We start from the raw sequence: 288,358 nt of genomic DNA on the forward strand, positions 1-288,358 counted from the left end.
TACACAGAGTGCTCTGCTGTCAGTGATTGTGTCAGTTTCTCTTTTCACATCCAGCTGCATTGATCATTTACCATTACTGAATAGGTCTGAAGTGTCCTCTCTCACCAAGTCCTAACCTACATTCTAGGACGTTCAGGTCTGACTGAACTTCATATTTATTTTGAATGAATATCTTAAATGGTTCTTAAAGACCACATTTACAAGTGGCACATTTAATTATAATGGCTTGCCACGTCTGAACCTAGAGTCTACAACAGCACTGTCCAATAGAAGTAAGATGTAAGCCACATATCTAATTTAAAATTCTGTAATTTAAAATTTTGTAATTTGGCTCCAGCTCAACCTTCTATTCTTACCTTTCATTATATATATCTGTAAACTGCTTGCCTTGTCTATCTTTGGCTCACTTTTCGTTCTACACCCCCAAGCCAACCCCTCAAACAAAACTCCACTTCAGCCAAAATAGTAAAGTCTTCTTGCTGTAGGTACTTTAAAACTATCAACAAAATATCCCTCAGGAATGTATACAGTTAGGAGAACATCCAAGATAAAACTCCTGCCTTTGGCTTTCTGGAGTTTAAATAGGGCTACTAGGTAATTTTTCTTCCTTGTGCTATGGGTTTAAATTTACCAACCTCCAGGTGCCTGCGTGGCTCAGTCGTTAAGCGTCTGCCTTCAGCTCAGGTCATGATCCCGGGGTCCTGGGATCAAGCCCTGCATCGGGCTCCCTGCTCCGAGGGAAGCCTGCTTCTCCCTCTCCCACTCCCCCTGCTTGTGTTTCCTCTCTTGTTGTGTCTCTCTCTGTCAAATAAAATCTTTAAAAAAAAAAAAAATTTACCAACCTCTACTTAAAGGTAACTTTAGGTGCAAAACCATGGTTTTAAAACATCTGGCCACATTTGGAAATCTGACGTTTCGGGGCACCTGGGTGGTACAGTGGGTTGAGCGACTCTTGGTTCTGGCTCAGGTTGTGATCTCAGGGTCCTGGAATCGAACCCTGAGGCAGGATCTGTGCTTAGTGGGGAGTCTGCTTGAATTTCTCTCCCTCTGCTCCTCCCCCCACCCCCCTCTCGCTCGCTCTCAAATAAATAAATCTTTAAAAAAAGTCTGATGTTTCAATGCTTTGTAATTACAAGAAGAATCTTCAAGATTATTTAAATTATATATTCATTTATTGCTGCTATTCTTCAAATTCATTGTTAACAGTGTATGTGTTAATTGCAATTTCCCATCCTCTACCATGATCAATAACAGTTTAATGTGCTGCTTTACACTGGGAAAAAACCAAAGTTATGAAATTTGACAGGGGTGAATATGTAAACAGGATTAAACCAATTTAAGAATAATACACGTGCTATCAATCTTTGAAAACTCAAGACATGAAAAGGACTACTTATATTTAGATAGGGATATTTCTTGGAGAAGATTTCTTCTTAGCCCCAAGAAATAAAGTAAGCTAATCTATTTTGTTATTTTAACTGGAAATAGAATTGCTCTCTGAACATATGGGACCACGTTCTTAATTACACTGAATAAATAAGGCTGTATTTCAAACTTCACACAGTTGAATAGTAGAGGCCAAATGACTTTTCGATAGTGTTAAAAATTCAAATTTTAAAAAAATTCTATTATGTTTTAAAGTTTATGTGAAACCTATAAATTTAAACAAACGTAAATTTAAACGGTAACTGCCTTTCAATATATAGGGGAAAGTTTCCAATAAAGTTTTAAAAATAACTTCCAAAATTACCTTTTCTACTTGGATATACTGTATTTTTTTTTTTTTAAAGATTTTATTTATTTGTTTGACAGAGACACAGCGAGAGAGGGAACACAAGCAGGGGGAGTAGAAGAGGGAGAAGCAGGCTTCCTGCAGAGGAGGGAGCCCAACGCGGGGTTTGATCCCAGGACCCTGGGATCACGACCTGAGCCGAAGGCAGACGCTTAACGACTGAGCCACCCAGGCGCCCCGGATATACTGTATTTTTTATTTTATTTATTTATTTGACAGCACAAGCAGGGGGAGCGGCAGGCAGAGGGAAAGGGGGAAGCAGGCTCCCTGCTGAGCAAGGAGCTTAATGCGTGGCTTGATGCCAGGACCCTGGGATCATGACCTGAGCCGAAGACAGACGCTTAACCGACTGAGCCACCCAGGCGCCCCTGTATTCTTTCTTTTCTTCTTTTTCTTTTTAAAGAACATTTTAAGTAATCTCTATGCCCAAAGTGGGGCTCAAACTTAAATCCAAGATTGTGAGTTGCATGCTCTATTGTCTGAGCCAGCCAGGCACCCCAAGTTTATTTTCTTAGAGCTAGTCTCAGATTACCAAAATTTTAAGGCTTCTTTTTAGGGAAGATAAAAATTGATTTTTAATTCTTTGGTAGCAACCTTCCTAGAATTGGAATTGAAGTAACAATATTAGTGATTTTCACAATTCTGAACCAAGCCTAGTTGCATGGTGGTTTATAGGTACCATATGAAAATGCTTTTGTTTTTATATTTTAGTGAATAGCCTACCTAAAGGTAAGGGGAAGGATGGCAAAGCCTTTCCAAAATACTTTCAGAAGTTACTGAAGTCAATTGAAAGCTGTATTTAAACACCTGAATACAGTTAGCATTTTTCTTTTTATGAAAGGAAACCAGTGTCTGTAGTTAATACAAGACATAAGGCGGAATGTTTTACTTATTTAAAGGGTAAGTTTAAAAGTAGACAAGAGAAACATTGGCCGTCTTATCCAATATAATGCTGGTGTTAGAATTAAAGTGCCTTTTCTAGTCTTTAATATTTATCAAACAGGCAGGAGAGTGTATTTTCAGTTTGTAATCAGTTATGAAATAATTGACATTTTCTGAAGTTATGACCAACTACCTAGTTCCATGAAAGTGAGGTTTGAGAGGATGGTTATTCCATCGTGTCTTAGAAATAAGATGACAAACATTAAATGCTTTAATTTTTTGGTGCTAAGGTGTAATGAGACTTCCCAGAATTCTGTGGTCAGAACAGCTCTTTTACCCAGATAGGATCTATTTGAGCCACTGATTCTATAAAGTTGTAGTCCTTCGTATCTTCCCATTGGAGGTTTTACATCATGGCAACACAAAAAAAAGGGGGGGTAAATATGAAAGTAATACCTGCCTTTAAAAAAAAAAAAATTATCAGAGAGCGAGCGCACACAGGCAGATGGAGAAGCAGGCTCCCCGCTGAGCAAAGAGCCTGACGCGGGACTCGTTCCCAGGACCCTAGGATCATGACCTGAATCAGAGGCAGATGCTCAACTAACTGAGCCACTCAGGCCTTCCTGCATTTTTAATTTCTCAAACTCCTATCTGTAAAAATCCCTTAATGCTCTTCCTTGAATTACTCTCCACTGTAGTTCCTTTTTTGAAAATCAAGGAAAGGAACGTTTCTTAAGGCAGTTTAGCCGCTCCTTTAACAGATGTTATATCCAGAGGTTGATACATAGGGGTAAGTTGTGGGGGGAAGAGGGCATTATGAAATGTAAAGTTAAGACTGGGGCGCTTGGGTGGCGGGTGGTTAAGCGTCTGACTCTTGGTTTTGGCTCAGGTCATGATCTCAGCGTCATGAGATCGAGCCCCATGTCGGGATCCATGCTCAGTGCAGAGTCTGCTCGAGATTCTCCTCCCTCTGTCCCTCCCACTCATGCTCAGTCTCTAAAATAAATCTTAAAAAAGACTAAAAATAACATTACAAATGCCACAAAAAGGTAATATGAACCTTGATGCTTTGGGACACAGTGGGGGGAAAACAGGTTTGGGTATGCCAATCCTGTCCCAGGAGAGCATGTTCCAAATTATAGGAGGCATCTGAGAGGGAGAGACTGAAATGAGTCCTAAGGGTAATGTGTATGTATTCATCTATCCTTTTCCTGATCCACTATGCCATGCAGATCATGGCCCTCAACAGTTAAAATTTGGTGTATATTCTGGGTCATCAGAGTTAAGTAGGCCTAATTACTGGGATTCAGGTATTCAACACCATCTTTTCAAGCTCCTGTACCAATATAAGCAATTTGTGCAGTTTGCTGGTGGGGTTGGGAGAATCAGGTTTAATTAGAAGCTTTTTAAATACTTAACATTCCCTATTGCTGTGTGACTTGTGAAAATTAAGTGAAAGCAGAGATAAATCCTAGTCTTTGCTTAAATTACTGTCCCGACTAAAGAAAGTTTTTCTTTCTCATCTTTTGTCATTAAAAAAAACTATTACTATTATAGCCTTTATATATAAACATGACCTGTATTATACATTTTCATGTGTCACATGTCTCCACTAGATTGTAAGCCTTTGGAGGTCAGAAAAATGCATCTAAATCATTGTATCTGCCACCACATCTAGTACAGTGCCTTATATTTGCTAAATCAATAAATATTCATTAAAATAATGGAGCTTTTATTGGATGGTAGTATAATGTTTGAGCCCTTTAGATGAATGCATTATCAACTATTTTTTACTTTTTATAGTTTGAAAATGTACCCCTGGCATACACAGTAATTGTGGCATTTATCCAAAATTTACACATTTAATTGTACTGGCTCTCCACAGCTAACATTAGTCTGGAGTAGCACTGTCCAGTAGAAATATAATGTAAACCACTTACGTAATTTAAAAATTATATTAATAGTAAAATTACATTAATGTAGCCACATTATAGAAATAAGAAACGAGATTATTGTTTTTTAGCTCATTATTTCGAAAAATCACTAACATTTTTAATTGTTTTAAAAATTGAGACCATTTACATTCTTTTCGTGTGAAGTCCGGTGTGTATTTTACATTTACAGCACATGTCTATTCAAACTAGCCACATTCTAAATGCTCAGTAGCCAGATAATGGTTAGTGGCTACTGTATTGGACACTGCAGGTCTAGAACTTTAAGGGCAGGCAGTGAACCTCTCTGGACCTATCTCTTATTAGGTATCAGCTGTGATTTCAGGTCATTGTCACTTTAGGTTATTATCCAAATAAAGGTAATTGGTTTGTCTGCTTTTATCACATTCATAGATTCATACAATAAGAAAAATTTTGTATTAAGTGTTGGTATGAAGACATTTAATAGGCACTTTCCACCCAACTTAATCTCTAAAACTTCTGAAGAGAGATCTCTGTTTTAGAGTTGAGGATGCAGGGGTTGAGGTAGATCAAGTTAACTTTGCTCAATGAAATACAGAAGGTGGAGCTGGTTTCAGAATCAGGATTGATTGTGGATATCCCTTATCCCTGTCATTTTGGGTTATTATCCAAATAAAGGTAGTTGGTTTGGCTGCTTTTATCACATTCATAGACTCATACAATAATTTAAGAAAAATTTTGTATTAAGCATTGTATAAAGACATTTAGTAGGCACTTTGCATTTAATAGGCACTATCCCTGCTTGAAGTTCAAAACTTAATACAAGTTTTTTTAAAAAAAAACTTCAAGCTCTGTGTATGTGTTAAAGTAGATACTAGATCATAAGGTTAATGAGAAAACATCTAGTAAAGTAAAAAGTTATTTTATTTGATGAGGTCTGTATCAACAGTAAATTTTTTTTCTTGCTTTAGGTGTGGATTTTAAATAGCTTTTCATAGCAGAAATTTATTTTTGCTTTTCCCATTTCTAAGCATAATGTGAAAATTTAAATTATTCTAATTGCCTCTACTGAGAAACTCATATGGGAAAAAGTCTAAGTTGGATGTCTAAAGATGTCTAATTTGAACTGGAAACATTTTATCTTTGAAATGTACTGGTTCTCAGTGCAAAGTTGAACAGTAATTTCAGAACAAGCCTTTAAGGAAATAAAGTATTTAAACAAAAAGGACTGGCAGTATAACTTCACAGAAAAGTTTAATAAAGTAACTTGCCCTAGTATTACTCAAGTACATAGTAGGCCCTTGATACATGTAGATTAGTTCAACATACACCTTTTATACTTTAGTGTACCCTAGAATGTTCATATAAACAAGGGGTTCTAGATTAATTTAAAGATAATTTTAAAAAGGCTGCAAAAGTGAAATCAGTATACGAAATATTTGTGTACCTTAAAACATTAAAAAAAAAGCACTAAGTTTTCCAGTGATGTTACACAGTATTTTAAATGGTTTAATCAGAAATGGTACAGCATGAGTATATTTGTGATGTTAGTTTAGACAATACCTAATGATGAGGACCAGTGAAATGTTATATACCACTGTGGAAAACCATTCTAGGAAGAAATTTGACAGTATCTTGTTCTTACCCTTTGATCAAGCAACTGTATTGATGTTGATCCTAAAAAAATAATTAGAAATGTGTATAATTTACAATAGAAAATGGTAATAATCATTATAATGTCAATGAAATTAAATAGCATTAATAGTTTAAAGACGGTACATTCTGAAGGAAAATAATGCATCATTGAAGATGATCTGTGTATTCATAATAACATGGGAAAATATTCATGAAAGCGTACATGCACCATTTTTTAAAAAAATAATTTCTGAACATATCTGTTCTGCACTTTGGAGGGTAAGATCTTAAGGAAATAAAAATGACGCGCCGGCTCTGGGGTTAGAACTACTTCAAATCCCGGTTTTGCTAGCTGTAGGATTCTGAGCAAGTTCCTTTATGTCTCAGTAATCTAGCTGTGAATTGGGAAAATCAGAGTACCTCCTCCATCATGAGGTGTGGAGGTTAAAGTGTTTAGCGCGCCGCCTAAATAAATGTTAACTTGTTACGATGGCTTCCTGCATTTCTCAGAGTAGCGGAAAATAGGAAATTAAAAATCAGAAATAGGATGACTTAAGCGAAAGCTCCACGAGGCAAAAGGGATTTAACCTAACTTGCCAATTTGCCTTCCAAACGCTTGGGATTTTGATTAGGCCCGCGAGGCCGTGGTGACCTGAGCTCTACCTGGCCCCTGAGCGCGCAGAATATGCTCTCGCAGGGGTGGCGGCCCGGTGGGTTTGCCTGCCGTATTCCAGGGATGTTTTACTCACCGCCCCCCCCCCCCCCCCCCCAAGCCAATTAAGGACTCAGAGTCGTTCCCGTGTTCTCTCCCTTGGGCGTCGCGTAAAGCTCGACCTGTGCCCATCCGGAGCAGAGCCTACGTTGAGGAGGCGTGGAGAGTGGCGGGGGCTGCGACCACGCACTCCATCCCTCCGCCGGCTCGCGTCACAAAGACTACAGTCCCCAGCGGGCCTCGCGAGCTCAGGATGTCCCGCAGGCAGGGCCCGGCGGCTGTGCGGGGCTGTAGTTTCTCCCGTGCTCGGGCACAACCTTCCTTTTCTCCTCCGCGATACAGGCGGTTACTGGCTGCTGCAGCTTCCCCCCGATTTCCGAAAAAGGCTACTCGCCAGTGGAGTCCGGCCCCTCGTAGGAGAGGGCGCGCTACCCTGGCCAAGAGGGCGGAGCGGGGCGACGCGCTGGGCCTCGCGCGGGGTGACGACCTCGAGCACGTCGTGCGGCAGTCCCCCCGGCCGGCAGCCGGAGGGGAGGGGGCGGGGGCTGCGCACGCGCGGCGGGGCCTTGGGCGGGGCCTTGGGCGGCTGCAGCCTGCGGACAGTCCGCCGGTCCGCGGCGGTGTGGGTAGCTGCCCGGCCGGCGGGACTGAGACGCGGGAGGTTGATGGGGGTGGCCTCGACCTCGGCCTCAGTCTGTAGCAGAGCTTCGGCCACGCCAACGGAGATGGTGTCCTGGGTGAGGACGATGGGGGAGAAGCTGAAGCAGCGGCTGCGTCTGGACGTGGGACGCGAGATCTGCCGCCAGTACCCGCTGTTCTGCTTCCTGCTGCTCTGCCTCAGCGTCGCCTCCCTGCTCCTCAACAGGTAACGCCGCAGCGCGGAGCTGGCGGGCGGCTGCTCTGCGAGGCTGCGGACGGGGGCCCGTGTTACTTCACTGTGTGGAGACCGCTCGGGGCTGCGCCGCTGTGGTGTTTGCGGCCGGCTGCGAGGCCTTGGGAACAGCGGCCTCGGGGAGCTGGGCGGAGCGTCCGGGCCCGGAAGTGCGAGCGGGGGTGGGGTGCGTTCCAGTGCCCCCTTTCCTGAGGCCGGGTCTCCTGAGACACCTGGCCCCGATTCTTACCTACTTTTCACCTGTTCCTTGAACCTGGGGCTCCATCATCGCTGTTTTTCAGAGGAGTGAAATCTGTATGTGCGTCCCAATTTGAGACCTTGCAGGGTCGGTCCAGTCAGCTGACGAAGGAGGGTTCCAGGTCTTGTAGCAGCCCTGGTTTTAGGCCGACTCCCTTCGTTCTCACCACACGCATGCGCACACACTGCACGCACAGTCTTCCAGCCGAAGGGCACGCACAGGCCCACACAGTCTTACAGCCAAAGGACGCACACGCACGCTCACGGTCTTACAGCTGAAGTGCACACATCCACACACACGGTCTCTCAGCCGAGGGGCGCGCGCACGCACACGCACGCACAGTCTTACAGCCAAAGGACGCACACGCACGCTCAGTCTTACAGCTGAAGTGCTCACACCCACACGGTCTCTCAGCCGAAGGGTGCGCGCGCACACAACACGCAGTCTTACAGCCGAAGGGTGCTCACACACAGTTTTAGAGCCCCATGGCGCGCGAGCGCACACACAGTTTTACAGCTGAAGCACGCACACAGGCACACCCACATTCTTACAGCTGAAGGGCGCACACGCACAGTCTTAGAGCTGAAGCGCACACACGTACACACAATCTTAACAGCCGCAGGGTGCATACGCGCTGTCTTACAGCCGAAGGGTGCGTGCACACACACATACAGTCTTAAAACTGAAGCACATACGTGCTCACAGTCTTAGAGCTGAAGCGCGCAAGCACAATCATGCAGTCGAAGCATGCACACGTGTGTGCACACATGCACACGATCTCGCAGCCCAAGCGCACACACGCACACAGTCTTCAGCTGAAGGACTCACACACAGTCTTTTTTTATTTTTTATTACTAAAGATTTTATTTATTAGCGCGCAGGAGCAGGGGGATGGGCGGAGGGGGAGGGAGAGCAAACTCCCCACTGAGCAGGGAGCCGCACACGGGGCTCCATCCCAGGACCCTGGGATCATGACCTGAGCTGAAGGCAGACCTAAACCGACTGAGCCACCCAGGTGTCCTCACACACAATCTTGTTGCCAGAGCTTTTCCCAAAGGGTGGTTGGTTAAAATGGATGATCGTAAAGATTTGTTGAAGTCAGAAAGCAAAATAGTACCTATCTCAATATCTCTAGAATATTCCAAAAGGGAAGCTTGAAAGTTAAAATTGATAAATTCGGTTCACATTTTGAAATGGGAAGGTTCTGTCCCTGAAATAAATTTGATTTCCTTCAATTAGCTATTTCCAGAAATGGTAATGATGAAATAGGTAGCAGAGGAGAACTTTTCCTTCAGATTATTTCCAAATTGCTCTTGGTGGAAAGAAGTCTGAGACACTTGTCAGCAACGGCATCTGCATGATATTTTTTCTGATGTTTTAAACATGAAACCATCTCTACTCTTAATTTTGGGATAGTTGATCCCTGAGGATGGGAATGGGAAAGCATTCGCCAGGAATTTGGTGATTTAATTTTGCTCTAAGGTAACCATTTCCTGTGACTGTTGGAGTTGAATTTTTTCCCTACCCATTTTGCTTTCTTGTTAGTTGACTCTGGGTTAATATATTAGGTTTAAGTAGCAACTGATATTTTACTGGAAAATGTGCTTTGATTGTGATAGTAAGATGTTTGATTTTAGGAATATGGAGGAAGGGGAATCCTTAACAGAGTGGAAATGAGTTATTAAATACTTACTTGCTTTCTGTCATCTGGAAGGTATTCTAAGCTAGATGAATAGCTTTAGTATGAAAGATAGGTAAAAGTTCTGTGATTAGTAAGTTTTGTCCAGGAATTCTTAACCTATCTCTTTTGGTAGATGGGTCAGTTTAGGTGTCCAAGGTAGGACATGCAAGATCAGGTTGAACTAGATTTCTGAGGTCGCCTACTTAATTATAGCATATAGTGTTCTTTGTTGTTAAGAAGTCATAGGATACCATCTGATCTCTGCTCTGTATCTTTATTTGTATTATGCAAAGAAAGAAGGATGTAATACATAAACGTTATCTCTGAGTGGTTGGATTTATGAGTGAAATTGTTTTTGCATACATTTTTTTGTATTTTCTTTTGTTACTGTTGAAAGCAGCAAAAGTGACCTTAAACATGATAGAACTGTCTTGACTAAAAGAATGGTTAGGGGCACCTGGGTGGCTTAGTTGTTAGGCATCTGCCTTCGGCTCAGGTCATGATCCCAGGGTCCTGGGATTGAGCCCCACATCGGGCTCCCTGCTTAGTGGGAAGCCTGCTTCTTCCTCTCCCACTCCCCCTACTTGTGTTCCTGCTCTTGCTATTGCTCTTGCTATCGCTATCGACAGAGTATATAGTGTGCTTTTCAGTGTATTGTGTGATTTTCTTTAGAACATGTGTGTACATTCATATGTACATACCAAGACGTATGTTTATGTATGCTTTGTCTATCTCTGGAAGATTGTTACATAGGAAAATGTGGTCCCTTCTGGGAGTGGGGAATATGAGGCACATTTATTCAGAAATTAAAAAAAAAACATATATATATAATAAAAATATTAGGGGTATAATGATGAAATTTGAAATGAGAAGATAGGCTTAATGCATACCATCAATAAGTGATTTCTTGGGGCACCTGGCTGACTCAGTCAGAAGAACATGCGACTCTTGATCTTGAGGTTGTGAGTTTGAGCCCCAAGTTGGATGTAGAGATTACTTAAAAAAAAATCTTAAATGATTTCGGGGCACCTACGTGGCTCAGTCGTTAAGTGTCTGCCTTCGGCTCAGGTCATGATCCCGGGGACCTGGAATTGAGCCCTGCGTCAGGCTCCCTGCTCGGCGGGAAGCCTGCTTTTCCATCTCCCACTCTGCCTGCTTGTGTTCCCTCTCTCGCTGTCTCTCTCTGTCAAATAAATAAATAAAATCTTAAAAAAAAAACCTAAATGATTTCTACACAGGCATTTCAAGAGTTAGTTTTTAGAAATAACTTTAAAAGAAATTTTCAATTTAAAATCTTTACTGGTTAGTATGGAGATTTGGAGCTTTCCTTCTATATGGTTAAACTTAGAATAATAGTCTTTTTCAAAATTATTTAAAAAAATTTCTTTTAAATTTTATTTTAAGTAGGTTCTACATCCATTGTGGGGCTTGAACTCATGACCCTGAGGTCAAGAGTCACATGCTCTATCGACTGAGCCAGCCAGGCACCCCTGAGATTAATTTTTTCTCTTATAGTCTTGAAACTTTAAATCCTGCTCTTTCAAGGTGTTACTTAGTATATAAATTTTTCTTTCAAAATGAATTAAGATCATGAATCTTTTTTTTTTAAAGATTTTATTTGAGAGAGACAGAGATAGCAACAGAGATAGCGAGAGAGAGCAAGAGCGAGCAAGAGCAGGGAGAAGAGGGAGAAGTAGGCTTCCCACTGAGTAGGGAGCCTGATGCGGGGCTCAATCCCGGGACCCTGGGATCGTGTCCTGAGCCGAAGGCAGACTCTTAACTGACTGAGCCACCCAGGTGCCCCAAGATTATGAATCTTATCTGTGGAAAGATAAATAGCTGTAAGTTTTGGCTATTATAAATGATTTGTGGGATGAATAGAGTAACATACTTTATATATTTCAAATTATTTGTGAAATCACTGTTACAGTATTGTTAGGGAAAGCAAGGAGCATAGATACAATTACATTTACTAATGGTAGTGTTGAATATTTCAGTGTTATAATAAGGAATATTTTAAGTTACATGCTAGTAATAATAATGGTAATAGTAATAATACCTAACTAACACTTTGTGAGTGTTTTGTTTGGCCCAGGTGTAGTATTAAGAGTTTTCTTTGATTATTGAGGCAATTTATTGTTGTGGTTGAAAGTTTTGAATCTGAACTTCAATGTAAGAATTTTATTCTGCCTCCCTCATTAATCAGTTATGTGGCTTTGGATAAGGGATCTAACTTTTATCTGTCATAGTGCTGTTATCTGTAAAGTGGGGGATAATACTAGTACCCACATTATATGATTATTTTGATGATTAAAGGGTTAATACATCGAAAGTGTTTTGAGTGGTGCTCAGGACGTAGAACATACTCTTATTAAATGTTAGCAGTTATTTTTGTCTCATTTATTCTAGCACCCCAGTAGACTCCCTTGTTAGTAACCTCAGTTACCATTGATCAGTTTTGCTTGTTTTTGTATTTCATATAAATGGAATTATATGGTCCTCTTGTATCTAGTTTCTTTTTCTTTTTTTTTTCTCTCAACTCTTTTGAGATTTGTCCATATTGTTGTGTACGTCAGGACTTCAGTCTCTTTTGTTATTGTGCAGTATTCCACTGCACAATATGACATACTTTGTTTAGCCATTCTTCTGTTGAAGGGCATTTGACTTGTTTACAGTTTTTAGCTATTATGAATAATGCTGTTATGAATATTCTTATATATATTTCTTTTGATAGATTTATTTCTTTTGGGTAGATGCCCATGGATGGAAATGCTTAGTCATAGTGTATGTGTTTGTTTAACTTAAGTAGATACTGCCAGATAGTTTCCCAAAGTAGTTGTACTAATTTACACTCCTGCCAAAACATTTGACTGTTCCGTCTGATATTGTCTGTAGGTTTAATTTAGTCATTTTAGTGAATAGAGGTAGCTCATTGTAGTTTTAATTAGTTAATTGTAGCTTAATTGTTAGCTGTAGTCATCATGTTGTACATTATATCCCTAGTACTTATTTATCATCTTGGAAGTTTGTACCTTGACCACCTTCCTGCAATTTCTTCTCCCCTATGCTCCACCTCTTGTAACGACAAGTCTGATCTCTTTTTCTGAGTTTTTTTTCTTAAGATTTTACATATAAGTGAGATCATGCACTATTTTTCTTTTTTTCTTTTCTCTATTTGACTTATTTCACTTACCATAATGCCATTAAGGTCCATCCATGTTGTCCCAAATGGGGTAGGATTTCCTCATTTTTTATGGCTGAATAATATTCTTTTGTGTGTGTGTATATATATACACACACACCACAGCTTCTTTGTCTGTTCATTTGTCAGTGGACACTTAAGTTGTTTCCATATTTTGGCTGTTGTAAATAATGTGACTGTGAACACGGAGGTGCAGATATCTTTTTGAGTTAGTGTTTTTGTTTCCTTTGGATATTTTCCCAGAAGTGGAATTGCTGAATTATATAGTAGTTTTATTTTTAACTTTTTGGAAATCCTCCAAACTGTTTTCCATAGTGGCTGTATCAGTTCACATTCCACCAATAGCACAAAAGGGTTCTCTTTTCTCCACATCCGTACCAGCATTTGTTATTTACTGTCTTTTTAAAAAATACTTTTAATTTTTTTAAAAAAGATTTTATTTATTTATTTGGCAGAGACAGAGAGTGCGCACAAACAGGGAGCAGCAGGCTCTCCGCTCAGCAGGGAGCCCGATGCGGGGCTTGATCCTGGGATCATGACCTGAGCCGAAGGCAGATGCTTAACCAACTGAGCCACCCAGGCACCCCTATCTCTTGTCTTTTTGATGGTGGCCATTCTAACAGGTGTGAGGTGATATCTCATTATGGTTTTAATTTGCATCTTCCTAATGACTGTGATGATGTTGAACATCTTTTCATGTACCTGTTGGTATTTCATATAACTTCTTTGGAGAAATGTGTATTTAGGTCCTCTGCACACTTTTTTTTCCTTTTTTAACCAGCAAAATGGGTTTATTCAGGAATAGTAGAGCAATGGGCAATTGCTATGGGAAACCAGAGACAAGCCTGAAGATCAAAGGAGAGGAATGTAATTTAATAGAGAAAAGGAGGAAGATGGGAGGGTCTGCTTTGAATAAAAGTCCATTGGAAGAAAGGGACAATGCAGGGTGGTGGTGGTTTCTCATTGCTTGAGTTGTGGTATATTCTTATTGGCTGGGCTTGTTGCTGTGCAAGAAAAATTTCTTCCCCTTGCTGGAGTACTAAAGTAGGCTTCTTCCTGTTGAAGTGCAAGGTTGTCCCAAGTTGTATGAATTCTCTATGTATTTTGGATATTAACTCCTTATCACATATATGGTTTGCAAATATTTTTTTCACATTTCATCCATAGGTTGTCTTTTTACTTCATTGATGATTCTTTGTTTTTTAAATTACCACAACTGGCTTACATACACTTATAACTTAGTATGTGACAGGCTATTCTAAGCACATTTGTGATCTTATTTAATCATCGTAACAACTTTGAGTTAGGTATTATTACTACCTCATTTTATAGTGGGCCAAACAAGACTCAGAGAGGGTAATCTGCATTGTGTCATAGCCAGAATTTGAACCCAGACAGACAGACTCTAGGATATCATATATTTTGTTCCCAAACTTCTAAGTTCTGTTTCTTCTCTTTATTTTTCTCTTCCTATAACAGTACCAGATTTTTTTTTTTTTTTTAACAATAGTGTTATATTTCACAGTGTGGTTTTATATCTGCTAGGACAAATTCTCACTCTTGGCCCTTCTTATCCAAAGTTGGCATAGCTCTTTTTAAACCTTTATTTTTGGGACACCGGGGTGGCTCAGTAGGTTAAGCATCTGCCTTCAGCTCAGGTCATGATCCCAGCGTCCTAGGAACGAGCCCTGCATCAGGCTTCCTGCTCAGCAGGGAGTCTGCTTCTCCCTCTGTGTGCTTGTGTGTGCACTCTCTGTGTGTCTCAACTAAGTAAATAAATCTAAAAATAAATAAGTAAATAAACCTTTATTTTCCCTATACATTTAGAATGAATATATTAAATTTCTCAAAAGATTGAGCTGGAATTTTGATTGTAGTTTCTGGTTGTTTATATATTGTCACATAACAAACCATCCCCAAAATTTGTGGTTTAAGTTAACAACAACATCTTATTTGCTCACAGAACTGTAATTTGGGCAGGAGTTGGTGAGTACAGCTAATTTCTATTCACTGTGCATCATCAGCTGGGCACCATGAGGCAGGGGGCTAGAAAAGTAATTGTTGGCTTCTTCATTCACGTATGTGACAGTTGATGCTGGTTGTTGCCTGTGATCTCAGAAAGACTATAGGCCAGAACCTGTACATATGGCCTTTACGTGTGGCTTTTTTCCCCAACATGGTGCTGGCTTACAAAGGTGAGCATCCTGAGAAAGGGAGCCTGCTGGAAGCCATATCCATTTTATGACCTAGTTTTGGAGGTTAGGTAGCTTCACTTCTGCTACATTCTCTTAGTTGTAGTGTTATTAAGGCTATAACCCTTATTCAAGGGGAAGGAAATTACATTCCTGTTTTTGATGTGAAGAGTGTCAAAGAATTTGCAGTCATATTTAATACCACCACAGTATTATTAATTTGTGAATTAATCTGGGTAGAATTTATATCTTTACTATTTTTAAAGGTTTCATCCATGAACATAAATAATCTCTCCATTCATTCAGATCTGTTCTTGTGTCTTTTTAATCGCCTTTTATTCATTTAAAAAATGTTTATTATGGAATATTTTAAACATACATAAAATAAAAATAGAATTGTATAATGAAACCTGTTAAGTATCTGTTACCAAGCTTAAAAAACTATCAGCTCAGGTCAAATATCACCCCCCCCTCAATTATTTTGAAGCAAATCCCGCATGACATATTTTATCTATAAACATTAAAAATTCCAGTATGTGTCTCTTAACAGATAAGTCCTTTTTTTCTTCCATAACCATAATACCACTTCACATCAAAAAAAGGTAATTTCTTAACATCATCAAATATCCATTCAATGGTCATATTTCCCTGAATTTGCTAGAATTCCCCCCCATCATTTTATGATAAAAAAATTTTTAAGCATACATCAGTGTATGAATTTACAATAGATGACCAGTTATGTACTGCCTAGATTTTACCACTAACATTTTACTATATTTTCACATGCTTTATGATGTTTCTATTGCTCTATCCATAATTATGAATCTTATTTGTAAATGGCTTTTTACAGTTAATCAAATTAAGATCCAAATATGGTCTTTTAATTTGAAAGTTACCTCCCCTCCCCATACATCCCACTTTGGTTTTTTTTTTTTAATTTAATTTATTTATTTGAGAGAGAGAGAATGAGAGAGAGCACATGAGGGCGGGGAGGGTCAGAGGGAGAAGCAGACTCCCTGCTGAGCAGGGAGCCCGATGCGGGACTCGATCCAGGGACTCCAGGATCATGACCTGAGCCGAAGGCAGTCACTTAACCAACTGAGCCACCCAGGTGCACCATCCCACTTTGTTTTAACCTTGCAATTTATTTGTTGAAGAAACTGGGCCATATGTTTTGTGGAGTTTTTTATTTTATTTTATTTTGTTTATTTTTTTAAAGATTTTATTTATTTATTTGACAGAGAGAGACAGCGAAAGAGGGAACACAAGCAGGCAGAGTGGGAGAGGGAGAAGCAGGCTTCCAGCTGAGCAGGGAGCCTGATGCTTGATCCCAGGACCCTGGGATCATGACCTGAGCTGAAGGCAGACGCTTAACGACTGAGCCACCCCAGGCGCCCCTGTGGAGTTTTTTATAGTCTGTAGTGTTGTGGGTATGTTCTTTTCCCTCTCTGTTCCCTGTGAACTCATTGTTAGATCAAGAGATATCATTGTTTTGATTTTTTTTTTTCTCCTTTAGTCTATGATGGTGTAGATTTAAAGATAATGAGCTATTTAAAAACATGCTTTTCTTATGATGTATTATTTTTTATTTTATGATATGCTGCTAGTTTTAGTTAACTAATATTTTACTAAGTATTTTATAAGTAAAATAGACCTAATGATTTTCTTATATTGTCTTTATCTGATTTGGGAATTAAAATTATATTAGTCCTTTTAAATTAGCAGCTTTTTCTCTCTCTTTTTTTTTTTTTTTTTTCCTGAAGTCATCTATATAGGATGGGGATTATCTGTCTCATTACAATTTGGTAAAACCATTTGGGCCAGGGTCTTCCCCCCCCCCCAGCCATGTCTCTGATTACTGTTTTAATTCCTGTAATGATAATTGGTCTATATAAGTTATCTAGTTCTTCACTTACTAATTTCTAGCATTTTTGTCTTTTTCCAAAAATTTATGTCCTGTAGGTTATCCAGTTTATGAACTAGTTGTTCATAGTTTAATTTTTCATTTCAGTTTTAGCTGTCATTATTTCTTCTTCATTCTGTATTTTGTATATTTGTATTCTCTCTTTTTCTTTTATTCCTTGATCTGTCTTGCTAAAACTTGTCTTTTTTATTAGCTCTTGATTATGAAAATTTCCAAGCATACATAGAAAAAAGAGAGTACAAGGAACTTCTAAGCACCCATCACTCAGCCTCAACAACCATCAATATTTTACATATTTGAAAAATATCTAATCTTCCTCCATTTTAAAAATCACTTCTACACAAAGCCATAACCTTAAAAAATTAACAGTAGTTGGTTAATATCATCTAATGACAAGTCCATAATCAAATTTTCCTAATTGTGTAAAAATTTGTAGTGTTATCTATACTAATCAGGATCTAAAATAGGTCCACTCATTGTATGTGGGAGCTACATCTCTTAAGCTTTTGTAAATCTCTTCTAATTTAGAGTCAGAGTTGGCAAACATTTTTCTATGAAGTGTCAGATAGTAAATATCTTAGACTTTGGGCTGCATCAGGTCTCTGTCCCATATTCTTTTTTTTTTTTTTTTCTTTTCAAAGAACCCTTAAAAAATGTAAAAACCTCTCTTAGCTTGAGAGCCATACCAAAGCAGGTGGCATTTGGCCCACAAGCCATAGTTTGTTTACCTGGATCTAGAACATTCCTTCTTACCTGCGTCTCTCCCCTCTCCCCACCATTGACTTGAAGAAACTGGGTCATTTGTTCACACTTTAGCTGTTAGGTTCCTCATGGTGTCTTGTTTTTTTTATCCTTACCTGCATATTTTTTGTGGACAGGGTGTTCGATTTATAAATTTGATTAGATTTAAATTTTTGTGTGTGTGCAAGAATACTTTGAAGATGCTCTGTTCATCTTATTGTATCACATGAGAGGATAATTCTACATAAGATGGAGTTGCCTTACTTTTTGTGGATTTGGGTAGTGACAGCTAATACTTTGCCCAACAAACTTCTTTTGTTTTACCATTTATTTATTCCCTGAGTTACTTCATTATAGGTTGCAACATGATGATTTTCTCATTTTTTCATTCCTTGTATATTTTAAAATTTGAATTCTTTTTCTCTCTTTTTTTTTCTTCTAGAATTGCTTTACTTCGCCTGTTAGGTCTATTTAGCTACAGTAAAGTACAGCTCAAATTGGAAAAGGAGGATAAATCCAATTAGAGCTTTGCTTATTTTATTAATTTTTCAAAAACCGAGCTTATATTTGTTATTTCCTCTTGTCATTGTTGTTTGCTTTATTGATTTCTATTCTTTATTGTTTCCTTCCTTTTTATGTGTTTGGATCCTGTTTTCTTCTCCAGCTTTCTGAATGCTTAGCTTCCTGGTTTTAGTATTTGTCTCTGATTGATGCAGGGTTTCTCAATCTCAGCACTATTGATAATTTGGGTTAGATAACTTTTTGTTGTGAGGGGCTGGCCTGTGCATTGTAGGATATTTAGCAGCAGCAGTCTTGGTCTCTAGCCACTTGATGTCAATAGTGCACTTTCCCTTTCCCCCTCTCCACAGTGACAATCAAAAATGTCTGCATATACTGCCAAATGCCGCCTGTGGGGCAAAACACCCTTGGTTGAGAACCACTGGATTAATGCATTTAAGGATATAGATTTTCTTCTTAAATAATACCTTAGATATTGCTTGCCTTAGTTAAAGCCCACATGTATTGCATGTAGTATTTATTGTCATTCAGTCTAAGGTCTGTCATTTGATCTACAGGTCTACAATTCCTAATCTGTAATTCTGAAATCAAAAGCTCTGAAGAAGTAACTTTTCCCGTAAGTTTGTACCAATTACATTTGATGACAAAACCTGACCTGAATAGACATGAGACTATTTATAGTCTTTCTTTTTAAGATTTTATTTATTTATTTGATAGAGAGAAAGAGCACAAGGAGGGGGAGTGGCAGGCAGAAGGAGAGGGAGAAGCAGGTTCCCCGCTGAGCAGGGAGCCTGATGTGGGGCTCAGTCCCAGGACGCTGAGATCGTGATCCGAGCTGAAGGCAGATGCTTAACTGACTGAGCCACCCAGGCGCCCCTATTTATAGTCTTTATTTCTGACTTATTTATTTCTTACTGCTTTTATGTTTTGCTGCAGAAATGTTAATATCTAATTATGGAGTACTGCATTAGATCTCATTGGGAGTGTTAAATTATGTATGAAATATGTACTATATAACTGTTCAGAAATCCTAAAAATTCTGAATTCTGAGTCATGTCTGTCTGGGTCAAAATGAATTTTGGTAAGCAGCTGTGAACAGGAATTTGATAATTTCCTCTCTGAAATACCTCTATAATTTGAGTTAGTTTCCAAGTATAAGGTTTTTTTTAAAAGCTTGATGTCAAGTATGCTATTTTGGTTGGAGTGAGGTTTTGTATACAGGAATGAGAAGAGAGGTGCCTGGCTGGCTTAGTCATTAGAGCCTGCGAGTTGTGAGTTCAAGCCCCATGCTTGGTGTAGAGATTATTAAAAAAAAAAAAAAAAAAGGAATGGGAAGAAATAAGAGTAGAAGAGTGAACTGGGGCCAGATCAAAAGGGACCGTAAAGGTTTAAGGGGTTTTTATTTTGTTCTGCACGCAACAGTAAGACCAGGCAATTCATCTGGTTTGGTGCCTCAGCCTTTGTCTCACAGCTTTCATATTTACTTGGTCACTGTCTGTAATAGGTAAGCACCTCTAATCATCCATCTTCACCTCTTCTTACTACTTGGTGCTGTTTATTTCCCAATTCTGAACTCCCAGGTCTTCTGTAATCCTTTCTATTCCATACTGCATTTGGTAAATTGTCGTCAGTCGGAGAACTGGGATGGATGTGGAACTCAATTGTGTGCTTCCTTTCTCTTAAAAATTATAGTCCTGTATTACCTATTGTCCGGTGCCTGGAAATAGTTACTGCGTATGTTTTTTTGTTTATTTGTTTGTTTTCAGTCAGAGAGAGAGAGAGAGAGTGTGTGAGAGCACAAGCAGGGGGAGTGGCAGACAGAGGGAGAAGCAGGCTTCCGGCTGAGCAGGGAGCCCGATGCGGGGCTCAATCCCAGGACGCTGGGATCATGACCTGAGCTGAAGGCAGCCGCTTAACCGACTGAGCCATCCTGTTTTATAGTTGTTTATGGTAGGAAGGCAAGTCTGGTACCAGTCATTCTGTCAAGGGAGCAGAAGTCCTTTACTCCTTTGAAACCTATGCCATTTGTCTGTTTTCTCATTGATATCAATCTCCAGGTCATTTGTGCTCATCTATAGATGACTTTTGTGGCTTATAGACTTCCTCTCCATTTTAAATCGTGTCATCATTCTAGGTGACTTCAGTGCTTGTGTGAATAACCCACCAAATAAATATTCTATTGTGAGGTGATTCCTCTTTAGCTTCCCACTTGGATCAACATATGGTAGCCCTTGTTATCACCAGAAAGAACTCTACCTCTGAAATCTTAAAAAGCAAGTATCCCACTTGCTGACCGGCTGCTTCTCTCAGTCAGTCACACTGTACCTGCTCCTTGACTTCTCAGCCTCCTGACTCCTTTTCTTTCTATTTCTTCTCTGTTTTTACTTTCCTATGCAGTTTAGAATTGGTCTAGCTTAGAATCCATGGTCCATCACTTCAACTACTCTATTGCCAGTATCCTTAACTCCCTTCTATCGCACTCACCTGACAAAATTCAAATCTTGGATCAGTGATGCTGCTTGCTTTTTTAGTGTTTATATCCTGGTTACTGAATGATGCTAGAGAAAATCCCAAACCTGTAAATTTAACTCCCCAGCAGTTCCTCAGAATACTCTTTTCTTTACTTCTGCCCAGCAGCTCTTTCAGAACTTCCCCAATCTGCTAGAACTTCTGATATTGCCACATTTGCCTTTCTCTCTCAGCATTTCCTGTTTCACTTAAAGGACATCATATTGCTTTTAATCCTCACTACTGAATCTACAGGTTAAGTGCATTCTCATCCATTTATTCTTTCTCTCTGGTATTTGGGAAGAGTTATCTCTCCCTCGTGTAACTATTTCTTCTGTTTAGGCTCTGAATCCCAACTACTGCTATCTTCTCTAGGACATTATTAATTCAATTAACTCTTCTTCTGCTATGTCTTTTTCTCTTATCTCCTAATATCCTGTCAACCTTTAAATATGATTAGGTTTTACTAAACATTTTCAGTCATTATCTCTCTCCAGGCACAACCTTAGCCTGCTCTTCCTTTAAAAAGAGAATTATCCACATTTACTAATTCACTTCTTTTAGTGGGGGAGGGGCAGAGAGAGGGAAAAAGAGAATCTCAAGCAGACTCCCTGCTGAGTGCGAAGCCTGACATGGGACGACTCGATTTCATGACCCTGAGATCATTACCTGAGCCAAAACCAAGAGTCCGATGCTTAACTGACTGAGCCACCTAGGCATCCCCCAATTTCACTTTTTTACCTTCATTTCACTCTTTAATCCACTGCATTCCTTTGGCATTCTACTAACTGCTTTTGCTGGTTCATCAATGCCTTTTTTTGTTGCTAAAACTTCTCATTCTCTCACTTAAATTTTAAAATATTTGATCATGTTAACTACTTCATCCCTGTTGAATTTTTTTTTTTTTACCTTGACAACCTTTATGACTTGATTCTTTTTTTTTTTTTTAAGATTTTATTTATTTGGGGCGCGTGGGTGGCTCAGTTGTTAAACATCTGCCTTTGGCTCAGGTCATGATCCCAGGGTCCTGGGATTGAGCCCTGCATCCGGCTCCCTGCTCAGCGGGAAGCCTGCTTCTCCCTCTCCCACTCCCCCGCTTGTGTTCCCTCTCTTGCTGTGTCTCTCTCTCTCTGTCAAATAAATAAATAAAATCTTTTTCAAATAAAATCTTAAAAAAAATATTTTCTTTATTTATTTGAGATAGGGAGAGAGAGAGAGAAAGAGAGGGCATGAGTGGCGGGGGGAGAGGCAGAGGGAGAGGGAGAAGCAGGCTCTCCATTGAGCAGGGAGTCTGATGCGGGGCTAGATCCCAGGACGCTGGGATCGTGACCTGAGCTGAAGGCACATGTTTAACTGACCAAGCCACGCAGGGGCCCCTATGACTTGATTCTTTTTTTTTTCTCCCAGCTCTTCTAATTAATAGATTCCTTTATAAATTTCTCTTGCTCTGCTTATTTCTTAAATGTCTCTTCTTTTTTCATTCTGCAGCTCCTCCCTGGTCGTTTCATTTATTCCCATGACTTCAGTGATCTTTATGTGATAATCCCCAAACTTTTTTACTTAGCTCATATTCTCTGCAGAGATTTAAACTACTCAGTATTTAATTGCTCATGAAACATTTCTATTTGCCATTTTTTTTAAGATTTATTTTAGAGAGAGAGAGCGAGTGAGCGAGCGTGAGAAGGGGTAGAGGGGGAGGGAGAGAGAGAGAATCTTCAGCAGACACTGAGTGAAGAGCCTGACTCCGGGCTCTATCCCACCCAGGACCCTGAGATCATGATCTGAGCTGAAAGAGTCAGATACTCAACCAACTGAGCTACCCGGGTGCCCCAATTGCGTGCCATGTTTTAAGATACTTGAAATTTAGTGTGCCCAAAGAGAACTGATTTCTTACCTATCCCTTCTGCTCACATTAATCAACAACTTAGTCCTCTTAATTCTTCCTCCTAAATGTTTCAAGACAATCAGCTTTTTATCTCTAAGTCTCTTCCCTAGTATAGGCTATCCTTTGACTCCGGTAGATTATTTCAGCTTTCTAGTTAGTCTGCATGTTTCTAGTTTAGGCTCTTCTCCATATTGCAGCCAGAGTGGTCTTTTGATTATAAAGTCTAGCAATCTTACTCTCCTTAAAACTTCTAAAATTCCTGGGCACCTGGGTGGCTCAGTTGTTAAGCATCTGCCTTCGGCTCAGGTCATGATCCCAGGGTCCTGGGGTCGAGCCCCACATTGGGCTCCCTGCTCAGCGGGAAGCCTGCTTCTCCCTCTCCCACTCCCCCTGCTTGTGTTCCCTCTCTTGCTGTGTCTCTCTCTGTCAAATAAATAAATAAAATCTTAAAAAAAAAAAAAACCTTCTAAAAATTCCTAAAATCTTAAAAAAAAAAAAAAACTCTTCATCGCCTCCAGGGTATTACTTAAGACTCTTAGTGGTAGATGACAGAAATTAACCCACACTAGGTTTGGCAAAGAGTGGAATCATTGGAAGGTTACTTAAGTGTAGAAGGAACTGGAGTGTAGCTAGGCCTCAGAGACACATAGAACCTGGATTTAAAATACAACTGATACTTTCTTCACTTCCTTTTTTCTCTTTCTGTGGACTGGCTTCATTCTCTTCTCACTACGTAGTGATTTGTGGATGGAAGAACTAGCACTAAAGTTTGTGCTTTATATAGTTACCAGTTAATAAACACAATGTGGTAATTGGAATTTGAACTGTGTTGTTGGGGGACTGGTGTTTCACAAAATCGTGGTAATGGAAATTTGTGCATATCAGGACTGTGCAATATGAGCACTGCCTGTATTGAGACATGATAACATGACTTATTTTATGACACCATATTATCTGGCTTCTGCCTGTTTTTTTTTAAGATTCATCTTAAAGCCACTTCTTCCTTGGAGCTATGCTCAGATCTTAGTTCATGTAGTTTTCCCAAGTTTGAATTCCCTTGCCTCTTCCTTAGTCCCTCATTAGTCTACCCCATTCTCTTCTGTTGGGTTTCTCCTACTTACTCTTTAAAGTTTTTCTACAGAGCTGCTTTCTTTGAAAAAAGCTTTTCTGTCCTTTTAAATTTGGATTGTATATTCTGCCTGAGGTGTTCCGATATCATGTATGCTTTCTCTGTCATGATATAGACACATGATCACACTGTATTGTACTCATTTACTTACCTACCAGACCATGTTTTCCATGCATATAGAGAACATGGCAATGCTGTTCCTGACTGTATCCCCAGAGCCTAGTATTGGGTGGCACAAAATAATAGGTACTCAGTAAAGTTTTTTTTTGATTTAATGAAAGATAATCAGAATTTTGATGGGGTATGAATACTACAATATCATTGGAAGGTATTTCGGAAGAATATAGTATAGCTAGTCAAACATAACAACCTAGGTACCAAATTGTAAAATATTGAGAATTTATACCTCCTTATACTTTAAATGAAGTATACATTTGATAGCATGCTTTCTGTGATCCTTATAGTTAAATAAATACATCACAGACATCATGATTGGAGATCTGTCTTCAGTCTGATATGGTAGGTGCTTAATAAATACTTGTCAAATCAATGAAGGGACAACTTTAGTTTTATACTTTTTTTGGTTGTAATAATTATTTTCATTTATTTCTAAGGTATCTTCATGTTTTAATGATCTTCTGGTCATTTGTTGCTGGAGTTGTTACATTCTATTGCTCATTGGGACCGGATTCTCTCTTACCAAATATATTCTTCACAATAAAATACAAACCCAAGGTAAAATTTATGTGTTCTTATTTTGAAAAGAGTCAGTATATATTACCTATGCTGTTTGATATTACTGAAAGCATATTAATGCAGTGATTTAAAAAAACCCATCTGTCATTTAATAATGGAAGACATCAGAACATGATTCGAAGTGAAATTTACATATGTGTATATTTTTAAGGTATACAGCTCTACAAGGAGCTATAAAAAGAAAATACTTCTCAAAAAGTTGGGATCCATAATTTTGGAGTGTCCTCTAACTGCATATTAACTATGAGGACAATAAATTAAAACAGACGTTCCCAAAGTTGGGTATTTTTTCTCTCTTATTTGGCAGTTTAGCCAGTAGTAGTTATTACAAAGCATGGTTTCAGTGTTACTGCAGACAAATAATAATTTAAAAAATATTCTCTGAATTTATACATTGATTAATAAACTTTTGAAAAGTTGATTCTCTTCGGTAAAGATTATGTGTAAACTAAGACAAATCTCTCCCCTTCCCCATTTCCCTTTTTTAGCAGTTAGGACTTCAAGAATTATTTCCTCAAGGTCGTAGTTGTGCTGTTTGCGGTAAAGTGAAATGTAAACGGCATAGGTAAGTTAAACATTTTTTATTTGTTGATCCTTCCAATTACATTTTGGATTTCAGGCAGTTTAATTGTATGATTTTCTATTTAGGCCTTCCTTACTACTTGAAAACTACCAGCCGTGGCTAGATCTGAAAATTTCTTCCAAGGTTGATGCATCTCTCTCAGAGGTAATTGATTTAATTAACATTGCCAAATATACTCAAGCGGAAATATTAAATACCAATGGAAATTTAATTGTGGAACATCTTAATATATGCCATCTAATCAGTTCTTAACTAAGTAGTTGATTATTATGAAATATGTGACTCAGATGGTAAGATAGAAATGTTTTTGGATCCCATGTCTAATTTAAATGAACATTTTCGCCAAAGACAGCACTGTTTTACCTAGATATTGCTTAATTCTTATAACAATAGTCATCTTTATGGTAGGGTAATACCATTTTGTAGTTCCAAAAGGAACCCTGAGCTAGAAGAAGCAAGTATGTCCTGCTGAATTATCCCAGTTTTGACACTTGCTGGAGGGTAGAGCAGAGAATGGGATACTTTTCACTGTTTCCCTGTAATGTAGGAATAGAAAGCATGCTCCCTTATCTTTGTTACAGTCACATTTTATATGTACTTTTTTGGTAACATATATATTTTAGTTATTTCTTTTAGACACTTGTTTTCCCCATTGATCTAAGAAAGGAGTCAAGTCCTTGAAGGCAGTAAATGGGGTCTAATTTGTTCCCAGCACCAGGTATGGTGCCAGATATGTTGTTGGTAGTTGGTAGACATATACTGAATTAAATTGAATGCTAATTAATTGAAGAATAGCATTAGGCATCTGAATCCTGCCTCATTATCTTTTTTTCCCAATTTGTATCCTTTGGCTAAAAGTATGCTGCATAAATGCCAAACTCTTGGCACTTTTTTTTTTTTCATTTCTTCTTTTTTCTTCTTCATTTTCATCTTCAAGATTCCTCGATTTAAGACTATGCTATCCAGTATGGTAGCCACTATCCGCATGTGGCTGGTCATAAACATATGGAAATGGGTCAGTCCAAATTGAGATGTGATTTTGAGGATTTAGTAAGATAAAAGGAATGTAAAATATCCTATTATGTATTTTATTGATTACATGTTGAAATGATAATATTCTGGATGTATTGGGTTAAATAAAATATATCATAAAATTAATTTCACCTGTTTCCTTTTTACTTTTTAAAAATGTAGCTACTAGAAAATGTAAGATTAGGTATGTAGCTCACATTACATTTCTATTAGAGTGCCGATTTGAGGTCTGCTGAAGAGAAGACCTCTAGTAAGAGTACTATTTGTGGGTCTTTGACACTTCATCCATTTCTTAAAAAAAAAAAAAAAAAAGAACTTATGTGAAGCTCTTGGCCTACTGCCTGGCTCATATTGGTTTTCAATAAATATTAGCTCCAACATTTAAAGAATTTTTTGAGATCTACTATAGTCAGGAACTGGACTAGGCCCCAGGAATAAAAGGAGAAATAAGATATGGTTCCTTTCTTCTAGGAACTTGAGTCTAGGAGGGGAGGTAGACATATAAATAGGTAAATACAATATGGTGTGAATACAGGCAATAATGGAAGAAATGTACAATGTATATTATTAGTACAGAGGAAGAAATGCATAACTGTTGAGAGGGGCAATCAGAAAGTATGACTACAAGTTTGCCAGACTGATAGTGTGAGAAAGGGTATTTCAGGGTTTGGGAAGAGCTTTTGAAAGGAAAGGGAGGCTTCGAATAAGGTGTTCAGTAAGCTGGAAGCAAAATGTGAGGAAGGATGTGGACATTGAAGAGACTGTATTCTAGTAGCTAATATTTATTGGTTACTTGCTGTATTAGGCACTGTACTAATTACTGTATGTTATTTTCTGGAATCATACAACCTATAAAGTCGGTGCTATTATTGATTTTACCAAAACTGGGCTTTAGAGGGTTTTAATTTTCTTAAGTTCATCGCTGGCTGGTAGCAGAACTTACTCTAAAACTTGGGTCTGACTTAGTTCTTAACCAGTTTTTATATGGCTCTTTAGAAATCTGATCATAAAAAGACTTAAAGGGCCTTGCTGAAGGAGTTTAATTGATCATAGAAGCCACTGATTTTTGAAGTGTGTAACTGGAGTTTTCAGATGTGAGTCATAGGATACAATGGGAAGTGAAAAGGAAGTAAATGGTCACAGCTGCTAACAGGCAGCTTTCTTCCACCCCTTCAAAACCAGTGTAGCTCCACTTTTCTTACTCTGATATATTGTGGTTTGATAAATTGAGGATTTTATGCAGGGGAATGATGTGTTCGAATGTATGTTTTAGATTAATTTGGCAGCTCTGTGGAGGATGGACGGGAGCTAGTTTGGAAGGAGGGATTCTAGTTTAGAGGCTCTTGCTACAATATAGGGGTGAGAAGATAAGGACTGAACAGTGGAGCTATAGAAAAGAGCTACTTAGGATGTAAAATCAGTAATATTTGGTGATTGGATGTGGGGATTAAAGTAAGACCAAATATTATTTATGATAAATTTTCTAGTCTCCTTTCTGTGTCATATCCCTATTTCTCTGTATCTTACTTTCCCAACTTGTATCACTAGTGCTTAGTTTTTCTAATTAAAAACCAAATCTTGCCTTAATATTTAGAGAATCTACAACCTTCCTTGCTGCTGCCAGAGAAGGAATATAGGCATATAGTCAGATTAGATACCTTTGTTCATTCTCTCCCTACTGCTTTTGAAAGTTACTGCCCACTGTTGCAAGTCCTTTTAAAAATTAACATAATGCTGCACCCAGAGTTAAGAAATGGAAAATTTAACACCCAGCGTTTCTTTTGTTTTGTTACTTTTTCACTTACAATTTATATACTGATTTTTAATTTACAGCTAAAATTTTCACAAAGTGAACATATCCGTATAACCAGCACCCAGATCAAGAAACAAAGCATTATTAGCACCCCAGAAGTCCCCCCTCATACTCCCTTTTAGTCACTATTCTCCCTTCAAAAGCAATCACTGATAGCTAATTTTGACCCCTTATGTAAGTCTGACCTACTTGTTTCTTCATTTTATTCTGGGAATACTGATTTGTAGAGAGAGTTAGGAATTCAAAAGACTAATCTATTATTTTCCTTCTTTCCATAGAACTTTTAGTTCAGTGAAACTTCAGAGTCAAGAACAATTTAAGTTGGTTTGTTTTTTTAATTGTGGGCATGTTTATAAATGTGTGTATGTCATTCTAACAGTATTGTTTCTTTTTATGGAGTTTTATGGTTTTCAAAGTGTTTTCTCATGTTCCTTTTGATCATCACAACAAACATGTAAGGTTGACAATATATGTCATGTGAAAGTATGATATTAGATGTCAATATTTGGGATAATAAAATTGGTTCTTGGTAATATATATTACTTGGTAGTATGGCTTATTTTCCTAGAATTAGTTAATTAATCTGATTTCTCTTTAAAAACTAATTTTTATGCAGGTTCTTGAATTAGTGTTGGAAAACTTTGTTTATCCGTGGTACAGGTATGTTCTCTCTATAAGACCTTTTTTCTTTAGTGAATACAATTAAGTGTGCTAATGAAATTGTGTTACCAACAGTGGCCAGGATTTCTCAGCTTTGACACTATTGACGTTTTAGGCCAAGTAATTCTTTGTTGTGGGGGGCTGTCCTGTGCATTATAGGATATTTAGTAGAACCCCTGGCCTTTTCACATGAGAACTAGTAGCGCCCCCTCATCCTTTTATTTGTGACCACCAAAAGTATCTTCAGAGATTGCCATATGTAACCTGAGAGGCATAATTGGCCCTAGTAAGAACCATAGATCTAGGCAATCATTTAACAGTTTAGTGATAGCAAAGAAGAAAAAACCTTGGCTGCTTTTTGAAAGAAAATTAACTTAGAGAATTCCTCATCACTCCTAAATGGAGTGATTTAATTTTTTATTTTATTTTTTAATTTTATTTTTTAAAGTGATTTGGGAAGCATTCCATGGTCCTTTGTTGTTTCTTTTAAAGATTCCATTCATTTATTTGAGAGAGAGAGCAGAGAGCACAAGTGGGGAGTGGGAAGAGAGGGGCAGAGGAAGAGGGAGAAGAGACTCCTCACTGAATAGGGAGCCCGATGTGGGGCTTGATCCCAGGACCTCGAGATCATGACCTGAGCCAAAGGCAGCTGCCCAACCAACTGAGCCACCCAGGCACCCCAATTTGATATTTTATATGCACTTTTTACATTTGAAATAATTGTACATTTAGAGGAAAAGTTTATGTTTCACTAAATTGAAAGATAATTTTAATAGAATTTTCCTAGAATATTAATGTTTTTTTCCAAAGTAACTTTGTTTTTAGTATCTGCTATGGATATACAAGTGCCCTTTGCCTTGCAGGATATAGAAAATAGTTTAGATCTGTAAAATTAATCTAGTTTGAGAATCAAAAATTAAGATACATATTTAATAAATAAATGTTTTCTTACAAAACCATCATGTATTTAGTTACATATTTGAACACTTACACTTATATGACTTATAGATGTAATATTTAATGGCATATATCCTAATTTTATATATTTTGAATTTTCTCATTAAAAAATGCTAGTAGATGAGATGCTCTATATTATTAAACTTAATATCCAGTTTATATGCCATATTTTCCTGAAAAGCTATGAAAATTAATATTTTTATGTTGGATTCTGTCTTAAATATGGGGCATTTGCCATTTAAGTAAAGCTGATAGTAAGTCTTTTTCTAAAATGAATCCTCTTGTGAAGACTCCCCCCACCCCCACCCATGTTCTGACTCTTCATAAGAGCTGGCTGTATTTCTAAATGATAAAGTATGTATTTTCTCCTCAGTGTAGTTATTGATGCCGAAATAGTCACTTCCTTGGGATTAATAGTGGGAAGCTTGGTTAATACAATTATCTTCTTTATTCTGCCAAGGGATTTAATAGTACCATCTTCAAATTCAGGATATCATCATTATATATACCTTTCTTGCTTGCTTTGATTAGGGAGTGTCCTAATTCTTCTAGGGACATCAAGACTTCAGGAAAATGAAAAGTAACTCCTCAGAAGAAGGTTGTCAAAATTTCTGTTTAAAAATGTTTGAGTTTCAGCTTATTTTCTTTCTCAAATAGAACACATATTTTTTTTACTTTTTAGAATTAGTTTATATTATTAACTATAAATATATTAAACTAATTTAAGATTTTGTATTAATTTGTTACTCCTCCGAAATTATTCTTTATTTCTTAGAAATTTCTTTGATAATGCTTAGAAAATGATTGGAGTATTGTAAAAATACGACTTTGTACATGTGGTTGTCTACAGGGAAATATATACTACAATTTAGTTAATAATGATTATGTCTTGGTACTAGAATTATGGGAGATGTTTATTTTTTCTTTGTACATTTTTATTTTTTATTCTGTAATGTAATGCATTATTTGTTGAAAAAGCAAAGAAAAATAGCATAAATAAATGAAAAAGAAGAGGAAGTTCTAAACTTTCCTTGGTTTCTAGAAGGAGTAGCTGTGTATTTCTCTGAGCTTTTAAATGCTTGCTTTTCTCCTTAATTGAAGGGATGTAACAGATGATGAGTCCTTTGTTGATGAACTGAGAATTACATTACGGTTTTTTGCATCTGTCTTAATTCGAAGGATTCACAAGGTATATATTTATAATGAGAAATTTGGGAATTTGGGGTTTCATTATTACTAAAGAGATTTTTAAAAATCTTAGTTTTACTTTATCTTATACTGCATGTATTTTTTCTTCACTTTTAATTTTTTTAGATTAAAAGATAAATGGGTCACTTTTAATTCATTGATAAATTGTGCTTTCTTTAATGCTTTATCTTGGTTTGTGGTAATTAGAAATAAAAAGCCAGGTATAAAAAAAAAGTCATGTTCCTGTTAGATGAATTTACTGGGTAAATGGTGATGATTGTGATCTACTTTTTAAAAAAAATTTTTTAAGCCATATTATGTTTATGTTTGGGTCTTTGCCTATATATAGTTACAGTGTGTTGGCTGTAGACACACATGCTTGTATACTGCCTTGTCCGTTTGATAGAATTGGCATATATCTGCAATTAGTAAATAAAGATAAATCTTGTTAAATGTTTCTATACTTTCTTGGGAAATTAACAATATAGTCAACCACTATAGAAAAGATATGCAAAAAATGTAAATAAGCAGTTCACCAAAGAAAAATAGAAAAATGGCCAATAAATACTTGAAAATATGTTGTCTCATATCAAATAAATATCGTTTTTTGATGAGGTGCTATTCTGTTGCCTGTCAGATTGGGAACGATAAAGAATGATAATGTCTAGTAATGGTGATTGCGGGGAAACAGGCAAACAAAGCAAGTACAAATCCAAATTGGTATAATTCTTTTTTTTTAATTTAATTTAATTTTATTATGTTATGTTAATCACCATACATTACATCATTAGTTTTTGATGTAGTGTTCCATGATTCATTGTTTGCGTGTAACATCCAGTGCTCCATTCAATACGTGCCCTCTTTTTTTTTTTTTTTTTTAATTTTATTATGTTATGTTAGTCACCATACAATACATCATTGGTTTTTGATGTGGTGATCCACGATCCATTGTTTTCGTATAACACCCAGTGCTCCATGCAGTACGTGCCCTCCTTAATACCCATCACCGGGCTAACCAATCCCCCCTCTCTCCTCCCCTCTAAAACCCTGTTTGTTTCTCAGGTCCATAGCCTCTCATGGTTCATCTCTCCCTCCAATCCCCCCCGCCCCCATTTTTCCCTTCCTTCTCCTAATGTCCTCCATGCTATTCCTTATGTTCCACAAATAAGTGAAACCGTATGATAATTGACTTTCTCTGCTTGACTCATTTCACTTAGCATAATCTCCTCCAGTCCCATCCATGTTGATGTAAAAGTTGGGTATTCATCCTTTCTGATGGCTGAGTAATATTCCACTGTATATATGGACCACATCTTTATCCATTCATCTGTTGAAGGGCATCTCAGCTCTTTCCACAGTTTGGCTATTGTGGACATTGCTGCTATGAACATTGGGGTGCATATGGCCCTTCTTTTCACTACATCTGTGTCTTTGGGGTAAATATCCAGTAGTGCAATTGCTGGGTCATAGGGTAGCTCTATTTTTAAATTTTTGAGGAACCTCCGCAGTGTTTTCCAAAGTGGCTTTACCAACTTGCATTCCCACCAACAGTGTAAGAGGGTTCCCCTTTCTCCACAACCTCTCCAACATTTGTTGTTTCTTTCCCTGTCCATTTTTGCCATTCTGACTGGTGTAAGGTGGTATCTCAATGTGGTTTTGATTTGGATTTCCCTGATGGCTAATGATGATGAGCATTTTTTCATGTGTCTGTTAGCCATTTGTATGTCTTCTTCAGAGAAGTGTCTCTTCATTTCTTCTACCCACTTTTTGACTTGATTGTTTTTGGGTGTTGAGTTTGAGAAGTTCTTTCTAGATCTTGGATACCAGCCCTTTATCTGTAGTGTCATTTGCAAATATCTTCTCCCATTCTGTGGGTTGCCTCTTTGTTTTGTTGACTGTTTCCTTTGCTGTGCAGAAGCTTTTTATCTTGATGAAGTCCCAAAAGTTCATTTTTGCTTTTGTTTCACTAGCTTTTGGAGATGTATCTTGAAAGAAGTTGCTGTGGCCCATGTCAAAGAGGTTACTGCCTATGTTCTCCTCTAGGATTTGGATGGATTCCTGTCTCACATTGAGGTCTTTCATCCACTTTGAGTTTATCTTTGTGAGTGGTGTTAGAGAATGGTTGAGTTTCATTCTTGTGCATGTGGCTGTCCAATTTTCCCAGCACCATTTATTGAAGAGACTGTCTTTTTTCCATTGCATGTTTTTTCCTGCTTTGTCAAAGATTATTTGACCATAGAGTTGAGGGTCCATATCTGGGTTCTCTATTCTGTTCCATTGGTCTGTATGTCTGTTTTTGTGCCAGTACCATGCTGTCTTGGTGATCACAGCTTTGTAGTATAGCTTGAAATCGGGCAACGTGATGCCCCCAGCTTTGTTTTTCTTTTTCAACATTTCCTTGGCGATTCGGGGTCTTTTCTGATTCCATACAAATTTTAGGATTGTTTGTTCCAGCACTTTGAAACATGTCATTGGAATTTTGATCGGGATGGCATTGAAGGTATAGATTGTTCTGGGTAGCATAGACATTTTAACAACGTTTATTCTTCTGATCCATGAGCATGGAATATTTTTCCATCTTTTTGTGTCTTCTTCAATTTCTTTCATGAGTCTTTTGTAGTTCTTAGAGTATAGATCCTTTACCTCTTTGGTTAGGTTTATTCCGAGGTATCTTATGGTTTTGGTGCTATTGTAAATGGAATCGTTTCTCTAATTTCTCTTTCTACAGTTGCGTTGTTAGTGTATAAGAAAGCAACTGATTTCTATGCATTGATTTTGTATCCTGCCACATTACCGAATTGCTGGATGAGTTCTAGTAATTTGGGGGTGGAGTCTTTTGGGTTTTCCACATAAAATATCATGTCGTCTGCGAAAAGAGAGAGTTTGACTTCTTCTTTGCCAATTTGAATACCTTTTATTTCTTTTTGTTGTCTGATTGCTGTTGCTAGGACTTCTAATACTATGTTGAACAATAGTGGCGAGAGTGGGCATCCTTGACGTGTTCCTGATCTTAAGGGAAAGGCTCTCAGCTTTTCCCCATTGAAGATGATATTCGCTGTGGGTTTTTCATAGATGGATTTTATGAACTTGAGGAATGTTCCCTCGATCCCTATACTCTGAAGAGTTTCAATCAGGAAACGATGTTGTATTTTGTCCAGTGCTTTTTCTGCATCAATTGAGAGGACCATATGGTTCTTCTCCCTCCTCTTATTAATGTGTTCTATCACATTGATTGATTTATGAATGTTGAACCAACCTTGCATCCTGGGGATAAATCCCACTTGGTCGTGGTGGATGATCCTTTTAATGTATTGTTGGATCCTATTAGCTAGGATTTGTTGAGGATTTTGGAATCCATATTCATCAGGGATATTGGTCTGAAATTCTCCTCTTTGATGGGGTCTTTGCCTGGTTTGGGGATTAAGGTAATGCTGGCCTCATAGAATGAGTTTGGAAGTTTTCCTTCTGTTTCTATTTTTTGAAACAGCTTCAGTAGAATAGGTATTATTTCTTCTTTGAATGTTTGGTAGAATTCCCCAGGGAATCCATCAGGCCCTGGACTCTTGTTTTTTGGGAGGTTTTTGATCACTGCTTCAATCTCGTTACTGGTTATTGGCCTATTCAGGTTGTCAATTTCTTCCTCTTTCAGTCTTGGCAGCTTATAGCTTTCCAGGAAGGCCTTCATTTCATCCAGATTGCTCAATTTATTGGCATATAGTTGTTGATAATAATTTCTAATAATTGTTTCTATTTTCTTGGTGTTAGTCGTGATTTCTCTCCTTTCGTTCATAATTTTATTAATTTGGGTCCTTTCTCTTTTCTTTTGGATAAATCTGGCCAGTGGTTTATCGATCTTATTCTTTCAAAGAACCAACTTCTGGTTTCATTGATCTGATCTACTGTGTTTCTGGTTTCTAATTCATTGATGTCTGCTCTAATTTTAATTGTCTTCTAATGCATGGCTTAGGCGTCGTTTGTTGCTTTTTCTCTAGTTCTTTAAGGTGTAGAGTTAGTTGGTGAATTTGGGATTTTTCTATTTTTTGAGTGAGGCTTGGATGGCTATGTATTTCCCCCTTAGGACCGCCTTTGCAGTATCCCATAGGTTTTGGACCAATGTGTTTTCTTTCTCATTGATTTCCATGAATTGTTTAAGTTCTTCTTTGATTTCCTGGTTGACCCAAACATTCTTGAGCAGAGTGGTCTTTAGCTTCCAAGTGTTTGAATTTCTGCCAAATTTTTTCTTGTGATTGAGTTCCAGTTTTAGAGCATTGTGGTCTGAGAATATGCAGGGAATAATCTCCGTCTTTTGGTATCGGTTGAGACCTGAATTGTGACCCAGTATATGGTCTATTCTGGAGAAAGTTCCATGTGCGCTCTAGAAGAATGAGTATTCTGTTGTTTTAGGGTGGAATGTTCTGTAAATATCTATGAGGTCCATCTGGTCCAATGTATCATTCAAAGCTCTTGTTTCCTTGTTGATTTTTTGCTTAGATGATCTGTCCATTGCTGAGAGTGGAGTATTGAGGTCTCCTACAATTAATGTATTGTTATCAATATGACTCTTTATTTTGGTTAACAGTTGGGTTATGTAGATGGCTGCTCCCATGTTGGGGGCATAAATATTTACAATTGTTAGATCTTCTTGTTGGATAGACCCTTTAAGAATGATAGAGTGTCCTTCAGTGTCTCTAATTACAGACTTTAGTTTAAAATCTACTTTGTCTGATATAAGAATTGCTACCCCAGCTTTCTTTTGAGGTCCGCTGGCATGGAAGATGGATCTCCATCCCTTCACTTTCAGTCTGGATGTATCTTTAGGTTCAAAATGAGTCTCTTGTAGGCAGCATATGGATGGGTCCTGTCTTTTTATCCAATCTGCAACCCTGTGCCGTTTTATGGGAGCGTTTATGCCATTCCCGTTGAGAGTGATTATTGAAAGATATGAATTAATTGTCATCATGTTGTCTGTGAAGACGTTGTTTTTATAGATTGTCCCTGTAAATTTCTGTTGTATATCACTCTTGGGGTCTTTCTCCTTTTATAGAACCCCCCTTAATAGTTCTTGCACGGCCGGCTTAGTGGTCACATATTCTTTCAGCTTCTGCCGGTCGTGGAAGCTCTGCATCTCTCCATCCATTGTAAATGAAAGCCTTGCCGGATAAAGTATTCTTGGCTGCATGTTCTTCTCATTTAGTACCCTGAATATGTCTTGCCGGGCCTTTCTGGCTTGCCAGGACTCTGTGGATAGGTCTGACGTTATTCTGATGTTCCTCCCTCTGTACATAAGGAATCTCTTCCCCCTAACTGCCCTTAAGATGGTTTCCTTGGTTCTAAGATTTGCAAGTTTTACTATTACATGCCGGGGTGTTGCTCTGTTTTCCTTGATCTTGGGAGGGGTCCTCTCTGCCTCTAGGACGTGAATGTTTGTTTCATTCCCCAGATTAGGGAAGTTCTGAGCTGTGATTTGCTCAAATACATCTTCTAGTCCTCTCTCTCTCCACTCCCTCCGGGATTCCAATTATTCTGACATTGGAATGCTTCATGGTGTCACTTATTTCTCTGATTCTATTTTCGTGGCTTCTGAGTTGTTTTTCCCTGGCGTCCTCTTTTCCCTTTTTATCTATTATATTGTCTTCCAGGTCGCTTATTCGTTCTTCTGCCTCACTTACCCTAGCTGTTAGATTATCTAGATTGGATTGGATCTCATTTATAGCATTTTTAAATTCTGCCAATTCAGCTTTCATATCTGCCCTTAGAAACTCTATGTTGCCATTAATTGATTTCTCCATTCTAGCCATTGTTTTCACAATTGCTAGCCTGAGTTCCATCTCCGATATCTTGGTTATATCTGCATCCATTTGTAAATCTGCAGCATAAGTCATAATCTCTGAGTCTTTTCTATTTTGGGGGCTCCTCCTCCTAGTCATTCTGTTGATGGGTGTTTGAAGGAATGTATAGAGTCGAAATTATTGACCAGAACCCAAGCAAGATGCACCTGTATTCTTGGGACCTTAGGGTTGCTGGCCTCTTGTTTTCCCAGCCTGTCTTCTGCGGGAGGGGCCTGCCGCGCTGTTACTCAGACAACCCTGTTCGGGCGGAGTTTCCCTGCGCCCCTGTGGCGGGGGATGGGCTCAGCGGGAATCAGTTTTTGGGGCTTTTGTTCTCTTCTGGCTTTCCGTGTCTGTTCTGCGAGTCAGAGCAGAAGAGACCATTTCCAACCCTCTGCCTCAGAGCAGAGAGACTGCAGTCTGTTCTTCAGTGAGCTCTCCAGGCCACACCATCTCCGTTTCTGTCCGTGCTGCTATAAACTGCAGCGTCCTGGGTTGTGCGCCCCTCCGCAACGCTTCTCCGCAAGTCTTCTCCCTCTGACCCTCCCCCTCTCATGTGCTCTCTCTGTCTCTCTCTCTCTCATTCTCTCAAGTAAATAAAGAAAATCTTAAAAAAAAAAAAAAAGGTACACAAAAAATATATATATATATATATATATATATAGTATATGCCAATTACAGAATTCTGTGCAGCTATGAAAAATCATTTTATAGAATAGTACTTATTTACATGAGGAATTATTTTTCTTACATAATCAAGTGGAAGAGGCTGGAAAATAATATATGTGGTATTTTTCCACATTGAAAACAAAGCTCACATATTAAAGCTTGTTAATATGTATATTAATGGCACATATATATCCTTATCACTGTTAACTCTTACTTTCATGGTGGGTTGATGCTGATTTTTGGTTCTTTCTGTGCACCTTTTTTTTTTTTTTGGTAGGAGTTTTTTTTACCATTTTATAAATAGAAACAAGTTGATAAAATTATTCATCTTGTTTAATAAAGGTCTCAGGCAGCTGTATAGACTATTTAACTGGAATAAAAGATTTGGTAAAAATATCAATTGGTTGATGATAAGCCACTTAAATTACAACTTAAAGTCCAATAAAATGATCAAAAAGCTGACTCATTACAATAAATTTATAGGTATTACTTAGTAGAATAGCTCTGCTCTGTTAGGCTTTGCGATAGCCTAGTGATTTTAAAATCATAGTACTTCATACTTGGATTGCGTTATATGTATTTTTTGGTAACAGCTTTATTGAGGTCTACTTTGTATACCAGATAGTTCACCTATTTAAAGTGTATAATTCAATGGTTTTTAGCATATTTCTGGATTTACACAGCCATCACCACAATTTTATAACATTTTTATCACCCACAAAGAGACCTCATACCCTTTAGCCATAAACCCTTGTTCTCTCATCTTCTTAGATCCAGCCAATAGCCAGTCTACTTTCTGTCTCTATAGATTTGTTTATTCTGGACATTTCATATAAATGGAATCATGTAATATGTGGCCTGTTCTGATTGGTTATTTTGACTTGGCATAATGTTTCCAAAGTTCATCCATGTTATGATGTAGCATGTATCAGTACTTCTTTCTTTTTTTATGTCTAAATAATATTCCATTGTGTGTGGATATGCCATATTTTGTTTATTCATCCATCAGTTGATGGACATTTGGATTATTTCCACTTTTTTGCTATTATGGATAATGCTGCCATAGCATTTGTGTACAAGTGTTTTTGATGGTTGTAGGGATATATGTTTTCATTTTTCTTGCGTATATACTTAAGAGTATAATTGTTGAGTCAAATGGTAACTCTATTTAAGTTTTTGATTAACGGCCAGACTCTTCAAAGTGGCTGCACCATTTTTACATTCCCATCAGTAGTATATGAGGGTTCTGATTTCTCTCTATCCTTGCCAGAACTAGTTATTATCTCGTTTTTTTATTCCAACCATGCCTAATGGATGTGAAGTGGTCTCATTGTGGCTTTGATTTGCATTTCCCTGATGACTTATGACATTGAACATCTTTTCATTTGCTTATTGGCCATTTGTATATCTTTTTTTTGGAGTGATGTCTATTCAGATTCTTTGCCTATTTTTTAACTGGGTTGTCTATGTATTATTGAGTTATAAGAGTTCATACATATGATTTGCAAATATTTTCTTCTGTTTTCTGGATGGTTAAACTTTCTATCCTTTCTTTTCATTTTATCTGCATCACTGTCCCAGCAGATAAGTGGATCATTATCATACCCATTTTATAGAAAGTACCTTTGTCAAAGTGTCAGAAGTAGTAGTCAATGGGCCAACGATTATGCCTGGTCATCTTAGTACAATGTTCTGTCCCTGATACCATTGCCTAAATAATATAAATTGGCAGTTTGGGGATAATGAAAACAAAGAATCATCCACAGTGGGTTTTTTTTTGTTTTTTTTTAAATTAAAGTTTAGTGATGAGCCCATTATTTTACCATTTTGATTCTGACCTGAAGTCTCTAAAATGGAACTTAAAAAGGAAAATTTTCATGAGTATTCTCAGAAGACAAGATTTTATAAAATGTTTGTAAATGAAAACATCCTGTTTATTTGATAAATATTACAGCAACCTATAGTCATTGAGGACAAGAAGCCAGAGAGAAATAAAGAGTAATGTTATTTTGCAACAAGGTATACTACTAACAAAAATATTCCCACTTACTGAGTATGTTTGATCCTACATAGCTAAAAGATACCTGTAAACTGCTCTGGGTTTTACTGGTAAATCACTAAAAATTGGGGGTTTATGATCCATCATACTTATTAGATTTATTAGCCTGTGATTCCCCCCTTCCTTAATATGGAAATTAAAAATAATTGAAACATTAATACAAAACTTTGCTGTGATGCAATTTTTTCATGCCTTTGATAAAGGGAAAATATGTTGAGTTTTGTGGTAGAAGATAAGCCTGTTGAAGTCCAGTAAACATGCTTTTTGGTGATTCATTTTATTTGCAATTTAATTTTAGTTATTTTGTTGTCTCTCTCATGTGTGTACATATAAGCCTTCAGTCCTGCATCACTAACCTACCATAGTCATTACAGTTTCTAGCCTTTAAGCTGAAAAATGTCTGTGGGGAATCATGAAATTGAATATCATTTCAAAGTAGAATGCTTCTATATAGCTTAAAACCAAGATTTATCTTGTAAGCTGAATAAAAATACTTAATCTTTAAGTAACCTTAATAAACAGAAATTTATGGCCCCGAAGTGTTAAGTTACTTGAGATTTTTCTTTGAATATGTTTAAAAGAAAAATATTAAAGAAATCAAGAATAAAGATACTATTTTGTGGGAAAATTTAGTATACATAGTGCATGCATATTAAGATATATTTTCTTTAGTGTGATAGAGGAACTGTCTAAAGTTGTAGTTAGTATGATCCAAGAATATAAAGCGCTTTTAAATTATATTTTTGAAAGATTCTAAATAATACCTCTAATTTTTAAGATCATGTGTTCCAGTATCTTAAATAGAGTGCTCCTGCCATTGTAACTCATTGATAATTGTTTTAAAAGTTTTATTTTAATGTTGAATTTTTCTAGGTGGATATTCCATCTATTATAACCAAGAAACTATTAAAAGCAGCAATGAAGCATATAGAGGTGATAGTTAAAGCCAGTCAGAAAGGTAATACAGTTTTCTACTACAAAGTTTGAGTGATTTTTATATACCAACTTTCACCTTAAATACCTATGTATGATTACTGATGCATTAACTGATATTCACAAATGCTGTGAAAGTATTCCTTTAAACCAAAATCCTTTTTTAATACTTTGTTTATTGTATAAGTGATTGTAGAAACTCAGGAATCTATGAAAATTAAAAGATAGTTAACTTTTAGATATACTATTGAGGACTTTCATCTTCTTTTGGATGATAGTCTGTTGCCTTTATTATTCCCTCTGAAGTATCTCTCAATCTCTTCCCCCTTTCTCTTAATGATTTCAATAGTTTTGACCTATTCCAGCCCATCCTATATATTGCTACCATGTTAATTTCACACTACCACAATTCTCATGTTATCTCTCTACTAAAAAAAATTTAGTGACTCTTAGAGTCTAAATTGTATATTTAAAGACTCTCTAGTCAAATATTTTGATTTACTCTTGTCTTTCACTATGTATTACGTGTTGGCTGGGATCACCTATTTGCAGTTTTTTGTGAATGTCCTGGCCTTTATACTGTCATGATTTGCACATAGCATACATTCAGCAAATGTTTTATGATTGAATGAATGAAATCCGGATTTTTCTTGCTCTTAGATCAAACTGAATTTTTTTTTTTTTTTTAACAAAATTACTTCTGTGCTCTATACTTGGTTCTTTGCAAAACTGATTTTTCTTATGTTTGCATTTGGTATTCTTTGTGAGTGCTTTCCCAAATGCTTTTGGTATTCTTTGTCAATGCTGCATACTACTCCATGTAGTAACTGTGTAGAAGAGGTTTCATGGTCATATTTTCTGGTAATTACTACACATTATATTCCCCTTATGGAAATTCCCAGCCAATACCACCATACCAAAATCTCTGAGTAGTCCTACAGCAAAGAAATGGCTTTAACTATTTAAATAGTTTTTAACTTCCCACATCCGAAATTCATTTGAGTACAGAACCAATTTTCCCTCCCTCATGATATCAGTTAATATAAGCAATTCATTTGGGGGAAATTATGTTCTAGGCAGAGTTGAAGTAAAAATCAAATTATTACTTTGTTTCTTGGTATGAATAATTTCTCAGTTTTGAGAAGCATTTCAAATTATATATATATTTAAAATTTTTTTCTGTGTTCATCTTATAATATTACAACAACTAAAAATAGTTAATTTCGGGGTGCCTGGGTGGCTCAGTTGTTAAGCATCTGCCTTCGCCTCAGGTCATGATCCCAGGGTCCTGGGATCAAGCCCCGCATTGGGCTCCCTGCTCGGCGGGAAGCCTGCTTCTCCTTCCTCCACTCCCCCTGCTTGTGTTCCCTCTCTCGCTGCCTCTTTCTGTCAAATAAAATCTTAAAAAAAAAAAAAATAGTTACTTTCAACATAGTACTAAAGTAGAAGAGTTTGAATATGTGTAAATTAATTGTTGAATAAAAAAATTAACTTAAAAATCAGTGTCCTGTCACTGGCAAAAACAAATCAGAAGATAGCAATTATCTTGTAGCCATTTTGTCAAGGCTACTTTACTATCAGGAAGAAAAAAATAGGAAAAGTGGGTTTTTTTATTAGTAAATTTATTTATTATTATTATTATTATTATTATTATTTTTTTTTTTTTTTAAGTTTTTATTTATTTATTTGACAGAGAGAGACACAGCGAGAGAGGGAACACAAGCAGGGGGAGTGGGAGAGGGAGAAGCAGGCTCCCCGCAGAGCAGGGAGCCCGATGCGGGGCTCAATCCCAGGACCCCGGGATCACGACCTGAGCCGAAGGCAGTCGCTTAACCGACTGAGCCACCCAGGCGCCCTATTTATTATTATTATTATTTTTTAAAGATTTTATTTATTTATTTGAGAGAGAGAGACAGTGAGAGAGAGAGAGAGATCAGAGCAGGGGTGAGGAGTAGAGGGAGAAGCAGAATCCCAGATGAGCAGGGAGCCCGATGCAGGACTTGATCCCTGGACCCTGGGATCATGACCTGAGTTGAAGGCAGACACTTAACCGATTGAGCTACCCAGGCACCCTATTATTATTATTACTATTTTTAAAGATTTTATTTTTAAATAATCTCTACACACAACATAGGGCTCAAACTCACAACCTGGAAATCAAGAGTCACATAATCCACTGGCTGAGCCAGCCAGGTGCCCCAGTAAATTTTATTTTTTAGAGCAGTTTTAAGTTTATACAAAAATTGAGAAAGTATAGAGAGTGCCCATAGCTCTCTCTCTTTTCCCCTATTAACATCTTGTATTAGTTGGTACATTTGTTACTATTGATATACCAATATTGATACATTATTATTAACTAAAGTCCACAGTTTTCATTAGGGTTTACTCTTTGTATTGTACATTATGTGGGTTTTGACAAATGCTTAATGCCATGTATCCACCATTACTGAATAGTTTCACTGTCTTAAAAATCCCCTTATTTCCAGAGGCCTGGGTGGCTCAGTTGGTTAAGTATCTGCCTTTGGCTCGGGTCATGATCCTGGGGTCCTGGGATTGAGTTCCTCATCTGGCTCCTTGCTCAGTGGGGAGCCTGCTTCTCCCTCTCCCTCTCCCTGCTGCTCTGCCTACTTGTGCTCTCTCTCTCTCTCAAATAAATAAATAAAATCTTAAAAAAAAAACAACCCTGTGTTTCACACAGACATCTCTCCCTCTTTCCTTCATGAACCTCTGGTAACCATTGATCTTTTTATTGTCTGCACAGTTTTGCCATTTCTAGAATGTGATATAGTTGGAATCATACTGTAACCTTTTCAGACTGGCTTCTTTTATTTAAAAATATGGATTTAAGGCTCCTCCATGTCTTTTCATGGCTCGATAGCTCATTTCTTTTTACTGCTCATTTATATTCCAGTGTATGAATGTGCCACAGTTTATTTATCCATTCACCTATTGAAGTACATCTTGCTTGCTTCCAAGTTTTGGCAGTTATGAGTAAAGCTGCTGTAAACATTTGTGTGCAGGTTTTTATGTGGGAGAAGTATTTTTAATATAGTTTTTGTTCAAAAGACAAACACTTTGAATGCAGGCTATAAGTAAAGGAGACATCTTTTTATTTTTAGTTGAATTAATCAGTTTAATAAAATTCCCAAATTATTTTATTTCTAAGAGAGTGGTGTTATATATATATGCACACCCACACACAAACCAGTTTGAAATTTATTATTGAGTCTTTACAAGGGAGGGTTTGCTAATTTGCTACTATTAATGCAAAAAATGATTCCCAATTATAAAATCACTGTAAAATGCTAGATTCGATTAATTAATAACACTGTAGTTAATGAGATTCATAGAATTAAAAGGCCTGAGATTAGAAGGACTTTTACTTTATTCAAAGGTCCTGATATTCTAAGTATTATGACAGTGAATTAGATAGACTTGTAAAAAAGGTTATCAGATTTTTGAATTTTCATTTCTTTAATGCATAGATTTGTTTTCAAAATTCTTTGGCCCCACCATTGTGCATAACTCAGAAAGTAATTAAAGGTTCATCTCTTCATTCAGATTCCTTTTACTCTCTCAGTGTTTTCTCTGTAATCTGTCTCTTGAGAATAGGGATTATATAGATGTTTTCTGTCTATGTGTGTACTCTCATGGCCCTTTAGAAATACTGAATATATATACTTTAGAAGCATTGGCTTAACTTGAATTCAGTAATAAATTGTGCAGAAGGACCTTACTGTCCAGTCTTTCATCCTGAAGGCATCTCTTTGTCATGGATTCTGGAGACCTTTCCTGTTTTGGTCTGAAAACTGCTAACTGATAAGGCAGTAGATGGACTGATGATTAGTGGGGATTAATCCATGCTCTGTTTTCCAGCATCTATATTTTGCTTATATTCCCAATTAAGATTTTCCTCCCTGTATTCTTTTTATCTTTTGCCTGATTTCTTTATTTTCTCATTATCTAGAACTACAAAAAACTCTCATGTCTGACATGTTAAATAGATTCCGATCTGGTGTTTTAATTTATATATTATGTGTGAATGCTTAATCACGTTGAACGTTATAATTCCTTACACATTTTGCATGATGACTTTTCATTGTTTATAATTGCTTAACTGTAATGTGGGAACTGAGGCTCATAGGCATTATATCATTTGTTCAAGATCAGTTTGTTAAGTAGAGCTGGAATTTAGCATGGCTTAGTCTCATTTTAAATTCTGGCTTATGACATACATTTTTAAATAATCTGTGCCCCAAATTCTTGGAGAAAAATGCTTAGTAAATAATTGCATAATTATGAAATAAAATGCATTTCTTGTAATAACTACATCCATCTTTGCCAGGCCTTCTTTTGTACCTCAGGCACAGATAGCCTTCATTTACCTTCTTAGTACTCACACTATTAGAATGCATATATTGGCTTTTTTTGGTAAATGTGCTTGCATTCTCTTTGAATAAAAATAGAAGAAAATAGTTAAAAATAAATGCCACTGAATTAGAGTTTAGATTCCTTTCATAGACTCCATGATTTTAAAACCTGGCACAGAGTGCAAATAAGGGAAAGCATAACTTGTTTTCCTCCTTGTCTTTTGAGGTCTGTAATGACAATATTATTACCTTTAAGTTAAAATATTAGTTCGGGATGCCTGGGTGACTCAGTTAAGCTTCCGACTCTTTGATTTCGGCTTAGGTCATGATCTTGGGGTCATGAGATCCAGCCTGGTGTCAGGCTCCACACTCAGCACAGAGTCTGCTTAAGATTTGCTTTCCCTATGACCCCCCCCGCCCCCCCCCGCACTTGCTCTCTTTCTCTAAAATATTAGTTTAGTACTTGGCCTTTTAAGAAAACTTTCTGTTAATATAAGTTTTATCACCACTTAATATTCATTAAGTAATTTATCTGTTCATGGACTTCTATTTTACACAGTTCTGTACCTATTATATCCTATACTCTTGAGCAGAAGACACAGAACTTAACAAAGGAAGCCAGTGCTTTAAAAGGTTACCTGAATGATTTAGATGTGAAAGCAGAGATAACAAAGAGTTTTATTTATTTATTTATTTATATTAACATATAATGTATTATTTGTTTCAGGGGTGCAGGTCTGTGATTCATCAGTCTTACACAATTCACAGCGCTCACCATAGCACATACCCTCCCCAGTGTCCATCACCCAGCCACCCCATCCCTCCCCGTCCTCCACTCCAGCAACCCTCAGTTTGTTTCCTGAGATTAAGAGTCTCTCTTATTGTTTGTCTCCCTTTATGGTTTCATCCTTTTTCATTTTTCCCTCCCTTCCCCTATGATCTTCTGTCTTGTTTCTCAAATTCCTCATATCAGTGAGATCATATGATAATTGTCTTTCTCTGATTGACTTACTTCGTTTAGCATAATACCACCTAGTTCCATCCACGTCGTTGCAGATGGCAAGATTTCATTTTTTGATGGCTGCATAATATTCCAGTGTGTGTGTGTATGTATGTATATACACACCACATCTTCTTTATCCATTTGTCTGTTGATGGACATCTAGGCTCTTTCCATAGTTTGGTTATTGTGGATATTGCTGCTATAACCATTAGGGTGCATGTGCCCCTTCGGATCACTACATTTGTATCCTTGGGGTAAATACCCAGTAGTGCAATTGCTGGGTTGTAGGGTAGCTCTATTTTCAACTTTTTGAGGTACCTCCATACTGTTTTCCAGAGTGGCTGCACCGGCTTGCATTCCCACCAGCAGTGTAGGAGGGTTCCCCTTTCTCTACTTCCTCGCCAACATCTGTCGTTTCCTGACTTATTAATTTTAGCCATTCTGACTGGTACGAGGTGGTACCTCATTGAGGTTTTGATTTGTATTTCCCTGATGCCCAGTGACGAACACTTTTTCATGTGTCTATTGGCCATTTGGATGTCTTCTTTGCAGAAATGTCTGTTCATGTCTTCTGCCCATTTCTTGATTGGATTATTTGTTCTCTGGGTGTTGAGTTTGATAAGTTCTTTATAATAAGGTTTTGGATACTAGTCCTTTATCTGAAATGTCATTTGCAAATATCTACTCCCATTCTGTCAGTTGTCTTTTGGTTTTGTTGACTGTTTCCTTTGCTGTGCAAAAGCTTTTTATCTTGATGAAGTCCCAATAGTTCATTTTTGCCCTTGCTTCCCTTGCCTTTGGCGATGTTTCTAGGAAGAAGTTGCTGCGGCTGAGGTCAAAGAGGTTGCTGCCTGTGTTCTCCTCAAGGATTTTGATGGATTCCTGTCTCACATTTAGGTCTTTCATCGATTTTGAGGCTATTTTTATTTCTGGTGTAAGGGAATGGTCCAGTTTCATTCTGCATGTGCTGTCCAGTTTTCCCAACACCATTTGTTGAAGAGACTGTCGTTTTTCCATTGGATCTTCTTTCCTGCTTTGTCGAAGATTAGTTTAACATAGAGTTGAGGGTCCATTTCTGGGCTCTCTATTCTGTTCCATTGATCTGTGTGTCTGTTTTTGTGCCAGTACCATACTGTCTTGATGACAGCTTTGTAATAGAGCTTGAAGTCTGGAATTGTGATACCACCAGCTTCGCTTTTCTTTTTCAACATTCCTCAGGCTATTTGGGGTCTTTTCTGGTTCCATAAAAATTTTAGGTTTATTTGTTCCATTTCTTTGAAAAAAGTTGATGGCATTTTGATAGGGATTGCATTAAATGTGTTGATTGCTCTAGGTAGCATAGACATTTTCACAATATTTGTTCTTCCAATCCATGAGCATGGAACGTTTTTCCATTTCTTTGTGTCTTCCCCAATTTCTTTCATGAGTATTCTGTAGTTTTCTGAGTACAGATTCTTTGCCTCTTTTGTTAGATTTATTCCTAGGTATCTTATGGTTTTGGGTGCAGTTGTTAATGGGATCGACTCCTTAATTTCTCTTTCTTCTCTCTGGTTGGTGTATAGAAATGCCACTGATTTCTGTGCATTGATTTTATATCCTGCCTCTTTACTGAATTCCTGTATGAGTTCTAGCAGTTTTGGGGTGGAGTTTTTGGGTTTTCCACGTAAAGAATCATATCATCGGCAAAAAATGAGAGTTTGACTTCTTCTTTGCCGATTCTGATCCCTTTTATTTCTTTTTGTTGTCTAATTGCCGAGGCTAGGACTTCTAATACTATGTTGAATAGCAGTGGTGGTAGTGGACATCCCTGCCGAGTTCCTGACCTTAGGGGGAAAGCTGTCAGTTTTTCCCCATTGAGAATGATACTCACTGTGAGTTTTTCATGGATGGCTTTTATGATACTGAGGTATGTACCCTCTATCCCTACACTGTGAGGAGTTTTAATCAAGAAAGGATGCTGTATTTTGTCAAGTGCTTTTTCTTTTTCTTTTTTGTTTTTTTTAATAATTTTATTTATTTATTTGACAGAGAGAAACACAGCAAGAGAGGGAACACAAGCATGGGGAGTGGGAGAGGGAGAAGCAGGCTTCCTGCTGAGCAGGGAGCCCAATATGGGGCTTGACCCCAGGAACCTGGGATCATGACCTGAGCCGAAGGCAGACGCTTAAAAACTGAGCCACCCAGTCGCCCCTCGAATGCTTTTTCTGCATCATTGAGAGTATCATATGGTTGTTGTTCTTTCTTTTATTAATGTATTGTATCACATTGCTTGATTTGCGGATGTTGAACCAACCTTGCAGCTCAGGAATAAATCCCACTTGGTAGTGGTGAATAATCTTTTTAATGTACTGTTGGATCCTATTGGCTAGTATTTTAGTGAGAATTTTTTCATCTATGTTCATCAGGGATATTGGTCTGTAATTCTCCTTTTTGGTGGGGTCTTTGTCTGGTTTTGGGATCAAGGTAATTCTGGCCTCATAAAATGAGTTTGGAAGTTTTCCTTCCATTTCTATTTTTTCAAACAGTTTCAGAAGAGTAGGTATTAATTCTTCTTTAAATGTTTGGTAGAATTCCCCTGGGAAGCCATCTGGCCCTGGGCTCTTGTTTGCTGGAGATTTTTGATGACTGCTTCAATTTCCTTAGTGGTTATAGGTCTGTTCAGGTTTTCTATTTCTTCCTGGTTCAGTTTTGGTAGTTTATACATCTCTAGGAATGCATCCATTTCTTCCAGATTGTCTAATTTGCTGGCAGACAACAAAGAGTTTTAACAGACTTTGTGTGTGTGTGTGTGTGTGTGTGTGTGTGTGTGTGTATTTGCAGAGGATGAACAAGGTATAGCATTTGATAACAATGCCTTTGGATGTGCTAGAAGTTTTCTGTGGTTTTTTCCACTTTTTAAAATAAATATTTGCTTTTGTTTAATATCATTTGTAAGGTAGTGATATGAGTTAAAATTCTTGTTTGCCATGGGAAAAGGTCTTTTTATCAATTTTTTGCAAAATTAAAAAACTTATGGCAAGGAGGAAAATTGTTCTTTTTATATCCTTTTTGTGAAAAATTTCCCAGTAGAATACATGTTGGAAAGAAGGGAGGGCTAGAAAAGGAATGACTGTATAAATGGTTTTGTTTGTTAGTGGAAATGACTGAAGTTATTTAATGTTGCTTAACTTCTTTCAATATTTATTTTTTTATTTCTATTTATAGTAGAAAATACAGAGTTTTTACAGCAAGCTGCTTTAGAAGAATATGGTCCAGAGCTTCATGTGGCTTTGAGGAGTCGAAGAGATGAATTACACTATTTAAGGAAACTTACTGAACTACTTTTTCCTTATATTTTGCCTCCTAAAGCAACAGACTGCAGGTATAAATAGTCCAGAAAATGTCATAGCAGTATTTGCATACCATGACATATGTATATTGTTATTCTTGATCATAATAGGAGTACACTAAAACTTGAGATTAACCTATGATGTGAATAAATTTTCATTTAAGAAATATAATTTGTCAGGTATTAAAATGCGATTTTAGTGCTAAACACAACAACATATGTTGTGTTGCTTAGAATTTTTTTGCAGGGGGGAAGTGATCTTGGGAAAATCAAAATAAATATGAATAAAATCAGTTTTTTTATTTGAGATCATTATACTTTGTTAATTTCTTGGTGTTCCATTTTATTTTATTTTATTTTTTAAGATTTTATTTATTTATTTGAGAGAGAGAATGAGAGAGAGAGAGAGAGCACAAGAGTGGGGAGCGGGAGAGGGAGAAGCAGAGGCCCCGCTGAGCAGGGAGCCCGATGCGGGACTCGATCCCGGGACTCCAGGATCATGACCTGAGCTGAAGGCAGTCACTCAACCAACTGAGCCACCCAGGCGCCCTCTTGGTGTTCCATTTTAAAGACATAAACATTGTGACTCATTGGCAGAAACACTTTGAATAAACTAAACAGACCTGGAGCGCCTGGGTGGCTCAGTCTTTGGGCGTCTGCCTTCGGCTCAGGTTGTGATCCCAGGGCCATGGGATCGAGCCCTGCGTTGGGCTCCCTGCTTAGCGGGAAGCCTGCTTCTCCCTCTCCCACTCCCCTGCTTGTGTTCCCTCTCTTGCTGTGTCTCTCTCTGTCAGATAAATAAAATCTTCAAAACAAAACAAAACAAAACTAAACAGACCAAACCAAAGTTGTGTTTTAAGGTTATACCTGGCAAGAATAATTAGAATTCATCTAGACCATTGTTTCTCGTTCTGGCAGGAATTTGTTTAGATTATTCTAATAATCTAAGGGAGCAGGCTCCCTGCTGAGCAGGAAGCCCGACTTAGGGCTCGATCCCAGTAACTTGGGATCACTACCCAAGGCAAAGGCAGATGCTTAACCTACTGAGCCACCCAGGCGCCCTATAACATAAAGTTTTTATTAAAAATTTTAAAAATTTAGAATATTTTATTTTTTATTTTATTTTATTTTTTTAAAATTTTTTTTAAAGATTCCATTTATTTATTTGACAGAGAGATAGAGAGAGAGCACAAGTAGGCAGAGTGGCAGGCAGAGGGAGAGGGAGAAGCAGGCTCCCCACTGAGCAGGGAGCCAGACGTGGGGCTCGATCCCTGGACCCCAGGATCATGACCCGAGCCGAAGGCAGCTGCCCAACTGACTGAGCCACCCAGGCGCCCCAAAATTTAGAATATTTTAATGAAAATATTTTAAACAGATTAATGTATAATGTTAATTTATTATAATTACAAATTGTATTACTAGTTTTAAACATTAATTTTAAAATGTATTAAGTATTTTAAATTTTCTGAGGTGGGGAGTGTTTTCTAATGTTCACCCAAATCCCTCCTGTTAAGGAAATGCTTTTTTCTCTTAAACAATACTTTCTTTTAGCCAGTTCAGGAATCCAGGTATGGTCTGTGAACCACTAGCATGAACATTACTTGGGAGCTTTTTAGAAATACAGAATCTTGGGGCATACCTACTGAATCATAGTCTGCATTTTAACAAGATCTCCAGGTAAGAACTGATGTAAATCACTAAATATGTGCAATATTGTTTTTCCAGATCCCTGACCTTACTTTTAAGAGAGATCCTTTCCGGTTCAGTGTTCCTTCCTTCTTTGGATTTCCTAGCTGATCCAGTAAGGCTCAAAAAGTGCTTTTAATTTGTGGTAAAATACATATAACAAAGTTTATCATCTTAAATGTTTTTATATATACAGTTCAGTGGTATTAAGTACATTCATTGTTGAGCAACCATCACTACTACGTGTCTCTAGAATTCTTTCACCTTACAAAACTGAAATTCTGTACCCATTAATAATTCTCCATTCTTCTTTCCTCTAGTCCCCTGGCAGCCACCAACATACTTCTGTCTCTATGAATTTGACTACTCTGGTACCTCCTATAAGTGGGTCCATGCATTATTTGTCTTTTTGTGACTGCCTTATTTCCCTTAGCATAATGTCCCCAAGATTCATCCACATTGTAGCATATATTAGAATTTTGTTCCTTATCAAGACTGTATAATATTCCATTGTAGATATATACCACATTTTGCTATTTATGCATCCATTGATGGAAACTTGAATTACTTTTACTTTTGAACCAATAAGATTTTGAAGAAACAGGAATAATTTATAAACACTTTAAATGCTGAAGTCAGAATAACTTTTCTTTGCCCACTTTCCAAAAAGTGAGACCCTGCATCACATTTTTTAAAAAAGTATTTATTTATTTGAGAGAGTGTGTGAGCATGAGCTGGGGCAGGGGCGGAGGAAGAGGGAGAGAGAATCCCAAGCAGACTCCCTGCTGAGTGTGGAGCCCAACTTGGGGCTCAGTACCACAACCCTGAGATCATGACCTGAGCCAAAACCAAGAGTCAGATGCTCGACCGACTGAGGCACCCAGGCACCCCCTGCATCGCAGACTTTTTAAAGTCCCTCTGTGTTACATATGTGCAAATGCTTTGCCACTGTTCCATTTGCTTCTTCATTTTTCTAGAAACTTTCACAATATGAAAAATGCTTTGAGAATTTTAGGCAGAATATAGTAATGGGGGGGCGCCTGGGTGGCTCAGTCGTTAAGTGTCTGCCTTCAGCTCAGGTCATGATCCCAGGGTCCTGGGATCGAGCCCCGCATTGGGCTGCCTAGTCCACGGGAGGCCTGCTTCTCCCTCTCCTACTCCGCCTGCTTGTGTTCCCTCTCTCTCTGTGTCTCTGTCAAATAAATAAATAAAATCTTAAAAAAAAAAAAAAAATATAGTAATGGAATTATTTTGACCCATGTGTATTATTTTCCATTAGGATACTGTGAATCATTTGCTTATCATCTTCATAGATGACAGTCCAGTGAGTATTGAGTATTAAGTATGAATTTTGATTCATATCTGTCAAAGCACATCGCACTTTTATTGAATTAATAAATTCTCTTTTTTAAAGCCTGAAAAAGCAACTGAACTGCCTTCCCCCTTGGTTCCATTCTTGCAGAAATTTGCAGAACCTAGAAATAAAAAGCCGTCTGTAAGTATTTTTAGCAATAATGTATATTATTTTTGATATAAACAATTTTATCATGTGTTTATATGGCCTTAACTTACTCTTCTCCCATATTGTATCAAGGTGCTGAAGTTAGAATTGAAGCAAATCAGAGAGCAGCAAGATCTCTTGTTTCGTTTTATGAACTTTCTGAAACAAGAAGGAGCGGTGCATGTATTGCAAATATGTCTGACTGTGGGTGAGGCTTACCTGTGCACTTTACCAAAGTCATTTTTACACTTTTTAATTTATTTATTTTGTGTTTTAAATACATTTGAATGTTTAGATCAGATCTGATTTTGTAGTTGTCATATATCATTGTTCTAAATTTCATTTTACTAGTTACTTTAATATCACCTTTGAGTTGTCTCTTAAGTGTGCACTTCTTTCCAGATTGGAACATAATTTATAATTGACTTCAACTTCTTTTTAAAATATAACTTAAAAAAATTGAGATATAATTTACACAGTGAAATTCACAGAACCTAAATGCACAGTTTGATCAGGTTTGACAAATCTAGACATCTGTGTAACTTACACTTTTATCAAGATATAGAACATTTCCATCACCCCAGTAAGTTAGGGCCCTTCCCAAACACTCCCACTCCTGCCAAAGCAATTACAGGTCTCGTTTCTCTCACCACAGATTAGTTTTGCCTATACAGTTTCCTTATATAAATGGAGTATATGGTATGTACTCTTTTATTCCTGGCTTCATTGATTCAGGATAATGCTTTTTAAGATTGGTTTGTGTTGTGTAGAGGAATAGTTTGCTTTTTTTTTTTGTTAAGTAGTATTCTTTTGAATGAGTGTACTGTGTGTTTTTTTTTTAATTCATTCTCCTTGTGGATGGATATATCTGGACTGCTTTCACTTTTGGGCTATTATGAATAAAATTGCTGTGCACATTCTTGTATAAGGCTTTTTCTGTTGGGCATATGTTTAATAACTGGAAGTAGAATTACTGGGTCACAGGGTAGGTACATATTTTGTTTTATGAGAAACTGCTAAATTGTTTTCCAAAGTGGTTGTACTGTTTTACTCTCCCTAGCAAATGTGTGAGAATTTTGGTTGCTCCATACCTTTACCAAAATTTGGTGGTGTTTATTTATCTTTTTAATTTTAGCCATTTTAGTGGGTGTGTGGTGGTATGTTATTGTGCTTTTAATTAGCATTTCTCTAATGGTTGGTGTTGAACATTTTATAATATGCTTATTGGCCATTCAAATATCTTTGTACATGGAAGTGTTTAATCTGCCCATTTTTTACTGAATTGTTTTTCTTTTTTCATTAAATTATAGGAGTTCTTTATATATTTTAGATGCAACTCTTTTGTCAGAAATAAGTATTAAGAATGTTTTCTTCCAGACTGGCTTGTCTTTTCATTTTCTGAATAGTATCTTTTGATGAGTAGAATTTTGAAATTTTGATGATACTCAGTATTTCTATTTTATGGTTAATGCTTTCAGAGACTTCCATAGGAAGTCTTTGTTACCCTAAGTCAAGGTGATATTTGATTGTTTTTCTCTGGATGCATTATAGTTTTATATTTTACATGTAGGTTTGTGATCTTGAAATATTTTGTATTGGTATTAGTTAGGGGTTGGAGCTTCATTTTTTCCCTCCATTGGATATGGATATCTGGTTTTTCTGATACCCATTTTTTGAGGAGACATTTTTTTTTCCCCATCTTGAGTTGCTTTGGCATCTTCGTTAAATGATTTGACCATGTATATGTGTTTTGGATTCTCTTTATTTCCACTGATTCATGTCTGATTTTATGCCTAATATCGTAGTCTTGATTATTATGACTATATAGTATGTCTTGAAATCAGGTGGCGTAAGGCCTCTTATTTCTTTGTTTTTTCAAGTTGTGTTGGCTATCCTAGGTCTTTTGCATGTATATGGATATATTTTAGAATCAGATTGCCTATTTCCACACACACATGCACACACATGCTCATGGATACACATACACACACACACACGCACACACACGCACAAAGCCTAGCCTACTTCGGAGATTTTTGATTGGAATTGCATTAAATCTGTAGTATAGATCAACTCAGGGAGTAATGCCATCTCAACAGTATTTGGGTTTCTGGTGTATGAACATGGAATATTTTTCCATTCATTTCTGTAGCATTTCATAGTTTTCACTGTAGGTCTTTATGTTTTTGGAGGTATTTGCATGTGGTATTTAAAATAATTTTTAAATTGTGGCTAATAAACAGAAATAGAATTGATTTTTTGCATATTGACTTTGTATCCTGTGCCATGGCTACATTCACTTATTAGTTCTGGTAGCTTTTTTGTACATTTCCTTAAGACTTTCTACGTACATAATTATGTCATTTGCAAATATAGTTTTACTTTTTCCTTTATAGTGTTTATGCCTTTTATTTCTTTTTATTGCCTATTGCAACGGCTAGGACCTTTACTATTATGTTGAATTGAAGCAGTAAAAGTTGACATCCTTGCTTCGTTCCTGTTCTTAGGGGGATATTACTTAGTGTTGTACCATTAAGTATGGTACTAGTCTGGTTTGTTTTTTTTGTTTTTGTTTTTGTTTTTTTTGGTAGATATCCTTGATCAGATTGAGAAGGTATCCTTCTCTTCCTGGTTTGCTGAGAGTTTTTTTTTTTAAATCATTAATTGATATTAAATTTTTTTGAATGCTTTTAATGCATCTCAGTAACCTATTTTATTGTCACCAAGTTATTTCCATTGTTCCCTTATTGTGGAGCTATAGTGATGTCCTCTCGATTGGTAATTTGTATTTTCTTTTTTCTAATCTGTATTGCTAGGGGTTTTATCAAATCTATTAATGTTTTTGATATGCCAATTTTCCACTTTTATTTTTATTACTTCTACTTACCTTGAGTTTAGTTTGCATTTCTTTTTCCGGTTTCTTAATTTTATTCCTGTCTTCTTTTTGGATAGAGGCTTTTTTTTAAAATTATAAATTTTTCTGTATGAATTGCTATAGCTAAATTCTAAACTTTTTGGATTTTTTTTTTTTTTTTTTTTAAGATTTTACCTATTTGACACAGAGAGAGAGCACAAGCAGGAGGAGCGGCAGGCAGCGGGAGAGGGAGAAGCAGGTTCCCCGCGGAGCAGGGAGCCTGATGCGGGGCTTGATCTCATGAGCCTGAGATCAAGACCTGAGTTGAAATCAAGAGTCAGATACATAACTGACTGAGCCACCCAGACACCCCTGTGGTGTTTTGTTTTTTTGTTTTGTTTTGTTTTTTAAGTAAGCTCTACACCCAACGTGGGACTTCAACTCATGACCCTGAGATCAAAGGTTGTATGCTCTACTGACTAAACCAGCCAGGTGCCCCAAATATGTGGTGTTTTTATTGTAGTTAAGTTTTAAATATTTTTAAATTTCCCTCTGGTTTATTTTTTGACTTAAATTTACCAACATTTGATTTTAAGATCTCTTACTGTGATGGTTTTCTAATCTAATACTGTTCTCATCAGTGCACCTGGGTGGCTCAGTTGGTTAAGGATCTGACTCTTGATTTTGGCTCCGGTCATGATCTCAGGGCCCAGGGATTGAACCCTGCATGGGGCTCCGTGCTCAGCGGGGAGTCTGCTTAAGGATTCTCTCCCCCTTGCCCTCTGCCTCCCCTGCCCCCCAACTTAAGCGTGCGTGTGCTCTCTTTCTCCCAAACAAACAAACAAACAAATAAATCTTTTAAAAAATACTGTTCTGATCAGACAACATACTCTTGTGTGATTTTAGTCTTTTGAAATTTATTGAACCTTGTTTATGGCTCATACATATGGTGTGTCTTAATGAATGTTTCCTGTGCATGTGAGAAGAAATTCTGTTTTGTTGTGTTGGGTAGTGTTTTATAAATGTCAGTTAGGTTAAGTTGATGGATTGTCTAAAAATATTCTGTATTCTTTCTGATTTCTTCATGGATTTGCTGTTTGTATCTTTAGTTTTGTAATGTTTTCCATGTATTTTGAACTTTATTAGGTGTAGACACATTTAGGATTGTCATGTGTTCATGATGAATTTGTCCTTTTATCATTTTAAAATGCTCTTTATCTCTGGTAATTCTCTGTCTTTAAGTCTGCTTGGTTTGAGATTAATATAGCTACGCTGTCTTTTTTTTAAATATTTTATTTATTTATTCAACAGAGAGAGTGAGAGAGTACAAGCAGGGGGAGCAGTAGAGGGAGAGGGAGAAGCAGGCTTACCGCTGAGCAGGGAGCCTGATGCAGGGCACAATCCCAGGACCCTGAGATCATGACCTGAGCTGAAGGCAGATGCTTAACCATCTGAGCCACCCAGGCACCCCTAGAGTTGAATCTTTTTAATAAACTAGTTTGGTAATCTTTGCTTTTTAGTTGGGGCATGTAGTGTACCTTTACACTTAATGTAATTATTGTATGTTTATTGTTAGGTCTTTGATCTTGGTATTTGTTTTGTATTTGTTCCATCTATTTTTTATTCTTTTACTCCTTTCCTGCCTTTCTTTGGTTACTTGGGGATTCTTTAGTATTCCATTTTGTCTCTTCTATTGACTTTTTATTTATGTCTCTTCTGTTCGCTCTTCTTGTTTTAGTGGTTGCTCTGAGATTACACTGTCAGTTTTTATCACAGTCTTCATTTAAAAATATTTCACTGCTTCAGGAACACTGTAAGAAATTCAGTGTACTTCCAGTTACCCCCTTCTGCCTGATGTGCTGTTAACATATTTTAATTCTGTGTAGGATATAAACTCTACAATACTTTGGTATTTCTTTTTCAAACCTTCCACACCCCCCCCTTTTCCGGCCCTTAAGTTATTGGTATAGTTACCTTCCTGGGACTTTTTATTTCATTCTGAAGAACCAGGTTTCTGTTATCATTTCCCATGTGCTGAAAGAAATATTTTTTTACATTTATTATAGTACCAATCTGATGGAGGTAAATTCTCTTAGTTTTTGTCTTTTTTTGTTAATTTAAATTTAATTAATTAACATATAATATATTATTGGTTTCAGAGGTAGAGGTCAGTGATTTATCAGTCTTATATAATACCCAGTGCTCATTACATCACATGCCCTGCTTAATGTCCCTCACCCAGTTACCCCATCTCCCTACCCACCTCCCCTCCAGCAACCCTCAGTTTGTTTCCTATATTTAAGAGTCTCTTACGGTTTGTCGCCCTCTCTGATTTCGTCTTGTTTCATTTTTCCCTCTCTTCCCCTATGATCCTCTGTTTTGTTTCTTAAATTCCACATATGAGTGAGATCATATGATAATTGTCTTTCTCTGGTTGACGTATTTCACTTAGCATAATACCCTCTAGTTCCATCCATGTCATTGCAAATGGCAAGATTTCATTTTTTTGATGGCTGAGTAGTATTCCATTATATATATATGTAGCACATCTTCTTTATCCATTCATCTGTCAATGGACATCTGGGCTCTTTCCATAGTTTGGCTATTGTGGAAATTGCTGCTATAATCATTGGGGTGCAGGTGCCCCTTCAGATCACTACATTTGTATATTTGGGGTAAATCCCTAGTTCTGCAATTGCTGGGTCATAGGGTAGTTCCATTTAACTTTCTGAGGGACCTCCATACTGTTTTCCAGAGTGGCTGCACCAGCTTGCATTCCCACCAACAGTGTAAGAGGGTTCCCCCTTCTTGGGATCCTCCCCATCATCTGTCATTTCCTGACTTAATTTTCGCCATTCTGATTGATGTGAGGTGGTATCTCATTGTGGTTTTGATTTGTATTTCCCTGATACCAAGTGATATTGAGCAATTTTTCATGTTGTCTGTTGGCAACATTTGTATGTCTTCATTGGAAAAATGTCTTTCATGTCTTCTGCCCATTTCTTGATTGGATTATTTGTTCTTTGGGTATTGAGTTTGATATGTTCTTTATAGATTTAAGATACTAGCCCTTCATCTGATAAGACATTTGCAAATATCTACTCTCATTGTGTCAGTTGTCTTTTGGTTTTCTCAACTATTTCCTTTGCTGTGCAGAAGCTTTTTATCTTGATAAAGTCCCAATAGTTCATTTCTGCCTTTATTTCCCTTGCCTTTGGAGACGTGTCTAGCAAGAAGTTGCTGCGGCCGAGCTCACAGAGGTTGCTGCCTGTATTCTCTTCTAGAATTTTGATGAATTCACATCTCACATTTAGGGCTTTCATCATTCATTTTGAGTCTATTTTTGTGTGTGGTGTAAGGAAATGGTCCAGTTTCATTCTTCTGCATGTGGCTATCCAATTTTCCCAACACCATTTGTTGAAGAGACTGTCTTTTTTCCATTGGACATTCTTTCCTGCTTTGTCAAAGATTAGTTGACCATAGAGTTTAGGGTCCATTTCTGGGTTCTCTATTCTGTTCCATTGATCTGTGTATCTATTTTTATGCCAGTACCATATTGTCTTGATGATTACAGCTTTCTAATAGAGCTTGAAGTCCGGGATTGTGATGCCACCGGCTTTGGTTTTCTTTTTCAATATTTCTTTGGCTATTTGGGGTCTTTTCTGGTTCCATACAAATCTTAGGATTATTTGTTCCATTTCTTTGAAAAAAGTTGATGGTATTTTGATAGGGATTGCATAAATGTGTAGATTGCTCTAGGTAGCATAGACATGTTCACAATATTCTTCCAATCCATGAGCATGGAATGTTTTTCCATTTTGTGTCTTCCTCAATTTCTTTCATAAGTGTTCTGTAGTTTTTAGAGTATATATCCTTTACCTCTTTGGTTAGGTTTATTCCTAGGTATCTTATGGTTTTGGGTGCAATTGTAGATGGGATCTACTCCTTAATTTCTCTTTTTTCTGTTTCATTGTTAGTGTATAGAAATGCAGCTGATTTCTGTGCATTGATTTTTTTTTTTTTTTTAAGATTTTATTTATTTTTTGACAGAGAGAGACACGGCAAGAGAGGGGACACAAACAGGGGGAGTGGGAGAGGGAGAACAGGCTTCCTGCAGAGCAGGGAGCCTGATGTGGGGCTCGATCCCAGGACCCTGGGATCATGACCTGAGTTGAAGGCAAGACGTTTAACGACTGAGCCACCCAGGCGCCCCTCTGTGCATTGATTTTATATCCTGCCACTTTACTGAATTCCTGTATGAGTTCTAGCAATTTTGGGGTGGAGTCTTTTGAGTTTTCCACATAGAGTATCATGTCATCTGCTAAGAGTGAGAGTTTGACTTCTTTGCTGATTTGGATTCCTTTTCTTTTTGTTGTCTGATTGCTGAGGCTAGGACCTCTAGTACTATGTTGAATAGCAGTCGTGAGAGTGGACATCCCTGCTGTGTTCCTGACCTTAAGGGAAAAGCTCTCAGTTTTTCCCCATTGAGAATGATATTTGCTGTGGGCTTTTGGTCGATGGTTTTTATGATATTGAGGTATGTTCCCTCTATCCCTACACTATGAAGAGTTTTAATCAAGAAAGGATGCTGTACTTTGTCAAATGCTTTTTCTGCATCTGTTGAGAAGATCATGTGGTTCTTGTCCTTTCTTTTATTAAAGTAGCGTATCACGTTGATTGACTTGTGGATGTTGAACCAACCTTGCAGCCCAGGAATAAATCCCACTTAGATGGTGAATAATCCTTTTATTGTACTGTTGGATTCTATTGGCTGTTATCTTGGTAGGAATTATTGCATCCATATTCATCAGGATATTGGTCTGTAATTCTCCTTTTCTGTGGGGTCTTTGGTTTTGGGATTAAGGTAATGCTGGCCTCATAGAGTTTGGAAGTTTTCCTTCCATTTCTATTTTTTGAAACAGCTTCAGAAGAATAGGTATTAATTCTTCTTTAAATTTTTGGTAGAATTCTCCTGGAAAGCCATGCGGCCCTGGACTCTTGTTTGTTGAGAGATTTTTGATTATTGCTTCAATTTCCTTGCTGGTTATGAGTCTGTTCATGTTTTCTGTTTCTTCCTGTTTCAGTTTTGGTAGTTTATATGTCTCTACGAATGCATCTGTTTCTTCCTGATTGCCTGGTTTGTTGGCATATCGTTGTTCATAATATGTTCTTATAATTGTTTGTATTTCTTTGGTGTTGGTTGTGATCTCTCCTCTTTCATTCATGAATTTATTTATTTGGGTCCTTTCTGTTTTCTTTTTGGTAATTCTGGCCAGGGTTTTGTCATTCTTATTAATTCTTTCAATGAACCAGCTCCTAGTTTTGTTGATCTGTTCTACTGTTGTTTTGGTTTCTATTTCATTGATTTCTGCTCTCATCTTTATTAATTCTCTTCTGGGTTTAGGCTTTATTTGCTGTTCTTTCTCCAGCTCCTTTAGGTGTAAGGTTAGGTTGTGTATTTGAGATCTTTCTTGTTTCTTGAGAAAGGCTTGTATTGCTATGTACTTCCCTCTTAGGATCGCCTTTGCTGAATCCCAAAGGTTTTGACCAGTTGTTTGTCATTTTCATTTGTTTCAATGAATTTTTTTTAAAGATTTTATTTATTTATTTGGGAGAGAGAGCATGTGCGTGCACAAGCAGGGGGAGGGGCAGAGGGAGAGGGAAAAACAGGCTCCCTGCTGAGCAGGGAAGCCCAGCGCGGGGCTCAATCCCAGGACCCTGGTATCATGACCTGAGCTGAAAGCAGACGCTTATCTGACTGAGCCACACAGGTGTCCCTCCATGAATTTTTAAAATTCTTCTTTAATTTTCTGGTTGACCAGTTCATTTTTTTTTTTTTAAGATTTTATTTATTTTGACAGAATACAAGCAGGGAGAGCGGCAGGCAGAGGGAGAGGGAGAAGCAGGCTCCCTGTTCAGCAGGGAACCCGATGTGGGGCTTGATCCCAGGATCACGACCCCAGCCAAAGGCAGACACTTAATTGTCTGAGCCACCCAGTTGCCCCGACCCATTCATTCTTTAGTAGGATGCTCTTTAGTCTCTTTGAAACTTGAGTTCAAGTTTCAAAGCATTGTGGTCTGAAAATATGCAGGGAATGATCCCAGTCTTTTGGTACTAGTTGAGACTTGATTTGTGACCCAGTATGTGATCTATTCTGGAGAATGTTCCATGTGCACTCCAGAAGAATGTGTATTCTGTTGCTTTATGATAGAATGTTCTGAATGTATCTGTGAACTCCATTTGGTCCAGTGTGTCCTTTAAAGCCCTTGTTTCCTTTTTGATCTGCTTAGATGATCTGTCCATTGCAGTGAGGGGGATGTTAAAGTCCCCTACTTACTGTATTATTATGAATGTGCTAATTTTGTTATTAGTGGCTTTATATAATTTATGCCCCATGTTAGGGGTATAAATATTTACAATTGTTAGATATTCTTGTTGGATAGACCCTTTAATTATGATAATAGTGTCCTTCATCATCTTTTATTAAAATCTTTGGTTTAAAATCAAGTTTGTCTGATATAAGGATTGCTACCCTAGCTTTCTTTTGATGTCCATTACCATGATAAATGGTTTTCCACCCCTTCACCTTCAATCTGGAGGTATCTGTGGGTCTAAAATGAGTCTCTTGGAGACGGCATTTTGATGGGTCTTGCTTTTTTATCCAGTCTGATACCCTGTGTCTTTTGATTGGAGCATTGAGCCCATATACAGTCAGAGTAACTATTGAAAGATATGAATTTAGTGCCCTTGTATTACCTATAAAGTCACTTTCTGTATATTATCTCTGTTCCTTTTTGGTCTATGTTACTTTTGGGCTCTCTCTTCACTTAAAGGATCCCCTTTAATATTTCTTATAGGGCTGGTTTAGTGATCACAAGTTCTTTTAGTTTCTATTTGTCCTGGAAGCTTTTTATCTCTCCTTTTAGTTTGAATGACATCCTTGCTGGCCAAGGTATTCTTGGCTGCATATTTTTCTCATTTAGCAACCTGAATATGTCATACCAGTGCTCTCTGGTCTTTTGGTCTCTGTGGTTAGGTGTGTTGCCAGTCTAATGTTTCTACACCTATAGGTTACAGACCTCTTTTCCCCCTGAGCTGCTTTCAGGATTTTCTCTTTGTCTCTGAGATTTGCAAGCTTCACTATTCTATGTTGAAGTGTGACCTATTTTTATTGATTTTGAGGAGGGTTCTCTCTGTCTCCTGGACTTGAATGCCTGCTTCTTTTCCCAGATTAGGGAAGTTCTCTGCTATAATTTGCTCCAAATACCTTCTGCCCCCCTCTCTCTCTTTCCTCTTCCTCTGGGGTCACAATTATTCTAATATTGTTTCGCTTTATGGCATCACTTATCTCTCGAGTTCTCTGCTCATGATGTAGTAGTTGTTTATCCCTTTTTCTCAGCTGCTTTATTCTCCATCATTTGGTCTTTTATATCACTAACTCTCTCTGCTTCCTCATTTATCCTAGCAGTTAGAGCCTCCATTTTTTATTGTACCTCATAAATAGCCTTTTTGATTTCTACCTGATTAGATTTTAGTTCTTTTATTTCTCCAGAACGGGATTCTCTTGTGTCTTCCATTGTTTTTTTTCAAGCCCAGCTATTATCTTTTTAATCATTATCCTGAACTCTAGTTCCAACATCTTACTTATATCCATACTGATTAGGTCCCTGGCAGTTAGTACTGCCTCTTGTTCTCTTTCTTGAGGTGAGTTTTTCCGTCTTGTCATTCTTGCAGAAAGTGGTCATCTTTCTTTATGTAGAGTCGCAGTTATTCTTTTCTTACATCTCAGGTTGAGTTTGCAGGTGTTCAGAATGATTTGATAGCGATCTAGCTGAATTCCTGGGAGGAGACGAAACTTAGGTCTCCTACTCCTCTGCCATCTTGGACTATCAGTTTTTGTCTTTTTGAAAAGATGTTTATTTTGTCTTCATTTTGAAGGCTATTTTTACCAAATATGGAATTTTAGATTGACAGGTTTTTCTTTTAACACCCTGAAATAATGACCTGAGCAGAAATCAAGATTTGGACACTTAACCGACTGGGCCACCCAGGTGCCCCAATAACTATTCCTCCTAAGGAGAAATTACCTGCCATTCTTATGTATGCACCTCTTTTTATAATATCCCCTTTCTCCCTGGCTGGTTTTACAATTTTCTCTTAATTTTTGGTTCTCAGAAATTTGACTATACTGTGTAGTTTTCTTTTTATATGTTCTGCTTGGATTTTACTGAGATTCATGAATATGTAGGTTGGTGTCTTTCATCACTTTTGAAAATTCTTGGCTGTTGGGGCACCTGGGTGGCTCAGTTGGTTAAGCGTCTGACTCTTGGTTTTGGCTCAGGTCAAGATCTCTCAGTCGTGAGATTGAGCCCTGTGTTGGGCTCCACTCTGAGCATGGAGCCTGTTTGGGATTCTCTCTCTTTTCTCCCCCTATCCTCCCCCACACCCCCACCACTCACACTCTCTCTCCCTCTCCCTCTCTAAAAATCTAAGAAAGAAAGAAAATTCGTGTCTGTTATCTCTTTAGATATTTTGCCTCGTTTTTTTTTCCCTCCTTTCCCTTCAAGGCTCCAATTATATGAATTGGCTATTATCCCAAGATCATACATGTTCTTTTCCTTTTTTAAAAACTATTTCATTTCCTCTTTATGTTTCAGTTGGATAATTAAAAATTAGGGGGTGAACTCCATGTAAATACCTCTTGTAATAAGGAAAGGCAGTTAATATTTTGTCTGTTCTGCTGTCGTCTGTGATTTTAGAAAAAAAGATTAATTTCTTTACACACCCAGCTCCATTAGTAGTCTATAGTCTCCATGATAGAAGGAAATATTGTTTAAAAACATTGACTGTGGGGCGCCTGGGTGGCTCATTCGTTAAGCGTCTGCCTTCGGCTCAGGTCATGATCCCAGGGTCCTGGGATCGAGCCCCACATCGGGCTTCCTGCTCGGCGGGAAGCCTTCTTCCTCTTCCACTCCGCCTGCTTGTGTTCCTGCTCTTGCTGTCTCTGTCTCTGTCAAATAAATAAATAAAATCTTAAAAAAATAAAAATAAAAACATTGACTGGAACTTAAAAAACCTTAGGTTTCACTGTTATTTAGTGAATTGGATTTCAAAATATTAAAGCCCCTTGGTATAAACAATTAATCGAATACGTTCTTTAAATATACTATTCTAAATTTTAGAAATTCGTATTGCTGTGCAAGTATTTACATATTTTATATTGTCATATAAAATATTTGGTTAACTGAGTTTCTCATTCATCTGGGTAATAATTTTATTTCCAATTAAATTTTTTTAGAAAGCTTAAAATGATGAATAGATTGTAATTGTTGATTTTAATATTGATTACAATAAGACTGGGAAGAGTATATTATATATTGTATTATTTTATATTGAAATAATTCATTTTTTCTTTTTCCTAATTTGCTAGAGGAATTCAATGATAGAATTTTACGACCAGAGTTATCAAATGATGAAATGCTTTCTCTTCATGAAGAATTGCAGAAGATTTATAAAACATATTGTTTGGATGAAAGTATAGACAAAATTCGATTTGATCCCTTTATTGTAGAAGAGATTCAAAAAAGTAAGTCAAAGATATTGATGAGAATATAGCCCTTTTACAAATTTTAATGTTTTCAGAATTTTCTCCTGTATTCAGTGTTTATTATTACAACAGCTGTGTGAGGTGCACAGGTAGCCATTTTCCTATTTAACTAAAAAGATGAAAGCTTTGATGAAGAAATTGACTCACAATTCACCTAACTAATACTTGCCAGAATTGTAGCTTGGTGGTTCTGATTCCTCATCCTTTTTATACCTTACAAGTGGCTTTTCTGCAAAACAAAGTTTTAGGACTGTTTGTATGCTCTCTCACTGTTTTTTTTTTTTTTTTTTTTTTTAAATTAATTAATTAATTTGACAGAAAGAGACATATCTAGAGAGGGAACACAAGCAGGGGGAGTGGGAGAGGGAGAGGGAGAAGCAGGCCCCCCACTGAGCAAGGAGCCCGACGCGGGGCTCGATCCCAGGACCCTGGGATCATGACCTGAGCCGAAGGCAGACACTTAATGACTGAGCCACCCAGGCGCCCCTCTCTCACTGTTATTTTAAACTAATATATAATGTATTTATGGTATTCATAAACAATTTCTACAATGTAATTTTTTTTTTAATAGTTGCTGAAGGCCCATATATAGATGTTGTTAAACTTCAAACTATGAGATGTCTTTTTGAAGCATATGAACATGTACTGTCTCTCTTGGAGAATGTGTTTACTCCTATGTTCTGCCACAGTGATGAGGTAAGTCAAAATATTAATCTTGTTTAAGGATTTTTCTTCAAAATTTCATAGTGGCTTTGATATCAATAGTTGAGTGATTCAAATAACAAACTAAACAGAGAAATAAAATATGATTAATTTAAAAAGTGAATACTCTTTCACTACAGAAATTAACGGAGATTAGAAGTTTACTGTAAAAATTCTCAATACCAAAACCTTATTTGTATATATCTGATTAGGTAGATTGTGACCAAATTGGTCTACCTGATTTGCCATATGCCTGAGTGGGTTTATAATACTGTGGTGATGCAGAAACTCCATTCTACTTTTACATACATTATTTACAGACATGTGGAAATCAAATCACCTGAATATCTCCATTTGCAGTATTATAATCCTTACTCTTATTTGCCTATGGTTGTTTTCACTTGATTTAAATTTTGTTTTCTTTAAAGTGGAAAGTAGTATGGTAAAATAGCATGTTTTAATATAAAATAGATTAATCATAATTTTTTTAAAGTATTTCAGGCAACTTTTAAGAGGTGCAGAATCACCAACACGCAATTCAAAATTAAACAGGTAGGTATGGTAAGTCATCTGTATGGTTTGTTTTTGTACTTGCTGTTGCTCATTATTCTTGTGTCTGTTCTTTTTTGATTATGTGGTGCCATTGCTACATAAGTAGACATTTTATTAAGTTATTATAGAGTTGTACTGTATATAGTAACCTGAAAATGCCTGAAATTCTTTTAGAAAAACTTAACAAGGTACACACCATTGCCTTCCTAATATCATAATTAATACATATTAGTGCTTGATCACCTGCTTTATTGGATTCTTATGGACTACATGCATAAATGAAATCTATAGATAACTCAATTTTAGACAGCTTTTTTTCCCCCTGGAGAATACTTTTTATTAGAGTACTTACTGGTTACAAATGTGGAGAGGTTTTTCTCCCTTTCCCTTTTCCCTTTCTGGAAATATATGTGCCATAGTTATGTAACTCAGAGAAATAACAGAAAAGAGAGCTTTATCCATTTATAAACTGGATAAGTAATGTCTTGATTTGCCCTTATATTGTTGTACATACAAAATTGACATAGATATCAAATCTATCAGTCCACAGAATAGATATTCACATTGCTCTCAACACCTTCCAGTTTGAGCAAGAATCTAATATATAAGTAAGTTGGAGATGTGGTACAAAGGCACAAGTAGGTCAGAAACTGGAGTGTTTTTAGATAGAACAAGGAAAAATGTGAAAACCTTAGCCATGAGGAGGATATATTGTATTTTTTGACATTAACCAAGGGATGTAGAAACAGATTTGAATTTTTTGATTGTTGAATTTATATATTACAGTCATGAAGCACTGACTTAACAAAAATTCTATCCTTGTTATTTAAAATAGCATACTTTATCCAATCCAAATACCTCTTCTTTTATTTGAATACTTTTTTAAGACTTATCAAATTTTCCAGCATCATTTGAGAAGCAGGTGGAATTTATTTCTGTTTATAGACAGGATGTTTGGAGTGCCTTAGTAGAATATTAAGCTTAATCACTCTCCTGTATAGGACCATTTAGGGGAAAGTGGTTCTTGGATCTTATAAGCCTGCCGAGGAGCTAAGTCCGGGTCATAACTTCAGAGCTGGAAAGCTTTCTTTGCCACTTTGAGAACACCTGGTTGTCTTCCAACATACTACACTAATTTTGCTCTCTTTAAAATATAAGAGAAACAGGAAGAAAATATGGACTCTTTATATTGTGCGTACTGATTATGGTCTTTAAAAGTATGTTTTTCTTTATATTGACCTGACTTTAATATTAACTATCAGTCTTGTCAGGACTCTGCTTCTGTGATACTTACTCATTTACCTATATAAAATAAGTAAAAGACTTACTTAACATTCTTTCATTGAAAATTTAGAGTAGCATTGCTAATTTGCTAAGTGACTTAAAATATGTAAAATATTTATTCATATATTTTATGTCTATATTCTGTTTAATTGTATTTTAAAAGTAAAAATTTTAATGCATATTAATGTTAACCTGTTGTTCTGTTTCTTCCATACTCAAAGGATAACTTAAAAAATATATTTAGGGACTTTCTTTTGTTCACTTTGTTTCTTAGCTTAAAACATATATTTCAAAATGTGTGAAGCATACATAATTATATTTAATACAGACTTGAATTTCATGTTGGAAAACACTGAGTTTGTTTTCTGTGCCAAGTTTTTGGTGGCTTAGTCTCTGCATACTTTCCACCATATCAAACAAATGGTGTGCCTAAATGAGGGCAAAAAATACAGTTATTTCCTGACATAGTAGTTTAAGAACTTTTTTTTAATGGTCTAGAATTCATACCCCCAATTCCCACCCCCCCCCACAGCCATGGTGCTTTCTCTTTCCTTTATTATGTTATACAAATTCTTTCCCTTTGCAAAGATAAATGCTATCCAGTTGTGTAACCTTTAAAGCTTTTAAATTTTGTTTTGTTTTCTAAAGTGAAACTTGTTTAATATCTGGGCTTTCTCTCTCTCCTTTCCTTATATAATTTCACTTATCTGTTACTGCAGAGGTAGCCTAAGTTTGGATGATTTTCGGTAAGTCTTGAGACAGCATGTGATTTTTTTCTATATAAATTATCTTTTTAAGTTCAGAAAATATGTCCAAAACAACCTAAGTACAACAAAAAGGGAAAAAGGAAACACTGCTATTACTACTGCCTTTATATCAACTATTTGGGATATCCTTTTATTTATTTATTTTTTAAAAATATTTTATTTAAATTCAATTTAGTTAACATATACTGTATTATTAGTTTTAGGGGTAGAATTTAGTGATTCATCAGTTGCGTATAACACCCAGTGCTCATCATGTGCCCTCCTTTCTGCCCATCACCCAATTACCCCATCCCCCCCCTCCCCTCTGGCAACCCTCAGTTTGTTTCCTATAGTTAAGAGTCTCTTATGGTTTGCTTCCCTCTCAGTTTTCATCTTATTGTATTGTATTATTATCTTTTTTTTTTTTTTTAAGATTTTATTTATTTATTTGAGAGAGGGTAAGAGAGAGAAAGAGCAGAAGCAGGGAAAGGGGCAGGCTCCCTGCCAAGCAAGGAGCCCGATGTGGGACTCTATCCCAGGACCCTGGGATCATGACCTGAGCCAAAGGCGGAGGCTTAACCCATCTGAGCCACCAGGTGTCCCTGGGATATCCTTTTAAATTTAACCTCTAATTTGATTCTAGATATCTCCTTTTTGTTTTCTTTCTTTTTATTTATTTATTTTTTTAAAGATTTTATCTATTTTTTGAGGTAGACTCCATGCCCAGTGTGGAGATTGAACTCACAACCCTGAGGTCAAGAGTCTCAGGCTGTACCAGCTGAGCCAGCCAGGCCCCCCTGGATATCTCCTTTTTGAAATAGCATGATACATGTCATAAAATAAAAATGTCAGTTTAAAATAAAATAAAAAGCTAGTATCCATCTGTTCAAAGCTATTGATTGATTGATTTTTTTGTTATTGGTTTTGCTAAATTACTTTTAGAATTACTTGTGTTTAAAGAACTTTTTTTTTTTTAAAGCAAGAAGTACAGTATTTGTGTATTTCTGGGGATAATCAGAAGTGAGGTATTTAAAAAAATGTCAGATTTCAAAAAGCCCAATTTTGTATAATCTAAGTCCTAGAGATTTTAGTAATATTTTGTTAACATTTTCATAATTGGTTTTGGAAACACTCTATTAGAGAGAATTGTGTTTACAGTTCTGGATTTTAAAAAAACCAGATTGAATGCTTGTTTAAATAAAATAATCTTCTGGTTTAAGTACCCTTTTTACTACTAACTGTTTATTAGAGTTTTTCCAGTTTTAAAATAAGTCTGATTTGCTCCTTAGACTTGTATAAAATGCATGTCATTAATGTACCAGGTATATTTGAAACTTGATCAATTTATTTTTATTTCTGTAATTGTTGTGTTATTTCAGTAAATAAATTTTGCTTGTGGGAATAATAGCTGTCCATTAAGTTAAGCATCCATAGCAAACTTTTTTGGATTTTAAAATAGTCATTTTTATTTAAGGGTATCTGTTGTATGGGCAGCATTACATAGTGAGCATGAGTTTTAAATTGGGTAAAAGGTCTGCTTTTCTTTGTTGAAACATGGGACAGTAGGCTGTAGTGGAGGAAATTTTTGCTGCTTTTTGGATTATTTTTTGTTGTTGCTTTCCAGCTATTTCTGCTTTTAGAAATTTACTTTTGAAAAAAATTATAAAACCAATATTTAATATGTATGTCAGAGCAGGCTGCTTCCTTAGGCTACATTTGCTTTCCTACTTATGTTTATTGCTAACCATTCCCTTTGGCATTTTATCTTTTTTTTTTGTTACTTCGAAGTTAAGTAAGATGCATTTTATACTTCATTCCTCTTTTGAGTGTATGATTATAAAGTTGAAATTTGCTTAAAAATTTTCAGTCACAGAGGACAGAAGTTTTTTGTTTAGGTCTGTCTAAAAATGAAGGACTGAGAAGGTCATAGTTTTATATTTTTTTTCTGTTACACTATGTTATTTTAGCAGTGCAGTTCTAAATGGATACATTGTTTTGAATGTTGTTCTTACCACATTTTTTATTTCAAAATATGTATGGCAGTAAGGACTGTGTACCACTAGGGGGCTCTCATCTTTTAAAACATTTTAGTTCAGTTAATGTTTTAAATAGTAGGTAAATTCCAAACATTTATTAGTAAATACTGTCCCATTTATTCGTACCCCCAAATTTAAACTTTAAATGTTTTGTCACTTTTGTCTTCTGAGATGTTGGGACTCAATCTATGACTAAGAACTCCAAAAAGTTATGTTAGCTCTATCTTCAGATTACCCTTTTCACAGCTATTTTTATTATTTAGAGTAAACTAGACTGTTGTGATAATTCGCTATGTACTTGATACATTTTTGTTTAATATTTAGGAGCACACAGAAAAGAGGAGAATCATTTGGAATCAGCAGAATAGGTAGCAAAATTAAAGGAGTATTTAAAAGTACCACAATGGAAGGAGCTATGTTGCCTAATTATGGGTTAGCTGAAGGTGAAGATGACTTTGTAAGTAAAAATTCTTCAATTTGATATATGTATAAATTCAGACCTACAATGGCATAAAAATTGGACATGCTTATTTTGTTTTCTCTCTCCTTTATTTTACTTATTTCAGACTTCTTTTCTATCCCTTATTTTTTCATTAGTTATTATAGTTTCATGGTGCTAATCTAATTTGTAAAGATCCTGAGCACTAAGTTAACTGCTTGTTAAGGCCAGAATGGTTTGTTGAGTTGAGGTAGTTCTAATAGTCAAACAATTTACCATCGTGTGGTTAGGCTTTTACTTTGTATCCTGATCTTACCTCTTTCCAACCATATGGTCCAGGCAAACAGAATTATTGATAAATTCCCTTACTCCTTGATACTCAAACTGTGATTGTTACATGAACAGCATCAGTATTACCTGGGAGCTTAGTATAAGTGCAGAATCTCTGGTTCCATCCTAGACCTACTGAATCAATTTGTACTTTAACAAGATTTCTGGTTGATTTATATGCACATTACACCCACCATGCTATTTTATCTCCTTGATCTTTGCACATGCTGTCCTTGGAATATCCTTTATTTACATAGAAAATTCATATTTATCTTTCAGAATCCAGCTGCTTCCCTTAAACCCTTACCTGGGTCCCCAAGTAGAACTGAACATTCATTCCCTCATTTGTGCCCCTTGTTAGAGCATATGTTAAAGCATGCACCAAAAATTGTATTTGAAATGATATGTTTATGATTGTTTTCTCTACCAGTTAGTTCCATAAAGACAGATATTGTCTCATCTGTACTTTTTATTTGTTAAACAAATCTTTATTAAACAGAGTTCCTGGGTCCTTATTTTGCTCTTTAATGACTGAGCAGTGGGGATAAAATGATGATTAAGAGAGACTTTGCCCTTAAGATATTTACTAACCTGGATATCAAAAGGCATGAATAGAAGTGATTGGATTGTCAATGACCAAGAAGAAGGAATGGGGGAGAGAAGAGTATATAAACCCATTTTTTTCTCTTACTCCTTCCTTTTGACCTGTGTCCCATTGCATGATGAATGTTTATTGCTAATATTCCCTTTGGCATTTTATCTTTTTTTTGTTGTTACTTTGAAGTTAAGTAAGATGCATTTTATACTTCATTCCTCTTTTGAGTATATGATTTTAAAGTTGAAATTTGCTTAAAAATTTTCAGTCACAGAGGACAGAAGTTTTTTGTTAAGGTCTGTCTAAAAATGAAGGACTGAGAAGGTCATAGTTTTATATTTTTATATTATTTTTAAATTTATATTGTATTTATATATATATACTTATAAATACATATAATTATATATATATTAAGTATGTATTAAATATATTTTAAGGAGATTCATTGCTTCATAATTTAAGTGGAAGAAAATCTTAATTCTTCTTTTTTCCTTCTTAGGTAATCCAAATATAACATTCTTTTTTCTGGTTATGCCCTGGTCTTTTCTTAAAAGTGTGGGTAGAAGAAAGACAGTAGACCAGAAGAGGTAGTCTTTTTTCAAAATAATGTTTATTTATGTATTTTTAAAATTTTAAGCATATTATAATCTCAGTTTTTTAATAATATGGAAAAGTGGCAACAAATTTAAAATACCACCCATAATCCTACCACTCAGTAACCACTTCTGTTAACATTTTGGTGATTTAAAAAAAAAAAAAAAACCTTTCCTTTCTCATCCACATCCCACTCTCTTCCCACTTAATATTACCTTCCCACTTAATATTACTTAATATTACCTTCTCACTTAATATTACTTAATAGAAGTGAAAGCATTTACCCATGTTATTGTGAACTTTCCAAAACATAGTTTTTGTTTGGGAAGACGTACTTTTTATTTTTTGTTCTGCCTGATTACTTGAAATATAAGCTGGTTTTTTTGTTTTTGTTTTTTTGTGTTTTTTTTGTTTTTGCTTCAGGAATAGAACATAGTCTTTAAAAAGGTAAGAGAGTTCTGTTTTATAGTGGCTCAAGAAAGAAGAAAATTCTTGATTTGGAAGCAAAGATAGTGATAAGCAAAAGTATGAGAAGAGCGCAAACTAATCTCTAATACTCTGAAAGAAAAGGTATGGGTGAATAGGCTGTTGACCCAGACTAAGATGGTGTCAGTTAGGATTTAGAGGGCATTGTGCTAGTTTTTTTTTTTTTAAGTTTATTTATTTAAGTAATCTTTACCCCCAACGGGCATGAACTCAACGACCCCAAGATCAAGAGTTGCATGTTCTTCCACCTGAGCCAGGCACCCCAGTGCGGTGCTAGTTCTAAGCTGTGGGACCTTGAGGAATCTTCTTTGTCTTGTTGAGGAAGTTCAGGGGACAGGGAAGTTGCCAGGCTCACTACCAGGGCTAAAGTGGTGTGTGATTCGCATTTGGGACCTAGAAGACATTTTCTTTTAGAAATCTTGATGTGATCATTTGGTGGCAGTGCCTCCTTGCTATGTGACCTTGGATAAATTGCTTAATTTTATTGTGACTTGGTTTCCTCACATGTGAATGGGGATGATAGTATCTAGCTTACATAAGGGTGTTGTGAGGATTGAACAAGTAATATGCACGAAGCACTTAGGACAGTACCTAGCATATGGTAAGGGCAATAAGCACTATACAGTATTATAATAGTATCAATTCTCATAAATGTATGAATGTAAATTATGGATTAGATTGACATATGTATGCTGGCCTGGGAACCAAAGTCCACTGCATAAGATTGAGTCTATTTGAAAATGTTTATCTGTCCAAGTTCAGAACTGATTTGCAAATAAACTTTTGGAATGTAATATGCCCATTGGTATGTTGGCAGTTATTTCCATATAGGAAAAGATAATAATGAGGAACATTAGTATTTCTTAAGGAAATAGGGGGACATCTTTTTGCCTCTTATCCTCTGCCACCTTTATTCTCCATCCTTTTTGTAGAGGGAAGATCTATATGAAAACAAAAAAGTACTTTGTTTTCCTTTTCATTAAATTTTGGTTTATAATATTTACTTACTTTCAAATAACATTAAAGGAAGCCCTGAAAATTCTTTAGAGAAATACTGCCCTAGAGATTATTCATTAAACTATTTTGATGTAAATACCATTTAAATGGTAACAGTAATAGTAATTCGTTTTAAAAATTTGTCCTTTGTTTCATGGATATTTTTATGTTGCTAAGAATTTTGTTCTCTCGTTTTGTTTCTTAGATTGATTTTAGGGAACTTTTTATTTAAGAATGTCTATTTTTTTTTTAAATAAACTCTACACCCAACATGGGGCTTGAGCTCATAATATTGAGGTCAAGAGTCATGTGCTTCACTGACTGAGCCAGCTAGGTGCCCCAAGAATGTCTGTTTTTTGGCATTTAGTCAGCTTGTTAAACAAATTATCTGTCATTTTATGATCAATTACCCTTCTGATATCTAAGAAGCTGAATCCATTAACAAAAATACAGTTGTAATAGCCATAGAAAATGCTACTCTGTACCTCAGGTTCCAAGTAATGGAGTGGGCATTTCCCTCACAAATTCTTCTGTTTTTCTTTCAGGTATATAAGGAGATAAGCCTTGTCCCAAAAAAGGCAAAAACCAATACATATCATCTGTTTTTATAGTTTTTTTTTTTTTCTTTTTAGGACTTGAAGACTTTTTAATAGAGTATTAAGAGGTCCTCCTAAGGTCACTAACAGTCTTACTAGGGATTATGGAAAGCCATTTTCGGACAAGAACAGAAAAGGATAATTGCTAAGGAACGTTGTGGGGGAGGGAAAGAATTCACTTAGAAGAGAGGTGACTGCCAGGTGTGGGGAAAAAAGTAAAACTGAGAGTGAAGGTAGGGTGCTAAAATTCTGGAAAGAAATCTCTCTCTACTACTCATTTGCTCTGAATACACTATTCAGAATTTTCTTAAGTGTGCACAGTCTTTGACTCATTGTCTTAAAGAAGTATGTTCAAGGGGCACCTGGGTGGCTCTGTCGTTAAGCGTCTGCTTTAGGCTCAGGTCATGATCCCAAGGTCCTGGGATTGAGCCCCGCATCAGGCTCCCTGCTCAGCCGTAGGCCTGCTTCTCCCACTCCCCCTGGTTGTTTTCTCTCTCTCTCTCTCTCTGTCAAATAAATAAAATCTTTAAAAAAAAAAGTATGTTCAAGATGGATGTGTTTTATCTGTAATATTTTGCCTTCTTTAACATGAATTTCAGATGTCTAGGTGATCAGATGTTTTAATGTGTTAATTCAGAGGTTCCCTTTTAATTTAATGAAGTAGAGACAGTTTTTCCTTCTTTATGTATATTTCTAGAACATGTTTAAAATTTCTTTTTAAAAACAATTGTTCTTCAAGTAATATTTTAAACTACTATTTTAAACATTTATATTATTAAAATTTTAGAAGCCAAGAGATGAAAAAAGAAACTTAATTCTATGGAGGTGTGTCCCTTTCAGGTCATTTTTCATTTTTTATATCACTTAACTGCAGTGAATATATTTATACTTGTGTCTTTTCCACAGTTTAAAAAAAATTTACTTGGAATAAATACTTTCATTAGACTACATTCCCAGAAATGGAATTATAGATCTTCCTTAGCTTACAGTGGGGGGACATTTTCTTTTAGAAAGTTGAAAATGCATTTAACTTTTTATAATTTTTTTTTTAATTTTAAAAGATTTTATTTATTTGAGAGAGAGCGAGTGCATGCGCACGAGTGGGGGTAGAGGCAGAGGGAGAAGCAGATTCCCCGCTGAGCAGGGAGTCCAACGTGACACTAAAAATGCATTTAATACACCTAGCCTACTGGACATCATAGCTTAGCCTAGCCTAGCCTACCTTAAGCAAGCTCAGAATGCTTACATTAGCCTACAGTTGGGCAAAATCCTCTAACACAAGGCCTATTTTATAATAAGGTGTTGAATATCTCATGTAATTTATTGAATACTGTATTGAAAGTGAAAAAGAATGGCTTTTTGGGTACAGAATGGTTGTAGGTGTATTGGTTGTTTACCTTCGTGATTGAGTGGCTGCCCAGAAGCTGTGGCTTGCGCCACCGCCCGGTATCACAAGAGATTATCACACTGCACACTGTTAGCCTGGGAAAAGATAAAAACTCAAAATTCAAAGTACAGCTTCTACTGAATGCATATTGCTTTTGTATCATAGTAAAGTTGAAAAATCATAAGTTTTGAACTATCATAAGTCGGTGACCATCTTTATTTAGTTAAAACTGTTTTATGACTCTTTCTCAATACATATTGTCAGAATGAAAAATATCTACATTAATTTTTACTTATTACCATAGTTAAATATTTTTCTATATTTGTATATTTTCAATATCTTTAATCTCTGAAGTGCCTATTTTCTCTTTTCTATGGAATTTTCATATATAGGTGATGTAATAAATCCTGGAGTTGATGCTAGTAACTTGTTTTTAATTTTTTATCTTTGTATTTTTTGTAGAAAATTTGGTATCACCTAATTTCAAAAGTTTTGTATTAGAAAATTATGGAATTTATATGGACATACTCTTTATAGTTGTACCTTGTGTGCTATAGGTCTAAAGGACCTGGAAATATTAAATTTTTCCTGATGATGTTTTTCCAGATTGAAGAAGGTATTGTTGTAATGGAAGATGATTCTCCAGTGGAAGCTGTGAGCACACCTAATACTCCCCGAAACCTTGCTGCATGGAAAATTAGCATTCCGTATGTAGACTTTTTTGAAGATCCTTCCTCTGAAAGAAAAGAGAAAAAGGAGAGAATACCTGTGTTTTGTATTGATGTCGAAAGAAATGATAGAAGAGCAGGTAGGAAGCTTTATGAATACCTTTCTTAAAAGATGCTGATTAGTCTGTATTTATCAGGAATGATAAACATTTTTCCATTTCTAACTTTTGAGTATGACTGCACATCTGAAAGATAAGTGTCTGAACAGAAATTTGAATGAAAGCTTAGGCTTTTCTAGGTTATCTCTAGTACCATTTAACTAATTTGTTCAACCAATACATATTGAGTAGATGTGTGTGAGACATGTTGACAATGCAGCAAGGCATTTTATGTAATGTTCTTTTAATGGTTTTGTTGCCATCATCATTAGCCATTATACTTAATTGACTATGAGTAACGCATATAGCAGTGTATCAGGTATTATACCAGTTTCATTAAGATAACATTTCTCTTCCATTGTTGTGGGCTAATTAGAATTTATAAAAATATGATAAAACACAATGTGACAAATTTTCCTCATGTTTTGCTATCTTTTTTCTTTTGGTAGTTTCAGATGTGAACTAATAGAGAAGGGGGTAAATAGCATCCATAGCAAGGTAACAGTCACTACCCTGGGTTTTGTCCAAGAAGTGGGACATTCAGTGTGAGCAAAAGCACATCAAAGTTGTGCACATTTTGGGAATGATAGACAGAAAAATGAAGTTGAGCTTGGGCAGAGGGAACTGTCTGTGATGAAAGAAGGAAAAAAAAGTGGCAGTGTTAGGAAATGGTTTTGAACTAATGATGTAATATATGGTGACTAACATAACATAATAAAATTAAATTAAAAAAAAGGTTTTGAGAGAGGAGTGACTAAATGTTAGCATGAAGGTCAGTGCTAATAATTCCCCTTGTTTTTCAAAAAATAATAGGTTTTTAAAATTTTTCTTAGAAGCTAATCCTATTTCAAGAAATAAAACATAGGAATGGGAAAGGAAGAATGCTCAGAGTAGCTATCTATGATTTTTCCTGTTCTAACTAAGTACCAGGCATGGTCTTGCTCTGTCCAGTTCGGAGTCAGTGCTACTTGATTTTGCTGTTATTGCTATTCAGTCTTGCTGGTTGCTTTTCTAGCTCAGCATTCTAATAGGTGTAGAGACAAACCATTGTTGATATTATAGTCTGATTTCAGTTTCAAACATAGTTTGGTATGCATCTTTATCTGCTGTTTCTACTGATTGGCATTTTAAGCGTTGGAAAGAATTGAAAAGAAATACTGTAGTTAGTTTCTGGATTCAGCTACTTCTGTGCTTAGTACTTAAAGTCTGGCTCTTCCCACACTGTTCTTTCTCAGAAAATTATTTTAAACTTCTGACTCTTCAGATATAAATTCCTATCATTATAAGTAAATTTATGTAAGCATGTAACTTGTGTCCTTTTCAAAGATTTACATATGATATACTTTTAAATTACTATGTTTTTGCCTTTTGGACAGACATCATTAATTTTTGTGCTTTATTTTTAGAAGTTTGCCTTAATAATTTAACCATAAAATTTAAACCAAAAAATCTTAAAGCTAAGGATTATTTTTCTCAGCAGTGCTACAGGCTTTGTCAGTGTAATGTCCTTTTAGGAAGCCATGGCCCATGAGGGGAAAAAAGTGCATCATTTAAATACTGCATTGATTTTATATGTGTAGCAAAATAGCAATTTTAGGATTTTAAAAACCAAAACTAAGTATGATATAGATCTTTTAAGACCAATGTTGAGGAAGAAAAATTCGATTTCCTTTATAGACTGTGACTATATCATGTTTTTTCTTTTTTTTTTTTTTTTAAAGCTTTTATTTATTTATTTGAGAGAGAGAGAGAGAGTGAGCACAAGCAGGGGGAGAGGCAGAGGGAGAGAGAAAGGGAGAAGCGGGCTCCTGATGCGGGGCTCGATCCCAGGACCCTGGGATCATGCCCTGAGTTGAAGGCAGATGCTTATCTGACTGAGCCACCCAGGTGCCCCTATCATTTTTTTTTCTAAATACAGGTGTTGTTTTTGGGTTATTGTGTGTGTGGTTTTTTTTTAAAGATTTTATTTATTTATTTGACAGAGAGAGACACAGCGAGAGAGGGAACACAGGCAGGGGGAGTGGGAGAGGGAGAAGCAGGCCTCCCGCTGAGCAGGGAGACTGATGCGGTGCTCAATCCCAGGACCCTGGGATCCTGACCTGAGCTGAAGGTAGATGCTCAACAGGCTGAGCCACCCAGGTGCCCCTGGGTTATTGTGGTTTTAGTTGACTGTTCATTGCATTTCCAAATCTATGCTAGAATGACATGAGATGCTAATAATAGCAGTTAACATTTTGCGGGTGCTTACTCTGTGCTGTGCACTCTACAGAAGTGATTTAAGTGGATTATTTTATGTAATGGGTACAATTATTTTTATTCTAAGCAACTTAAGGCACAGTGAGGTTATTTGTTCAAGTTCACTTAGTAAATGGGGGAACTGGGATTGGAATAGGCAGTCTGACCCAACTCATTCTGTAAACCATTACTTCGTACTATTCAATTTGGTGGCCACATGTATCAGTGAAAATTAAATTATATTAAAATTTTAGTTCCTTACTTAAAATAGCCACGTTTCAAGTGATCAGTAACTACATGTGGCTAATAGCTTCTATATTAATGCAGATAATATAAAACATTTTCAGAATTGCAGTAAGTTCTGTTGGATAGTGCTGTCTGTATTGTTTTAGATCAGGACAGTTGGTAAATATTTGAGAGACCTAAAATTGATTATAAGTTTTATGAAATACATTATTTCTATGACATTTTAAAAATAATAACTGCATTATTTTTTGAAATTTGTCAGCTCTATGATTCTGTTGTAGAAAAATTATTTATTAGATAACTTCATAAATAGGTAAAATTTATCCATCTCTTAAGAAATTTAAAATTAAAATATGGGATAAAATACGTTAATGGTGATGTTAAGAAATAATTATTAAGACTGGAATAATTTCTAATAGTAGTTTATAAAATTATTTATTACTTATTGTGTATTCATTCAATTTACAGTTGGGCATGAGCCTGAACATTGGTCTGTCTATAGAAGATATCTAGAATTCTATGTACTTGAATCAAAACTAACAGAATTTCATGGTATGTTATTTTTGTATAAAATGTTCCATTTTCGCATTAGCTTTCTTGAAGAAGCTATTGAACTAGATTAATTTTTTGATTTTAAGTAATTATACCAAGAAAATGTGACAGTAACACTTGTGTACACTGCTGTTCATAATAGGAATGAACTGTTTTTATCTTATTTCTGGCTTATATATATATATTTTTAATTATGTTATGTTAATCACCACACATTACATCATTAGTTTTTGATGTAGTGTTCCATGATTCATTGTTTGCGTATAACACCCAGTGCTCCATTCAGTACATGCCCTCCTTAACACCCATCACCGGGCTAACCCATCCCCCCACCCCCCTCCCCTCTAAAACCCAGTTTGTTTCTCAGAGTCCATAGTCTCTCATGGTTCGTCTCCCCCTCCGATTTCCCCCCTTCATTTTTCCCTTCCTGCTTTCTTCTTTTTTTTTTTTTTTTTTTTTAACATATAATGTATTATATGTTTCAGAGGTACAGGTCTGTGATTCAACAGTCTTACACAATTCACAGCGCTCACCATAGCACATACCCTCCCCAATGTCTGTCACCCAGCCACCCATCCCTCTCAGCCCCCACCACTTCTGGCTTATATTTTTAAAGTTTTTACGGTGCACATTTATTGCTTTTTTAAATAATAATGTTAAAAATTAAAAGATAGCTATTCTTTAATTGTATTTTAGGAAAGATTCTCTTTCCAGTTGAATTTTTGTTTATCTTGATGTGGCAGAGAATTTAAAACAGGCATTTCAGAGTTGCTCTGTTCTTTTGCCATCTTTCTAGATAAACATGTTTGCTCTGCATCATGGCAATGTTTTATTTAGCTCTTAGATATGGAAATAAAACTTGTAGTGTAATATTTCTTTTAAGGATAGATCAGTCAGAAAAGGGGAACACTTCTCCATTTTAGTTCTTCCCCTTACCTTTCAGTCTCTTTTATCATCCATTTATTTTAGTTAATGTCAGGGATGTAGTTATGAAGTATTTACAGTCATTTTGTACATAGATTCGTGAGTTTGATTTGTGTATTCTGAATCTTTTTATTTATTTATTTATTCATTTATTTATGAGAGAGTGCAAGCAAGCACGTAGGTGGGGTGGGAAAGGGGCAGAAGGAGAGAGAGAGAATCTTCAGCAGGCTCCATGCCCAGCATGGAACCTGATGTGGTGCTTGATCTCACAACCCTGAGATCATGACCTGAGCCAAAGTCAAGAGCCAACTGAGGCACCCAGGTGCCCATGAATCTTTATTTTAGAGAAGCTTTTTTTTTTTTTTTAAAGATTTTATTTATTTATTTGACAGAGAGATAGAGAGAACAAGTAGGCAGAGAGGCAGGCAGAGGGAGAGGGAGAAGCAGGCTTCCTGCCAAGCAGGGAGCCCGATGCAGGGCTCGATCCCAGGACTCTGGGATCATGACCTGAGCCGAAGGCAGGCGCTTAACCAACTGAGCCACCCAGGCGCCCCTATTTTAGAGAAGCTTTGTGGAGTGTCCCTGATCCAAATTCAGGTTGGTTCTGAATTGAGAAGGACAGGAACCTTTTTTACCCTTCTTTACTAAGAGCAAAGCCCATGATAAGGAGATTATAGGATGATAAAAAATACTCCAAACTCTTTGCTTAGATTTTGAATTTGTATTTGTCTTTAAATGATTTTCTCTTTGGGATGCCTGGGTGGCTCAGTCAGTTAAGCATCTGCGTTTGGCTCAGGTCATGATCCTAGGGTCCTGGGATCAAGTCCCGCATCAGGCTCCTTGCTCAGTGGGGAGCCTGCTTCTGCCTCTGCCTGCCGCTTATGCGCTCTCTCCCTGCTTGTGCGCGCTCTCGCTCTTTCACACAAATAAATACATAAAATCTAAAAAAGAAAATGGTTTTCTCTTTGTCTCTGCCAGTCTTGTGCAGTACCATTCTTATCTCCTTTCTCTGAGAACTTTTCCTTTGGATTTGGGGTTGAGAGAAGACATATAATCCATACTTTAAAGCCCTGGATCAACCTAAGTTGGTTGTATTCCCAACAATATTTTCCTTTTTGGTATTTAAATTTCTAAAGTCAGCCCTGTTTGAGAAAGCATGTCCATGGTTTGTTTGTTTTTTAAAGATTTATTTATTTATTTGAAAGAGAGAGAATGGAGGGGGAGTGGGGGAGGGGCAGAGGGAGAGAGAGAATCTTAAGCAGGCTCCATGCCCAATGTGGAGCCCGATGCTGGGCTTGATCTCACCACCCTGAGATCATGACCTGAGCCAAAACCAAGAGTTGGATGCTCAACCGACTGAGCCACTCAGGCACCCCATGTCCATGGTTTTTAAATTTTGTTTTTAATCTTGTATAGTATTGGCAACATGCTACCTTTTTTTCCCATGAGAGGGTAGGTATTTTTCTTTGTAAGATTTTGTCTAAGAGAATCCCACCAACTTCAAAATAATCTCATGGTATTTTTCTGAGGCTTTTTTACTAGTATAGAAGGCTTAAATAAATCTGTGTCAACAAAGAGTTGGTGATCAGTTTGGTTATCAGTAGACTCAGGTTCTTTGGTCTGGACTTCTGACTTGAAGCTTATGGATTTTGTCAAGATTATTTATGTATGTATGTATGTATATATGTAATTAATCTTTTTAAAAAGATTCTATTTCTTTACCTGACAGGGCACAAGCAGGGGGAACAGCAGAGGGAGAGGGAGAAACAGGCTCCCCACTGAGCAGGGAGCCCGATGCAGGGCTCGATCCCAGGACCCTGGGATCATGATCTGAGCTGAAGGCAGATGCTTAACTGACTGAGCCACTCAGGTGCCCCTTGTCCAGATTATTGAAAGGATAATACTACATCTCTATAAGGGAGCATTGTGAATCTGAATTTGCCATAGTAAATTATAAATTAGGTTTTTAAAATAGTAGCAGATCATACTAATTACTTTCATGTATATTAATTTCAGGCACATTTCCTGATGCCCAGCTTCCTTCCAAGAGGATCATTGGCCCCAAAAATTATGAATTCTTAAAGTCAAAGAGAGAAGAGTTTCAGGAATATTTACAGGTACAGTACCAACTCAATTGAAAACATTGCTAATCATAGCATTGTCTAATTGGTCTTTTTTTTCCTCTTGTGTATACATATTTTGTTTTACAGATACCTGTCAGTGTGGGTTTCTAAAATTCTTTTAAGATATTTTTTCCATGTGAAAATGAATTATTGTGAAAAGTGTACTTTTTAGGGGCTCCTGGGTGGCTTAGTTGGTTAAGCATCCAACTCTTGATTTCTGCTCAGGTCATGATCTCAGGGTCATGAGATCGAGCCCTATGTTGGGCTCTATAGACTCAGCTTGGAGCCTGTTTAAGATTCTCTCTCTCTCCCTCTCCCCCTCCCTTCCACTCAAGCACTGTCTCTCTCAAAAAAAAAAATATACTTTTTAAAAAAGTTGATAATCAATGAAATAGATATTTTCTTAGAAGAAGAAAAATTGTATGTTGAGTTTAGTTTAAAACTTTTGGTGTGAGAAGATAAAGAAAAACTTGTGTAAGATGAAATGCATTCTAAGTATACTGGGTAGTTTTTTTGTTGTTCTTGTCTTTTTTTTATTTAAAGATTTTTAATTTTTAATTTTATTTATTTGACATAGAGACAGAGAGAGAGGGAACACAAGCAGGGGGAGTAGGAGAGGGAGAAGCAGGCTTCTGGCTGAGCAGGGAGCCCGATGCGGGGCTCGATCCCAGGACGCTGGGATCATGACCTGAGCTGAAGGCAGATGCTCAAGCGTCTGAGCCACCCAGGTGCCCCTCTTGTCTTTTTTAAAAAAAAAATTATTATTTTTTAAAGTAATCTGTATCCACAACGTGGGGCTTGAACTCAAAACCCCAAGATCAAGAGAAGCATACTCTACTGACTAAACCAGCCAGGTACCCTTTTTGTCTTGTTTTCTGTTTGATTTTGTGTTTAGCACTTCTGAATATGTGAATCTTCCCTCCCATTTTATTCCTCAGTTTTTTTTTTTGCAATTTGTAGATGTTTTTCCAGTTTCTTGGGATCTCCTGATTCTCTACCAGTCACCACTTGGAATTGAATTTTATTTTTTTTTCAGTGTGTGCACAGTGTTATGTAAACAATGTAATCGGTATGTTATTTCCATTGTTAGTACAGTTAGCCGAAATCAAGAGTCAGACGCTTAACTAAAATTGATTTAGACTTCTCTAAAATTAATGACCATCTTTCTTTAAAAAAGTGCATAAGACCAAAAAGTGCATACTTTTTTTTTATTGTTGTTGTTAAAAAAAATATTTTTTTATTTGGGCATGAAATTTTGTAGATTTTATTAAGTAAGTGTTAATTCAGTTAAATTTGGATGCCTCCTTGCCCACAATAAGTACTTTTTAAATTAAAAATATTCATCAGTGTAAAGGGATATTTATATTTTATATCTTGTATTTGAACGGTTGAATACTTCAACCCAGAAAATACTTGTTATATAATTTTTTGGTAGTGTGAAAATTGAAATATGAAATAACTACTGCAAGGATATTTGAGCCTAGTATATAGTAGAGTTAACCTTTGCCTTTGTACCATTAACCCATTATTTAAATGAACTAAATCTTTCTAAGAACTAGAGCACCACATTCTAGAAGAGTATTTTCTGGTGATAGGGAGGTAAAGGTTTCAGTTACTGGTATTTCATTTATACAGATTTCTGCTCATAAAGTTTTGTAACTGTTTCAAGTTACAAAACAATATTAGGTAAGACTGGGTTAATTTCGGCTTTAAAAAGTCAGTTAATCTTGTAAGAAAATAGTGTTGCAAGAAGAACAGACAACAGATTTTCCAAATTATTTCACATTTCCACATTTAGTTTTCTGCAAAACCCTTTGTGCCAACTTCTTTTAATTATCAAGAAAGTTATATGATATTGTAGTACTTCTTTAATTGTTGAGAAACAGAAACGATATTAGCTAGTGTTTAATCTTCCTTCCTGTGTATCAGGTACTGTACTAAATGCTTTATATAACAACGCTGTAAAGTAAGTAGTATTATCTTCATCTTACATTTGAGGAAACTCTTATGTAATTTAGGAATTTAGTTTCTAGGGACACCTCACTGGTAAGTGGAAGAGCTGGAATTCAAACCCTTTCATGTCTGACTGTAGAGGCTGAGGTCTTAGCTGCTGTGCGATACTATTCTTTCTACAAATGTAATTTTGTTATTCTGAATATAAAATAGCTTTTGAGGGTTAAAAAAATTTTTGTTGATGTTCTTACCATTTTAATATAGTTTTGATGACCCTTTTAAATCCCCCCCCCCACTTTTTTTTCTTTTTTCATTCAAGAAACTTCTGCAGCATCCAGAACTGAGTAATAGTCAACTTCTGGCAGATTTTCTCTCCCCCAATGGTGGAGAAACACAGTTTCTTGATAAGATACTACCAGATGTAAATCTTGGTAAGTCAATTTAAAGAATCACGTATATGAGGATAAACTGAAAATAATCAGCATTTTCAGATTAATGTAGAGGAATAGTTTATATAGTGAAGCTATGAGTCAAATTCTAACAGACTTCTTATACACTGTTAGAGGAATATAAATTGGAAACTACTTGGAAAAACAGTTTGGTATAAAACTGAATGACTCAGATCTGAGATATATACTCTAGAGAATCTTTTATTCATATTGAAGAATGTTCAGAGCATCATTGTTTTTATAGCCAAAACTGGAAATAATACAAGTGTCATTACCAATAGAAGACAGATAAATTGTGGTAGATTCATAAAATGAATACCTATAGCATGTAGCTATTTGCAACAACATTGATAATCTTAAAAGTGTGATGTTGAATGAAAGAAGCAAGACACAGAAGAGTATATACAGCATGATTTCTTTTATATAAAGTTCAGTATAGATCACAGTAATATAAGCAGGCAAGGTTTGAATAAAATTGTTAAAGATAATAATGGAAGTAAAACAATATTTCTAAATATATTTTATATAATATAATCTTAAGTACATATAGAACTAAACAAATGAATTAAATATTATAAATGGGCATTTGGCTTTCATTTGTATCTCTTCAAATTAATACATTTAGTTGAGCCAAAATACTTCGTGTTTGTACATGGAGGTTTTCTTACCAGGGGAAAATGTGAGGACATTATATACTTGGTTATATATGATGTCTAGGAGACAGAATTGGGTAGACCTGGTTGCTGACTAGGTTTTACTGAAGGAGAAGAAATGATCAAAGATGACCCAGGTTTCTATTTAAACAATTGGAGGGATGCTGTTACTTGCTGAGATAAGGAATAAATTAATAGCAGTTCTGAACTTGTTGAGTTTATAGAATCCAGTTAAAGAAGCTTTGTAAGGCAGGAGAGGCCAGGAGGTAGGCAAGGAGTAGAGCTTTGAGTGTTATTTGAAATCAGATTGAACAAATAAATTGTCTCAAGAAGAGCATGTAGAAGAGACAGAAAAGAACAGGATGAAGCTCTGTAGTTTAAGGAACTTGGGGAATCCTTTTTTTTTTTAAGATTTATTTATTTGAGAGAGAGAGAGTGAGCAGAGGGACGGGGAAAGAAAGAATCCTTAAGCAGGCTCCCGCTGAGTGTGGAGCTTGATGGAGGGCTCGATCCCAGGATCCTAAAATCATGACCTGAGCCAAAATCAAGAGTCAGATGCTTAACTGACTGAGCCACCCAGGTGCCCCAGGCACTTGGGAAATTCTAAGGAGGAAGGCATAGTTTATGGGGGTAGCAAAGGAGAAATAGTCTGATAGGAGAGGGTTGGGTGGTTTTCATGTTGTAAAACAATCTCCCATTTTAATTTGTTGTTATGTCTCCTGCTTTTGCCGTAAGTCTACTTTTTTCTAAATTGAACTGCAAGAAATTTTAGGTTGCATTTATCAATTCTGACTAATTTTTATAGGCATTTCTAATGTTTGAGAAAATCTCAAGATGCTTGGTATTTTAAAATAATGGAACCTAGAGATAAGATCAAGAAGAAATTTTGGCAAACAGGATCAGAATATGTATTCTTAATCTAAAACTCAGAATATAAAGCTATTTAAATAGTCAGTGTGTGGGCGCCTGGGTGGCTCAGTCGTTAAGCATCTGCCTTCAGCTCGGGTCATGATCCCAGGGTCCTGGGATCGAGTCCCACATCGGGCTCCCTGCTCTGCGGGAAGCCTGCTTCTCCCTCTCCCACTCCCCCTGCTTGTGTTCCCTCTCTCGCTGTCTCTCTCTCTGTTGGAAAAAATAAATAAAAATATTAAAAAAAAAAATAGTCAATGTGTGTGGTTTTTTTGTTTTTTTGTTTTTTTTTTATAAATTTTAGAGCAAGAGAGCGTGTGAGTGGAGGGGAGGGAGAGGGGGAGAGAGAGAGAGAGAGAGAGAATCTTAAGTGGGCTCCACTCTGAGTATGGAGCCTGACACAGGGCTCAGTCTCATGACCCTGAGATCATGACCTGAGCCAAAATCAAGAGTTGGACACTTGACCAACTGAACCACCCCGGTGCCCCTAAATAGCCAATTTAAATGTTCTAGCAGTTCTTAAAACTTTTTTGACTGACTTTTACATGCTTTTAGATATCTTTATATATTCATTATTGTTTAAAATCTTTTGAAAACATTTCTTATGGGCAATTTCAAATATACACGAAAGTAGAGAATTTTGTATAATAAACTTCTCACTCTATTTCAGCAGTTACCAACACGTGGCTTGTTCAGTCCCTTACCCACCCTCCCCAATCCCACTGTATTATTTTAAGTAAATCCTAAATGTTGTATCTATAAATAGTTAAGAATACCATATTTATTGTAAATTTCTATTGAATGTGAAATGGTAAGTTATAAATTTTTTACTGTTTTACTTTTTACTTGGCTGTTTAGTATTTAAAATTACCTAGTGAAGCGGTACCTGGGTGGCTCAGTTGGTTAAGCATCTGCCTTTGGCTCAGGTATGATCCCAGGGTCCTGGGATCGAGCCCCACTTCGGGCTCCCTGCTCAGCAGGGAGTCTGCTTCTCCCTCTCCCTCTCCCTCTGCCTGCCGCTCCCCCTGCTTGTGCTCTCTCTCTCTCTCTCTGTCAAATAAATAAATAAAATCTAAAAAATAAATAAAATTACTGAGTGACGTATACATGTAAGCAATTATGAGATATATTATGCCTTCATAAAATTAATATTTTACTTTTAATTGCAGGGAAAATTATAAAGTCTGTTCCTGGAAAACTAATGAAAGAGGTGAATAAGTGATTTATGTATATTCTGTAACATGATAGTTGTAAGCATATTTAAATATCAGTGAATTTTAATGGGTTATATGATTATTAAAAATCATAATCTTAATTTTTGACTTTCATACCATGATTTCTGTATTACAACAGAAAGGTCAGCATTTGGAACCTTTCATCATGAATTTCATTAATTCTTGTGAATCTCCAAAGCCTAAACCAAGTAAACCGGAACTGACCATTCTCAGCCCTACTTCAGAAAACAACAAGAAGGTACTGAGTATTGCCTTAGAGTCATAAAGTTTGAAGTTGTCCTACTTGAGACTTTTCCATTATAGGGAGCATCATGTGTTAATAAAATGAATAGGACTTATATCCTTTATGTGGAAATCAGTTGTACAGTATAAAGAGGGTATATATAGTTTCTTGCCTCTTTACATTAACGGGTAAATGTTTCTTTAGATAATTGTATTTGTAAACTTCTGCCATTTCTGTATTTGGGGGATTTTTTTAAGGTGGTTTTCTTAGGTAGTAAATCACCAACTTCCAGTACTCAAGAAATTAATTGATATAATGTATTTATATTGATTTGATGTTTGTTTTGTCTCATTTCAATGGCTTATATAATATTTAATCCATTCATTAAGCAGGTATATTATCCTGTGCCTACTGTTGAGAGTGCCAGGCTCTGGAATATAAAGATATATTTCCAGTTCGCGGGAAGCTTACTTTAGGGATTCCTGGGTGGTTCAGTTGGTTAAGCGTCTGCCTTCGGCTCAGGTCGTGATCCCAGGGTCCTGGGATCAAGTCCTGCATCGGGCTCCTTGCTCAGTGGGCAGCCTGCTTCTTCCTCTGCCTGCCGCTCCCCCATGCTTGTGCTCTCTCTGGCACACTCTTTCTCTGACCAATAAATCAATGAAATCTTTAAAAAAAAAAAAGGAAGCTCGCTTTAGTTCCAGAATAGTGCTCAGCATGGGGAGCAATGTGAGCTCAAAGGATAGCCCTCCCCCGCCCCCCAAAAACTTCACTTTTTTGTTATTAGTATAAAAGGTATCTTTTATATTTTTTTCACTTTATAACTTTCTTTTTGGTAAACAAATAGTTAATTTTTGTGTGTTGATTTTTTTAAATTCAATAACCTTGCTAGACTTGTCTTAACTTTAGTAATATATTTATTAATTCTTTTAGATTTACATACTTATATGCAAATGATGGCTTTGTTTCATTCATAGCTATGAACTATTGTACAAAGGGCATGATTTCAATGTTTCACCATTAAATCATGTAGTGTAGCTTTTTTCATAGATATTCTTTATAAATAAGGTTGAGGAAGTTTGTATTCATGTTTATAGATGGACTTGGCCTATAATTTTTCTTTCTCGTTCTGTCCTTGTCAAGTTCTGGTATCAAAGTTATATTAACCTTTTTCTGTTTGCTGGTAAAGTTATAATTGGAATTACTAGTTCTTTAAATAATTGGTAGAACTGGTTGTTAAAGTCACCTAAGCCTTGAGTTTTATTGGTAGGAAGGTTTTTTTAAAAAACAACTTAATTTAATGATTATATAGTATTCTTCAGATTTGTTGCATGAGTCAGTTTTTTTTCAAAGATTTTATTTATTCACAGAGAGAGAGAGTGTGCGTGAGCTGGGGGAGGAGCAGAGGGAGAGGCACAAGCAGACTCTGAGCTGAGAGTGTGGAGCCTGATGAAGGGCTTGATCCCATGACCCCAAGATCATGACCTGAGCTGAAACCAAGAGTCGGATGCCCAATCAACTGAGCCACCCAGGTGCCCCAACATGAGTCAGTTTTGATAGGTTTTATATATATTTTTTTAAGGGGGGGAGGGGCAGAGGGAGAGGGAGAGAGAGAATCTTAAGTAGCTTCTATACCCAGTGTGGAGCCGGATGCAGGGCTCCATCTTATAACCCTGAGATCATGACCTGAGCCACAATCAAGAGTCAGATGCTTAACCAACTGAGGCACTTAGGCAACCCGATAAGTTATATTTTTCAACACATTTTTTATTCTATCTAAATTTGAAATCTTTTTGGCCTAAAGTAGTTGTTTTTCTGACATCTGTAGCTATGTCACCTTTTATTTTTAACATTATTTGTGTCTCTCTCTTTTTTTTCTTTTGATCAGTCTTGCCGAAGATTTTGTCCTTTTCATCTTTTGGCTTTGTTGATCTTTACTATCAGACTTTTAGTTCTTTGATTTCTGCTATTTTATTATTATTACCAACAGTAGACTTTTTTGCATATCCGGGGGGGTAGGTGGGGCTGAGGTTTAGTTGCATTTCATAATTTTTTACTATAAGTAATTTTCTGTATCTTGTTTTTTTTCACACTGATTAGGCATTTCTGGTCTGTGACTGTTATTGTCCAAATAAATTTTGGTTAAAGCTCAATGTTCACATCTAAAGACCCTTTAATTGTGAATTATAATCTGTAAGTCATGTTAGTTTTAAAATTAGCTATCATTAATATATATATATATACATCTTTACATGTTTATTTGCTCCTTTTGGTATTAAAAAAACAAAGGTTTCTTCATGAATAACGAATTTTCTTTTGTGTCTAAAATTAATGCAGACTTTTATGTACTATTTTGGGAGAAATATGTATTTTTTATTAAATTTTGGGCATAAATACGAAACTTTAGAGGCAGAGCTTATAACCTATCTGATAATTCTGTTTTGATTGGAAAAGTTTAAGTGCCTGTGCTCTGTGTCACTTTAGCTTTAGTGATTGTTATCAGGTGTAATAAACTACATATCTCTTTATTATTTCAATTTTTACTTTAGCTTTTCAGTGATCTGTTTAAGAATAATGCAAACCGTGCTGAGAATACAGAAAGAAAGCAAAATCAGAATTATTTTATGGAGATGATGACTGTAGAAGGAGTCTATGATTACCTGATGTATGTAGGTAGGTAAGGTCTATGTGGTTACTGTGAAAACCTATTTTTCATTTATGTATCATTTCTTCTGTGATGCAGATTAATGCTCTTCACTATTGCCCCATTGTAACTTCTTTTTAAATTGAAGATAATTCTTTTATAAGAATTTGATATAATTGGTTTCGAACATATTAAAGTTACTAGTATTTACAAATAAAATATTGACCATTTGTGTTTTTTTATACTGGAAAATGTTTGAAATACCTGTTTATCTTAATAAAATATTCCATATGATCCTTCTCAGGACGGGTGGTTTTCCAAGTTCCTGACTGGCTTCATCATCTCTTAATGGGAACTCGAATCCTGTTTAAAAACACCCTGGAAATGTATACTGACTACTATCTTCATTGTAAACTAGAACAGCTGTTTCAGGAGCACCGTTTGGTGTCACTCATAACACTTCTCAGAGGTTTGTATTTTGTCATGTGTTTGTTTCATGTTTTATGTACTTTTGTGTCCTGTTTTTCATTGGTTTATTAGTATTTCTGCAATGAAAAAGTACTTTGTGTATAATAGGTAAAAATTCCAGCAACTACTTCTTTTTGTGTCTTTTTAGATGCTGTATTCTGTGAAAACACTGAACCTCGCTCTCTCCAAGATAAGCAAAAACGAGCAAAACAGACTTTTGAAGAAATGATGAATTATATTCCAGGTATAATATTTAAGTGGTTTAATATAGATTAGCATTTCTTTGAGATCACAATGTATAGTAATTTTTTTAAAGATTTTATTTATTTGGAGAGAGAGAGCAAGCATGTAAGTGGGGGGAAGAGAGAGAATCTCAAGCAAACTCTGCACCAAGTGCAGAGCCTGATATGGGGCTCAATCCCACAACCCCCAGATCATGATCTGAGGTGAAATCAAGAGTTAGATGCCTAACCAGCTGAACCACCCAGGCACCCCATACACGATAGTAATTATTGAAACTAATTTTTATTTTGAGTTATCATTTTAGAAATAGTTATAAAGACCAACTAAAATTAACTCATTAGTTAAATAAAATTTGGTTTTTTTTTTTTTTTTTTTTTTTAAATTTGGTTTTTATGATATAAGCACTATGAACTTTAATACAGGCTTTTTCTACTTATGCAGTAGCCAGATTCCTTCAATAGCAACTTATAACCAGACTGATCAAAGTGATATGTTTGTGGGACAATTGGAATCCTGCTGCCCATTATACTTTGAGAAGAACTACAGTAGTGTTTATGAGTAAAAGATCAGAATTCATTCATTCTAAATTTACTGAGCACTTTCCACATGTCAGGCACTATGCAGAGAGCAAGGGATATAAAAAGTATACTTGAGTAATTCGGTCTAGCAGGAAGACAGGTATACAGACAAAACATACATGTGATAGGCATGTTCAACTCACAGAGTATCTCAGAGGAGGAGAATGATCACTTCTTCTGTAAAGGAGATAGGCTTGAGCCATAAGGTAAATGAATGGTAGTAACCTTTTATAGAGTGAGAAATAAAAGGAAAAAATGTTAAGGGTTCAAAACAGAGGATATTTAGTTTAGAATATTTTAAGTTGAAGTGCCTATACATTATTCAGGAGGAAATGTCTAATAAGTAGTTAGATATCCAGGTTTTGAAATTGGAGAAATGAATGGTAAAGGATAGAGATATGGGAGTTATGTGTAGTGGATAATAATGCCCAGAGAGAAAATATAGAATAAGAACTGAAGAGGCCTTTGGCCTGTATCTTAGAGAATTCTCATCATTGAATAACTAGTCTCAGAATAGTCCTGCTGCTCTGTGTGAAGACAATTAAGTTAAATCCCTGGTCTGAATATAAAAGTGAATAAAAGTATTTTGGGCTAAGTCTTCTGTAGGTAAATGATGAAATAATTTCTTACCTGTTTTGTAATAGCAGCCCTTAGCGTTCATGGCTTTAACAGTCTTAGTTTTGATATTAGGGACAACATGGAAAGCCAGTGAATGTAGTAATTTGTTATTTTGCTAAGGCACAAATTTGAATCACATCTAATTCAAAACTTATCTTTGGGGAGGAGTAATATAGTGAGTAAACTAAGCATGTCTTTTTGTTGTCCTCTACCCTTCATTTCTTACTTAGAAACTCATGAAGGATCTGAAAGGATCACTTATTTTTGTCCATTATGCGTCATGCATCTTAATTGGAAAATTCTATGTAGTATTGGTGAATTAGGGGATTCATAAAGATCCGTATTGGGCCACATATCTTGAAAATATCAAGGATCTACTATGCTTATTATAAATTGAATTTGGCCTTTGCCTTGTAGGGTTAGATTTATCTCCTAGAAGCAAACATAAGGTGAGAACTTTTCAAGGACATCATTAAGAGTTTTATTATGATGGGGGGAGGGGAGGACAAATATTTGAGCACTTTGTTTACTTAAGAATAATTTTATTTTCCTGTTTTGGGGAAAACATTCAGAGATTTTTTAGATTTTAGACCAACTCTTTGGTAATAGATGTGATAAATGACAGCTGTGCAAACATGTATCAGAACTTTTTGGATCCTAAATTAGTGTTTAAACATTTCCCAAAAAGATTGTTTTGTAAGATGGTTAGTAATAATTATGAAAAAAGTACAAAAGTAAATTAAAGAGGTCATATTCATTGAGGAAAGTCTATGTTAAAAAATTAAACTTTTTTTCCTGATATTAAGATATTCAAACATTATGAAAATATATAGAGTAAAAAGTAGAAGCCATCTTCTCCCTAATCAGTTTGGTGTTAATCCTCACATTTTTTCTGTGCATGTCTATACAAGTGTGTACAAATGTATACACATAATTTTAGGATTTGATTTTATTTGATCTGAATGGGATAACACAATATGTGTTATTTTCCAACTGTCTTTTATCACTTAATAATATAAGTAGATTTCTTTACTGCAACATTCTTCAGAGCTTGTAGTATACTTTTGTGCATTGTGAATCTCCAAAAGGAGGAGTTTCTTGACTATAGAAGTCTTTTTTCCAGGAGCCCCTTGCAGAACACTGGTTTAGGAAATGCGGATTTATAGTTTTTGTGTAATACCTGGGAAACAGGGTGAAGATTTTTCTTCATGGTCCAGTTAATGATGAGTCACTTTATAATATGAAGTGTTTTCACCTTTGGCTTTCTCTTTTAGATCTGATAGTCAAGTGTATTGGTGAAGAAGCCAAGTATGAAAGCATCAGACTTCTATTTGATGGCTTACAACAGCCAGTTCTCAATAAGCAGGTAAAATTCATTAAAGCAGGTTAACTAGTGTTGGCTAGGTTTTGTGAACGACACATAGTAGGGTGTCTAGTATATTATTACTTGTGAAGTGACACTATGTTAAATCAAGGCAGTGCACTTCAGACGTTCAGATAGGAAAAAAAAAAGTATCTGTTATTCTTTTTTGCTGATTATTTTTAAATTAAATTTTCTATTTTAATTTTAGTATAGTTGACATACAGTGTTGTATTAGTTTCAAGTGTACATTATAGTGGTTCAACAATTTTATACATTACTCAGTACTCCTCATGATAAGTGCCCTCCTTAATCCCCATCACCTCCCCTCTGGTAACCATCAGTTCTCTCTAGTTAAGAGTTATATATAATTGGTTTTGAGCATAGTAAAGTTACTAGTGTTTACAAATAAAATATTGACCATTTGTGTTTTTTTTATACTGGAAAATGTTTGAAATACCTGTTTATCTTAACAAAATATTCCATATGATCCTTCTCAGGATGGGTGGGAGTTGTTTTGACATAAACAGATTCATTGTAGAAAATTTGGAACATATACAAAATTCATGAAATAAAGTAAATATTTAAAAATAAAGAATTCCATCATTCAGATTACATAGAATAACCACAGTTAACATTATGTATATAGTTCAGTCTGTACATATTTTGTTGAGATCTTAATATAGCTAAAATTTTGTGTCCTCATTGTGTCTTTAACATTTATGAAGCATAATAACAAAATATACACATGCCTTCTCATTTAGAGGTAACTACAGTCCTGAATTTTGTTTTTATTATTTTTATGGCTTTTGTCTAATGCCTTAAAAAAAATTTTTTTTTTGGTGCTTTAGCTGACTTATGTTTTATTGGACATTGTGATACAAGAACTATTTCCAGAGCTCAATAAGGTAACTGAGAAGCAGCAGTTTTATTCTTTATGTTTTTGATGGTATGCTGACATGTGTTTTAATTAGGGACACAAAAATTAAGGAAACCCTTGTGGCTATGATCCTTTTAAAAATGAACAACCTTAGTAAATGACTCTATATTTTCTTTTTTCAACATGCTTAAACATAGGGTCTTTTTTTGGGGGGACAGGAAAGGAATAGCCTGTGTTTTGACTTTGTCCCTTCCTAATTATAAGCAGATAGGAACATGTATATATACCCTGTAGAGTCTTTCCAGAGGAAGGTGTGTTTCAATCCTAGCACTAGAATGGGCCAAGCTCTTCAGGCTGTCCTCTGTCTGTAACACTGAATGCCATATAAGTTAGACTTGAGTGTTTTGGGGCAGTTGAGCTTATATTAACCCAATAGTACAAAATGAATTGGAATTGGAGAATGGTAATATTATTATTGTATTGAACTTGGAGGATATATATATATATATATATATATCCATCTTAGGTTAGAATTTTTATACAATGGAATTAATTGTTAGGCACTTCACAAATGAACCCTGTTTTATTGTCTTGTATTAAATAGATTTATTTTTACTTTAGGTACAAAAAGAAGTTACCTCTGTGACATCCTGGATGTAAACATTTGGATTTGAGAAAGAATAACCAGATAGATAACAAATTTCTGCTGTGCTAGTGTAGTATTTTCTTTCTTTTACTTTTGTATATTCTTGTATATATCATGTAATCCAGTGTCTGAAATTTTGATTTTTTTTTTTGTTTTAATAAAGACTAACACAAACTTAATAATGGTCACAAGTGATTGGGTTTCATAGTCTTTCATTTTTTTACCTGTTATCCAAATTTTGTTAGAACATCTGTCATTTGTTACTGCCATTTTAAAAGAGGTAATTCATAATCCTCTTAAGGCAAAGAGATAAAACCAATAGTCTTTGTATTGTATCATTTTGAAAATAATTATGTTTAGTATGGGGAAACAGGAGTAAGATCTGATTTGCTTTCTTATTTAGAGTTAATACATTTTAGTAGATTTTTTTCTTTTTACTCTAATTTTCTATTAGTTAACTACATGTCTATAAAGAAGACATTCTTTATGAGTTTTTCGTAAGAAACAAAGGACTTCTCCTTACTCTTCCTGGATTGACAAATTATAGCCCTTTTTAGGTGTGAAAACTGACTACTTACAGATATTTGTGATTGTGGGGTTGCAACTACATTTCACGGAATGAATGTAGTAGCTGTATTCCAAAATCTTATGTAAACAATTGAGTCAAGGAGATTTTCGGTTTATGTCTGTTGTCTCTCCAAACGGAAAATACAGAATTAATTTTATTTCTTGAGGAAAGTTAATTTAAAATATTAAGAGCCAGTGTTCAGAATTCTACTCAGAGTTCCTCCCATGCTCTACTTTTCTCCTTGAAACAAATTTGTCTTTCAAGATTGAGAGTTTTGTGTTTGCTAATTGGTTGTAGCATTCATTCAGAATACACTTACTGAGTTTCAGCTATGTATTAGATACTAAGCTGAGTAATATGAAACTAAATATAATTTGGAAATCTAACCTATTTAATACTATTCACTTATTTTTTTCCAAGGTTTTAAAAAATGGTTATTACGTATTGTAATTTTTGAAAAGCTTTTGTCAGTAGTTTTATTATATTTTTAATTGCTTGAAAATTCTAGAATATATATGAGTTTCTGTGAATCAGTGCTTTAATTCCAAGCCTTAAGCATTTACTAATTTCTCAGGGACAGGTGGAAGATTAATCAGGTTAACTCTTACATTTAAATCCATAGCATTTTAAACACTTACTTAAAATGTCACAGTAAACTGAAAAAATAAAATATTTTACAGCCCTTTATATGCCATTCTTACCTACTTTCCTATAAATTGTGATACTCTCTTTATTTAGATGAGAAAAATGTTGTTAGGAGTGCATCATTCTGCTTGGGCTGCCATAACAAAATACCACAGACTGGGTGGCTTAAACAACAAATTTATTTCTCACAGTTCTAGAGGCTAGAAGTCCAAGATGAGGTGCCGACAAGGTAGGTTTCATTCTGAGGCCTCTTCTTTTGGTTTGCAGTTGGCCACCGTCTAACATGTGCCCCTGACCTCTTTGTGTAGGTGTGTGGGAAGAGAGAAAGAGATCTCTCTCTCTCCTTCTTATAAGGCCACCAATCCTATTGGATTAGGGTTCTACTCTTACAACTTTATTTAACCTTAATTACCTCATAAAGGCCCCATCTCCAAATATGGAGAATTTTTATGTTAAAGTGGTTTTGGGCTTCAACATAAGAATTTTTTTTTTAAGATTTTATTTTTTTATTTGAGAGAGAGAGAGAGCATGAGTGGGGAGAGAAGCAGAGGGAAGAGGGAGAAGCAGACTCCCCGAGGAGCAGGGAGCCCAACAAGGGACTCAATCCCAGGACTCCAGGATCATTACCTAAGCTGAAGGCAGACACTTAACTCACTGAGCCACCCAGGTGCCCCCAACACAAGAATTTTAGGAGGATATAATTCAATTAATAGCAGTGGATGAGCTCTATTTAAAGAAAATGTGATGTATAAAAATCGACACATACAAAAGTAACCATTGACATTATAAAAGGAAAAGGAGCTAGATGCAGTCTCTGTCAACCAGGCATTTTATATACACTATCACATTTTATCATCCATCACAGTAATTGTTGTTTTTTTTTTTTTTTCTTCAAAAAGATTTTATTTATTTATTTGAGAGAGAGAGAACGAGAGAGAGCACATGAGAGGGGGGAGGGACAGAGGGAGAAGCAGACTCCCTGCCGAGCAGGGAGCCCGATGCGGGACTCGATCCAGGGACTCCAGGATCATGACCTGAGCCGAAGGCAGTCGCTCAACCAACTGAGCCACCCAGGCGCCCCCCATCACAGTAATTGTGAGATGATGTTTCTATGTTATAGGTAAGGATATTGAAGCCAGAGAGAGTAGTGAAGTTAGAATGCAAACTTAGATTTGTCTCTCACTTCGTGTGCTTGTCAGTGTTGCCCCATAAAAGAAGCTTTTATTTCCAAAAGTAGGCATTCTTTGGATCCTTTTTAAAAGTATGTTCCCTAGTCATTTCAAATATTTTACTTTGTTCATTACTTTCTATCCATCTTTATGTGTGTCCTCTAGTACATGAGCTTCACATTTTGAAATGTGTTTATAGAAACAACTATCAGTGTTTCTGGTTGAGGGGATAAAATGAAATTAAATAGATGCAAAGATGTTTTCAGATTTAAAAGGACATTATAAAATTGTGTTTTATGTATAATCATTTATAGATATCAGAAGATTCTGAGAAATGATTGAAAGCAAGCATTTAAATTATCATTTATTGACTTACTAAAAACCATTTGATTTTACAATAGAAATAAAAATAGAAGTCTAATTTACCACTCTTCTTAGCAGGCTGTGTAATGATGTATATATACAAGTTGTAATTTCAGACATAGTCAACATTAGCATAATGATTGACTGAATGAATGAACAAGTGAATAGGTCTTGCCAGTTCACTATATTCCATTTCAACTCTGCTTTCTGTAATGTATCCAGTAATCTCTTTGACAGTGCTGGATACACAGAGGAGAAATCTTTAACCTGAGGCCTATGAGCTCCAGAGAAAAATAGTTTTTTTTATTTCACTTTTTTTTGTTAATTTGGTATTTATGGTTTTTTTTTTTTCTTTTCTGTCAAGCATTCCAGGTAATGGATGTGTATTTCAATGACACCCTGTTTACTTAAAGCAGTGGCAGGCAGGATTTGGCCCTCAGGCTGTAATTTGCTGATCCCTGATGTAGAAGAACAAAAGAGGGGAGGAAAAAGAGTACTGTTAGAAAAGTTGTAATTACCTTCATATTAGGGAACGGGGGAATTGAATCTTTGGAGAAAGGCAACTTTTTTTTTTTAATTTAAATTCAATTTAATTAACATATAGTGTATTATTAGTTTCAGAGGTAGAATTTAGTGATTCATCAGTTGCATAGAACACCCAGTGCTCATTCCATCAAGTGCCCTCCTTAATGTCCATCACCCAGTTATCCCATCCCCCTCCCTACCTCCCCTCCAGCAACCCTGTTTGTTTCCTATGGTTAAGAGTCTTCTTGTGGTTTGTCTCCCTCTCTGATTTTGTCTTATTTTTCCTTCCCTTCCACTGTTCATCTGTTTTGTTTCTTAAATTCCACATATGAGTGAAATCATACGATATTTGTCTTTCTCTGACTGACTGACTTTGCTTAGCATAATACCTTCTAGTGCCGTCCACATCATTGCAAATGGCAAGATTTCATTCCTTTTGATGGCTAAGTGATATTCCATTGTGTGTGTGTATATATATATATAGAGAGAGAGTATATATGTGTGTATGTATATATATATATATATATATACACACACACACCACATTTTCTTTATCCATTCATCAGTTGATGGATAGCTGGGCTCTTTTCATAGTTTGGCTATTGTGGACATTGCTGCTATAAACATTGGGGTGCAGGTGCCCCTTCAGATTACTATGTTTGTATCCTTTGGATAAATCCCTAGTAGTGCAATTGCTGGGTCATAGGGTAGCTCTATTTTTAACTTCTTGAGGAACCTCTATACTGTCTTCCAGAGTGGCTGCTCCAGCTTGCATTCCCACCAACAGTGTAAGAGGGTTTCCCTTTCTCCACATCCTCACCAACATCTGTTCTTTCTTGAGTTGTTAATTTTAGTCATTCTGACCAGTGTGATGTAGTATCTCATTGTTGTTTTGATCTGTATTTCCCTGATGCCAAGTGATGTTGAGCATTTTTTTATGTGTCTGTTGGCCATTTGTTTGTCTTCTTTGGAGAAATGTCTGTTCATGTCTTCTGCCCATTTCTTGACTGTATTGTTTGGGTAAAGCACCTCCTTTTGACTGCATCAGATAAGAAAACTGGTGCCTTTTGATTTGCTGTGCTTGAGCCAAATCAACTTCTGAAATGTATCCTATTTTACCAGTACGAAAAATAACATTCATTATAATCTTTCATTTGCAAAATGTATGAGTCACAGAAGCTGGTGGTTGCTGCAGGGTTGCCCCAGTTGATTATATGTATCGTGCCAGGGGACTGTTAAAGGGATGAACTGTGTCCCCTGAAAAGATGGTGGGGGCTTCTGTCCTAATGCCCAGTACTTGTGAATGTGACCTTATTTGGAAATAGTGTTTTTGCAGGTGACTAAAATGAAGTCATTATGGTGGGCCTAATCCAGTATGACTTTGTCCTAATAAAAGGGGACATAGAGGGGCACCGGGGTGGCACAGTTGGTTAAGCATCCAACTCTTGGCTTCAGCTCCGGTCATGATCTCAGGGTCATGAGATTGAGCCCTGCGTCAGGTCCTGTGCTCATCAGGGAGTCTGCTTGAGATTATGTATTCCTCTCTCTCTGCCCCTCCTGCTCCTGCTCTCTCTCTCTCAGATGAAATAAATCCTGGGAAAAAATGGGGAGGGGTGTACATGAGACATACTGAAGGAAAGGGATGTGAAAACATGGTGAAAATACCAGCTATAAGGCAAGGAATGCCTGAGGCCACAAGAAGCTGGGGGAGAGGCTTGGAATAGATTCTCAACCACCGTCTTCAGCAGGAAACAGCCCTGCCAACTTGATCTCACACTTATGATGAGATGATAAATTTCTGTTGTTTAAGCCATCCAGATTGTGTCAGTTTATTACAGCAGTCCTAGGTAACTAATCAGGAACCTTCCCTAATTTTGACAAGTCTAGCCATATACCCATGGGACTCCATAGTCCTTGAGGGAGCAACTTTTTCCAATGGGTAACTATTGGCAGCCTCAACTCTCTTTTAAGAAACCCAGCTTACTCTTCATTGCAAACTGCTGAAGGCAGCTCTGCCATCACATGGATTTTAATGTATTCAGTTGATCAATGTATAACAATTGGTTTATTGTGTTATCAGTATGCTTGAAGATTCTTAGATGTATAACCAGTTCAGATAAATTAAAATTCCCAACATTGTCTAGCTTGATCATTTTTATTTTTAGTAAACAACTACAGGCCTCAAAACAGTTTCTACATTAGATTCTGTACATGAAAGCCAGAAAATGTAATAGTATTACTTAAAATATCCTTTATTTACTGTGTTCTCTTACCTAAAAATTGTGTGCATTTTTCTTCTCATTTTTTGGTTGAGAAAGGGGATAGGGAGAGTTATCAGATGGCAAGGGACTTATAATCAAGGGAAATGATACCGGTGATAAGCTGTCAGAGTTTTTCTTCAGTCATATCGTCTCAGATTATAGTGTTTGCTTGAGAGAAGAAATAACTACCAAAGCCAAGGAGCATATCTTCAGGTTTATTGTACAATTGAATTGCACAATTGAATCTACAATTGCAAAGTGTCTGAAGTCATTTCTTAAACCACTGCACAATACATGCACATATAGTTAGAAAACTTACAAAAATGTTCTTTAAAAATTTGTGTCCAATAGAATTTATTCTATTTTACTGGCCAAGCATAAAAAATATACTCCAAATGTACCTTTCTCTAATTTTCCTCTCACAATCTTACTGACATTTATTTATAGCTAATCTGTATATGCACAAAACTGAGGGCATTATTTTACTGCAGTAGTCTTCTTAAAGAAGTTGTAGTTTAAAAGTACATTTTTGTATCACGTGTACTTAATATTTTTAAACATTAAGAAACAAACACTGCTACTCCAAACCTCTACTGCTATTTGCTCACCATTTTTTAAGATGAAGGCTCCCATTTCTCGTTGAATAATTTATGCAGTGCTGAGCAGGCTCACATGGTCTTATGACCACCTTAAGCAAGTATTTGTTCTTTTGGGCATAAATCATTTCATCAGTCTGGGTGTTTCTTGAGCTTCCACTCAGAGGGACTCACTCCCAGGCAGAAGTTCTCATATCTATATTTGAGAATGGTCCTTATATAATACCACTTTTAAAGATCAATCCTTGTCTCATCTTCCCTCTGGATTTTCCGTGACTGGGGTGGGGGTGGGGAGGGAGGGAGAGAGAGAGAGAGAGAGAGAGAGAGAGAGGTGTGTGTGTGTGTGTGTGTGTGTGTGTAGTGTGACTAGAGTACAGTGCTGGCATCTTGCTGGGGAGGGACAGGCGCAGGTTTAGAATTACACCTTGTCTTAGAAGGTTCTTTAATGATACCTTTACATTGAAAGAAGGAAGGAAAGAGCACAGAGGCAGAGTTGATGGAATCCCATAAAATTATTAACAGCTAATACCACATGTCAGGCACTATGCTGCTACTCCTTAACAAATATCTCCTTAACAAATCTAAGTGCCCTTTAGCTCTTTTTCTTCTGTAATGTAAATACATCCTGGGTGTCCTGTTCTTCCCTTCCCTTTCTTCCTGACCCTGGACTGTTTTTTGCCTTTCCCATCATCTGCTGCACTGTTTACGTTTCCTGACTCATTAAAGGCACATGGGTGGTACAAGAGAGAATGCTACCCTGTGTTAGTCCATTAAACTCACTATAACAACAGGATCTAAAAAGGAAAATACAGAGACCTGAAATAAAGCAGACACTTATCATCCAGGAGCTTGATGCTGTTGATAGTTATGAAGAGAGGAAGCCATTAAGTATCATTCCGAACAGTAACTGGATGTAGTTGAAAGAGTGCTGGACTTGAGGTCAGAAAAGCTGGGTGCAGGTCTTAGATCTATCACTTTCAGCTGTATGGCCTTGAACAAGTCTGCTCTTGCTGAGCTTCAGTTTCCCATCTGTCAAACAGGAAATTCCTGCCTTGTCCACCAAAGTTAGAGGCATCAAACAAGATAATGTGCTTAAAACTCCCTTGTAAATGATAAAATGTAAACATTGTTGTCTGGTAAATTAAAGTGGATATAAAGGAGAATAATGATTTCTATGGTTTAAAATTGTTAATAAAATTTTATTAAAATTTGCACATGTAAACTAAAGATGGCCTTCCTGTCAGAGGGCTCATTTTCATTTTTTTTCCTGTGTATTCATTAACTTGCTGGTCCTGTGTGGTGATGTCAGTGTCTTCATTCAACAGTCTTCTAAGCTCACCTTCTAGGGGCCGGCAAGATGGTCTGTGCCATCACCAGGCCAGTTCCTGAAGGCAGACTTGAATCTCACTTGGAAAAAAATGCAGTTCCACACATTAATGGGAAGAATTTTTGGCTATTGGTATAAAACAATGATCACTGCCAAAAATGAAAGAAATATTAGAGAAAAGCTTCCATGACAATGACTTCCTGCAGAAAACTTGATCCGACCTTCAACCGCTGGATAAATTACTTTCATTTTTAAGATGTATCCAGAAACCACATTGATATCTTGGTCCCCTAGAAAATATATATACATTATTTTAGTTACAGAATAAGTAATTATCAATTGAGAGTAAGAAGCAGGAAAACCAATGTATTTCTCTTAAGTCCTCTGTAATTATAAGAGGGAAGATATTTCTTTCATAAGCAGGGATAAAATGTCACAAAAGAAGAGTAATCAAAGGTGCAAAGAATTTGATTGCTTTTTCATGTCCCAGATGTCAAATGTGCCCATTGGTCACTACTAGATAATTAGATAACTCAGTCTACTCTGAGATGACTCAAGAAAGCGGTTGTTGACATTGCTTTTGAACCACTCCAAAACAAGGGCATTAGGGAACTGGTCGAGAACAATTAGTTGAGACATAAAAGTGGCTTTCTTCTGCTTGCCTGGTCAGAAATCATTTTCGCATATTGACAGACAATGGAGACTTCATTTCCAAAAGAGAGACCTGATTAAAAAAATACCAATTGCCTGTAACTACAACAAACTCATATGCACCTGACAAAAATTTTGTTTTAATACCACTTTAATATCACAAATCCTATATCTGATGGGGGGTTAACACCCAAAATATACAAAGAACCTCCTACAACTCAAAAGTAAAAAACAAAAATCTGATTAAAAAATAGGCAGAGAATCTGAATAGACATTTTTCCAAAGAAGACATACGGATGGCCAACAGACAACATGAAAAGATGCTCAAGATCCCTCATCATCAGAGAAATGCAAATCAAAACCACAATGATACCACCTCACTGGTTAGAATGGCTATTACCAAAAAAGACAAGAAATAACAAGTGTTGGTGAGGATGTGGAGAAAGGGGAACCCTCTTGCACTGTTGGTGGGAATGTAAACTGGTGCAGCCACTGTGGAAAACAGTGTGGAGGTTCCTCAAAAAATCAAAAATAGAAGCACTGTATGATCCAGCAATTCCACTTCTGAGTATTTGAAAAAAAACAAAAACATTAATTCAAAAAGAAGTAATGCACCCCTGTGTTCAATGCAGCATTATTTACAATAGCCAAGATGTGGAAAAAAGTGTCCATTGGTGGATGAATGGATAAAATGTGATAAACATACACACGAATGCACGCACAATGAAATACTATTCGGCCATAAAAAATGAAATCTTGTCTTTTGCAATAACATGGATGGACCTTGAGGGCGTTATGCTAAGTGAGATAAGTCAGAGAAAGACAATACCATATGATCTCACTTATACGTGGAATTAAACAGCAACAAAACCAAGCTTGTAGATACAGAGAACAGACTGGTGGTTGCCAGAAGTGGTGGTGGTGGTGGGGGGGGGGGTGGGCAAGATGGGTGAAGGGGATCGAAAGTCCAGGGTTCCAGTCATAGGGATATAATGTACAGCATGGTGACTAGAGTTAATACTGTATTTGCATATTAGAAAGTTGCTATGAGAGCAGATCTTAAAAGTCCCCATCACAAGAAAATTTTTGTAACTGTATGATGTTAACTAGTGTCGATCATTTCACAATATATACATATATTGAATCATTATGTTATATGTCTAACACTAACATAATGTTATATGTCAATTATACCTCAATAAAAAAATTTATCACTAATATTTACAAAAGAACTCTCTGCTGTGGTTCTCACTCCTGCATTAGACTCACTGGAAGAGACTTTTGCCCCAACCCAATTAAATTAGAATCTCTTAAAAGTTGGGGCCAAGATATTGGTATTTAATTTAAAATGCTCCCCAAGTGATTCTGATGTATAGCTGGGGTTGAGAACCCTTAGGGCCAAGGCTTCCTCAGTCTTTATGTGAGCTCCTTCTCTCCAACACCTATAGGTCTGGGCTTGGGTGATGCACAGCCACCAGCCTCTGTCTCATGTGGGACTCAAGAGGACACCTTTTTAAGTCTGCCCTTCCATCTTCTATTATGGAATGGACAGAAGTAGCCAGTGCCTTTCCTGGCAGGAAGGGCTGCCTCCTTTGCCCTGGCTCTGCTCTCCACCCTCCTTGGAACAAGCAGTTAAAATAGCAGGCCCACCATGGTAGAGCTGAGGAGGAACCTAGCTGAGCTCCTTCCTGGAAATGTAGAGAAGCTTTGCATGTGTCTTGTAAGCACACTGGCTCCTGCTCTGGAGAAGAGGAAGGGTACTATATTCTGTCAGTGGACTTTATGCATGTGAAGTGGTTCTTTTTTTAAAATTTTTTTAATGGCCCTGTGCTGGTGGCATCCTCAGGGCCTCTGTGGGACTCAAATCTCCCAGGTATCTCCCATCAGTGGACTTCCACATGAAGTGGTTCTCAGAACTGATTTTTAAAAGTGAGGCTGGGGTAAAATGACCCCAAATGCTGCGAAAAATATTGATTGAGGTTAAATATAGTTCTTATAATTTCCTCCACTGACCCACTGCTGAAAACGGGGAGGGGAGCATATCCCATCCACTCCTACTTGTCCTATTCACACTAAATGCTTCAAGAAAGTTTACAGGATTTTCCAGATCCAATCTAAAGTTCTAGAAATGAGGTTTTCCTGTAAGTGTAAAACTCATTTATATTTCACAATTTGGATAGCTGTTTATATGTACTTAAAATGAGTTTTAAAACACTTCGGGCTTAGATGGGTGGGCCTGTGTGCTGGGGAGGGTAGGGCACATCTTCCCCAGTGCTGTGTTGCTGTTTTCCAACAAAGCTGGAGGGAGTCAGCAACATAGGGGCAGGGTCTGGTTCTGGCTTTGCAGTCCTGGCGTCCTGAGTAGCTCCCCTCTTTGGACCAATACTGTTGTCTATAAGTACTTTTGGAGTAGGGAGAGGGAGAGACACTTGTGCTTACCAGAGTCGTGTCTTAATGCTTCATCTTTTATCATCTGGAATCCATCTCCACCTTTGGCGAGGAAGCTTGGGAGGACTACCTTATATGTCTTATCCATTCGGAGAGGCTCATAACTGGGCACTCGACATTCGGTACAAAGAACATCTAATTTGACCACTCTGTTCCCAGGTTTTCGGGAAAGATCATACACCACTTGAATTCCTAGAAAAGAAACGAGTCTGTGGTTTCACCGGATCCAAGTGATCTAAGAAAGATTTCTAAGAAAGAGATTTTGGACAAAATCTGGAATTGGGGCATTGGGCTTGGTTTTCATGGGGGTGTGAGCTTGAGTGAAGTTTCAGCAGGGGAGTTGAGAGGACACTACAGCATTTGGTTAGATTTATCCTCAAGTCCCAGGAGGTCTAAGAACCACTGGCAGGGAAATTGACTCTGGCTCACAATGGGCCAGGGTTAGCAATGCAGGGAGAAATCACATCTTTTTAAAATCCTAAATGAATTGGTCAGCAACTTGGTTCAATGGCTTTGGAAAGTGAGAAACAGATGAGAGGTGCAGAACATTTGTTAGAATTTTGAAGACCCCCCCCCCCCAAAAAAAAATTTTTTTTGAAGACTACTAAATGGTAATAATTTGGGCTTGGACGACTTTCACAAAACAGGTAACTACCCAGCACTGTGCTGGAGCATCAAAATCCTGCTGCCCCCCAACTCTCTCCTGGAAAAATGCAGAATGTTTGGGGTACCCCACAGGCAGCAGGGGGGCCTCCAGCACCCTCTGCAACCCCTCAATCCCAAGAATGGGGGGTTCTATAGAGGGAGGACGTGACAAAGCAATCACACCATCAAGTGAGGCCTACCATCTATAGTAAAAAAAAAAAATAAAAGAGGAAGGCCAAAATATGGTGTCAGAGTCAAAGTTAATACAGTTATTAATATTATTTTAAGGATTAACTCATTGAACTGTGGAAATCATTATTGACCAAAGTGTTTCAGAAGTCCTTGTCAGTTTGGGAAACATTTATTTCCATTCCATTTTCACTGTGATCTGTGAGATGAGCAGGGCACATTTTCTCACTGCATTCAGAGAGGTTGAAAACCTGCCCCAGTGGAACCAGAACCAGGTGTCCCAATGTGTCTACGTAGGTGGCTTCCCCTCCCAGAAATCATCCTTGTTAAAACTGATTGGACTCTGCATTCCTCTGAATCTCTGCATGGTTCCAGACAATTATGAATAGAACAGAGAAGGGCTGTGTTTTTGTTTTTGTTTTTTTTTTTGTTTTTAGCAAAGAACAGTGAATGTCTAAACAACTAAGATTTTAATAGAAACTAGACCTCAGGGGTGCCTGGGTGGCTCAGTCGTTAAGCGTCTGCCTTCGACTCAGGTCATGATCCCAGGGTCCTGGGATCGAGCCCCGCATCGGGCTCCCTGCTCCGCGGGAAGCCTGCTTCTCCCTCTCCCACTGCCCCCCTGCTTGTGTTCCCTCTCTCGCTGCCTCTCTCTCTGTCAAATAAATAAATAAATAAAATCTTTAAAAAAAAAACAAAAATAAAACAAAACAAAAACTAGACCTCAAGGCAGCTGACCGTCCTGCTTAGAATTTGGAGGGCCAGTTCCTGTAGAGGGTCCATCTGATGTCCAACTCAGATGTAGCAAATACTGCTCACTGCCAGGGCCCTGGGCTTTGACCCTGACCTAATCTCCATAGTCTGGCAGTCCATGGCCATTGAAAGACTATGCATTCGTGTTGGGTGGGGTTAGACCTAAACAAATCTGGCCATGGAGGTCCTGTGTGGGGGAAACAGGCAACCAGCAGGAACTTCCACCTCACGTTGCAGGGTGACTTACCGCCCACCTGCAGGAACTCTCCAGTAGACTGGCCATAGCGGTGCACACTGTGCTCAAAGGCCTTCTTCAGCGTGGAGCCTTTTAACTGGATCAGGTCAAAGGTTTCCCCGAAGGGCAACACAGCAGCCAGGTTCTCCCAGGTAATTGTGCCTGAGGGTAGTTGTAGATGAAGCAAGAAGAAAAACAGCTTGAGAATAAGCTCACCCCAAGCCCAGTTTCCGTTAGGACTGGTGGGGATGAGGAACGCTCTCAGGACAGCGTCAGTTGTGTAAGTGTTCCTGACACTCAGGGAGGGAGTGGATTCAAGAGGCCTCCGGCCGTGCTCTCTTCCCCTGGGCAAGAGGGCAGGAGCTTAGGCATCGGTGGCTCCAAAGTCACCGGTGCTCTGCCCTGGATCCCTGGCTTGCGGCTGGATCTTCGGTGGGTGTTAAGCATTGCTCCTTTCCTCCAGACAGGCAATGCGTCCATCCCTGCCCCTGTCCCTGTTTGACAATGAGCCGAGCTTGGGGCTTCACCCGGAGACCACCTGGTTTTGACAGCCTATGAGGGATGATTGCAAGAGTGTCCTGAATATCTGTCTAGTTGGTTTGTTTTCCCATGTGATTATCTTGGCTATCTGTAATTGCACTAAAAAAATTTAATCCAGTAGGGTGTTTTTTTCCAGCACAGAAGACTGGCAATTTGCCCCTTTCTCTTTCCTGATATCAAGGAGGAGACTGTCGGTATTTTGAATTAGTCAGCAATAATTAGTATTTAGCTTTGTGAGTCAGAAGTTTAGATCAAGACTGGGTTCCATGAACCCCAGCTGCTACCTCAGCCTGTGAATACATACGAGAACACACAAGCATGTGTGTGTCCTTCTGTTAGGCACCGACTTGGGTAGCAGTGGACCCGAACTGAAGAGACTGACACCGGTAGGCGGCTGACAGCAGAGATGAGCCGAGGCTCCCCATGGGCATGGCCAGAGACAGAACACGCTGGGTTAACGGCCCTGAGCCCGGGAAGCTTACCGTTGTTCCTTTCGTCAATGGGCGACCGAATGCCACCTCCATTTAAAATGCACATGGACACATGGTTCCAGGACACTTCATCCGGGTGTCTAATATTGTTGTTAATCTGCAACAGTAGCATGAATTTACATTAGCTATTCTAGATCTTCCTCCTTAGGATCAGTTCCAGGAATTTGGTTTGCTCCACCAGGGAAATAAAGCTGCTTCTTCCCTGCTCCTGTGTTCCCAGAGACTTCTTAAGTATAATTAGAACTAGTTTTATGCTCTGAGAAGCAAAAATAAGACAAGTCCCATGTCATACTTTTAGAAGCAAGTAGCTCCGAGCCTAAGACCCCTGTCCTTGCAGGCCGGTGGGCCTTAGCAAGACTGGCTCTTGTGTTAGGACAGGGCCTCATGCAGACTGGCCTGCCATGCTGTACCCCCCGCCCCTGCCTCCTGCAGGCCCTGTACTTGCTCCTGAAGGCAGGACCTCCTATCAACATGATCCCTGCCCCCATGTCAGGTCCCCAGCCAATTCCCAAGTTGGCAATTTCGGAGGCACAGAGACAGCAGCCTGAAATGGCAGAATCCATTTCATTCTTTTCTTTTACAAAACAGATGTTTAGTTACAAGAAATAAGATGAATACATACTGATTTGAAAAAAAAAAAATTGTGCAAAAGCAAAAGTTTTCTCATACTTGGCGTCAGCCTCTTAACAGAGTGGTAAGCACTGCTAACAGCTTGTTTCCTTCCAGACCTTTCTCTAAGCATTCCCACACTGGCTTCTCTTTAGCTACTTCTTCTGCATGACTGCCTAGTGCTGGGAAGCCCACACTGGTCTCACCTTGCAAAGTGTGAACACTGTTATTTCCTTGGCAGTCAGTTACTGAGTGTGTATATGCCAGGCACCAGGCCAGGCCCAACAAAGAGTCAGCCCCCTGCGTGCAGGCTTCGGTGGGAGTGCTCAGTCTGACCTGGGGACCCTGGCTCAGCATAGCCCCCGAGGGGCTGCCACAGCCAGTCTGCCTGCAGTGAGTTAGAAGGGTGTTTTCGTGGGTGATATGTTCAGCCACAGGACTTATTATATAATTGCATGTTGTCATTCTCTGCTTCTGAAGGAGGCTCCCAGTCACACAAGGCCTGGTTCTCTGGAGCCAAGAGGACAGATCAGGGAGACACGCTGGCCAAGTTAGGCCCAAGCAGATGTGTTTTATCTACTGTGTCTGCATCTTCAGAGTAGCGAAGTTTTGTGTATTGAGACCATCTTACAAAAGGAAAGCAACATCCAAAATGAACAACTTCCAATAAAGGCTTCAGTACTAGTAAAGCAATAAAATGATGGTCAGCTGGTCTAGATCAGGCACCTTCCCAAGGTACTCAGTATGAATCCACCCCAAGCTTTAGTTTGGGCACTAATTTTTAAAAAATCCTCAATTCTGTAATTATCAGGTTGTCCCTCCTTGCATCCTTCCCTGCTCCCTCCTCCCTCCCTAGGCACAGGGCCCACACTCCGGGGAACCACTCACCATAGCATCACAAATCAGGTTGCCCATGTTGCATTCCTTAAAGCGGCATGATTGAGTGGAGCCATCCAGATAGACAATTGTTTTCCCCAATTCCTGAGTAGAATAATTATCTAATTTTATCCTCCATTTGTTAATGTCTGCTTTTATGCTTGGATCTAGAAGCATGCAAAGAAAAAAAATCAGCCCACAGTTAAGGCAGGCCTCACACTGGCCTACATTTTGGAGAAGGAATCAAAGATCATTTAGCTTACCTGTTATGACTATACATTTCTTTATCATAATTTTTCTACATTTTAGTTTGTGAAATTTCCTCAGAAAATTCTGTTTCTTGGTAATAAGACCAGGAATGGATCTTAATTTAAAGATGCACTGAGTATCCTTTTTTTTTTTAAAGAAAGATTGATTGATTGATTGATTTTAGGGAGGGAGGGAGAGAGAGAGAGAGCAAGTACATGCACGCATGAGTGGTGGGGGGGAGGGGGGGAGGGAGAGAATCTCAAGCAGACTCCCCGCTGAGCACAGAGCCCCACTCGGGGCTCAGTGTGGGGCTCAACCTCAGGACTGTGGGATCATGACCTGAGCCGAAACCAAGAGTCAGATGCTCAGCCAAATGAGCTAGCCAGGGGCTCCAGATGCACTGAATATCCTAACATCAACTCATCACAGCTGAATGAGCACCTGTGGGCCCACCTGGGCTAGCATTACTGGTGGTGGTGGTGGTGGTGGGGGGGTGATGAAATTCGTCCAGTGCAGGTATAAAGGGCCTGCTGAGGTTCTGCTGTCTGTGTGGTCCCAGCCTCTCCCTCTGGCTACTGAGAGGTCTGCGTTGTGACCACCAGCTCTGCAAGGCACCCCACTGCCCATCCTTCCCTGATCTGATCAAGGAAAGCAGTAAAAGGCAGGTGAGAGGAGCAGAGGAGTGTGGTCATGTATCCTACGTGCAAATGGATGATGTAATATGTACTTTACTCTGAGTCCCAGGCAAAGAAGAAAGAAAGACACTCCCTCATCTGATAAAGAACGGAACTTGCCATAGGCATGCTGCTCCTGGTGGTGGGGCTGGGGCTGGAGACCTGCTCCACCTAGTTTGACCCGCTTTGCTTCAGTGAGCAGCTCTCCTCTGGACATGAGCTGGGCTGACCCATGCCTGGCTGAAGCTTGAAAAGGCACACAAAGCAGTGACACCGTGTCTAATGCTGAGAGGACTTGGGGAAGCAAACGGGATTTGGGGCATCTGGGTGTGTTTTCAATCCTCTTGTCCATGAAGAGGGCAAACTTAAGGGAGAACTGAATTCTTTAAAGGTATTACAGTCTTGTCCTGAAACATTAACAACCTAGCAAGTCCAGCCATCTAATTTTCGATTGGTGGAACCCTCTCTTGAGTTTCACGTACCTTCGAGAATGCTGCTGTTGAGAAGAAGGGGGTTTCCATGTGAAGCGATGACGTTTCCTTTCTCATCAAACTCAACCTTCAAATAGCCTAGGTATTTGCCGAAAGCATAGGCCTGGACCACAGGAACCTTCCGTCCATCATCAGACGTGACTATGAATGGGTACTTCCCAGCCGGCACCTCTCTGGAAGGCGGATCGCCTAAAATAGAAGAGCCAAAGCTGATCACATCCGCCCTCGCACACAGCCGACTGCAGAGAACAAGGCCTTCTGAATGGCTGAGCTAGCTGCTGCCCTCCACAGCTGGTCTTTTAGAGCCATGCTTGCGCATCTCTCCCTGTTTCCAAAGGCCCTGTGGCACATGAATCCTTCCACTCTCAACTCGGCAGGAAGCTCTTCCCAGGTCCATGGTCCGGTGCCTGGAGCAGCGGGGGACACAAAGAGGCAGTACTGCTCAGACTATCCTACCTCCATCCTGATCCGGGCTCCATTCCCAGGAGCTGGGTAGACTAGCCAAGCCACTTCACTTCCCTGCATTTCAGTTTCCTCACCTGTAAAATGGGTGAAATAACAATTCTGATTTCACAGGGCCGTTGAGAGGATTAAATGTCTAAACTTCCTAGCACAGTGCCTAGCACAGTGCCCAGCACAGAGTAGGAAATAAATGTGTATTTCTTTCCGCAAATGATGGCAAGCTCTAGAAACCCTAGACACACGATCTAGAGCTGGAATCCTTAATGGAAGATGGGCAGAAGTGACAAAGCCTGTCCTCGCTTTTGCTGCTAAAATCTGCGTCCCTTTAGGTGCCTTTCGGAAGAGCCGCGTTGACTGGTAGGCAACTAGCATGCACACTACTCACCCAGCCAGACCTCACATGGGCCAGGTTCCGCTGCCTTCTGTGTCAGAGGGTCCCCAGGGGACGGCCTGGGAGCTAACTCCGCGCCCAGAGGCTGAAGGACTCACCCCACCACTGCCTCCTGGATGTGCGCTTGCACGCGGGTGGGGAGCCCGGCTGCGCGGAGCATGGGCCCTGGCCCCTCGTCACTGGCATGTTTCAGGTCTGTACCTGCGACCCTCCTCCAGGCACACCTTACCACAGAGACAAGAACCTGGTTTGGCTGTTCTGAATCAGACTATAGAACAGATACCCTTGAACCCACTACTGTTTCTATCAGCCCCCCACCCACCACACCCTGGACCAGTCCTTCCTATTAGATGTTTACAGAGGGCCCAGGAATCTTCAGCACATGTTGGCTACTCACACGGAACAGTTATGAGAGTTGGCCCCTAGATCTCATTTCATCTTCTAAGCATCCCATGAGGCAGGTTCTATTACTGTCCCCACTTTACAGCTGAGAACACTGATTGTCATAGGCAACGTGCCCAAGGTCACACTGGTATGTGTGTTATGTGCAGTATGTCTGGTATGTGAAGGAGAGCGGACAGAAAAGCAGGCCTGTGAGGCACGGGGGCTTATGTTCTCTCCACTACCCAACACAGCCTACAACTGCTAGTCTCGTAATGCCCACAAGAGCTGGCTGCCCAGGGCCACTTCCTAAATCCAACGCAAGCCCAGAGGCTGCACCTTTGTACCCCAAGCTGCTTCTGGGTTTCTCCTTTCACCTAAGACGAGCTGGGGTGGATATGGTGAAAAACCTGCTCCTTCCCTGCTCTTATGCCAGGAGCAGTCCCCATTCCAGCTCCAGAACCAGAGGGCAGAAGTGCAGCAAATACCAGTGCCTCCCAAGTAGGAAACAGCTGTTGCCAACCTTAATTTCTCATTTTCTCACTCCCTCTGGAAAAAAAAAAAAAAAGAAAGAAAAAAGACAAAAGTTGTGGAACTCTACTTTTACGAAGGCACCTGACTTAAGACCCAGTGCGGGGCCTGTCCCATCCCCACGTGTAGTGTCCAACCTCCTGGGTGACTGGCAGACCCTGGCTCTAGCAGCTGTGGATGATCTCATGCACGGCAGGGGGGCAGGGAAGGTTAACACTGTCATCATCCTCATTCTATTCTGTGCCGGTTCTTATTGGGGCAAACCTGGAGCCTGGACCAGGGGGTGTGGCAGCCCCCTCTCACCTTCTCACCTGGGGCAGGTTAGGGACAGTGGTTCCTCCTCTGAGCCCAGAGATGCAGGTGCCAATTGGGAGGCGCAGTTCCCAATATGTCCACAAGGTGGCGGAGAACACCCCATCCGGGAGGAAAAGGCACTAAATCAGTTTCAGAAAGGACTGGCAGTTTCCTGGAAACCTTAGAGAAGGGCAAGCCTGACCTTTTTTTAGCGTTTGTTATTCTACCTCATACAGACATAACCAAACTTAAAATGAATGTAACAGGAATTTCAACGATCGGGTCAAGTGCCTCATCAAATCAGCTCGCATTCTACAAATAGGAGCTACTAACCCCAGCTCCCGTCTGACAGGGAACATTCTCCGTTCCGAAAGGCCTTGATGTTCCTTTTGTTAGAACATAAGACATGTCATCTGCTTTTTGAGGGGACTTAATCAGGAACAAGGAGGATGCTTCCCAGTGGCTGTGGCAGTAGCTGGTCCATTTTGGCTCATCTCGGCTTTCTCCACAGCTGAGTGCTCTCTGGTCCCCCCAACTTGGCAAGCTCAGAAAACCACTGGCAGAGAAAGCAATCCAAGGCTTCACATTTTCCGTACCATCCAATTCAGCCAAAGATGCTCATGCCTAAAACATTTCCACACAGAGCCACACATCTGTCTTTAGAAACCCAACTTCTCATCTTGGCAGGAAGGAAAGTCACCAGAACTCTATTTCAGGCATCTAAGCAAATAAATAATCTGGGAACCAAACGTGGAGAAACTGTGGGATTGCGGGCTGACATTTAGACTTGGTAGATGGGGCACTTCCCAGCACAGTGCAAATGCCTGATAGAACCATCAGGGCTCTGCCCTGGGAGCCTTGGCCACAGCAGCTCCTCAGGAATGTGACAGTTCCAAGTACAGGCCTGGACAACTGCCTGGCCAGTAGCCAGAAGGGGCCAAGACAGTGGATCACGTGGTGGCAGAGATGCCAGGGAGTAGGTCTTTGACATGGTTTTCAGTTGGCTGATGAATTACAGAATGTTTCAAGGCAATCTTCGCTACAATTTTAATGTCTGTGGCAACCGGTTTAAGAACTTCCATACTTCCCATGTGGTACCTCTATGCAATGAAATATGAGTCAGCCCTAAGAAAGGATGAGGTCTTGCCATTTCTGACAACATGGATGGACCTGGAGGGTATTGTGCTAAGTGAAATAAGACTGAGAAAGACAAATACCACATGATTTCAGTCTTATGTGGAATCTAAAACACAAAACGAATGAAAGAAAAAGCAGAACCAGACCTATAAATACGGAGAACAAACTGGTGGTTGCTAGAGGGGAGGGGAGTGGGGGGGTTGGGCAAAATGGGTGAAGGGGAGGGGGAGATACAGGCTTCCAGTTATGGGATGAGTAAGTCACGGAAATGAAAGGCACAGTGTAAGGAATACAGTCAATGATACTGTAACAGCGCTGTATGGTGGCGGATGGTGGCTACAGCTGTGGTGAGCCCAGCATAATGTAGATGCTGAATCACATTGTTGTACACCTGAAACTAATGGAACATTGTGTGTCAAGTATCCTCAAAAAAAAAGAAAAAAACTTCCATACTTCCTATGAAAGGACTGGATACAAATAATTAGTAATTTGTATATTTCACATGATTGCTTCTAAGGGACTTGGGTCTCTTTTTTAACTTACTTGGAAGTACTTGGTCTGTCTACTTCTCTACATCTCCTCAGGCCAGCCACACTCCTGGTCAGCATTATCTCGTGCCTGGGTTACTGCAATGGCCTCCTAACTGCTCTGTATGCCTCTTGTTGCCTCTTTCTAATCCAGTGTCCACACAGCAGGCCTGAGTGGTCTTTCTAAAACATAAATATAATCATGTACTCCCTGATTTAAAAGATCTCCTACTGTCTTAGGAAAAACATGACAGTTTTTGACATGAGGATCATAACCTACATGACATGGCCCTTTCTTGCCTTGCCAGCTTCATCTAGACCATCTGCCCTGCACATCAGTGAACCTAGCTTCTCCCTTTCCCAGGCCACACCCACAGAAGCCTTCGAGTATGGGGTGCGACCTGGAACCAAAGGCCAACATGCGCGCTTGTTAAGTCATTCAGCTTCAGCTCAGTCATCTCTAAAATGGAGAAAATACTGGCCTATAGGCTTGCGGGGAGGATTGCAGAAGTTAACGCAGCTAGGGGAGCCGGACTCAGGTAAATGCCCAATAAAGATGAGTGATCATTGTTGACAAGTCAGCTCCTGGATGTCTTTCTGACCTTAGCCCAAATGTCAGCCTTTCAGGAGAAGGCTGTGTGCTGATCCCCCAGTCTTGGTCAGGTCTTCCTATATATGCTCTCATAGCATGTGGTACCTCTCCATTCACAGCATGGTTTGTAATTATATATAATAGGATTGATTTATTTGCATGCTGAAAAAAATCTGATCAGGGTCAATATCCCTTTTAAGACAAGTTCCAGGAGATCAGAGGCTGCTGTGTCTCCAGGGCTTGCCCAGCACATAGAAGGCACTCAGTAAATGTTTGTTGAATGACCAAGCTTGAGTAGTTTAGCCAGCGCTTTCCCAGGGACCAGACAAGACTTCTGCGCTCTCCCTGTAGTGAAATCCCTATGTAAAGGGAGCAATGTCTGTGTGCCCTCCCCACCCCCCAATTCCCTCCCAATTCAGTTTTCTTTTTTTTTAGATTTTATTTATTTATTTGACAGAGAGAGACACAGTGAGAGAGGGAACACAAGCAGGGGGGAGAAGCAGGCTTCCGGCTGAGCAGGGAGCCCGATGCGGGGCTCGATCCCAGAACTCTGGGATCGTGACCTGAGCTGAAGGCAGACACTTAACAACTGAGCCACTCAGGTGCCCCCCAATTCAGTTTTCTTAACTAATGAGCTGAGTGGGGGCTTGTAAAGCAGAACTGGGGCTGGGAGTCAAGAGAATGGGTTTTGGTGCTAGCTCAGTTTCAATGTGGCTTCACGATCTTGAGAGAGACATTTAGCTCCTGGGGCCTACATTTATTTCCTAAACTTGTAAAACAAGAGATCTGACTAGTGGTTTAACTCAAAAGTTGTTTAACTTTTTTTTTTAATTAAGCAACGAGATCTTCCACCTGCAGGAAATCTTGTGGCAATGCGAGCCGTAAAGCAGACCGCTCAGGTCGTGCAGGCTTCGGTGGCCCTGGGCCCAGAGTCCGGCTCCGGGCTCCCTGCCACGAGTGCTCTTCAGGTCACAGGGCAGACACCACTGGCTGACGGGGCCTCGGCGCCCCGCCAGTCAGCTGAGGCTCTGTGTCCTGCCTCCCGTCTTCCCGGCCAAGAGGTCTTCGACAACCAGAGGGGTGAGTTGCAGTGTCCTCAGCCATCTCCGCACCCCACCATGACGCGCGAGCTGTCCTGTTTCCTTAGGGAGCTTGACGGGCCGCCTGACATTCTCCGTATCTGGACTCTGGGCCTCTGTTTCGCACATGCTTCGACTGACTGCTCAAATTCTTGCTCTTGGACATGCCGTGAGGACTGGGAGGTCTGAAGCAGATGATGGGTCTTGGAGAAGGACCCAGACTGGGCACAAAACCCTCATAAAATCCAGGCCGTTGGCTTTACCCAGTCCTGAGGGGTTGGAGCAAATAAGGGAGTTCTGTAGGGTGCGCAAGGGATCACCACAAATTCACTCACTCATTCAACAAACATTTACCAAGCTCCGACAGGTGCCGGGTGCTCTGGATCTCCCCTGCTCCGCAGGGCCAGGCCCAAGGTCTGTGCTTTCTCTTCCTGAGGTCAGCAGAGGCTGCCTGATGGAGACAGAGCTGGGGAAGGAGAGATGCCCCAGCTGTCCGCAGTCTTCTTCTCTTCACCATAGGATCTAGCCATCCCTAGGGCCCAGTAGCTTCCCAGGCACCAGACTTCCCGTTCGCTTTTTACATTATAGAACAGGGTTTCATATGACAAATTAAAAAAAATCATAACACTGTTCTATCACTATAGCCTGTTAAAATGCCGAGTCCAAAGGAATGGGATGGGGAGAGAGAGAGACTGGTTTTCATCTTAACGTGACCTTCTTGTAGTTCCATTTACTCACAGTGCTCTTTTCAGGAGTAATAACTTCATTTCTTGAGATTAAAAAGGAGGTACATATGACCATAAATTGATGTATACTGGATATATTTTTTTGGGAAAGTCAGCATTTAGCTGGAGAAGGCATTCCCAGAGCAGTTATATACAATGTGAAATGCTGTGTCTTTGTGGTTAGTGAGGGCTCTTAACAGCTGATTCTCACAAATCATTCATCTCAGTCACACTGGTGAGCAATCAAGCACGGAGGACACAAGTTAAACAAGTTTGTCTCTGTGAACCTGGAGATCATCTGGCATGACCAAAGGCCTGCTTCCAAATCATGACAGAGTATTTGGAAATTCTCTTCTGGGTTAGCAGTCACGCATTCAAAACTGCAGGTGTTTCTAGGTCTGGGCGAAACGTATAGACTGAGGATAAGAGAATTGAGTAAGACACAGCCAGCCTGCTTGGGATAAAGCACCACATCCCTGGTTTCTTATTTTTTAAAGGTAAGAAGATACATTTGGTCATTTGTGTATGTAGCTCAGATTCTCGAACTGAGTACATACCTCCTTTTTAAAAATTATTTAACAGAAGTATTTATGACAGCTCAAGTTGTTAAAGTAACAAGTTTAGGCCAAGATGGAGTCGCTCGTATTGAGCCCCACGTCAGCAAACCGACACTTAACTGTGCTCAGCTGTCCCAAAAGGGCAGGTCGAGGTCAACGAGCCCGTGTTTGCCTGCTCAGCACAAGTCACCCAGCCTGCTCCCAAACTTCCCTTTGTTCCCTGGAAGGAAAGTGGCTGCTTTCGCCAATCAGCAAATGCCCCGTGTAACTTCCTTGTTCCTGCTTACTTTGGTCTAGAAGTCTCTCTGGCCTCGTACAGCTCTTTGGAGCTCCTTTCTATCTGCTAGATGGGATCCTGCCCAATTCATGAATCACTGAATAAAGGCCTACTAGGTCAGTAAACTGTCTGTGGAAGAGTTTCTTTTAACAAAGTTAAGAATAGTTAAGGTTATAGAGTTTAGAGAGGTTTCAAAAACTTTTTTTAATAAGAGTAAAACTAGCATGACAGAATATTTGGCCAATGGAGAAGAAAAAATTACTCATACTCCCATCACCCTATGGTAATAACCAATATAGTTTGTGTGAATTAAAAAAATATATATATATGGATGGATAGCAATGAGGGGGGAATGGGTGGCAGAATCCATTTTAGGAAGAAAGAATTTTCTGTTCAGTAAAACACTTGTGACAGATCAAGTTTCCAACAGGATGACTAGGAGAACAGGCACACCCTCGTGTGGGTATGTCAGTCTCCCCGTTCATCTCCTCCTCTCCTCTGTCTGGGACAACCAGCTCCTGGACACAGACATGGATGGGGGTGGGAGTGCAAACAGAGAGCGCTTAATTATTTGCTTAAAAATGGTGGGAGAATTCTGAGTTTCAGGGTAGCTGGGGATAAAGGGGTTGGAGACTGGAGTAATGAAAAGGAGAACACCAGCGTGGGAGATGGGTGGAGACTGGGAGGTGGGGAGGGCTAAGAAAGAAGTCAACCAGCAAGCCATGCCCTCTGGAGGCAACGGCGGGGGGCCCTGAAGAGGGTTCAGTGCAGGTAGTGGGTTGTGCTGCGCTGTGTGGCCCACTCCCTTGTGGCGACTGGCAGGCTTGAAGGGAAAGTGCCTTGTGTGGATGGAGTTTGGGGAGATGAAGAAGAAAAGGAAATTTCCCATATTTGGCACTACACTGCATGGATAGAAAAGGATGGTTTGGGAGAGGCAAGGCCAGAGGTGACTGAAAATTCAGCAGAAGTAAAAATTAGGATTAAGGGGATGAGGACAAATACAAGATTCCCAAGGAATTATCGGATGGGAGGGTAAGAAAAGCCCCAATATTTTCCAAGTTTTGTATGATAAAGAGCCTTTTTATTTATTAAAAGGAGGAGTGACTTCCTAAATTAGCTTGGGATTTGTGACTCTCAGGTGATTACAGTTGGTATAATTTTTATGAAGGGGTCTGTTGGAGTCCAAAGACCTTTCCACACCCCATGCTGCTTCCCAGTCAGGGTGGGAAAAAGGAGATCTTCTCAGACGACCATGAAGAGGCAAAGTTAAGGCGATCTGAATTGTAATCCCAGGAGGAGACTTGTACTTTGTGGTGGAAAGGGTTTATGATTTCACAATTGTTGGCCGTTAGCTTTCCTTATAACTCAACCCTGCCAAATGACCTTGACCATGTTTTATGCTCTTTCTTTTTATATTTTGGGGTTTGGACAGTCCCACTTCATCTTTTTTTTTTTTTGAAGATTTTATTTATTTTAGAGAGAGAGACACAGAGAGAGAGGGAACACAAGCAGGAGGAGTGGGAGAGGGAGAAGCAGACCTCCCACCTAGCAGAGAGCCTGACACGGGGCTCGATCTCAGAACCCTGGAATCATGACCCGAGCCGAAGGCAGATGTCCAATGACTGAGCCATCCAGGCGCCCCGCAGTCTGACTTCATCTTGGAAAGCAGTCTCATGAGACGTAGTTAAGACAGATAAGTGTTACGTGGCTGCAAAAATTAACCAGAAGGCTCTGGCTTTGTTCCCTGAAGGGAGCTGGTGCTGAGGCTGGGGGTATGGCTAGAAGTTGACTGAAACAGTCCTGAGCGAGTGACCACTGGAACCAGTTAAGTCCCTGTGCCACCAAGGACGTGATCTTTGAAGCGACTGCCTACCCCTCTGCCCTCTGGTTGGTTCTCCCAACTCACTTAATAAACCACACGTCAGCCGTCCTCACTGAGGCCCAAAGGAAATGGTTCTTTGTTGGATAGGGTTTCCCTGTCCTGTGGACGTGGTAAGTAACAAGACCATTTTCTTGTTTGAAAAGGCAGGATTATCTGAACTTCAAGAATGAAAATTAATGGAGATGAACAATGATTGCAAGCAACCACAAAGCCTTTCAGCCTCCCTCACTTCCTCCAGTGACGCAGGGCAGGTGCATCCCTTCACACTGCGTCTGGCCGCTGGCTACGGCATGAAGAACAAGCATTAGCTTTTTTTGCTCTGTCGCATTTATAATTACATGGTAAACCCCATTTGTTTTGAGAATGAAATCCTGTGGCCCTTAAAATCATTTACGTTCTCTAATAAACGAAGTGGTTTGAATTTCATATTCCATAAATGTGTGCCTACGTCTAGAAGCAATGAAAATAAGGTGTTTTGTGAAAACTGGTCAAATAAAGAAATCTTACTTTGAAAGGTGCTGTGTCTGTTAATATTCACTCAACAGTCCTGGGCGCCCGCCTTCCAGGTATCAGTCACAGCCACGGGCAGGCGTCCCTAATAGACACGTCCAAGCTAACAAGGACAGAGACATGAAGCCTGCTGGCCTGGGATGGAGAGAGGAGCCCAGGAGACTGAGGTTTCGGTAAGGCTGACGGCCAGCTCTCCAAGGAATAAGGGGTGAGAGGCTCTAAGTTAAGGCCAGGAGGCTAGGACGAGGGAGGTGGATAGTGGGGCTCTGGGGATGGAGCCATCCCGGATGATGACCCAGTTTCAGCCTCATGTAAAGTTGCTGAAATGGCGTGGAGGTGACAGTCGCATGTTGAGAGGATCAAGGGACTCTGAACCTTGGGTATGGGGTCAGCCAAACACATGGAACCCTCCACCGGGATGAAGGCAGGAGCTGGGGCCGAGAGGAAGACCACAGGCTGGGCGATGCTGAGGAGTGGTTTAGAGACCATTCGATGACAGCAAGAAGGAGGGGCCAGGGTATAGAGCCTGCAGGTAGGAGCCTCAAAGAAGTTAGAGGTATAATGAAGTTCACGGCAGTAACCGAAGGAAGTCATAAGCTGTTCTACGAAAAATAGTTTTATTTCCCCAAAGTCCGGAAAGTAAGCAATCAGGCTCTTTGCATGGATGACTTTCTGGGGAACAGTCTATGTTAGAATGCAGGGGGTCGTAGACTTGGCAGTTCTAACCCTGCTATTCTGCAGATACAGAAACTGATGTCTCCATTCACGCAAGGCCACAGGTAGCCAGAATGACCAGCACGATCCAAAATTCAGTTCACACAGCGGGAGGCAAACAGCACACTGAGTGTGCCTTCGAGGGCCACACGGGGCATAGAGTCCCCCAGCCCACCTGCTTCAGCTTTCAACCTGCTCTCCCTTTACTACATACGTTCTTCTCCAGAGGCAACAACACAGGCCAGTTCGTGACTCTAGGATTTCATTCCTATTGAGAAAACATGTGGGGACTAGTCCTCACCCCTTGCAACTTTAAGATTCTGTAAGCATAGTCGGGTGGACCTCTTCCCCCCTTCATTCCAACGTGAGCATGGTCAGGCAATACTAGGTTATCTGCATGTACACAATGGCTGTACTCAGAAGAACCTGGAATAACGTTCAATATTTGTCGGGGAGGGAGGCGGGCAGGCTGGGGGAACAGTTCATGCACTGTTTCAGTCATGCCTCATTGAAAGCTGAGTTTTTAAAAAAATATGGGCTAGCTACAGTACAATGAAGTTAATTTAATAGGTGAAAACCAGCATTAAACAAATGAAATAACGGAACAGAAAGTATCAGGTGCAATCTGGACGCTTTGTGAAATTTTCTTTCAGGTATGTGTGTGTGTGTGTGTGTGTGTGTTGGGTTCTGTGCATGGCAAGACATAAAATTCCAGAGGATGTATTATTATTATTTTTTAAAGATTTTATTTATTTTTGAGAAAGAAAGAGAGCACAAGCAGGGGGAGCGGCAGGCAGAAGGAGAAGCAGGCTTCCTGCCGAGGAGGGAGCCCGACGTGGGGCTCGATCCCAGGATCCCGGGATCATGACCTGAGCCGAAGGCAGATGCTTAACCGACTGAGCCACCCAGGCGCCTGGGATGTATTATTATTATTATTTTTTTTTAAAGATTTTATTTATTTATTTGAGAGAGAGAATGAGATAGAGCATGAGAGCTTAACCAACTGAGCCACCCAGGCGCCCCCTGGGATGTATTATTTTAACTACACTTTTATTAACAAATCATATTTAACCTCAAGTTAGTTAGGTTATGCTAATTCCAAAAACAATTCAGAGGAGTTTAAGGTTGTGAAAATTTATTTAAACAAGCAAATATGCTTCATCTCCTCCCTTGTCTTGGAATTACCTTTTTTTTTTTTTTAAAGATTTTATTTATTTATTTGACAGAGAGAGACACAGCGAGAGAGGAAACACAAGCAGGGGGAGGGGGAGAGGGAGAAGCAGGCTTCCCGCCGAGCGGGGAGCCCGATGCGGGGCTCGATCCCAGGACCCTGGGATCACGACCCGAGCCGAAGGCAGACGCTTAACGACTGAGCTACCCAGGTGCCCCAAATTACCTTTAATTGTTAACTGCATCCCTCAAAATGATGAGTATCAGAATTGAATATTTTCATGAGAACCAGTTCGTGGGAACAACAGTCTTGCTAAGCAACCATGAAATGTGAAATAAGTGACTAAAACTTTAGAGGCAGTTTTTTCAGAAACTGTAATGATCTACTTCAAGATTTATGTATAAACAAATCCTAATTTTTATCCCCAACTCTTTCTTTCATCCAGTCATTCATCATTAATGAAACTCACGTACTTGGCAAGAGGCACATAGTGTTTTGCAGGACCTCACTGGCTGGAACAAAGTGACAGGGACAAAAGGTCAGGCTGCAGCATTAATGGGAAGCCGGGCATGGTCGCCGAACCTTTTCAGGCCCAGCAGGGCACACTAATTGTTGGTCACCCGGCAAGGCCGTGCACGGCCAATGGGTGCCGGAAGAAGCAGTGATTAAGATGGTGTAAAGGCACATCTTGAAGAACAGGGGAATGACTCTAGCATCTGAATGGAGGGGGTGGATTCCTTTGATTGTTTATGTGCTGTTTTGGTCCTGCTTCATTCAGAGCTGAGTTTTTCAAAATGTGGGCCAGCTACAATATGAGGAAATTAATTTAATGGGTGGTAACTGACACTTTAAAAAAAATGAAACAGTACAGAACCAGGGTGCACTCCAGGTTCTTTGTGAAAGTTCAGTGTGTGTGTGTGACTCTGTGTTTGTGACTGTGTGTGTTTGTGTGTGTGTGTGACTGTGTGACTGTGTGTGTGGTATGCGTGTGACTGTGTGTGGTATGCGTGTGACTCTGTGTGTGTGAGACTGTGTGTGACCCTGTGTGTGTGTGAGACTGTGTGTGTGACTGTGTGTGTTTGTGGGTGTGTGCCGGCTCTTCAACTACAATGCCCTTCTCACTCGGGATCGAAGTGAGTACAGCGTGAGCCACGCTCCCCAGGACGGAGGGGTCGGAGGCACACATCTAGCTCGCACCGTGCCCCCCGGTTTCTGACACCACCCTGGACAGAAGCTAAGCAGAGGCTCCAGGGAAGGCTTGTTCACGGGTCTCATCCACTGAGCTGGGACAGACCGGAGTAAGGACAGCTCAGGTACGAGGCCCTGTCCTGTGGCGCCTCATCTCCAGCCGTCCATTCCAGATGTGAAGTCATCATGACCTTTCTCATCGGGTTGTTTCCATCCTCATTCTGCAGCTGAGGAAATCAGGCGGAGACAGGAGCCCGCAGCAGTGGCCCAGCCAGCCCGACGGCCGAGTCTCCAGCTCGCCCCACGCCGCCCCATGACTTGCCCCGTGGGGCTCTCCCCGCTCTGGCGCTCTCGCCCCTCTAGTGGCCCTGGAGTTACCTAAGTGGCTCTCGGACGTCCGACTGCGACACTGCTCACGCTAAGCAAGTCCCCTCGCTGTCTGCACCTGCCACTGTCCGGACACACGGACCTACCGCCTGCTCGGCGTGGGCGCTGTCCTCATCGCTCACAGACAGCTTTTTCCACGAGACAAATACTTATCCTGTGAGTGACGTAAGTGCCTCACCTACCGTAGTCTAGGCCGTTAAAAGTTTTTAACCCACTACACTGATTTCACAACCACTACTGCATATCACCCAGTGTGAAATGATTCTCTAGCCTGTGTCTACCAAGAGGTAAAACACTTACGAGGGAACTGCGTGAGGAAGGAGTCAAATATGTGAACACGGTTTTCTTAAGGGAAGGCCAAGCCCACCTTGTGAAGGAGTTCACCAGCGTCCTCAGTCGGACTGGTCTGTCCGGACGGGTGGGCAGCCTCCACACAGCTGCCCGCCAGGACACAGCTCTCTACAGTTTCTAAAGTGTTCTCCCACGTATACATATACCACCTCCCGTCATTCTCACAACAATGGGGCACTTGGAGCCTTATCACCCCAATTTTGAAGCAAAGCTAACAGGTTCAGAGAGGGTGAGTGACCTGCTCATGGTCTCTGACGTGAATCAGGAAGGAAGACTTCGGACCCAATATTGTTTTTCTTTTCTTTTTATAATTTGTGTCTCTCCTTCTGATTGCAAAAGCAACATGCATTCATTTGAAAATACTCAAAAGTGCTAAGAAGAAAGTGAAAATTACCTGTATTCTTTTCTTTGTGATAACCCCTTTTAACATTTTTAAAAAATTTTATGTATTTGGGGGGGGGGGGAGAGAGAGCACACATGAGTGGGAGGAGGGGCAGAGGGAGAAGCTGGCTCCCCACTGAGCAGTGAGCCCCGGGAGGGACTCGATCCCAGGACCCCGGGATCATGACCTGAGCCAAAGGCAGACACTCAACTGACTGAGCAACCAGGGTGCCCCCTTTTAACAATTTTGGGTATTTTTTTTTTTTTGCTTTTATAAAAATAGGATCACCTTAGCCCATACGGAGGTGGGTGAAGCAGCAACTTCTTCAAAGACAGGGGTGTTCCCTGCCAAAGCCTTCCTTCTCACTAGCTGATTAACAGTCAGTTACCAGGAAGCCTTCCTCCTCCTCTTCTTTTTCTTAAAAGTCCTTCAAATCTCCATGCAGTAGTTGGGGAGGGGGGGGACATGGGGGCAGGGGTGGCATGGTAGGAAAGACTCACCAAGCCAGCCAGACTTAAAAGTTTTGGGACATTATAAGTTCAACATAGAGGGGAAAAAAAGAGGTTTTCTAACTAAAACTACCTAACATCAAGGAGAGAGAGAAAGAGGAAGGGAGGGTGGGAGGGAAAGCGGTAGGGGACGAAGAGAGGGAGGGAGGGAGGGGAATGGACATGCTTTCAGGAGCATCGGGGCCTATCACTTCCAACGCACGGTCCTAGTATGAAGAAGAATTAGGACTTGAGCCCAGAGTTCAGCCCCTGCTACCTGCGAACCCGCAAATCAAATCTGTCACCCTGACTTGTGAAGGCCTTATTTGCATTATTTTGTTTATACTTAAAATTATTTTATTTTTTTTTAAAGATTTTATTTAATTTATTTATCAGAGAGAGAGAGAGAAAACAAGCAGGGGGAGCGGCAGGCAGAGGGAGAAGCAGGCTTCCCGCAGAGCAGGGAGACCAATGAGGGACTCGATCCCAGGACCCTGGGATCATGACCTGAGCCAAAGGCAGACGCTTAATGACTGAGCCACACAGGCGCCCTACTTAAATTTTTTTTTAAGATTTTATTTATTTGAAAGACAGTGCAAGCGAGAGAGCACAAGCGGGGAGTGGGAGAAGGAGAAGCAGGTTCCCCGCTGAGCAGAGAGCCCGACGCAGGGCTCGATCCCAGGACCCTGGGATCATGACCTGAGCTGAATGCTTAGGCAGATGCTTAACGGACTGAGTCGCCGAGGTGCTCCTATACTTAAAAATTTTTATATGATATGTTGCTTTTTGATATAAACTGATTTTTGGCTGGGGCTCAGTAATCTTTTTATTTTATAGTGTATTTTATACATATGTTTTATATATATTTATAATATACATAAATAAATGGAATTGACATAATCATGAAACCAATATATTATTCTTAATGTCTCTGAATAGGATTTACATGTTACTATATATGTGTATTTCATATATATTACATATTACAAAATATATGTAATATATATTATGTGTTAAATAGTAGTAAAAATAGTAACAGTTACAAAGGCAAAGAGACAAAGTAAGTTATCTAGACATCCTGGCCAGTGTAATCCTTTTGAAACAATTACCTGTATAAAGAAATGTGTTGGAGTGTCCTCCCACCACGATGTCCACGCCCTTCACTTTCTGAGCGATGAGTTTATCCATTTCAAAACCAGAGTGTCCCAGTGCAATAATTTTGTTCACATTTAGAGTTTTTAGCTTATCAACTTCAGGCTGCAATGCAGCGATTTCATCTTCAAATACTAAATTCCTTCCTAAGGAACAAAATAAATAAAATGGACATTTATTAATAATTTTTATTATATTGCTTATTACACATACTAACACGTAGAGTAAAAACACCTTTATCTACTAAAGCTCTTAAATTACTAAAACCAAAACATATTTGTAAATTAAATATAAAATCCCTAAAAAGCCAATAAAAATTCGCATCAATATCCTTAGTTACATTCACTTAACGTTGCTTTAGGTTAAGGTTGTGAATGGTATTATGTTGCTCTAATGTAATCTCAAGCTATGAGGAGGCTTCAGACCTGCAAACCTATTTTTTAAAAATGTGTTTTTAATATCAGATGTTTCTCAGTCACATTATTTCTTGAGCAAGACATAGCCGTACCCATCTTGACTTGATCCAGTTCACAAGGCATGGCTCAGAACGGCATTTATTTCCAACGAGCAAATTTATTCACAAAAGACAAAGACTTCTCATTATTGAAAATACTCCTAAGACTCGTGTCACAGGACCTAAGAGGAACTCTGCAAGATTAGTCCTAGCTTTCTTTGACCAGTGGCTTCTTTAGAAATGTACACAGTTCCCCAAGCAAAGTACTTTGTAAGAAAAACATTCATTTTTATGTCTTAGTTCTGGTATTTTTGATAAAAGCTAAGTACTTTGTAAGAAAACATTCACTTTTATGTCTTAGTTCTGGTATTTTTGTTAAAAGCTAAGTACTTTGTAAGAAAACATTCACTTTTATGTCTTAGTTCTGGTATTTTTGTTAAAAGTGATTTCTTTTATGTTACTTGATTCGGTGCTGTAAATTAAATTATAATGATTCTCTCTGCTGGAAAAAGTGTGTTTTTACATTCAGACTTCCATTGTGCCAAGGCAGAAAGTGCCTGAGCACATGAGCGTGTTGTAGGATCTGTATGTCAAGTCATCATGTTGCTTAGACACCTTACACTTAGTGCGGTGTGTTGGTTGTATCTCAGTAAAACTGGGGGTGGGGGGGGACCCAGATTAGTACATCTAAGGCTTCGTTTGCCAGTTCAGGATAATCAGTCTTCAAACTTAAAACTCTGTCGGCAACGAGTCCTCGACCGTCAGTCCTAACACACCCGTTGACGCTGTGCCTTGTTCACTCGGTAAGGCCGACTCTGGCGCGTTCTCGAGCTCTGCCTTGGACACGGTCTCACCCAGCTACTGTTGGCACGGGGAGTGTGCACTTTCTTCCCTGCTTACTCCCCCTTGCAGTGCTAACAGAAGAGCACCCCGGGGACCAGGCTGCGGGGTGTGGCTGTGACTGTGTGGACCCACGGCCCAGAAACCCAGCAACTCACAGGGGCGCCACGCTGGACTGGTTGTGCTGTCCCCAGCTCACAGGGGACACTTAAACAGCAGTGGTAACAGCCTGGCCACCATTGTCTGCCATGAAAACATCAAGAATAATCTGCTTCTCGCTTACCACTCCAAGAAGCCCGGGGCTCCCCAGTCACCCCACAGTGCCATGTCACTTTCTCTGCGAGCTCCCCGAGCCTCCCTTTAAGTTGACAAGCTGCACCCACCCCCGGCCCCACTTGCCATTCTCCCTATTGCTTAGCACTTGCCACCTTCTGACGCACCAAATATTCTACTCATTTATTTGCCCACTAAACCTGTAAACTGCAGTAGGCAGGGATTTTCTTTTCTTTTCTTTTTTTTTTTTTGGTCAGCATCCCTGGAGCCTAGAACAGTGCCTACACGTAGGCACTCAGAGGAAAGAACGAAAGAATGAATGAATATTGAGCCCTTCAGAGAAGGCTACCATCTGCTTTTGCTTGGCTGGCAACAAGGAAGAAAGGTTCAGAGAAATGCCTCTGAGGACAAAGAAATGTCTTCTGACACATTAGGAGCCTCTCGGGATCCGTCATCACACACAAAGTACAGGATCTATTTCAGGATCTCTTGGGGGGTCACAGGAGTGTCACTGTCTGGCTAAAATGAACGAACTGTGTGTGCTATATACCTGTGGGCACCCAGGCCACGAGGACTGGAAGGATGGGGCTGGACCAGGGGCCCGAGAGCTGCAGGAAGAACGCATACGCTGGGCCTGTGGTCTTGGTAGAAGCAAATGTCCCCAGAAACACTGCTCCGCCCCTGCCCAGCACTGGCGTCAGTCCCTACACCATCCAGCCTTCCTCTTCTGGGAGCTGCTGGAAGGGCATCATCACCCCTTCAGAGACATTAGCCCAGTCAAGGACTAATACGGGGTGCTACCAGAGTCCCAGCAAAGGGGGGCTGACTTCTGGAGCCCTTGTGTCTCTTCACCGACAACCCCTCCTTTCTTACTGGTGACTATTCCAGAAGGGATGATGCTTTTCTCCCCGTCATGCCTGAACTCCTTGGTCAGTCATTCAGGAGGCAATCTACTCCTCACCCCACTTTCTGCCTTCCCTGCTTGGAACCTCTGTCCCAAGAAACTGAACTATGCGCTCTTCTGAGACAGTGGCCCCCATGCTTCCCTGCTCTCATGTGTTCATTCCAGCAACATTTATTGAGAACTTCCCATATGCCAGGCACGGTACAGAGCACAGAGCAGTGGAGGAGACAGAGAAGGTCGCTGCCCTCATGGGGCTTGCCTCCCAGCATGTGACTCTGACCTCACCGCTGGAATGCCCTTTGCCCCAGGATGTCCTGCATGCCCTGGAGGGGGCCAAGGAGCTTCTTCAAGTCCGCAGGACCTCCAAGCTGGCCATCACTCCTTTCACTTACCCCCTGCTCCTAAAAGACGTTCCCCCATTCCCTGACTCTGTGACTCTCTTACGGCATTTAATTACATTCTGTCTTGAACAATTTCAAAAACCAGTGGGTAGAATAGAAATTATAGACACACAGAATTATTCAATTATTCAACAAGTCCACATCTTTATCTAAAGCTCCTCCTCTGGCCTCTATACTAGGTCCTGGATGTTCACTGAGAGGAGCCCTAGGCTCTGTCCTCAGGCTGTTCAGGCCGGCGCAGGAAGCTGACCGTAAGGGACAAACGTAATCCAGGGGAGGTGCTCAGGGGGAGGGATTTTCTGTGGGAGCTGGGGACACAGAGCAGGAGCGTTCAAGGGGAGCAGGGACAAGGGTGGCAGCAACCGGGCCACGTCATCCCCGCCTGCCCGACACTGGCAACTGGCTTGTCTGCCATCAGGAAGCCTGGTTCACTCTGCCATCCCCACATGGTCATCTTTGCAGAAAAGCCCCAGGAAGCCGGAGGCGTGGCGCCCGTTAGCCCCAGGGGAGGTCAGATCCCCAGGGCAGGGAGCAGTGGTCAGGCTGTGTGTGTGTGGTGGGGGGGGGAGCGCCTGAGACTGTCAGCTGGGGCCGCAGATGGGACCACACGCTTCTTAGAAGAGTGCTTCTGAAACACGTGGAAAGCCGGTGACTCATCCTGACCACAGCCACCTCCTGGCTCCACAAGGACCTCAACAGCTCTTTGGTGACCAGGTGTCACACAGCGTGCAGAGGCTCGGTCCCCAGAGAAGCCCCGTGTGGGCCCTGCCCCTGGGCCGGCGGCAGGACCCTCTGCCCTCACAGCAGCTCAGGACCCAGCATGCCGGCCTTCCCGTCATTCCCAGTGGCCTGGACCGACTCTAGCAACAACAATAAATAGATCACTTTTCTAACTGCTAAATGACTGCAGGGCCTTTATCAGTTAGTGCTTCATGAAAACCCCTGCTTCTGGAGAATGCCTGCTCCTGGTTTTCCTTCTCCTGTTCCTTTTACGCTCTGCTCTCCACAGGGCTGTTACCACCTGTCCCCACACAACGCTGCTACGGGACCACTGACTAAATCCCCTGTGCTGCGCCTTTTATTCCTGTCAGTTGCCCTTTTTTTTCCCTTCAAATATGGGAAGAAAATGGATTTGGATGATTTAGAAAAAATGTCATTTTCGTTTTCGCTGCCAGAGTGTTTCGGTCAAAGTGTTCCTGTGAAAGTGGCTCAAAAATGTTTCTTGAATAACTTTAGGATTATATATGTATGCACGTATATGTTCATGCTGTATAAAATATAGCATATGTAAGACATTTATATTAGGATATATATACCATAGGACTTCTCAAGGATATGTATTCCTCAGAAAGCCAGATACAACAAAGTCATTAAACAGAAGAGATAGATAATGAATAGCAAGAAAGGAAAGTTAACTAGACATATAATGATTATACTAGAAAAGGAAAGGTAAGGTAAATTGAGGTAAAACCCTAGCTCTGGGCCCTCTGACTCCACAGGAAAAGGGGCAGTGACTTATGTTTCATTCTGCAGTAAATGACTCTGTAATGTTAACCCTGGACGTAAACAGCTTTCTTGCCCAATTCTGAATCCACTGAATTAAACAAAGATACTGTGTATGTCAACAAGGAAGTTCACTGAAAAAGAGCAATGTCTTTAAGAAGTAATTTAGAACAACGTGGAGGCCACCAGACTGGTTTCATCAATGTTATCCCAAGTAGACTACTTGCCCACCACCACACGTTGTTCCAGCTTTTACCCACAGTCTATAAAAATCATGCCAAGCTCTGATTTAATACATTTGCAACCAATGAGTGCTATAAAAGTAGAAAATACCTGGATTTGAGAGAACAGGGGTTTCTTTTGAAGTATATCCAACAATTCCCACAACTTCATCACCAACAGGAAGAATTTTATATGGCAAATAAAGTCCTGATATTTGAGATGCTAGTGGCCCCTTTGCTTTAATATTTGCACTCAGAATTGGAAATTTGGCCTCTTTGAGGAGTGGATCAATCAGTCCTTCTACACCATTATCAAATTCATGATTTCCCAGTGCCTGGTAGAAAGGGAAAAGAGAACAAGAATTAGGTACTCTGGAATTTCTAACAGAAACATACTGTAAAGAATATGACACATGAGCCCAGTGGCTCCCAAACCTGATGGGGCTCTAGGAGCTGACCGCATGACCTGTGTCATCCTCACGCCCAGAGATTTTACTCAGTGCCCCTGGGGTTGGGCCCACAGGCACACAGATCATCAGGCTCAGGTGGGAATTGCTTCCCAGGTTCCGCACCACCTACTGAAGGTGGCATCGATGCATGCAGGAGTCGCCTGGGAAGCTGGCCACACGTTCACCATCCTGCCATCCCCAGGTCTGGGGCAAGTTGGAGAATCTACCTTTCCTAAGCTTTCCCCAGCCTTTCCACGTTCTGTTTTCTCTCATAAACCCACATTTCAATCTGCCCACCCAACTGTTGTGACCGCCCATCTGCTGGGAGAACCACTGAAAGCAACAGGACTGTAGCAAAAGGCAAATGGAAACGTACTGTTAATAGAGAAACCAGAGCCTCTCCTCGTCCCATCGCCGCACATCCTCAATCATTCCTCCCTTATGCTCCCACAACTCTTTCTTCCCAACGACTGTGTGGTCCTCTAATTCTTCGGGGAAAATGAAGATCCCCAAAGGCCAACAGGAGATGGCTTTCTCCACATCATGCAGGGTGGCACGGGTGCCCTCCTTCGGGCAGCTCTGGGCTGCCCTGGGCTTCATCCCCAGCAGTTTCACATGCAAGGCAGATTGGGATGATGCAGTGCTGCTGGCCCGCTCTGAGCACGGGACTTGGTGAGGAGCTGGCATGGCTGAAAGGTGCCCTTGCCTCCCGCCTTCTTTGCTCTCTCCCAGTCCTCACTGCTCTGGGAGTGGCCACTGGGCCCAAAACAATGCTTTGACATCTGGCAGCTTCCCCCAGAGTAATCCTGACAAAACCCGGCATTCCGGGTTTCTTCCTTCCATCCCTTTCTCTCTTGGCCTCCTCGCATAAGCTTATCTCCCCCAGGCACCTGCTTACCTGCTCTGGCAGGTTGTTTGCTTGACTTAGTACTTAAGCCAGTGAGTCTCAAACTTTCCAAATACCACACCTGATTTTGCTTCACTTTGCCATTATTTGGGAGCAGACCTGGAAGTGCTGGTTGGTGACCCGTCAACTGATATCAGGCCCCCCCTGGATTCTCTCACGGGCCCCACTCCTTTCCCAGCACATTCCACACTCTGGAGGCATGTTCAGCATGTTCGTGGGCCCTCACCAGACTGCGTGCTCCCTGAGCCTCCGTGTCCTGCTGCCTCCACCCTGCTCAGCGCTGTGGCCCCTCACCCGCCACCCGGGCACCCCGTGAGCATCTGGGGTTCAAAGAACCGTGTATGTGATATCCTCCTGCGTACCTTTATACACACAAAGCAACACAGTGTCCTCACATTCCCACATACCTGTCTCCCTGATGAAACTCAGAATGTGTGAATTTGCCTCGTCCCCGACCCTCTGAGTATCCACTCGTTTTTACTTCTTCCTCTTAACTAATTACTTCAGCCTTAGAGGCTGACCTAAGTCTTAAAAGGGTCTCCCAGTCTTGGGTAATTGTCTATCTTCTCTTTAGAGCATCACGCTTTCTTCCTGTGGCAAAATCAGTCTCCCTTACGGGATTACAGTGAACTGTCTTGCCTAACTGCGAAGACTTAAAAAGTGAGTATTTCTCTCATTCTTCATGGCAGATTATCCAATGTGTCAGCCACCTTGCCGTTTACCCACAGCATTACGTTGCTAGCGTTCGGCGACCGTTGGAGTTACCTTTTTCATCTACTTGTGACTTGTTTGATGTCTCCTCCCCTGAGTGTAACACCCTGGAAGCGGTGATGGTGGTTATCTTTTCCTATCTGTGGGGAGAGGAGCCCTGATCTGGGTGCTCAGGGCTGAGCAGAGACCAGCTGAATGAGCTCCTTCACATCCACATCTTCCACTCGGAAGTGAACATCTGCAGTCCTGACTTTCCCCCTGACCTTTAGTTCTCTGTGTCCAACTGCCATGCAGACGCTTCCCTCCAAGGACTCACAAGCACCCATGTTTACCATGCTCAAAGTCCCTTCCTCTGGGATCCACCATGTTGGCCCAAGCTGCCTCCATCTACCCAGTCAAGGAAGCCAGATACCCTGGGGCAGCTGAATGCCCCCCACTTGTTAGCTCTTCCTCACCCCCCACCAGCATCCCGCCTTTGCCTAAATGCTCCGTTCCATCCATCCCCCGGCATGCATTCCTCGCCCGTTCCCTCCTGGACCACTGCCACAGCCTCCTCACTGGCTTTCAGCTAGCGCCATTCCTTCCTCCGAACCATTCAACATAGTGCTGCCAGAAAAAATCATTCTAAAATGCAAAGTTTGGGGTGCCTGGATGGCTCAGGCTGCCTTCAGCTCAGGTCATGATCCCAGGGTCCTGGGATCGAACCCCGCGTCGGGCTCCCTGCTCAGCGGGAGCCGGCTTCTCCTTCTCCTCCCCGCTTGTGCTCTCTCTCAGTATCTCTATCACTATCTGTCTCTCTCTCTCTCTCAGATAAAGTCTTTTAAAAAATTAAAAAAAACAAAATGCAAAGTTTATCTTGTCAATCTCAACTGTAAGGTCCTACGGTGGTTCTCCACTGCTCGTGTGATAAAATTCAACATCCTGAGCTCCTTGAGCCATCTGGCCTTGCCTTCCCCTCCAGCCTTATTTCTGACACCCACCATCTGCTAAAGTATGAGACAACCAGGCAGGGCTAGCTCCACCACTCATGAGCTCAACCAGAGCACACTTGTAAACCACAGCTTCCTCTTGTGAATAAAACAAAGGTTGTAATAAAAATGGAACAGCATTTACTAAGCACTTGCCACACGCCAGCATCATGCAAAGTGGTTTTACTAAGAAAAACCTGATTTTGTGCTGTGAGATTGGTATTATTACTATTATCATTTTACAGATGAAAACAGATCTAGAGACACTGAATGAATAGTTCAAGGTCACGCAAGCAGTAAGTGGTAGAGCTGGGACTAGAACCACTCTTGTTTGACTCCAACCTTCTTAACCTCTATGCTTGGATATAAAGAGCTTTGCATAAAGCCTAGCAGATAAAATCCTAAGTACCTGCAGTTTTCATGCTCACTCATCTTTGTGCCTTTGTATATAACAGGTAAATGATGACTGGTTGATTGAAATACAGATAGGTAGATGATTAGAACTGAGTAGAACAGAACAGAACAGGAGTATTCCTTTTTTTATACCATGCTTTTACTCCCTTATTCAGTCAATGGCTTTCGCTCCTGAAGTGTGATGATCTTTCCAAAAGAGATACTTCCTAAGAACCCTTCATTGAGCTCCCTTTCTGAATCTGATGTACTTCCTCTGCTCTGACGGTCCCCTCTCTATAGCCCCGTACCTGCCCACTCAGTCCCTCTGCAGCAGAGCAGTGTACGACTGAATGAATACTTGATAATAAATTTTTTTTTAAAGATTTTATTTATTTATTTGACAGAGAGATAGAGAGAGAGCACAAGTAGGCAGAACTGCAGGCAGAGGGAGAAGGAGAAGCAGGCTCTCTGCCGAGCAGGGAGCCCGATGCAGGGCTCGATCCCAGGACCCCGGGATCATGACCTGAGCCGAAGGCAGACGCTTAACGACTGAGCCACCCAGGCGTCCCTGAATGCATACTTGAATGAGCAGAAGAGTCTCTGACAAATTTCTTTCTTCTACACACAGCTAACTTGTCCTACAAAAATTCCTTTGCAGAAAAATGCCTTGGTAAATTCTTATTTTCTTTATAAACTCACATTTTCATTTCCCCACCTTGATGTTTTCCAACCTGTTTCTCCTCCATTGCATTTCTTACAACTTCATTATTCATGAGCTCTTTGGAAGGAGGAGCATACCCCCCACTTGAGTATATCATGCTCCCTGCTGGCTTACAGCAGGAGCTCAAGAAATGTGTTAAATACAATTTTTTAAAGTTTTTACTTTCACTCCAGTTAGTTAACATACAGTGTTATATTAGTTTCAGGTGTATGATAAAGAAATACATGGATTCTTATTCATTTCTATTATTTGTATTAACATGACAATACCTCAGGAAGAGTCTGTCCAACAGCACTCAGAGCAATGAAAGAACATATCAGGGCAGGTCATCTTTCCACGTTCCTTTACATCTTAAGGAGCATTTGTAGCACAAACATAAGAAAATTTATGCAAATTCATACTGTAATATCATTCCACTTTTTTTGGTCCTCTCTGAAAATTCCAGTACCTTTCCTTATGTGTGCTTGTCAATTTTTTGCTGCTCTGCCCAAAGCTTCCCCCATGACTTTAATAACCAATCCTGGGGTGCCTGCTCAGTCGTTAAGCGTCTGCCTTGAGCTCAGGTCATGATCTCAGGGTCCTGGGATCGAGCCCTGCATCGGGCTCCCTGCTCCGCGGGAAGCCTGCTTCTCCCTCTGCTGCTCCCCCTGCTTGTGTTCCCTCTCTCTCTGTGTCTCTCTCTGTCAAATAAATAAATAAAATCTTAAAAAAAAAAACCAATCCTGATCTGAGCTAAACTGTTACTTGTCATTAATGCTATAATCCTCACATCAGGCAAGTATTTTTTCTGACCTAAATCATACTCTTATGCTTTCTCCCTCTTTGTATTTTTTTTTTTTTTTTTGCTTTCTAAAAGTTTCATTTCTAATATTGGGCTCATTCACTTACTAACCCTATTCATTCACTGATTCTAGACCTATGACAATCTTGTGTCTTTTCACTATAAACCTTAAATTTCACCAAATGCACTCTTCTGTAATTTAAGACAGCTGAGTGTAGCAAAATGGCCTTCTTCAGTATCTCCAACATCAACATCATAGAGATTTAATGTGAACCTCTGGTCTAGCCCTGGCTCCTCACCCTCACTGCTTTCTTCATGCAGAAGCCTAAAGCACTACTTAAAACGACAAAAAGAAAAAAAAACCTGGTGCTCTTACATGAAAAAAACTTTCCTCACTTTCCATCTAGCCCAGCCCAGCATGTTCAACCACCTAAACCCCTGAAATGTTGCTGCCATTTAAAGCTAAACACAACTGTAAGGACAAGAGGAGATCTGATTCTTCTGTGATTCTTATTAAATAAACTCTTGTTACATCAGCTCTGAGGAATAGAGTCTGATTTGTTTAACACCTTCTGCAGATGTCTGTTAATATTTACATTTGATGTGGATAATTTGTCAAAGTCTAGCGGTGGCTTTGGAGAAAGTCTCTGTTGACTAAAGATAAAGCCCAGAGGTTTTTCAGGTCATTTGAAGCAGCACTGGAAGAACGAAGATATTCCAAGACTTCTGGCTCCAAGTTTCTTGTTGGATTATTAACAACACCCTGCAGTGAGGAGTGAGGGAAAGCTTGTGTCTGTATGTCAGTTATCATTCTCACGAATTCTGGACACAGGCCAAAGTCGACCTTCCCTTTGTGGATAAGCAATTTCCTTACTTAGACACACTTTCAGGTGATTATGAGGTGACTACATCTCTAATCATTTTATTTCCAAATACACTGTATGCTAAACAGAATTTAAGCTACCATTCAATTATTGTCTCTTGGTTACAGTGTAAACAAATACATGATGTCATAGTGTTGTTCTCCTCTACCTCTTCCTCTTCCATGAAAGATGCCAATTAACTGATTGAATTAATCTTTCCCACTGTGTTTGGACTGAGCCTCAGAAGCCTTCTTACCTTAGCCCCACAGGGAGTTACTGTCAATCAACTAGAGCTGGCGCTGGAGATGAAATTAATTTTTCATGCTTGCCCTAAGATAATAATTCTGTGCGGCATCTATTTATTGAGTTCTAACAACAATAAAATAGACCTTCGGAGAGTAATATGTGGCTGGAACCTGCTAGCGAATTCAGCAGCCACACCGACGAGAGGCTGCCCGACCACCCTGTCCTCTGAGCCTGTGCGCCAACTCCCAGGTCTTTTCTTTCCCAAGGCTCTTCCTAGTTGCCATTTATTCATTTCCTCCTTTCACCTGTAAACAAATGTGCCCTTTGGTCTTGAGGACTGGACCTGAACAAGTGCATGGACAGAAGAAATAATGAGAACACGCCTCAGGCTGAGAGTAAGAGAGAGAAAGCCCCCCGTTGTCGGAGCGGGGCCGCCTCAGCCCTGACGCTGGGATTTAGGCACGGTCTACAGGAGGGGACACAGAAGTCCGTGGCTGTCTGACAGCCGTCTATGAAGGTCTTTCATTATTCTGGAATGTTGTGCTTTTATGGAGAAATCATCCCTTTCTGATCTCTCCAGCTACAGCTGATCGATCAAAGCAGTAGACAACACGCATTATTAAACAATATGTATTAACTGAGCTCCATCATTCATTTAAAGTATCTCCGACATGGGGGAAACATTTGCTAAATATTTGCTGAATAAATGAACAAATAAATAAATAACGGAGGGGAGGAAAGAGCCAGAGAATTAATTCCCAAGGCTGGAGCCGTTGGTCCTCCGCCCCCTGGGCTGGTTGCTACTGGCCGCCTCCTCCGCGGCCCCTAGAACGCTGTCCCAGTGTCATCACGTCTCTGTGTGCTGCAATGGAAACAGAGGTTACAAGACACAGTCGCCCTGACCTCTAGTACCAAACTGGTAAAGAGTTCTGTTTCGAAAGCCTCTGATGAATGGTCATGGCAGACAGAGTAATAATTTAAGCAAGAAACTTGGCCGTAAAAGGCAAGGAAGCTGCAAAGCCCTAAGACCTGAGCAAGCATCACAGGCCAAGAACCTGTTCGGCGTGGCCTCACACAGAGCCTGCCTTCTCAACTGGGCCTCATGTCCCAAAATAAATAAAGCTGTGAAGAGGCCACAGTGGCCCAGCTCTGGTGAGCTCCTGGTGGAGCATCCTGGGTCAGACTCTACTCGCAGCAGAATTTTTATTCCAAGTGTTACCAGAAAATTTAGATTCCCCCCAAGATTTGGAATGACACCCCCCCCCTCCATTCCAGGCCTGCCCAGCTTGAAGCCAGACACTGACAATGTGCCCGCTGGGACTGGGCCCGTGGGGCAGATGCCCGGATCCCTTTCCTGTCTCTTGTTTCAAGGGCCACGCTAGGGAGCTGCCAGGGGGGGGTTTGGTGGTCCCCTCCCCATGGTCCCCACTCCCCCCATCTGCTGGCCGTTGAGGAGTCCCCTGCTAGACCAACGACCAGCAGAGAAGGACACTTACCCCCAGTAAGCTTGTGGATGAGACACCTGTGAGGATGCATGTGATCCCATGTGCTGGACAAGAGCTTCTGCCAAGAAACACCCAAGAAGCAGTGAAACACCTGGGCAGCCCTCCCCTGTCCCCCCGGTCCCCCAGCCACGAAGCCCTGTTGCTATGGCTCCTACACCATCGTCTCTCAGGGGGTCTTCTCTACCACACACCCACTGCCCTCCCCCCCCCCCCCCCGCTTCCTCACTTCTCACCCAGACCTTTCTGGAGTCTTCGAGTCGGTGTCCTGGCCCCCAGGCTCACAAACCTCCTGCCCATTCACCACAGGCCTAGAGAATGCACCTCCAAAAACATGCCCACGGCTGCTTCTAGCCCCTCCTTCGCGTCCCTCCAGGGCCTCCCGCTTCCCGCCGAAATCACAGTCCCGACTCCTCAGACACACAGCAGTCCCTTCCTGACCTCCCTGAGCTGGCTCACTTCTTCTGCCAAACTTGAGGGGCCCTCAGGTCCAGGAACACTAAACTACCCATGCAGTGAAGTGCCTCAGATGCAGCTCAAGGTGAGTGACCTCCCCGTGAAGCCCTCCGTGCCACCTCGGTGGGCCACCTGGGCGGCAGACGCCCCGCACCGGCCACACCCTAAACGCACGTCTCCGACACCACTCGCCCTTCTGGCTGTTGGCTCACACGTCTCTCTCCCAAAGGCAGGAGGGGCCGCGACCTCCCGTGTCCTTGGTGACCCCAACGGACACCTGGCACCAGCGCCCAGAAGCTGTTTACTGAGTGAATGACACAACCACCACTCCACCTGCTCCTTTATATAAGCTCCACCTTACTCTGATCTGGTATGCGAGACATTAAAACTTTTCAAAGGTGGCAGGATTAAAAAAAACAAAACAAAACAAAACTTGGTACAACAGTTGAGCAGTATCTTGTGAAATGAGAGAAATCAAGCTGCTCAGAAGCAGGTGAAGAGTTTAGTCAACCGCATCACCGTTCCCATGGTGATATCGTACTGGCCTTTGTGAATGAAACGGATCCTTAAAAAGAGCTTGAACAAAGTGTGTCCTGTGTGTATACATGAGAACATTATTTAGATTTCATAATGGCAGTTAAGGAGAAAATGGCACTTTTTAGAGTCTTTTCCTATTGGAAATCTGCTAAGGAGACCAACTATTTGGTCTATCAAAGAATATCTATATCTGAATTTGAAAGGGGACATTTCAGAGCCTCAGCTTTGTTCACAGAGGACTGTAAAAATTACCAGGGAGTTTGACATAAGGGAATTTCAAGAAGGAGTTTTTTTAAATATAAAACATATGACAAAAAGAAAGATTGATCATTAAGACTCTCATGCTACATGGCCAGGCCCTGTTCACATATTGACTCATTTAATCCTCACAGAGCTATTAGGTAGGTGCTATTATTTGTCCTTTTCATAGATGGGAAACTGAGGCACAGTGCTCCTGCCACTAGCAAGAGGCAGAGCTGAGGTCTGAACAAAAGTAATGAGGCTTAAACAGGTCTTAACCACTCTGTCAAAGTGACCTAACGGAAATACCTGGAAGGGTTGGGTATCACTCAGCTAGTTTCCTACAGGGTTCTAGGGTGCCAAGTAACAAGGCCCTAGTGCTTGTCCTCAGGAAGGTGACAGGGCAGACAGGGACAAGGCAAGACATGAGCATGTCCATCTGTCCATCCATGCACCCATATGTAAACCACGTGGGGACCACAGGGAGGGACGCGTGAGACAGCCTGCCAAAGACATGGGCAAACGCTGCCCGCTCAGGACCAAAGGGGCTCAGAGTGTGAGCCTCACCTCCTCAGTGCCAGCCAGGAGAAGCTCACAGGCAAATGACATCAACTGTATAAGCAGATGAGGCAATGAAAACACAGGGGCTGAGGCACTCAAATGTTCCAAGTGAAGACAAGAGGCTTAAACATGAATTTACAAGAAAAAGGAAGGAAATAATTGATTTAAGAGCAGTGCAGTGTGCTTGATGCAAAGGAAAATGATTTGTTATAAGCCACGGAAATCAACTGCAGTGTCAAAAAGCCCTTTGTCAGAAATCCGCAGCATAGGTATTTAGCTAGTCATTTACACACTAGCTCATCCCACTAAGGACTGGGGGTTGCAGTGCACCCTATAATGGGAGACTCACAGGGAGAGCCTGACTGATTCCACAATGGGGCTTAGTCGCCAATCATTCAGGGAGACTCAACAACCACCTTAAGAGGGGGCGATTGCAAGTTAGGTTGACTTGACACATTTCTGGAGTTGTAGACCATTTCTGGGGTTGAGTTGTGGGCTAGGGCATGTGGGTCCTGGCAGGTGAATGCGGCCTCTGACTGAATGACAGAAAAGATCCCGGGGCTCAACCCAGCTCACGAGCACTTCAATGTTTGTTGAAAGAATGAATGAACAAGTCCTGAACAGACAGCATTTCAGGTTTTCCCTATCAGATGGAAAAATGTACAAACCCTCTATGTGCAAAATGCACATAACAACATTGCATGTAGAGTAACCTGCTTGCCTCATTGGGTTCCATGTAGGTTTAACTATATCCCTGAGGGGCTAGAGGGCTCCAGCCAACCTGCGGTTTATATATGGAATCAATTATTCAAGGGAGGGAAAAGAAGTGTCAAGAGAATTTTCAAATTCTAGTTATGTGGTTGAAGAAAATAGACATGGAAAGAGCTCACACAGTACTCAGGTGTATTTGTGGATGAACTGCTGAAAGCTGCTGGCTCAATGTGTGACTTGTTTGTGGTTTGTTTGTTTGTTTTGCCAATTTTTAGTTAAGGAAACTTACATGCCAGAACAAGAACAAGATGAGCTAAGAACCTGCCTTTGCTCCCTCCCTCTCTGGTGCTCACTCAGCCCACCTCTGGCGTGGGACTCACTCTGGAAGACAGTAAGTAGGAAGGCCACAACCACAGCCACAGGATGGGGTGGGGGCCATTGACATCACTGAGGCTTGGGGATCCACAGACACCCAGACGGTCAAAACTTTGGAGCTCTGAGTCTAATTTTCTTTGCTACTGACTTTACTTGCCTTGAAAAACAAAAATAAAAAAACAAAAACCATTGCCATCAATATACCTCTTTCAAGCTTCACACACTAGCATTGCTAAGTTGTCTTCCTCAAACCTGGGCTTGTTATGGAAGATAAAGTAATTCTGAGAGTTTCTTTGATGTGAGAAACTTTGAAAGCACCTGAATGGAAGGTGACTTCTCTTGGCTCAGGATTAGTTTTCTGGGGAAAAGAGGAAACATGCCCACTATGCATTTGTTTTTTTGTTTGTTTGTTTGTTTTAATTTTATTATGTTATGTTAGTCACCATACATCATTAGTTTTGGATGTAGTGATCCACGATCCATTGTTTTCATATAACACCCAGTGCTCCATGCAGTACGTGCCCTCCTTAATCCCCATCACCGGGCTAACCAATCCCCCCTCCCCCCTCCCCTCTAAAACCCTGTTTGTTTCTCAGGTCCATAGTCTCTCATGGTTCATCTCTCCCTCCAATTCCCCCCCCCCCCACATTTTTCCCTTCCTTCTCCTAATGTCCTCCATGTTATTCCTTATGTTCCACAAGTAAGCGAAACCATATGATAACTGACTTTCTCTGCTTTACTTATTTCACTTAGCATAATCTCCTCCAGGCCCATCCATGCTGATGTAAAAGTTGGGTATTCATCTTTTCTGATGGCTGAGTAATATTCCATTGTATATATGGACCACATCTTCTTTATCCATTCATCTGTTGAAGGGCATCTCGACTCTTTCCACAGTTTGGCTATTACTGACATTGCTGCTATGAACACTGGGGTGCATATGGCCCTTCTTTTCACTACATCTGTGTCTTTGGGGTAAGTACCCAGTAGTCCAATTGCTGGGTCATAGGGTAGCTCTATTTTTAAATTTTTGAGGAACCTCCACACTGTTTTCCAAAGTGGCTGTACCAACTTGCATTCCCACCAACAGTGTAAGAGGATTCCCCTTTCTCCACAACCTCTCCAACATTTGTTGTTTCTTTCCCTGTCCATTTTTGCCATTCTAACTGGTGTAAGGTGGTATCTCAGTGTGGTTTTGATTTGGATTTCCCTGATGGCTAATGATGATGAACATTTTTTCATGTGTCTGTTAGCCATTTGTATGTCTTCTTCAGAGAAGTGTCTCTTCATATCTTCTGCCCACTTTTTGACTTGATTATTTTTTTTTTGGGTGTTGAGTTTGAGAAGTTCTTTCTAGATCTTGGATACCAGCCCTTTATCTGTAGTGTCATTTGCAAATATCTTCTCCCATTCTGTGGGTTGCCTCTTTGTTTTGTTGACTGTTTCCTTTGCTGTGCAGAAGCTTTTTATCTTGATGAAGTCCCAAAAGTTCATTTTTGCTTTTGTTTCACTAGCTTTTGGAGATGTATCTTGAAAGAAGTTGCTGTGGCCCATGTCAAAGAGGTTACTGCCTATGTTCTCTTCTAGGGTTTTGATGGATTCCTGTCTCACATTGAGGTCTTTCATCCACTTTGAGTTTATCTTTGTGACTGGTGTTAGAGAATGGTCGAGTTTCATTCTTCTGCATGTGGCTGTCCAATTTTCCCAGCACCATTTATTGAAGACACTGTCTTTTTTCCATTGCATGTTTTTTCCTGCTTTGTCAAAGATTATTTGACCATAGAGTTGAGGGTCCATATCTGGGTTCTCTATTCTGTTCCATTGGTCTATATGTCTGTTTTTGTGCCAGTACCATGCTGTCTTGGTGATCACAGCTTTGTAATATAGCTTGAAATCGGGCAGCGTGATGCCCCCAGCTTTGTTTTTCTTTTTCAACATTTCCTTGGCGATTCGGGGTCTTTTCTGATTCCATACAAATTTTAGGATTGTTTGTTCCAGCACTTTGAAAAATGTCATTGGAATTTTGATTGGGATGGCACTGAAGGTATAGATTGCTCTGGGTAGCATAGACATTTTAAGAACGTTTATTCTTCTGATCCATGAGCATGGAATATTTTTCCATCTTTTTGTGTCTTCTTCAATTTCTTTCATGAGCGTTTTGTAGTTCCTAGAGTATAGATCCTTTACCTCTTTGGTTAGGTTTATTCCAAGGTATCTTATGGTTTTGGTGCTATTGTAAATGGAATCGTTTCTCTAATTTCTCTTTCTACAGTTGCGTTGTTAGTGTATAAGAAAACAACTGATTTCTGTGCATTGATTTTGTATCCTGCCACATTACTGAATTGCTGGATGAGTTCTAGTAATTTGGGGGTGGAGTCTTTTGGGTTTTCCACATAAAGTATCATGTCGTCTGCGAAAAGAGAGAGTTTGACTTCTTGTTTGCCAATTTGAATACCTTTTATTTCTTTTTGTTGTCTGATTGCTGTTGCTAGGACTTCTAATACTATGTTGAACAACAGTGGTGAGAGTGGGTACCCTTGACGTGTTCCTGATCTTAAGGGAAAGGCTCTCAGCTTTTCCCCATTGAGGATGATATTCGCTGTGGGTTTTTCATAGATGGATTTTATGAACTTGAGGAATGTTCCCTCTATCCCTATACTCTGGAGAGTTTTAATCAGGAAAGGATGTTGTATTTTGTCCAATGCTTTTTCTGCATCAATTGAGAGGACCATATGGTTCTTCTCCCTCCTCTTATTAATGTGTTCTATCACATTGATTGATTTGCGAATGTTGAACCACTCTTGCATCCCGGGGATAAATCCCACTTGGTCATGGTGGATGATCCTTTTAATGTATTGTTGGATCCTATTAGCTAGGATTTTGTTGAGGATTTTGGAATCCATATTCATCAGGGATATCGGTCTGAAATTCTCCTTTTTGATGGGGTCTTTGCCTGGTTTGGGGATTAAGGTAATGCTGGCCTCACAGAATGAGTTTGGAAGTTTTCCTTCTGTTTCTATTTTTTTGAAACAGCTTCAGTAGAATAGGTATTATTTCTTCTTTGAATGTTTGGTAGAATTCCCCAGGGAATCCATCAGGCCCTGGACTCTTGTTTTTTGAGAGCTTTTTTGATCACTGCTTCAATCTCGTTACTGGTTATTGGCCTATTCAGGTTGTCAATTTCTTCCTGTTTCAGTCTTGGCAGCTGATAGGTTTCCAGGAAGGCCTCCATTTCATCCAGATTGCTCAGTTTATTGGCATATAGTTGTTGATAATAATTTCTAATAATTGTTTCTATTTCCTTGGTGTTAGTCATGATCTCTCCCCTTTCATTCATGATTTTATTAATTTGGGTCCTTTCTCTTTTCTTTTGGATAAGTCTGGCCAGTGGTTTATCGATCTTATTAATTCTTTCAAAGAACCAACTTCTAGTTTCATTGATCTGATCTACTGTGTTTCTGGTTTCTAATTCATTGATTTCTGTGCTAATTTTAATTATTTCTCTTCTAATGCGTGGCTTAGGCATCGTTTGTTGCTTTTTCTCTAGTTCTTTAAGGTGTAGAGTTAGTTGGTGCATTCGGGATTTTTCTATTTTTTTGAGTGAGGCTTGGATGGCTATGTATTTCCCCCTTAGGACCGCCTTTGCAGTATCCCATAGGTTTTGGACCGATGTGTTTTCGTTCTGATTGATTTCCATGAATTGTTTAAGTTCTTCTTTGATTTCCTGGTTGACCCAAACATTCTTGAGCAGAGTGGTCTTTAGCTTCCAAGTGTTTGAATTTCTGCCAAATTTTTTCTTGTGATTGAGTTCCAGTTTTAGAGCACTGTGGTCTGAGAATATGCAGGGAATAATCTCAATCTTTTGGTATCGGTTGAGACCTGAATTGTGACCCAGTATATGGTCTATTCTGGAGAAAGTTCCATGTGCGCTCGAGAAGAATGAGTATTCTGTTGTTTTAGGGTGGAATGTTCTGTAAATATCTATGAGGTCCATCTGGTCCAATGTATCATCCAAAGCTCTTGTTTCCTTGTTGATTTTCTGCTTAGATGATCTGTCCATTGCTGAGAGTGGAGTATTGAGATCTCCTACAATTAACGTATTGTTATCAATATGACTCTTTATTTTGGTTAACAGGTGGCTTATGTAGATGGCTGCTCCCATGTTGGGGGCATAGATATTTACAATTGCTAGATTTTCTTGTTGGATAGACCCTTTAAGGATGATATAGTGTCCTTCTGTGTCTCTTATTACAGACTTTAGTTTAAAATCTAATTTGTCTGATATAAGAATTGCTACCCCAGCTTTCTTTTGAGGTCCACTGGCATGGAAGATGGATCTCCATCCCTTCACTTTCAGTCTGGATGTATCTTTAGGTTCAAAATGAGTCTCTTGTAGACAGCATATGGATGGGTCCTGTCTTTTTATCCAATCTGCAACCCTGGGCCATTTTACGGGAGTGTTTAGGCCATTCACGTTGAAAGTGATTATGAATTGAAAGATATGACTGAAAGATATGAATTAATTGTCATCATGTTGCCTGTGAAGACGTTGTTTTTATAGATTGTCCCTGTAAATTTCTGTTGTATATCACTCTTGGGGTCTTTCTCCTTTTACAGAATCCCCCTTAATATTTCTTGCAGGGCCGGCTTAGTGGTCACATATTCTTTCAGTTTCTGTCGATCATGGAAGCTCTGCATCTCTCCATCCATTCTAAAGCCTTGCCAGATAAAGTATTCTTGGCTGCATGTTCTTCTCATTTAGTACGCTGAATATGTCTTGCCAGGCCTTTCTGGCTTGCCAGGTCTCTGTGGATAGGTCTGACGTTATTCTGATGTTCCTCCCTCTGTACGTAAGGAATCTCTTCCCCCTAACTGCCCTTAAGATGGTTTTCTTGGTTCTAAGATTTGCAAGTTTTACTATTACATGCCGGGGTGTTGGCCTGTTTTCCTTGATCTTAGGAGGGGTCCTCTCTGCCTCTAGGACTCGAATGTTTGTTTCATTCCCCAGATTAGGGAAGTTCTCAGCTACGGTTTGCTCAAATACATCTTCTAGGCCTCTCTCTCTCTCCACTCCCTCCGGGATTCCAATTATTCTGACATTGGAACGCTTCATGGTGTCACTTATTTCTCTGAGTCTATTTTCACGGATTTTGAGTTGTTTTTCCCTGGCCTCCTCTTTTCCCTTTTTATCTATTATATTGTCTTCCAGGTCGCTTATTCGTTCTTCTGCCTCACTTACCCTAGCTGTTAGATTATCTAGATTGGATTGGATCTCATTGATAGCATTTTTAAGTTCTGCCAATTCACCTTTTATTTCTGCCCTTAGAGACTCTATGTTGCCATTAATTGATTTCTCCATTCTAGCCATTGTCTTCACAATTGCTAGCCTGAATTCCATCTCCGACATCTTGGTTGTATCTGCATCCATTTGTAAATCTGCAGCATAAGTCATAATCTCTGAGTCTTTTCTGTTTTGGGGGCTCCTCTTCCTAGTTATTCTGTTGATGGGTGTTTGAAGGAATGTATAGAGTCCAAATTATTGACCAGAACCCAAGCAAAATGCACCTGTTTTCTTGGGACCTTAGGGTTGCTGGCCTCTTGTTTTCCCAGCCTGTCTTCTGGCGGAGGGGCCTGCCGCGCTGTTACTCAGGCAACCCTGTTTGGGCGGAGTTGCCCTGCTCCCCTGTGGCGGGGGATGGCTCGGTGGGAATCAGTTTTGGGGGCTTTTGTTCTCTGGGGGCTTTCACTGGAGGCTTTCCGCCTCTCTTCCATGAGTCAGAGCAGAAGAGACCGTTCCCAACCCTCTGCCTCAGAGCAGAGAGATCGCAGTCTGTTCTTCAGTGAGCTCTCCAGGCCACACTGTCTCCATTTCTGTCTGTGCTGCTATAAATTGCAGCGTCCTGGGTTGTGCGCCCCTCCGAGCGCCCCCAGTCCTGCCTCCTGGTCGGGGCACGTCTCTGCCCTTTGTGCTTCTAAAACCGCCAGCCGCTCCCAGTTCACTTGTGCGTGACCCAGCCGCTCCGGGTTTCCGTCCTGGGGGCTGCAGTTTGCCCGCGCGACCCCGCTGCTCCAGGTTTCCGACCCGGGTGCTGCAGTTCACCCACGCGACTCCACCGCTCCGGGTTCCCGCCCCGGGGGCTGCCCTAAAGTCCTTTCCCCGCCACTGCCGGTCTGCGAGTCTGTGCCCGTCTGCAGCACGCAAGGCTGTCACTCACCGGCAGTGTAGGATCCCCACGGCCAGGCACCCTCCCGCTGCCGTTTATCCTCCCATATCTGCCCGTGGAATCACGGCTCTCCGCTTCATAACTCAAAACCAACTGCCTGCGATATTGTTTGTAGAGATCCAGATCTTCTTACATCTCAGGCTGGTTTCGTGGGTGCTCAGAGTGGTCTGGTAGATATCCAGCTCAATTCCCGGGACCAGTTGAAATAGGGTCCCCTACTCCTCCACCATATTTCCCCCCTCCCCTCTCCCCACTATGCATTTGGATATGTATGACACATCTGAGGGCTTGACGTTGTGTCTTCTGCAGACCATATCTTTGGTTCTTGAATTCCCATGGTCAGGTGTTAGAATGTCAGGCATTTATGCTTTCTTTTGCTTATCACCCTCCTTCATAGGTCTTGCCCAGACTCTCTATGTGGTCAAGAAGGGCTCAACTGGGCACTGCCTTCTATCCACCGTATAGCAGGTTTCTCCCTAGCAAGTCTGATTTGCTCTGCTCAGCACTTAGCAGGGAGCCTGGCACATGTAGTGCTTAGTGAATATTTTTGGACAGAATGAATAAAAGGGCCATAAAGACAACAGGCTTGAAACTGGGCTCATCATCCTACCATCCCTTAGGCCATCATTTTCTATTACAAATAGAGTAACGCTCCATCCATATCCTGAGAACCTCTTTATCTGGAAACAGTGTCCAATGGAAGGTACCATTGGGAGAAGACCCAAGCCATCTCTCCACAAGGAATTAGCTGTCATGACAGTAACTGTGGGGGATAATAAGAGAGTTGTCAAGCAAACTTAGACTTGTACATAAAATTAAGTTCTGGGACAAACCAAGTCATACTGGTAGATTAGAAGCAAAACAGAGGGCAGGACAGGGCCCGCGCTGCTGAGTGACATGCAATGGGCCACCCTCTTCAATTCCTCTGTCCTATAGAAGAGGAATCCCCTGCTCAAATTCACATAGCTGATGAGTAGGAAGAGGCAAGCAGGAAAACCCAGGTGTCGTGATGTCCCGTCCAGATCTCTTTCCACTGCCCCTGTCTGCCACAGTTCCACAGGGTTCAGTCCTGTCTAGTAAGCTCAGGAGGAGCCTTGAGACTACATTTCTGTGCTGCAAATAGCAGGCTTCAGCCGTCAGGGGATAAGGTTACCTAGAAGAACCCGTGCCCGTGGGTGGTAGTGTCAAACCCTGCTGACTCTCCCTGTGCACCTGGCTTGAACCCTCTTAGTCATCTTTTGATTGTACCCTCTCCTGAGTCACCCCTGCCCCAGAAGGTGAGCAGGGCCAGCACTTCCTAATGCCTCACCGTGAGCTGGCACTGTGCTAAGTGCTTCCCATGAACTATGGTGTCCTTTTGACTCCACAACAATCTCTGCGGTGAAGACTGTTATCACACCCATCTCACACATGAGATGGAGGATTCATGAGATTAAATAACCTGCTCTCAGCCCACAGATCTTAAGTGGCAGGGAGGGAACCTGATCCCAGGCAGTCACCCCACAGGTCATCCTCTTAGCCCCATGCCATACTGCCTACCCGCTGAAACCTTCCCGTGGACTCAGCCTTTCTTTCCAAACCATCACCATAGTTCAGGGATCATCTCACCCTAGACTGCCTCCCAGCCTCTTCTCCACCCTCTTCTCGGGGGTCTTCTGCCTCCCATCCATTTCTGCTCATCCTCCAAAACTGTGATTTCCCTGTCACCGAGAGGTTTTTTTTTCTCACATCAACCAATTCTCCAGATCTCTGGGGTTACCAACTGGGTGTACAACAATGACCCCTTCCACGGGTTTGATAATTTGCTAGAACAACTCACAGAACCCAGAAAAGTGCCTTAGTTACCATTATTGGTGTATTATAAAGGCTACAACTCAGGGACAGCCAAGCAGAAGACATGCATAGGGCAAGGTATGCCGGGGGCTGGGGTCTGGTAGAGCTTCCGTGCCCTCTCTGGGCACACCACCCTCCCGGTACCAAACCAGAAACTCTCTGAACTGCATCATTTAAGGGGTTTTTATCACATAGGCATGATTGATTAAATCACTGGCAATTGCTGATTAACTCAATCTCCAGCCACTCTCCCCTCCCAGGAGGTTGAGGGGAGGAGGAAAGTTCCAATCCTCTAGTTGTGGCTTGGATTGTGTGACGGCCAGTCGTCCTTCTGAAGCTATCTAGTGGTCCCCAGCCATCAATCATCTCATTAGCATACAAAAGACTCTCATCACTCAGGAGATTCCAAGCGTTTGGAGGGCTGTGTGTCAGGAACTGAGAATAAAAACGAAATATCAATTTTTTATTATACCACAGTCACCTTCTACTCAGAAACCTCCAGTTTCCCACCCCCCTATCGTGACAACAGAGGAGAGCCCAAAGTTTTCAGAGTGGCCTTTAAGCCGTGTACAACCTCATCTCCCATGGTTCCTGCCACCTCAGCTCTGGTCCAGGCTGGTCCAGAATCCTGCAGATTCCTGCCTCTGTACCTCTGCCCCATCCTCCTGCCCCTTCACTGAATCAAAACATTTCACTGAACTGAAATTAGATCAAAACATTTCTTAGGATGAATTGTTTAGAAATGTGCAGAACCTCAGAGATGAGCTGGTTCAAATCTCTTAGTTATAGATGAGGGACTGGTGATCCAGAGAGGTGAATAGCATAGCCCCAGATTATAAATTTATTATCTCTCAAAAGGCAGGGAGAACAGTACTGATTTCTGAATTTCTGGTGGTGAGTACTGGGGATGATAAGCTTCAAATTAATAAACTCTTATGTAAATTTTCAAAAGCACAAATCACAAGGCAAAAAAAAAAAGAGTAATTTGATTATATCAAATGAAGGATTTCTATTCCATGAAAGACACTATGGATTGAGTTAATAGATTTAACATACTCAGAAGATATTTGCAATTTCTAAAATTGATCACAGATCAATATCTAGAACTCCTAGAAAATCATGAAAAATAGAGTAAACTTAATTATTTATTTAAAGATGTATTATTTATTTTAGAGAGAGAGAACGCATGCGCATATGCAAGTGCATGTCGGGGGAGGGGCAGGGGGAAGCAGACTCCGCACTGAGTGAGGAGCCCTACATGGGGCTCCATCTCCCAACCAGGAGATCATGACCTGAGCCAAAACCAAGAGTCGGATGCTTAATTGACTGAGCCACCCAGGTGTCCCCCCATTTATTTATTTATTTATTTAGAGAGTGAGTGCCGGCACGCAAGTGGGGGGAGCGGCAGAGGGAGAGAGAGACTCTCCAGTAGACTCCCCACTGAGTGCAGAGCCCCACTGGGGGGGTGGGCCTCCATCCCAGGACCCTGAGATCATGACCTGAGCAGAAACCAAGAGTCGGACACTCAAGCGACTGAGCCACCCAGGCGCCCCTAAACCAATTTTTTTTTTTAAAAAGGAGAAAGGTTGTGCATGCAATTAGGGAAGACGAAATGCAAAAAGTAAATATGCCAAAGTCACCAGTTATTAGAAAAATAGAAGATCACATAATGAGAGGACATTTCATACCTCCTGGAAAGCTGGATAATGCTGCAGGCTATGGGTAAGGATTGGGGGCTTCACATCTGTGTGGGTGTGGAGCCTGGGGAGAACAGAGCACTCCGGTCACTCAGGCAGTCCTCAGTCAAAGTAAGGATACCCATCCCCGTGACCAGCAATCCCGCCCTTGGCTATGGATCCCAAAGAAAGCCTCCCAGGCCGGAAGAGCAGGAAGCCATTCGGAGCAGTGTACTTGTGCGTCCTAAACCATCACCGGGGGAGAGGAGGGAAAAGTCTGTGGAGGTCTCTGTGCGGCATGATGCAGGGTATACCCACAGAGCCAGCACAGATGCGGACAAGCGTGAAAACAACCCGCTTAAAAAGCAGAATCAAACCTATAAATACAGAGAATAAGCTAACCGTGGCCGGAGGGAAAGGGTGTGGGGTTGGGCAAAATGCGTGAGGGGGCAGTGGGAAATACAGGCTTCCAGTTACGGAAGGAAGAAGTCTCGGGCATAAAAGGCCCAGGATGAGTGCAGTCAGTGATACCGTTGCACGCTGTGCGGGGACACAGGGCAGCTACACTTGAGGTGAGCACAGCCTAACATATAAACTTGTCCAACCACATTGTTGTACACTTGAAACTAATGTAACATTTTGTGTCAACTACCTTCAAAAAAAAAAAAAAAAAGAAAACCCAACCAGTTGAGGACAAAACAGAATGATCTGAGCAATAGAACGTAGGACCCTTAACTATGATAAAATTCTGCAAGTACACACAGAAACAAAGAGGAACATCAAACAGAGTGGTTGCTCACGCAGGAGGTGGGGAATGTTGATGAAAGGCGATCTGATTGGGGGCCCCCCCGGGGGTGAGTTAAGGCAGGGACCAGAGTCCCCACCCTGCCTGCTGGCTCAAGCACAAAGAAGCAGTTTGCTGACAGAGAGTGGGCTCAGGGGCAAGAGCCAGCTACAAAGGAGGCTGCCCCTCTCCCCGAAGCTCACTTCCTCCCAGTGCGCCCCAATGGTGGGAATCCCACCTCTTTAGACAAATCTCTCAAACTGTGTGCTCTCAGCGGTTTTCACAAATCCACTCCATGAGTAAACATTAAGAATAGTTTACACAGGCACCCCTGGGTGGCTCAGTCGTTAAGCGTCTGCCTTTAGGCTCAGGTCATGATCCCAGGGTCCTGGGATCGAGCCCCGCATCAGGCTCCCTGCTCGGTGGGAAGCCTGCTTCTCCCTCTCCCACTCCCCCTGCTTGTGTTTCCTCTCTGGCTCTCTCTCAAATAAATAAAAAAACTCTTAAAAAAAAAAAAGAATTGTTTACACAATGGGGCTTAGAAAAGATGTTGGAGGGGGCAGAGGAGGTGGGTAGAGTATGCCAGGCAGTCAGAATCAGATCAACTGACTGTAAAACCCAAATCTTCCCTTCCTCACAGCCTTCTTCTTTTTCTTCTTCTTCTTTTTTTGCCCCTGGCAGGGCACCCAGAACTAACCTTTACTGAGCACTTCCTATGATCCAGCAGGGTGCCAGGGATTTTTACATTTGTTATGTTATGCACTGCTCACAAGAATCCTACACAGCGGGGTGGGGGTTATCCCTCTTGTTTCCCAGTCAGAGAAAGGAACCGGGCTAGCTCACCCTGTGAGTGCCTCTGTGCTGTCCTCCTCATGCCTCAGGGGACACTCATCCTTCCACCAAGACAGTTACACCAACTAGTGGCTTCTGAAATTCTCCCTCTACAATTCCCTGCCTGGCAGCTGGGTCTAGGGGGTCTCCGGGCTGGCCCTGGGGCCTCTGGAGGCATCAGAACTGCTCCGGCAGCGCTCGCTGGGACATGCAGGTCTAGAAAGTCTACACCTCCTCCAAGGCTCCTGGGGTGAAGCTAGATTCTAGTAGCTTCCTCTTGACCCTCTATAACCTTGAGGCCTTAGATGTAGCTCCTCTAACCAAGTCCAGTTTCTAGAGAACTGGAGATGCCCCTCGACAACTGTTTTCCACCCTAACCAGAATCTCCAGCTCCCTGGAATTGAAGATGTGGTGAGCGAGTGGATGGAGGGGACCAATATTTATAGCAGAACAGCAATAAATTCCCTGAGCTTAGAATACTATAAGCAAAATGACAATAAAAAAATCTCTGTAAAACAAGAATACGGCAGAGCTTTATCACACGCTAAGGCATAACACGACTAGGATTCTACGCAGGTCAAATCATGTTTGTCAAACCCCAGAAGGGCACAGATGATGAGATACTATCAGGAACGTGGCCATCAGACTCCCCCTCTTTACCTCCTGTGAACATTATAAAGTAGCCTATTTTTCCTCAGGCCCCAGTCCAATTATTTTGAGTGAAACTTGAAAGAAAATTACTCCATCCAACAAAAAGCATTCTAAATACTTCCCAGTGGTGACGCGCTGTAACTTGCAGCAAATTGCTCCAGCCTCACCCAGAGTCCTATCATAAACACTTGATAGGATAATTAACATCATGGGCTCGATCTGACTTAAAGAGGAAAACATTAGTATTAGGGAAAACTAGGAATTCTCCATTTTTTTTTTCTCACCAAAAGGAGTTTACATAGCTATGGAGAAAAGGGTATCACAAGGAGAAAAGTTTAAGAGTGGTGATTTACATGTGAAATCAAAACAAACTCACATGATGTTTATTTTACCCTTCTGGGAGGAAATGAAGATGTAAGCTAGTAACGATTCAATTCAGTAAATATTTATTCTGTCATTATCCCACACAAAGCATCAGGCAGGTTGGGCTATGGAGATACCGATGATAAGAGACCATACAGGGTTCCTGAGACCCGCCCCCCCATTCTTCTGCGCAGTCCAGACAGCTGCTGGTGAGCCCCACTCCCCCCACCCATGGACTCAGAGGCATAGGGATTTGTTTGAATCCCTATGCTTTCAGTGTCTCCAATAACCTTACAAGCAGCCATCAGAATGGAGAGGAACTCCCTCTGCCCATCTCTCATCTCTCTAGGATGAGCTTTCTTGGTGGTGGAAAAAACCAAACAGCTCTACCTTATCATCTTTTCCTGTCCTCCCTTCTCCAAGTTTCCAGGGGAAAAATAGCCTCTGGGCTGTTTTCATACTAAGTGTACTGTTAGCCCTCCGTACCCCAGCCTGGACCCCACCTCTCCTTCCCTTCCCCCTGCACGGGTGCTCTCTTCTTCCTCTTCTAAAGCTCTTAAGATTTCTTGTCCCCTGTTTCTCCATAGAATCCCTTTACTCTAGGGTTTTACACTGGGTTAAACTTGGGTGGTGGTTTGATGAAAAAAAAACCCATATATATGTTTTGGTCATATTTATTACTGCATAGCCCCTCTCTGCTCATTTTCTAGAGCTTAGTCCAACAAATAAGGCATTGCCTTTCATAGAGCATTTGCGAGCTTGGACTTAAACTCTTGCACATGTTTCAAGCGCCTCATCTCTTCAGTTGGACTCTCTAAACCTGTGCTGCCAAACTGATTTTACCGAAATCCTTTGAACCCCCAGTGTTTCAGCATTTTCGTTCTTTCTGGAAGTTTCTTTCTTTCTTCCTTTTTAAAAAACCTGTAGAGAAGTATCCGGTAATAAAAAGAACTAACATTTACAGAGGCCATGCTATGCTCCAGGCAACCCTCTGAGGTAGATCCTCATCTCGTAGAGGCTGGAAGTGAGGCACAGAGAGACTAAATAACTTGCACACAGAAGACAGCGGAGCCAGGACCCCACCCCAAGCTTGTGAGCTTAATCAGGCTCAAGCTGCGACACGTAAGGGATCTGGAATCCATTCTTATCGTGTCTCTCTCTTTTGGAGCTGGTGACCAGGACATTGTACTCAACCTCTTTGGCCCTAAGTTTTCCCTCCAATAAAACCGAAATAAAACACTCTACTTCGGTCGTTGATCCTGGATAATTGCCAAGGCTCCCGCGTACGCCAGCTGACGCCCTCGGAGGTAGGGCTGAGTCCCTCTCCTCCAAACACCCCGCGCAACCACATCAGTCCGTTTAAGACGAATCATCCAAGGGACTTCTATGTCTGCATCTACCTGGCACGCCGGCCAGAGTCCCGCTTTCTCCCCACATCGCCCTGAGCCCGGTCCGAGGCCGGCCACCCGGTGCCACGCCATCGGCTGCTCCTCCGCGTCGGCTGCCCTCTCGGTTCGGGGCTCCTACCCCGGGGCTCGCCAGCCTCCCCGGCTAGCCGCACTTACCATGGCATCGTAGCGCAGGGCGTTCATGAAGTGCGCCACCTCGGCGCCCTTGTACACGGTGAACCAGATGGTGCCCTGGTACTGGTCGCCAGCGTCGAGCAGCAGCACGTGCGGGTCGGTGCGGCGGATCTGCTGCACCTTGGTGAAGAGCCGCGCCACGCCGCCCACGCAGCGGCTGGCGTTGACGCACTTGCTCGAGTCCTCGCTCGTCTGCTCCAGCCGGCTGTGCACGTCGTTGGTGTGCAGGATGGTGAGTTCCCAGGCGCCAGCCGCCGGCCACAGCAGCGCGCCCAGCGCGAGGAGCCGCAGCGCCGGGGCTCGTGCGGCTCCGCGACCCATGGCGGCGGCGCGAGGAGTGCGAGCGTGCTGGCGGGCCGGGCGAGCGGCGGCGAGTGGCTGCGAGCGGCGGCGGCGGGCGCGGGAACTAGGCGCCCGGGCCGGCGGGGCGGGGCGCGGCGCGGCGGGGGCGGGCCTCCTTCAGCCCGGAGGCCGGCCCCACAGCCCGGCGCACGCCCGCGCAGTCACCCGATCCGACCCTGGCACCCGGGGCGTCCGCGGCGCGCCCGGGCTGGCGGCTGGCACCCGCTGCCAGCAGCAACAGTAGGGAGGTTGTTCCCGGCGGGGCGCGGGCGCTGGCCACGATGCGGGGGAGCCCGCAACCCCACAGCTGGTGGGCTGCGCTTTCCCGGGTGCGGGCGGGGGGCGGGGGTTGCCACCCCGCGTCTTGGCCCTCGCTGTTTCTAGTCTCTGCTGAGGCGCGAGTTTTTCCCGAGGGCAAGGCACGGTTTGTGCTGGGCTTGTGCTTGCTTGAGCTCATCACTTGAAAGAGCGAAAGCGGGAAAAGAGGGGAAAGAAAAGATGCGCGAGATGACGGGGAGAGAGAGAGGAGTAAAGAGAGGCAGGAGAGAGGAGCAGTTTGCCTCTTGGGCTGTGGAAGCCAGAAACGGACTGTGAGACGTGGCTGACCGCTGTCTTTCCAGTTGGAGAACGCACCAAGTCCACGCTGTGTAGACGTAAAACCTCGGAATTTAAGACCATTCCAATCCAGTCCAGCATTTGTTCACAATGAAAGCCTTATCGATGAAATGGCATTGGTGCGGGGACAGTTCTTGGAAGCTAAAACGGACCATGGGAGTAAAAGCAGCAGCTCTGTGGACGTGATGCTGCCTTCTGTTGCCTTTTTAAGGCATTTTTTTTGTGTGTCCATTCCCTCCATTTTCTTTAGGTTTTAATGTTTTAAGGATGTGGGGTGTGTGTGTGTGTGTGTGTGTGTGTGTGTGTGTACATGCATTAAGACAAAGCTTTGGGCAAGGAAAGCAATAATAGGAATGCATCCAATAAATCATCATTACATAGAATTTAAAATTGCAGATTTTCCCTCTATCTAACCAATTGATTCCTGAATGCAATTAACAATCTAGTGCTTTGGGAAGGGAAGGAGAAGGGAATTAGTTTGGAGGTCCTATTAGGGGTCCATTGATTTATACTTTGCAGAACAGCATATGCGTTCCTCACACTTCCCAAAACGCGTCAAGTCAGTACTTTTTTTTTTTTTTAACTTTTTGGATAATATATATATATATATATATATATCCTAAAAATTATCATCTTAACCATTTTTAAGTGTACACTTTAGTAGCATTAAGCACATTCACATTGTTGGGTAACCATCACCACCATCCATCTGCAGAACATTTTCATCTTCCCAAAAGAAACTCCCTAGTCATTAAACAATAACTTCTATCACCTCTCCCCCCCCCCAGCCCTTGGCAATCATCATTCTGCTCTGTCTTTATGAATTTGAATACTCTAGGTACCTCATGTAAGTGAATCAGACAATATTTGTCCTTTTGTGGCTGACTCGTATTTCACTTAACATAATGTCCTTTTCAAAGATTCATCTATGTTGTGGCATGTGTCAGAATTTCCTTCCTTTTTAAGGCTGAATCATATTCCATTATATGTCTGTCCATACCACATTTTGTTTATCTATTCACCCATCAATGAACACTGAATTGTTTCCACCTTTTGGCTATTATGAATAATGTTGCCATGAGCATGGTGTACAAATTATCTGCTTAGATCTCTGCTTTCCATTCTTTGGGCATGCTGGATCATATGGTAGTTCTATGTTCAATTTCTTGAGGAAATGCCATACTTTCTACTATAATGGCTGCACCATTTTGTATTTCCAGCAGCAATGCACAAGAGTTCCATTTTTTTCACATCCTTAACAACACTTATTTTCTGCTTTTTGGTAATAGCCATGCTGAGGGTTTGAAGTAGTATCTCACTGTATTTGATTTGCATTTCCCTAATGATTAATGATGTTGAGCATCTTTTCATGTGCTTATTGGCTATATGTATATATCTTATGGAGAAATGTCTATTCAAGTCCTATGATTTACCCATGTTTTAATAGGATTATTTGTTTTTTTGTTATTGTTGCTGAGTTGTGGGAGTCTATATATTCTGGATGTTAATCCCTTATCAGATACATATATATAGCACATATTTTCTCTCATTCCATGGGTTGCCTTTTCATTTTATTGAGAGTGCTTCTTGATGCACAAACTTACATATTTTGATGAAGTCTGATTTATCTGTTTTCTTTTGTTGTCTGTGTTTTTAGTGTCATATGTGAAAAAACATTGCCATAGCTGATGTCATGAAGCTTTTCTCCTATATTTTTTCTAAGAGTTTTATAGTTTTTGTTTTTAGGTTTAGGTCTTTGATCCATTTTATATCCAATATATAATATATACATGGAGAGAGAGGTGGGGAGGAGAGGGAGAGGGAAAAAGAGACATTTATCATAAGGTATTGGCTCACTTGATTATGAATGCTGAGTCCACAATATGCTGCCTGCACTGGAGACTCATGAAAACTGGTAGTGTAGTTTGAAGGCCTGAGTGCTAGAGAGCCGATGGATTTACCTTGATTTTAAAGAACATGATTTTGTGTTTCATTCGTACTGATACATGCAGTTATTACAGAGTGCAAAATTGGGAATTTGGGGCATGGCAAGCATTTGGATTTCTGCATTAAAACCCAAATAGCTAAAACCTATGCAAATATGATAAAACATAGGATTTTAATTGCAATTAAAATGTAATGGGAAAAGATGGTGTGTTTTAGGAAATCATTCTGGCAGGACTTAGTTAATCTTGGAATTATATGAATGTATAAAAAGTTTCCTCTTGAATATTCTGGGTCAGATTCAGTTTCTAATCAGTGGCTTTTTTTCCCCCTTTTATATGCTCTGGTTATATAATATAATATTTTAAGTTGGCTGGATGGAATTTGAATTTTTATTATATTAAAGTAATATATATTTGTGTCTATCCAACGACTTCTGAGAATTTGCTGTTCTACCTTATGTTTAGCAATTAAAATAAGAATCCTAATATGAATTTCACCTAGGAGCCAAGAATCTTCCAAACAAAACCTCAAAACCAGTATTGCCTGTATTATTTTTTTTTGCTCATTGGTGGATTTATAAAGTAAGTACTACTTACCTCCTTGATCTCCCTGAAGAAAAATTAAAAATTTGATTGGTACTGGTCAATGTAATACTAATTGGGAGAGTCTTTCCAATATATATGTTGCAAACTTAAGAATAACAATTTATTATATTTTAAATTTATAAGAGAATTTTGCACATTTAAAATGACAAGAGCTTACAGGCATGAAAAGATGCAAAAATTTAATATCTTTGAAGATGAGGTCAGGATTTAACAAAGTTAAAAGTATATATACTTGAATATAAGGATTCTGATGTCACTAGAAATTAAAGAAAAGGAGATAAATTGATTTTTAGCTGGAAATCATATGAGCCTTGTATTTATAACTAAGTCATTGCTGATGGACCAGAGGGTGATGACAAATAAACTATTGTATGGAAACAGATCTCTTATATGGAAACTCTCCTAGGCTTTTCCCATTATTTCAAGACAGAGGAGATCTTTCTATTAGGAGCTAAGAACAGCTACCATCTAAAACCAAAAGGAATCACTAGAAAGTTTTGAACCATATTTAGAATTAATAATTGTATTGATACTGTATTATTTTAAAGATTTATTTATGTATTTTTGAGAGAGAGAGAGAGCATGCACATGTGCACATGCCACTGGGAGAAAGGGCAGAGGGAGAGAGATAATCTCAAGTGGATAGCCCGCTGAGCCCCAGAGCCCAATGGAGCCCAAAGGAGCCTAATGGAGCCTGACATGGGGCTCGATCTCACAACCCTGGCCCAGAGCCAAAATCAAGAGTTGGACCCTTAACTGAGCCACCCCAGCACCCTGATGTTATATTATTTTTAATGTAAATTGTGGGATAAACTAAATAAATAATTATATTAATTTTATCAGAAAAAGGATTAGTATATCAGTTTAGAGGAAATCAAGAATTTTATTAGGAACCCTGACCTTTTGAAGTAACAATATGATATTCTTTTACAAGAAAAACCTGTTTCACTGTCCCACTGAAATAGCCCAGGAACAATTTGACCCCATGACACACTTTAATGTCCAGTAGTGTGATCTCTAATACTATTTCCACTAAAAGGAACACCAAGGATCCTTGGAGAAATAGCTGATTCCATGTCTGGGGCTAAAGGCACAAGTAAACATAAGATTTAGGCAATGTATACAACATGAATCTGGGGATTGGGGCACCTGGGTGGCTCAGTTGGTTGAGCAACTGCCTTTGGCTCAGGTCATGATCCCAGGGTCTGGGATCAAGCCCCACATTGAGCTCTCCTCAGTGGGGAGCCTGCTTCTCCCTCTTCCTCTGCCTGCAGCTCTCCCTGCTTGTGCTCATGGGCTCTCTCTCTCTGTCAAATAAATAAATAAAATCTTAAAAAAAAAAAAACATGAATCTGGGGAAGTGGCCAAAATGCTCATTTTCCTCTTTTTTTATTTTTTGAAGATTTTATTTATTTATTAGAGGGGGAAGGGACAGAGGAGGAGGGAGAGGGACAAGCAGACTCTGCACAGATCCTGACGGGGGGAGGGCTCGATCCCACGACCCCCAGGCTGTGACCCCAAGACCATGACGTGAGCCAAAACCAAGAGTCAGACGCATAACCAATGGAGACATCCTGGCACCCCATTTTTAAAAAAGATTTTATTTATTTGAGAGAGAGAGAGAGAGAGTGCGCACACACGGAGGAGGCATTTTCCTCTTAAAGGTGTGGAATCATTGTTGCAATAACTATAAGTAGGGTTCTGGACTTCTTATCAGGGTCAAAAGCAGGAATCTAGTCAGCTTCCTGGCCTAAATCACTGGTAGTTGTTGAGGTCATTATCATTAAATCAAGCAGAAGGCTGTCTTCCAATTGCTATAATGAGAGGCTGAGATCATAATTCATCTCATGAGATTGCTCATGATGGTTCCAATACTTGGAGGACATATTGCTGTCTTCATCAGTTACTTTTTTTTTATAAAGACTTTATTTTTTTAAAGTAATCTCTACACCCAACATGGGGCTTGAATTTACAATCCCGAGATCAAGAGTTACCTGCTCCACCCACTAAGCCAGTCAGGTGCCACTTCATCAGATATTTCTATTGCAACTTTCCAGAAAAACCATGAACTTTTTAAGCTTTCTGTGCAATGGATCTTTTGCTAGTCTGGTGAAGCCTCTGGAGTCTCCTCAGAGTAATGTTTCTAAATGCATAAAGTAAAATAAATTGGATTACAAAGGAAACTACAGTGAAGTAGAGTTATCAAAATAGTTTTTAATTTGTGATATAATAATACCTATATTCTTTGTTAGCACACTGAACAACAAAAAACACATTTAAAATCTTGACAAGGTAAAGCTACATTTTATTTTTTAAACACCTTAGTGTAAAGGCAGTTGTTACTTAGCTTGAGCAAGAGAATTAAACCATGAGGTGCCCTTTGACAAGGCAACATGCCTGTAATATCCAGTTGATTTTGAACTTTTGTTTGGATGGTCACAAGTGTTGAAAATCTAGGTTCTCAAGATAGGCAGACTTCTTTCAAAGAACACCACAATTTTTTAGTTAAACACTGGTTGTGGTCAAGTTTTTGTCCAAATATCAATCCATGAGTTCATCTTTGGTTAGGTCATTATTTTCCATGTTGTTCCTTTTTTTAAAGTTTTTATTTAAATTCCAGTTAGCTAACATACAGTGTATTATTAGTTTCAGGTGTACAATATAGTGATTCAACACTTACATACAGCACCCAGTGCTCATCACAACAAGTGTACTCCTTAATCTCCATCACCTACTTAATCCATCCCCCCCCACCTCCCCCTCTGGTAACCATCAATTTGTTCTCCATACTTAAGAGTTTTTGTTGCTTTACCTCTCTCTCCTTTTTTCACTTTGCTCGTTTGTTTTGTTTCTTAAATTCCTCATGAGTGAAATCATATAGTATTTGTCTTTCTCTGATTGACTTATTTCACTTAGCATAATACTCTCCAGCTTCCATCCATGCCATTGCAAATGGCAAGATGTCATTGTTTTTTATGAATGAGTAATATTCCATTGTGTTATATATACCACCCTTTCTTTATCCTTTCATCAGTTAGTTGATGGACACTTGAGCTGTTTCCATAGTTTGGCTATTGTTGATAATGCTGCTATAAACATTGGGGTGCATGTATCCCTTTGAATTAGTATTTTTGTATTGTTTGGGTAAATACCTAGTAGTGCCATTGCTGGTTGTAGGCCAGTTCTACTTCTAACCTTTTGAGGAACCTCCATACTGTTTTCTAGAGTGGCTGCACCAGTTTGCATTCTTACCAACAGTGCAACAGTCCCCTTTCTCTACATCTTTGCCAACACTTGTTTCTTGTGTTGTTGATTTTAGCCATTCTGACAGGTGTGAGGTGATATCTCATTTTTTATTTGTATTTCCCTGATGATGAGTGATGTTGAACATCTTTTCATGTGTCTGGTGGACATCTGTATGTCTTCTTTGGAAAAATGTCTAATCATGTTGTTTGTCCATTTTTTAATGGGAGTATTCATTTTTTTGGGTGTTGAATTTTATAATCAACGTAATTTCTTAATCTTTCACTTATGTTTAGTACTTCTTGCATCTTATAGGTGCCCCGAGATAGGCAAATATTTCTTCAGCAGATCTCTAGCACAATAATAAATAGAAATAATGATGGTAGACATCTTTATGTTGTTCCCAAACTTAGGTGGAAAGCATTCACTATTTTCACCATAAATATGATGTTTTCGGTAAGGTTTTTTATGTACCTATATTGATATTAAGGATGGTTCCTTCTTTTTTCAGTTTGCTGAGATGTGTTGATCATGTAAATTTCTTTGAAAAGAAAAATCTGAGAACACCCAGATCACTTCGGAGATCTATCAAATGTTCTATCTATCCAGATGACATTAAAGTTGAACCATGGATTCATAGTTTTTTCTTTTTTTAAAAAGATTTATTTATTTATTTGGCAGAGAGAGAGAGAGAGAACACAAGCAGGGGGAGTGGCACACAGAGGGAGAGGGAGAAGCAGGCTTCCCGCTGAGCAGAGAGCCCGATGGGGTGCTCGATCCCAGGACCCTGGGGTCATGACCTGAGCTGAAGCCAGACGCTTAACTGATTGAGCCACCCAGGCACCCCCACAGTTTTTTTCTCTCTGATATAAGCTATGTCTTTTAGCATTTCAAATTTAAAAGGATCAATAAAATATTAATAGATCAAGTCCAATAATATATAAAAAGAAATTATACACCGTGACCAAGAAGGATTTGTTCCAGGTTTGTAAGCCTGGTTCAACATTAGAAAACCAATTAATGTAATCCATCACATAAATGGGCTAAAGAAGAAAAAAATCACATGGTCCTATCAATAGATGCAGGAAAAGTATTTGACAAAATCCAACAATCATTCATGACAGAATCTCTCAGTGAATGGGAATAGTGAGGAATGTCCTCAACTTGATAAAGAATATTGGCAGAATCCTACAGCTGATATCATACTTAATGGTGACAAACTTCAAGCTTTCCCACTAAGATCAGGTTAACAAGGCAAGATCTCTCACCACTGCTTTTCAGCATTGTACTTGAAGTCATAGCTACTATAATAAGAAAAGAAAAGGAAATGAAAGGTATACATTGAAAAGGAAGAAATAAAATTCACTTTGTTCACAGATGATCTGATCGTCTAGAAAATCTGAACGAACTGACAAAAACACTCTTGGAACTAATAAGCAGTTATAATAAGGTTACATAATACAAGGCTAATATTCAAAAGTCAATTGCTTTCCTATATACCAAAATGAACAAGTGGGATTTTGAAATTAAAAACACAATAAAACTTACATTAGCACCTCCATAAATGAAATACTCAGGTATAAATCTAACAAAATATAGATTCCTCAGATCTATATGAGGAAAATGACAAAACTCTGATAAAAAAAATCAAAGAGCCAAATAAATGGAGAGATATTACATGTTCATGGATGGAAGACTCAATATTGTCCAGATGTCAGTTTTTCCCAAATTGACCTATAGAGTCAGGACAGTCCCAATCAAAATCCCAGCAAGTTATTTTGTAGATATTAACAAACTGCTTCTAAAGTTTTTATGGAGAGGCAAAAGACCTAGGGCCACCAACACAATATTGAAGGAGAAGAGGGAAGTTGGAGGACTGACACTATCTGTCTTCAAGACTTACTCTAAAGCTACAGTTATCAAGACGGTGTGGTATTGGTGTAAGAATAGACATATAGACCAATAGAACAGAATAGAGATCCCAGAAATAGACCCAGATAAATATAGTCAATTGATTCTTTACAAAAGAGCAAAGACAATAAAATGGGGAAAAGGTAGTGTTTTCAACAAATGGTGCTGGAACAACTAGATATCCACATGTAAAAAGATCTAGACTCAGACCTTACAGTCTTACAAAAATTAACTCAAAATGAGTCATAGACCTAGCTGTAAAACACAGAATTACAGGGGTGCCTGGGTGGCTCAGTCAGTTGAGCCTCCAATTCTTGATTTCAGCTCAGGTCATGATCTTGGGGTTGTGAGATCAAGCCCCAGGTCAGGCTCCACACTCAGTAGGGAGTCTGCTTGAAATTCTCTTCCCCTTCCTCTGCCCCTCCCCCCTCACACACGCTCTCTCACACGTGTGTGTGCTCTCTCTCTCTCTCTCTCTCAAATAAATCTTTAAAAAACACAAAATTACAAAACTCTTAGGAGATAACCTAGGAAAAGAATTTAGATGACTTTGGGTATGGTGATGCCATTTTGAATATATCACCAAAGGCATGATTCATGAAAGAAATAATTGATAAGCTTGGCCTCATTAAAATTCAAAACTTCTGCTCTGTGAAACACTCAAGAGAATAAGTAGACATGCCAGATTGAGAGAAAATATTTGCAAAAGACATATCTGATAAAGGACTATTATCCAAAAGATACAAAGAACTCTTAAAAATTGAATAATAAGAAAACCTAACTTAAAAATAGGCAATTGATCTGAACAGATACCTCACTAAAGAATATATACAGATAGGAAAGAAGTGTATGAAAAGATGTTCCACATTGTATGTCATTAAGGAAGTGCAAATTAAAATAGCGGTGGGATACCACTACACACCTTTTAGAATGGCTAAAATCCAGAAACCTGACAATAGCAAATGTTGACTGGAGTATGTAGCAACAGGAACTCTCATTCATTGCTGGTAGGATTATAAACTGGTATAGTCATTTTAGAAACAGCTAGGCCATTTCTTTAAAAAATAAATATACTCTTATCATATAACCCAGCAATCTCATTATGTGGTATTTTTCCAAATGAGTCAAAAACTCATGTCCATACATAAACCTGCACATGGATGTTTATAGCAGCTTTATTCACAGCTGACAAAACTTGGAAGCAACCAAAATGTCCTTCTGTAGGTGAATGGATACATAAACTGTGGTACATTCATCCAATGGAATGTTATTCAGCCCCCCAAAAAGAAATGAGTTATGAAACCATGAAAATTCATGGAGGAAATTTTAATGCGTATTACTAAGTGAAAGAAGCTAATCTGAAAAGACTATCTACTGTATGATTCTAAATTTATGACCTTCTGGAAAAGGCAGAACTAAGTAGACAGTAAAAGGATCAGTGGGTTGGGGGAGGGAGGAATAATTAGGGTACAAAGAATATTTAGGGCAGTGAACCTATTCTGAGATACTCCAATGGCATATATGATGTTATACCTTTGTCAAAATCCACAGAATGTACAAGACCAAGAATGAACTCTAATGTAGAGTATGGGCTTTGGGTGATAATGATGTGTCAATGAAGGTTACTTGATTAGAGCTACTATACCACTCTGCTATGGGATGTTGATAATAGGGGAGTTTGTGCATATGTGGAGCCAGGGGGCATATGGGAAATCTCTGTATTTTCTCAGTTTTGCTGTGAACCTAAAACTGCTCTAAAAAATAAAGTCTGTTTTATTTATTTATTTATTGGTTTAAAGATATTATTTATTTATTTGAGAGAGAGCGTGAGCAAGAGAGCACAAGCAGGGGGAGCAGAAGAGGGAGAGGGAGAAGCAGACTCCCCACTGAGCAGGGAGCCTGATGCGGGGCTCCATCCCAGGACCCTGAGATCATGACCTGAGCTGAAGGCAGACACTTAACCGACTGAGCCACTCAGGCCTCCCTAAAATCTGTTTTTAAAAAAAGAGTTAAAAGGGTATTAGTCACAGCTCTCTTTTTTCATCTTGGCAGCTTAACTAAGAAAGCATGCTGTTTTTCCATAGTGTCCGTAATGATGACTGTAGGGTTTTTAATGGAAAGATTTATTTGATTCGTTTAAGTACGAATAACTGGAAGGTAATACGGATAAAAGATGTATATTTCTTTTCCAAAGTGAAACAAGGATGGATTTTCTTTTTTTCTTAGAAAAAGTGAAACATCTGCTCATAGTTCCAGGTGCTTTTGAAGATTTCCCTCTTCTGTGTGGTAGAGAAGTGCTCTCCATGATGTCCCCTTTCTTGACAAAATCTCTTTCACATGCCATGATTCAGAGATCTGCTTCTGATCGGGGTGTTGCCTGTATGGCTGAGAAAAAAAAAAAACTGCTTCGGGGTAACAGGAGTCCTTGTTACCAGCATCTTTCTGTGTAGCAACCGATGAGTGATGACGACCTAGGAGGTTCCTTTTCCGTGAAAGGAGAACAAGAGTATGATGAATGTGGCAGGAGTGCTGTTCTGTACAAGAGTAGAAAGTGTTTCTTTTTTTTTTTTTAATTTTTAATCTTTATTTATTTATTTTTAAGATTTTATTTATTTCTTTGACAGAGAGAGACACAGCGAGAGAGGGAACACAAGCAGGGGGAGTGGGAGAGGGAGAAGCAGGCTACCCGTGGAGCAGGGAGCCCCATGCGGGGCTCGATCCCAGGACCCTGGGACCATGACCTGAGCTGAAGGCAGATGCTTAAAGACTAAGCCACCCAGGAACCCCGAGTAGAAAGTGTTTCTTTTCAAAGTTTTGCTTGGCAATTTTTCTTCTTCTTTAAAAGAAAATCATTTCCAAATCATTCACAGTCTTTGTAATTTCAAAAAAAAAATTTTTTTTTGATGGCACCAGCAAGCACACAGTGAACAAAGCAAGGAGATGGCTATTTTAAGGAGATGGCCTGTTGTTCCCACCAGTTACATGCTGGAGGGGAACTTCAAAGTTGCCAGTGCTTTAATGACATGCTTTCAAGTACATGAAAAAGAAATGTCATTTCTCAAACGTTATGTATTTGACAAAGAATGATTTCTAGTTTTGGCCTCAGTAGAAACAGAGATTCCAGAAACCTTGTATCCTTGTGCTGGGGACATTGCATAAGAGCTGTAGAGGCTAGAGAACCACAGTGTGCTTTGCTATCCCAAGAACATGGGTGGGCCATGCTGCCTAGCAAAGTTAAAACTCTTTGTCAGAGACTCAACAATTATTTAAAAAGAAGTTTGCGGAGTAGGCTGTCCCAAGGCTGTCGTTATAGAAAAATGAGGATTCTACTTGTTCTGGAGATGAGCAGTAGGAATCCAGGGCTCCAAGGATGGGCCAGGCCACCATCCTGGATCAGCACTTTCTCCTCTACCTTTGGATTTCTATACCAGTGTTCACTTTTTTTTTTCTTCCATTTTTATTTATTCCTTTGGGTCACTCCCTTGCTTTACACAAGGATGAGTTTTCTGGGGATTTTGTCAGACTGAAACTTATCTTCACAATGTGAATGTCTCTCAAGTTTCTTCTCATATCATTGTGTTAATTATTATTTCTAAGCAGAACTGCCTTTTACTGTGTCATGACTTTTTTTTCTATCAGAAACCCAGAAATTTGGAAAAGAGTAACCATTTGTGGGAAAATAACGTGCATTATTTGTATTTTTTTCTTTAAAACATAGCCACATATGTTTTAAAACATAGCTACCTAGATTTTCCTTAAAACACAACTATATAAGTTTTAAAGAAAAAAATACAAATAATACATAAACTTCTTTATATATTTCGGACACTAACCCTTTATCAGATATGTTATTTGCAAATATCTTCTCCCATTTCGTAGGTTGTATCTTAGTTTTGTCGATTGTTTCCTTTGCTTTGCAGAAGCTTTTTATCTTGATGAAGTCTTGCCACTCAGGAAAACAGTATGGAGTTTCCTCAGAAAGTTAAAAATAGAACTACCCTACAGTTCAGCAAATGCATACTAGGTATTTACACAAAGAATACAAAAATACTAATTCAAAGGGATACATGCAACCCCGATGTAGCAGCATTATCTATAATAGCTAAACTATGGAAACAGCCTACGTGTCCATCGACTGATGAATGGATAAAGAAGGGATGCTGTATATATACAATGGAATATTACTCAGTCATAAAAAATGACATTTTCCCATTTGCAATGACATGGATAGAGGTAGAGAGTATTATGCTAAGTGAAATAAGTCAGGCAGAGAAAGACAAATACCATATGATTTCACTCATGTGGAATATAAGAAACAAAACAAATGAGCAAAGGACAAACAAAACAAAAGAGAGAGGGGCAAATCAAGAAACAGACTCTTAACTATAGAGAACAAACTGATGGTTACCAGAGGGGAGGTTGGTGGGGGGATGGGTGAAATAGGTGCTGGGGATTAAGTGCACCTGTTGTGATGAGCACCGGGTGTTGTATGGAAGCATTGAATCACTATATTGTACACCTGAAACTAATATTACACTGTATGTTAGCTAACTGGAGTTTAAATAAAAACTTAAAAAAATACGTACTTTTTTTTAAACTAGGGAAAATGAGGAGAGGTAAGCGTTTAAGGAGGGTCTTCTCTAAACAATCAGGCCCTGTGGTAGACAATTTATCTTTACTGAATTTTACTGAATTCTCATGGTAGCCTTTTTAAGTTGAGGATAATAAGTCACAGACGAAACACTTTGTCTAGTTCAGCGTAGCCAGGTCTGTCTGGCTATCTAGCCTTGTTGACTCAAAATTGTATACATTTTTATCTATTTTGAATGAAAGGCAGCATGGATTGGAAAAAGCATACTATCCGAAACCTTGGGCAAGACTCTTGGTTCTCCTGTGGTTTAATTTCTCATTTTATGTAAGGAGAAAAGATGAAATAATCCACTCTCCAAAGCTTACAAAACAGGTTCCTGAGAGATTGCCATATAGTGACATGGTGGTTGGTGAGGCAGGCCTGGGAGCAAGGACTTCCTTGAGGGCAGAGGGAGAGCTGGGCAGTCTATATCTCACCCCTATAATGGCTGACGAGGAAGTGGGAGGTAATAACCGGAGCTGGAGGGACAATTCTTTTTTTTTTTTAATTTAAATTCAATTAATAAGCATATAACGTATTATTAGTTTCAGAGGTACAGGTCAGTGATTCATCAGTCTTGTATAATACCCAGTGCTCATTACATCACATGCCCTCCTTAATGTCCATCCCCCAGTTACCCCATCCCCACACTCCTCTCGTCTCGAGCAACCCTCAGTTTGTTTCCTATGATTAAGAGTCTCTAATGGTTTGTCTGCCTCTCTGATTTTGTCGTTTTATTTTTTCCCTCCCTTCCCCTATGCTCCTGTTTTGTTTCTTAAATTCCACATATGAATGAGATCATATAATTGTCTCTCTCTGACTGACTTATTTTACTTAGTATAATACCCTCTAGTTCCATCCACGTCATTGCAAATGGCAAGATTTCATTTTTTTGATGGCTGCATAATCCATTGTGTATATATACACCACATCTTCTTTATCCATTCATCTGTTGATGGACATCTTGGCTCTTTCCATAGTTTGGCTATTGTGGACATTGGTGCTATAACCATTGGGGTGCAGTTGCCCCTTTGGATCACTACTTTTGTATCTTTGAGGTAAATACCCAGTAGTGGCAATTGCTGGGTCGTAGGGTAGTTCTATTTTCAACTTCTTGAGTAACGTCCATACTGTTTTCCAGAGTGGCTGCACCAGCTTGCATTCCCACCAACCGTATAAGAGGGTTCCCCTTTCTTCACATCCTCACCAACATCTGTTCTTTCTTGAGTTGTTAATTTTAGCCATTCTGACTGGTGTGAGGTGGTATCTCATTGTGGTTTTGATTTTACATTTTCCTGATGTAGAGTGATGTGGAGCATTTTTTCATGTGTCTGTTGGCCATTTGGATGTCTTCTTTGCAGAAATGTCTGTTCATGTCTTCTGCCCATTTCTTGACTGGATTATTTGTTCTTTGGGGGTTGAGTCTGATAAGTTCTTTATAGATTTTAGATACTAGCGCTTTATCTGATAAGACATTTGCAAATATCTTCTCCCATTCTGTCAGTTGTCTTTCAGTTTTGTTGACTGTTTCCTTTGCTGTGCAAAAAGCCTTTTATCTTGATGAAGTCCCAATAGTTCATTTTTGCATTTGTTTCCCTTGCCTTTGGAGACATGTCCAGCGAGAAGCTGCTGAGGCAGAGGCCACAGAGGTTGCTGCCTATGTTCTCCTCTAGGATTTTGGTCTTTCATCCATTTTGAGCATATTTTTGTGTATGGTGTAAGGAAATGGTCCAGTTTCAGTCTTCTGCATGTGGCTGCCCCATTTTCCCAACACCATATGTTGAAGAGACTGTCTTTTTTCCATTGGATATTCTTTCCTGCTTTATCGAAGATTAGTTGACCATAGAGTTGAGGGTCAATTTCTGGGTTCTCTATTCTGTTCCATTGATCTATGTGTCTGTTTTTGTGCCAGTACCATACTGTCTTGATGATCACAGCTTTGTAATAGAGCTTGAAGTCTGGGATTGTGATGCCACAATCTTCTTTTTCAACATTCCTTTGGCTATTCGGGGTCTTTTCTGGTTCCATACAAATTTTAGGATTATTTGTTCCAGCTCTGTGAAAAAAATTGATGGTATTGTGATAGGGATAGCATTAAATGTATAGATTGCTCTAGGTAGCATAGATATTTTAACAATACTTGTTCCTCCAATTGGAGGGACAATTCTATGGGGGAGCTGAACCTCCTCCACTCCCAGTTGAGAGTACCAGGCTGATGTGTAGAACAGACTGACATTAGTATGCCTGAGCTTTTTCTTCCTGTTTGCAGAATAAGGAATATAGACCTTCGAGGGCAGCCTGCAGCAGCCAACATCCATCTGATCCTTTCCATGTGCCTAACACTATATATCAACCTATTAAATTTCATTTAATTACCACAACAATGCTACAAAGTAGGTACTTTTGTTCTCTCTGTTTTACAGCAGGGGCAACTGAGGATTTGAGAGTGTAAGTGTCTTGCTCAAGATCACAGAGCTGGTAGGTAAAGAAATAACCTTGCTTTTAATTATGGACACATTTGTATCATTTCCATAGGCTTCTGTGTGTTTTTACAAAATTGTGGACCCTGGATTTCCTTTAGCTGAGAGGCTTTCAGGTTGAGAAGCTTTAAAATAGGTCAGGGGGCTCCTGGCTCAGTTGGTGGAGCATATGACTCTTGATCTTGGGGTTGTGGGTTTGAACCCCACATATAGGATGATTTTAAAAAAATAAAATAAAATCTTTAAAATAGGTCATGAATGCTCTGAGGAACTTAATCCCATTTTCATTAGAATTAATTACAAATATAAGATTAACCTGATTTTAGTATCTCACTTCTTTAGCCACCAACCTGGTCCAGAACCAATCCTCAAACAGTTATGTTTCCATGGCCTGTCAACTCAGGCCTTAAAAAGAGTGTGATAAATTTCAGTTCGTCACGATGTATAATCTTTTGGATTCTGTTTCATAGTATTTTGTTGAAGATTTTTATGTCTATACTCATCAGAGATATTGATTTGTAGTTTTCTTATCTTGTCATATCTTTATCTGGTTGAGATATCAGGATAATATTGGCCTTGTAGACTGACTTGGGAAATTTTCTTACTTCTTTTTTTTAGAAGAGTTTGTGAAGAATTGGTGTTAATTCCTCTTTAAATATTTGGGAGAAGGTACTAGTGAAGTCATCTGAGTCTGGGCTTTTCTTTGTGGGAAGATTTTTGATTATTAATTTAATCTCTTTACTTCCTATATTTCTATTCAGATTTTCTTTTTCCTTTCCTTTTCTTTTTTTTCTTGAGTCAGTTTCAGTAGTTTGTACTTTTCTGGGAATTTGTCCATTTCATTTGGGTTACCTAACTTGTTGGCATACATTTGTTCATAGTAGTCCCTTACAATTCTTTTACTTCTGTAAGGTTGATAGTAATGTCCTCTCTTTCATTCGAGATTTAGGGAGAGATTTCAGTATTTATTTATTTATTTATTTATTTATTCATTCATTCATTCATTCATTCATTCATGTCAGTCTAGCTAATGGTTTTTCAATTTTTGGATCTTTAGAAGAAGTTAAAAGTTTTTTTTCTGTTAGTTTTCTACTCTCTATTTCATTTATTTTCACTCTACTCTTCATTATTTTCTTCTTTATGCTTGCTTTAGACTTAGTTTGCATTTCTTTTTCTAGTTTCGTAAGTTAAAAGATTAGATTGTTGATTTAACACAAGCATTTACAGATAATTTCCCTCTAAACACTGCCTTTGCTGCATTTCATTTTTATTGTTTCATTTTTGTTCATCTCAGCATATGTTCTAATTTCTCTTGTGATTTCTTCTTTGACCCTTCAGTTATATAGTAGTATGATGTTTAATTTCCATGTATTTATGAATTTCCCATATTTCCTTTATTTATTGACTTCTAATTTTATTCCATTGTGCTTGAAGGACATGCTTTGTATGATTGGAATCTTTGTTAATTTATGGATGCTTGTTTTATGACCTAGCATATGGCCTATCCTGGAAAATGTTCTGAAGAATGTATATTCTGTTGTTGTTGGGTGGAGTGTTATTTAGATGTCTGTTATGTCTAGTTGGTTTATAGTGTTTCCAGGTCTTCTTTTTCCTTTTTAATATTCTTCCTAGTTGTAGTGCCCATTATTGAAGTCTCCACTTGTTATCGTTGAATTGACCATTTCTCCTTGCAGTTTTGTCACTTTTACTTCATGAATTTTAAGTTGTTATTATATGCATACATGCTTATAACTGTCATTTATTTCTGATAAATTTGCCCTTTATCATTATAAAATGTTCTTTTGTCTTAAAGTCTATTTTGTCTGATATTAGTGTAGCCACTCCAGCTCTCTTTTGGTTACTCTATGCATTATATCTCTTTTCTCATCTTTTTAAACTTTTTTTCTGTCTTTGAATCTAAAATATGTCTCCTATAGATGGCATATAGTTGGATCATGTTGTTTTTTCTCCATTTTTCCAAATCCTGCCTATTAATTGGAATGTTTAATCCATTTATATTTAATCTAATAACTGATCTGGTAGGATTCATATCTGTCATTTTGCTCTTCTTTTTGTATATTTATTATGTCTTTTTTGTTCTTCTATTCCTCTGTTACTACTTTCATTTTTGTTATTTTCTAGTGTACCATTTTAATCCTCCCTCCTTTTTAAACTCCATTTTTTGAGTCATTTTCTTAGGTGTTGCCATGGGGATTACAATGAACAACTTATAACAATTATTTGGAATAATATGAATTTAATTTCAATAGCATACAAAAATTTGTTCTTATATAAGTTTGTCCCATCTCCCATTTTTGTGCTTTTATTGCCATACAAATTACATCTTTGTACATTATAGCCATATCTAATTATTGCTTTATGTAATTGTCTTTTAAATTATATCAGAGAAGAGAGTTACAAATCAGAAAGATATTTATACTGTCCTTTATATTTCTCATTGTCATTACTTTTAATGATGTTCTTTATTCCTTAATGCAGCTTCTACTTATTGCCTAAGTCCTCTCATTTCAGCTTGAGGGACTATCTTTAGTATTTCTTATAGGACAGATCTGTAGTGATGTATTCTCAGTTTTTGTTTATCTGGGATGTCTTAACTTCTTTGTTTTTGAAGGATAGTTGTGTTGGATATAAAAATCCTTGGTTGAAAGTCTTTTTCCTTAAAAACTTTGAATGTTATCTCAGTCTTCTTGCCTCCGTGCTTTCTGATGAGGAATCAGCTGTTAATCTTATTGCAGATTCCTTGTATGTAATAAATCACTCCTCTTGCTGCTTTAAAGACTATGTCTTTGTTTTTGTCTTTTAGTGTTTGACTATGGTGTGTCAAGTGTGGATCTACTTGGACTTCCTTGAGCTTCTTGGATGTGTAGATTTTTGGTTTTCATCACATTTGGGAAGTTATTGTCCTTTATTTCTTTAAATAGTCTTTCTGTCCCCTATTCTCTTTCTTTCTGGGGCTCCCATCATGTGACTGTTGTTATACTTAATTGTGTCTCACAGGTCTCTAAGACACTGTTCATATTTCTTCATTGTGTTTTCTTTCTTTTCCTCAGTATGGATAATATCTATAACCTATCTTCAAGTTTGCTGATACTTTGTTCAACCAACTCAAATTTGTTGTTGATCCCCTCTACTGATTTTTCATTTCACTTTTTGTGCTTTTCAACTCCAGAATTTCTATTTGGTTCTTTTATTTATTTATTTTAAATAATTGCTCTTTATTGGTATTATTTATCTGATGAGATGTTGTTCTCATATGTTCCTTTAGTTGTTTAGACATGATTTCCTTTAGGTCTATGAATGTATTTATAGTAGCTGATTTGAAGTCTTTGTCTAATAAGTCCCAACATTTGAGCCCCATCAGGGACAGCTTCCATTAGTTGTTTTTTATCTTCTTGGTATGGATCATCCTTTCCTATTTCTTTGCATGGCTTATAATCTTTTAAACAAATATTGGACATTTAAAATAATATAATGTGGCAACTCTGAAAATCAGACCATCACTCTCACCAGTCAGGGTTGGTTGTTGTTGCTGTTTGTGGTTTTGGTGGCGATTGTTGTTGTTGTTTATTTCCCAAACTAATTCTATAAAGACTTTCCTGAACTAATTCTATAAAGTCAACATTCTGTTGTAGACGGCCACTGAAGTCTTTGCTCAGTTAACTTAATGATCAGCTAATGATTGGACAGAAATATCCTTAAATGCCCTGAACTGGAAAGTCTCCCAGACTTTGCTTAGGGTTTTTCTATGCATGTTGGGACATACTTTCAGTGACTCTGATAAGCAATTTTGACAACTCTTCTTTAGCCTTTACTCTCTGTACAGAATCTCAAGGCTAGCCAGAGGTGAAAAAATTAGGGTCTTCTTAGATCATTCCTGGCACACTCACAGCTCTGTATATGTGTATGGCCTGTTAGATTCCCAAGAATATGTTGACCTTTTCAAAGCCCCTTAGGACTTCGTATTCACCAGTTTTCCATTAAAATTTTTTTGGTCAGCCTCTTATTTGCCCAACTTACAATCTTAGATAGCTTTGATGTTAAATAATTGTCATGCATTTTTTGTGTATGTGATAAGCACTGTTGGGAAAAGACTATTCCATTGAGCAAGTGCTGAGGTGATCAAATAAAAATAAGCCCTGTTAGTGGGGATTTCCAGGAAGTTGCCACACAGGTCATATAATGGGAATTGAGATTTTTGGGGAACACTAAACCTGTTCTGCCATCCCCAGTGACTTCTGGGCTGCTGGTATAACAGCTGTTGTGATTGAAAGACTGTTAAGTTTCAAAACTACTATGGGGATGAGGATAGGGAAAATTAAAAATTAAAAACTCAAAGTACTTTCTTTTTAAATAGATATTCAGATTTTTTTCTTGAGGAAAAGAAGAAAAATTGGATTGTTGCAAGCCTTTGGTTAATTTCCAGAATTCTGAAAAAAGTTAATTTTGACAATTTTGCCAGTGCTCTTATTATTTTTATAGAGAAGTAGATTTTGGAAGGCTGTTTCCTGCCAACTTTTTTGGAAGTGATTCTCAAGATCTTTTTTTTTTTTCACTAAAAAGCAATTACCCTGAAACTTGTCCAGCAGAGAAATAGAAAGTTCCTACTTCCTTATTCATTGCCCCCCTCACCCCCATGTCTATTGTTTGATATTGATATTGATCACAATAGCTATCTTTGAAAAAAGTTACATGGTTTTTTCACCCTTTGTTCAATCCTTAACTCTTAAAGAGAAAGGGGCTTGAACTGTAAATGTCCTCTAAGGTTTGATAATTAAGGATTTTAATAATGTTTTCATTACTTCAGTTTGGATTTTAGAGCATTTTTGTGTATCATCCATTTTTCTTAAAAACTTTAAAATCTAACTCCCCCTCCTTAAGCTTACTATTACACAGCCATTGCACAGAGCAAGTTAATACACTTATCACTTGCATTGATGAATGGTTGTCTTACAGCAAAATTGACCAAGGGAGGAACTTTCAGCATAATGAATTCCCATCAACTTCTTTTTAATCATTAGATTTATATTTTAATGCAAAACAAATAATCTGACCTGAAAACTCATGGTGAAGGAACAGTCAATATGCTAATGCTTATCTAACAAATAAGTATTAGCATATTGTAAATTCTTTTATGACTCTTAATTAATAGGTTAGTGTTTTTCAGCTCTGAGCCATCCTCTGAGTTCATGCCTCTTTTTTTTTCTTCACATCTCTAGTCTGTCCCAGACTATAGAAATTGTCCAAGATTTAGAGAATCTCCCGATATTACACACCCAGGTCTGACAGCATAAGCTTTGGGTCTTGTCTTAGTCCTCTTCATCTTCTCCACTGAACCAAGCATGTTTTCTATTTTTATGTAATCAAGTTTATCTATTTTCCAATTTTGGTCTCTGGGTTTCACGCTGTGCTTAGACAAAATGAAGTTTTTCTCTTGTATTTTCTTCCAGAGTTTTTATAGTTTCACTTTAAATAGTTGATCCAACTAGAATTTATTTTGGTCTAAGGAGGAAGGTAGGGATTAACTTTTATTGTTTTCCCAAAAGATTTGCCCGTTGACTCAGTTTTATCATTGGATAGTTCTCTCTTCCCAATTTATAGATAATACAACTTTTTACAAAAGAAATTTCTATATATACTTTAGTCTTGATTATGTTTCATTTATCAGCCTGTCTATTTTGACAGAGGTACCAATTAAAATTAGGTTTTTAAATCTAGTAGATTTATTTTTTTAAATTTTTATTGTTATGTTAATCACCATACATTACATCATTAGTTTTGATGTAGTGTTCCATGATTCATTGTTTGTGCATAACACCCAGTGCTCCATGCAGAACGTGCCCTCTTTAATGATTTAAATCTAATTAGGTTATTAAAATCTAGTAGAACTCCTAGTTTACTGCCAAGGTGCATCCAGGTTTTGTGTGATCTAAAGCTGTTATAGTTTTTTAAAGGGAATACAAAATCATGAAAACAAAATTAGTACCAAAAAGAATATTGATCTAGAAAGAGAAAAAATCATCACAAATTACAGAGTTTGAAAAGATGACTAACTACTGCAAACATCATAACAGCTGGAAAAAAAATCAATATTTTTACTCATTGCCTCTCACCTTTCTGTAATAATTTCCCACTACTTTTTGGCTATATACTTTTTGATTGTCTCTTCATATCAAATAATTTTATAGTATAATTTTCTACACTATAGAAATTTATACTATAATTATGGTATAATGGAGAGAAAGGAAAAATAATTCAGTCTTCTTTCTATCATGGTTGGTTGAAATTTATTTTTTATAATGAAACATTTTTATAACATTTTATAATTGAAGTTTATAATTTCTTATAATTGAAATAAATTTCTTTCAGCTTCACACCTTATCATTGATAATGTCATGTAAATTGGGGAAGACTTCAAGTTTGGCTTCCCAACCTCTATAAACCTCTATAAAGTTCCTTTAACATATTAGCTGTAAGATCTCAGGCATTTAAAGTTTTTTTTTTTCAGTGACTAATATTAGGTATTTTTTGAAATGACGGCACTCATTGATATCACTGTCATATTGTGCCTTCATGTCATGAATCTGAGGGAGTTGTCATAATAGACAGTAAAAATATTTTTATTTTTATTTTTATTTTTTTTATTTTTTTATTTTTTTTTTAAGATTTTATTTATTTATCTGAGAGAGAATGGGAGACAGAAAGCATGAGAGGGGGAGGATCAGAGGGAGAAGCAGACTCCCCGCCGAGCAGGGAGCCCGATGCGGGACTCGATCCCGGGACTCCAGGATCGTGACCTGAGCCGAAGGCAGTTGCTTAACCAACTGAGCCACCCAGGTGCCCCAGTAAAAATATTTTTAGAAGTTATTCCCATACTGAAATGGCTAGCCTATACTTTGCACACTGAAGTGACCAAATGCCACATAAATATATCCAATTAAATCTAAACTAAATGAATCTTCAAGTTAGCTTCCTCTGAGCTGGTTCCCAAAATGCCATGTCCTCTCCAGTACTATCCATCACAAGGGAAAGTGTGAGGAAGAAGGAACTGGAATAAAAGGAGACAGAGATCTTAACCAATTGCAGTTAAAATACTTTATGTGTGAAATTTTAACGAAAACATATGAGCATATAAATACATTACTAGATCCCTCCCAGACCCTTGAAAGTGATCCATGCAGGTGTGGAGCCCTGAAGCTTAAGCTTTATTGGCTTCATAGTAAATCTATTTCTGTACATTACTTTGTTTTCTACAAATCTCCAAACTGTTCTCATTTTTCTTTTCCAGAAGAGCTTAAGAATAATTTTGTCCAATTCACAAAAATCTTATTTGGTATTTTGATTAGTGTATCAGTCAAAGGAGTGAAACCACACATGATTTGAACTAGGAAAGTTTAATATAAACAATTATTAACTTCAACAGAGGATTAGAACAACAAAGAATTGGTTAGAGTACACAGAACTCCAAGGAATATAGGAATAGCAGATGTAAGGAGCAGCCACTACTACACTAAGATAGGCATCCAAGGAAGAAACCCCAGGCTGAGATCCAGACATTGGTAAGAGACTGGCTTACTGTATTGCAGAGAGGTTGCTTTGATATTGAGCTGGTGGGACTTGCTGGAAATATGCCTACAAGTTGCTAGGGCAAGCTGTTCATTGGAAGGTGAATAAAATCTCCTGAGGACAGTGGTACTGGGGAATCTTCTGGTTGCTGTACATCGAAAGAGCCAGGTTTTGGAGAAGCTCTATACACTGCAGGAGTCTGGCGAGTAAGCACATAGGAACCAGGACGCAAAAGATCTTTTCCTCATATAGTATCTCTTTGACAAAGTATCCTCTACTGGTTAGCCTTAATATTGTGATGGCTTGCAAAAGAAAATTGAAACTTAAAGGGCCCAGATCTATTTTTGTAGAACAGCCAATGGATAAAGAATTTGGAGCTGAGAGGTAATTAATCTCTATCTGGTGCAATTGGTAACATATTGGATTTATACATTCATTAGGGAAAACTTGTATTTTTTATCTAAGAAAAAGCTGTGGTGTTCCATTCATTCAAGATTTTTCTTAGTAGATTTTTATAGTTTGAAAAACACAAGTGCTGTTAACTTTTATTTTCCCAAGTATTATTTTCATTGCTGTTGTTACTATTGAGAATTTTTTTTCCATTATATTTTTTTGATTATTGTTCAAGCTGTTGATCTTTGTATCTTAATTTTGCACTGATAATCTTATTGGTTTATCTTAGTATTCCTAATGTTTTTTTTCCCCCCCAGTTGATTCCCTTGGTTTTCTGTTACATAAAATTTTGTTATCTGAAACTAAAGAAATATTTTTTCCAGATTTCTAGGAGCTTTATATAATTTTAAGATGCTTATATTAATAACATATCTACATAAATATAATCTAAAAGGGTTTCCTATCACTTATTTGACAATGCTTCCCATGTAAATTAATATACCAAATAAGCCTAATGAGTTTAATTTCTCACAACAGAATTTTTTTTTTTTTTCTTGAAATGTTCCATGGGCCTGCTGGAAAATTTTAGTTAGATTATGGTCAAAAGACTTTTTTTTTTTTTTTTGCTTTGGATGATTTCTATTTCTTTCTTTTTTTTTTTTAGTTTTTATTTAAATTCCAGTTAGTTAACATGCAGTGTAATACTAGTTTCAAGTGTACAATATAGTGATTCAATACTTCCATACAACACCTGGAGCTCATCATGAGAGTTGCCTTCCTTAATCCCCATCACCTATTTAACCCATCCCCCCACCCACCTCCCCTCTGGTAACCATCAGTTTGTCCTCTATAGTTAAGAGTCTGTTTCTTGGTTTGCTTCTCTCTTTTTTTCCCCTATGATTTGTTTTGTTTCTTAAATTCTACATACGAGTGAAATCATATGGTATTTGTCTTTCTCTGCCTGACTTATTTTGCTTAGAATAATACTCTCTAGCTGCATCCATGTCATTGCAAATGGCAAGATTTCATTCTCTTATGGCTAAGTAATATTCCATATATCTCTCTGTCTCACCCCTTCTTTATCCATACATCAATCGATGGACATTTGGGCTCTTTCCATAATTTGGTTACTGTAGATAATGCTGCTATAAACATTGGGGTTCCATGTATCCCTTTGAATTAGTAGTTTTGTATTCTTTGGGTAAATACCTATAGTGCAATTGCTGGGTGGTAGGATAGTTCTATTTTTAGCTTTTTGAGGCACCTCCATACTGTGAAACTAATAAAATTTTATGTCCTCCTTTCCAGTATTAATAATCATTTTTAATAATATTAGTAATCATTTTGTTTAATTAAATTAGTTAATATATCTTGAAGAATGTTACATAATAATGGTGATAACAGGCATCATTGCTTCAATGTAAATCCTCCTAGAATTTCAGTCTCCTGCACTGATGTTAGGTTTTTATTTGAACAATGTATTCGGTCATGTTAAGAAAGTATCCTTTGATTCTTTTCCAATTAAAAAATCCACAATTGATGTTGGATTTTACAAATGTGGTCTTTTAAAATATTGTTTGATTTTATTTTGTAATATTTTATTTATGATTTTTGTATCAATATGAGTGAAATTGGGATAGAGTTTTCTGTTATTTTTCTGTTAAATTTTGGAATTGGTGTTACACGGCTTTGTACAATAATTGGAAAGCTTTCTATATTTTATCTGGCAAATTTAACAAACACTTAAATATTTATTCCTCGAAGATTGGAATGACTTTGTTTGTAAAACTCTCTAGTCTTCACATTTTGGGGGATGTTTAGGCTTAGGCAATTTAAAAAATATCATAAGTTTTTGTATGGAATCAGAAAAGACCCCAAATCACCAAGGAAATGTTGAAAAAGAAAAACAAAGCTGGGGGCATCACATTGCCTAATTTCAAACTATATTACAAAGCAGTGATCACCAAGACAGCATGGTACTGGCACAAAAACAGACATATAGACCAATGGAACAGAAGAGAGAGCCCAGATATGGACCTTCAACTCTATGGTCAAATACAAAGCAGGAAAACTATGCAATGGAAAAAAGACAGTCTCTTCAATAAATGGTGCTGGGGAAATTGGACAGCTATATACAGAAGAATGAAACTCAACCATTCTCTAACACCATACAAAGATAAACTCAAAATGGATGAAAGACCTCAATGTGAGACAGGAATCCATCCAAATCCTAGAGGAGAACATAGGCAGTAACCTCTTTGACATCGGCCACAGCAAGTTCTTTCAAGATACATCTCCAAAGGTTAGTGAAACAAAAGCAAAAATGAACTTTTGGGAGTTCATCAAGATAAAAAGCTTCTGCACAACAAAGGAAACAGTCAACAAAACAAAGAGGCAATCCACAGAATGGGAGAAGATATTTGCAAATGACACTACAGACAAAGCGCTGATTTCCAAGATCTATAAAGAACTTCTCAAACTCAACACCCAAAAAACAAATAATCAAGTCAAAAAATGGGCAGAAGACATGAACAGACACTTCTCCAAAGAAGACATATAAAGGGCCAACAGACACATGAAAAAATGTTCATCATCATTAGCCATCAGGGAAATTCAAATCAAAACCACATTGAGATACCACCTTACACCAGTTAGAATGGAAAAAATTGACAAGGCAAGAAACAACAAATGTTGGAGAGGTTGTGGAGAAAGGGGAACCCTCTTACACTGTTGGTGGGAATGCAAGTTGGTACAGCCACTTTGGAAAACAGTGTGGAGGTTCCTCAAAAAATTAAAAATAGAGCTACCCTTTCACCCAGCAATTGCACTCCTGGATATTTACCCCAAAGACACAGATGTAGTGAAAAGAAGGGCCATAAGCACCCCAATGTTCATAGCAGCAATGTCCGCAATAGCCAAACTGTGGAAAGAGCTGAGATGCCCTTCAACAGATGAATGGATAAAGAAGATGTGGTCCATATATACAATGGAATATTACTCAGCCATCAGAAAGGATGAATACCCAACTTTTACATCAACATGGATGGGACTGGAGGAGATTATGGTAAGTGAAATAAGTCAAGCAGAGAAAGACAATTATCATATGGTTTCACTTATTTGTGGAACATAAGGAATAACATGGAGGACAGGAGAAGGAAGGGAAAAATGAAGGGGAGAAATCGGAGGGGGAGACGAACAATGAGAGACTATGGGCTCCGAGAAACAGACTGAGGGTTTTGGAGGGGAGGTGGGTGGGGGGATGGGTTGGCCTGGTGGTGGGTATTAAGGAGGGCACGTACTGCATGGAGCACTGGGTGTTATATGAAAACAATGAATCATGGATCACTACATCAAAAACTAATGATGTATGGTGACTAACATAACATAATAAAATAAAATTTAAAAATATCATAAGTTTCTTTAGATTGTCTGTCTTTTCTTGAGTTCTTTTTGGTAATTTGTATCTTTCTCAAAAGTCATGGATTCCTCCTGGATTTTCAAAGTTATTAACAAGGACTTTAAATTACCTCACTCTTGGTAGCTATTTTCGCTTTCTCATTCTTAATTTTGTGTGTTAGTGCTCTGAATGTTCAATTTTGTTACATTGATATCAGAGAATGCTATCTGTACTGTTTCCCCTTTTGGAATTTATTGAACTTTTTATCTGTGTCTAATATAGGACTGATTTTTGTAACTATTTCAGGGGCAAATGATTTAAACTCTTTACTGTACAATGTTCCTTCTTGTCATTGAATTAGTGCTAAATGCTTTTGAAAGCAGGCCACATTCTTTCAAGTCTGCATTTCCTCTTTTCCTTTTTTTTTTTTAAACGATTTTATTTATTTATTTGAGAGAGAGAGCACGAGAGCAAGAGCAAGAGCATAGGGGAGGGGGGGAGTAGGGACAGAGGAAGAGGGAAAAGCAGGCTCTCTGCTGAGTAGGGAGCCCAATTCTGGGCTTGATCCCAGGACCCTGGGATCATGACCTGAGCTGAAGGCAGACATTTAACCTACTAAGCCACCCAGCCACCTCACGTCCACACTTTTTCTAAACATTGTAGTCTAATGGCTTGCTTAAAAGTATTCCCAAGACTAGCAGCACCAACCTAGCCAGGGAGCTTGTCAGAAATGCAGAATCTCAGACCCCATCCCAGACTCACTGGATCAGAATCTACATTTTAACAAGATCCACTGGTCATATATGTGTACATTAAAATTCTAGGGAATTTCATACTTTAAATCATAACATTTAGTTATGAACGTTCTCCCAATCATGTTATTTATTGATGTTGCCCTATTTAAATGAATTGAATCCCTTCTTAAAATCTAACAAAAAGTAAGATTTATAAGGCACTGAATACAGTGTAAATTACCACCACTTTTCCAAGGATATAATTACACCTGGGGCTGGCTCCTGACCACATTGTGATGTCATCCTTTCTTCTGTTACCCTCACCTTCCTCATCCTCCCTCCTACTGCTTGGAAACTGATGAGGATCCAAGGATTTTAGCTGTACACACTTGCAGGACACGTTCATACACCCACAGGACTGCAAAATCAAATATAATAACAATTTTTTTTGGTATGTTATTCTTGAAGCCCAGGCCTGAGCTCAAGCCACCAGGCAGTGGTGCCAGACCTCGTGCTGAGTAACAACTGAAAGAAATGAGCAGGATATTCTTTCTTCCTTGCAGCCTAGCTAACCCAGAAAACCTTAGGAAGTAGAGGGCAAGGAATGAACAGCAACCTGGTAGCCAATGAGGAGCTCATAGGGTCAGGACTAGGCACAAGTAAAGCCAATAGTAGTAGTCATAATAAGAATTAGGGCTTTTCATGGAACCAGAAAAGACCCCGAATAGCCAGAGGAATGTTGAAAAAGCAAAGCAAAGCTGGTGGCATCACAATTCCAGACTTCAAGCTCTATTACAAAGCTGTCATCATCAAGACAGTATGGTACTGGCACAAAAACAGACACATCGATCAGTGGAACAGAATAGAGAGCCCAGAAATGGACCCTCAACTCTATGGTCAACTAATCTTTGACAAAGCAGGAAAGAATGTCCAATGGAAAAAAGACAGTCTCTTCAACAAATGTTGTTGGGAAAATTGGACAGCCACATGCAGAAGAATGAAACTGGACCATTTCCTTACACCACACACAAAAATAGACTCAAAATCGATGAAAGACCTAAATGTGAGACATGAGTCCATCAAAGTACTAGAGGAGAACACAGGCAGCAACCTCTTCAACCTCAGCCACAGCAACTTCTTCCTAGAAACATCGCCAAAGGCAAGGGAAGCAAGGGCAAAAATGAACTATTGGGACTTCATCAAGATAAAAACTTTTGCACAGCAAAAGAAACAGTCAACAAAACCAAAAGACAACTGACAGAATGGGAGAAGATATTTGCAAATGACATATCAGATAAAGGGCTAGTATCCAAAATCTATAATGAATTATGAAACTCAAAGAACTAATGATCCAATCAAGAAATGGGCAGAAGACATGAATAGACATTTTTCCAAAGAAGACATCCAAATGGCCAACAGACACGTGAAAAAGTGCTCAACATTGCTTGGCATCAGGGAAATCCAAATCAAAACCTCAATGAGATACCACCTCACACCAGTCAGAATGGCTAAAATTAACAAGTCAGGAAATGACAGATGTTGGCGAGGATGCGGAGAAGGGGGAATCTTCCTACACTGTTGGTGGGAATGCAAGCTGGTGCAGCCACTCTGGAAAACAGTATGGAGGTTCCTCAAAAAGTTGAAAATAGAGCTACCATACGACCCAGCAATTGCACTACTGGGTATTTACCCCAAAGATACAAATGTAGTGATCCAAAAGGGCACCTGCACCCCAATGTTTATAGCAGCAATGTCCACAATAGCCAAACTATGGAAAGAACCAAGATGTCCATCAACAGATGAATGGATAAAGAAGATGTCATATATATATATATATATATATATATATATATATATATATATATACCCACACATACACATACACACACACACAATGGAATATTATGCAGCCATCAAAAAACATGAAATCTTGCCATTTGCAATGATGTGGATGGAACTAGAGGTTATTATGCTAAGCAAAATAAGTCAATCAGAGAAAGACAAGTATCATATGATCTCACTGATACGAGGAATTCTTAATCTCAGGAAACAAACTGAGGATTGCTGGAGTGGTGGGGGGTGGGAGGGATGGGGTGGCTGGGTGATGGACATTGGGGAGGGTATGTGCTATGGTGAGCGCTGTGAATTGTGCAAGACTGATGAATAACAGACCTGTACCTCTGAAACAAATAATACATTATATGTTAAGAAAAAAAAGAAGATATTAGGAAGAGAAAAATGAAGGGGGGGAAATCAGAGGGGGAGACGAACCATGAGAGACTATGGACTCTGAGAAACAAACTGAGGGTTCTAGAGGGGAGGGGGGTGGGGGGATGGGTTAGCCTGGTGATGGATATTAAGGAGGGCACGTATTGAATGGAGCACTGGGTGTTATACGCAAACAAGGAATCATGGAACACTACATCAAAAACTAATGATGTAACATATGGTGACTAACATAACAAAAGAAAAAAAAAGAATTAGGGCTTTTCAGATATAACTTATCAGAATTACATCCTCATCATGCCAGGCCACGTGGAACTTTCTTAAGGGAATTGTGTAACATCTAAAAACATGGCAAGTATTCTAAGTCTTTTTGGCTGTTGCATTTTATTTTTGTAGAACAATAATTTTGGAGCTATCTCTGACAGGGGTGCGTTTCCAACTAAGCAAGAAGGAGAGGATGAACCACAGCAGCATACACTTGTGGGGCCTGTTAAGTTACCCAACCAGGCAGCTTAATCATGTACAGATCAGGAGCACTTTGGCAAAGGTGTAACTCTCGCTTACCTCAGGAATAAAAAATGCTGATTCTTGGTCTCATTGATAGTGCGGACAAGGCTGAATTCTCATTGATAAAGGTTGGCATGAAAAATCTACTCAATTGGCATATGTTTGAAAAATGGGCAATACCTTCCTGTTCCACAGACATCTGAAAAGTTCTGAGAGCAGATTCTGACTAATTTAATTCCTTCAAGTTCTTATCACCTAGGTTAAGTGTTTCTTGGGTTGTTCTATAGTCATGCCTTTCTGGAATCAGGGGGTTGCCTTGGAGTGGATTAAGCCTCCTATAACATTGTGTCACTAAATGGACCCCTGAAATAGTGTTCCAGATACGACACCAGGTCCTGCCACTTACAGCTTCCCTCCTCCTCTCTCTCCTTCTCCTTCCTCTTTCCCTCTCCTGTCTTCCACTTATCTCCATCCTTTGTGGTCCTCCCTGGCCTATGTCTGGGAGCTGCAGTAGCATTAATCAATCAACTATCCTGTAGATGTCTACATGTACCATGTACCAGGCAAGATGCTGGGTACCCTGGAGAATACCAAGATGAACACAACATGCATTTGTCCTTGATGAACTTATGCCTTAGCTAGAGAAACAAGCATATACACACATAAGGATGACCTCCCACAGCTCATGCTATGCTATAAATATAAGTACTGTAGAATAACTGTAAGAGACAGGGAGAGATCACCTTTGTCTTGGATGGTCAGGGGCAAAGACTTTTCCAGGGCAGGTGGGACTTGGAGAATAATCAGGAATCATCAGCTATGACAGTCTTATCGATGTTTCTCAAAGAAAAACAAATGTTGCTGAGCCCTGGGCTAGTTATTGCTGGACCTATACTTTTTTAAAGTTCTTTCTAGTCCAAAGTGAAGTATTGGATTTCTGGAAGAGATTTTGATTATGTTTAGAACTTTTTTCAACATACTATCTTATAAAAGACATATTTATGAAAATGCTATCTGTGAGTAATTTTCATGGCAAATTGAGTATCTAACTTAAATTCCAAGCATAAATTAATTCACTTGAACTTCTTATATTGTTCCTTCTAGGTACCATTCTTTCTAAAGTCCAAGTTAGTTGTGTAATTGCCCCTACTATTCTCTCTTATCTAAACAAAATGTATTGAAGTTGTGAGTACTTGGTTATATTAAATTAAAATATTAGTAATGACTATGTATTAGCTCAGTATCTTCCTAATAGGACTTGGACCTACTGTCAAATCAGAGCAGTTGTGTTCTCCAGAAACAAGGGTAAATATTTTGGGGAGGCTCCAGTGCAATTATCTCTTTATTAGCAGGGGCCACGAAGCATTTTTGCCCAAAGTCAGTGATCAGCCACCTTTTTGTCTAAGTCTTGGCACAGCCTCTGTTTCCTTAGCAGTTGGAGTCAAGTTTGAAAGCCTTTCTTCCCCTGGACCTTTCTTCTTCTGACCCTAGCCTCTATGGCTTCTTCTTTAATAATTGATTTGCTTCCTAATGTATAAACCTCACTTCAATTCCTGAAAGGAAGAGGCCAAGCACTTCCACTTTTTGTCATAGGTTCATAGTCCTTTTTCCCATGCTTGTCCTTTCCAGGCTGTCTGCTTCCTGACACATGCAACTACTGGTGCAGTTGAATTTGTTTAGGTTCATCTCTATTGATATGAAAACCCTAACTTCCTAGTTTGATATGTGTACTTGGTATTATCCTGTCCCTGAGGTTAGCAGGAAAACAAAAATCTCTTATAACAGCCATTTCATTTTTTTGTTTTTAATCACACCAGCATCATAATTAAATCAGGGAAATCCTTCCTGGTGACAAGTTCTGTCAGAGAGAAATCTTAGATCGGTGTGAATGCATGGTGTGATGGAGAGTCTCAAAAGAAAAGGGTTAACTTTCTCACCCACATGCACTTTCTGGGCTCTACTTGTGTGAGTGTGCATTCTGTGTTGACCAGATGGTTGGAAATCCCTACCTGGAATATGCAGCAATTTTCTACCTTGAGGCCAGATCGATCGTTCTGTGTTTAGTTTACCCTATGTCTTACTGTGTAAGGGTTTTAAACTGCCCATAAGTGAGGAACAAAGTAAAACTCTTTAACAATTTTAATTGGGAAACATAATCAAATTTGTCTCTCAAAGTCAATGTCCTTTCTTCTTTTTGTGCCTCAGTGCTGCTTTGTTCATGGCAAGTGTTGCCTAAAGGGTAAAGTTTAGTGTTGGTCAGCCTGGGCTCTGCTGACCTAGGATGATTTTAGGGCCCAAGGACTCAGAAAATTTTCTAGATAGCCTAGAAGGGAAAGAGCTGTTCCCATAGGCCTCTGTGTTTCTCCTTACTTATCTTGTTCAGTGTTGCTTTTTCCTGTTTTGTGTTCTCCTGAATAATATTGTTTGTCTTTAGTGCTCTCCTCCCTGTTTTGACCAGCTTCCTCCCTGCTTACTGAATAATGTTTCACATTGTCCTGAGGTCATTGCCTGGCTGACTGGTCAGGAACCTCAGCAGCAGAAAGCACCAAACAGCCCTTTCACCAAAAGTCCTAAAACATGAGGGGGACTGAGGTTTTTAAGCTGAGTGCGGAGAGAGGTTGACCACAAATTCTTGTTGCTATGGATGTGGGGCTTCAGTTGTTTTTCTGATTTTGTGTGTATGTGTCTGTCTATTATGCTCTTTTTTGCATTCATTTGTTCATTCATTCATTCATTCATTGTCACCTTCTGTCTTTTACATGGTTTCAAAATAATTTTTTCCTATTACTCCTGCCATTAACACTGTTGGTCAGGCCCTGCACAGTGGTGCAGCTGTGTTAATGGCCAAATATGGAAATGCTTCTGTACTTGATGGCAAATATCTGTTGCCACAAACCCCAGCTGAGCGCTCCTGTGTTGCCAAGGGGTCCCCCAGACCCCCCCACAGTCCAGCTCCTAGAGGGCTCAGACCTGGCACAGCTGGGGGCAGAATCCTCTGGGGTCCTATTTCAGTGCACACTGCCTGCACCCACTGGGCTTCTTACATATTTTGGTTATCACTTTCTGAAAATAACAGCCTTAACCTAGAGGCTACAAGGCTAGTCAGCCAATCTTCATTCTAGAATTCAGCTAAGAGTTGTGAAGGAAGCCCAAGGAATCCCTAAAGAGTGAGAATAGATTCCATAAAGTCTAGGCACTAATGATCACACACTTTTCCCATGACGACGAACTCAGTGACAACTTAGTTGGTGACAATATGGACACGCATACCTTGCCGAAGTGTGGGCTTTCTGTCACTAGAAGCAGACTTGAATGACCTCCCAAGTCCCTGCCAAGTGAATGATATTTAAGAAATAGGAAACATTGCAAATTCTCCCACAAAGTGCATACCTAGTACATTACAGGAGATTGATGAGAGATAAAGAAGTAAGCAGGTGCTATCTTTTTTTTTTTCAGTTTGAATGTCTACCTTCACCATTTTATTTTATTTTATTTTATTTTTTTACATTTTAAAAATTTTATTATGTTATGTTAATCACCATACATTGCATCATTAGTTTTTGATGTAGTGTTCCATGATTCATTGTTTGCGTATAACACCCAGTGCTCCATTCAGTATGTGCCCTTTTTAATGCCCATCACCAGGCTAACCCATCCGCCCCACCCCCCTCCTTTCTAGAACTCTCAGTTTGTTTCTCAGAGTCCATAGTCTCTCATAGTTCAACTCCCCCTCTGATTTCCCCCCTTCACTTTTCCCTTCCTAATATCTTCTTTTTTTTTTTTTTTTAACATATAATGTATTATTTGTTTCAGAGGTACAGGTCTGTGATTCAACAGTCTTACACAATTCACAGCGCTCACCATAGCACATACCCTCCCCAATGTCTGTCACCCAGCTACCCCATCCCTCCCACCACCCACTACTCCAGCAACCTTCAGTTTGTTTCCTGAGATTAAGAATTCCTCATAGCAATGAGATCATATGAGCCAAGGAGGTGCTGTCTTAAGGCCTCTGTTTGCCTGTCTTGGGTTTAGACAATGTGGTTGCAGAAAACAATTGCATGTAGCATAAGCCTGCAATTTTGGGATTTTATCCTGGAGCATTGCTCATCCATGGCAACCAAGGGAACATGGGATGAAATGATAAGCCTTTGTGTGGGGTATCAGGATGTTCGGGAGGGAAGTGGTTTGATTTTGTGAATAAGCAGTTAAGTTTCGTAAGTACAATGTTGACAAAGAAGGGAGGATTTATTTTCCGGAATAAAACTGAAATGCAGCGAATTCCTAGCATCCTGAAACTGATGAGGCAGCTGTTGCTATGGGCCTCACTCTGGAGAGACATAAACCTCTAGCTCTGCCAACTCTTTGGAGTTTGGAGTCCAAGTGCAGTCGCTCCCGTAGCCCAAGGTTAGTCCTCTGAAGATGGTTGCAGGGGAGAGCCAGTGGCAGTGAAGGAAGCAGAAGCTGGGAGACGGGCACAAAGAACTGGTCACAGAGACTCCAGGCAGAGTATCAATGTGGCTCCTGCAGTGACTTCTTGCAAGTTAGCAATTTCAGTGACTTAGAAGTTCAGCAACTTCTTGAATGAAAGTTAACTTCATTCGAGTTAACTTCAGTGTGTTTCAGTTTTCTCCTCTGCAAAATGGGGATTATAGTATTTCCCCCTGCACCTTTTCTTAGCAATTGTAAATTATATGGCTGGTCATGACAAGTGTTAGTAATGATTTTTTCCTAGGAGCCCAGGAAACAAAGTAGCTATTGGGTAGGAAACATCCGGGGGGGTGGGGCCTACAGCCGTGAGATCACCTTGAATCCCACATGCTCTCTGACCAAATCTGGTTGGGTTTCATAACTTAAATTTTTCAAAAAAATTTCAAATCCCAGGAAAATTGAAAGAATAATAAACCCCCATATATTGCCCTCCTGGATTCACTGGCTATTGGCATCTTGCCGTACACACACACACACACACACACTTTCCTTTTGTAAGCCATCTGAAAGTAGTACGCAGGCATCATGGCACTTTACTCTTATATGATTCTAAATAATGCATGTCCCATAAACAAAGACACTTACCACTTTTCTATTCAATATTATTTCCATAGCTAAAGAAACTTTAATTCAATAATATCCAACACAGAGCCAAATCAAGTTTTCTAAATTGTTTCCAGAATGTCATTAGAGTTAAGGTTAATGCATTGCATTCTTTAGTAGACTTCAGTAGGGAGCAGCCTCCCCTTCTCCCTCTTTCTTATTGAATCTTTCCAGTGTCCAGGCCATATATCTTGCAAAGTCCTCCATGGGTTCCTGTCACTATTTGTTGGTTTGTATTTCTGAGCCAGTCTTTCTAGTTCTGGTCTTATGAGTCATGTGGTTGGCTTTGATGTTGTAGCTTGAGGATCTTGCTAGATGTTTGGGGTAAGCCTTTAGAGAACTAAGAGTAAATCTTTGTACACATTTGAAGGCCGAACCTCATTAATATGCATCTGAAGGCTTCCAGGTTCATTCAGTCCCTACTCATCACCACCTTAACTTATGTTTGCAACAAAATCAGTCATACTTGATACACCATGATCTCCAGGATCAGTTCTAAAGTGTGAAGCAGTAAAGGAACAGGGTCGATTCATTGTGTCTCTGCGTTGATGATGTAGGCTCATCCTCAAGGTCCCAAAATAAAGTGGAGGTTGAATGCAGACTTGGAAGAAGAGGATTTGTTGTTTCTGTCTTGGGTATCTGTGAAGAAATCTTGTCCCTCTCTAGATTGCCCATAACAGACTGACATCCTGTTGGCTGTCAATTGGGCTAAAACTTGGAGTTGTGAAGTGGCAGGTGAGTGGAGTGGCAGAAAAGCACGTTATCACTACCACAAGCCACTCCAGCATTTCTACAGCGCCTCTCTTTTCTCCAGGGGTCTGCAGTCATGGAGACAGAGGGGATCATTTTGCAGATGAGGAAATGGAGGCCCAGAGAGACAAAGTGATTTGCCCAAAGCCACCCAGCTTGCTGCGGGCAGACCTGGGATTAAAACCTGTCTCCTAAATCTAGTCCTGTGCTTTTCTGTTAGCCACAATGATGGAGTCATTAGATTTTGTATTTAGATGCCTGATGATACGGTTTTGAAATGGCAAGTACTGGAGAAGAAGAGAACATGATTAATTCAGCAGGCACAGGAGACTCTCAGAGTAGTTAAAAATCAGAGCACAGTGTTCTGCTGCCATAACCTTGAAACTTGAAACATGGCAAATATGGCACTCTCTATGAAAGGGCAGAGCGCTTTCCTTCTTCTTTCTGGTCTGCCAAAACCATAGTTTTTTGACCTTCAGAGTTTGAGTCAAGATACTATGTGTGTGGGGGTAAGTAATTTTTTCTTGGGTTGTCATAATGGATTGTTTGTCTTTTAAATTGCAAGCTGAATCACTATCTTTTTTATAGGCATTTTCCTTCTGAAATAATTTTGCAAAAATCTCTTGCTTCTTCTTCCACAGGCATATAAATACCCTTTGTAATTACCAGGTGTCTATCTTCACCTGTCTATTATAGAGGGAGTTTACAGAAGTTCCAATTATATACCAAGTTTCAGATCATGGCCTAGATTGTACTTTGATCTTAAAAATAGAATTTAAGGTAATTTTTCTCAACTAAGTTGCAAATATCACAGTGGTTTTATTTATTTATTTTTGTATGTAAAATATATTTGTTCAACTAGGTCTCCTTTTTTTTTTTTTCATTTAAAATGTATTTTCAGTTCTCGACAGAGAGGAAGGAAGGAAAGGAAAGAAGGCAACAGAAAACTTACCATCAGTCACCTGCACTTAGTGACAGTTCAGTTTTTCGATCAATTGTCTAGGGTGTGGATTTTTCAAGCTCCTTTCAATGTTGATGAAAATCTCCTCCAGAAATAGTAAAGGAAGAGAGAGTCAGTAAGATGCATATCTGTATCAGTTAGATGTTTTGGCTGAAGCAGCAGAAACAAACAAGAAATAAAACTTCAGACTGATTTAAATAATAAAATTTACTAGTTCATATACCAAGAAATCTAAAAATGAGTTGGCCTTCAGGGTGCGTTGATCTTGTGACTCAATGATGTCATTAAGGACCCAGGTTCTTTCTATCTTACCGTCCTGCTAACCACCGTATCAACTTGTTCTGAGGCTGGGTGTTCTTGGGATCAAAAGACACTTGTCAGTAGCAATTGGAGCCATAAGAGTCTTTGTTCAGGTTTGGTCAGAGAGAGAGATATTTTCCTGTGGTTCTCTCTAGTGCCTGGGAATTTTCCCAGAAGATGCCAGAACAAGTCTCCTCATATCATAGTGACCTGATTTGCATCATGTGCCTGTTTTTGAACTAATCCATGTCATGAGGGGAGCATAGTGCTTAGACCTCGTATGTTAGGGTGGGTTCCCCAGGAGGCAAACTCTGAGACAGTTTACATGCAGGAAGTCTATAGGAGAGTGCCCTCTAATCAATGCTTGTTGAGGAGGGAAGGAAGTAGGATTGGACAAAGCAAGGAGTTAAATGACAAACTCAAGCAGTTCCATGGGGAACTCTTGAGCTGAGGCTGCCCTTCATAGTTGTCAATTGGGCTTAAGACTGCATTAAACTTCCTTGCATTAAGACTGCCCAGCTTTTGGGGTGCCTGGGTGGCTCAGTCGTTAAGCGTCTGCCTTCGGCTCAGGTCATGGTTCCAGGGTCCTGGGATCGAGCCCCACATTGGGCTCTCTGCTCGGCGGGAAGCCTGCTTCTCCCTCTCCCGCTCCCCCTGCTTGTGTTCCCTCTCTCGCTGTGTCTCTCTCTGTCAAATAAATAAATAAAATCTTAAAAAAAAAAAAAAAAAAAAAAAGACTGCCCAGCTTTATACTTTCACCTTGACTAGTCACTGGATGTGAGCTGACTCCAAGATTATCGTGTGGCCTTGGGCAAAGTGGCTTTCTTTGGCTTGCCTTTCCAGGGCAACTCCTAGCGAGGGACTCAGCTGAGGACCATCATACCAATATGCCTAGCAGCTGGGGAGATGTATGTTTCAGTCCTTAAGTTGGGGGATCTGGGCAGACAACACAGCATAGATTTCATTTCATCTTCTGAATCTTCTGTATCCACTTTCTGTATAATATATTCTGGGAAAAGCCCCTCCAGAATTCTGCTTGGTCTGTGTTCCTTGAACTTACAAAAGGAAGGTTACCAGTTGGGATGACTTGCTGCCCCTTTGAGGGTGGAACAGGTTGAATAATGCCAGCTTGCCAACAACTGTCTGGTTAGTCTTTTCAAAGGATGGCTCTGCTGCCCCTCATGTCCACCTGCGGTAGCAGGCGCATCAGGAAAGAATATCTGAATTTGAAGAACACCAAACTAGTTGCGAGTTTACCATATTTTTTCCCTATGTTATCCCCAGCCTGATCTCAGCGCAGTCTAAATCCAAAAGCAAGCATTAAGGAACAGATAGGCAACCCCCCCCGGAAAATCCCTTTTGTTCTGGTTTGAGGAGCAGAAAACAGAACTCTTAAAACTCAGAGATTGAAGGAATCACCCATTTTTCCCCTTCTCCTTTTTCTCCATTCACGTTCACTCCAGGACCCAGGAAATCTTGTGGTAGGGGCAGTGATGGCAACAGCAAAACAACGTGGAAAACTGCAGGAGCCAACATTCTGAGGGTGGGCAACCCTCAGTTTTCATTTGGTGGAATAATAGTTTCAAGAGGGGGCCAAATACCTCTCCCTTTCTTTCTTTTTTTTTTTTTTCCTTTTTAAAACCCTCTCTCGGTGATGGGTATTAAAGAGGGCACGTACTGCATGGAGCACTGGGTGTTATATGAAAACAATGGATCGTGGATCACCACATCAAAAACCAATGATGTATTGTATGGTGACTAACATAACATAATAAGATTAAAAATAAAATAAAATAAAATAAAACCCTCTCTCTGTCCTCTGGTCATTTAGACCACAGATGTGACTCAGTCACAGAAGTAAGCATTTGGTTTTTTGTTTATTTGTTTTGTTTTGTTTTTAGATTTTATTTAAATTCAAGCTAGTTAACATATATTGTATTGTTAGTGTCAGGGGTAGAATTTATTGATTCATCAGTTGCAAATAACACCCAATGCTCATTACATCAAGTGCCCTCCTTAATGCCCATCACCCAGTTACCCCATTCCCCACCCACCTCCCCTCCATCAACCCTCAGTTTGTTTCCTATGGTTGAGTCTCTTATGGTTTGCCGTGTCTCTGTTTTTATCTTATTTTTCTTCCTTTTCTCTATGTTCATCTGTTTTGTTTCTTAAATTCCACATATGAATGAAATCATAAGGTATTTGTCTTTCTCTGACTGACTTATTTTGCTTAACATAATACCCTCTAGTTCCCATCACCACTGCAAATGGCAAGATTTCATTCTTTTTGTTGGCTGACTAATATTCCATTGTATATGTATAACACATCTTCTTTATCCATTCATCTGTTGATAGACATCTGGGTTCTTTCCATAGTTTGACTATTGTGGACATTGCTGCTATAAACATTGGGGTGCATGTCCCCCTTTGAATCAGTATTTTTTTATCTTTTGGATAAATACCTAGTAGTGCAATTGCTGGCCACAGGCAAATTATACCAAACTTTTTTTTTTTTTTAAGTAAGCTCTATGCCTGAACTCACAACTCCAAGATGAAGAGTCACAGGCCATATTGACTGAACCAGCCAGGCAACCCTCTACCAAGCATTTATTTTATTTTTATTATTTTTTAAAAGATTTTTAAAAATTTATTTGACAGAGAGAGAGGGAGAGAGCAAGCACAAGCAGGGGGAAAGGCAGGCAGGGGAGAAGCATGCTCCCCACTGAGCAAGGAGCACAATGTGGGGCTCAATCCCAGGACCCAGGGATCATGACCTGAGCTGAAAGCAGCCGCCCAACCGATTGAGCTACCCAGGCGCCCCTCTACCAAGCATTTAAAGAAGAGTTAACACCTATTCCTCTCAAATTATTCCAAAAAATAAGAAGAGGAAGGAAAACTTCCAAATTCATTTTATGAGGCCAGTATCACCCTGATACCAAAGACAGATAGAGACACCACAAAAAAAGAGAACTACAGGCCAGTATCTCTCATGAATATAGATGCAAAAATCCCCAACTAAATATTAGCAAACCAAATCCAACAATACATTAAAAAAATCATACACCATGGAGTTTATTCCCAGGATGCAAGGGTGGTTCAATATTTGCAAAAAAAATCAATGTGAAATGTCACAATAAGAGAAAGGATAAAAACCATATATGATCATTTCAATAGATAGCAGAAAAAGCATTTGACAATGTACAACATCCATTCATGATAAAAACCCTCTGTAAAGTAGGTATAGAGGAAATATAGCTCAGCATAATAAAGGCCTTATATGAAAAATTCACAGCCAACATCATACTCAATGGTGAAAAACAGAGCTTTTCCGCTAAGGTCAGGAACCAGACAAGGATGTCCACTCTCACAACTTTTATTCAACATGGTACTAGAAGTCCTAGCCACAGCAATTACATAACATAAAAAAATAAGAGGCATCTAAATTTGTTGGAAGAAGTAAAACACTCACATTATGCAGATGATATGATACTATATATAGAAAACCCTAAAGACCCCACCAAAAAACTATTAGAATTGACAAATGAATTCAGTTAAAGTCACAGGATACAAAGTCAATGTACAGATATCTGTTGCATTCCTATACACTAGTAACGAAGTAGCAGAAAGTGAAATTAAGAAAACAATCCCATTTACAGTTGTACTGAAACTAATAAAATATGTAGGAATAAACTTACCCAAAGAGATGAAAGACCTGTACTCTGAAAACTATAAAACACTGATGAAAGAAATTCAAGATGATGCAAAGAAATGGAAAGACATTCCATGCTTATGGGTTGGAAGGACAAATATTGTTCAAATGTCTGTACTACCCAAAGTAGTACCCACATTTAGTGAAATCCCTATATCAACAGCATTTTCCACAGAACTAGAATAAACAATCCTAAAATTTGTATGGAACCACAAAATATCCCAAGTAGTCAAAGCAATCTTGAAAAAGAAAAACAAAACTAGAGGTATCACAATTCCAGATTTCAAGTTATATTATAAAGCAGAAGTAATTAAAAAAGTATGGTACTGGCATCAAAACAGACACACAGATCAATGGAATAGAACAGAAAACCAAGAAATAAACCCACAATTATATGGTCAATTAATCTTTGACAAGGGAGGAATGAATATATAATGAGAAAAAGACAGTCGCTTCAACAAAAGGTGTGGGGAAAACTGGACAGCCATCTGCAAAAAAAGGAAGCTGGACCACTTTCTTTCAACACACACAAAAATAAACTCAAAATGGATTAAAGACTTAAGTGTGAGACCTGAAACCATAAAAATCCTTGAAAAGAGGATAGGCAGTAATCTCTCTGCCTTGGCCATAGCAACTTTTTTTCTAGATATGTCTCCTAAGGCAAGGGAAATAAAAGCAAAAAACTATTGGGACTACATCAAAATAAAGTTTCTGCATAGCAAAGGAAACAAAAAAACTAAAAGGCAACCTACTGAATGGCAGAAGATATTTTCAAATGACATATCTGATAAAGGGTTAGTATCCAAGATATACAAAGAACTTATAAAATTAAACACCCCCAAAACAAACAACCCAATTAAAAAATGGGCAGAAGACATGAACAGATATTTTTCCAAAGAAGATCTATAGATGGCCAACAGACCCATGAAAAGATGCTCAGTATCACTCATCATCAGGGAAATGCAAATAAAACTATAGTGAGATATCACCTCACAGCTTTAGAATGGTTGAAATAAAAAACACAAGAGACAACTGTTGGCGAAGATGTGGAGAAAAAGGAACTCTCTTGCACTGTTGGTGGGAATGCAAATTGGTGCAGCCACTGTGGAAAACAGTATTGAGGTTCCTCCAAAAATTAAAAATAGAACTACCCTATGATCCAGGAATTGCACTACTGGGTATTTACCAAAAACAAAACAAAACAAAACAAAACCCAAAAAAACAAAAAACCCCAAAAAACCCAAAAAAACAAAATCTCTAATTCAAAGGGATACATTCACCCCATGTTTATTGTAGCATTATTTACAATAGCCAAATTATGAAAATAACCTAACTGTCCACTGATAGATGAATGGATAAAGAATATGTGGTATATATATATATATATATATATAATGGAATATTATCCAGCCATAAAAAAGAATGAAATCTTGCCATTTGTAACAATATGGATGGAGCTATAGAGTATAATGCTAAGAGAAAGAAGTCAGTCAGAGAACGACAAACACTGTATGATTTCACTTATATGTGGAATTTAAGAAACAAAACAAATGAGAAAAGGGAAAAAAAGAGAGAAAAAGAGAGAGAGAGAGACAAACTGGGAAAGAGGCTCTTAATTATAGAGAACAAATTGATGGTTACCAGAGGGGAGGTGGGTGGAGGCATGGGTGAAATAGGTGACGGGGATTAAAGAGTACACTTACCATGATGAAAATAAATAAATAAATAAATAAAGGAACTTAAAAAAATAATGAACAGATTATTGATACAAGCAACAATTTGAATGGATCTAAAAGGCATTATGCTGAGCTAAAGATGGTAGTCTTAAAAGGTTACATGCCAGATGATTCCATTAATACAGCTTTTTTTAAAAAAAGATTTTATTTATTTATTTGACAGAGAGATAGACAGAAGAGCACAAGCAGAGGGAATGGCAGAGGGAGAGGGAGAAGCAGGCTCTGCACTGAGCAGGGAGCCCAATGCGGGACTCGACCCCAGGACCCTGGGATCACGACCTGAGCCGAAGGCAGACGCTTAACCATCTGAGCCACCCAGGTGCCCTAATATGGCATTTTTGAAAAGACAAAACTGTAGTGATGGAGAATAGATCAGTGATTGTTAGAGGGTAAAGATGGGGGGAGGGTGGTGACTATAAGAAGATAGCACTGTCCTATATTCTGGTTGAGATGGTGGTAACCTGAATCTTATTTGGGATAGTGAAAGAAAGGATAGGGGATTGTTTTTATTGCTGTTGTTATGACATTTTTTTTTAACTTTTAAAATGAGTTTATTAAATTCAATGATGGTAGTTCTCAGAAGAATATTTTTCTGAAGATTGTTTTTTCTTAGGACAGTCAAAAAGAAAACCAAAATTGTCTTAGCATAGTCACAGATGCTGAAGTATTCAAGCCTCTGTAGGTGGGACTGGAGCCTGGGGACCCCACCAGTCAAGTTGCTGTCTGGGTCTCTGGATCATTCTTTTTTTTTTTTAAAGATTTTATTTATTTATTTGACACAGAGAGAGAGAGACAGGGGTAGAGGGAACACAAGCAGGGGGAGTGGGAGAGGGAGAAGCAGGCTTCCCGTGGAGCAGGGAGCCCAATGCAGGGCTTGATCCCAGGACCCTGGGATCATGACCTGAGTCGAAGGCAGACGCTTAACAACTGAGCCACCCAGGCACCCCTCTGTATCATCCTTTTTTAAAAAAAAGGTTTTATTTAAATTCCTGTTAGTTACCATACAGTGTAATATTAGTTTCAGGTATACAATATAGAGATTCAATACTTCCATACATCACCTGGTGCTCATCACAAGTGTACTCCTTAATCTGGATCATCCTTTTCATCCTCAGCTTTAAGCCATCCATTTCCTGGAGCAAAGATTCATCTACCTCCATGTTGTCTCTATTGTCCTCCAAGAATCGGGTCCCGATTATTATCTGCTTCAAATAGCAGCCCCCCCACCACCCAATTTAATTTTCCTACTTGTTCTTTTTTTTTTTTTTTTTTTTATCATCTGTTTCTTTTGAATTTTCAAGAGTTCTGTACCAAACTTTGGCTTCCAACTTAAGAAGTTCTCACTTATAACCTAAATGGATTAATTGATTTTTGGCTTCTTTGTTTTCCTTCCTTTCTTTTTTCTTTTTTCAACTCTTACAGTTTTTATTTGTTCTACTATTTCATTTACTTTTTCTTGCATAGTCAATACTTAAGCAAAGATCATTATCATATCAAGGTTTTCCTCTACTTGTAACATTAATAATTTAAAAATGTCTGAGAAATCTCATATTTTCTGGGATAATGCTTAATATGTGGGAAAATTTTTACTCTTTGTAAACTTGAGACTTACCAGGCAGTTTGCCATTTTCTCCAGCCTTACATGTTACAGAATAGTGAAAGTGTTTGGATCTTCTGATAATACTTAGCAGGATCTACTCCATTGAAGTAGAATTTGGAATCAGGATAGTTCATTTATGTTTTGGAAGGCTAGTTGTTATAGGGGATGGATCACCATGGAATCAAGCTGTAAAGGAATAGGAGTAGATGGACCACAGAGTTTCCAGCCCATTGCACTGCTCCTGGATTTAAGTTGTCATGGCCCTTGCTGTGGCCCATTCATGGTTTGCCACACTCTGAGGACTGAAGTGGGGCACATGGCCACATCATGCAGTCAATTCTTAGTCTTGCTTTTACTTTTTAATTTTGGTGCATGTAAAACTTTGATATTTTAAAAATGCCATATGTCTTAGTCAGTTTAGGTTGCTGTAACAGAATACCATAGACTGGATGGGTTAAACAACATATTTATTTCTTACAGTTTTGGAGGATGGAAAGTCCAAGATCTAGGTGTCAGCATGGTCAGGTTTTGCGTGAGTTCTCTTTCTGGTTTGCAGTGCCTCATTGCTCTATCCTCAAATGATGAAGAGAAGGAGAGGAAGCAAGCTCTAGTTTTATAAAGGTACTGATTCCGTCATGAGACTCCACCCTCATGACCTAATTACCTCCCAAAGGCTCCATCTCTAAATATCATCACCATGCAGATTAGGGTTTCAACGTACAAATTTTGGAGGGGCATAGATATTAAGGCAATAACACCATGTAAGAAATAGACTTTTTCACTCTGAAGTCATATGGACAGAAGTGTTTTTGTTTTTTAATTCTCTGTTGCTATTTCAGCATTTTCTTCTGGGCACTTTCATAACTGATTGCAAGATATGGAAACAACTTGATCTATCCCACCCTTTATTAACATGAACATTCTGGATATGCCTAATTTCACTTCAGAAGCAACAACATTCTCCATGTGCTGGGACTGACCCTTTCTAAATTTGTTGTTCATGCTTTATTGCTTGGTTTATTTGCCACTGGTTTGCAAACATATTTTTACATTGCTACCAGAGAGTGACTTGCCTTGATAATTATATTAGTTTACTGAGACATAAACTGTTCCTGCCATTTTCTTACATTCCATTAAATGCTCAGAAGTATGTTAGACAAATGCTAACAGGCTGAAGAGTTGTAGAGATGCAGATATAATTCCTCTACTTGGACTCTGCCTTGTGGCTCTCTAGTCTCCTCGGCTGGGGCTGCTTCTATCCCAGGCATCTGGACAGGGCAAAGGTGGGGATAAAGTGTGATATTTTAACGTCAGTAGCTAAGGTGAAGTAAAACTCATTCCCAGTAAATCTGATTAAGTTAAAGAGTCATAGAAATATCAGAAGGAAAGAAAATATGGTTTGACCTCAAGGAGAGTCAAAGGTATAGAGTCCCTGGGATTCAGAGATGTTCCTCAGCTTAACAGATCCAGAACCTAGATATTTTTAAGTACATTATTTTTTTAGAGCAGTTTTAGGTTCATAGCAAAATTAAGTAGATGTACCAAGATTTCCCACATACCCCTTGTCCTCACACATGTATAGCCTTCCCCCACCAGAGTGGTTCATTTGTTACAATTGATGAACCTATGTCAGCACATCTTTGTCATTCATAATTGATATTGGGGTTCACTCCTGATGTGATACATTCTTAGGGTTTGGACAAATATATAATGTCATGTATCCATCATTATAGCATCGTATAGAGTAGTTTCACTATCCTAAAAATCCTGTTCATCCCTTCCTTCCTCCTCTTAAACCCTGGCAACCACTGATTGTTTTACTGTCTCTATAGTTTTGCCTTTTCCAGAATGTCATATAGTTATAATCATACAGTATGTAGCCTTTTAAGATTGGCTTCTTCACTTAGTAATATACATTTAAGGTTCCTTCATGCCTTTTCATGACTCGATAGCTCATTTCTTTTTAGTGCTGAATAATATTCCCTTGTCTGGATATGTCACAGTTTATCCACTTAGCTGTTAAAGGACATTTTGGTTGCTTTCAAGTTTTGGCAATTCTGAATGAAGCTGCTATAAACATCCATGTGCAGGTTTTTGTGTGGACTTAAGTTTTCAAGTCATTGGGTAAATACCAAAGAATGTGATTGCTGGATCATATGATGAGAGTATGTTTAGTTTTTTGAAAAATCGCCAGTGTCTTCCACCAGTAAGGATGAGAATTTCTGTTGCTCTACATCCTCGCCAAAATTTGCTGCTGTCAGTGTTCTGGATTTTGACCATTCTAATCAGTGTGTAGTGGTATCTTGTTGTTTTGGTTTGAATTTCCCTAATGACATAGCATATGGAGTATCTTTTCATAAGATTATTTGCCATCTGTATATCTACTTTGGTATGGTGTTTGTTAAAGTCTTGGACTAATTTTTTAATAGGTTGTTTGTTTTTTTGTTGTTGAGTGGTAAGAGTTCTTTGTATGTTTTGGATAACAATACTTTATCAGATATGTTTTTTGCAAATATTTTCTTTCAGTCTGTGGCTCCTCTTTTTATTCTCCTTGAAAGTATCTTACACAGAGCAGAAAATTTTAATGACGTCCAGCTTATAAGTTATCATTTTCATGGATCTTGCCTTTGGTTTTGTATCTACAAAGTCATCATCAAACCTTAGATCATTGAGTTTTTCTCCTCAAAGATCAGTTGGCTATATCTGGATCTATTTCTGAGCTCTCTATTTTATTCCATTGATTTGTGTGTCTATTCCTTCATTAATAATACCACCCTTATGATTACTCTAGCTTTGATTACTGTAGTAAGACTTGAAGTTGGTTTACATCAGTCCTCTAATTTTCTTCTCCTTCAATATTGTGTTGACTGTTATAAGTCTTTTGCCTCTCTTTCTATACTCTAGAATTAATTTGTTGATATGCACAGTATAACTTGCTGGGATTTTGATTGGGGATTGCATAGCATCTATAGATCAAGTTGGGAAGAACATCTGGACAATATTGAATCTTCTTATCCATGAACATTTATTTAGTCATTTGATTTATTTCATCAGACATTTGTCATTTTCCTCATAGATTTTGTATATTTTTTTTGGATTTATACCTGAGTATTTCATTTATGAAGGTGCTAATGAAAATGGTATTCTGTTTTTAATTTCAAATTGCACTTGTTCATTCTTGGTATATTGGAAAGCAATTGACTTTTTTAAAAAATTGAAGTATAATTAAGATACATTTTTATATTAGTTTCAGTGGGAATAGTGATTCAACAATTCTGTACATTACTCAGTGCTCACCATGATAAGTGTAGTCAATATCTGTCACCATGCAATGTTTTTACAATCTCATTATTGACTGTATTCTCTGTGTACGGGAATGGCCAGCAATCCCTGTACTGACGGATGAAAGATTACTCCAAACTTTGCTGTGAAAGAGAGGAGAAGGCAAGGGGGTCAACGCTCAGAGACGAAGACCCTTTGCTCTTCTTTGCTCCTGCTTTTATTGGTCCTTCAGGATAATCATAAACCTTTATCATTGTTTCTCAAGCATGTGATGTGTGACAAGGGGTCTTACTGGAACTAGGAGGATCTGTTTACGGGAAAGATACGATATGGTAATCTGCATGTTCTGCAAGTTCTCTTAGATCCCAGGGCGGCTGTTTGGGCTCAGAAAGCTTCATTGAAGGCAACTCCCCCGCAGCATTCCTATGTCAGAGTGGTCACGCGGGCCTCGGCATTCCAAAGGCCTATGCCCTTCTCCGAACCCTTCCCTGTCCCCAGTGGCCTTTGTGTTACATTTTAGCAAGACAAGTATTATGGATGATTTCATGATCTACATTAACCCCAAGATCTGTGCTGTACTCTTCATCTCCATGACTTACTTATTTTTTACCCTAATTTATTTTTTAGCTGGAAGTTTGTATCTCTTAATCCTGTTTGTTCCACTTCCCCTCTGTCAACCACCAGTTTGTTCTCTATATTCAAGACTGTTTTGTTTACTTTTTGTTCATTTGTTTTGTTTTTTATATTCCACGTATAAGGAAATCATGTGGTATTTGTCTTTCTCTGTATGACTTATTTCTTTTTTTTTTGTATTTTATTTATTTGAGAGAGAGAGAGAGAGAGAGAGCACAAGCAGGGGGAACAGCAGGCAGAGGGAGAATAGACAACAGACAAGAAATAGAGTTGTTCACAGTATTTATTGTTCTTAAAGTATTCATGAGATCTGTAGTGATCTGATATTAGTAATTTGCGTCCTTTCTTTTTTTCTTAGTTAGCTTGGCTAGAGGCTTATTGATTTTGCTGATTTTTTTAAGAGAATCAGCTTACATTTTTTTCCTACTAATTTCCTGTTTTCAATTAGACTGGTTTCTGCTATAATTTTTATTATTTATTTTCTGTTGTTTACTTTGAATTTAATTGCTCTTTTTCTAGTTTCATAAGGTGGAAGTTTAGATAAGTGATTTTAGATTTCTTTTCTTTTCTAATATATGCATTTAATGTTATAAATTTCCTTGTAAACACTGCTTCCACTGCATCCCACAACTTTGTTTTATGCTGCACACGTCAAGATTTTATTCAGTTCATTGATGAATTGTATGATGTTGTAACCAATTCAGAGGAGATTTTGAAGAAATTTTTTAAATGATCAGTCAACCAAAGGAATGTTGAAGAGAGGTTACTAATAGATGAAAGACAGGTTAATATTCTAAAGGTAATAAACTGTTATGTGGTTTCTACTTTGGAGTTTTTTTGTTTTTGTTTTTGTTTTTTTTTTAACCAGAGAGAGATCAGGTGGATCTCTTGACAAATTTTATTTGTATTGCTCTAAACAGGAATCTCTGGCCTTGTTCTCAGACAGAAACTACTTGCATTGATATCGGTTTTTTACAAGTTAACCTCTACCCCTACAGAATTGTAAAATAGCCAAGTCAGTCAAAGGTGCACACGGAATCAGTTAATCTCCAAAAGGTCTGCTAAACAATGCTAAGCACTCCACTGTAAGGACATACCTAGCATCTAAAAGAACAAGAGCTGGACAGTAGTTAAAGCAATAAAAGTAGATTTTATTCAGGACTTATTGCAATAGGAAATATGAGACCTCATACAGAACTGGGCTCAATTCCAAATACACCAAATAGTAGTGAGGATTTATTTTTCAAGGAGCAGGGTGAGAGTCAGTGGATGGAAGATGACCGAGAAGAGACATCAAGGGTAAGGAGATGTACTGACTTAACAGGATTTCTATTGCAGGCAGGCCAGTCATCAGATCACCTAGAGGTTGATGGGGGTTGAAAAATTTGCTTAGATACGAAGGATGATCAGATATCAAGGGTGGGCGGATTCTAGATAAATTGACCTAGCAGGAGTATTAAAATTAGATTCTGTAAGGATGGACATGGAAGCCCAAGGTTGAGGCCTAGTTGAAAAGAGGACTCAAAGAAACCTATCTAAAGTTTAGTCAAGGAAAGAGTCTTTGTCACTAGTAATTTCTTTTGTCTATTTCCAGATTTTGGATACTCATTTCTTATCACATGGACCCCTAAATGAAAAGGACATGAGCATTGGGAGATGGGCAGGGATATTTTCTATAACTCTCACAATAATATCCAAACTCCTCTGGTGGCCTGCTTGGCCTTCAGAGACTTCTGGTGAGCTTGACTCCACCTCACAGTCTCCCATGTGCCTCAGCGACCTAGCCACCTTTTCCTCAACATGCTTGATCTGCCTTCATTCCTGCTGCCTTGCCCAGAGAAAGCCCTGGTTCTACCTGAGCCCCTGGAGGACAAGACAGGGGTGCATCGCACAAATTTGGTAAGTTGTGTTTCCATTTTAACATAGTTCAAAATATTTTAAAATTTCTTTTGAGATTTTTTTCTTTGACTTATGTGTTATTTATAAGTATATTATTTGGTACTCATGTATTTTGGGGATTGGTTTCCAGACTTCTTTACTGATTTTTAGTTTAATACCATTATGGTTTGAGAGCAGACATTGTATGATTTCTATTCTTTTAAATTGGTTAAACTATATTTTATGGGCCAGAATATGGTCTATCTTGGTGAATGTTAGTATACTCAGACTTGATCTTGAGTTATATCCCCCTGATCAGGTACAAGAAAGATTACTGTAAGTCACAAAGCCACTTTATCTATTTACAATAGAGTATAATTTTCTTCTACATGAATACCTGTATCTATGATCCAGTCCTCTCCCTAATCCTGGTGCCTTCTGATATCAGCATTAATTAAAAGTTTGCTTGATGAGTTTGGACCTCAGAGCAAAGAAATATTCATAGTCTTGTGGGATAGAGACCTTTCAGGAGTAAGCTCTTATCTCGGCTGAGCTGATGAGTCTAGACACTGTCACGTCCAAGATGACCAGTTCCATGACTGTAAACCAATATGCAGCAAGCTGGGCAGGCTTGGCTAAGTGCTTGACTTTGGAACCAGACAGTGGTTTCACCACTTACTTACTGAGGGACCTAGGGAAGGTTATGAACTTCAGGTCCTGAAGCTTCTCTGTGGCTCAACTTTCTCATCTGTAAAATGAGAGCAGTAATAGTCCCCACCTCACAGCATCATCATAAAGGTTAAATTAATTGAGATATTTAAAGCATGCAGAGTGTGTCATATTAGAACTCAATAAATGTTAACCATGAAATGAAACCAGCTCTGCTGCTGGGATCTCTTTGGCCCATGCTCTGGGATTCCCTCTTCCTACTGATTAAGGCTGCCTTATTTCTCATACCTGAATCTTTGCCCTTATAACCCACCTAGTTATTCAAGTTCCCCTAAATTTTGTCCCAAGGCCTGGAGCATTTCCCAAACCTGATGGGGGCTGGGATAAGAGGGAGAATTGATGGAAGATATAAGAGCTGAGTAAATCCTCAAAGGATAAGTAGGTCTGAGAGAGGTAAAAAGAATTGGGGAAGGTGCAGAGGGGATAGTGTGAGCAGAGGCATGAAGGGAGAGACATCATGATGTGTCAGGGAAGCAACAAACTCCTGTATGCTTCTGGAAGGTAAAATATGACACCTGGAATGGTGACAGGTGAGATATCACACAAGGAGGGGCCAGATCAAAGACACTTCCCCTGCCATGTTAGGTTGAATTTTATAGCATTTATACCATAGCCAGTTAGAAGATGGAAGCATTTGAAGCTTATGAAAAGCAAAGTGACATGGACAAATGTGAGTTTTAGCAAGGTAGCCCAGATTTCCCTGGTCCCTCCAACCTGGAGGCATACATGACTTAGTGATTATAAGAAGGGTTAGGAGGCTTTCTTCCTGACTTCATTCAGACAATATTTATTGAACTACTCATTCCTGGAAATGTTCTAGGTGTTATAAATAAATAAATGGTAGATTAAATCCCTGCTCTATTTGGGAAAGCAGACAATAAACAAGCAAACAAATACATGAAGCATGTTCACGTAGAGGGGCTGCCATAGTACATGGCAAGCGATGGTAAGCTTATGAACCAGAACAGTGGGAGTAGGGATGTAATAGAGACAACAGAGGTCACTTGTCCTTTGATCCTGGGAACATTCCATGTCACCCTGTGTCAGTTCAGAGGCAGAACCCTGCATCTATCACAATTATTTTTAGAAGACTGTAGGCCTACAAAAGCAGTATTAGACAATGTAGTGAATGGTAAGAGAGGGTTTCATTGATCACCCTACTGCAGAGACATAAAATCTCTTTTAAATATTTTGTTTCTTTTACATTCTTCCTCAGCCTCATGCACCAGAGTGAGGAGGTGATGATAGGCTGGAATTCTATGGTTACATAGCACACTAAGGCAGGGAGAGGAAAGAATATCCTGGGTGGGACAACACAACATGAGCCAAAGTTTCCAAGGCCAAGGGATCATATCAAGTTTAAAGAAGAGGAGATAGTTCAGGATTGTTAAGGTTTCCTAAGATTTGGGGAATGGCATAAACAGAGGTAATTTTAGAAAAATTCCCCTGATGGCAGGGCGGGGAATGTTTTGCACGGTGGAGACACTCAAAGCAGGGAGAAACTTAGGGCAATAGTAAGGAAGGAAGGGGATCCAAAGGGAAAAGATGAATGGAAATAAATGAAAGGTTAAAGTCCTATATATCTCTATGAGGTAGAAAGGAAGGTATTATGGGAATGAGAACATAAGACAGCTGAAAGTTAGGGATTTGCTAGCGAGTAGAATATTGGGGTGCCTTATGTAAACCTTAAGATGAGGAAGAGCCCTGGGTGATGGAAGGTTGAAGATGTGGCTCTGAAGGTGAGAAACCAAAGTCTAATGGCTGGTAAGAGATGGTGAGGGTGAGGTTGAGGATGTTGATGATTTGTGACTTGTCATTAGTTTCATGACTGGAGAGAATAAGGGTAAAAATCTTACTTGGAGATGAGATCATCACTTAGAACATGGCCTGGCACATAGAGACACTCAATAAATAAATGCATGAGGCACTGGGTCTTATATACCTTCCCCTTACACTAGTTGTACTGGTGCCAGAACAAGCTTCGAGTTGCTGTCAGTGTCTGGCATAATTTAAGACAGGTGAGGAGGTTCTCTGATCCAAGTGAGGGCTGTTTCACCCCACTAAAATCCTCATCACCCTCAGGGATTTGGCCTGAGTGGTTCCTTCCCATGTGTGCTTGTAGAGCACATTGTTTGCCCCCCAAATACAGCACACATTGTGGGTTGAAACATTTTATGACTTGTTTTGCCACTTTGCTCTCTATTCTTTCATGGTAGTGACTCAAAGGATCTGAAAAAGTAAAATGGTCCATGAGACCTGGGGCTGGCTGTACTTAGATGTGTATTACAAGGTCATGCTGTAAGGAAAGGGGTACTTGAACATCCCTGCAGTATCAGTCAGAGCCCCAGAAGGAAACAGAATAGGATAACTTAAGAAGGTGTTAGTTAAGAGATTCTTTACAAAGGTGTGGGCAGGGTTTGGGGGAATGACTGGGGAATTCAGAATGGGGCTAGAAATAGCCCAGGCCTGAAGGGACCAGGGAAGGAGAGGGATAACCAGGACAGAGAGTCATATGGAGAGGCTGCCTTGAGAGAACCTGAGACCTGAGGAGGTTTGCTCTTTGGTGGAGGCCACTCTGCAGGAAGGAAGCCAGGGGAATAAATATCTGTACTTTCCTGTTCCCCTCTCTCTGACCTCTTGCCATCCATTCACAAAGCCCACCAGTAGCTGGAGGGCAGGGGAGTCCTTTGATGTGGCCCATCTCTGGCCTCCAAAGCAGAGATGGAGAGGGGAAAAGGAAAGGGGATTTCAGAGGTGCTGACAGGTGCTCTCAGCACACTCTCTTCCCTGTTGGCCTGTCAGGGCAAGTGACACTCTCCCAACCTGCCTGGAAGATTGTCATCTCCAAAAAGCATGGTAAACCATGGTAAACCAGGGGTAGATAAGGGATGAGCCCAATTTGTTTATGCATGCCTTGACTTTCCCACAGTGGCTAAGAGCCCGGACCATAGACAATAGTGGGTAATACAGTGGTACACCTAAGGTACTCCGAGAGGGTCAACCAATGGCGACATGGTAGGCTCCTAAACTCCCATCCTCCCATGAATACACTGAATATGTAACTATATGTGGAGCAATTACCTCTGAAAGAAATCTAGAAACTAGCTGAGTGACTCCTACACATCAGATACATGAGAAAATATCCACATTGAAACAGGTAGGAAAGGCCAAGACACAGTCTGGGCATAAACCACACCACTAACACAGCACCAGACAACTGGGAGGGAATTCACAACTCCCAGCTTTTTCCTGAGGAGTGAAGGGTTTGACCCAACTTTTAAGACTTCCACCAAAGGGATGGACCTTCAGAACACCTGGCTCTGAAAGCCAAGAGAGCTTGCATCCCTGAGATCCACAAGATTATAACAAAAAAAGAAGCGGTTGCTCCCTGGTGGGCACACAGAGCACTCACTGTAGCTATCCCCTCAGGGCTCAGCACAGAGAAAACAGGGAAAAATGCCCATCTCCCAGTCTTTAGGCACACATCTAGGTTTGACTCTAATCTTCCCTGGGAACCTGGTAAAGTGGCAGACATCTTTTCTGCCTTCTCCATCTAGCCTGCTCCAAATCTGCAGTATCTCCCTGGAAGAAGCTTATGCGTATATCTGGCACCCCAGCTTTTGTAATCGTTCCCTGAGGGCTGGGTCCCCTGGGTTGCCTGGCCCTGATAGCTAATGGGGCTTGTATTCACAAGTCCTACAAGGCAGTAGCAAACACAGAAGCAGTTCTAATGGGCAAAAGGGCAACCCCACCCCTACCCTGTGGCTATAAACTAGGCTGGCACAGAGGAAGCAGGCAAAAATACCCATCTTCCAGTTTCTCCCTGAAAGGAACTTAACTACATATTATCCCAGCTGCTGCCTGAGGGTCCAGCTTCCAATCAGCCTGCATCTAGTTGCTGAATGCAATTCTCCCCTTTGGAACACTGATGGGTCTTGGCATACCTTCAACTACTGGGAGCTATTAAGAATAAAGAAGGTGATTTGGACAATCACAGAGGTTTGAGAGACAATTAGGAGCTGAAGTGGGACTGATTGATGAGGTTCATCTCCTACACAAGAGCACTCTATGAAGACTGGGAAAGGTGACTATTTGATCTCATGCACAGAAGCCAACAGAGAGAGTTAAGGAAAATGAAGAAACACAGGAATATGTTCCAAGCAAAATAACAAGATAAATCTCCAGAAGTAGATCTTAATTAAACAGAAAAAAATGATTTGCTTGATAGAGAGCTCAAAATAATAGTCATAAAGATGCTCACCAGGGTCAGGAGAGCAATGCATGAACAAAGTGAGAATTTCAACAAGGAGGTGGAAAATATAAGAAAGTACCAAATAAAAATCACAGAGCTGAGGAATATAATAGTTGAACTGAAAAATTTAATATAGGGGTTCTATAGCAGACTAGATCAAGTGGAAGTAAGGATAAATGAACTTGAAGACATGCAATAGAATTCATCCAATCAGAGGAGCAAAAGAAAAACTAATGAAAAAATATGAAGATAGCTCAAGAGACTTATGGGACATTAGTAAGCAGACCAATTTATGTATTATAGGGGTCCCAGAAGGAGGAGAGAGAGAGAGAGATAGGGGAAGAAGGCTTATTCAGAGAAATAATGGCTGAAAACTTCTATAACCTGGGGAAGGAAACAAACATCCACCAGGAATCCCAGAGAGTTCCAAATAAGAGGAACCACAGAGAGTTACACAGAGATACATTATAATTTAAATTGTTAAAAGTTAAAGACAAGGAGAGAATTTTAAAAACAGCAAGAAAAAAACAGCTTGTTATATACAAAGGAGCCCCCATAAGACTGCCATCAGAATTTTTAGTAGAAACTTTGCAGGCCAGGGAAGTGGGATTTGAAGTGCTGAAAGGAAAAAAAAAAACAAAACCTGCCAACCAAAAATACTCTCTCTGGCAAAGTTGTCATTCATAACTGAAGGAGAAATAAGTTTTCCAGACAAACAAAGCCGAAGGAGTTCATCACCACTAGGCTGGCCTTTCAAGAAAGCCTTAAAATGTGTTCTTCAAGCTGAAATGAAAGGATACTAATTAGTAACAGAAAAACATGTGGAAATATAAAACTTATTGGTAAAAGTAAATATATAGTTAAATTCAGAATACTCAAATGCTGTAATAGTGGTGGGTAAATTGCTTATAACTGAGCCACCCAGGTGCCCTCTTCTTCTTTTTTAAAAGATTTATTTATTTATCTTAAAAAAGAGGGGGGGAGGGGTAGAGGAAGATAGAAAATCCTAAGCAGGGGCGCCTGGGTGGCTCAGTTGGTTAAGCGACTGCCTTCGGCTCAGGTCATGATCTCAGGGTCCTGGGATCGAGCCCCGCATCGGGCTCCCCGCTCGGCGGGAAGCCTGCTTCTCCCTCTCCCACTCCCCCTGTTTGTGTTCCCTCTCTCGCTGTCTCTCTCTCTGTCAAATAAATAAATAAAATCTTTAAAAAAAAAAAAAAAAAGAAAATCCTAAGCAGACTCCCAACTGAGCATGAGCCCGACACAGGGCTCATCTCACAAGCCCGAGATCACGACCTGAGCCAAAATTAAGAGTCAGATGCTTAACTAACTGAGCCACCCAGGCATTCCAAGGCTTTCTCCTTAACCACTTTCAATTAGCATTTCAGTTAGGAAATTGTAACCTGAGGCTCTTTGGAAGTGACAAAGGTCCAGATGATCTGGGACGTGGCTTAAGGTGGTTCCCATGTGGGGTTATGAGTTAGAGTTGGGGAGGAGAGTGAAGATAGGGCCATGGGGCATATGTCTGTGCCAGCCTGTGCCCCTCCAAGGGAGAGAGGAGCACTGGCTAGCTTTCCAAGTGCTGCTTCATGCCCCTTCAGCAGTGCCAGTGGTCAGTCAGGTTGTGAGGTACACTTTCATATCTCACACAAAGGGACTGAGTAGGCTGGTGGCTCCCCTGTAAGGGAGCGTGTCACTGAAGAGAGAACAAGTGGATAAAGGAGCATTACAGTGGGTGGCTCAAATGGAGAAAGGCCAGAAAACAGGAGGAGTGTTAGGAGTTGTCTCTAAAGGGTGGGGTCCACCCAGCTCACAGACTTTCCCAAGTCAGAGTAGAAGCTGGCCTGGCTAGAGCTGGCGTAGGCATCCACCCTGGACTTTGCATAGGCTTATCAGGCAATAAACTTATTAAGACAAATCCACCTACCCTTAGAAAGAGGAAGTTTTCACATTTTATGCCACTTGGCTTTTAGCCCCACCTTTCTTCTGGTTTGAATCAAAGATGTGTGTAGTTTTTCCCTTAACAGTAATAACTGGCTTTCTTTTTCTCTGTGCAAAGTTTTGCAGCTCTCAGAATCAGCACTGTTTATTTTGAATTCCTAGCCACAGATGGACTAGGTGAACTGGGCTAAAAGGACATGGTTTGGAATACAATTTGAGGGATTGCGGTCTGGAGAGATGTATTGTTTTAGTTTAGAGAAAGAAATGGAATTTTCTTTTGTAACTCAGTGTGAGTGTTTTCTGTGCCCAGTAAGGACAGACACGTGTGATTCCCTTTCATTAGCTAGAGGGCACCAGGGAGTGCTCACCTGTGTTCTGATACCTGAGACCCTCTTCATCCAAGTTAGCCATCAGTTCTCTTTGACAAACAAAAGACAGGGGGCAGTAACTGGGTTTAAGTCATCGGCCTCAGATCATCCTGTGACTATACTTTTCTGCCCATCATTTTTAGGTTCCTTCCAATTTTGGAAGATAAATGAAAATGCCTCCTATTATTTATTTACACAGCATGGACAGGTCTCACCCAGTCTCCTGAACTGTGGCCAACTTGACTCACCTCCCCCAGGAATGCCCAATTATTGTATCAAGGCTGGAACAACAGGGGCAAATTGTGTGAACATAAAAGGATTATATTGTTCGCTCTTTCAAAGTTACCTCTGGACTCAGAGTCTAAATCTCTTTAATTTTTTTGGTACATTGATAAAAGTTACTCTAACATAACACTAGTCATGTTATTCCTAAAGCTGGATTCCCAGACTGCTTTGGCTTTCTTCATTTATGCAAGTAAATGAGGAACCCCACTGATTAAGGGCTCTAAACTGAGCCAGCCTTTGGCCTGGACAACTCTTGGCCACTAATGTAACCCATCTTGAATCAGTAACAGAACATATCTGTCTCAGGGCTTCAAGTGTTTGGTTATAGCTGCACCAATCCGATGAGTCAACCAAACGAGGCTTCATTTCTGAAGACATTTCAGAGTGCTGATTTACTCAGCTGGTTGTATTTCCTGAGGATATGATTCATAATACCCAGGAGAGGGGGAAAGAACAACATTTGAAAGCACACTTAAGAAGGGGTGGATAACACACAATTCTTTCTGGCAAACCTGACTTTTATGATATGCTGTGGATGTTTCTGGCACTTCTCTCTGGGGTAAGAGTTGGAGATGATGCCCTTGACGCTGCATATGGGGGTGTGAGAACAGCTTGTTGCTGCTCAGCCTGAGGCCCTGCGAGGGGACGGATTTCTGTTCACTCAAAGACAAGCAAGCAGGCCGTTTTTGGAGTTGAGGACATATTCCCTGCCCGTGAAGATTCACAGCTCATGCCACATTTCTGTGCCTTGCTCCGGGACTGCCTGTGGGGGCCTAGTGAAGTGGAAGTGGGCCTGCTCTGGTGACAGGGATCCAGTATTCTCACTGTTTCCCTTTTTGTCGCAGGCACAGCACTCTAGTCCTTCTTTACCAAGAAATCCTCCCTGGCTCCTGGCTCTGGCTTTGCTTTTTCTTCTTAGGCACAATGTGTATAGTCTTTTGTTTAGAAAATATTCCAGCCTGCAGATAACCTCTTTGCCATATAGGCTTTTACTTCCTCTGGTCACAAAGTTTTATGAGATCCAGATGCCTTGTGCTGACTTGTCCATTTTGGTGTATTTTGTAAGAACACTTGATTCTACCTCAGTCTGGAATGCAGCTTGACTTAGAGAGATTTGTGACTAGGTTCTATTCATTCACTTATTCATTCATTCCCTTATACATGCCACCAATATTTATTAAGTGCCAGCTATGTGCCAAACACTCACTCAGTTATTCATTTATGTGTGTACATCTTATTCACTAGAATTTTGGGAGGGACTAGGAATGACTGGCCTCCAGGAGAGAAGCAGGCAGAAACGGACAGGGCTGGACAGGACTTCCCAAAGGCTCAGTGTACAGGGTGCATGGTGATGGCTGGAGATGGGGCTTTGGGTGGGTTGGCTCTGTGAGAAAGAGGAGGAGGTGGGGTTGGACCCTATGTTACACTGTGACAAGTGCGCTGACTACCAGAGTCCCTCTAATCGTCAATCCAACAACCATAATCATGATATTCTCAGGGTGACTGAATTTCTTCTTGGGAAAGAAGAGAGAGTGTTGGTTTTGCTTCTTGGCTGGCCTAGGGGTAGAACTGGCTAAACAGAGGCAGGAACAGAGACAAAGGTGTCTCAAGGAAATAGGGTTGGATGCCACAGCTGTCATGGTGAAGACACAAGATTCATCCAAGATAGTGCAATGAGAAGGCTTGAGTCAGAGGGCAATTTTTCTGAGGGCAAAGAAATCCTTAAGTGGCATCTTCTGAGTTTCAACAATAAGTCCTATTCAGGTTATAGCTCCAGACCATGGTGAACTCTAATTGGACAGAAAGATACATAAAAAAGTAAGCATGATATCCTATACTATTTGCTATAACTCCCAAGGAGAAGCAGCTAACTCTCTGTGGATCTCTGAGAAGGGCTCATGGAGAAGGTGGCATCTGAACTGGGAGATAAATTGCTAAGACACCTGAAAAGTGGTAAAGAGAGGAAACCTGCTGTTCCAGATGGAGGTAATAACAAATACAAAAGTAAAGCATTTTGATATAATTCAGTAAGGCTATGTGTGCAAATTTAAGGAGAAAGGCCCAAACCAGTGGTGAAACTCAATGTCAAAAGAGAATCCAGGCAGGAAGCTCATAGGTAGGTTTTATGGATTTCCCCTGTGGTGGCCATGGAGATGTACCACTCAGAACTCTCTTCAAGAGAGAACCTGCCAGAAGTGCACTTAGCTGACAATCTCCAATTGCAGTGCAAGTGAGGTCCACCACTGTTGGAAGCCATGCTGTCCTTGAGCAGCTCCCACCAATGACTAACACAATGGAAATCCCAGGGCCTGGCAATCTCTGCCTACCAGAGACTCCCACAGGCACTCTTTGCTCCAAACCAGTCTCCACATCGGACTGGCCAAGACTCTCCCAATGCTGCACCTCAGTCTCAGGCTCTGTTTACGTGATTCTTCCTGCTTTCTACTCTTTTCATGGTGTCAGACCTGCATTATAGTCTTGAGCCTTTCCGGCTCCTGCTCTCCTTCATAGTTTCCAGACATCACTCCCAATTAATCTCTTGTATTTCTAACTGTCTTGCCTCTGCTCCCCACTTGGCACCAGTAACAGTCTGAGAAATCGAGTGGCAGTTTGGGGACTAAATCATTCACCACCCAACTGACCAGGAGGACCCTATCCCAAGTGGTTTATGAGGTACAGGTGATCTCTGGCACAAGGTGGTGGCCCAATTGCTAAACATTTTTTATCAATTCTGACTTAGAAAAACATCTTGGAAAAGAAAGGTGCCCTTAAAGTACCATGATTCAGCATTTGATAGGTATGGGGGAAAACAAGGCACAGAGGACAATGAAATTGGCTGGTTATTACTAAGTTGCATTGATGCCCTACATGGGGTAATAAGAAACCAAGAAACCAAGAGTAGTTAAAGGGGCGGAGCAAGATGGCGGAGAAGTAGGAGACCTGGATTTCGTCTGGTCCTAGGAATTCAGCTGGATAGGGTTCAAACCATTCTGAACACCTACAAACTCAACAGGAGACTGAAGAAAAAAAAAGCCACAACGCTCTGAACAGAAAAGCGACCACTTTCTGGAAGGTAGGATGTGCGGAGAAGTGAATCTGAGGCGATATTCGGGAGGATAGATGGCGGGGGGAGGGGGCCTCCGTCGGCCGCTTCTGGCAAGTGATAGAGCCACGGAGCACAAAATCGGAACTTTTAGAAGTCGGCTCTGCTGAGGGACGTCCTCGCTCCAGTGGCTAAGCGGGGGGTGGAACCCTTGTGGGACAGTGTGGTCTCAGGACCCTCGGGGTCACAGGAAGACCGGGGGTGCCTGAGTGCGGCAGAGCTCCCAGGTATCGGAGCCAGGAAGCCGGCTGCAGAGACGGAGCCCAGGCGCGGGCTCTCAGCTCAGGGTTGCCATAAACCGTGATCCACGGCACAGTCGGGCCACTGCTCCTCCAGCAGGGACCCAACAAGCGGCAGATCCGGGGAGACTCCCCTTCCTTCCCCGGGAGGAGCGGCGGGGGAGCGCACCATAGGGATCTGCTGGGTTTGGAGACTCCACACGGGGTCGTGCACCAGAGATAGAAATGCTCGGTCACAGGCCGGGTGAGCACGGAGTGCGGCCGGAGACCGGGGAGATGGGAGTGACTGACGGCTTTTCTCTGGGGGCTCACTGAGGAGCGGGGCCCCGAGTTCTCGGCTCCTCTGGGGCGGAGATTGGGAGGCCGCCATTTTCACTCTCCGCCTCCAAAGCTGTACGGAAAGCCTGCAGGGAACAAAAGCTCCCGAGAGCAAACCCGAGCGGATTACTTAGCCCAGACCTGGCAAGGGCAGGGCAATTCCGCCTCCGGGAAAGACATTTGGGAACCACGGCAACAGGCCCCTCCCCTGGAAGATCAGCGAGAACCGCCAGCCAAGACCAGGTTTACCGATCAGTGAGAACGGCAGAACTCCAGCGCTAGGGGAATACTGCACATAGAAGTCATGGCTTTTTTTCCCATGATTCTTTAGTCTTTCAAAGTTAATTTTTTTTAACTGTCTTTTTTTAAAATTTTTTCTATTTCCCTTTTTCAACCAACATCTTATCAATCCCTTTTTTTAAAAAACATTTTTATTTTTCATTTTTAAAGTCATATTCTATCCCTTCATAGTAGTTACCCTTATTTTTGGCATATATATATAAGTTGTTCTCTCTTTAAAATTTTGAGATACAGTTTCTAAAATATACCCTAGATCTCTAGTGTATGGCTTTGTTTTAGTCTCGTGCCTGATCACATTCTCTCCCTTTCTTTTTCTTTTTTTTTTTAAATCCTCTTCTTTCTTTTTTCAAACAACTACTTATCATCAATTCCTTTTATAAAATCTTTTATAATTTTTATCTTTACAGTCATATTCCATCCCTTCATCGTATTAACCCTTATTTTTGTACATATATAAGTTTTTCTTTCTTTAAAATTTTGGGAGGCACTTTCTTCTAACAGACCAAAATACACCCAAAATCTAGTGTGTGGCACCGATCTATGCACCAGCCTGATCATATTTGATCATATTCTGTTTTTTTTTGTTTTGTTCTGTTTTTGTTTGTTTTTATCTTTATCTTTTTTTTCTTTTTCTTTTTTCTTTCTTTCCCTTTCTTTTCCTCTGGTTTCAGGTCTTTTCTGATTTGTTTAGAGTATATTTTCTGGGGACGTTGGTACCCTGTTAGCATTCTGTTCTCTCATTCATCTGTTCTCCTCTGGACAAAATGACAAGACAGAAAAAATCACCTCAACAAAAAGAACAAGAGGCAGTACCGACTGCCAGGGACCTACTCAATACGGACATTAGTACGATGTCAGAACTAGAGTTCAGAATGATGATTTTAAAGATACTAGCTGGGCTTGAAAAAAACATGGAAGTTATTAGAGAAACCCTTTCTGGAGAAATAAAAGAACTAAAATCTAACCAAGTTGAAATCAAAAAGGCTATTAATGAGGTGCAATAAAAAATGGGGGCTCTAACTGCTAGGATAAATGAGGCAGAAGAGAGAATTAGCAATATAGAAGACCAAATGATGGAAAATAAAGAAGCTGAGAAAAAGAGAGATAAACAACTACTGGATCACGAGGGAAGAATTCGAGTGATAAGTGATACCATAAGACAAAACAACATTAGAATAATTGGGATCCCAGAAGAAGAAAGAGAGAGAGGGGCAGAAGGTATATTGGAGCAAATTATAGCAGAGAACTTCCCTAATTTGGGGAAGGAAACAGGCATCAAAATCCAGGAGGCACAGAGAACCCCTCTCAAAATCAATAAATATGTGTCAACACCCTGACATCTAATAGTAAAACTTACAAGTCTCAGAGACAAAGAGAAAATCCTGAAACCAGCTCGGGACAAGAGATATGTAACCTACAATGGTAGAAACATTAGATTGGCAACAGACCTATCCACAGAGACCTGGCAGGCCAGAAAGGACTGGCATGATCTATTCAGAGCACTAAATGAGAAAAATATGCAGCCAAGAATACTATATCCAGCTAGGCTGTCATTGAAAATAGAAGGAGAGATAAAAAGCTTCCAGGACAAACAAAAACTAAAAGAATTTGCAAACACGAAACCAGCCCTACAAGAAATATTGAAAGGGGTCCTCTAAGCAAAGAGAGAGTCTAAAAGCAACATAGACCAGAAAGGAACACAGACAATATACAGTAACAGTCACCTTGCAGGCAATACAATGGCACTAAATTCATATCTTTCAATAGTTACCCTGAATGTAAATGGGCTAAATGCCTCAGTCAAAAGACACAGGCTATCAGATTGGATAAAAAGACAAGACCCATCGATATGCTGTCTGCAAGAGACTCATTTTAGACCCAAACACACCCCCAGATTGAAAGTGAAGGGGTGGAAAACCATTGACCATGCTAATGGACACCAAAAGAAAGCTGGGGTGGCAATCCTTATATCAGACAACTTAGATTTTAAACCAAAGACTGTAATAAGAGATGAGGAAGGACACTATATCCTACTTAAAGGGTCTATCCAACAAGAAGATCTAACAATTGTAAATATCTATGTCCCTAACATGGGAGCAGCCAATTATATAAGGCAATTAATAACAAAAGTAAAGAAACACATTGACAACAATACAGTAATAATGGGGGACTTTAACACCCCCCTCACTGAAATGGACAGATCATCTAAGCAAAAGATCAACAAGGAAATAAAGACTTTAAATGACACACTGGACCAGATGGACTTCACAGATATATTCAGAACATTCCATCCCAAAGCAACAGAATACACATTCTTCTCTAGTGCCCATGGAACATTCTCCAGAATAGATCACATCCTGGGTCACAAATCAGGTCTCAACCAGTACAAAAGTTTGGGATCATTCCCTGCCTATTTTCAGACCACAATGCTTTGAAACTAGAACTCAATCACAAGAAGAAAGTTGGAAAGAACTCAAATACATGGAGGCTAAAGAGCATCCTACTAAAGAATGAATGGGTCAACCAGGAAATTAAAGAAGAATTTAAAAAATTCATGGAAACAAATGAAAATGAAAACACAACTGTTCAAAATCTTTGGGATGCAGCAAAGGCAGTACTAAGAGTATATAGCAATACAAGCCTTTCTCAAGAAACAAGAAATGTCTCAAATACACAACCTAACCCTACACCTAAAGGAGCTGGAGAAAGAACAGCAAATAAAGCCTAAACCCAGCAGGAGAAGAGAAATAATAAAGATCAGAGCAGAAATCAATGAAATAGAAACCAAAAGAACAGTAGAACAGATCAACAAAACAAGGAGATGGTTCTTTGAAAGAATTAACAAGATTGATAAACCCCTGGCCAGACTTATCAAAAAGAAAAGAGAAATGACACAAATCAACAAAATCATGAATGAAAGAGGAGAGATCACAACCAACACCAAAGAAATACAAACAATTATGAGAACATATTATGAGCAACTATATGCCAGCAAATTAGATAATCTGGAAGAAATGGATGCATTCCTAGATATGTATCAACTACCAAAACTGAACCAGTAAGAAATAAAAAACCTGAACAGACCTATAACCACTAAGGAAATTGAAGCAGTCATCAAAAATCTCCCAACAAACAAAAGCCCAGGGCCAGATGGCTTCCCAGGGGAATTCTACCAAATATTTAAAGAAGAATTAATACCTATTCTGAAACTGTTCCAAAAAATAGAAATGGAAGGAAAACTTGCAAACTCGTTTTATGAGGTCACCATTACCTTGATCCCAAAACCAGACAAAGACCCCATCAAAAAGGAGAATTATAGACCAATATCCTTGATGAACATGGATGCACAAATTCTCACCAAAATACTAGCCAATAGGATCCAACAGTACATTAAAAGGATTATTCACCATGACGAAGTGGGATTTATCCCTGGGCTGCAAGGTTGGTTCAACATCTGCAAATCAATAGGATACAATACATTAATAAAAGAAAGAATAAGAACCATATGATCCTCTCAATAGATGCAGAAAAAGCATTTGACAAAGTACAGCATCCTTTCTTGATCAAAACTCTTCGGAGTATAGGGATAGAGGGTACATACCTCAATATCATAAAAGCCATCTATGAAAAACCCACAACGAATATCATTCTCAATGGGGAAAAACTGAGAGCTTTCCCCCTAAGGTCAGGAACACGGCAGGGATGTCCACTATCACCACTGCTATTCAACATAGTACTAGAAGTCCTAGCCACAGCAATCAGACAACAAAAAGAAATAAAAGGCATCTGAATCGGCAAAGAAGAAGTCAAACTCTCACTCTTTGCAGATGATATGATACTTTATGTGGAAAACCCAAAAGACTCCACCCCAAAACTGCTAGAGCTCATACAGGAATTCAGTCAAGTGGCAGGATATAAAATCAATGCACAGAAATCAGTGGCATTCCTATACACCAACAACAAGACAGAAGAAAGAGAAATTAAGGAGTCGATCCCATTTACAATTGCACCCAAAACCATAAGATACCTAGGAATAAATCTAACCAAAGAGGCAAAGGATCTGTACTCAGAAAACTATAAAATACTCATGAAAGAAATTGAGGAAGACACAAAGAAATGGAAAAACGTTCCATGCTCATGGATTGGAAGAACGAATATTGTGAAGATGGCAATGCTACCTAGAGCAATCTACACATTCAATGCAATCCCCATCAAAATACCATCCACTTTTTTCAAAGAAATGGAACAAATAATCCTAAAATTTGTGTGGAACCAGAAAGGACCTCGAATAGCCAGAGGAATGTTGAAAAAGAAAAGCAAAGCTGGCGGCATCACAATTCTGGACTTCCAGCTCTATTACAAAGCTGTCATCATCAAGACAGTATGGTACTGGCACAAAAACAGACACATCGATCAATGAAACAGAATAGAGAGCCCAGAAGTGGACCCTCAACTCTATGGTCAACTCATCTTCGACAAAGCAGGAAAGAATGTCCAATGGAAAAAAGTCTCTTCAACAAATGGTGTTGGGAAAATTGGACAGCCACATGCAGAAGAATAAAACGACCATTTCCTTACACCACACACAAAAATAGACTCAAAATGGTTGGAAGACCTAAATGTGAGACAGGAGTCCATCAACATCCTAAAGGAGAACACAGGCAGCAACTTCTTTGACCTCAGCTGCAGCAAGTTCTTCCTAGAAACATCACCAAAGGCAAGGGAAGCAAGGGCAAAAATGAACTATTGGAACTTCATCAAAATAAAAAGCTTTTGCACAGCAAAAGAAACAGTCAACAAAACCAAAAGACAACTGACAGAATGGGAGAAGATATTTGCAAATGACATATCAGATAAAGGGCTAGTATCCAAAATCTATAAAGAACTTATCAAACTCAACACCCAAAGAACAAATGATCCAATCAAGAAATGGGCAGAAGACATGAACAGACATTTTTCCAAAGAAGACATCCAGATGGCCAACAGACACATGAAAAAATGCTCAACATCGCTTGGCATCAGGGAAATCCAAATCAAAACCTCAATGAGATACCACCTCACACCAGTCAGAATGGCTAAAATTAACAAGTCAGGAAATGACAGATGTTGGCGGGGATGCGGGGAAAGGGGAACCCTCCTACACTGTTGGTGGGAATGCAAGCTGGTGCAGCCACTCTGGAAAACAGTATGGAGGTTCTTCAAAAAGTTGAAAATAGAGCTACCATATGATCCAGCAATTGCACTACTGGGTATTTACCCCAAAGATACAAATGTAGTGATCCGAAGGGGTATGTGCACCCCGATGTTAATAGCAGCAATGTCCACAATAGCCAAACTGTGGAAAGAGCCAAGATGTCCATCAACAGATGAATGGATAAGGAAGATGTGGTGTATATATGCAATGGAATATTATGCAGCCATCAAAAAGAATGAAATCTTGCCATTTGCAATGACATGGCTGGAACTGGAGGGTATTATGCTTAGTGAAATACGTCAATCAGAGAAAGACATGTAGCATATGACCTCACTGATATGAGGAATTCTTAATCTCAGGAAACAAACTGAGGGTTGCTGGAGTGGTGGGGGGTGGGAGGGTTGGGGTGGCTGGGTGATAGACATTGGGGAGGGTATGTGCTATGGTGAGCGCTGTGTATCGTGCAAGACTGTTGAATCACAGATCTGTACCTCTGAAGCAAATAATACATTATATGTTAAAAAAAAAAAAAGAAGAAAATAGCAGGAGGGGAAGAATGAAAGGGGGGAAATCAGAGGGGGAGATGAACCATGAGAGACTATGGACTCTGAAAAACAAACTGAGGGTTCTCGAGGGGAGGGGGGTGGGAGGATGGGTTAGCCTGGGATGGGTATTAAAGAGGGCACGTTCTGCATGGAGCACTGGGTGTTATATGCAAACAATGAATCATGGAACACTACATTAAAAACTAATGATGTATGGTGATTAACATAACATAATTAAAAAAAAAAGGACAGTTAAAAAACTAGGTGTGAGAACCTGTTGGCCTCCTTGGTAGCTTACAAAGAAGTCCTTATCTCCTGTAGGGAGAGAGTTGACATTGTTGAGGAGCAAACTCAGAAAGACCATTGAATGCTCAGCCAAGGCAGGTTGTTATTAAGGTCAGGGCCTGAGATGGGAAAACCTGAGACCCCGAGTCATGGATGAAGACATTTGAATGGTAACCTTGAAGATTGTGACTTGTATCTTTTTTTTTTTAAGATTTTATTTATTAGAGAGAGAGAGTATGAGTGGGAAGGGCACTAAAGGGGGCAGAGGGAGAGGGAGAAGCAGACTCCACACTGAGCAGGGAGCCCAACGCAGGGCTCAGTCCTAGGACCCTGAGATCATGACCCGAGCCAAAGGCAGACGCTTAACCAACTGAGCCACCCAGGTATCTTCTTATTAAGGCCAAGCACTTATCCCACATGGAAGGCACTGCTGAGGCCTCTCCCCAGCAAAGACATAGGTGTTCCCTCAGGAGCTACCCCCTGCCTCCCTACTGGCTCTAAAGCTGATAAGTAGGAATAGTACCAGCATGGCCCAGCTGGGATTGCAGGCCCTTACAAGGGAGGAGATTATACTCTAGAGGAGCTTCAAGAGTTAGCATTCACCAATAAGTGCCAGGAAGGTACTCAATTGGATTGGATTTCAGGGGGCACTTGATCAAGGGGTGGGTCAGCAAGCATGGGTTCAATTACACGGCGGCGGGGCACTCTTTCAGGACAAGTGATTTAACATCCTGCAAGGCCCCTGGAGGATGGTGCAAACTCAATTCTAGAGTAGCTTTGAGAAGCCTGTGGAAGTAATGGTCTATGATGAGAGAAGTTGAAATGCCTGAGTTGCAATGGCCTAAGGTAGGGGAAGAGGGAAGTGGGCATGCTGAATTGGATATATTATATGAGGCCTGAATACCCACAAAGATTCTGTGGGAGGACCCAGAGGACACTCCACTAGCAAAGGCCATCAGGGTATGTGCTGGTGAGAGGGGTACTCGATTCACTAGAAGTTCAGTAGTTGCTCTCCAAGCAGGCTGCTGGGGCCCTGAAGCAAGAGAGATCCTTGGCAGCAATTAACCATCAGAAGCCAAGGGGCCATGGTTACCATAGGTCTGGCCAAGGGGGTGTGGTTGCATTCATTGTAACCATGAATGGACACCTGTCCTCAAAAGTGGGCAGCTGTTTTGGAATCTTAGATTGCCTCATGTTTCCCAGGATGCAAAGCAGAGTAGCTTGCACACAGTCATTGCTTAATGAGTTTGAGAGGTGAATAAATAAAATTGAGCTAGTAGTGGGAGCAGTAAAGAGGAATGAGGTGGAATGCTTCAGAATCCATACCTTTTGAGTGAAATCATGTGGGGGATCCACTGTGTTAAAGGTGGTGGTGGGTGGCCAATGCCCTGTACTCAAAGGAAGGAAGGGAGACAAATGTTGGGAGTGGCTCTTGGGAAATCCCCGCATGGCTTAGACACCTGCGAAGGGCTCTTGGTGGGGGTCAGGAGAGGGTTATGGCATTGACAGAACTCTTGGGGCTGGTGGTGCTTTTGAGGAAGAAGTAGAATAGAAGTGGGAGGAGGTGTGTACAGAGAACTTAGGGTATTGGGTAGTTTAGGGCTTTGTTATTCCAGCACTTAGAAGCCAGAACTCCATCATTCTTCCATGTGTAAAGAGCCCGAGTCTGGAGATGCTGCCGAGAGTGTGGAAGACAAAGTGGGGAACTGATAGGCCTGAGCCTTTTTACTTCAATTATGAGAGATACAATAAGAACATGTGAGTCATTTTTAGATTTGGGTCAAATGTCTCTCATTGGCTGTGTGTCTTTCTGCCCTGAGAGGACAGAAGTTTTTAGTAACTATCCATATGCTCCCAGTGTCTCATAGCTCTGGATTTTCATCAAGGATAGTCACACAGGTTCTCTAACCTCTCAGTCTGTCAGATGGATGAATGCTGGAGACAGATGCATGCAGCCCAGTGTATATCAGATATTAATATTGAGCTGTACTGGGGCACCTGAGTGGCTTAGTCATTAAGCGTCTGCCTTCGGCTCAGGCCATGATCCCAGGGTCCTGGGATCGAGCCCCAAATCGGGCTCCCCGCTCTGCGGGAAGCCTGCTTCTCCCCCTGCTGTGTTCCCTCTCTTGCTGTGTGTCTCTCTCTGTCAAATAAATAAGTAAAATCTTTAAAAAAAGAAAAAAAGATTGAGCTGTACATGGCTTAATTTCTGCTCAACAGAATTGAGGCATTTTGGGGAAAGCTTTGGTGAAGGCTGCAGAACTTCCATTCTGCTCATTCCTTCTCTTAGGTGGGACCCTCCTCTTCTCCATCTTGCTGAGTACAAACCATATCTCAGGGCTTAGTTCAAACCCTATGCCTTTTATGACACCTTCCTGGAGGCCCAGCCCCCTCTGGGATCTCTCCCTCCTCTGAAGCCCAGAGTACTTGTTCATCATACCAAAATGGCTGATATTTTTTGTACTAATTAAAGGAAGGTGCCTTCTCAGGGCAGAGGAATTAGAATTTCTTTTTTTTGAGGTTTCTGCGGCGATTTACCTTTCGTTATTTTTACAACTTTTTCATGAAGGTAATTCACATATTTAAAACATCCTCAAACATTAAAAATGCATTATCACTCTAAATAACTGACATTTTACTAGCAGAATTATGAGCACCTTCATCACTGAAATTCTTCCCTCTTACTTTTTTCTTGAATACCACTGACCAACTAGTGGAAGAACTTCTCTTCTTTGTGAAGCCATGAGAAGGTGCCTTCTCAGGCAGAGAAATTAGAGAACGTTTCCTCCTGCAAGCAGCATAGCTGCATGGACAATGGGCTTCTCTCCCAGAGGCTCCTTCATGCAAAGAAAATTAAGACTGCAAGTTGCAATCACTGAACCAGGGTGTTGTCTTGGGAGCGGTGTGGGGCCTGCAAATCCAAGCCCCCTCCACTGGCTGACTTTGATCTGAACACACATTGCTTATATCACCAATCTGCTTCTGTCATCCTCTGGTGGATACTAGTTATAAACAGGATGGCTTCCAAATGTTTGCTTGTTCATCTGCCAACCACGAGTAATGTTGACCTTTGGGAATTTGGTTTCAGTGTCTCAAAGAATGTTATGGCAATTGTAGCCCCGTGGCAAATAATAAACATCCTTTAATTCATGAAGTATTTATTATCCCTAAGTATTACTGATAATAGTAGGGAAGTAGGCATTTTTCAGTTCCAGGATGGGACTCACAAAGCATTGCCCTGCCTTCCAGGAAATTCTTCTAGGAGATATTACTTAATAATAACAATAATAATCATGATAAAAGTAACTGTTTAGTTAGTACTTACACTGTACCATCACTTTATAAAATAAAACTCGCATGACACACTGGGTTACTCATGGTAAGAAAATAGAAGCTCAGAGAAAGTAAATGATAAAAAACAGGCAGCCAGTCTTTCCCCAGAGGTTGGAAAATGTCTCCCTGAGCAACGGACTCCTCCCCTCTGCTCCAGACCATGTTCTGTCTGGAAGTCTGGCAAGATGGGATTGCTTGGAGGTGTTCATTTTCTCTTTCTGAATGCATCAGTCATTTCCCCAGCTAGGCTGTAATTGCTTTGAGAGTAGGGACAGAAACTTCTACTTCTTTGCCTCCCCAAATACCCAGGTCAGTCTCTTAAAAGGAGTCAATACTTACTTAATGGGTGATTGGATTATTGGTTTCTAAGTGGACCATCCTGGGTGTTGGTATGGTTGGGAGGAAGCCAAGATTCCACAAGGTGAAAGTCTGTCTAAGTGTCTGAGTATGCTCAGTGCAGTATTTGCTGTTTTCTCCCCACAGCAGCTGTAAACCCAGTTCCTGCTGGTGGCTGTGCGTTCTATTTCCAAGCCCCTCCAAAGATCCTGCTGGTCGCTGAGGACCACTCTACACTCCTGTGTTAATAGCCCTCAGGCGGACCTGGGCCTGCAGCTGGTACATACATAGTGTTTGTTTTTATTTTTATTCCTTTGTGCTCTTCCGTCCTCCTCCCTCTTCCTTCTCTTTCTTAAAAACATAGCCAAGGAAAAGATGCAGTTAGTAAGCTTTTTGCCAGAGCCTTCTTGGTTTTCATGTGACTTTGAAAATTCTGCTTTTTGAAGGTAGTCATAAAACGTGGGTACTGAGAATCTTTGGCATTAATCAGGCAGTTTTATATTTGTGACTAAAACTGACAGGAAATCACTGCTTACCTAAATAAAACGAACTCCTCTCAGCTTAGCACCAGAATAAAGTTAAAAAATAACAAAGCAAAAGAAACCGTTCAAAAAAGAATAATTTAAGTTTAATCCTGAGCAGAATAATTTACATTTTTATTTTGCCCCAGTATAGTAGCTAGTAAAGATGGTCATCTTTGGTTTCAAAGTAGGTTTCAAGAGTATACACAATTTTCCCAGAGTTTCCTATTTATTCAAGGCGTCATTCTGAACAGAGGACTGTGCTAAACTCTGGTCAAATTTTAATGCAACTTTAAGACTCTGAGTTTGATCTGAGAATCTTTGCTCTAACTTAAGATATTAAATAGAGATATTACAAAACAAAAGGGCTGGAATTGATAAAAATTAATAAGCAACTTTTTTATTACTACTTTTACATTTATTTATTAGTTGGTTTTAGACTAACCTTATCAGTAAGTGGAAAAATGCAAGATGTAAAGGTTGACATTCCCCTAAGAAATTTCTGTGTAAATTGTGTGGCCTGATTAAAAATATTACAGGTTGGCACTAAAATTATGGGCTTCTATTTTTACCACCTACAGTGTTTGAGGAAAGTAGTGAGGGATAAAGAGAAGCTATTTAGAATCACAGAGTTGTTTGTACTATCCCATGGGCTTCCTGGAACAGTGGCTCTGTGGAGACATAAAGTCATGGTATTTGTAGGAGGAAAGAAAATATGATGGAAGCAAGAACAGAACGGTTAACTAGGTGTAGAGTCAAGGATGTGGGTTGTATGAGTGGTTAATTGCTTGTCTCACTTGATTGGGCTTTTGGCAAACTTGAGAAATTCCAAGTTGTTTTTCTAGTCAGTAAGAGCTGACTTACTGTTTGGATCTGGATAAGTCACTGTACATTTTGTAAGGAATATTTGAGAAATGGTTGAGAAAGATTCTTGAAAGCCATTAGCTCCCATATTTCTCTTTGTCTTTTACAATGCCTGGAGCCTTTGACAGTCTCCCAAACACAATCAGAGAACAAAATATCCATGACCTTTATTCTAGAACACTCCAGAATTGGGCCTCAGAATATTATGTATAAAGTGGGTTAGGTAGAATAGTGGATTAAAAGATAGGTGTAACTTTTCTAGGTAGGTGATTTTGCATTAAGATGTAGACAGTGTTTATACAATGTTTGTTTTTCCATTTATTCAATACCAACTAGATTTTTATTGAGCACTATAGCAGATGGTATAGATGCCCCATCTGCAAGTTCACCTGCAGTCATAGCAGACAGCGCTTAGGCACACTGGCAGCCTCTCACCTTAAGGGTCCCTGTCTCTTTGCTTCTCTTCCTGCAACCATTTTGTTCAGCTCACATGCAGTACTGCAGGAAATTAATGCTCCTGGGTCAGCCAATAAAGGATGAGAGTCAGTGAATCTGTACTCTGGCTTTGCTGTCCCTTGGTGGGATAATTCTGAAGGAGGCTTCTCAGAGAGTCCTCAGTGGGACTGAGCCCTAGTTGCCGACAGTGACAGTCAGCTCACTGATGCACACTCTATTAGCAGTCCTCCCTCCCCTACTTTACTTTCCCCACTTGTGTTTCTTGGGATCATCTTCCCAATAAACTGCCTAGCTCAAGATTGCCTCAGGGTTTGCTTTCAGAAGAACCCAAAGGCAGATAAGTACATATTGTGACTAAGGCATCATGTTGGACCAGATAAACTCTCAAGGATCTAGTAATGGAGGAAGAGAAAAAGCTGAGCAAAAATATATTACCAGCAGAATGTGTCCACCTACTATGAATGGTACAAAAATAATAGCTATGGAGGGATTCAGAGAAAAGAGGATGGCTTCAGTGTGGGATGAACAGAACCATGGAGGGAGCAGGGTAAATTTGGGCTTGAAGAAGGAGTTGGCATGAATTATTTCCCTATGGGTTTGAGAAGATGGCATTGAACCTGTGGTCTGACAAATAGATCCTTTGACTGGAAGGGAAAGGAAAAGGAGGGGAAGCAACATTTATGGAGTGTAGATCATGGGTCACAGCCTAAGGGGCATGGTGATTAGGAACACAGATTTTATACACACTGTCACATTCAGTCCCCCAAATAACCATATGAGGAAGGTATCCATCATGGTCAACTCAGGCTCCTATAAAAGACTATAGACCAAGTGGCTTATAAACAACAGAAATCTATTCTTACAGTTCTGGAAGCTGGAAGGCAAGAGATCAGAGTTTTAACATGGTAGGATTCTGGTGAGGTTCTTTTCTGGATTGCAGACTGCTGACTTCTACCTGTATTTTAACATGGTAGAAAGAGAGCTAGCTCTGTGACCTCTTCTTATAAGGGCAATAATCCCGTTCATGAGGGACCCACCTTCATGACCTAATTATCTTCCAAAAGTCCCATCTCCAAATACCATCACACAAGGATTAGGGTTTCAACATATTTATTTTGGGGGAACACAAACATTCAGTTCATTGCCGTATCATTATCTATAGTTTATAGATACAGATATTTGAGGTCCAAAGAGTTTAATTAGTTGGCTCAAGGGGACACAGATAGCATTTATGGGATCAAAATCTACATGGGGCCAGTCTTGGAAAGTGGATGCAAACACAGCTGATTGAAAAGTGAAAGATAAAGTGAAAGTATTCCATTGGAATATCGTGCCAAAAATGATGTTCATTATTTACTTCCACCCCCATGTTCTGGCTTATTATTTGCTCAAATCAAACTTGGCAGACAGTTTTAATCGTGATTACTCAACAGATGAAGAGCCTAAGACCTGGGAGGTAAGATTACTGGTTCTAGGACACCAAATTATTTTTTAGATGGAGAGACAGTTAATTCCCATCTCAATAGACACTGCAAAAGGCTTTAGGGCTCTGATTTATATTTAGTTTCAACTAGAATAAATGGCTTGCATCTGGTCAGTTAAAGTAGATGATTAAAAATATTCTTCACTTTGGGGCGCTAGGGGGCTCAGTCACTCAAGCATCCGACTTGGTTTCGGCTCAGTTCATGATCTCATAGGTCATGGTCTCATGGGTCATGGGCTCATGGGTCATGAGATCAAGCCCTTCATAGAGCTCTGTGCTCAGCAGGGAGTCTGCTTGAGATTCTCTCCCTCTGTCCCTCCCCCTACTTCCGTGCTCTCTCTTGCTCTTTCTAAAATAAATAAATAAATCTTAAAAAAAATTCTTCACCTAATATTCTTGTTTATCAGTGGACTTGATTAGGGTTATTTATTTTCCTGAACTTTGCCCCCAGATCTGATCTCAACTTAGTAATAGGAAAGAAGAATGTTACATATTTGGATAGCAATTAGTAGTAATTCTCCTGCTGGGATATAGTTGGCTCTGTTAAAAGTGAGGTAAATTGGGACACCTGGGTGGCTCAGTTGGTTAAGTTCTGCCTTTGGCTCAGGTCATGATCCCAGGGTCCTGGGATCGAGTCCTGCATTGTGCTCCTTGCTCAGTGGGGAGCCCGCTTCTTGTTCTTCTTGTCACCCCCCCCCCCAACTTGTGCACTCTGTCTCTCTCTCTGACAATTAAATAAATAAAATCTTTAAAAGAAAGTGATGAAAATTGTTAAATAGGTATCAAATAGGCATAAAAAGCTAAGCTTCTCTTTTTAAATTCAGAAACTGCCTAGGAAAGAAAGATAAAGAGAGAAGGCAACAGGTGTTAGAAAAGATGAGAGCCAGAGACCTTCTCCTACAGCAATTTGAAATTTTGTGCTTTCTTGATGTTTTCAAATTATTTCCATTTGTATTTACACAGGTTTAATCTAGGTAATAATTTGTCTAGAGACATTGCAATTCAAGGGGTTTTACCTAATTACAAATGTAAAAGATGACTTGAAAGAGTGGTGGAGCATCACACTAATACACTTTTCTCCACTCCCCAAAGGCAGAGGGAGGTGAAGGTGAAGAGACAAGTAGAAGACAGAGAGCAGTGAGATGCAAGGTCTGCTTCAGCACCTTGGTGACACTAATGGGAAGTAAAAGCTATCGGTTGACATTTATGACATTCTTATATGGGCTTGCCACTCTTCTAAGCACTTCATCTGCGAGGACACTAAAGAATGAAACACCTCATTTTGCCTAAAGTCGATCTGGGATGAAAGCCAGACATCAGGTTCAGAGTGTGCATGCTAAGCCTCTGGACTCTCTTGCTTCAATATGAGTAGTAAGTGTAATTAATAACCCTTCTTATGTGCTCTCTGTGGGAAGGCATTATCTCCATTTTATAGATGAGGACATTGAGTTTTGGAAAAATTAATAATCAATCAACTCAAGATCAGACAATGTAGATGATGGAGCATGGCTTTTAGCATAAGTCTGTAATTTCAAAATCTGGGTTTTAAGTGTGATGCTCCTTACAGCTCAAGGTCAAAAGATGTTATTACCACATGGGTTTTCAGAAAGAGGTTTAACATTTCTGCCTTAAGAACTAGGCTTAGAGTGCAGTGCCATGGCCAGGAGACTTGGTTAACAGAACACTTGCGGTCCCTGGGGCTGCCTCTGTGTGCTTGTTTAGGTGGGCAGGCCAGTCCAAAGGAGACTTCCATGAGCACAGGCTTCCAGGGGGACTGAGCCACCTTGCTACTGTAAGTTCAAATGCTAAATAAACCTCTTGTTAGCTTAGGAATGTTCCCTCATGGGCCCCCTGGAACCCATCTCTTTGAAATGTAATCATCAAAGAAGGTAAAACCCTATGTCCTGGTGTCCTGGGACAAGATGGGCCTAATTACAACTGTCCCCTGACTTGAAATGGCAAACCTTACCTGCAGTCATAAAGATATGATAGAATTAGCAATTTTATCTTGAAAACTGGTGGAATGGATTGTATCCATTTAGGTATATGAAAGACTTTACTCTGTCTTTGCAACCTCTTTAGTGAATTGCCTGTGATGAGCATCACATTCTGGTTGAATGCTAATTCAATAATGAAATTGTTTTCTTTCTTTTTTCCCTTTGTGGGGAAATTTTCTACGTTGGGAGGAGATTTTGTTTTTAATTATATTTCCTCAACATTACCTGGGTGGCCACTTCTAGGAGACTCTGCAAATCTAAGGCAAAGCTACTTCTGGAAAGGATCTAAGACACAGGGGAGGGTGGGTGTGTACCAGACTTGCTAGAAGGGTTCCTGGAATTGAGATGTTTGATTGTTTGAGCCATTAATGAATTAATTAATTCAATGTTTATTGAGCACCTACTATGTGCCTGGCTCTGTGCTAGAGTCAGGATGCCGGAGAAATACGGTTCTTCCTGATCACAGCCCAAGGTGGGCATAGGGATCGGAAACATACCCACTCCCTGGGTACCTCGGGACAAGAATTAGCTGTAGTATCCCTTCTTGGGACTCTGGGAGCTCTACAAAGAGATAAAGAACTGAAGAACCTAAGATCTCTTAAAGGAAATTTAAGCATGTTTTCTTGGGATTAGACCTTGACAAAGGCCTGAAACTTTTCTTCTAGACTGATGTTCTTATATGGCACAGCTCCTGTGTTAATCATCTTTGTATAGCCAGACTGTATCTGAGTGCCTGGCATGCAGTAGGTAGACTGTAAATGGTTGTTGACTACATGAAAGAAGGAAATTAAACTTTTCCCTCTGGCCAGGAAAGACTCAGAGACAAATTTCACTATGATCTTTACAGGTGTTTGTTGGGTATGCATTTTCACTGTTCCTCTCCTGTGTTTCATAATAATGTCATAATGCCATTGTATTATAGTGCAATCCTTAAGGGTTATAGTTTGCATTTTCCTGAATGTCCCCCATTTCTCCCATTTTACTAGCTCTTTGTTATTCCCGTTCTCTTTTGGATTCTTTTCTCTCGTTTTTCTTTCTCTTCTCCCTCAGCAACTTTTCTTCCTATTGAAGTTGAATAGAACTGAAACTTAACAATTAATTAGCCATTTTAGTGGAACTATTTTTCCGTTGAAATGTAATGTTTCTTCATTATGCAAGACATCCTTTACAATGTCTTCTTGTTATTCATGTCTGTCACTTGACAAATTAATAGTACACATATTAGTACACATATTAGTTTTTAGGGTTGCAGTAACAAAGTACTAAAGACTAGGTGGCTTAACCAACAGAAATTTACTTTCTTATAGTTCTGGAGGCTAGAATCCTGAGGTCAAGGTGTTGGCAGGGTTGGTTTCTTCTGAGGCCTTTTTCCTTGGCTTGTAGATGGCTATCTTCTCTCTGTTTTCACGTGGTCTTCCCTCTGTACCTCTCTGTGTTCTAATTTCTTCTTACAGACATAATGGTCATATTGGATTAGGACCCACCCTAATGACCTTGTTTTAACTTAATTACCTCTTTAAAGACCCCATCTCTAAATACAGTCACATTCTGAGATACTGGGGTTAGGACTTCAACATATGAATTTTGGGAGAACACAGTTCAGCCCATAACCATATGCCTTTAAGTTTGGTGAAGTTTTTTTGTTTTGGTTTTTTAATTACTGGTTTAAAGCAAAGATTGCTAAGGGTGGCTGATCATGAGAATTACCTGGGGGGGCCTACCTCAAGAAGCAAGAAAAGTCTCAAATACACAATCTAAATTTACATCTAAAGGAGCTAGAGTTAATACCTATTCTTCTCAAACTGTTCCAAAAAGTGGAAATGGGAGGAAAACTTCCAAACTCATTCTATGAGGCCAGCATTACCTTGATTCCAAAACCAGATAAAGACCCCACTAAAAAGGAAGATTACAGGCCAATATCCCTGAAGAACATGGGTGCAAAAACTCTCAATAAAATATTAGCAAATTGAATTCAATAGTACATTAAAAGAATTATTCACCGTGATCAAGTGGGATTTATTCCTGGGCTGCAGGGGTGGTTCAATATTCGCAAATCAATCAGTGTGATACACCATATTATTAAAAGAAAGGTTAAGAACCATATGATCATGTCAATAGATGCAGAAAAAGCATTTAACAAAATACAGCATCCATTCTTGATAAAACCCTGCCAACAAAGTAGGGATAGATGGAACATACCTCAACATCATAATAAAGGTCTATATGAAAGACCCACAGCTAATATCACCTTCAATGGGGAAAAACTGAGAGCCTTTCCCCTATGGTCAGGAATAAGACAAGGATGTCTTGTCTTACTCTCACCATTACTATTTAATATATTACTGGAAATCTTGGCCTCAGTAATCAGACAACAAAGCGAAATAAAAGACATCCAAATTGGCAAGGAAGAAGTCAAACTTTCACTCTTTGCAGATGACGTAATACTCTATGTGGAAAACCCAAGACTCCACTAAATAATTGCTAGAACTAATACATGAATTCAGCAAAGTCGCAGAATATAAAATCAATGTGCAGAAATCTGTTGCATTTCTATACACCAGTAATGAAACAGCAGAAAAAGAAATCAAGGAATCGATCCCATTTGCAATTGCACAAAAACCAATAAGATACCTAGGAATAAACCTAACTAAAGAGGTAAAAGACCTGTACTCTGAAAGTTATAGACCATTTATGAAAGAAATTGGACAGGGCACAAAGAAATGGAAAAGCATTCTATGCTCATGAATTAGAAGAACAGACATTGTTAAAATGTCTATACTACCCAAAGCAATCTACACACTCAGTGTAATTCCTATCAAAATGCCACCAGCATTTTTTACAGAGCTAGAACAAACAATCTTAAATTTGGATGGAACCACAAAAGACCCTGAATAGCCAAAGTGATCCTGAAAAAGAAAAACAAACCTGGAGGCATCACAATTCCAGATTTCAAACTATATTACAAAACTGTAGTCATCAAGACAGTATGGTACTGGCACAAAAACAGACACATAGATCAGTGGAACAGAACAGAAAACCCAGAAATGGACCCACAACTCCATGGTCAACTAATGTTTGACAAAGTAGGAAAGAATATCCAATGGAAAAAAGACAGTCTTCAACGAATGGTGTTGGGAAAACTGGACAGCAACATGCAGAAGAAACTGGACCACTCTCTTACACCATACACAAAAATAAATTCTAAAACGGATGAAAGACCTATACGTAAGACAGGAAACCATCAAAATACTAGAAGAGAACACAGGCAGCAACATCTTTGACCTCAGCTGTAGCAAATTCTTACTAGACATGTTGCCAGAGGCAAGGGAAACAAAAGTAAAAATGAACTATTGGGACCTCATCAACATAAAAAGCTTCTGCACAGCAAAGGAAACAATCAATAAAACTAAAAGGCAGGGCGCCTGGGTGGCTCAGTTGTTAAGCGTCTGCCTTTGGCTCAGGTCATGATCCCAGGGTCCTGGGATTGAGCCTCGCATTGGGCTCCTGCTACGCAGGAAGCCTGCTTCTCCCTCTCCCACTCCCCCTGCTTGTGTTCCCTCTCTCGCTGTGTCTTTGTTAAATAAATAAATAAAATCTTTAAAAAACAAACCAAAAAAAACCAAAACAAAACTAAAAGGCAGCCTGTGGAATGGGAGAAGATATTTGCAAATGACATATCTGATAAAGGGTTAGTATCCACAATCTATAAAGAACTTACTCAAACTCAACACCCAAAAAACAATAATCCAATTAAGAAATGGGCAGGAGATATGAATAGACACTTTTCCAAAGAAGACATACAGATGGCTAACAGACACATGAAAAGCTGTTCAACATCACTCATCATCAGGGAAATACAAATCAAAACCATGATGAGATACCACTTCACACCTGTCAGGATGGCTAAATTAACAACACAAGAAACAACAGGTTTTGGCAAGGATGCAGAGAAAGGGGAACCCTCTTGCACTGTTGGTGGGAATGCAAACTGGTGCAGCCACTCTGGACAACAGTATGGAGGTTCCTCAAAAAGTTAAAAATGGAATTACTCTATGACCCAGCAATTGCACTACTAGGCATTTACCCAAAGGATACAAAAATACAGATTTGAAGGGGTACATGCACCCAGATGTTTATAGAAGCATTATCAACAGTAGCCAAACTATGGAAAGAGCCCAAATGTCCATCAACTGATGAATGGCTAAAGAAGATATGGTGTGTGTGTGTGTGTATTTATATAATAGTATATATATAGAATAGAATATTACTCCACCATCAAAAAGAATGAAATCTTGCCTTTTGCAATGACATGCAGGGAACTTGAATGTATTATGTTAAGTGAAATAAGTCAGAGAAAGACAAATACCATATGATCTCACCCATATGTGGAATTTAAGAAAGAAAACAGATGAACATATGGGATGGGGGTGGGAAGAGAGGGAAGCAAACCATAAGAGACTCTTAACAATAGAGAATAAACTTAGGTTGATGAAGGGAGGTGGGTGGGGAATGGGCTAGGTGGGTGATGGGTATTAAAGAGGGCACTTGTGATGAGCACTGGGTGTTGTATGTAAGTGATGAATCACTGAATTCTACTCCTGAAACCAATATTGCACTGTATGTTAACTAAGTAAAATTTGGGTGTTATATGCAACTGATGAATTATTGAAATCTATATCTGAAACTAATGATGTACTATATGTTGGCTAATTGAATTTAAATTAAAAAAATTAATTAAAAAAAAGAGAGAATTACCTGGGGGGATTGAAAAATACAGACTCCTGGGAGATTCCAGATTCTTATTCAGAGAGTCTGAAATGGGAATGGGAATACATATATTTAAAAAACAGTCTAGGTAACTCAGATAATGAGTGAGGTTGGAGAACCATCATTCTAACTAATTCCTGGCATGTTTATTATCATACTAGGAGAGATCAAGTTGAATGAAGAAGAATAATTGCTTAGGAAAATCACAGAAGGATTATCTTTGGTGAGTAATTCTTTGAAACTTTGCTGTTTCCTTTCATTTTGTTCCACTTTTTTGGGTCTTTTTCATTGTATTTCATTCTTGCACGTCCTCAGTAATATAAGATCTTAGGGCACCCAACAAATTCTGGTCTAAGTTTTATGATTTAATTAGCTGCAATTGTTGGACTTAGGTTCCAAATAGTTTCTGACTCATATACTCCTATCTCAGCTATGAGTATTAGTTAGGTTTCTAATTTATTCTGTGTGTATCAGTCATGTTTGAGGATGATGTCATAAACAGGGATATAGTAAAATCTGCCTTCTAGAATTTCATGGACTTTCATTGTTAGACTATTAAAGACATTATCTCCTAATGCTACCATATTATTACTTTAAACAAAATTATATCATTGGGGATTTATTACACTTTTGGTTGTTTGACTGGATTCTTTGATTACCCCAGCTCTGGTGGCACACATTCATGGTAAGGCTATGACTAAACCAGAGTCAGTTACTTAAGTTTTGTGCCTTGTGGCTGCCACTTTGAGAGACTAAACATGATTTCTCCAGCTGCCTTTCATCCAGCAGAGCTGCAGCAACATGGTAGAACCATGACTTAGCACAACCCTCCCTAGCTATTTTGTACCTGATTAAAACCAACCTCACCAGAATGCTTACTACGTTTCCAGTGCAGTTATGTCCCATTTTTATTGAAGTAAACCCAACAGCTACTGTCAAAATAAGAAATAACATTGCTATGTGGCATATGAAGAGATAATTTAGGCATCTAAACATGAAATGTAATCTTTTGGTTAAAAAAATCATGCAAAGTAAATAACAGGGATCTTTCTTCTTTTTTTAAGATTTTATTTATTTGACAGAGAGAGAAAGAGAGAGAGAGCACAAGCAGGGGGAGCAGAAGGCAGAGGGAGAAGCAGGATCCCCACTGAGCAGGGAGCCCGATGTGGGACTTGATCCCAGGACCCTGAGATCATGACCTGAGCCAAAGGCAGATGCTTAACCGACTGAGCCACCCAGGCGCCCCCTGGGATCTTTCTTCTTATAAAAAGTCATTATCTAGAATCCCTTGAGAGTAACATACAAAAACTGACTACAGAGTTTTAAATTTGCTTCATGTTAGAGGAAGAAGAATGAAGGAGGCAGAAACAAAGGGGAATGAGTTCTGTTGTTTTGAATGAGAGTTACAGGTCAACTTGCACTGTGGGCCCCAGAATGTTAGCTCAGGTTATCTACTGCTCTTTAACTTAGTATTCCTTTTTTCCTTCTTTTGCCCATCTCTGGAATCATTTATCTAACATTTATCAAGTATTTGCATAAAGCTATAGAGATAAGTAAGAAACTGTGTGTTCTCAGGAGGCTCAAAGTCCTAGAAGAGATGGACACATACACCAACAGTACAGTAGGTATGATGGGTGTACAAATGAGCTATACCCAGGTTAATGAAGAGCCTGGAGGATGGATGACCAACTACCTGGCTGGGGTAGAGTGTTGTTTCAGAGGAGGAACCACTGGAATGAGAGAAAAGAGGAAAAAGGCATTTCATTCAGAAAGAATAGCATATGTAAATGAAAACATACTACAAGTATGCTCATAACTTTTCATTTTGAAGATGGGGTAGCTGGGACAGCCCATCCTCTTGGATGTCATTCTTGAGGCTGCAACAGTAAGAACAGTAGGAAACATTCTATACCTCCAGATCTAATGAAACCTGGGCTGGGAGGGGTCAAGCATGGGGGAGGAGGCACACACACTATATTCCTGGCAATAATTAGGCATTAAATACATATTTGTTGAATTTGATTGAGTTCATTGGATAGTTTTTTCACTTATGAAGCTAAGACAGTAGTAAAGAGAGCAATACATATCTTATTTGCCATGGGTGAATCTGGTAATCAAATCCGACCTGCAATATTTTTCTTATGGAAGTGTAACTATCATTATACAGGGTTTCTTATAGGGTGAACATTCCATGTCAGTATGTGTTATATCCACAGAACAAAGGGAAATGACAATCCCATTTCAAGCCAAAGAAAAAATATACCGACTCCCCCCAGTCATGTACACTAGAGTTTGTACTCAGCAGTGATTCAACTGATTCTCCACCAGGAAGACATCTAATCTATATCACTGTTACTTTCTCCTAGGAGAAAGAAGGACCCATAGCCTTTGCAACTAAGGACATGCATCCTTTAAACAAGTGTTTACTGGATGCCTGCTTCATGCTGGGCTAGAGATGCTGCCTGTGATTAGTGTGAACATTAGTTTATAAGGACGGTTACAATATCCCTCCCGTGCCCTCACTCACTTTCCCTTGCAGTGTGACTCTGCCACTCCTCCTGGCCATTGGTGGAGTCTGTTTCTCCTCCCCCTTGAATCTGGGCAGGCCTGTGGCTTGCTTGATTGGTAGAGTGCAGGGGATGATGTGCGAAGTTCAACATTCAAGGTAATGCCTCCAGAGGCCCTGTGAGGCGTTTGTGCTCTTACCCTCTAGGAATACTGCTTTCCAACAAAAAAGCTTTGATTAGCTGGTTGGGGACACACACACCACCCCAGCAGACAATACCAAATTTCAGACATGCTACTTGTGCTGTCTTGGGCCACCCAGCCCAGGGGAGCTCTTCGATGGCTGCAGCCGCATGAGACGCCAGGCAGACCAGCAGATGAACCTTTTAGCTAACTCTGGGCCCAGTGTAGACCCACAGGGTTGGGGGCAAATAAAATGGTTGTTGTTTTAAGATACTGACTTTTGTGGTTTGATGCACTAGTGATTTTTTGCTGCAAACCTCAGCGTCTTCTTCTGGCATCAGGCTAGAGTCTGTGACCTTGCCTCCTCAATGCTTGGCCCCCGCCCAGTGGGGTGAATAGATGGCAGCTGCTCATTTATTCTCTCTCATGGTTATTATTTGCATTGAGCCTGAAAGGAGCTCTGTTCTCCAGGACGGAACTAACTCCAAAGCTCTTCAAGAACAGGAAAAGGAGTCCATCACACACAGCCAAATAGAGCTTGTCCTAAATAGAGGCACACAGACTGAGAGTTAAGGGATCTGTGAACTCATTTAGCCTCACTCCCTCATTTTGCATTCACACCAGCAAGATGAAATGACTTGCAGGAGTCCTCACAGCTCATTAGCCCAAACAGTCAGGACAAGGACCCTCATCTCCTGACTACTAATCTTAACTGTTTTGAACATTAGTTGAACATACAGATTTGAACTTTTAAACTTGAATGGCCTTTTGAGCAAGGGGAGAGGCTAATCACTTCCAGGTATGATTTTGGAATTACCAGAAAGGCTTTCAAAGACAAAAGTGCCTCTGGAATCCAGGTGCTGGTAACTGGGGAGAAGGTGGGCCTGACTTCAGCTGTCCCCTGACTCCAAATGGCAAAGTGTATTTACAATCATAAAGACAAAAAAAACTTAGCAATTTTATCTTGCAAACAGGAATACAATGGGCTATATCTATTTAGGTACATAAAAAGGTAAGATTTTCTTCTTTGAAACCTCTAGCTTATTGCCTGTGATCAGCATCATATTTTTGTTTAACGCTTATTCAATAATTTTTTTCTTTCTCTTCTATCTTTATGGAGAGGTTTTCTAGGTTGGGAGGAGATTTTGTTTTAATTTTATTTCCTTACCAACTTATGATAATAACAAGCTAACCTACCTACCTTCCTTCCTTCCTTCCTTCCTTTCTTTCTTCCTTCCTTCTTTCCTTCCTTTCTTCCTTCCTTTCTTTGTCATTTTTTTGGTTCACCTGGGTTTTGTGTAGCTTACTCATTTTCTTTTTGTTGAAGCGTATCCTTCAGTAAGTTTTATCAATGAAGGTCTCTGGAAAGTTATGTTCTTATCTTTGTATGTGTGAAAATGCTTTCATTTCCTCCAAATTCTTGGAGTATGGTTGAGCTGGATATAGAATTCTAGACTGACAACTATTTTTCTTCATCATTTTTCAGACATTCAGCCATTGTCTCTGGCACACCTGGTTGTTGAAGAGAAGTATTCTGTCAGTCTTACTGTTGCTTCTTTTCAGGAAACCTATCTTTTCTCTCTTGTAACTTCCAAGATTTTCTGTTTATTCTTGATGTTCGGCAGTAGATAAGCTTCTATTTTATTTATTTCATTCAGTTTTGTGTATTTTCCTCTGACATCCCCTAACTTTCTTCAAATCTGGAAAATTCTTAAAGGTTTCTCTTCCCTAGTCTCTTAACTCTTTCATTCTTTTTTTTTTTTTATTAACACGTAATGTATTATTTGTTTCAGAGGTAGAGGTCTGTGTTCATCAGTCTTACACAATTCACAGCGCTCACCATAGCACATACCCTCCCAGTGTCCATCACCCAGCCACTCCATCCCTCCCATCCACCTCCACTCCAGCAACCTTCAGTTTGTTTCCCGAGATTAAGAGTCTCTTATGGTTTGTGTCCCTCTCTGGTTTCATCTTGTTTCATTTTTCCCTCCCTTCCCCTATGATGTGGATGGAACTAAAGGGTATTATGCTGAGCGAAATAAGTCAATCAGAGAAAGACAATTATCATATGATCTCACTGATATGAGGAATTTAACTCTTTCATTCTAAAGCATCTATTAAACATATGTTAGAGATTTTCAATCTAGCTGTCATATTCCTAAATTCTTTTTCATATTTTCTACCTCTTTTTCTGTCCATGCTGTGTTCTGGGGGATTTACACAGATCATGTTCCAGTTCATGCATGATTTCTTCACCTGGGTCTAGTCTGTTGTTTAGCCTGTTTGTTGAGTCTTTCTATTTCCCCTACTGTACCTTTTGGAAGTTTCTAGTTGGTTCATTTTCAGATCAGCCTATTCTTATTTATTCTGTACCTTTTGAAAGGTTTTATTTACATTTCTGTCTTCCTCTTTGTGCAGTTAAAATATTCACTTGAAAATCTACTTAACAATACTCACTATTAAGCATAAATTCTCCTACTTTGGGGTCTTTGGACTTTCCCTTTTTGCTTTGTATTTCTTCCTGTGTTTTATAAGTTATGTCTACAAGCTCAACTTCAGGAGGAGTTATCTTTATTTATTTACTTATTTTTTGAGAGAAAGAGAGAGAACAAGAGAACAAGCAAGAGTACAGGGAAGGGCAGAGGGAGAGAAAGAATCCTAAGCAGGGCTTCACACCCAGTGCAGAGCCTGACGTGGGGCTCAATCTCATGACCCTGAGATCATGACCTGAGCCGAACTCAAGAGTCAGACGCTTAACCAACTGAGCCCCCCAGGCCCCCCAGGAGGAGTTATCTTTAGAGGAAGTCCTGTCCATGCCCTGAGTTGCAGAGGTCTCTTGATGACAAGGCTCACCACTTCCCTTGCCCAAGTCCTACTGAGTTCACTACTTCCAAATCATCTTTGACACCAGTTTCTCCCCTCCAGATTCCCATACTACATGGGTGATGGAAAGGTGGCTGATTCTGCACTGGTGCATGATACAGGCTCAAAATTTAAACCTCACAGTGTGGGTGTGGGAGTGGCTGTCAGAATCTTTCTGAGAACCTGAGAAAGTCCACTTTTTCCTGCAACCTTGTTCATGCTGAAGAAGATTTTAGGCAATGTATATAGCTTTTCAGCACATTTTTGGACAGTCTGCTGAATAGAATGCCCATTCCTCCTCCTTGATGTATGTGGGGCTTAAGGCTTAAATTCCTGTCTCACAAAGGTATGAACATACCAACCCTTAAGTAGTCCGGTTTCTCCTAAGGACTGCATGGTTTTAAAAACTGCATATCTTCATGGTTATATGTTCCTTCTTCATTTCTGGCATATGAGGATATCTGTTTCTTTTGAGTTCAGCTATGTCTTTAACATGGAATAATATATATGTTTCAGTTTTATTTTGAATAATAGTGGAGATTTCTGCATCTAGTCTACTGCCATCTTGATGAAATGCCATAAGGCTTTTGTTCATATTATTAACTTTCCCTGAAATGTACTTCTTGTCCCTTTCATATACTCACTCTCCATCCCCCAGTTACTTCCTCCTCTCTTGATTTCAGTTCAAATATAACTGATTCCAAGCTCCACAGATCAGGGACATGTCTATTATTGTTCACCATAGTATCCTCCACTCAAACAATGCCTGGCACACAGTAGGTGCTCAATAAGTATTTATTGAATGAATGAATGGACAAATTAATATTTTGCTTTTGTAACCAGAAGAAAATGCATATTAGACTGTTGGTGGGAATGCAAACTGATGCAGCCACTCTGGAGGTGGCAGTATGGAGGTTCCTTAAAAAGTTAAAAATAGAACTACCCTACGACCCAGCAATTGCACTACTAGGTATTTATCCAAAGGATACAAAAATACTGATTCGAAGGGGCACATGCACCCCGATGTTTATAGCAGCATTATCAACAATAGCCAAAATATGGAAAGAGCCCAAATGTTCATCAACTGATGAATGGATAAAGAAGAGGTAGTATATATATACTATGGAATTCTACTCAGCCATCAAAAAGAATGAAATCTTGCCATTCGCAACAACATGGATGGAACTAGAGGATATTATGCTAAGCAAAATAAGTCAGAGAGAGACATATACCATATGATTTCACTCATGTGGAATTTAAGAAACAAAACATGAACATAGGGGAAGGGAAAGAAAAATAAAATAAGATAAACAGAGAGGGAGGCAAAACCATAAGAGACTCTTAACTATGGAGAACAAACTGAGGGTTGCTGGAGGGGATGGGGTGGGAGGATGGGATAATTGGGTGATGGGCATTAAGGAGGGCACATGTTGTGATGAGGACTGGGTGTTAATATGTATATCACTGAATTCTACTCCTGATACCAATACTACACTATATGTTAACTAACTGGAATTTAAATAAAATCTTAGGAAAAAAAAAAAGAATCAGTTCTAGTTTGTCATAGTTCTACCTGCCCCCATTTATAATTCCTAGGAAAAGAAATATTCCAAATCTCAAGGGCTAAGATAAATGAATAAACTATGTCAGTAAATCCAAGCCCATATTTACAATTTTTGTTTTGAAATCTTTGACAGCTGTCAAAGAACTATACAATGTTTATGACATACTGTTATCAATGTATTTTTCTAAGTATGTTTAATTATAGTCCTTAGGAGAATTACATGTGATTCCAACCTAACAGCTTCCGGTTTCCCCAAACCTGAGATTGAGGAGTGGTTAACCTATTCTAGGTTAAAGCCACATGCCCTCTAGGAAATGTAAAGGAGTGCAGGGGGGAAGGCATTCATCTAGAGCTGGCTCACAAAACAAAAACATGAACAAGTCTAAGAATATCCTTACGGGACTCCACAAGCCTTTCTAAAAGTAGGCCTAGGTCCCTGGGGGAATTCATGCGTTGCATTTAGACTCAGGGCTGCACAGAAGCAGCTTCTGAGTTAAGGAACATGTTTTAAATTAAGTCATGAAAAGTTATTTAGCTTTGCAGCAAGGAGAGATGTTACAACCGCCTCCTGGAATATACCGAATAGTCTAATTAAGTTAAGTACAGTGCTCCAATTAAGCAATTATTGCTGAGGTAATCACAGGGGGTGCTTCTCCAAGACTGCTCTTCTCACCTTCTTCACCAAAGCCTCCTCTGACCTTCTCTGACTGCAGTTTCTTTAAGTGTTGATCGAACAGCTATCGGGAGCACAGCATCTACTTAGTGTATGGGAGCGACAGGGAGAACAGAGCCCCCTTCCAGCCCCCAGAGTCGTAAGGGAGTCTGGAGACAAGCCACAGTATTAGGAAAATGGAGAGATACCATATTAGGATGACAAACACAGGGAGACAAAACAAGAGAAGCAGCAAAGCTGCTCATGGCTCAGAACTGAGTGTTTTAGATGGTGTGCCCAGGGAGTTTGGGATATTACCTTCTCTGGGAGTCATGAAGTCCTTCCCGCTTGAAATGAGAGACCATTTTCTTTTCCAGGTTGTGTAGTACTCAGTTTATTGTCCCTTCCAAGCAAAGTATAGTTTTCATTCCTTTGAATTCTCTACTGAGAGATTAAATGAGTTAATATAGAAAAGTCCATGACCTAATGCTTGGCACATAATATCCTTAATAAATATTTGTTGACATCTCTCACACCTTCTTTCTCCACATTTTTTCAAAAGTGGTCACTACAACTGGTAGCCCATAGCAGGGCTTTTCCTCAGGAGGTGAGCTGAATTGATGCCGAGGGAGACACCTCTCTGAGAGGGTTTGGAAACCCAGAAAGGAGAGGTGGTGGGGTTGAGGGCAAAGTAATAGCTGGGAACCATGTGAGTCTAGCGTGCATATAACTAACTGGTGAACATCAGTAAACTCCTGTCAACTTAAGACCCAGTCACAGAGGCACTGTGGGAAGCAGGCCAGAACACTTCCAGACTACAGGCTTGTGGCTGAGATTTGAGGCAATTAAAACAAAACCTAATCTTTAAGCAAGTCTGTTGACTCAGTATGTGAAGTCGGGAGTGGAGGCTTAAATGTAAAGAATTTACTTACTGGTATTTCAAAATCAAGTAAAAAATACTGGGGATGTTGCTCTTCTAATTTTTCCTTTGATGTTGGATCTTACTTGCATTTTAAAACATTTTTAGGGGCGTCTGGGTGGCGCAATCAGTTAAGTGTCCGACTCTTGGTTTCGGCTCAGGTCATGATCTCAGCTTCATGAGATCCAGCCCCCTATCAGTGAGCTCTGTGCTTAGCGCCCAGAGGGATGTCTGCTTCTCTCCCTCTCCCTCTGCCCCTCCTCCTGCTCATGGGCACATGCGCTCTCTCTCTCTCTCAAAAAAAAAAAAAAAAAAATGGGGGAGAGTGGTGTCCAAAGTGGGGTGAGAGATGACTTAGACTATAATTGCTTATAGTGGTGCCAGACACTGTCCATGTAACTCTTAATTAACCTGAGGAATCTGGGGTCATATGAAGGACTCATCAGTCATTTTGGTCAAGGAAAGGGATTTATACGTTTAGGGAGTTATTTCTAGCATCAGCAGTTTTCCTTGATTTCTAGAACAACCCTTTCACCTTGTGACTCAGACCCAAAGATTTGAATCACTCCAGGTAGGAGTTTGTGCTAGCAGACCCTCGAAGGCTGTGTGACCTCTTCCCTCTAGAGCAGCCCCTGTTTCAGGGCCATAAGCTCATCTGACTCACCTGCTTAAGGGCTCATCTGGTCTCTTAGTTTTCTTAAACTTGGAACAATTTTCCAGGTTTTTTTTTTTTTTTCTTCACAGATTAACATGTTTGAAGAGCCCAGACCCTTACCTCCACCCTCACTCATATCTAGAAACTGACCTAATAATCACTACCAGGTGATTGACAGTCTTTGTCAGTCTTTGTTTAGACACCTTTAGTGACAGGAAACTTAAAATGGCTTGGGACCCAAGCTGTGAAGTTCTAATCCTCCCTCGTCTCACAACCTTGGGCAACCAAAATACTAATTACTAGCATTAGAAAATGTAACGGCGATTCATTTCTGTATCATTAGATATAATGTGGACTGTATTTCTGCACTCAGATTTCTCCAATTTTCCCAACAATGTTTTCTGTAGCTGTTTTTTGTCAAAACAGGATTTGATAAAATATTTTGCCTTGTATTTCCTTTAATGTAGTCTGTAGTTAATCCAGTTGATATAATTTCCTTTGCTCCAGAATAATTTCTCTGCTTATTTTCCTTTTTGTTTTCCTACATTGACATTTTTAAAGAGACCAGACAGGAGGTTTTGCAGAACATCCCTCAATTTGGTTGTGTGTGAACAGGACTATTTAGTTTTTTGACAGCTCTGAATTCTGAGAAGTCCTTCCTATACTGAGCTAATTTTTTTTTATTTTATTATGTTATGTTAATCACCATACATTACATCATTAGTTTTTGATGTAGTGTTCCATGATTCATTGTTTGTGTGTAACACCCAGTGCTCCATTCAGTACGTGCCCTCTTTAACTGTCATTTCTACCCACTGATGCTAGTTTTAAACTCTTCAAAGAAAATAAAAGTAATCTGCATGGTAATTATTTGTTGAAAAACAATGAATGAATGTTCATGAGCTTTCAGTAAAAATATCCAGGTGTTGGGTGATAGACTTTTGGTGTCTGGGAACACTGGACATGGTGCCCATCTGAGCCAGAGTACTCTCTGTCTAGGTGTCTGGTCCAGCAAGCCATGCTGTTAGGGATAACAGTTGCATTCATAATGGAAGGAAACAAAAAGGAATCTTAAACAGAAAAGGTTGTAATACTTGGCGTCTTTCGTAATTTTTTTTTAGTTAAGCATGGGTGGGAGGTTTGGTGAGGGGGTGGGGATAGTGAGGAGCTTTGCTTGGAAGAAGGGGAGAGATGTGTATGCCACATGTGGACAGTTTGTAACTGTAGCAGCTACGAATAGTGCCAGGAAGATTTTTAAAAAAGGTTTTGGCCTTTTTTGTTTGTTTGCTAAAGAGAAAAGTCATGCTACCTATGTTTGACCTTATTGGAATCAAACACTATGCTTTCACATCTACATTTCTAGTGCAACATTATTGGCAAACAAGCAGTTTAGTAATTCATACTAACAGGAATGTACCTGAAGATCTGAAAGTCTGAATAATTCATTCTTAATAAACACAGATACTCTGTGAGTTTGGCAGTGTCCCTCAGGAGCTGGGAATGAATCAAGTGAATGCAGTTACTGAACGCTCTGAGCAAAGCCCTCAGAGGATTTAATCTAAAAGTTGAGAATAAGGCTTAACCTTAACGCAGGATGAGATGAAAGGTGAATGAAAGCAAAAGACCGAAACATCTGCTTAGTGGAAAAGGTGCACAAAGCAGAAAGTGGGTGATTTCCAAGTGAAATGTAAAGACCATGGTTGTCAGAGAGAGGAAGAAGAGGGAGCAGGGATGTGAAAGTCCAGTTCTGCCTTTAACCTTGAGAAAATTCATTGGATCTCTTTCCACATTGATTAAAATAGGAACATTGGAGTCAATGACTTGTAACATTCATTCCCATATTAATGCTCTTTAATTCCGTGACTCTCCAGGAAGGCTCTATGACAGAGGTGTTTGTCGTGGATAAGATTTGGTTGGGGTGGGAAGACTTGCCATAGGTGAAAATAATCGACCACCTACTCTTTAAATAAATGACATCAGTGGCATGACCTCCACCATTATCATCACTGATTGGTTGCCTATTAGGTGTCTTGAGGATAAGTATTTTCATTGATATCCTAGGTGGCTACAGGGAAAAGACTGATTTAAATCAATGTTAGGTCTTTCATTCTGTTCCACCATGGGAAGACATTTCTAGATTCTACTCACCAGCATTTTAATTTGTACAAATCATGTCCTCCTGAATCATAAACTGTATTTCTGGCATGGCCCTCACCCATATCTCTTTGCTATCAGTAGTCTTCTCTGGATTAGCTGAACTCCCATTCCTCTGGTAATTCGACGCTGAGTGACTAGTTAATAAAATTAACCAAATTGGGTGCCTGGGTGGCTAAGTTGGTTAAGTGTCTGACATTGATCTCAGGTCAGGTCTTGGTCTCAGGGTTGTGAGTTCAAGCCCCGCCTGGCGTGGAGTCTACTTAAAACAAAAACAAAAACAAAAACATTTAAAATTAACTGAGTAGCCACCACCATAGTTTCTCCACATTCACAGGATTACCTCTCTTTGGTTATCTCCACTGCCAAAAACGCCGACCCCCTAATAATATCTTTTGCCCATAGTGGCTCAACAGCTCCTGTCCCACTACCACCCGGGATTGTCACTCATTTTTGGATGAACTCTATTGATAGATTCTGTTGAAAACTATGAAATCTCACTATGGGGGGGGAGGGCTGGGAAGCGCATACATGTGCTTATAATAATTTGTATAAAATTTCAGGGACTTATTATAAACCCTCATTTTAAATTGATCATGAAATTAATTTTTTTTTTGTTAAGCCCACATAAAAAAAGAATGAAATTGCCTTATTACATGATTCAATTTGCTAATTTCCTCCACACTTCAGGATGGTATAGTCTTAGGGGTGTGGTTGTGTCACCAGGATTTCTGTCAGGCCGATTTCCAGGTTTTCACTTAAAACGTACACATTAAAATCCTTTTGCAAATCCAGCTGCAGGAATATAAGACCCATTTATCTGAACCAGGCTGTGTCTTCAAGTCTGTGTTGGATAATCTTTCTGTCATTTGTTTTTCTTTTGTGGCTGTAACATTTGTAATTGCTCCATCATTTGCATAGCTTCATCTGTCAGGTGAGTTTAATCATAGGGTAGGCGCCTGTGATCTTTGCTCCTTCCACGGTGGAGAGGCCACCTCTAGACCCTTCCCTGGGGTGTGGCAAGTCAGTGATACTGCCATGTGGTCAGTCACAAAGGTCATTTTGTTGGTCCATTTCTTTGGGGACAATAGGTAATAAGAACCTCCTATATGAGTTTCAAACCTTTTATACAGTTCTCCAACTACCATGTATAACTTCTGCTTTTGCTGATTAAAAAAAATGAGGTTTATTCCTTCATAAATCTCTGTCAAATTTATTTTCCTTAGCTTCTTTCCTACCACCCTTAGTTACCACTTCCTCTCACTTAAATGAATAGCACAGGAATCAGCCCTCTGTGTCTGTCTTCCAGTTTAGCCAAACGTAAAGTCTGGGCTTGGTGCCCCCTCTGCTGTGTCCAGGAGAATCTGTTCTCCTGACAGAGAGACGGGGTGGCCTCTGATCTTGAGAAGCCAAACTGAATCAGCTCAGGAGTTCTGAGTCTCCGGCATCCGAAGCCCATTTTATTTGAGAGGATGCTTTGGGAAGGGGTTTTCCTCTTTCTTTCCCGTTTTGCCCTAGGCTGTCATCACTTTCTGCCTAGTTAGATTCCCTCAAGCAGTTTGGCATTGTTCAACGCCTTCCTCTTCTGAGGTTCAGCTATCCATTTTTCAGTAGCCTCTAGCCATTGAAAACGTGGAGCTAATTTCTATGTAGCTTCATCTGAGAATCTGTTCTTACTGGTCAATGACAATTTTAGACTCAGAATCTGGGTGTCTGTTTACATGTGGTATGGACTTGATCCGAAGTTGCAAGCTTGAAGAGTAGGAATGCCAGAATCCCAGAGTCCCAGAAATGGAGGGACCTAAAACAGCACTGGGCCTAAGTGGTTTTTTTTTTTTTTTTTAGTATGTTACAGATAAATGATTTGGAACCTAGAGTTCTTTTGGGAGGGATGGGGTGGCTGGGTGGAATCTAGAGTTCTTAAAATAACATAGCTAAGATTTGAAAATGGAAAGCAGTTTCCAAAAATGGCATGGTTTTCATTAACATTTTATTTTTTAGCTGAAAATGAAAACATAATGAGTCTTGCCGAAAAATATCCACATTCAACAGTTATTTTCCAGGAAAGATAAATTTGGGAATTCAAAGGCTTTAAAATGTATTTACTGTGACATCAGGTATCACATGGAAACTCCCAAAGAAGTCACAGAAGTTGCTAAATGATGTGTGATGGTTTACAGTGGGTAACCCCTTGCTTCACCACGCTTGAGTCTAGGAAGGGGCATCAAGGATGGGCTCATAGTCACAAGGTATCAGAAACTCCTTAAGCCCCAACCTACAGGAATCCGAGGGGTCAGGGTCCATCTCCAGTCCTCCCGCACGTGTCTATGGTGGCCGCGCTCCGGGCAGCAGGCTGTTGTTCTACTGCCCCCACATGAACTGTTTAACACTGTCACCCCAGAAGTCTGTTGCTCCTACCTTTGCTTGTGCTGCTGTGTTCAGCATTTCCTTCATACATGCCGAACTTGACGCTTTTACTTTTTGAACTTGCCAGTTTTTAATGGCTCCATATAAAGATACCTTGATACGTCTTTTAGCTTTCTCTCTCTGGATCTTGACAATGTCTGAGCATTGTTGAATGGCATTGCTTAGGGTACTTCAAAATACTATCAACCCACGAGACAGCAGCCGTGTCCGGGTTCCCCATACCAAGGAATTCTTTCCTGGAGGTCAGTGACTCCCTTCATGGTCTTGCCCCTGATCTGCTTTTTCCATACACCCCATCCTGAAAGGGGGCATGCTCAGCAGCTTGGCACACAGGCCCTTGGTAACCTCTTGTTTTGGCTTCTCTGGCCTCATATCCCAAAGTATCTGTATACACTAACGCCTACCCTTTGCTCCAGCCTGTCAATCCTCCTTATGAGTATGGATTCCATATTTACAAATTTGCCTACTCTATGAAATATTGGTGACCCAGATCATAGTTGGGGCACTTTGGTGGTTGTCGTGGGCGTGCACAGGTGTGGAGTGGTAAACGACTTGAGTCGCCCAAGGGCTCGTTCCCAGCTGAGGTCAAACAGGGTGATGCTCTGCTTTATTGTTTCGGCTGTCATTCTGTGAATACGTGTCCTTCTCGTGGTTTATTTGGTGCCATGTTTTCTCTATTTTTGTACTTTTTGTTGGTGATTTCACTGTTTACAATGGCCCCCAAGCATAATGCTCAAATGCTGCCTCATGTTCCTAAGTGCAAGAAGTTCCTTATGAAGAAAATATGTGTTAGGTAAGCTCTGTCCGGGCATGAGTTATAGTGCTGTTGGCTGTGAGTTCAGTGTTCACGAATCACCAATATATCTTAAATAATGTGTCTTTAAACAGAAACACAGATAAAAGAAAGTTAAGTATTGATCGGTGGATGAACGTATTGTGACCGGTGGATGAACGTGTTGTAGGAACCTAACCCTGTGTTTTCCCCTAGGAGCAATGGTTCAGTATTTGCTAAGTCAGTGTTTGCAGGGACTTTATAGAATGGAACCGATGCACATGACCACAGGTGAGGTACAGCAGTCCCCCTCCCCCCCCAACCCATTTGCAGTTTTGCTGTCCAAGGATTCAGTTTCCCTCGGTTAACTGTGGTTTGGAAGCAGGTGATTTTCCTGACGTATCTCCAGAAGGTCAACAGTGGTCTAAACCTAGGACACAATGCCAGCATCACTCATCTCACTTCATCTCAGCATGCGGGCATTTTATCATCTCACACCCTCACTAGAAGAAGAAGGATGAGAGGAGTGCAATGACATATTTGAGAGAGAGAGAGACTGCATTCACATAACTTCTATCATAGTATGTTGTTATAATTGTTCTACTTTATTATTAGTTGTTAATCCCTTACTGTGCCTAATTTATAAATTGAACTCTATTACATGACTTGTTCTACTTTATTATTAGTTGTTAATCCCTTACTGTGCCTAATTTATAAATTGAACTCTATCACAGGTCTGTATGTATAGGAAAAAACAGTATATGCAGGGTTCAGTACTACCTGTGGTTTCAGGTATGCATTGAGGGTGTTGGAACGTATCCCCCATGGATAAGAGGAACTACCGTACTTGCAATTCCTTAACTACTCCAAGCATTTAAATACTCCACCTAGTGTCCGTGCCTGAGGCTCTCCTCTTTCATCTGTGTGTCTGGCAGCTTTCCTCCAGCTCCTCAATCTGCCAGCCCCCTTTCACCCTGCAAGACATAATTCACTGATTCATTTGTCCCCTTGCTTAGTGTGTGCTTCACCCACGACCCATTGTGTATGTTCACATAAATTATTTGCATCTGAATTTGAAGGATAATTTCAAGGGGAGGCAAAATCTCAGACATGCCGGTGGAGCTGATGTGGAAGGGAGGGGCAAACCTACAGCTTTGTGTTGGCCATGCGGTGGGTCTCATGGGGACGAGAGGGACAGGTTGATAAGGTGAGCTTCTTGTCTTCCTCCCTATTGGATACATTTCCCCACACTCTCAGTTTCTTCTGCCTCTTTGGAGATGGCTCTGATTTGGAGACATGTGAATGACCTATGATGGAAAATACTTGAGGACAAAATATATTACTATAAATATATGTAGAAGTACTTGAATGACTGGCTGGAAGTTTCCAGGGGAGAAAAAGAAATAAGGAAGCCTTGAGAACACAGAAATAAGTGGGTTCATAGAGAGTGCCCCTCTTTCCCACCCTCCTGCCTGAGTCCCAGGAGGCCACACAGCCCCTTCGTTGGAGCTGTAGGATTCAATAATGTGGTTGGGGCAGAACCTTGTTCTCTTACTAGAGCTTGTAGAGGTGGTAGGACTTCAGAGTAGAGATGACCACAGTGATTGTTGAGCCTGAAAGGGCCCTAGCAACCTCACACCTGCACCACACTGTGGAACATAATTGCAGAATGACTTCCTTAGATAGAGAAGCAGAGCAAGGCACCACATCGTCCCTGAAGGGACCACAAGGCTGAGAGTGAGGGATGCATTTTTCATGAGCAGGTGGCTAATGGGATCTAATCTTAACTGTTGCTGATGTGTTCGGATGCCATCATCGGTCAGACTGATCCTTTCCTTCGAAAGGTTTCTCCCCTCTCCCTGGACTTAGGCACAACCCTGGAGAACTACAAATTCATGGATACAGTTTTTGCCACCCCAATAGAATGGAGGATTTACATAGAAAAATAACAAAAGCTCTGGCACCTTTCTTACACACGGAGTCACTGAGATTTGTATCTACTAGGAGGTTTTAAAACAATCAAAATAATCACGCAGCAGAACTGTGTTTGCAGATATGCAGTAAAATGTCATAGTAAGCCAAGTCACTCAGAAAATATTTGCAGGTTAAATGTACTGAGACGCTTAAGTGGACATGTGAATCTGTGGCTTATTTGGCACAGATCTTTATATTATTTTACAAAACCTTTCATTCATGCTTTTATACAGACACTCCATACTCAGGGCCAGCATGTCCAGCCCCATCTTCTGCCCCTTCCTGACATCTGGCCCAATGTTTGGTGTCCCATAGGTAGTCAGTAAGTAGTTCTCAAACCAAAGGATGGGTACAAAGAACACACACCTGTTCATGGAATCTTGGAAAGCTATCATGGAGGACACCCTTGGGACCCAAGCCTTCTTATAATTGGGAGCCACTGTTGTTTATACAATATCTATCCCCTCCTCCATGGGGCTGGTGTGCTCATCCTTAGGTGACAACCATTACTTGCTAATCCAATCAGGAAATGCTGTTTTCCTACTTTCTCAGCCTCTCTTAGAGCTCTGGTGGACCTATGACCCCGTGCTGGTTATTCCCAGGGACCAATAAGGTAAGGGTTTACATCCAGAGTATCTTCTGGAAGTCCTGCACTTTACTGATAAAAGGGACAGATGTATTGGGTGCAACACCCATTCCCGTTTCTTTCTGACTTAAATGCCTTAGCAGCCTTTTTACAACCAAGAGAGGAAGTTTTTTGTAGAACTGTAGAATACTGGCTCTGATGTTGTTGATCGGCAGAGCCAATGCCAGAGCTTGCTGCCTCTAGATTGTTGTGTGAGTAAATAAACCCTGGTTGCTCAGGCCGCTGTTAGGTACCCTGTTCCTTGCAGCCAGAATATTCCAACACGATACACTTGTGCCGATTAAAGAAGCTAAGTATAAGACAAAGAAATTCAATCCAGCTTTATGTAGTGGGTTGTGCTTTCCCTGTTTTTTTCCCCTCAGGAGAGTTTTTGAGTGATGGTCTTTCATGGGAAGGAGAGGATAGCTGGTGCCGAGGTCACAAAGGGAGCCCAGCGTCTCCGTGTGTTAACACTAGGAGGCCAGGGGTCAATGAAATCCTGCCTCCCTTGGGTAAATCTGTCCCACAGCCCGTTTTTGTAGATAACACAACCTCAGCACTCTGGGAAGCCAAGAGTGGACAGATGCCAGGAGACGATTAATTCCTCAAAGCTCCTGGCCACATGTGCCTCTTTCAGTTTAAATTAATTGAAAATAAAATAAAGTAATTCTGTTCTTCCGTTGCTGTCCAATATGGTAACCACCAGCCACAGTCTTCCAAGGGCTCAGTAGCCACATGCAGTTAGTGACTAATGTGTTGCGCAGCATAGATAATAGAGCATTTTCATCATCATAGAGAGCTTGATTGGACAGCATTGTTTTGTAAGAGGGGCGGGCAAACATTTTTCTTGGAGAAGACTAGGTAGTATATATTTTAGGCTTTGCAGACCAAGAAGCCAAATTGAAGATATCCCGTATTTCTGTGGCAGCTACTCAACTACTCAAAAAGCAGCCCCAGATGCTGGGTACACAAATGGGCATGGCTCTGTTCCAATAAAACTATTTGAAAATTAGGCTCTGGACCGATTTGCTGACCCCTGCTTTAAAGTGTTAGCTACTTTGATGTTGGGCTTTCTTTGTGACTTCAGCATTAGCTGTCCTAATTTGATTAATACTCCTATCCCAACTGGGTAGTCAATAGCATGTACCTTTGATATCATTCTAAAAACTTCACGCAAAACATTATCAACATATAGCTTAGAATAAACGTAAAGAATTAGAGCTTAATGTTTTTTTTGGGGGGGTTCAAAATACCCCTGCTTCAGCACAATTTTATATTTTTACATTTCCAAATTCTTCATCTCTGGTTCTCTCCTCGAGCACTAATATCTTGATGATGAACAGTCTGATGCCCAGTTGAGCATAGTGAGGACTTAAAGCCAGCAAAAGGGATAATAGAAAATTCAATAAGAAGTACAAATACCATCTTGATTTAGGCCAGCCTGATTTCTTGTGTCTGCTGAATCAATCATTTGCAGGGCTGCCAACAGACCTCCTAGAGTGCTGAACTGGAAGGCAGTAGTAAATATTAACTAGCTTTGTGACTCTGGGCAAATAATTCACATGATCAGGCTTGTGTTTCCCAATTTTACCTTCTAGCACTTAAAGGTTCTGTTAGAGGTCTGTGCCTAATTATCCCCCAAGTAATTACCGCCCTGGCATGCTCACTCTTTTTATTTGATTATATCGCCCTCTTGTGGATACATCCTGTATCTGCACTGTGATTTCTTTCCTCTCGCACAGCCACTTGCTCAGGCCAGGCTCCTCTCTCTGCATTATCATGTCATGAGCTGCAGTATTTTGTTCATGAACAATGAGGCCCAAGTGTAGAGGGGAAATTAAAAAGTCCCTTCACTTCTGTTAATTCAATTAAAATAAAAAAGCCAAACTATCCCACTGAATTATAGTTACAAAGGACCTTAGACAGCATGCCCCAGATTTCAAATACCACATGCGGTTTTCAAATATATAGTTACATTGTGAGAATATAAAAACACAGGCAGGAACTACATAAGCCAATTTCAGGATGGAGGTTGCTTCTGCGGAGAGAGGGAGGTAAACTGGGAAGGGGGACTTTGTATCTATAAAGTTTTATCTATTAAAAAGAAGGATCTGAGGACAATATGGTAAAATATTTTTTAACAACTGGACTTGGTGGGGTAGATATCACAACATGATTTTATGTGTTCGCACCACTTTTTTTTTTTTTTTTTTTTACATGTGCATCTGGAAATCTCTCTTCCCTACTCCTGGATGGTATTTTGGACAGATTCCAGAGCTTTTGTGGTCAGTTTTAGGTATTAATTCATAGTCTGTGTTAAAAGTTTTTAAAAAGCCCCAGTCTAAACAGAAGCTTTAATCTCTCATTCAAGCATCCTTCGCTGTGCTTGGTGCCTGGACTTACAGGTTCAACCTCTTCTTTTCCTTACTCTGTGCTGTCCCTTGATCACAGGGACAGCAGAGAGTGACACACACACACACACACACACACACACACACACACACACAGGAAGCAGTGGCAGGAAGGAGAGGTCAGGGCAGAAGGATCTGACTTGACTGGCTCAGTTTGCAGTTTGGGTTGGTACCCTCTGGTTATGGCAGATGCCCATATGATATGGGGCACATCTGGGGCTATTTGGAGACTTCTCCATGAGAGAACTACCCACCATATCTTTGTCTGGCACCATTATGCTTCTGATGGTGCACCCCATACAGAGCCTTGCTGTTGGGGTCACCTCGCCCAGGCAAGTAGACCTCCTGGATGGGGTTGTGTCCAGATGCCACAAGGTTTGCTGTCTTCCACGAGACCCCTCCTGACTATAGGAGACATATTTCCTTCTTGTCAGCTCCCAATGCTCTCATGGAGGTTTCCTCTCCTCCCTTGGCCAGGGATACCTGATGCCTTTACCAGTCTCTTGCCTTTGCCAGTCTCTATGTCCTCTGGAGTTCAGGAGCTCACGGCAAGCTTTCTGTGGAAGGGGAAACTGCTCACTTTTGGAGTGAGCAAGTCGCGGGGGCGGGACTAGCACCCATGGAGGGAGGAGGAAGCTCAGACCTTTGACCACTCTTTCCAAGGGGATCCTCTCTGCCAATCTTAAAGACTCTTTGCCTTCTCTTTTATAGCTTGTCTGCACCCCTGGAAAAACCTAACTCCAAATGGCAGATCTTTGTCTAGAATCTTGTATCTGTAATTGCCAGCCATAGGTATGGGTATCTTTGCTCCTCAGGGCTGGTTTTACCCCTGGGTCTCCTTTTTTGTCTGGGTCTTTTTTGATGAACCTCATTCAAAGGTCTGTCAATACATTTGTGAAGCTTGGGTTTTTAAGTACATGACAGTTATTATATTACTTTTTATTTTCACTTATAGAAATATGCCTTAATATAATTTAAACAGTTATTCTAATCTACACATTGTACTCTACAAGTGAGGAGACTAAAATCTAGATAGACTAAAGTCATCTGCCCCAAATCACACATCCAGAGTCAGAACCCACAGACCCAGATTCCCAGCCTTTATGACCTTGAAATCTATTATGCCATTTACCCAAAGCACAGAAAGTGTAGTGCTCAGTGTCTTTTGGAATTTATGTGAGTGTGAGATTAAAAATATTCTTAGCTTAGGGATGCCTGGCTGGCTCAGTCGGATAAGCGGCGGACTCTTGATTTCAGCTGAGGTTAGGATCTCAGGGTCCTGGGATCAAGCCCCACATAGGGCTCCACCCTCAGACTAGAGTCTGCTTCTCTCCCTCTGCCCCTCCCCATGCTCTCTGTCTCTTTCTCTCTCTCAAGTAAATAAATAAATCTTAAAAAAATATTCTTAGCTTAGTTAATAACAAGGGGTTTAATTATCAAAGTATTTTTCAGAGGGCATCAAGTTAGAGGTAATATTCTGAAATTTGGGAGTATCTGGGATCTTAATCATGTTGTAAGGAATAACAAAACAAATAGATCCAGGTTTTGAGTCCACACACACAATGACTTGTTGAAACTGAAGACATGTTGTTCCAATTAGCTGATGATTTTGGTAATTAACAGTTAAGCCTATTCTCATTTTATAAAAAGTAGACATGTGCAAGTCATGGTCCAATGCCGAGCTCATTAACAACTTTATTATGTCATTGAAAATTTAAACAACCATCTTCTGTCTTCCTGGGATTGTTTTCACAAGTGTCTCCATCCATCTATCCAACAAACATTTATTTAGAGCCTAGAATGTCTATCTCCCTTCTGTCTCCAGCCCTGACAATCTTTTATTTATTTATTTATTTATTTTAGATTTTTTTTTTCAATTTATTTATTCATTTAAGACACAGAGATACAGAGAGAGAGAGAGAGAGAGAGAGAGCAGGAGCAGGGGGAGGGGCAGAGGGAGAGGGAAAAGCAGGCTCCCTGCTGAGCCAGAAGCCTGATGCGGGGCTTGATCCCAGGACCCTGGGATCATGACCTGAGCCGAAGGCAGATGCTTAACCATCTGAGCCACCCAGGCACCCCTCCCTGACAATCTTTTTTGTGAAACACATCCCACCCAAGGATCAGCTTGCTTGATCAAACTAACTACCAATGATAAATTTGTCTCTGCTATTACTCTGCCAGAAGGGGACTTCAAGTTGCTGAGGCTTGTTTTAGGGTCAGTGATGAGGATGGATCTAAATTGTGAGGATAGTTGAGAACAGTCTTTGGAAATTTAGAGGTGCACCCAAGTGTAATGGAATTTTATTAAGTATTGGGGTGTTCTGGTCATCTTTCACTCCTGCCGCACTTCTATTGCTCTGTTCTTACTATTTGGTTTCACTGATTTCTTTTTTGATGCACAATTTGTGTCTTCTTGCCTGGCAGTGAAGAGGTGAGTGTGGCAAGCGGGCCGGGGGTTTATGGTGTGTGTGCGAGTATGTATGCATATGTGGGCAAGATGCCCAGAGTTCCAACTTTTAAGTAAGGTACATAGGGAAAACTCTTTTTCCTTTAGTGAATCTTTAAAGAGGTAGAAATTCAGAATGATGCTTCAGAGCACATCCACATTTTCAAACACCATTTTTAGGATTTTAAAGTTAAGAAGGTCGTTGTGTGATTTGAAGTATATTCTGCAATTTAATTATATTTAAGATGAATAATATTCTTGTACTTAGGAGAACAACTGCTTCCTTCAGTTCACTGATGAAGAGAAAATAAATACTTAGAAATTTCCAATCCCTTGTTAAGAGTTTGTCAAAATGTGGAATGTGTGCACATTATAAATGCAGGAGTAGAGGCTATAGAAAGAGGGTGGGTTGGGAGGGAAAGCACAGCTGGCTGCTTAGGACAACCCATGCAAACCACTGCTTTGTGGGGAGGTCACCATGGGACAAGGGCAAGTCCTTAGCTTTGTTCCTCATAAGTGCGGTTCTGTGAGTGTTGAGCACCAAACTGTGTGTGTGTGTGTAAGTGTGTGTGTGTGTGTGTGTGTGTGTGTACAATGTTAATTCTAGGAACATCCCATAGAACTAGTTTTCTGTGGAAATCAGTTTGAGAAAATTCTGGGTTAGGTAACTAGTAGCAGTTAATCGTAACCAAAGCATTTGCTTTCTGGGATGGTACCAAAAATTCCATGAGTTTTTCAGAATCCCCCTCCTCTGGTCTTCTTCAACATCCTGTTAACATAAATTTAAATGATATAAATAATTGATATTATGCAGCTTACATTGTGGTTTCCTTGTTGAGATTTTAGAAGATATTCCTTTCCTTACATGAGATAAGGGATGTATCTCATTCTTGATGGTAATAATGGGGGCTCCTGTACACAACTCATCTCATTTTTATATTCACATTTACTGGCTTCCCATTTGGAGGGTATAGTGGGTTAAAGCATGTCTTTCAAAAATTCACGTCCACCTGGAACCTCGGAATGAGACCTTATTTGGAAATAGGGTCTTGGCAGATGAAATTAGTCAAGGATCTTGAGATGAAATCATCCAGGACTTAATCCACTAAATCCACTTAATCTACTAAATCCAATAATTGGTGTCTTTATAGAAGAAAGAAGAGGGGGATTTAGACAGAGGACAGACACAGAGAAGACCGCCATGTGAAGACAAGGGGAGAGAATGGAGTGATACAGCTATAAGCCAAAGAGCACCGAGGATTGCTGGGGCCCCCAGAAGCTGGGAGAGACAAGGAAGGATCTTCCTTAAAGCCTTGAGAGGGAGGGTGGTCCTGCTGATACTTGGACTTCAGACTTCTAGCCTCTAAAATTGTGAGGGAATTTTACATTTTTGTCATTTAAGCCACCAAGTTTGTGGTAATTTGTTGGAGCAGCCCTAGGAAACTAATGGGGAGGATGACAATTCTTGGTATTTCTTCCCAAATTATTCTTTAGTTTGCAATTTACTGGCTACATTCAGTACAGGGGATCTTCTATTGAACAAACTACATTCCCGGCATTGTTTGGCCCATGTTTTCCAACAGATTACTAATGAGATTACAGTGACTATATTCTTAAGATAGTATTTATTCACTTATTTATTCATTTAAAATGCATACACACATATAGTATTCCTGAAGTTTGTGAGTCAAGACATACTTTCATAAGGGCATATTTAACTGGCAACATAGCACAACTCACAGTAGGAGCCCAAGTGCTGGATTCAAGTTCTTTGGTGCAGGACAGAGGAAAAGAAAAGAAGATCCTTTTCCTTTTTGAGACACAGAACAAACTAGGCCTAATGATGATGATTATTATTTTTTGAAATAGGTGAAATTTGTTCAACATCTTCCTCCCTCTTGTCCTCTCCTTAGTCTTCTTGGCACATAGTTTCCTCATTTGCCTTAACCCTTTCCCTAACCCTGTCCCACTCCAAAAAGGACCACATGCTCTAAAATTATTACTAGCAACCCTCCCCCCCAGCCCTCCAACAAAATTCACCCCCTGTGCACTCTATCTTTTGTAGGATTTGGTTAATCAGATTACTTCGAATTTATATTAATGGATGAATGCTTGACTTTCTTACAACCCAGGAACATTAGCATTTTAAGAGAACACTTATGTATTTGTTACCTGCCTTCCTTCTAGCCACTGAAAGTTTGGAATCCTTCTTAAAGCTTCATCTTTAAAAACAAAGTAGTTTCATCAGGACCCTGCACAATGCTTGATGTGTACGGGTGGGTCTTTGGGGAGCCAGAGTTGCAATATTCAGGGGACTAGAGAAGAGGGCTATCAGTCAGTGGCCTGAGGGCCTCATCTGGGAGACCCAAAGTAAAGGGGATTAGGATCTAGTTTAAGTAATTGAGGCAAGTGGAAGAGAGTGGGTACTGGGTCCAACTGAATTTACTATGCATCTCGTGGTCAGAGAGTTGATCTGATACTGGGCACTCAGCATGAAGGTATCAGGAGGGAAGTTGGGCCAGTCACTCATTGTCAGCTGTATGAGGAGAAGAGTAGAAAGGAATGATCTAATATATTTTTCACCTTTTTAAATGCAGACTTAGAGTGTTTTACTTGTTTTTGAGATCTGAAAAATTAGTGCCACCCATATCTATTTTTGAAAAGACTAGATTAATTTTGAATTAATTTCTGAGTAGGAGCTCAGAGGAAGAAAAGACTAATTATGTTGGTGCTGGGAAATGGGGAAAGTTTTCACAGAGATGCTGAGATTTTAAAAGTTTTTCTTATTTTTAATTTTCCAATCTTTAAATTTAAAAAATTGTGGTAAGATACACATTACTTAAAATTTACCACTTTAACCATTTTTTAAATGGCACTAAGTTCGTTCACATTTGCCCACTACCATTGCTACCATCCACCCACAGAGCTCTTTTCATCTTGCCAAACTGAAACTCTACCATTAAACAACATCTCCCCATTCTCTCCTTCCCCCAGCTCCTGGCTACCACCACTGCACTTTCTGTGTCTATGATACTCATGACTCTAGGTACCTCATGTGAGTGGAATTACATAGTATTTGTCTTTCTGTGACTGGCTCATTTCAGTGCGCATCACGTCCTCAAGGCTTATCCATGTTGTAGCATGTGTCAGAATGTCCTTCCTTCCTAAGGCTGAATAATATTCCATTGTACACACATACCACATTTTCTTCGTGTATTTGTTTGTTGATGGACACTTGGGTTGCCTCTACCTTTTGTTTTTTTGTGAATAATACCACAATTGACACTGGTGTGCATATGTCCCTTTGAGTCCCTTCTTTCAGTTCTTTTAGTTATATACCTAGAAGTGGAATTGCTAGATCTGATGCTTGTGTTTGAGGGAATAAGAAGTCCCTAAGCAGACCAGTTGGGAAGGGTATGCCAGGCAGAGAGAAGAGTGGTGCCAGGGCTGGGGAAATGAGGGGGTACTGAGCCTGGGGAGCAGCAGACGGTGTGCTGTGGCTGGAAGACTAAGTGGTGAAGAAGGTTTGGAGCCAGCTGGGGCCAGAGGGTGGAGAGAGGGCCTTACACGGCTGCTTGGGGTCTTGGCTTTGACTCTACAGCTATTGGGGGATGGGGTCTTAATGACAGTGTCACTCTGTCAGCTGAACATATGCTCGGGAAGGTCCACAGAGAGCCCTTCCAAAAGAGTTTAAATGATTTTTCCTTAATCAGTCCATTTCAAATAATTTAAAAAGTGTCTAGTATGTTGTTGACACTCAATAAATTACTTAATAATGGTAATTTTATTAGAAGAAAATAGAGGAGAAAATTCCTATGATCTCCAAACCCCGAGTTTCTTTAATGCACCACAGACTTCCTGCATCCTTTTCCAATTAAATAAAATGCAATATCAGGCAGCTGTTGTCACAAATGGCCAAATTGCTTTTCTTAAGTGGCCACTTTTATACCCTTTTCTGCTGCCAGACAGAACTTTAATAGTGTTAAGTACACTCAAACAGAAGAAGAAAGTAAATACAAATTTCCAATAGCTGTTAACTTCGGACATCTAGCATGTAACAGTCCCATGCCAGGTCTGCCCAGAGGATTTTGGGACTCGTATCAGAGAAAAAGTTACTAAAATCCTTATAAAGGCAAAAATGTGCCATGGAAATCTAAATGTGACAGTACTTTATTAAGAACCAAATAATTTGTGTTAAATGCATACATTCAAAGTGCTTGTAAAAACCACTTGCTGGAGAGAGAGAGAGATCTGGTGGTAGTCCAGAGACTGTGTTCTTTGAAATGGTACAGCGTTCTCTATTGGCCTTCTCCAAGTCGAGAATTTGCTGGATCCACCAAAGCTGTCCTTTTCAGGGCCTTGCAGTGTTTAAGGACACTGTTTGGATTTTCTTCAAAACAGACCCAGGAAAAAGGCCAGTGGGAAGAACCTATGTTTCAGATGAAACCACAGAGATGCATTTAGGTAATTTTACCCCAAATTCCTGAGCCAGATGAATGCACCAGAATCATCTCGGCAGGGGCGGGGTGGGGGTGGAATGGGCGGGGGGGGGGGGGGGGGGGGGGGGGGGGGGGGGGGGGGGGGGGGGGGGGGGGGGGGGGACGGAGTTGGGCCTGGGGGAAAAACATACTGTTTCTTTTGGAAATTCCTAGCACCTTGGTGGAGGTGAAATGAAATCTAACAAGCAATAAAACAATCTTGATGGAGAAAAACACCATGAGCATGACTTGAATTAGAATGTTTTGTTGGTGGTGGCTGGATTTTATGGAATATGCGCTTTTGCTTATGTTTTTGTTTTTATATTTTTCTCTTTAGTGGAAGGAGGAACAGTGTTCTTCTTTCTAAGCTAATATGACATTGGGGAGAAAACTTTGGTCCTTTGATTGGAATATTTGTAGCCTACCTTCATAGGAGTCAGAAAAGCTTGATTTGGGCCTTACTACAAAGATTAGGATCATCTTATCTTTAAAGCACAATGTCACCGTTTTTGTCTATTTGATGATGACGGGAGTGAGTAGAGAATGGCGGATATGTGACTCTGACTATCCGTATAGATATATTGGCACTTCAGATCCCTCATCACAAATCTGTCTTGTGTCATCATAACCCAGCATCTACCAAAGCACATCTGAATGCTGATACATGAGAAATGAAGTCATTGCTTTGTTTTCTGGTTTTTTATTTTTTGTGGGTTTTTTTTTGCTGTTAATATGTTAAGCATGAAGTTGTCCAGGATTTCTAAGCCCCAGCCCTGCACTGAGTTAGATGTGGTGTGGGAGATCCTGTCTCTAGTCACAATTCCACCTCTGACTTGTGTGGCAGGGATCTGTTTTCACATCTGTATAATGGGAATACTGATGTTTGCTGGCTCACTTCACAACATATAGTTGTGTGTGTGTCAAATAGGTGTGACATATGAAGTCCCATGTGAATATAAGGGACCTGTTAGGGAATTAATAACAATGTTATTACTGTATCAAAAGTGACAGCATGGGCTTGGGGGAAATGTGGGTGGAAGGAAGGGAGAGAGCTCAGACAGACTTACTCAGTATCACTAAACAAGCAGCAAGGAAGGCTTGCAGGATGTCTGTTTCCTAAATTGCTGTGGAATCTCCTTTTTGCCCTTTAAGCCAGGGTGACTTCACTACAGGTATGCCCCAGAACTCTTTGAGGTGACTGCTTAGGCCTCTCTCCACTTGGAGTCAGCTTCTCTTTCTTTGGTCTTCTTCCTGCTGCCAGATTTGAGCTCTTGGCTCCTCACTCCTGCTCTGCTTCTGCCTCTGAACTTGGTGTTTGTGTTTGGTTGCCCTGAGGTTTGACTCTTCACTCTCTCTAGCTGAAGTTAGCTTGGCTTATCCCTGGACGTTGCCAGAGCCCTCTTGGCTGACAAGCCATTGCCCCACCGTGAGTGGGAAACCGGGCAGTATGAGTGTCAAATGCTGGAACCAGCCTGCTTGTGGGCTAAGCCATTAAACATAAATTGGTCCTGTAGATCAATGTGACTGTAAGCCTGGATTTTTCTGGGAATTTCTCCATTGTACCTATTCCCAATTCCCTTGTGAATCTATTCAACCTCAGCAGAGTTGTGTCCTCATATGGAGAACAGATGCCTGTGGCAGCCATCTGGTCTGAAGGTGTGGCTTGAAATGCTAGACAAAGGCAAGCAGGTTGTCCCTTAGAGACCAACATTTTACAGGTTTACCTGTGAATTTCATCTTAATTATGAGTGTCTGTATAGCTCTTCCCTAGTTCTTGGCTTCTGTTTTGTGGTCACTTGCATTGTTATTCCTTCTTCCTGCCTCTGCATTAAATTCCTTTTCAGATTTTATTTATTTATTTGAGAGAGAATGAGAGAGAGAGAGAGAGAGCACGAGAGGGGGGAGGATCAGAGGGAGAAGCAGACTCCCTGCTGAGCTGGGGGCCCAATGTGGGACTCGATCCCGGGACTCCAGGATCATGACCTGAGCCGAAGACAGTTGCTTAACCAACTGAGCCACCCAGGCGCCCTGTTAAATTCCTTTTCATTTCCATCCAATTCACCTGACATTTATTGAGCATGTCCTCTCTGCTAGGCCCTGTACAGAGATGGGTGATTCCTTGTAGTAGCTGGTGGGTGGTTAAGTATGTTTGGTGGGCATTTCCTTCCTTCCTTCTCTAAAATTGGCCCACCATTGGGTGTGAAAGATCTCTACATACAGCTGAGTCAGGATATGATAGGGGGTGGTGTTCACACCTCATTTTGGGAGAATTTGGGAGGGTACACTGCCATTTTGTGTGGTACCCATGGCTGGGTAGGGACACAGAGAAAGAAGAATGAAGATGGCAGTAGGAAGGGAGGGGAAAAGGACAGATGTCTCAATTATGCAATACCTTACTATGTTTACTGTTTACCAAGTTCTCCCAAATATATTCCGGCACTTTATCAGCTATCCATGAAATGGTATCACTGGTCCCTTTTAACAGAAGAGGAAACTAAGGATTTTAAAGGGCTAAGTGGCTATACAAGGTCTTGTAATTAGATATTTGTTGACCCTTGCTCACTGCGCTCCAGCCACATTGGCCTTCTGGCTGTCCCAAACAAGCCTTGGATGCTCCTGCCTTAGTGCCTTTGTCCTTGCTATTCCTTCTGCCTGCAATGCTTTCCCCCATTTAACTACATGGCCTGCTCCCTTACTGCCTGACCACCTGCTTATAATTGCCATTTCCCCCTGACAGCTCTATCCCCTTTCCCAGCTTTACTTTTTCCACAACACTTTTGACTATCGAGCACACCATATATTTCACTTATTAATTTTGTTTATTTATTGTCTGTCTCCCTCCACTAGTCTCCCTCCCTTCCTCCATGTAAGCGCCATGAAGGTTGGGATTTTTGTCTATTTTATTCATTGTTGTATCCCTACAGTGCTTACACCTATTCCTGGAATGGAAGAGATCCTCAATAAATAGTTGTTGAATGAATGAATGAAGTTAATGATCCAAGGGCCAAAACCATTCCAGCTGACTTCAGGTCTTTTCTTCAGTGTGCATTTCACAAGGCAAGGTGGGTGGATTCTGAGTTGGTGTTCAGATTGATGCAGAAGTAAGTTGGCATTACTGGTGGAGGTAGGAACTTATCATCATGGAACTCCTTCAAAATAGGATGTATTTGGATGTTCATATAACTTGACATTCAGAGCTATAATAACTCATGCAGTGTCTTTCTGCAAAACAAAGGGTTTCAATGTCCTCTTGGTGGATATCACCTCATATCAGGGCTTATGACGTAGTGAGCACCTGTTCTTCCCTCGACGTGCCTTCCTTGGGCAAGGCGCGATCTGCATAGCTGTACATGGAGGCCCTACTGTGATTCCCACAGGGAAAACAGCCATGTGCTGATATGGGTCTCAGGGTCTGTGGACTGTTGAATTGGGGGCGGGGGGAAGGAGGTCACCTGTTTCCCTCTTTACAATGTGTTCATTGGTCACCGGAGCTGCCAGGCATGTTTTGTGGGCAAGAAGGAGAGAAAGGAATGTATTATATAGAGAGGGGAAGACGCCAATCAAGTCTCCTGCCTCAGAGGTGCAGGGAGCCAGGCAACTATGGAGCAACATCTGGGAGGATGTGTGTGGTTACCTGAGAGGCTCTCCTGAGCGCCCTACCCCTCATCCCTGCTTTCTGTCCCAAAAGAAGTTAGGGAACCAGATTTATGAGTAAGAGCAGTGGATGCCAGGGGGCAGATGCAGTAATAATCTCATTATTAATCTGGGAAATCAAGGGTAAGTACATAAAACCACATGCAATATGGTATGTGATTTTGGATCCTTGGCGGGGCCCCTGTGAGCTTGGCTGTGCATCCAGGGCTGGGGATGTAGGGAGAATGTTTCCAGGGCCAGGGGTATTTGCTGTGGGGGAATGTGCAACTTCCTGTGTTCTCTGGCCACATCCTTTAATGAATTCTTTCCTCAAATGAAACTGACTGACTGGAAACATTGGGCAGACTATCCACCATGTTATCTTGCCTCCAGAGGATGGGTCTTATCCAGAGTTGCAGATTTAGGAGAAGATCAACCTGAAGCATTTGTCATTCTGGAAAGTTCCATGCTATTTTATCCATCTGGGCATTTGCTTACCAGGCTGGTCTGCCTGGGATGCCTTTTCCAACCTGATCTGTCCCAGTGAATGTATCTCTCACATTTCTTCTTACTTTAGTTATTGCTTTTGGGGAATCATTCTTGAAGCTTCAGTTCAATCTGCCCCTCATTTCTTTGTGTCCCTCACTGAACACAGTATGAGCCTCATAACTGCTCAGCTATAAGACAGGATGGAGCAGCTGGTACTGTCTTCTGAGACCTATACTTAATGGACAGAAATGTTTAAAATAACATGCTCAATTTCATAAATCCCAAATTCTCTTCTGACATTCCTGCCAACTTAGACTGTTCTCCAAATGACTCGAGGCGTAAAAAGATGAATTTCATGATATCTATAGGCCATGATTGGGAACCATCGTTTGGTATGCAATGGCCTCCTTAGGATTGTCAGCTTAGAGGGATGAACAGGGAATTGATTTCATGCAGTCATCCTCCTGGCAACTTTAAAGAGGGATAGTTACCAGCTGTGGGAATCAGAGTTTGAAAACTACTGGGTCAATACTGTATATGAATACAATGACATTGAAGGGTATGAACAAATCCACCATCAGGCTCCCAAAAAGTTGAGGGAGACTGACTCTGACTTCTTTGCCTTTGGCTAGACATTATGGCTGCATCTTGGTGGTGTTGGTTGGTAGGCAACATGGAATTCTTGAGTAGCAACTAGGGAAAGCCTCTCTCTTTTTTTTAAGATTTTATTATTTATTTGACAGGGAGATAGAGAGAGAACACAAGTAGGCAGAGCGTCAGGCAGAGGGAGAGGGAGAAGCAGGCTCCCCGCTGAGCAGGGAGCCTGATGCGGGACTCCATCCCAGGACCCTGGGACCATGACCTGAGCCGAAGGCAGACCCTTAATCGACTGAGCCACCCAGGCACCCGGGAAAGCCTCTTAACAATGTTTTCTTACACTTGTTTATTTACATGTCCATCTTTTCTTTCTATCCCTTATTAATCTCCAGGTGAGATTTTACCCTGAATGCCCTAAGGTACCCATGGTATGTGATGAATTAACTTCCTTCCTATGCATCTATGGTACTAGTTATATCTTGTCTTGGGAAAATTGAGAAAATAGCCACTCAAATTGTTTTCTGTAGGGCACCAGCAGGACCCTGGTTACGTAAGATAGGCCATCAACTGCTTGAGGATTATGTCTCCCTCTTTCTTATTACCAGGCACCAAGAACAATGCCTGGCAGGGAGTAAACATTCAATGAGTGTTAATTAAATGAATGAATAAGTGAATGAGTGAACATGAAATATCCACTCTAACTATGCCGATCTGGCTCTTTCCTCCTCTTTGTAAAAAACAATCTCTGCTCATGCCATTCTCATTTGTGGACTGTCCTTCCATTTTCTTTCCAGAGCTCTTGAGAGACTGAAAAATACAGACGATCGCTAGACCATATATAAAAATAGAACTCTGACTCACAATCTGTAGCAGCCAGTCCAGGAAGCTAACCTACTGCCCACAACTCAGACTTGTAAGAGCTCAGACCACTGTCTTCAGCAACCAGTCTAGGAAGCGAAACAGTAATACCTTGTGAAGAGTGGGCCGCAAATCTAGGACTTGATTAATAATTTCCCCAATTTTGCCCCCACTTCCAACTTAGGAACTATTGGAGAAAGTCTTAACCAATCATCCAGGATGTGCCACTTTTAGTTAGCTCACCTACAGCTTCCCCATGCCACCTGCTTCTAGTCAGGGCCCCAAGCCTTCTCTTTTCTTCATTGGATAGCTTTCCCATTCCTCTGCCCACTTCCGAGTCTCTGACAAATGCAAGAGACGGTGGCGGACTCCCTAGCTATAGCAAGCTTGGAATAAAAAGCCTTTGCTTGCTCCCATTTGGGTAATCTTCATTTATTTCCATTTTTTCTCAAGTACAAGTTCCTGCGTGAAGTTTTCCCAATCCCACAATGATATAGTTACTTCTTTTGATATTGATCTTTCTGGTGTTTGTGGGTCTTATCTGCACAACAAAGCACTGAGCCTTTTAAGGGAAGGTACTGAAATATCTTCTCTAAATTCTTCTCAAAGACCCGCACAGTCCTGTGCACTTAGTTGACACTTACTAATATGTAGTTGATGGATTTATTTTATTTCCATGGAAGCTGATAGTTTCCATGGCAGAATTAAGCTAGATGTTCACCAATTCATTGCCTTTTCCTGAGCATACAAGAAAACTGTATTTCCGAGCCTGTTTGAAGCTAGGTTGGGAACATTGGACTGGGTTCTTGTCAATGAGAACATGAGCAAAGATAGTATGTCACTTCTGATCTGGAGCAGTGAAGAGAGGGTGGGCTTTCTCTATTCTCTCTCTATCCCCTGTGACTGGAAGCAAAGAACTCCAAGATGGTGTAGTTGCAAGATGGAAAGCCCCTGGGCTGCTTGGAGAAAGCCTCACAGGGTTGTTGACTGACCAGCCTCTGACAGTGCAATGAGCAAGAAGTAAACCTTGGGGAAGCCATTGAGATCTAGCCTCCCCACCAATCTAAAACTTTGACTAATAATATAGTTTCTTCCCTTTATAGATCACCGTGGAGGTCTGTCACTTGTGCCCTGCACCCTCCACTAAAACTTTCACCAAAGTAAACAATTTAACAATATTTTTACCATTGCAAAATGTGTATTTGGTATGCTTGCTTCAAATACACGGTATTCCCGGCTGGCTTCATGTGTGTACAAGCTGTGTGACTGCACAGGGCTCTGTGCTTAGAAGGGCCCCACACTTGGTTTAATGCTCCGATGTTGCTGTCTTAAAATTCGTAATAATTTTTGAACAAAAGATCCAACATTTTCTTTTTTTCCCCATATGCTGTGCCTTTTATTTCCATGACTTATTCATTGCATAACAGAAGCCTGTTATCTCTCGCTCCTCCTTAGCCATTTTTCCCCCAAAGCACTCCACATTTTCATTTTGCATTGGGTCTCACAAATTATGTGGCAAGTTCTGACTGGTGACATGAGAATGGGATTAGGAGTGAGTATCGGCTGTGATGAAGGTGGGATAGGTTGCTCTTTCAATAAATGACGAGATGCACCATTTAATCCTAGGGCTTAATGAACTTGAGAATAAAATATCCATGTTAAAACTTTTCCATGCCCTCCATCACATAAAAGTCATCCTAACCTCAGAAAATCATGACCCAGAAGAAACAAAGGAAATTGTACTGTTTCTTTGTTCTCCTTCAAGGGGCTGGTCCTTATCACCATGGGAGGCATCTCTTCTGGAAGGCCCATGAGCATGGGAAAAACTGACCAACATATTTTCTAAATTTACTTTTCCTGTTAACATTTGCCCATAGTTATCTTAAATCCTTCCTTAAGTGAAGTAAGGTATTAAAACGTGAATATGGTATGCGTTGTAGGTGGAATTGTGACCTCCAACCTCCACAAAAAGGTTATGTTGGAGTCCTAACCCCAAGTACCCCAGAATGTGACCGTATCTGGAGACAGGGTCTTTATAGAGGTAAACAATGTCATTTCAGTGACAACGTCATTACAATGGCTCTTATCCAATGTGACTGATGTCGTTTTAAAAAGGGGAAATTTGGACACAGAGGTAGGCATGCATAGAGAGAAGATGACATGAAGAGACATAGAGAGAAGATAGCTATCTACTAGCCAAGGAGAAGGGCCTGGAACAGATCCTTCCCTCATAGTCTAGAAAAGGAACCAACTTTACTGATACCTTGAATTTGGTCTTACAGCCTCATGAACTGCAAGACAATAAATTTCTGTTGTTCAAACCACCTGTCTGTGGCACTTTGTTATAGCAGCCCTAGCAAACTAATACAGTATGTATGTAAAAATAATAACATGCTAATAATTTTATTATTGCATATTTATCCAAGTTATCCAAGATGGGTAATCTAAAGAAATCTAACTAACTCTATAGGGTACAAATGAAAATGAATTTCATTGTTTATAATCAGACTCTATATAAAGAAAGATATTTGGATCAATGCCATGAAACACACTTACCTTCAAACGCCTGAATTATGCCATGAAGCAACGATAGTATTTTTACCTGTATACTTTTGTGAATGCTTTTGGGCATTTATTTCATGACTAAAATTTGTGAGTTGGGCTGTTCCCCCAGAGTCTCAAGATGAATTTGGATGATACATCTTCCTTGAACTCTTCATTTTCTTCTTTCAGTTTGGGTCTGTATTTGCAAATTAATTTTGGCATTCATCAAATTGGAAAGATTAATTTGGTTTGGTTTCAGTTCAGACTTTATTCTCAAGTATTGTGAAAGTTGATGCAACAACTCTGAGGCAATTGTTGCTATCTCATCATACCTGGGCACTTGCTTATCACACCTCTTTGGTCAGTTGGTCTGCACACTGACTGAAGACTATTTATGGAGACAGAAGGGAAGGAGGAACTTCAGAAATAGTGGTCATCTTGAAAGAGGAAGAAAATTTCTAGTTATAAAGTTAAGTTATCCAATAGCTATAGCAAAATCAATCCAAGCAAAACTCTAGTTACTGGCGAAACAAACTTCGTTGGGTTGGGAATGTTTGACTCTGGGGTGGGTGATAAATTCAGAAGCTGAGATTTTGGATGGTGTGTTGTTTAGTTTTGCTTTAAAGACCTAGATGTAGAGCCAGATGAACAATTCTAGGCACTTAAGAATTTGGAAACCTCATTTTCTACTGGCATCAAATAAGAAGTGAAATCTCAATTGAGATGATGGGGTCCAAACTAAATTCAAATGTGAGAAGTCTATAAATCACAATGCCAAGACTTGGAACACAGGGATGCTGGCCATAGGCTGTGGTTAGAGACTTCAAGCCAATGTCAGGGCTGTGGCCACAAGACAGGAGGTAAGATAGGAAACCAAACAGGGGTGCAGGCATTCCTACTGGAGGTGCAGTCGGGTCTGTAAGCCAGGAGTGGGACAGCAAAGAGTGCCAGGCCAGCATGTGGACAGGATTTTGGTCAAGCAGAAACAGGTGGAATCAGTGCTTTGGGAAACCAGAAGCGGTTTCTGTTCCAACAATGCACAGGGCATGTCCCTCGTCTGTGACACAGCAGTCCAAGGTGATGGTGAGTGGGCAAAGGCAGCTGGAGGAGGCAAGAGTGGGCTGTCCTTGGCCTGGAGGACTGTGAACAAGTAGGAGACCAGGGAACCCCAAAATATTCTTTTCTGAATCATGCCACAGTTAGGGCTTTCTAGGTCACCTGCCTTTTAACATGGACCTATATGGATTATGGAACTAATGTCATAATTATATACTATAATATATATTTTACATATACAATATGTAGTAATCCTATGTGGTTTGTTGGAACTAAACCAGATAAAGGCAAAATCTCACTTTGCTATTTTGAAATACTTATTCATTGTGGGAAAGAGAGCCAAGGGGCCTTTCATTCAACAAAAAATTATTAAATGTCTGCTACGAACCCAACACTGTACAAGGCCGAGTGCCTACCACGATGAAAGAGATTCATCCTCTCACTTCAAAGAGCTCACAGACCAGAAAGGCAGATAGAAGACAGTAATCACAGTGCAGCTAGATGTGCAAACTAGAGCTGTGTGCACAGTTGTGGCTCAAGAGTATAAGAGGGGCTGAAGGACAGCAATCTCATTGTGAGGTGGTGGTGGCTAAGGGAAGACTTGTCTTGAAGCTGTGTTTGCATACAAGCATGTTATATCTTTCTCAGGTTGTACACTGTTTGGGGTGGTAGAAAGATAGGGTTTGGTACCACCAGAGCTGGGCCTACGGTAAGACCTGGGAGGAACTTACCTTGCCTTGATGGCACCAAAAAAAAGTCAGTTATCAAGCTAAATAATATTTTAATGTAATATTTTTAAAAAGTTTTTATTATTTTTTTATTAACACATAATGTGTTATTTGTTTCAGGGGTACAGATCTGTGATTCATCAGTCTTACACAATTCACAGCACTCACCATAGCACATACCCCCCCCATTGTCCATCACCCAGCCACCCCATCCCTCCCACCCCCCTCTACTCCAGCAACCCTCAGTTTGTTTCCTGAGATTAAGTCTTTTATGATTTGTCTCCCTCTCTGTTTTTATCTTGTTTCATTTTTCCCTCCCTTCCCCTATGATCCTCTGTCTTGTTTCTCAAATTCCTCATATCAGTGAGATCATATGATAATTGTCTTTCTCTGATTGACTTATTTTGCTTAGCATAATACCCTCAAGTTCCATCCATGTCGTTGCAAATGGCAAGATATCATTTTTTGATGGCTGCATAATATTCCATTGTATATATATACACTGCATGTTCTTTGTCCATTCATCTGTCAATGGACTTCTGGGCTCTTTCCATAGTTTTATTGTGGACATTGCTGTTATAAACATTGGGGTGCACGTGCCCCTTCGGATCACTACATTTGTATCTTTGGGGTAAATACCCAGTAGTGCAATTGTTGGGTCGTAGGGTAGCTCTATTTTCAACCTTTTGAGGACCCTCCATACTGTCTTCCAGAGTGGCTGCACCAGCTTGCATTCCCACTAACAGTGTAAGAGGGTTCCCCTTTCTCTGCATCCTCGCCAACATCTGTCGTTTCCTGACTTGTTCATTTTAGCTATTCTGACTGGTGTGAGGTGGTATCTCATTGAGATGTTGATTTGGATTTCCCTGATGCCGAGTGATGTGGAGCACTTTTTCATGTTTCTGTTGACCATTTGTATGTCTTCTTTGGAGAAATGTCTGTTCATGTCTTCTGCTCATTTCTTGTTTGGATTATTTGTTCTTTGGGTGTTGAGTTTGATAAGTTCTTTACAGATTTTAGATACTAGCCCTTTATCTGATATGTCATTTGCAAATACCTTCTCCCATTCTGTTCGTTGTCTTTCGGTTTTGTTGACAGTTTCCTTTGCTGTGCAAAAGCTTTTTATCTTGATGAGGTCCCAATAGTTCATTTTTGCCCTTGCTTCCCTTGCCTTTGGTGATGTTTCTAAGAAGAAGTTGCTGTGGCTGAGGTCGAAGAGGTTTCTGCCTGTGTTCTCCTCAAGGATTTTGATGGATTCCTGTCTCACTTAATGCAATATTTTTGAAAATAAAAATTAATGCCAAAAAAATCCATGATGATCAGACTGGATCAGTGCTAAGCTGCCTCAGAACCAGAGGCAAAAGGAAAAGTCAGTGATACTGATCCTATCTTTGTCTAAAATTGTGATATTTTGTTCATCATGAATTTTTTGTATGTATTTTGATTATTAAAGACATGGCATTAAAATATTATTTAACGTCATTATGCTAGGTGAAGTAAGCCAGTCACAAAAAGACAAATATTGTATGATTCCATTGGTGGCAAGTATCCAGACGAGGTAAATTCCTAGAGACAGAAAGTAAAATAGTGGTTACCAGGGCTGGAAGGAGGAGAAATGGGGAGTTATTGTTTAGTGAGTACAGAGATTCTGTTTGGGAAGATAAAAAATTCTGGAAATGAATAGAGGTGATGATTGCACAACATTGTGAATGCACTTAATGCCATGGAATTGTACACTTAAAAATGGTCAAAATAGCAAATTTTATGTTATGTACATTTTCCCACAATAAAAGTCTCATTGATCTCGCTTCCTGAAGTTTTGACACCCCCTTACCTTTGCCCCATTCCCACCATCCTAATCCCCACCCTGGCACCAGCGCCTGATGCACGAGGTCTAGAGGCAGCACAAAGAAAAGAAAGATGCTGTGGGGGAGAGAGGAGGACCTGGCAGAGGAGATGTTACCTGAGCTGAAGCTTAAAGGAGGAGGAGGAGATGGGAGGACATTCCCAGTAGGAGGACGAGCACACTGGACAGCACAGTAGTGTGATAGATAGAGTGTTGCCCCCCAGGAAGAAAGGCGATGGGCCAGTGTTGCTGGAGGAGCAGGTTTGAGCTGGGGATGAGAGTGAGGTATGGATTTGGAAATGAGCTTGCAAAGGTTGACTGGGACCAGTCCATGGAGGACCTGGTGTGAGGGTTAACTTCAATCTGCAGGCAGTGGTGGGATAGTGAAGGCTCTACACAGAGCAGATCTTTATTTCTAGAGTGTGGTGACAATGTGGAGTGTAGGTGGGAAGGGAGGACCTGTAGCCTGGAGAGTGGTTGGGGGGTGGGGGCACCAGTGGTCACGTGGGAGATGATGGAACTGGCTTGGTGCAAAAACCAATGGGAGGGAGAGGAGAAAAAGGATTTGAGATGTAGGTGGGAGGTAGAATTGACGCGGTTCTACCCATCGGAGACATAGACTCTACAACGAGATTAAAAACAAAACAAAACAAAACACCCGTTGGTTGAGTGGCTCTACTTTTGCTAAGAGGAAGCTACCTGGAGTGATGGTTCTTGAGCTCTGTTTCTGGAAGCCAAATTGTGGTTCTGCCACTTACTAGCTAAGTGACTTCAGGGAAGTTTCTCATCTTCTTGGTGCCTCAGTTTCTCCATTTGTAACATGCAGATAATGTTAGTAACCACTTCCGAGGATTATCAGGAGGATTAAATGAATTCCTATTTGTGAAGCACAAAGAACTCACCTGGCACATAGTACATTTCTAAATGAGTGTTAAAATATCAGAAATAAAATAATGTTGCAGATCACCCTTTGAGGCCTTGTCAAAGAAGACCAGGGTAAAATTCTGGGGCTTTTTAGCATAGAAGCACTACTAAGTACAGGAAGAATGTCTGGTGTCTGGGAAGCTGAGAGAGCCAGGTAAGTAGATGTCCATACAAGGGGAAACTCTGGCATGGGGACATGGGGCAAGCAGCTACAAGTGTGCAAAGACAAAGCAAAGAGCTCAGTGGGACCCCCAACTCCCAGTAGGTAGGCTTTAAAACTAGAAGAAGACCTGCTGGGTACAAGGCTTGGCCACTGTTCTCTCATTTCCCAAGATACAAGCTGATGACTCAGTTTGCTGCAGGAATTTGGTCAATTGCTGAGAAAGGTTTACTGGCTTCTATAATCTTTTTTTGGGAGGGGGGATCAGTTTTATAGATATAATGTCATAAAGACACGGATACCCGTGATAAGTTCATATCCAACGACTTGACCCTCTCTGCCTGGCAGTTGCTTTTCACATGCTCATTGCTCTGCCTGAAATGCTCCTCCCTTCCCTTCTGCCCCAATGCTCAGGAACATTCATTTGTCCTCTTGGTCTCAGTTTTAATGTCACTTACACAGGGAAACTCTCTCTACCCTCCCAGATGATATATGCCCCCATGGTGCTGTGTGCCTTTCCTTCATGTCCTTTGTCACAGTTTGTAATATGTTCATTTTGGGGATTCTTTGTATGTTGCCTATTTTCTTTCCCACACAGCGAGCTCCATGAAGGGCAGGTTTTTTTTTTTTTTGTTCACCATGGTATCCCTGATGCCTACAGCTTTGCCAGGACAATGTAAGTGCTCACTAAATATTGTTGAGTACAATATTTTTGTTGAATAATGAATGACTGCATTGATACCTTGCTATATCCAGCCACCCAAAAGGGTCTCTTGGTTTTCTAAATCCATAGGGATTCCTTTGGCAGTAAGTGGTTGGGGTGTTTGGGCTTGGAAGCTGCTTTCAGATCAGGATTGATCATCTGCAATGTGTCTGATGATCAGGGCTCTGTTACTGCTGCTGAAGCTCATAGTTGGTCTCCAGAGTAGCAAGCTGAATGGCATGGAACCAGGTTCTGTCATCTTAACTGGGCTGTCCTTGTCCTACTGTCATTCCTGAGGGACCACCTCAAAGATCGCCAGGGGTGCTGGTCAGTTGCCTGGAGTGGGAGTATTACATAGAGTGGGACAGGTTGAACCCCTTCATAGTTTTGTCATACACCATCAGTAATAGGAAACATTGCCACTGAGATGTCATCAGGTCTAATGTGGCTGGCCGTATTAAATGCTAGAAATAATAATGGAAGAAATGTGAACCTGTCTTTGCTGCAGTGTGCGTTGCTGAGGAAATGAAGAACATCGCATTCAAAACCTCCTTTCCTCTCTTAACTACAAGGGATTTTAGCATCAAAAGACTTCATACCCAGACTTCTACCTTTGTAAAAACTCAGCCTGCAAAGAAAACCAGCAGGGGGCGCTGCTACCCTTTCTAAGAATCCTTTGTCTTGCGCTGTAAAACAGTGACATCTGGATTATGAACCAAAGATGATCAAGTCTGATATTTATGACACTCCAGTTACAAACCTGAAAAAAGAAAGGTTTATGGTGGTGTAATTTATATGCTTTCTTTAAAAGTCACATGAACCGAGTTTGTGTAAGCAATCTGTTTGCCATGTAAAAATACCCTCCTTTAGTCTGGCAAAATCACCTTGTGAAAAAAAGGATGACCCAAGCTTTGGGAACATTGATTTAACGTGATCCAAATTCACACGTCAGTTTAAGGTCATCTGAGCTATAAGGGGTCTTAGGAACTTGGATGTGATTTCTCAGTGTGGAAACAAGTAAGGGAGGTGGAAAGATGATTTTGATAAATGAAGGCAGGAGGAGCTTTTCATAGTTCTTACACTAAATATCAAAATCTGATGGAGCTGGAGGCCTTCAGAGCGCGTACAACAAGCAGGAAGGTGCAGGGAAGCGAGTGGCCTTGTCTGCAGAGGTGCAGCTGGTGTCTCTAACTCCCTGGGGTAAGGCCCTGGTGTGAGGGGCCTGGGTTTCTGAAAATCTGGGCCGCCTGAGAAGAGATTGACCCTGAAAGCCTCTCCATTTCCAGCTGGGTTTTGGGTTTCTCTCAGGGGCATGTCATTGTAGACTGGAATGGATGGTCGCATCAGTAACCCCAGGCCTCCTCTCTTCTCTTGCTGAAATTGAGGCAGATGATCAAACAGGATCAGCCTCTGGCAGTGGGGGGACGGCCCTTCACCCGTCTCCAGGGCGGTCTGTCTGCCGAGGGCTGGCAGGATGTGGCCATGGCCCCATTCTCCTTCCATGATCCTGGCTGCTTTCGTGGATGCTGCTGATAACCCCCAGGTGTTTCTCTCAGGCCCAGCAGAGGGGTGAACTGAACGCACTGAGGGGGGGAAATGGAGGAAAGGCGTTTCAGGAGGTGCTCTGAGGCCGAAGGATAGGAGCAGCAAGGAAAGCAGACATTCCCCTCAAGCTTGTTGAGTGTTCCTCATTCACATTTCTGGCCACAGACATTTCCTGGGAAGCATCACTGTTAGTACCTATTTTTTTTAGTCCTGGGGCTATTCCTAGCACTTCCAATTCTTTCATATTAATGAGGAAGAAAAGTTTACTTCCCTGCTACTTCAAGCCAGCAGAGTGGGAATTCTGGTCGAAGTTGCAGAGCTTGAGGCTTGATTGGGAGTTTGATTTGGGGAAGCTAAATAATTATCAATCCACTGTTGAAAAGGGGGGGAGGAGTGAGTATTTCATGTCATCTGTCACATGCAGCTTCCCTAATAGAAGATCTATGAATCTTTTTTTCCTTGTGAAGAATAAAACACTCAAAGGCTCTGGAGTGTTTAGGAATTTGCCTCCCCTCATGCTGGCCTCTCAGAAGCCGAGGGCTGCCAGTGGCCATGTGGGGGAGGGTGGGAGGCCCTGGCTGCCTGAGACCCACACCTGTGCCTTAGCCCCCACGGAGATTAGAACAAGACTGCTGGCTCGGGGGCCAGAGCTGGGTGACACGGTGCACATAAGCGCTGGCAGATGTTGGAATGTTTAGAAGCAAGGGGGCTGGGCCTATTTGCTGGGGTGGGATTGATTAATGGAGGTGGGGCCAATGCAAATTCAACAAGCCAAGGAGACTGCTGGCAGGAGAACGGGTGTTTGAACACTTTTTGTAAAGACTTCGTGGAGGTCTTTAAAAACAGGGTAAGTCCCCATGTGTCTAGAGGTTTAGTGGGAGGTCTTCCCATAAGCTTGGGTGTGGATTCGATGAACCCTCAAAGTCTTTTTAACGTTCTGATTCTGTGGTCAAGTTTAGACAGACACATGTGGCCACAAAAGAAATAAAATAGGAATCCAATGGAAAGTTTTATGTTCTGTATCTTTAGTCCCTATTTCCAAACGGAAGCTAATCTATTATATGCTGCACGACTGATCCTGTCCTGTCTCTGTTTCAAAAGCTCAATAGAATTGATTCTATTCATCTTGACCTCAGCATTCTGCTTTAATGTAGAAACATTTATTCCAAATCCTTCTTAAAAAACCCAAAGCAACGGGCCTAAGAAAATGTACTCTCCTAGGATATTACAGATGTACCTATTTGAAGTCATTCATTTAAACCTCTCATTCCCAATTCCATCAACATAATTTGGTTTTTCTGTTAACATTTACAATTTGTCCCAAAAGAAATAACCACCATCCCAAACAAACCAAAACTCCAACAAGTGTCTTACAGAAACTGTCTTTTTCTTTGTTGGTGCTTTTTGCTTGAAACAAGAGGATCTTGTGGTGTGATAAGATGTTTGGAATACCTAAGGAGGGCCTCCTTTTGAAGGTTTATGCACCGCAGTGTCTCTCAAGCTTTGAATTTACTCAGAGAAGAAAGGTGAACTGCATTTGTTCCAAGTAAAATATACATCTGTATTATTCACCATCGCACCCCTATTCCATTATAAACAAATACTGACCTTGTTCTTGTGATGTGAAGCCAGAGGGGGTGTGAAATATAGCAAGGAGAACAGTCTGATGCAGAAATATGAACGTTCCAAGCAACAGAAACACAATATTTAAAAGGAGTAGGGAAGGTCCCAAGTTGGTCTTTCTAATTCTTATTCTGCTGCTGACCTTGGGGAAAGTAATGTAATAGTTATCAGTCACTTTGGGAAAATTGCCTGTTATTTCAGATTTCCAGTTGGATTTTCTTTTCCTTAGGATCCATTTCTTAGAAGTCCTTCTCTTTCTTTCTTTTGGCCTTAAGAATTTCTTTTGAGAATTTTTTTTTTTTGGGTGAACTCTTGACCTGCATTCTAGAAACCAGTTTCCACTTGGATGCTGAGCAAATTCCCTCCTTTCAGTGGGGCTGGGAGCTACTCCCCTATTTGTGATTTTTCTTAGTATGACATCCTAGGAAAGGCTTTTGAAAGGTGGAGGTACTTGGCAAACATTTATATTAGAAAAAAGAAAAGGAATACAGATTGGGAGAAGATGCTCAAGATGTGGGATTTTAATGTCAAATGGAAACCACACTCAGTGTTCGCTGTTTTCTCTTGTAAAGTAGGGATAAGAGGAGGATTAAATGAGATAATATGGTTATTTCGGCTACAGTGTAATATATGTCTTCCTAAAAATCGAGGCATTATAGAATTTCATGCAGTAAAAATGACAGGGCTTATGGGAAAAATAGAATTGGGTAGAACATTCAACACCCGTATAGTCTAGTAAGGAATACCCTTCCAAAAACCCAATAAAAGTTTTAAACATTTTAAATCCCTAATAATTTTTTTTTTTTAAACTAGGGTATACAGAGCACTTCCCCTTACAGAAAGCATGAAGTTTGCTTGGTGGCAGCATGCCGTGAACTGTGGGGGTGTCTGAGTTCCGGAGGAAGAGAGGGAAGGAAGGAAACAGGACATGAGGTTGTGACACCAAAGTGCTTTGTCCCATTTTCCTTCTGCATTAACCTAAAACAGAAATCCAGTATTTGTGGTTTTGCCATGTCCTCCTTCCTTTACGCAGCTTCCCATAAGCCTGTTAAGTGGGATGGGAAGCCGCGATGGGTGGCTGCTCTGCCTGACCTTGCCGTCAATCCCGGCAGGTGCCTGTCAGCCCAATTCCAGTGGGCAACAGTTTTGGTGTTTTCAGCTCTGGTGGGCAGCCACCTGACCTCATCGTCAGTTCTGCTCTGGCAGCCCCAGTACCATTCCTGGCAGCCTTCTCAGGCTTGTTCCAGAGACTCCACAGCCCCCACGGTTCCCCCTGCTGAACAGCTTTCTCTGATGTTTGCCGCATCGTCCCTGTGGTGCACAAGGCCCATTTCCTTAGCCTCTTGCTCTTGTGATGTCACAGGTCCTCTTGTTTCTTTTTATGCTTTATCATTTTAAGCTGCTCCTCAAGATCCAGGGCTTTCCCTTTTCACATGCTACTTGGATTCCTCTACTCAGGATGCTTATTTGTGTTTGGGATGTTGCAGGAAATACTTTTGGCAAGACAACTACATGAATTTGGGAGGAACTATAGACGTTCGTAGGGCAAATCATGTAGGTCAAGTGGGGAAACAGATGAGGGGGCTATGTTTATGTTTCCCCCATGGTCACTGCATGCAACTGTTTGGCGTTTTTGAATTTACTTGGTGTTTCTAGGTGATACCATTAATAGTCATCTTGTGAAAAATTATATAGCTACCACCATTTTGTGTCTTAGGGCCAGTAACCCCTCTTTATCCACCTTGTATGAATCAATACGCACATAACAAACAAGTTTTGTAGCTGAAAGAGTGTGCATGAAACATGCGTACAGCCATCCCAGACATAGAATATAGTAAGCTCTCGATAGTTGTCGGCTAACGATACATAAATGGACCTTTTTGACTGGCTAGCTAGCTCAGACACTTTCAGGAGTACGGTTGAGATGTGTGCATGGTGAGATTTTCCGTTGCATAATTAGTGAAGACAATTGGACGAACCCCCGTGGAATAAAGTGTGAGGCGGCACATGCACGCCTTAGCTTTGCCACATAGCGGCAGTATGACTGCCAGAAAAACCTCCTCCACACCTTTGACTCTCTCTCTACTCTCACATCTGAAAGATGGAGCCATTAAAACCTGCCTTTCCTCTGTACCTGCTGCAGGAATTCCTACCTCTGAATTCTACATGGGAGAGTGAATGAGAAGGCTCTCTGAAAATGGTGAAGCACTATGGCAATGTGCCGTCTTCATTCAGTCACTGAGCTGAGAGACCACAATGCGGGCTGGTGAAAATTGTTTGCAGGTCTAAAAAGGGCATTTTTCTCCTCACAGGAGCATGCTTTTTTGCTTTCTCATTCCCCCCTCATGGGATAGCTGGCCACAGGCCCTCCATAATTTGATAGATGTTCCAGAAGTTTCTCCGGGTATGCCCGTGTTTCCTTTTTGCTTTGCATCAGGAATACCTAGGTTCTTCTTCAAGCCAAATCAGGGTAGGGATGGAGGAACCCTAAAACTGTGCCCCTCATCCCCAAATCTCTTCCCTTTGAGGCTTTGGATAGTGCCTGCAATTCTTCCATGAGGTTTGTTTCTTAATTTGGGCAGTGAACAATGAAACAGAGGTGGTGCCAAGGTGGTCATAAAGGGAGTGTAGTGTCTACACTGTCGTCCGGAACACTCACACTGGAGTGAGTATAAAATTCGGCTATCCCAAGGCCATCATGCTGTGAGGAAGCCCAAGCCTCAGAGAGAGGCCATGTGAGGTGCTCTTGTTGACAGCCCCAGCTGAGTTCTGCTGGCGTCAGTGTAGCCCCAGTGCCAGGAATGTGAGTGAAAGACCTTCCAGATGGTTCCTATCCTCAGTGATTGAGTCATCTTCAGTGTCTGAGTCTTCTCAAGTGAGGCCAAAAGATAAACATCCCTGCTGTGCCCTGTTTGATTTCCTGTCATAAACAAATGGTTGCTTTACCCCCACTGATTTTGGGGTGGTTTGTTACTGAGTAATATTAACCAAAATTGTAGACAACCATAAATGTCCACCTCAGGAAAGTTCTGCCCCATCTTCTAAGTGTGTTTAGCTCCACAGAACAGACAGATTTAAAGTTGTATATAAATGAAAAGAAATACAGCATCTTTAAAGTTATGAATATAACCTTATATGTAAATAAGAAATGTTAATTGAATCATGTTTTAAAGGACTAGTGCATTTACTCCTAAATATAGGTGCAGGCCCAACCCTGGGTTAGCTATATAAAAATAAGGATCCCATGCTCGGTCAGCCTCTCCAGGTGTGGGAATCAGCATGTCAATGTTCAGAATCTCTCCAGGCTACTCAGAGGCACACCCCTGGCTGAGAAACATTGATTTAGACATTCTACATGAGCCATTAATATCAACAAGCAGTTGGTGTCAGGCTGGTAAATTATTGATGAAAATAGAAAATGTGAAAATGTGTGAATCTTAAGGGTTGATTAAAAGGTGAAGTTGGCCTTGTACTCAAGTCTTTCAAAGCATATTTCAGGTATGTTAACAAATTGCCAATTCTGCATGACTAGTTGAGGCAGGAAGGCAAAAGTGTGGCATAATTCCGATATGTTTGTTTTTCCAATGCACTCATTTTTCCTAACGAATTAAATTAGGTTGTTACGTGTTGAAGGGTGGTGGACCCGCAATTACCATTATGAGGGAATTAGGAACCCCCAAAAGATTTTGAAAATAGCATGTTTTGAAATTAAATTGACACAAAACATTAACGTACCATTTGGAATCCTTCTGAAGTCCTTGGCACACCCAAACACACACAGTGTTACTGCTTGGGGTTGCCCTCCAAGATCCCTCATAGCTCCATCTTGAGTGTTTTCTCTCCGTTTGGCAAGTGTTTTCTCTCCATTTCTCTCCAGTCACCTGGAGGCCATTCACAAACCACACGTGGTCCTCGTTAGCACTTCATTGCTCCGCATCCCAAAGCCTAATACCTGGGTGATTAATTGGATGCTATCAGCAGTAGACTTACTGAGAAGGCAAGACCACTAAATGAAGGCTGAAGGTGCCATGGCGTCGCATAAAGGCTCTGTTTAGGATACTTGTATTTTATGATGACTAGAGTTGAATGTGTGGATTTTCCCCAGAGTGGTAGGTGCCTGTTTAATGATTCCCTCTGCTTAATGTAATTGAAAAACACCTTCTCCACTTAAAAATTCATATTTTGAGGATCTTTTAGAGCCCACGGCAAAGAAAAGTAGATGTTGACTTTATGTTCTTTGAGTGGTGAACAGGGAGCTGAAAAAAAGTGGTGCGAACTCCCATTTTTGCCAACTTCACCAATGATTTGACAGTTGGTGTAGATTATGAAAAATAAAAAGTTTGGGATCTGGGAAATTCTAAGAACTTTATGGAGAGAGACTATGTTGTTTAAAAACTTGTCTGGTATAAAAAGGGAAATTTGATTTTCCAATTCATGGAGGGCAAAGTGTTTACGCTGCCGTGTTCTGGAGAAGCTTGGAATATGTCTAACAACATTAGTAAGTAGGAGTGGATTACATTTGAGCAGGCACGTATGATTTAGCAGCCAAACAAAAGGCAGTATCATTTGGATATATGCAAAGCAGCAGCAGGCCAGTTTGGGGATGTAATAAACATAAGCCACAGCACTGGGAAATACATGTGGATACCATCTTAGCTGTGTGTGTGAGGGAAGGTTCTAGATCTTTGAGGGTATATGTGCTATTGGCTCCAATGGGAGATGAGCTGGGCCTGGGACGGGCCAAAGTCTTGCAGGGTTAGATCTTGAGATGTACCTGCTATGAAAACAAAAGGGGTCTAAATCTTGCATTTCCAATGGGGGCAATATCAACCTCCAGGAGACAAATATTGGCCTTTGGGGGCAAAATATCATAATATCATGAAATATTTTTTATTTTTATTTATTTATTTTTTAAGATTTTAATTAATTAATTTATTTTTTGAGAGAGTGAGAGCAAGACAGAGAAAGAGAGGGAGAACGTGAGCCAGGGGAAGGAGCAGAGGGAGAAGCAGATTCCTCGCAGAGCAGGGAGCCCGATGCAGTGCTCAATCCCGGCACTCCAGGATCGTGACCTGGGCTGAAGGCAGACGCTTTACTGACTGAGCCACCCAGGTGCCCTCATAAAATATTTTTTAATATGTGAAGCACAGATATATACACAGTACCCAAACAGATATACAGTATATCTATGGCATTAAAATTTTACTGGGGAGGGTAGCTGGCTTTAAAAAGCCTTCTGTGGCGGGGGGGGGGGGGGGTGGGGGGGTGGGCAATAATGAAAACAGCTTTAGTCTAGAGAGGAAAAGTTACTTCTAACACAAAAGTCCAAACATTTCAAAGCATTTCCATTGTCTGGAACATTCTTTCCAAGTTCATGTCTGGAAAGGCACAGGCCCATTAGAGGGAACATCATTAGATTCTCGTGAACAGCTCTGCTATTTCTTTCCTAACATCCCCAGAGATGTTACATGTATATTTGCACCAATGTCTTACTTAGAATGGGGCCTTTATTTAGGGCCCTTTCTTAGAAAATGTGTGTACTAGGCCTTTCTATGCTGCTTTTCAAGAGATTGGTAGAAATAATGACAGTGCATCTTAATCTTGGGGTGAATGGGTAACTATAACTCAGAATGATGTCCCCAGGCCTCACTAATTCTAGGGTACTGAGGTCAAGGAATAGCCAGAATATGTGTTTTCTAGTTCCTGCTTATATCTCCTCATGAGGGACTACAACTCCTTCCATGAACCCTTTAGTAGGCTCTAGGTGAGTTTCTCTCTGTGTTCCTGGGACTCAGGCTCTTCATATTCCCCCCTGCCCCCCGAATCTCTATTGGTGTCCACTGCTCACAGGGTAATTAGGGGAGGCACCTTGTCCCTGCCGTGTTGCTGGTTCCATCCACCCCAAAGGGTCACTGGCCTCTCCACTCTTCATTGCAGCCCAGCCCCAGAGTTGTCTTGGAGAAAGGGAGACTGTCCTCCCAGCTGAGGGGTCTGATGGAGCCTCTAGGTTGGTCTGGAACAGATGCTCTATCCTTCCCTCCATGGCCCTTGTCATCTCCATCCCTCTTCTAAATTCTTAACAAGATGATTTTCTTCCCACAGGATCCCTATGTCCCCGTGTGTCTTAGACTGCTCAGGCTGCTGTAACTCAGTGCCACAGACTGAGTGGCTTATAGACAACAGACAGTTATTTCTCACACTTCTGGAGGCTGGAGGTCTGAGCTCAGAGTAGCAGTATGGTTGATGAGGGCTCTCTTCTCAGTTGCAGACTTCTCACTGTATCTTCACGTGGCAAAAAGGGCTAGAGAGCTCTGTGGAGTCTCTGTTATAGGAGCACTAATTCCATTCATGAGGGCTTCACCCTTGTCACCTAACCAAATATAACCCACCTCCTCACACCATCACATTGGGTTAGGATTCCAACTTGCCAATTTAGGGAGGAGACAAACATTCAGACCATAGCACCATGTAAATGAGCTCATTCATTAGGCAGTAGGCAAGGGAATACTCCTGGCCTCACACCCAGCCCTCTGTCAGTTTATTCCCAGAATTTTCATGGGTTCTTTTTATGGGGAAAATGTTGGTAAGCACCCTGGCTTATTTAGAAACTGCAAACATGCAGAAAAAAAGAAATGGGACAATAAATTTCTGGGAACTTTTAGCAGAGCATGAGAGATATTTTTAAAGAGTGGCAGAGCAGAGCCTTGGAGACACCCTGCAGTTGCGGAGGGGCTAGCTAGGGAAATGAGCAGGACCTCACAAGACCGGGAGAACTAACACGGCAGATGGACTGTAGGGCCCACCATGCCTCCTTGAACACAAGTCTAACCTTCTTTTGTATCATTGGTTTACAGCCCTAAGTCCACTAGAAGGTTTTCTTTGGGGATAAAAACCTTCAATTTCATAATGAACATCAAAGTACAAGTTGGGTTATTATTACAAAGAATATTATTATCATATTCTTTTTTTTTCATGCCTGCTTTGCTGTACTCTATCTCCGTGGAAATATATGCTTATTTAAACATTGGCTTCCTACTTTCTTTAACTGTGAAATTAACCTATTTGCCCAGGAGCTAGAGAAAACTGTGATGACCCCAAAGGGATTCAGGAAATAGGTGCTGAAAATAGAATGAATGCAGTTTGCCTATTTCCAAGAATGATATTATGTCTGTGTATTTTTCTATGTATCTCTATCTCTATCCCTCTCTCTATCTCTGAGAATCTCTCTCTCCATCTCTGTGTAATCACACACAGCACAGGCATCCAGCAGTCAGAACCGATTCCTCTCTAGGTGCCAGGCATTAACCTTTCATTTGCTAGATTGTAGATGGCTGGGGAAGGAGAGGGGCCCTCAGGTGGTCTAGAAATATCCCAGCCTTTTAACCAGTTGGTACAACCATCCTGATGGATATTTGTTTAATACTTTTTCTTTATTTAGATTTCCCTTTAATTATCTTTTTCTTTAATGAGCTTTCCATTTGTTTATTATGATTTTGTAAGGGCCTAGCAGCAGGAGACGAAAATGATGACAG

General features: G+C 40.1%; 2 protein-coding genes across 7 annotated transcripts; one reads left to right on the forward strand and one right to left on the reverse strand.

The window, feature by feature from the left end:
* Window positions 1-7,461: 7,461 nt before the first annotated feature.
* On the forward strand, window positions 7,462-96,751 carry SNX14 (sorting nexin 14). Of its 6 annotated transcripts, none has more exons than XM_032409331.1 (29): window positions 7,462-7,799; window positions 24,460-24,580; window positions 25,090-25,166; window positions 25,250-25,328; window positions 28,646-28,689; window positions 30,748-30,835; window positions 40,264-40,348; window positions 48,901-49,057; window positions 50,750-50,825; window positions 51,990-52,034; window positions 52,125-52,205; window positions 52,305-52,419; window positions 64,497-64,652; window positions 65,245-65,369; window positions 65,869-65,927; window positions 67,931-67,957; window positions 70,318-70,450; window positions 76,023-76,224; window positions 79,192-79,275; window positions 82,216-82,316; window positions 84,595-84,706; window positions 87,456-87,496; window positions 87,640-87,759; window positions 90,291-90,414; window positions 90,690-90,854; window positions 91,002-91,097; window positions 93,567-93,658; window positions 94,504-94,560; window positions 95,154-96,751. In XM_032409331.1, the coding sequence occupies exons 1-29, from the start codon at window positions 7,600-7,602 to the stop codon at window positions 95,190-95,192; spliced, it is 2,901 nt and encodes a 966-aa protein (XP_032265222.1). In that variant the 5' UTR covers window positions 7,462-7,599; the 3' UTR covers window positions 95,193-96,751. The 6 variants fall into 6 exon arrangements, with proteins under 6 accessions (XP_032265222.1, XP_032265224.1, XP_032265223.1 ...); XM_032409333.1 differs by having other exon boundaries at window positions 48,904-49,057; window positions 95,154-95,369; XM_032409332.1 differs by having other exon boundaries at window positions 25,093-25,166; window positions 95,154-95,369.
* A 3,208-nt stretch (window positions 96,752-99,959) lies between these two features.
* NT5E (5'-nucleotidase ecto) lies at window positions 99,960-155,982 on the reverse strand. Its single transcript, XM_032409338.1, has 9 exons — window positions 155,606-155,982; window positions 131,370-131,592; window positions 126,619-126,807; window positions 111,475-111,672; window positions 110,082-110,236; window positions 108,576-108,681; window positions 107,566-107,715; window positions 105,723-105,923; window positions 99,960-102,922 (listed from the first exon to the last, which is right to left on the reverse strand). Exons 1-9 carry the CDS (start codon window positions 155,942-155,944, stop codon window positions 102,759-102,761), a joined length of 1,725 nt encoding a protein of 574 aa, XP_032265229.1. The 5' UTR covers window positions 155,945-155,982; the 3' UTR covers window positions 99,960-102,758.
* Between the last annotated feature and the right edge of the window lie 132,376 nt (window positions 155,983-288,358).

The sequence above is a fragment of the Phoca vitulina genome, unplaced genomic scaffold (genome assembly GCF_004348235.1).
Source record: "Phoca vitulina isolate PV1807 unplaced genomic scaffold, GSC_HSeal_1.0 scaffold11, whole genome shotgun sequence".
NCBI lineage: Eukaryota > Metazoa > Chordata > Mammalia > Carnivora > Phocidae > Phoca > Phoca vitulina.

What these genes read in the sequence shown, in the direction of transcription:
- NT5E (XM_032409338.1), bottom strand. Translation starts at nt 155,944, where the DNA reads ATGGGTCGCGGAGCCGCACGAGCCCCGGCGCTGCGGCTCCTCGCGCTG. An exon ending in ACCTGATTTGTGATGCTATG is followed by an intron (nt 108,682 to 110,081) that starts GTGAGTGGTTCC and finishes CTACTGTTGCAG; the next exon opens with ATTAACAACAATATTAGACA. An exon ending in AGAGTTCCTGCAGGTGGGCG is followed by an intron (nt 105,924 to 107,565) that starts GTAAGTCACCCT and finishes TTTCTTTTCTAG; the next exon opens with GAATTCAAGTGGTGTATGAT.
- SNX14 (XM_032409331.1), top strand. Translation starts at nt 7,600, where the DNA reads ATGGGGGTGGCCTCGACCTCGGCCTCAGTCTGTAGCAGAGCTTCGGCC. An exon ending in TTTGTTTATCCGTGGTACAG is followed by an intron (nt 28,690 to 30,747) that starts GTATGTTCTCTC and finishes CCTTAATTGAAG; the next exon opens with GGATGTAACAGATGATGAGT. An exon ending in CTGAAGGTGAAGATGACTTT is followed by an intron (nt 70,451 to 76,022) that starts GTAAGTAAAAAT and finishes ATGTTTTTCCAG; the next exon opens with ATTGAAGAAGGTATTGTTGT.